The sequence below is a fragment of the Mastigoproctus giganteus genome, chromosome 3 (assembly GCF_048544385.1).
Source record: "Mastigoproctus giganteus isolate SK-2022 chromosome 3, ASM4854438v1, whole genome shotgun sequence".
Classification (NCBI taxonomy): domain Eukaryota; kingdom Metazoa; phylum Arthropoda; class Arachnida; order Uropygi; family Thelyphonidae; genus Mastigoproctus; species Mastigoproctus giganteus.
In genome coordinates, this window is record NC_143577.1 from 2056892 (window position 1) to 2345249 (window position 288358).

Sequence of the window (288358 nt, forward strand, 5' to 3'; positions counted from 1 at the left end):
CTTAGCCATAATTATGAGAGCATCCTTGGACTTAGGGGAGGTTCCCACGGACTAGAGATGTGCAAATGTATCCCCAATTCACAAACGGGGTTCGAAGAGTGACACGAGTAATTACAGACCAGTTAGTTTAACTTCTGTTCCGGGTAAAATAATGGAGTCACTGGTTAAAGATGCATTGCAGGATCATCTAGACAAGACTGCAGCAATAATTCAGACACAGCATGGGTTTGTTAAGGGAGAGTCTTGTCTCACAAATTTGATAGGATATTATGATGTGGTTACAAAGGAACTGGATGCTAAAAATAATTTTGATATCATATATTTGGATTTCAGGAAAGCATTTGACACTGTTGCGCATGAAAGACTATTGTACAAATTGGAGCAGAATGGTATTAAGGGTAGTTGCTACAATGGATAAAAGGGTGGTTAAGTGGGAGAAGACAGAGGGTGGTAATCAATGGGTGCTGCTCTTCGTGGACTAATGTTATTAGTGGAGTCCCACACGGTTCGGTGTTGGGTCCACTGTAGTAGTAGTAGTAGTAGTAGTAGTAGTGGCACGTGATGCAAGAAAGCAAGTGTAGGAGCTTATGCAGCATCAGCCAAAAAAAAAAAAAAAAAAAATCACACCATTCCCTCCAAATGCCTGTCCAGTTCCTCCTTAAATTTATTTAACCTATCAACTTCCACAACGACAGATGGAAGTTTGTTCCAGCAATTAACCACCCGCTGGCTAAAGGCAAATTTCCGCACATCTATTCTACATCTGTCCTTTCTTAATTTGAACTTATGTCCCCGTAGGTTCGTAAACTGAACAAGTGGAAGGATCCCATCAGAATTCAGCGTGCTCAACCCATTCAAGGCCTTATAGACCTCAATCAGATCACCGCACAGGTGCCTAGTCTCCAGCCACTGCAATTTGCAGAACTTAAGCCTCTCTTGGTAAGAGGATCCCTTCATTCCCCTCACCAATCGTGTTGCTCTTCTCTGTACACGCTGAAGCAAATCTACATCCTTCCTAAAATGAGGCCTCCAGACCTGTATGCAGTACTCAAGGCGCGGCCTGACCATTGCCTTATACAGAGGGACAATCACCTCCTTTTCCCTGCTAGCAAAATTCCTATATATCATTGACAAAACCCCATGACCTGCCCTAGCAGCCTGTCTGCATTGCTCAGAAAACTTCATATCTGACTGCACAATTACTCCCAGGTCTTTTTCATTTTCTACCGCCTTAAGTGTAGTACCACACAGTTGGTACGTTTCTCTGGGGTTACTTCTACCCATATGCAGTACATTGCATTTGTCAAGGTTAAACTTCAGTTGCCACTTCTTAGCCCATCTGCCCAATTTATCTAGATCCTGTTGCAGTAGCACACTGCCATGACTGTCATTAACAACCCTGCCAACCTTTGTGTCATCTGCAAACTTCGACATTAAGCCTGATATACCTTCATCAATATCATTGATAAATACACAAAACAACAGTGGACCCAACACCGAACCCTGTGGGACTCCACTAATAACATTAGTCCACGAAGAGCAGCACCCATTGATTACCACCCTCTGTCTTCTCCCACTTAACCATCCTTTTATCCATTGTAGCAACTTACCCTTAATACCATTCTGCTCCAATTTGTACAGTAGTCTTCCATGCGCAACAGTGTCAAAAGCTTTCCTGAAATCCAAGTATATGATATCAAAATTATTTTTTGCATCCAGTTCCTTTGTGACCACATCATAATAACCAATCAAATTTGTCAGACAAGACTTTCCCTTAACAAACCCATGCTGTTGTTTTGTATATTTCTCAATGATATTGATGAAGGTATATCAGGCTTAATGTCGAAGTTTGCAGATGGTACAAAGGTTGGCAGGGTTGTTAATGGCAGTGTGTTACTGCAACAGGATCTAGATAATTTGGGCAGATGGGCTAAGAAGTGGCAACTGAAGTTTAACCTTGACAAATGCAAAGTATTGCATATGGGTAGAAGTAACCCCAGAGAAACGTAACAACTGTGTGGTACTACACTTAAGGTGGCAGAAAATGAAAAAGACCTGGGAGTAATTGTGCAGGCAAATTGAAGTTCTCTGAACAATGCAGACAGGCTGCCAGGGCAGGTCATGCTGATTTGTCAATGATATATAGGAATTTTGCTAGCAGGGAAAAGGAGGTGATTGTCCCTCTGTATAAGGCAATGGTCACGTCACGCCTTGAGTACTGTGTACAGGTCTGGAGGCCTCATTTTAGGAAAGATGTAGATTTACTTGAGGGTGTACAGGAAAGGGCAACAAGATTGGTGAGGGGAATGAAGGGATCCTCTTACCAAGAGAGGCTTAAGTTCTGAAAATTGCAGTGGCTGGAGACTAGGCACCTGCGCGGTGATCTGATTGAGGTGTATAAGGCATTGAATGGGTTGAGCATGGTGAATTCTGATGGGATCCTTCCACTTGTTCAGATTAGGAACCTAAGGGGGCACAAATTCAAATTAAGAAAGGACAGATGTAGAATAGATGTGCGGAAATTTGCCTTTAGCCAGCGTGTGGTTAATTGCTGGAACAAACTTCCATCTGTCGTTGTGGAAGTTGATAGGTTGAATAAATTTAAGGAGGAACTGGACAGGCATTTGGAGGGAATGATGTGATTTTTTTTTTTTTTTTTTTTGGCTGATGCTGCATAAGCTCATACACTTGCTTTCTTGCATCACATGCCACTACTACTACTACTACTACTATTACTACATAAAATCTAAGGAAGTGCATCCATTTGATGTTGGTGGACAATTCAGTATTGAGTCTGTTTGGTGAGGAATAAGCACTGGGAAAGGAAAAATGAGAGTAGGTGTGTGTGTGTGTCTTATAGGCCTAATGAATCTGATGAGTACAATGAGCAATTGTGCAGAGAAATAAAGTGTGCCAGTAAATCAGAGTGTCTTATAATGGGGGATTTTAATTTCCCAGAGATTGACTGGAATTTGTGGGTTGGTCACTCACACACTAGCAAGGCTTTTGTGGATTTCTTCGATGATTGTTTTCTACATCAGCATGTTCGGGAGGCAACTAGAGGGAGTAATACTCTTGATCTGATTATCAGTAGTGATTCTTAATACTTTAAGAATATGCAGCACCTCCGTAGCCAGGTGGGAAGGAGCAGCAGTGCGTAACACACGCTTCTTGATTAGACCGTGGTTCGAGCCTGTCACCACCAAATACGGAGAATGCGGAAAGGTCAAGGAATGACCACCGCATATTCCCGGAAAAATATGGCCTTAGTTGCTAATGCTCCTAAAAATCAAATAACAACAACAACAACATAAGAATATGCAGATAAAGGAACCACTAGGTGTCAGTGATCACAATGTGCTGAAGTAGGATTTACTCAAACAGGTAACTACCATCAGGGATAAAGGGAAAAGTTTTTGCTTTCGTAAAGGTGAATACGGTGGTCTGATATAGTATTTAAATTCTATACAGTGGGACCAACTGATCATGTTAACAAAAGCAAATTCAAAATGGAAAGTATACAAATAAATAATCTTGGAGGCTACTAGGGTTTTCATACCAACTAAGAAATGTTGTTCAAGATTTAGGCCTAAATGGATGTCAGACAACTAATTAGATATGCGGCAGAGAAGAAAAATGCATGGCATACATATAAATGATTGGGTAACATGGAAGCCTATGATAAATATAAGTTGGTCTGTAACCAAATCCCAACAGAGGTTAGGCAGGCAAAGACAACCCCAGGGGCTCACATCTGGTGAGTATGGGCTTGGCGCACCCAGGGTCCTGAGCTGGATATCATCATTCTTCTCTTTCTTGGTGATTCCCTTCTACATCTCTCTCTCTCTTTGTCACTGTAACTTGGGATTTTTTTTTTTTTTTTTTTTTTTTTTTGGCTGGTGCAGCATAAGCCTCGGGCTTCCTTGCACCATACAGCTAATAATAATAATAATAATAATAATAATAATAATAATAATAATAATAATAATAATAATAAGGCAGATTATGAGAAATATTTGGCAAAGGATGCAAAGAAAAACAGCAAAGAGTTCTTTCCTTATGTAAACTCTAGAAGGAAGGGGATGAATCAGATTGGTCCACTGGATATTGCTGGTTCAACTGTTGATGATCCTGCTCAGGCAGCTAACAAACTAAATGAATATTTTGCATCTACATTCACACATGAGGAGTTATTCAGGGAGGGGAAAGCCAGAGGTATATTAAACTCTGGCAGCCAGCTATATAATCTTGTAAATAACAGAGAGTAAAGCGGAGGAGAAATTGTTGATGGGAAAAATAAGAAAGGCACCTGTAGTGGATGGGGGTCTATCGTTATATTAAAGAAGGCAGCAAAGGAAGTAAGCAAACCATTAGCCATAAGTATGAGAGCTTGCTTGGACACAGGGAAGTGCTCATGGACTGGAAATGTGCAAATGTGACCTCAATCCACAAAGGAGGATCAAAGGGAGTCACTGGTAATTACAGACCTGTTAGTTTAACTTCTGTTCCAGGTAAATTAATGGAGGCACTGGTTAAAGAAGAATTGCAGGATGATCTAGACAAGAATTCAGTTATAGCTCGGTTCATGTCTTGTCTTCGACTTCAGTTCATGTCTTGTCTGGCCAATTTAATCGAATACTATGATGTAGTCACAATGGAACTGATGCAAAGAATAATTTTGATATCATATATTTGGATCTTAGAAAGGCTTTTGATACTGTTGCACATGGAGGACTGCTGCACAAATTGGAGCAGTGTGGCATTGGAGGCAAATTGCTGCTATGGATAAAGGGGTGGTTGAGGGGGAGAAGACAGAGAGTGGTAATCAATGGACACTGCTCTTCGTGGACTAATGTTATTAGTGGAGTCGACCAGGGTTCAGTGTTCGGTCCATTGTTGTTTTCTGTATTCATTAATTATATTGATGATGATATATCAGGCTTAATGTCCAAGGTTTCAGACGATACGAAGGTGGGCAGGGTTGCTAATGACACTAATGACATTATGCTGCTGCAACCGGATCTAGAAAAGTTGAGTAGATTGGCTGAGAGGTGGCAACTGTAGTATAACATTGACAAATGTAAAGTACTGCATGTGGGAAGCAGTAATCCCAGAGTAATGCATCAACTGTGTAGTACTACACTGACAGACGTATAGAGCGAAAAGGACCTGGGAATAATTGAGCAGGCAGATATGCAATTTTCCGAGCAGTGCAGACGGTCTGCAAGAGTAGTTTATGGTGTCTTGTCAATGATATACAGGAATGTTTCTAGCAGGGATAAGGAGGTGATTATCCCTTTGTATAAGGGAATGGTCAGGCCACACCTTGAGTACTGTATACAGGTCTTCAGGACTCATTTTAAGAAGGATGTGGAGCTGTTGGAACAAGTACAGTGAAGAGAAACAAGATTAGTGAATGGATCAAAGGGTGGCTCTTAAGAAGAAAGGCTTAAGTTTGCAAATTACAGTGTCTGAAGACTAGGCGCCTGCGAGGTGATCTGATTGAGGTGTATAAATCCTTAAATGGTTTGAGCAGATTCAATGCTGATTGGATACTTCAGTTTGCTCAGATTAAGAACCTGAGGGGGTATAGATTCAAATTGAGGAAAAACAGTTGTAGGATAGATGTGCGGTAGTTTGCCTTTAGCCAGCGGCCGGTTGATTGCTGGAACAAACTTCCATCTGTTATTGTAGAAGTGGATAGCTTAAAAAGATTCAAGGCAGAACTAGAGAAACATTTGGACCAGGTGGATGAGTGAAATGAGATGGGGTTGTGTGCTTTTTATTTTTGGGAGAAAGCTTGTTTTCTTCCACCATGTGCCCTTGTTAATACTAACGGTAATGCTACTACTATTAACGAAGCTCAGCATCAGGTGTTTTTTATTGCGGGTCGGGACACGGTATAAAAAAAAACCTGATACTGAGCTCCGTTAATCAGTAATACTCTTGTTCTTCAGATCGGAAGGGCATCGAGTTTCACAAAGGCCAAAATGCAATGGCCAAACGACTGGGTCCGAGTTTTTTAAAAAAACCAAACTATTATATTTAGGCCACCTGAATAATTAAATTCATCTGCCGTGCTGTCTTATGTTTATTGGGTGTGTTCTAAGGTCGATTTGTCTGTTTTGCAGGACGAATAACCACAGTTTCTAGGTCAGCCACTGAGTGAAAAAAAGCCCATTAAATTTCCTTGCATCATCGAACGGATTCCAACCCGGGCCTTTTCCACACAGTGTGGGGAGGTCGGTGACGATACCTCTGTGCTACACATGCATTTTTTTTTTCCATTTATTTGCACACACAATTCTTTACATTTTATATACAAGAACTTACAGAGAAGATATATATACAATTTTATATACATTAGCATTATCATTCTCATTATACCTATATATATACTATATTATATATGAGCACGTGTGTGTGTGTGTGTGTTTTACCTGTATCAAGGGTGGCTCCTAGGTCTTAGCCCATCTCCACCTTGCACGTCTGTGGTGGTGCAGAAACTCAGCAAGCTTTTTATCGCTTATGTATGTCCACCTTGCCACCAGGGAGCAGCCAACACCCAGGCAGCCGCTGCCTGCCCCCAGGCACAAGCAGCCAAGCCTGGGTCTACTATTACCTTTAGTGCCATGGGCACAAATCCCACACCCACCGGAGATAGTGCAATACCGGTGGGTGCCAGCAAACCCGTCCCCAGGTTGCCCAAACCAGGAAACCAGCAAAAAAAAAAAAAAAAAAAAAAAAAAAGTAAATATTTACATATGTACAAAAGATAATAGAATTTTGACTCTAAATCCTAGTAATACAATTCAATTTACATATCTGACAAGTCATCCTATTTATATTTAATGGGATACCAACATTTATATTAACTGCTCAGCTGTCAGATTTATACTCGATTTTGGATTTGAGTTCTTAGTTGAAGTCTTTTCTTAAAGACCGATTCTGCAAAGGTCTGGAAAGTCTCAAAGTTTGTTTTGTTCTCAACTAGTATTTTCACGTTGTCCTCAGCTAGACCTGGAACCTGATTAAGTAGCAATACTCGATGGTCTGTATATTGCGAACAAAACAGTAAAACATGGATCCAGTCCTCCATTTGACCACAGGTGCAAAAAGGATCCGGCTCCAAACCTCTGTCGAAAAGTTTGGCCCTCAGAGATCCATGGCCTGTTAATAAATACGTCGTAAACATGCTTGGTTCAAACCACGAAACAGAAGGTTGAGAAGCAAACTCAACATTTTCAATATACTTCTTTGTGACTTCGCCGTGCACAGACTCATTCCATCTACTTTGCCAAATACTAATCATTTCACTCCATAATCTTTTCCGTTCTGTCTTTAAGTTACTAACTGGGTCGGTTGTAATTCCCATAATAGATACCTGCAGTCCTTTCTTATGTTTATAAATCATGCCACGGTATAAGATAAATAAATCTAAAGGCAGTTCTCCTCCAAGAATTTGGAGGGCATTGTTTGATACTGTACGAGGGGCATTGTTTAGTGCCAGAAGCATTGTCCTTTGAATTGACATGCATTTTTTCCATTTTTCCATTTATTTGTACACACAATTCTTTACATTTTATATACAAGAACTTAGAGAGAAGATATATATACAATTTTATATACATTAGCATTATCATTCTCATTATACCTATATATATACTATATTATATATGAACACGTGTGTGTGTGTGTGTGTGTGTGTGTGTGTGTGTGTGTGTGTGTGTGTGTGTGTTTTACCTGTATCAAGGGTGGCTCCTAGGCCTTAGCCCATCTCCACCTTGCACGTCTGTGGTGGTGCAGAAACTCAGCAAGCTTTTTATCGCTTGTGTATGTCCACCTTGCCACCAGGGAGCAGCCAACACCCAGGCAGCCGCTGCCTGCCCCGACAGAGCATGGCTGCTGGGAGGCTCACGGTCAGACGTAGTTAGTACCTACCGAAAGTGATCCGAGGAGGGGAAACTCACGACCCGCCGGCCAGGTGTTGGACGACCACGGCTCGTCGATGCTTGAGGTGAATGAAGGCTCTCCCGGATGGTACGTGGTAACAGAAAGGCAACTGTGGCGCAACCAGTCGGTAATTAGAATGCTGGTGAAGGAAGTAATGTGTCTCAACACAGAGTACATCGAATCCTGCTGAAAATGGGGGCAGACTGCCCGGAGTGCTCATGCTAATTACTGTTCAATGGAAAAAGCGCCTACATTGGGCACGTGAACCGAGAAATCGACCATAGAACACACTCAATTAACAAACATAAGGCACAGAGCATGGCAGATGAATTTAATTATTCGGTTGGCCCAAAAATAATACTTTTGTCGTTGCCGGCCGGGTAGGTGTGCATCGTTTACCTCAGGAAGTAACGGCACTAGGATGCACCGTTGGAAGTAAACAAGCCGGTGGCAGCAGTGTCATGCTTTGGACGATGTTCTGATGAGAAACCCTGGGTCCAGTCATCAATTTGCCGACCACTCTGACGTCTACCACCTACCTAAACATCATTGCTGACCAGGTACACCCTTTCACGACAACTGTCTTCCCCTCCGGTGGTGCCGTCTTTCAGCAGGATAATGCGCCATGCCACACCGCCCGGATTGTTCGAGACTGGTTCACGGAACATGACGAACACTTCCAGGTAATACACTGGCCTCCAAATTCCCCAGACACCAATCCCATCGAGCATCTGTGGTTTGTGTTGGAACAGTAAGTCCGATCTGTAGCGACCAAACCACAGACCTTACAGGAGTTAAAGGATCATCTGGTTAGGTGTTGGTACCAGATACCGCAAGACACATATAGAAATCTTGTGCCGTTCATACCCCGCCGGGTATGAGCTGTTTTGGCTGCACATGGAAGACCAACATCATATTATGTAGGTGGTCATAATGTTTTGGCACATCGGTGTAAGCTAGTCTGTAACCAAGTTACAAAGAAGGTTCCGCAAGCGAAGGCTGATTACGAGAAATGTTTGGCAAAGGATGCAAAGAAAAACAACAAAGACTTCTTTACTTATGTAAACTCTAGAAGGAAGGGGATGAATCAGATTGGTCTACTTGATGTTGATGGTTCGACTGTTGATGATTCTGCTCAGATAGCTGACAAACTGAATTAGTATTTTGCCTCTACATTCACACATGAGGAATTCTGTAAGGAAGAGGAAAACAGAAATTTGCTAAATACTAACCGGGAGCTAAATGATTTTGTAATAATGCAGAGAAAAGTGGAAAAGAAATTGTTGAAGTTAAATATAAAAAAGGCACCTGGGGTGGATGGGACCTATTCAGTTATATTGAACGAGGCAGCAAGGGAAGTAAGCAAAACCTTAGCCATAATTATGGGAGCATCCTTAGATTCAAGGGAGGTCCCTATGGACTGCAGATGTGGAACTGCAGTCCATAGGGGGTTCAAAGGTGACACAAATAATTATAGACCTGTTAGTTTAACTTCTGTTCCGGGGAAAATAATGCAGTCACTTGTTAAAGAAGTGATGCAGGATCATCTAGGCAAGACTGCAGTAATAGTTCAGACACAGAATGGGTTTGTTAACGGGAAGTCTTGTCTGACCAGGTTGATTGGATACTACGATGTGGTCACAAAAGAACTGGATGCCAAAAATAATTTTGATATCATATAATTGGATTTCAGGAAAACGTTTGATACTCTTGCGCATGGAAAACTGCTTTACAAATTGTAGCAGTATGGCATATGGGCACGTTGCTGCAATGGAAAAAGGGATGGTTGAATGGGAGATGGCAGAGAGTTGTAATAAATGTACTTCTCTGCGTGGACTACTGTTATTAATGGAATCCCCCACGGTTCGGTGCTGGGTCCCAGGGCCGCCGTGTGGGTAGGCGAGGTAAGTGTCACTTACTTGCGGCAGTTCAAGAGGGCGCCGAAATTTTTTTCGATATTGTTTTCTGATTGGTTAACCCTTATCAGTATTCAACGTTTAGGGCGGAAAATTTTATTTTGCTTACTGGCGACACATAGGAACGCAGCGCTATTGCTGGGCTGCGTTCTTATGTGTCGAGATGGACACATAAGAACGCAGAAGTGGCAATTAAAGAAGAAGTGGCAATTAAAGTTTAACATTAACAAATCCAAAGTACTGCATATGGGTAGCAGCAACTCAAGAGAAACGTACCAACTGTGTGGGAATACACTCAGGGAGGTGGAGAATGAAAAAGACCTTGGGTTAATTGTGCAGTCAGATGTGAAATTCTCTGAGCAGTGCAGACGGGCGCCAGGCAGAGCAGGTCATGGAGTTTTGTCAATAATATATAGGAATTTTGCTACAGGGACAAAGAGATGATTATCCCTTTGTATAAGGCAATGGTGAGGGGTCTGGAGGCCTGATTTTAAGAAGGATGTAGAGTTGCTAGAATCAGTACAGAGAATGGCAACAAGATTAGTAAGAGGGAAAAAGGGTGCTCTTACCAAGAGAGGCTTAAATTCTGCAAGTTACAGATCTGGATACAAGGCACCTGCGAGGTGATCTGATTGAGGTGTATAAGGGCTTCAATGGATTGAGCAGGCTCAATGCTGACGGGATACTTCTGCCTGCTCAGACTAAGAAACTCAGAGGGCATAGATTCAAATTGAGGAAAAACAGTTGTAGAATAGATGTGCGGAAGTTTGCATTTAGCCAAAGGGTAGTTGGTTAGTTGGTTACTGGAACGGACGTCCATCTCTTGTTGTGGAAGTTGACAGCTTAAATAAATTTTAGGCTGAACTAGACAAAGTTTTGGAGTGACCGATAGGTGCATTGGCAAAGGTTTTTGTTTGGCTTCTGCTATAGAAACTTGTTTTCTTGCATCATATGCCTCATCTAATGCTAATGCTAACAATCATCCTGTCTTTTTATGCCACATTCCTAACATCTCCTTTCGTGATGGAACAGCTGCGTCAAGCAGGGGCCGTTTCCCAAACGGTGACTGATGGCTGCGAGAATTCAAATCAGAAAGCTAATGAAATTTTCAGAAGTTTGAAAAATTTTCCCCTAGTATAAAGCTTAATGGAGCTTCGTGCAAAATTTCATTAAATTTGATCCAGCAGAAGATAAATTAAACTTGAATATTAATTATTCCAGTCGTATAATTAAGTAATTATACGACTTAATCTAGTAAAAAGTGATTTATTTTCTTAATCAGGACAAAATAATTCCTTCTTAAATAAGTTCTTACATTTCAAATAGGTCAACACTTTCTTGGTCTTTATTTACCCGCCAAATGTATAAATATTCAAGTTGATCGAGATCTCAGTGTACTTCAACTCAGTACGATATTTCTAACTTCCAAATCTATGTATATAGCAAAAAATAATTTTGCTATCATATACTTGGATTTCAGCAAAGCTATTGATACTGTTCCACATGGAGGACTGTTGCACAAATTGGAACAAAATGGTATTATTATTATTATTAGGTGCTACATGGTTCAAAGAAGCCTAAGGCTTATGCTGCACCAGCCAAAAAAAAAAAAATAAATAAAAAATTCCCGAGTTACCCTGAGAGAGAGAGAGAGAGAGAGAGAGAGAGAGAGAGAGAGAGAGAGAGAGAGTATGGCTTATGCTGCACCAGACAAAAAAAAAAAAAAAAAAAGAAAAGAAAAAAACCCGAATAAAACAAAAGTAATAAATAATAATTAATACAAGAAAAGCAAATTAAACCTATTATCCTATGCGCTTCACTCACTCGAAGGTATTATCCAGATGACCTTTGAATTTCCCCAAACTGTCAGCCTCTACCACCCATGTAGGCAACTTCTTCCAGTAATTTATAACTCGCTGGCTAAAATAAAACTTCCTGCAGTCCAATCTAAACATTTCTCCCCGTAACTTGAATTTATGTCCCCTAGTTCTAGCATCATTTATAATCTTGAAAATTTTGTCCTCATTCATTTTACTGATGCCTCTCAGAGCCTTAAACACCTCAATCAAACATCCTCTAAGGTGTCTAGTTTCCAAACTCTTCAACTCACATATTTGAAGTCTTTCGTCATAAGGACGCCCTTTTGCCGATCTCACCAGGCGAGTTATCCGTCTTTGCACCCTTTCAAGAAGCTCGATGTCTTTCTTTAGGTGCGGTCTCCACACTTGAACACAGTATTCCAAGTGTGGTTTAACAAAAGCCTTATATAATGGGATTATCACGTCTCTATCTCTATTTGCAAAAGTTCGATAGATCATCGATAGGACACCATGGGCCTTCCTTGCAACCTGTTTACAATGCTCAGAGAATTTCATGTCTGACCGTATCGTAACACTCGTCCTTTCCTCCAGTACTGGGTTTAGTTGACCTCCACCAAGTGAATAAGTTTTTTTGGGATTACTGTTTCCCAGGTGTAACACCTAACACTTTGTTGGATTAAAGCATAGCTGCCATTTTTCTGACCATTCCTGAAGTCTAACTAGGTCTTTCTGAAGAAGCTCAGCTTGACAGTGATCATTAACTACTCTATCAATTTTAACATCATCTGCAAATTTAGACATCACGCCCTCTATACCTTCATCGATGTCGTTTATCAAAATTAAAAACAACAGTGGTCCTAATACTGACCCTTGGGGAACCCCACTTCTTACATCAACCCAATCTGAGGAATAGCCATTTATCACAACCCTCTGCCTCCTGCCCTGAAGCCATCCTGCTGTCCATCTAAGGATTTTCCCAGTGATTCCAACCTGTTCCAGCTTATGAAGCAACCGCTCATGTGGGACTGAGTCAAAAGCTTTGCTGAAATCTAAATAAACAATGTCGAAATTATTCCCTAAATCTAGCTCGTGAGTGACCCTTTCGAAATAGCGAACCAGATTTGTTAAACATGATTTTCCCTTTACAAAACCATGATGAGTATCCTTGAGAATTTCTATTCGATCGAAATGATCCTGTATTCCACCCTTGATCATTGCCTCCATGATTTTCCCTACTACTGAAGTCAGACTGACAGGTCGATAATTTCCAACTTCACTTTTAGAGCCACCCTTATGTATGGGAGATACATTTGCACTTTTCCAATCCAAGGGAATCTCCCCAGAGTCTAGTGATGCTCGCATAATTAGCCTCAATGGTTCAATGCACTCGCTTGCCGCCTCTCTTAAGATTATAGGGTATATTCCATCAACTCCAGGAGCCTTACTGGTCTGTAGGCTCGAAAGTTTTTTCATTAAATAATCTTGCGAAATTTCAATATCATTAATTACATATTTTTTAACTTCGCTCCCACAATTTCCCATTGCCACAAAAGGCTTTTCATTTGTAAATATCGATGCAAAATAACTGTTGAGTTCATCTGCAACGGCAGCTGGTGTATTTAATACTATCCCCTCTCCCTTACGTAAAGGTCCGATCTGGTTTGTCCTGCTGGTCTTGGCATTTATGTATATGAAGAATTCCTTTTCCCCCCTCTTTGTTCTGTTTGCTAGTGATTTCTCATAAACTGCCTTTGTCTGTCGAACCTTTTCTGTGGCTCTATTACACATCACCTTGTAGCTGTTATAGGCTTCAGTACTTTTTCTTGCTCTGTAACCTTTCCATGCCACTTTTTTCTGCTCAAGTAATGTGGCATACCACACTTCAATTCTTTCATTCTGTGTGCGATATCTACCCAGTTACGTATAATAGAGACCATGTAGAACCTTAAGCCATCGTAATTTCCTTTTCTGAAATTAAACCCCATTCCTTTGCCTTTTACTTCTGCTACCTCTCTCGTCATCATCCACCATAAAACTCCGTGATCACTTCCAGCTACTGGTTCCTCTACTGTCAGCCCTGTTATGTCATCTGATTCATGTGTGATGATGAGGTTTAGGATATTCTTTTCTCTTGTACTTTCCCTGACATGTTGATACAAATAACAGTCATCTAGTTGATTTAAAAATTTTGTTCCCCATGTCGAGTTTCCTTCCCATTTACTCCAATCAATTAGAGGCAAATTGAAATCACCCATAATAAGGCATTGACGCTTACTTGCCCATTTCATTTGCATGTAGAGACTTTCGTCATAATCTTCACAATCAACTGGTCTGTAGATTACTCCTACTCGCATTATATCTCTGTTTGCAACTATGTCACACCATACAGATTCTATACTAGCATGTGAAATGTCTGAATCCGGGAAAGCTATCGTCGTACTCAGGCTGCTTCTGATAAGAAGCATTACCCCATCACCCCCTTCTATCTACCCTATCCTTCCTAATTACATTATACAAGCCATACTGAAACTCATCATCCCCAATTTCCGGGTGGCACTACGTCTCTGTAAGCCCTATTATGTCCGCGTTACTTGTTTTAACCAGCAGTTCGAATTCGCTCATTTTATTGACGACACTTCTAACATTACTATATAAGCAATTAGGACTTACTGTTCTTGTATATTTAACAACCCTAACACAACCCTTGAAGTTTTTTAGAGAGAGAGAGAGAGAGAGAGAGAGAAGAATGATGATATCCAGCTCAGGACCCTGGGGTGTGCCAAGCTCATACTCACCAGACGTGAGCCCTTGGGGTAAATATTAAGTGTAAGTTGCTACAATGGATGGTTGAGTGGTACAAAACAGAGTGGTAATCAATGGACATTGCTCTTCGTGGACTAATGTTATTAGTGGAGTTCCCCAGGGATCGGTTCGGGCCCATTATTGTTTTGTATATTTATCAATGATATTGATGAAGGTATACCAGGCATAATGTCCAAGTTTGCACTTGATAGAAAGGTCGGCAGGGTTGTTGATGACAGAAATCACAGTATGCTTCTGCAACAGGGTCTTGATAAGTTGGGCAGTTGGGCTGAGAAGTAGTAACTGAAGTTTAACATTGAACATTGAAGTTTCACACTATGTCAATGATGTACAAGAATTTTGCTAGTAGGAGGTGATTATTCCTTTGTTCAAGGCAATGATCGAGCCAAACCTTGAGTACTGCGTAAAAGTCTGGAGGCCTCATTTTAGGAAGGATCTGGAATTGCTGAACAGTACGGAGAAGGGCAACACGATTGGTGAGGGGAATGAAGGGGTGCTGTTGCCAAGGAAGGCTTAAATTCTGCAAATTGGAGCATCTGGAGACTAGACACCTGGGAGGTGATCTGATTGAGATGTATAAGGCCTTGAACGGGTTAAGCAGCATCAATGCTGATGGGATTCTTCCTCTTGCTCAGATTACAAACCTGAGGGGGCATAAATTCAAATTGAGGAAGGACAGTTGTAGAATAGATTTTCAGAAATTTGCCTTTTGCTAGCGGGTAGTTTATTGCTGGAACAAACTTTCATCTGTCGTTGGGCAAAGTTGATAGCTTAAATATATTTAAGGAAGAACTGCATAAACTTTTAGAGTGAATGGTTGCGTGAAATGGGATTTTTTTTTTTTTTTTTTGGCTGATGCTGCATTAGCTTTTTTCTTGTATCATGTGCCTCTACTAATTGTAAATCTCCCCAAAACCATTCTCTGCTGATTTAGAAGAAATATTTTGCAAAGTAAATTCGAATAATAAAGAACTCAAGATAAATGGAAATTACCTGAATCTCTTACGATTTTCAGGTGATATCATTCTCTTTGATATAGAAGAATTAGCAAAGTAATTCTTCTGCATAGCTGGAGAACTACAGCGTAAAAGCAAAAAAGTTATGTTTGAAAATGAATATCAAGAATATTCAAGTTACATTCAGCAAAGTTACCAAATCAAAAAAATCATGGCCGATGGAAAAGTTAGAAGTGGAAAGGTATATGTTCTTTGGGCAAGAAATTTCAACAGATGGAAACGTCATGATATAAGTTAAATGGTGCATAAAATTTCGATGGCAAACTTTTGGAAAGATTATGTAGTCTTCAAGACAGACTTGCCAATCTCTTTCAAAAGAAAAATTTTTAATAAATGTTTTTCCCTGTCCTAAGATATGGTTGTGAAACATGCACGTTGAATTTCAAAGCTTTACAAATACTGAAAGTCACACAGTGAAGTATGGAGAGTAGAATTTTGAACATAATCAAAACAGACCGAAAAACAATTACATGGATTTAGCATTAGTTGAGGCACATGATGCAAGAAAGCAAACTTATACAGCATCAGCCAAAAAAAAAAAAAAAAAAAACCTTCCCATTTCACCCATTAGGTCACTCCAGATGGACATGTGTTTTTGTAAAGGGCGGCACCTAGAACATCTGTTCAACTCCAGCTCGTATCTCTGTGAAGAACAGTATCACTACAAATGGGCCAGATATGTGTGTGTGACGTAGGTCTGTGTGTATTATGTGTGTTCTGTTGTGTCTGGCCGCTTGGCTACCCAGAAGCATCAATCACCTGGAGAGATGATTCTGGGTACTCGTCCACACCTCAGGAAGGTGAGCAAGTCCCATTAATGCACGCACTGTCCCAAAAGAGACTCTGACCCACATGTCAGCAGGTAGATCAGGATCCTCTGGGGGCCCATTCCAGAGGGGCAGACAAAAAAAAAACAAAAAAAACCACCCGTGGTGTAGGAGGTTATAGGGAAAAAAAAATTATAAAAAAAATAATAAATAAATAAATAAAAAAATAAAAATAAAAATAAAAATAAATAAAAAAAATAAATAAATAAAAAACCAACCATGGTGCAGGTTATGGAAAAAAAATAAAATAAAATAATAATAAGAGAATAAATAAATTAAAAAATAATAAAAAATATATAATAAATAAATAAAAAAATTAAAATTAAAGAAAATAAAATAAATTTTGAGAAAAAAAATCAAAATAATTAAAAAAAAAATCCATTGTCTAATCCACTTCAGGCCCAATGCCAGGGGTGTTTACCACTTTATATGATCTCCTTCGAGCAAAGACTTCCATAGCAAAGTTGTGAAGAGCAAATAAACGTTCAGGGGTTTGGAGTAACTGGTCTAATTGGTTTTCTGATATTGGGATGGTGTTCACTAAACCTTGTCTCAAGTCTTCATACAGAATACTATCAAAAAGGTGCCTCCAGTTTTCCTTGGTTCCACAGTAGCATAGGTCAGTCGTGCAGAGGCCTAGTTGGTACAGGTTTTCATTAAGAGAGCCATGTCCAGTAACTAGGAAGGAAGTCTCCATGCTGTGGGAAAGCCAGGATTGGACCGAATTAGAGGATGTAAAGGTGACAACAGGAAGGAATCTTCTAGCAACCACTCCAACCTGGGATGTATCCCAGCAGTTAGGGAACATCTGCCAGACGTTTACTAACTCGTTGTAGCATCTGGCTTTCTGAGCTTTTAGGTCGGTGTCAAGATCAACCTCGAGGTCAAGGAACTTAGTGGGGATGTTGTTTTTAATTCTAAATACTAGTCCTCTGTAAGCGGCATACAAATCCAGAGGAAGAGTTCCAGCTAAGACCTGGATGGCTGCTGTAGAAACTGCTCTGCAAAATCTAAGGGTAGCCAGTAGCATTGTACGTTGGATGGAACTCAATCTGTCTCTCATCTTGACCAAGCCAACTTGGTGAAACCAGGCACTGGCTGCATATGTGACGATTGGCAGAAGACTGCTTAATAGTAGAGATGAAGTGTCCTCTTGGAAAGGCCCCAGTTGTTCCTGGAGATACGAATAATGGAGCCAGAGAGCTTCTTGACTTTTGATCTGAGATGGCTGAGGTGTGGCAGGAAGCTCAGTTTGTGGTCAATTACCACTCCAAGAATGGTAGCTTCAGTAACTATGGGTAGCCGGATTCCAGAGACTTTAACCTGTGGTGGACGCCTCAGGTCTAGCTTGTGCTTAAAGAGCATCATTTTGGTTTTACTTGGGTTAATGCGGAGTTTGTTCAATGCTGCCAAGGAGGAGAGATCAGACAGGACCAGATTGGCATTATGTTCAATGGTACTCCTAGATTTTCCAGACAATGGTAAGGTCATCGGCAAAGGCTACAATTTTGGTGGTCTCAAAGGAACGAGCGAGCCAATTCTGTAGAACCATATTTCACACCACAGGCCCCAAAACCGACCACTGGGGACATCCCAGAGAGACAGGCCTGAGGACATGTTGATACTTGGATTTTAGGATAACAGTTCTTTCAGAGAAGTAGCTAAGGAAATGTTTATATAATTGATGGGAACAGGAAGCAGACCGGAGGTGTTCCAAAGCACTGTTCCACCAGACAGTGTCCAATGCTCCCTTAAAATCGACAAAGATTGCTAATTCAAACTTGGCCTCGGAGTTTTCTATATGTAACACCAGGTCAAAAAGGGTCTCTTTAGAGGAGCGTCCTGGTGTGAAGCCATATTGATGTGGAGAGATTAGATTTTTCGCCTGGAAAAATGCCAAGACTCTTAGGACCATAAGACGCTCGTGAATTTTCTCGAGATTTGCCAAGAGTGCAATGGGACGGAAGGAGCGAGGGTCTGAGGGTGGTTTATGCGGTTTCTTTATCAGGCGCAGAAGAGCAGTTTTCCAGACCCTGGGAAAGAAACCTTCCTGGAGGCATTTATTGTACAACAGGAGGACGTATAGCGGCCTTAGTTTAAACAGACAAAAGATGAAGGTATACTCCATCCGGTCTAGGCCAGGGCATTTGTGGGGTATATTTTCTGCAATACTGCAGTCAGCTCTTCCAGGGTGAAAGGATCCATTGTGCGTTCTGTGGCATAGTTTCGATTTGCACTTATTATTATTATTATTATTATTATTATTATTAGCCATACTTCTGATTGCTATGCTCTGGGAGATCCTCAGAAATATCGTCTGGAGGAAACAACCTCTCAAGGATTAGGTTGGCTGAACATACCAGTTGGAAGTTTCCTGGGAGGTAGCCTGTACAGTGTTGAAAATTTCAGGGGTGAAGGTTTTATCTCTTGTGATTTTATATACTATACCCCAGGGGTTGGAATTCCCAGTTTCCTTAACAAAGCTCACCCAGGTTGCTTTCTTCCTGGCTGCTATGGCTTTAGTATAGTCGTTTTACTTTTGCATGTAGTCAATGTAGAGCCGTTCGACTTCTGGAGGCAGTCAGTCCTGGTGCCACCGGTAATGTTGTGCCCGCAGTGCCAGTCTCCGAAGTCTAGTGAGATCATTGGTCCACCAAGTGGAGACAACAGGTCGGAATATTTTCTTTTTGGCGGATTTATAGGATTCTTTGAGGATTGCTTGCTGGAGAGCAGTTACCAGTTCATTGGCTTGTGTGGATTCATATAGATTTGGCTCACTTTCAGGGAAGTCTCCTTTAATAGAACATTCAAAGGATTGCCAGTCGACATTTCTGGTGGAGAACCTCACAAGTTCAGGCAGTCTTATCTGGTTGTCTTTTTTAGTGGGGTTAAGTTTATGAGGAAAACTATGACTCTATGGTCGCTGAGGGTACAGTCTGGGATAACCTTCCAGCCAGAAACCAGGGGGTCAAGGTCTCTGGCTGGAAGCCAGAGACCTTGAGACTCTATCACCTGTAGAGTTGCTGTACGTTGATTGTGTATTGTTAGGTTTCTATTCAGGACAAGGTCCTCCAGAAGTGATCCACGGGCATCAGCAGTAGGGCAAAACCAGAACACAGACTTGGCATTAACGTCAAAGGCAACTAGGAGAGATTTTGAGCTGGGGAAGCCAAGGGCATATTCCAGGAAGTTAAGTGAGTTGTTAAAATCAGCAGAAGGGGGACAATACAGGGACAGCAGGTAGAATGACCATGTGGCATATGTGATCAGCACACAAGTGGCAAGCTGATTGCAGAGGTCATGTATTATGAGGACATCCAAATCCTTGTTTAGAACGATGATGCATGTCTTTGGGTCCTCCAAGATAGGCTGGATGACTCGAGTGTGCATTGAGAAGCTGGTGATTTTGAATATGTCGGCGCTTGCGCGAGTTGATGTATGTCGTGTTCGGTTATGCTCTTCATAGATAGCAAGATTTAGTTACTTATCCTTGACCGTACAGCATGATTCAAATACCAATAGATTCCTCTTCTTCCGCCCAACACGGATGAGCCATCATCTCCATCATCAAACAAACAGGTACTTCATGTTTTATAGTTTTTTTCTTATGCTATTGCTTCCATTATATTAGCTCTAACCCGTATACAGCCAGCAATCACTAGTGCCCTAAAGGCATATGACGACATCGTGGTCAACCTTGAGAAGTGAGAAGTCACAAAGCCCTGCGCTGCTGAACCCCCAGGGTACGTTAAACTCTCCTATTCTTTCAGCTTTAAAACCTCCCCTCTCAGCAGAAATACAGTTGTTGTATCAATACTAATCCTCAGAAGTGAATATAAAGGCACTGTACAACCCGTCTTATTCCGACCCCCACAGGCAAACCATCGTCAAGAGAACGCCTAAAATACAAGCGGTTTTAATTCTTCACAGAAAAGTAATTAGTCGGACAACCTAAAGGCTATGGCAGAATCAGAAATTTTGACAAGCAACCCCACGTGCTTCCGTTGTAAAGTAGATCATCAGGAAGCAGTAATCCAATGTACGTCATGTCGGCAATTTTACTGCGCGGCCTGCACCAAATGCGATATAAAGCGGTTCAACAAGCAGCGACGTCAAAAGTACATCTGCCCATTCTGCAAAGAAAGTAAAGAACAAATGACAAATGCAACGGAATATGTGGATATCCAGAATGACACGGAGGTCGAAAATAACCAAACAAAGGTCCAAACATCAAACTTTAGTCAGACTCACGCTGCAAGTCAAACTGACTCAGTAGCGGTTAACCCGCAGTGTGAAATGGACTCAGAGGTCTGTAGTCAACAACCAATCATCGCGACACATGAAAATCCTGTGGAATGCAGGAAAGAAAGCCAAGGGGAAAGTAACCTCCTTAATGATGAGCAAAACAGGTTCCTGAAATACATTGATGGCATCTATTCAGAACACATGAAATTGTTCCACATGCAAACTGCAGAATTTCTGGAAAACATAATGTGGAAACTCACATCAATCTCTGACAGTCTGCAGAATTTATCTGAAGAGAACCGGCAGCTTCGTGTACAGAACAATGACATGAAACAAGAAATAGGTCTCCTAACCAATGAAGTGCGTCAACTAGCAACCTTATCTTTGCCCAATGAAAATAGTATATCCAACAACGTAGCTCAGGGAACCTTGGAAAAGAAGCCACAAGAAGTAGAATTGATACATGATTCCAACGCTAAAAGGAATTATAATCCCCAATTTTTGTATAATGCAATGCCTCATATGCCTGTCACCCTTAGCCCAATGGCAGCCGTAACACAAGGAGATAACAGTCAGCTTAATAGCAGAGATGCAGGGCTGAATGACTGTAGCTCACCCAAACCTGCATCTAACAACACTGGGGGTAGCCACTCAAAGACCTCTCAGGTGGCCCTCTCCACAATACCGACTCAAAATACTACTAAACCTAAAAGGTTAAAGGGGATCCATACTGGAAAGGGTGCATCAAGACCCACATTTGCAGAAGTAGTCACCGGCAAAAAAGATGCTGAGAATAACCAAAATATCCCACCAGCAGGACTTATGGGCAACCTCTACTCCTTGCATCTCTCACCGATCAACAGGTTCACTCAAAAGAAACCAGGATGACATATTCAACATATCAGAAAATGGAACATGGAAGACAACAGGGCAATAGAGATGCCACAGAACTTTCCTCGAAGGGAACTCGTTCTAATTCGTACAACATCACAGCAGTTCAGACTCGTGGTCGAATCTTTATATCTCGACTGGAACTGACTACTAAACCGGACAGCATTAAGGCCATGTTTACAGAAGTACATGGGATGAATATTGATGTGAGACAGAGAAGAACCAGGTATCCAACCTATGCCTCTTTCATCCTTACCTGCCACCCAGAGAAGATGAGCTTCGTACTGGATCCAAGGCTGTGGCCCCCTGGAACCCTCATCAAACCCTTCCTAGATCAGCAGCCAAGAACTGCAATAAACCACCGACATCAAATGCAATAGCAATTAAAGCTACCAAGCTCCCAAGCCAACAAAACGCATGAGAAATCAAATAACTTCACTGAGAACAAACTTACCATAGGAAACAAACTGTCCACATATCGTTCAATCCAACTCTCAGCAGATTATAATGATAATCCCCAGAGCTTCAGACCGGTAAAGAATATCCCTGTACACATCGCAATGCACAGTAGACCAGTGCGAACCTTAAAAAGAGACCTGCCACCTGTACGAACTCCAGTTATTATGGCTACCACGATTCGAATTGTCTATCAAAATGCAAGGAGTATTTGCAACAAGCTAGACACTGTCGAACAGCTTCTCCTCTCTAAAACCTTTGATATTCTCTGCATTGCCGAAACGTGGCTTGGAAACGGGCGGGACTCCGTTGCCTGTGCTCCTCAGGCTGGGTACCAGATGCTCAGTTCCCCCAGAGAGGATCGTAGAGGCGGGGGAGTTGCAATATTCTATAATACCACTATCTTCTCATTGGCACATTCTGTAGTAACCCAATCCCTTGCATTTGAAGCTGCTATGGTATCCCTCAAGCTCAATGCAAACCTGATAGACATAGCAACAGTATACATTCCACCAGGCCCAAACAGTGACATCATTGAAGATGTGATCCACTGGCTGGTAAATCACCTCCATGCCTCTGCTAAGCACATTGTTTGTGGAGATTTCAATCTTCCACCTACTCTCACACATCTTAGTAGGAAACTCATTAGCAGTATGGATTCATTGGGTATCAGCCTACTTAATTGCCACCCCACGAGAGGATCTAATCTCTTGGATCTGATGTTCTCTTCAGCACCATGCGACCTCGAAGACAGTCCTCAAAACTTATTTCAATCCGATCACGAACCCATTGCCATACTCCTGCACTTAGCCGCACCTAACTTTGATATCCAAGGCCCAAAAAAGAAAAAAGACATCACAGCACCCAAATTCATTGATCCATCACGATGTCTCGAAGCTGCATCCTCGATACCTTGGGAGGCTCTCAATAATTGTGATCTCGAGCTAGCTGTGGACCTCATGACCAGATGGATTCGAACCATTGCAAGTTATGGTGCTACAAAAACTGTCTGCATCACTCCCCGTTCGAGAGCTTGGTGGACACCAGCACTGAACAACAGCTTTCAACAAAAACAAAATCTGCATAAGAGATGGAAAGATTCAGGCGCTATACAAGATCGTATTGCCTTCTCCAGAGCCCGGACAGTTTTCAACCGTCAGAAAATATTTGCAATTAAAAAGCATTTAAATTCAACCCTACGAAAATTCAAATCGTTTTATGACTCTCAGCACACAGGATTACCTAAAGCACTGGACCTTGAACTGTGGACTGTGGCCCCGATGCACCTAGGCCCCGATGCACCTAGGCAACTTACCCATCAACAACGTCCCTACTGATATGCTCGCCACCGTTCGCATCACCAGGAAGCAGCTTATAACTGCTATAAATGGATTGCCACCCACTGCAACTGCAGGCCCCGATCTTGTGCCACAATTCATGATTAAATGTCTTAGCTCGTTTATAATCGGTCCTCTACTATCAATTTTTAACAGTGTCTTAACGCAGCAATACTTTCCCCCTCTTTGGAACAGATATACTGTGAGGCCACACCCTAAATGTGTCTGCAATTCTGCCCAGACACGATAGGAGGGAGTATATGTTAAGAGCCTTGTGGATTAACTCAAGACTTGAAGGAATCTGCAAGGCTTTAGGGGGTAAATTTCTATCAGCATGGCCCACACTTGTAGGTAGAAGGAATTTGTTTTGTAGAGACGGGATACACTTAAACAAAGGTGGTGCAAAAGTTTTTGCCAGTATTATTGAGGATACCTTAAAGGCTCAGGGAAACTGCTAGTTAGGGGGGATGTGGGTAATACTGACACGCGTTTATCTGATAATATTGGTCAATGTAACTCTTGCACATACCTTAAGAGTTCTTATCTGTTACCCCAACTCGACGTATTATCTAGATGTTCTGGGGGCAAAGACGTTTCACGTGAGCGGGTAGCTAATATCAGGGAAGAGAGCCTAAAAAACTTCAAGGGTTGTGTTAGGGTTGTTAAATATACAAGAACAGTAAATCTTAATTGTTTATACAGTAACGTTAGAAGTGTCGTCAATAAAATGAGCGAATTCGAACTGCTGGTTAAAACAAGTAACGCGGACATAATAGGGCTTACAGAGACGTGGTGCCACCCGGAAATTGGGGATGATGAGTTTCAGTACGGCTTGTATAATGTATTTAGGAAGGATAGAGTGGATAGAAGGGGTGGTGGGGTAATGCTTCTTATCAGAAGCAGCCTGAGTGCGACGATAGCTTTCCCGGATTCAGACATTTCACATGCTAGTATAGAGTCTGTATGGTGTGAGATAGTTGGAAACAAAGGTACAATGCGAGTAGGAGTAATCTATAGACCAGGTGATTGTGAAGAATATGACAAAAGCCTCTACATGCAAATGGAATGGGCAAGTAAGCGTCAATGTCTTATTATGGGTGATTTCAATTTGCCTCTAATTGATTGGAGTAAATGGGAAGGAAACTCGACATGGGGAACAAAATTTTTAAATCAACTAGATGACTGTTATTTGTATCAACATGTCAGGGAAAGTACTAGAGAAAAGAATATCCTAGACCTCATCATCACACATGAATCAGATGACATAACAGGGTTGACAGTAGAGGAACCAGTAGCAGGAAGTGATCATGGAGTTCTACGGTGGATGATGACGAGAGAGGTAGCAGAAGTAAAAGGCAAAGCAATGGGTTTTAATTTCAGAAAAGGAAATTATGATGCCTTAAGGTACTATATGGCCTCTATTAACTGGGTAGATATCGCGCAGAGAATGAATACAATTGAACTGTGGTACGCTTTTAAAACATTAATCACAGATGCCTTGAATGCGTATATACCATTAAAAAAATACTCCACGAGAAGGGTTCCAAGTTGGATGAATAGAGAAGTTGCCACATTACTTGAGCAGAAAAAGGTGGCATGGAAAAGTTACAGAGCAATAAAAAGTACTGAAGCCTATAACAGCTACAAGGTGATGTGTAATAGAGCCACAGAAAAGGTTCGACAGGCAAAGGCAGTTTATGAGAAATCACTAGCAAACAGAGCAAAGAGGGGGGATAAAGAATTCTTCACATATATAAATGCCAAGAAGAGCAGGACAAACCAGATCGGACCTTTACGTAAGGGAAAGGGGATAGTAATAAATACAACAGCTGCCGTTGCAGATGAACTCAACAGTTATTTTGCATCGATATTTACAAATGAAAAGCCTTTTGTGGCAATGGGAAATTGTGGGAGCGAACTTAAAAAATATGTAATTAATGATATTGAAATTTCGCAAGATTATTTAATGAAAAAACTTTCAAGCCTACAGACCAGTAAGGCTCCTGGAGTTGATGGAATATACCCTATAATCTTGAGAGAGGCGGCAAGCGAGTGCATTGAACCACTGAGGCTGGTTATGCGAGCATCACTAGACTCTGGGGAGATTCCCTTGGATTGGAAAAGTGCAAATGTATCTCCCATACATAAGGGTGGCTCTAAAAGTGAAGTTGGAAATTATCGACCTGTCAGTCTGACTTCAGTAGTAGGGAAAATCATGGAGGCAATGATCAAGGGTGGAATTCAGGATCATTTGGATCGAATTGAAATTCTCAAGGATACTCAGCATGGTTTTGTAAAGGGAAAATCATGTTTAACAAATCTGGTTCACTATTTCGAAAGGGTCACTCACGAGCTGGATTTAGGGAATAATTTCGACATTGTTTATTTAGATTTCAGCAAAGCTTTTGACTCAGTCCCACATGAGCGGTTGCTTTATAAGCTAGAACAGGTTGGAATCACTGGGAAAATCCTTAGATGGATAGAAGGATGGCTTCAGGGCAGGAGGCAGAGGGTTGTGATAAATGGCTATTCCTCAGATTGGGTTGATGTAAGAAGTGGGGTTCCCCAAGGATCAGTATTAGGACCACTATTGTTTTTAATTTTCATAAACGACATTGATGAAGGGATAGAGGGCGTGATGTCTAAATTTGCAGATGATGTTAAAATTGGTAGAGTAGTTAATGATCACTGTCAAGCTGAGCTTCTTCAGAGAGACCTAGATAGACTTCAGGAATGGTCAGAAAAATGGCAGCTGTGCTTTAATCCAACAAAGTGTAAGGTATTACACCTGGAAAACAGTAATCCCAAAATAACTTATTCACTTGGTGGAGTTCAACTAAACCCAGTACTGGAGGAAAGGGACTTGGGTGTTACGATACGGTCAGACATGAAATTCTCTGAGCATTGTAAACAGGTTGCAAGGAAGGCCCATGGTGTCCTATCGATGATCTATCGAACTTTTGCAAGTAGAGATAGGGACGTGATAATCCCATTATATAAGGCTTATGTTAGACCACACTTGGAATACTGTGTTCAAGTATGGAGACCGCACCTGAAGAAAGACATCGAGCTTCTTGAAAGGGTGCAAAGAAGGGTAACTCGCCTGGTGAGATCGGCAAAAGGGCGTCCTTATGAAGAAAGACTTCGAATATGTGGGTTGCAGAGTTTGGACACCTTAGAGGAGATTTGAATGAGGTGTTTAAGGCTCTGAGAGGCATCAGTAAAATGAATGAGGACAAAATTTTCAAGATTATAAATGATGCTAGAACTAGGGGACATAAATTCAAGTTACGGGGGGAAATGTTTAGATTGGACTGCAGGAAGTTTTATTTTAGCCAGCGAGTTATAAATTATTGGAATAAGTTGCCTTCATGGGTGGTAGAGGCCGACAGTTTGGGGAAATTCAAAGGTCATCTGGATAGTACTTTCGGGTAAGGGAAGCGCATAGGATGATAGGATTAATTTCCTTTTTATTTATTTTTTATTTCATTTTATTATTTTTATTTATTTATTAATTATTATTATTTATTTATTTATTTAATTTTTGTTTATATCATTGTTTTGTTCGGATTTTTTTTTTTTTTTTTTTTTTTTTTTTTTTTGGCTGGTGCAGCATAAGCCATAGGCTTTCTTGCACCATACGGCCGTTACTAATACTAATACTAATACTAATACTAAATGCCAATCTGCAACCCTAATTAAACAGTTCAGACCAATCTCTCATTCTTCCAGCCTCCTGAAGCTCATGGAGAAGACATTACTTTTTGACCATCATCAATCAAATCATGCCTCAGAAACCCCCACAGATTCACTATGGCATTCCAGGTAGATCCACAGTCACCAATTTAACATCGATAACCAACACCATTCTCAGTGCACTAGAAGCTAAAGCAGAGCTTTCTGTCACCTACATCGACCTGAAAGCTGCTTTCGACTCCATCAGTATCCCCTCACTTGTTCACCTCCTAGAAAACTACTTCTACATAAAAGGTGACATGTTGTTGTTTATCACAGCCCTGCTCTCTGACAGAACCATTCTTCTGAAAGCGGATCAACACACAATCTGGAGAAAGATCACTGCGGGAGTTCCCCAAGGCGGAGTTCTCTCCGGAGCATTATTCACCGCTGTTATTATTCCGTTTGTGCAACAGAGAGAAGACATACTCTGCTATGCCGATGATATTAAAATATATACTCAGATTAACCCTGGCGAACATCTCTCAAACATCAATAAAAAGATCTGTGAAAAGTTACACGACTTAGGATCCTATCTCCATCAATTTGGCCTCCTCATTAACCCTGCCAAATCAGCCCACTTCACTTTGCCCGGCTTCCAGATCTTGTATTTGAAAAACGCCTTGTTCTCACTGTCAAGATGACAACCGGAATGGTCTCGGAGCCAAGCATCTGGGAACTGTGTGGCTGGAGGATCCCTCTACCCGGACTGAGGTCAGCTCCCACGCTCACAGCTCACTACAACAGACTATCGCTCAGTGACCGCTTTCTCCCCAGGGAGATGCTCCCCACAATCCTTTCAATTGACGGCGACCTCTGTAGGTTTGTGAAGGATCGGAGGTACCGAAGAGAGATCCTTAAGAGCCTGACCTTGGCCAGGCAAAGTGCACATTGATAAGGGCAGCATAATAATGCCCAATATATTGTAAATAATGTGCAAAGCACGATGTCTTTATGAATATGTTGTAAATAAAGTCAATAATATCTTTATGAATATAAATATTAATATAAATGTAAATCTGAATATCTTTATTATTTCAGTGTAAATACTGTGAAAAGCATAATATCCTGTAAATAATCTGACACTGATTCTATTTTATTGTTGGCTCTGGGGGATGAGCCCGAACTTCGATGTGGGTCCCGTCTCCCCAAGGCTATTATTGTCCACCATCCAATGTAAAACCCCTGGCATTTCTGCTGTGAAGGGTCTATTGTATATACCACGTTTGTATACAATAAAGATTATATATATATGTGGTTGGAATGGTTTTTAGTAGCATAAGGCTCCTGGATTGCAATCACATCCACTGCATACAACTCAGCGGCCAGACTAATCTCATCGGCAACGGCGCGAGACCTGTGCCCATTGATTTACATGACTTTGAGGCATTGGTGGCTGGTGTGTGTCCATGGCAATTGTATCCATTGGAGGGAAGAGAGTATTCCTGGGAGACCATCCTCTATTTCTGGTAGGAATGGAATTGGGGCTATTCATCAGCGGTCCTTAGCCATATGAGTTCTAGAGCATTCTGATATTCTGGGCATGCTGTATCCCAGACTGAGTGGTTATGGGGGCGACGGCGCCTCTTGCAATTGACACAGCTGGGCTCTTCCTCACGATGCGGACACTCCACATGCACATGACCACTTCGGGCACAGTGACCACACAAGATTTCCCCAGCAATCTTCGGTCTCCCTCCCCTCTCTACCTTCATCATAGCGAAAGCCCCACACGTCAAAACCTTAACATGATAAAATTACCTTACGCCCAAAACTCGGCCTAGCAAACCAAAGCGATATTACCCTACGATAGCGAAGATTTTTCACTTATTCATATTTTTTCTTTATTTATTTATTTTTTTATTTTTATTATTATTATTATTATTATTATTTTTATATATATATATATATATATTTTTTTTTTATTTATTTATTTATTTTTTTAATTTTATTTATTTGTTTTTATTATTATTATTTTATTTATTTTTATTTATTTTATTTTATTTTATTATTATTTTTTAATTTATTTTTTATTTATTTATTTATTATTTTTTTTTTTATTTATTTATTTTATTTATTTTATTTATTTATTTTTTTAAGGTCCTAGCCGCCGAAATCCCAGGAAATTAAGCGGCAGGACCTGCCAGAGTGAATCTACAGCTACTGGGTTCCTGGTCTGCCTCCACGGGGCGTAAGTGGGACAACGTTGGGCCTCAATAGGGGTCCAACGGCTAAATGACCAGATGAACAACGGTACAGAACACAACACATGAACAATTCCCACACACTTTTAAATCTCTGGCATTTCCCAGTGAACTGGTTCACCACAATGAAAGCAACGCGATGGGGGAAACCCCTGGTGCCGTAAGACAACAGCACACACTTACACTTACACTTACAAGATGGGGACAAGATCTAGCGATCAACCCACGCAAACTTTTTTTTTTTTTTTTAGGTCCTAGCCACTGAAATCTCAGGAAACTACAACTACTGGGTACCTCGTCTCTGCCTCCACGGGGCGAACTGTGGGTAACGTTGGGCCTCAGCAGGGGTCTGGCGGCTAAATGGCCAGAAGAACAACGATACACAACATCACACACCTCAAGATCCATATACTTTTAAATCTCTGGCCTTTACAGTGAACTGTATCACACCACAATGTAAACTACGCGGAGATGGGGGAAACCCCTGGTGCCGTTTGACCCTAAACACACTTTACACTTTACACTTTACAAGATGGGGACCACGATAGATGTATCACTCGCAACTGCGAACGTCGCCCGATACATTAAACACTGGACGGTCCAAGACTCCTGGACCACTTCCGACCACAGAGTGATTACATACCAGATATAGAACCAACTCAGTAGAACCATGATGACAAAAACATCACTAAACCGCTTTGCAGTTAATAAGGCAAATTGGGAAACTTTCAAGGAAAAACTCACCGCTGAGGTTGGGGAGCACTACCAGACTGCAAGCCGACCCAGGGAGGCAAATGACCTGCAAAGAAAAGTAACTGAAATCATCATAAAAGCTAGCGAACAGGCAATGAAAAGGAAAATCCCAAAACCAGGCGCCATGCCCTGGTGGACCCCCGACATTGAAAACCTGAGAAATTGAGTAATGAGACAACGAAAGGACTTCCAACGGGCCCAGTGATCTTGGCCGGTCACTGAGGTCGCGGCCATGAGGGATAGGTATAAAGACGCAAGGAATCGATACACAAAATTAATAAAGGGCACCAAGCGCAAAACTTGGGAAAATCTTGTTTCCACAGCAGGGAACGCTAACCCCTGGGTAGTGGTTTATAAAGTAGCCACTAACAGACACCCCAGAGGAGAAGTTGCAGAAGCAATAATGATCCCACTGGGTACTCTGACCACTATGTGGGATGACTCGGTGACCAATATCCTAAACACCATCTTCCTGGAACAGGTAACTCCTACCCTCCCGGGACAACTGCGATTCTGTCAAGAAAATGACTCATACTTCACTGACCAATAAGAAACACCCTTCACTGTGGATGAACTGCATGCGGCCGCCATGCAAATCAGAAGCAAAAAATGCCCTGGCCCAGACCTAATTGAACCGGAAATTGTGAAGAAAATGGTGGAATACACTCCGGATCTGGTATTCACACTATATAACACCTGCCTCCAAGAAGGAACCTTTCCTAATGACTGGAAAATTGCCAACATCAAACTTAAATTGAAAAATCCATCAAAGCAGCCAGAAAAACCAGAGTCTTACCGCCCGATCGCCTTACTCCCAGTTGCTAGATTTTCCCCACTATTACGAAGGGGAAAATCGAACAAACACAATGCAATTTGGATTCAAACCTGGCCTATTCATGATCGAAGCTCTTAAGACGCTGCTGGATAAAGTAGAAGCCTGTACTACCAAATATTTTCTTGTTATCAGTTTTGACTTCGCAGGGGCGTTTGACGCCATCTGGTGGCCGAGCGTCCTCGCAAGACTTAGGCAGGCTGGAGTGTCTCTAAGCCTGTATAACACAATCAGGAGTTACCTAACACAGAGAACGATTGAAGTACATGCACCGTATAGGAAGCTAACCAGACAAATCAACAGGGGGTGTCCTAGGACCCCTGTTGTGGAATATGATTTTAGATGGATTCCTGGCCCTTGATATTGGCGAAGTCGGCGCCCAGGCCTTTGCCGATGATTTGATAATAACTGTTGCTGCTGACTCAAGAGCGCAAATCGAAGAAAAAGCCAACCACGCGATAGGTATGTTGCAAAACTGGGCTACAATCCATTGCCTGCGGATTTCTCCAAGTAAGACCTGCTCGGTACTCCTGAAGGGCAGACTCGACCTTGCCAGACCACCGCAAGTGAAAATCCAAGGCACCACAATAAAACTTGCTACAGAAATTAAATATCTCAGAATCATCATTGACAAAAATCTGTCTTTTCAGCCCCATCTAATGTACATTAAACAAAAGATACGGAAATATTCTGCACTGGTCGCAAGAGTGACCAGGAGGGACTGGGGACTAAACAAGCAGACTCTGTCCCTCTACTACAAATCTACTTTCATCCCAGTCATCACATATGCTTCACCAGTTTGGTACAAAAAGGTAACCACAGTGGTAAATAGAAGAACCTTGGACAACATCCAGCAGTCAATAATCCTGATAATCACACGAGCTGTCTCCACAGTCAGCACGCACGCATTCACTCCAGGTTCTGGCTGGAGTCCTCCCGCTGGACTTGGAAATCGTCAGATGCGCCCTAACATATAATATGGCAAAAGAAATACCGTTTACTATCCTGAACTTCACGTTGGTTCTCGCCAACAACAGGAAGCCTGAAAAAGCCAGACTGTTCGACCACCTCCGACAGGAATGGTAGGATCGGTGGACAGAATCCACTAAAGGGGAAATCACCAAGACGTTCCTCCCTAGCTAAACAGAGTCTTTCCAAAACCCCCGAGTTGGTTCCAACCGGGGGCTCCACGTCACCTTTCTGCTCACAGGGCACGGGCCATTTAATGTAAAACTATCTAGCTTCTGAATCACTGAGGATCCCCGTTGCCTCTGTGGTCGCGAGGAGACATGGCAACATCTCATGTATGACTGCGACCAGTATGAGGACCTGCGATGCATGCTCACCACTGCTATCACCTACTTCCCGCAGAATATGGAACAGCATCTTCTCGACTCGGAACAAGAATACAAAGCCCTTACCATTTTTGCACGTCTGCGTGGGTAGCACAGTGGTATCGTCACCGTCCTCCCCGCACCGGGTGGAAAAGGCCCGGGTTCGAATCCCGTCGATGACGCGAGGAACTTTAGTGGGCTTTTTTCACTCCGTGGCTGAGTTAGTTGGCCTCAGGCGTAGATAGCAAGGTTTTTTCCCTCAGAAACTGAGGTTTTTTCGTCCAGCAAAACAGGCAAACTGATCAGAAAACACACGCAATTTACAGACACGAATATGGGTTAATGTAATAATTTACGGGTAACCCTAATATAGTAATTTGATATTTTTTTTTTTTACCATTTTTGCACAAACTGTTTGCTAGAAGGTGAGCACTTATAGCAAACCACCATGCACAGCACCCGGAAGCTGATGATGAAAACGAAAACTAGGACTAAAAAAAACCGGAATACACAAGAAAACTGTACCAAATAACCCACAACCACAAACATGACCATCATTTAGCCTTGTTCGTGAGGGAACTGACAACCAGGAAGACCTACGTCTGAACCAGAGAGAAACTGACACAGGACTTGACATGAACTGGATACAAATTATTCGCACTGGACCACTAAATGGATGATTAAACCAAATGTCCAACGCACGAACTAAGAAAATGATATCACCAGGACCCAAGGCTGCGTCCTCATAACATGCACAATAGGCGACCTGAACAGGTTACATGACCAACCATAGGACGAGACTGCTCATATATGACCTTGTGACTGGGATTTGACTCGTACATTGAAAAAGATCACCAAAGAAGATCCGGTTCAGATCACTTGGACCCCCACGTGCTCACAACTGTAAATGCCTGATGGCGACCTGATCGAGAGGAGACAGTCTTGTCTTCTATCCACCCCTGCCAACCCTTATTCTTCTCCTGGTGGGGCTTGGACCTGCCTCACTGAAAATCCTGGGGTTGCCTTCTCTATCGTCCCCATACTTGTCTTTTCCTCCCAGCCTTCAGTCTCCCTCCCTACTCTGCCTAATATGCCAGTGTATAACCCCACACAAACTGCAAAACTTAACTTCGTCCAAATTAACCCGCATAAACCTCAATTGGCTTTTCTAATTCCAGCGCTCACCCGCTCACCCCTACCGAGTTTTTTTTTTATAGGCAGGCCCTGCCACCTAGACCTAGAAACTAGGTGGCAGGGCCTGCCAGAGTAAAATTTCATTCTGTGTACCTGGTCTGCCTCCACGAGGCCAAGTGTGGGCAACGTTGGGCCTCAGTAGGGTGCAGCGGCTAAACGGCCAGATGAACGATACATAACACTACACATCTACAAAATCCACACACTTTTAAATCTCTGGCCTTCCCAGTGAACTGGTACACCTACAATGAAAGCAACGCGGAGATGGGGGAAACCCCTGGTGCCGTTAGACATCAATACACTTTACACAAGATGGAGAATTATGGGTACAGCTCTGGGAGGTGTGCCCATATCCAAGGCAGAGGAAGCATTTTGTAACTATTGTGAACTGGCAGAATTTGTGAGTTTAGTAGCCTAATTCGATCTGAAGAGAGAATGTGCTTAAAGATTTGTGGACTGAAGCTGATTACTCTATGTTCAGTAGCAGTAGACTTAGATTTGGTATTGAATCTAAAGGTGGTCTCTGTCTTCACTTCATTCAATGTAAACCCATAGTCTACTAGGTTCTTATGGAACAGATCTTCTAGAACCTCTTCGTTTGTCAGTTTCTTAGGTATGTCATACACTATGATGGATGGATTGGATTGCTTTGGCGGGGCTATAGCGACTCCAGCTGTGGACAGAGAGCAACTGGCTGAAATGGACCTCAGGTCCTATTGAGTAGCTGTCTCCAGCAGCACTCCTTTATTTCTGATTGGTCGTAGGGACTTTATCTTTAGGTTCTTATATTCCGTTCCGATGGTGTTCTGTATCAACTCTTTCACCACGTTGCTTGTTTTTAATTCCGAGTTTTCGCTCGCTCGTAGAAGGAGGAGATGCTGTTCTCTTCTCTGAAAGGTGGGGCTGTAGGGTCCTCACTTTGACATGGGTGGAAGAACTAGGTATGCCAGATTTGACAGCTCCAGCATAGGATGTGGTTCCAATGGGAAGTCTCCAGAGGTGGTGGGATCCTTGGCAGTTACACATTCATGGTCGATAGAGGCTGGAAGTTTAGTAAATGTGTTGATCACGTTCTATAGCACTGAGGTTTTTGTTCTGAGCTCATCATTTATTACTTTTAACCTCTCATTGTCTATTAGCAGCTCAGTTGTTATAGGCTGCAGGCTGGACCAAAGTTCCTGGATGTGGTTCCCAGCTGCTTTCGTAAATCTATTTGAGTCGTTGTTTAGGAATGCAATTAGGTGTCCGTGGAGCAGTGAGATTGTTTGGTGTAGGGACACTGGCCCACTCATGGGTCCCTGTCAATTTCAGTGCTGGGTCAGGATCAGGAATTCCTAATCTCATAGAGGGTTTTAGACCAGGTGCAATGGCATTTGCAAGGACTGTTGGAGTTTGAACTTGGGTGATGCTTTTGGCTTCCAATTGAGGAGCAGGAGCTATGAGAAGAGCAGGGGCTGCAAATGCAGCAGCTGTGGCAGATGGAGAAACAGCAGCAGGAACAGTGGCAATGGGTGATGCTGAGGCCATGGCCTCTTTGGATATCGAATCACGAGGTGTATCAACTGGACCTTGATCAATCACCAAGGGTTTGGCAGGCCCCTCATCCTGTACTGGTTGTTCTGCACAAAGTGTGGCCCAGACCACCTTCCTTGCACTTCTTACCTTTCTTTTTCTTTTTTTTAAGTGACAGATAGCCACTCTTAAGTGGGGTCTTAAGAGCAGTGGTCTGTGGAAGGGGCGCATCTTGGATCAGGTTCCTCCTCACTTGGGGAACTGGAGCTTTCTCATGAACTCATTTAAAACAGTTGTCACGTCTCAGTTTGAAAATAAGGAGTATATAGCCAAAAGATTAGCAATCAATGGGTTGATATACTTTAGTTCTACCAAAATCTACAAATTTTTCCAATAGGTCCTACTGAAGCCGCCAGGGGCGTAGCGAATTTGCATATTCAAATTAACGTTCAGGGCTAACTAATCTAAATTAGTATAATTTAACACACAGCACAGTTAGTTTACTATCTAAAATAGTTCAGCAAGCAATCAAATTAATAAATGTTAATCACTGCTAGAGTATAGGAAATTGTTCCCGAAAAATGCATGGGAAACAAGGCCGCTGCGATTGACAGAATAAACTGTCCTGTTCCGTTAATTAATTGCCTTCAGATCGGAAGATCACCACAAACCACAAGTAAGGCTATTAGCAGGGAGGTAGGTAGGTTGACACTCTTAACACCTGCAAAAATAGGAATGTCTGACCTTGTGTTTCCCCGCCATTGACTATAAAGCCTTTGTAGCTAGGAACTCTGACCTTGTGTCACACTGCAGCGGACAGAGTATCTTAACACATACAGGGTGATTCACTACCAGTGCGACAAACTTGCAGGCGGTGTAGGGGGCACAAAGACGAATCGGTATCACATAGCATTGCAGGGTCCGAAATGCCTTCGTCATGCGGCAGAGGATGTTGAACGGGAGGTTGCGTGAACAGCGATCCCGCTGGAAGTCAGCATTTGTGAACCGTTTCTGTTGAAGAAACCAAGTAGCAAGTCCTCCGGAGTGGATAATCCGAAGGCTCCAATGATTGGATGCGTTGCAGATGGTATGAACTAATTTGGTTTGTTGACAGCATCCTCCATACAGTGGATTGGGAAATACCAATTGTTCGCCTATCCCTCGAGTACTTGTACTCGGATTGCCTTCTGCAAGACGGACATTCTCCTCATTGTCTGGCGTCCTCGTCGTTCGCTCTCGATTCATGGTACCTCTCGTGAAACAACCAGTCTCACGTAACCTGTGCACACGTGCGAAAATCGTATGTTGAGGAGCACGCCTGTGCGGGAAATGTTCCTGGTACAAGCGCAGAGCGGTGCACCCGTTACAGTCCGCAGCTCCATACGCGAGGTGCATGTCGGCCAGTTCAACGTTTGAATACTCGTCCATCCTACTGCCTCGGGAACCGATTCGCAAATGCTGACTTCCAGCGAGATCGCTGTTCACGCGACCTCCCGTTCAACGTCTACCATATGACGAAGGCATTTCGGACCCTGCAATGCTATGTGATTCCGATTCGTCTTTGTGCCCCCTACACCTCCTGCAAGTTTGTCGCACTGGTAGTGAATCACCCTGTATACATATCATATAGGAAAATTTTAAAATAAAAGGTTACCTGATGACAACCTGCATAATATAAGTTGAAGGACGAGAAGAACATCCAATAAGGCATAGTTTAGATTTGATAAACGGGAAGAAACTATTTAAATTTTTAAAAAGTTGAAGAGCATACAAATCACTTGTCTACACACTGAGGTTTTTGTTCTGAACTTATCATTTATTGCTTTTAGCCTCTCATTGTCTATTAGTAGCTCAGTTGTTATAGGCTGCAAGCTGGACCAAAGTTCCTGGATGTGGTTCCCAGCTACTTTCGTAAATCTATTTGAGTCATTGTTTAGGAATGCAATTAGATGCGCAGCCCTTAGGTCACTCCCGATGTTTTAGTCCAGCCTTAAATTTATTTAAGCTATCAACTTCCACAACAACAGATGGAAGTCTGTTCCAACAATCAATTACCTGCCAGCTAAAGGCAAATTTCCACACATCTATTCTACCACTGTCTTTCCTGAATTTCAATCTATGCCCCCTCAGGTTCTTAATCTGAGCAAGCAGAAGTATCCCATCAGCTCAAACCATTCAAGGCCTTATACACCTCGATCAGATCACCTCGCAGGTGCCAAGTCTCTAGATGCTGCAACTTGCAGGACGTAAGCCTTTCTTTGTAAGCGCACCCCTTTGTTCCTCTCATCAATCTTGTTGCCCTTCTCTGTACATGCTCAAGCAATTCTACATCCTTCCTAAAATGAGCCCTCCAGACCTGTACGCAGTACCAAGGGGTGGCCTGACCATTGTCTTATACAAAGGGATAATCACCTTTTCCCTACTAGCAAAATTCCTGTATATTTTTGACAAATCTCCATCACCTGTTCTGCCTGGCCGCCCGTCTGCACTGCTCAGAGAACTTCATATCTGACTGCACAATTACCCCAAGTCTTTTTCATTCTCCACCTCCCTGTGTAGTCCCACACAGTTGGTACATTTCTTGGGTTACTGCTACCCATATGGAGTACTTTGCATTTGTCAATGTTAAACTTCAGTTGTCACTTTTCAGCCCATCTCCCTAACTTTTCTATATCCTGTTGCAGTAGCATACTGTCTTTATTGTCATTAACAACCTTGCCAACCTTTGTATCATCTGTAAACTTGGACATTAAGCCTGCTATACCTTCATCGATATATACACAAAACAACAATGGGCCCAGCACCAAACCCTTGAGGACTCCGCTAATAACATTAGTCCAACAGTATCAAAATCTTTCCTGAAATCCAAGTATGTGATAACAAAATTACTTTTTTCGTCCAGTTCTTTTGTGACCGCATCGTACTAGCCAACCAAATTGGTCTGACAAGGCTTCCCCTTTACAAATCCATGCTGTGTCTTGAACTATTACTGCAGTCTTGTCAAGGTGATCTTGCATCACTTCTTTAACCAGTGACCCCATTATTTTCCCCAGATCAGAAGTTAAACAGGTCTATAAGTATTTGCACCCCCTTTGTGCATTGGGGATACATTTGCAATCTCCAGGACATGGGGTCCTCCACTGACTCTAAGGATGTTCTCATAATCATGGTTATGGGTTTACTTACTTCCCTTGCTGCCTCCTCCATTATAACTGGATAGATTCCATCTGCCCCAGGTGCCTTTTTTATGTTTAACTTCAACAATTTCTCCTCCACTTTGCTCTCAGTTATTACAAAATCAATTAGCTCCCTGTTAGTTTGATAAACTTATGGCACACCCCTCATTGAATAACTCCTCGTGTGAATGTAGATGCAAAATAATCATTCAGTTTATCAGCTTGAGCATGATCATTAATAGTCAACCATCTATGCTAAGTGGTCCAATCTGATTCATCCCCTTCCTTCTAGAATTTACATAAATAAAGAACTCTTTGCATCCTTTTTCCAAAGATTTCTTGCAAACTGCCTTTGCTTGCCTAACCTCATTTGTGACTTGATTACAAACTATCTTATATCTGCCGTAGGCTTCTGTGTTGCCTGATAATTTATATGCATCCCATGCATTTTTCTTTTCTGCCACGAGCCTCATTAATTTTGAGCCTCATTGTACTTCCCAAATTTCTAAAATTACAAAAAAAGAGAGGAAACAGGCATAACGTTAGTAAATTTTACCTCTCTAGCATCGTTGCCAGAATCGATGTCTTTAGCTGATAAGTACACCGCTGCGGAGGTTGAGGGCTGTGGAGATTTAGAAGGGGTTGGCCGCTCAACCTGCCAAAAGAACATATTAATGGATGACTGGATGGTCGCTTTTTTCTTTTCATCGTAGATTTATTTGTAGCAAGGAAGCATATCATTCATTCCCATTAGCTTTTAAGAATCGTTCGCTGCCAGGATTTATTAGCATTAGCATTAGCATTAGTAGAGGCATTTGATGCAAGAAAGCAAGCTTATCCAGCATCAGCCAAAAAAAAAAAAAAAAAAAAAACACCCACTTCCACTTCACCCCTCTGTTCGTTCAAAATACCTGTCCAGCTGAGCCTTAAACTTATTTAGGCTATCAACCTCCACCACAAGGGATGGCAGTCTGTTCAACCAACCAACCACCCGCTGGCTAAAGGCAAATTTCCGCACGTCTATCCTACATCTGTCTTTCCTCAATTTGAATTTATGCCCTCTCAGGTGATTTTTCTGAGCAAGAGGAAGAATCCCATCAGCATTGAGCATGCTTAAACCATTCAAGACTTTATACACCTCTATCAGATCACCTCGCTGGTGCCTAGTCTCCAGACACTGTAATTTGCAAAACTTAAGCCTTTCTTCGTAAGAGCACCCCTTTGTTCCATTCACTAATCTTGTTGCCCTTCTCTGTACTCGTTCCAGCAGCTCTACGTCCTTCTTGAAATGAGGCCTCCAGACCTGTATACAGTACTCTAGGTGTGGCCTGACCATTGCCTTATACAAGGGAATAATCACCTCCTTATCCCTGCTGGAAAAATTCCTGTATATCATTGACAATACTCCATGAGCTACTCTTGCCGCCCGTCTGCACTGCTCAGAGAACTTCATATCTGCCTGCACAATCACCCCCAAGTCCCTTTCATTCTCTACCACTGTCAGTGTAGTACCACAGAGTTGATACGTTGCTCTGGGGTTGCTGTTTCCCATGTGTAGTACTTTACATTTGTCAATGTTAAACTTCATTTGCCACCTCTCAGCCCATCTGCTCAACCTTACCAGATCCTATTGCAGCAGCATAGTGTCAGTAGTGTCCTTGACAACCCTGCCAACCTTTGTATCATCTGCAAACTTGGACATTAAGCTTGATATACCAACATCAATATCATTTATAAATACAGAAAACAATAATGGACCCAACACTGAGCCCTGAGGGACTCCACTAATAACATTAGTCCACGATGAGCAGTGTTCATTGATTACCACTCTCTGTCTTCTCCCCCTCAACCACCCCTTTATCCATAGCAGCAATTTGCCTCCAATGTCACACTGCTCCAATTTGTGTAGCAGTCTTCCATGTGCAACAGTATCAAAAGCCTTTCTAAGATCCAAGTATATAATATCAAAGTTATTCCCTGCATCCAGTTCTTTTGTGACTGCATCATAGTATCCAATCAAGTTGGTCAGGCAAGACTTCCCCTTAACAAAACCATGCTGTGTCTGAGCTATAACTGAAGTCTTGTCTAAATGATCCTGCAGTGCTTCTTTAACCAGTGCCTCCATTAATTTTCCTGGAACAGAAGTTAAGCTCACAGGTCTATAATTACTTGTGTCAGCCTTTGATCCTCCTTTGTGAATTGGGGTCACATTTGCACATTTCCAGTCTATGGGTACCTCCCCTGAGTCCAAGGAAGCTCTCATAATTATGGCTAAGGGTTTGCTTACTTCCTTTGCTGCCTCCTTTAATATAACTGGATAGATCCCATCCACCCCGGGTGCCTTTCTTGTGTTTATCTTCAACAGTTTCTCCTCCACTTTACTCCCAGTTATTTCAAGATTCTGTAGCTTACTGCTAGAGTTGAATACACCTCTGGCATTCCCCTTGCTGAATAACTCCTCATGTGTGAATGTCGATGCAAAATATTCATTTAGTTTGTTAGCTACCTGAGCAGGATCATCAACAGTTGACCCATCAATATCAAGTGGACCAATCTCATTCATCCCCTTCCTTCTAGAGTTTACATAAGTAAAGAACTCTTTGCTGTTTTTCTTTGCATCCCTTGCCAAGGATTTCTCGTAATCTGCCTTCGCCTGCCTAACCTCCTTTGTAACTTGGTTGCATATCAACTTGTATCTATCATAGGCTTCTGTGTCATGTGTTAATTTGTAAGTATCCCATGCATTTTTCTTCTCTGCCATATGCCTCATTAGTTCATCTGACATCCATTTTGGCCTAAACCTTGAACAATATTTCTTAGTTGGTATGTAAAGCCTAGTAGCTTCCAAGATAAGTTCTTTGAATGCTTCCCATTTTGAATTTGCTGTTGGTAACATCATCAGTTGGTCCCACTGTATAGAATTTAAATACTGTCTCAGTCCATCGTAGTCGCCTTTACGGAAGCAATAACCCTTCCCTTTACCCCTAATGGTAGTTACCTCTTTCAGTAAATCCCACTTCAGCACACTGTGATCACTGCCACCTAGTGGTTCATTTATCTGCAGATTCTTAATGCATGAAGAATCACTGCTGATAATCAAATCAAGAGTATTACTCCCTCTAGTTGCCTCCCGAACATGCTGATGTAGAAAACAATCATCCAATAAATCCACAAAAGCCCTGCTAGTGTGTGAGTAACCAGCCCCCAAATTCCAGTCAATATCTGGGAAATTAAAATCTCCAATTATAAGACTCTCTGATTTACTGGCCCACTCTATTTCCCTGTACAGTTCCTTATTATACTCATCAGAGTCATTAGGCCTATAGCACACTCCTACTCTCAATTTTGATCTCCCAATGCTTATGTCACACCAAACTGACTCAACACTGCACTGTCCAGCGATGTCGACTGGCTTCACTTCCTTGGTTTTTGTGTTTCTTAACTAATAGCATAACCCCTCCCCCCTTCCTATCCTGTCTATCCTTTCTGTAGACGTTGTACTCCCCAAATTGCAGTTCTGCATCCCTTATATCTGTGTGACACCACGTCTCTGATATCCCAACAATATCTGCCTTTGATGTTTTGAGCAATACCTCAAATTCATCAAATTTATTTACTAAACTCCTAGCATTGGTGTACACGCAAGTATACCTGCACCTGTTTCTATTCTTAGCTACCCTAACACAACCCATGTGTTTACTTGTACCGGAATGGCTCCCAGCAGTCTCTGAAATACCATGCATCTTGTTTTTCAGGCTTCTGCTCATTCTAATAGAAGCAGTGCAAGAATCTCTTTCACCTCTGCCAGTGGCTACTGTCAATCTATTGGTCTTTGTCTCCCCCCAAGCTAGCAGTTTTCCGACCCACCTAACACTGCCTCGATAGCATCAGCAAATATTCTTGCACCCTTTCTATTTAAGTGTATCCCATCCCTGTAGAAGCAATCTCTCCTGTTAACAAGTACAGTCCAGGCTGAAAAAAATTCTACCCCTTGAGCCTTGCACAATCTTTCCAGGGCCGAATTGATCGACAAGGCTCTCATCATATACTCCCTCCTATCGTGTCTGGGCAGAATTGCAGACACTTTCAAATTCAACCCTAATTCTCGGCTTTTGTTCAACAGTGACCTGTACTTGTTAAGTAATTCTGCCGGTCTCCTACTCTTAATATTATTAGTGCCAACGTGTACAACTATATCACCTTTTGTGCCCTTAAAAGATGATATTCGCTCTACAACGTCATCAACCTTTGCCCCTGGCAGACATACCCTGGTCCTGTTCCACCTATCTTTTTTACAAAGCATGTTCCCCGTTTCCCTGACAATAGAGTCACCAACAACTACTAGTTCCTTCGGGACCAGCGCATTCTGCCTTGGGGGTTGCCTCTGTGTCACGCGATGCCCAAGTGCAAGCTCTGGCGTTGATGTGGGCAGCTGAGAGCTTGATGGGCCCCTCAATTTAGTTTCTTCGAGGGCATCCACCCTGTCCTTCAAGCTCTCATATAGGCCCACAAGAATGCCGAGTTGTTGCCTGATATCGATACACTCCTTGCATCGCGCACACACAAAGACATCCCCCTTGGCAGTATCATGTCCCGTACCCGATTGCTCTGCAAACATCAAGCAAACAGTGCATTTTATAAGGCTGTGAGTCAGAGGACAACTGCCCCCCTCAGTTCTGCTCTGAGCCACAGCGCTTCCATTAGCTTGAGCCTTTTGCTTTGCTGCTCTGGTCTGAGTCATGATTCTATTAATTTATTAATTAATTATAATTAATTATGTTATGTTATTAATTATGTTAAATATAATTAATTATATTACGTTTGTAATCTAAGTCGTTATATGTATTTATTTAAACGTACAATTTAACTGCTAACGAAGTTCAACTAACGCTATCTAGCATACGACTATCGTATCACAATGGCGGGAAAATTACGAACGTAGCGGAGTTGAAACACGTGGAAACCTTTACCGATACTTTTATGCAATTACAAGGCCGAGTAAAGAATAAATACACCAAGTTAATCAGAAAATCACAAAATAATGTTATACTACTAAATTTAAATCAAAAGTTTTAGAAAAACAATAATTTCAAATCAATAAATAAGAAAAATCCACTTAGCGGCTTGGAACACGACCGTCTCTAGTAGCCTCGTCAGAATAAAGCGACCATTACCTCTCTAGCATCGTTGCCAGAATCGATGTCTTTAGCTGATAAGTACACCGCTGCGGAGGTTGAGGGCTGTGGAGATTTAGAAGGGGTTGGCCGCTCAACCTGCCAAAAGAACATATTAATGGATGACTGGATGGTCGCTTTTTTCTTTTCATCGTAGATTTATTTGTAGCAAGGAAGCATATCATTCATTCCCATTAGCTTTTAAGAATCGTTCGCTGACAGGATTTATCTTCTCAAACCTCACCATTGCCGATGCAATTTCATGAAATACCATTGCCATCTCTTTGGTGATGAAGCATCTTGGCTCCTCATTTAGTTCATCTTGAGCTTCTTCAGCATTTTCTTCTTTCACTATTGCTGCCTGCAAATCAATAAGTTCTTTGTTAGATAATTCTTTCTCTTCTTCCTCTATTTACTCCTTGTCTTTGGGATCAACCTCCAACTGAAGTAGTTCTGCAACCTTTACAATCTTATCTGTAACCTCTTCATATGATTCGTCTTTTTCAAATCCTTCGAAGCTTTTACATGACGTGGGCATATTATTTTCCATGCTCCATTTAATCAACTTTTAGTAATTTCGGCCCAGGCCTTATTAATGTTTAAGATGGCATGGCAAATATTGTAAGATTTCCAGAAGTCTCAACGTAAAATTTTTCTCGGCGTGTACTACAGACAATGACTGAACAAATGTTGTGGGTAAATAGTATGCTTTTAAATTCGAAATAACACCCTGATCCATAAGTTGGATAAGTGAAGTCGTGTTTGGCAGTAGAAATATGACTCCCAAGTTCAAATTGAAATCATCTAAATGCATAGGATATCCAGAAGAATTATCTAATAAAAGCAAAATCTTGAAAGAAACGTCATCTTTACAATATTTTTCAACCTTGGGAATGAAGCAGCATTAAAACCAATCCTCAGAGAGAGATAGTTATCCACGCTCTCTGGTTTGATCAGAAATGCATGGGTAGGGTGGCTTTATTGATTCCTTTAAATGCACGATTTCCAGAATGGTACACAAGCTGTGGTATTAATTTGCAATCTCCTGCTGCATTAGCCCAAGCAAGAGCATAGCCCTATTTGAAGCCTGGCATTGTCTTTTTCTCTTTGGCAATGTATGTTTGATCTGGAGTTTTTTTTCCCAATACAGAGCAGTCTTGTCGACGTTAAAAATTTGCTGTGTTGAATAGCTGCCTTCATCAATAATTTTTTCCAACACATCACAAAATTTCTCTGCAGCTGCAGAATTGGCACTGGCGATTTCACCACATACTTTGTTTCGGAAACCAGCACAATGCTTGAATCTATTTAACCACCCATTGGTTGCCACGGACTTGGGTTGGGGTTTGCCGTACTTACCCTTAATATTTTCATACTTCTTGCTTTTACTTGAATGGCCATTGGACTCAGGGACACTTTCTTCCCGTGCAACAGATGACAAACTTTGTCCTGTTTTTTAATAATTTTCATCTTCATTTCTAAATCAATTTTGTTTCGTTTCCTAACACTGCCACCACTTGCACTTTCTGTTGGTTGCTTTCCCTTCATCATTGTAATAAGTAAATAGGAATGAAGAGAAGATTCTGAAAATTTATGTTTTTTATGATTGAAGATTTCAGTGAAGGGGAACTCATTTCACCACAATTCGGCAAAAACCCACAGAATTCCAGTTATCGGTATTATCACAAATGCAATAAAATCAAGTTTTCTTCCCACTTATAATTAGATGCACTAACAGAAAAGCCCAATAAACCGGAAAGTGCAAACTGTTTTTATTGTTTTTTAGTCGTGACCTACAGAAATGTGTTTTAGAAAAAATATCACAAAGGTGTTCAAATTTGATTCTTATAACAGGAACATATGATAACGATGAAAGGGTAGTGCAATTTCCATTATAAAAATTCGCTATATTTCTTACTATTCTATTTCTCTCTCTTTTAGAGAGATAAATAGAATAGTAAGTAATATAGCGAAATTTTCAACTTCCAAGGACTTCAAGCAAATTACAAAAAAAACAAAAAAAAACAATGTATTATTGGGTTCACATTACGATATTTTCACAATAGATCCATTTATCCCTACAGATGCAAAATGCATTTCCATATTTTTTTCAGTTTGCACAGGCCGGCAAAAACTTCCGTAAAGTCGAGTATTACGTAAGTTGGGGAGTTCCAGTAAGTTCTATTGTTAGTGCTTATTCATTGAAATATGCTTATTCAAACTGCTCACCTATTAGGTAGGCGATCAGTCTGGAGAAGCATATTTTGTAAAATTGGGTAGGTATATACCTGTCTAAAATACAGCACCTCAATTCTTGAGGGTGCTAGACTTTCAAAGAGTTTACCGTATATGTATTTATATATATATATATTTTTTGTTTTGTTTTGTTTTTAACTTTATGCTTTAGACATCATAAATATATGATGATCAGTTTTGATGAGAGAAAGGGTAAGAGCCTCTGAAAAATTGCTGAATGTGACCTTCCACTGGTTTTGATTTTAACTGTATACAGCAACATTTGTCATCAGCAAAATCTACAAACATCATTTCTTGTCAATAGAAATAGATCATTAATATACAACAGGAAAAAAATTGGGTGAAAGTCCTCAGTAATTTTCAAACAGAGAAAATAAATTTTGGAATATAGTGAGTAGATGATCTAAATCTAGATTTACATTAACCATTAGATTAACCATTATTAGATTTACAGCACATACAAAGCAAATTAGCTGATTTAATTTAACTTTTATAAAAATAAAAGTGAGATATTTAATTGAAAGAAACTTCAATTTTATTACTGTCCTATTTAATTGAGAATGTGCATTTCCACTGGTAACAAAGATAATGGATTTAACTTCAATCATTCATTATTGAGGAATGCAGACATATTACTAATTCTATACACAATTCTTATAAAAATTATTTTTCTTTTCCGTATAAAATTGGGTAAGTTTGGGACAGGTACTCGCAAAGAAGTGTAAAATAAGGAGAGTTGTGATTTTTCTGAGTGGGTGGTGGGACTGCACACTACCATTCTCTTTCTTCCTATTTTCTGATTGTGGACACCAACTACATGAATTTTTGCCTAGAAATCTCAATTCAGGTACAAATATACACAGAGAAGCAGCCAAAAACATTTATTTTATGAAAACCCCAAAGATGAAAGGTGCTAAAACCTACAGTACCAGGTACCGTGCATGGGTTCAAGGTTAAGAGGAAAGAAGATACTTATTGACATTAGACTTGAATTTCTGTTGATTGTAATTTTCAGAAAATGTGTGTGAAAGGAGGTTGTTCCAGAAAATGGAAGTTGAAGGAATAAATGAAGAAAAGTTGGTTCTTTGAGTTTGAAGTTGAACAGTAAAAGGATGCTGACAGGTTGCAGTAAGTGTTTGGACTGATTTGGAGAGAATTATAGAAGCCAATTCAGAAGAACAGTGCCCATGGAAGTATCTATACAAAAGGCATGTAGCAAAACCAGAAGGTCTAAGAGACAGGTTGCAGAGACTTAGTAAGAGATGGGTGGTCATTAATTAACCTCTCTCTCTCTCTTTTGAATGGAGTCTGGAAGACCGAGCAGTTATGGGGCACCACCATAACCGCTCGGGCACAATATTTCATGGTGGGGGTGGATTTGGGATTTGTACAGAGTGAATGGCTGTTTAGAAGAAAAGTAACACAGAGAGAAAGAGAATACCAGATGCAGAGTAGGCAATATTTGTGGTATGCTTGTGCCAAGGAAGATTAGAAGTAAAGGTAATCCCTAATAGAATGTGATCTTTCTAGAATTCTGAGCATCATCAAGGATAAGCATAGGAGCAAAAGAATTCTTTTTGAGAGGTAAGACAGAAGACTGAGTTTTAGAGAACTGAAATTAACTAAGCTATCTTTTCCCCACAGGAGAATTACTTCAAGATTAGCATTTAATGAATTTCTAGTGCACATTTGAGAAGTTGAAGTTGTTTGTATGGAGCAAGACTTCAATAAATGGAATCTGGAATACAATATGCTATCATCAGCTTTTGCTGATGATAGCATATTGTATTTAATAATAGTTCATAATAGTTTTCTATTATAGATAGGATTTCCAGTCAATGGAAGGTCATTAATATGCAAGAGGGAAAGTGAGAGAAAGAAATGAAACTTGGGGAACACCAGCATTACAGAAAACAGTCGGAAATCCACAAGATGGAAGCTTCTGTAGAACTTAATGCCAAACACAATCAAAATATCTGAATGTCTGATAGCCTCAAGGATCACAACATGGTCGTTGATTGTCACACGTTCTTTAAGGAACATGTGACCATGAACCATCACCTATTTATAGCTAAAACTTACTAAACTAAAAAAAATTTTTTTTCATTCTCTCCCTTTCTCTCTATTGTGAGGAACAATCTTTATATGTATAATAATCTTCCTAAGATGAAAGACATTTTTGGCACTTTGCATATGGATTATGAATCTTCCATTGAAGACTGCACCAGGAAAAAAGACAAATAAAAGCACATACTACCTAAAATTAAAGATCCTTTATTTAGTTTCAGCAATATCCCGATTTTTCTCATTTTGATGAGTCAAAGTTTTTTCTTTAACATTCAAGACATCAAGATGATACAGCACTTTTTCATGGTTACTAATGGATGATGGTGATTCAGACATAAAATCTTTCCCTTCAGAAGATTTTGGAAATGCAATTACCTCTCGAATATTTGGCGTGTTACAAATAATACTCATTAAACGGTCCAGTCCTAAAACAAAATAGAGGAGAAAAAATTAGTATTGAATTTCTATGCAAATACAAGTACAGGTAGTTCTTGACTTTACAAGTTAATTCGTTGCTAGTACGCGCTCATAAAGCGGAAATTTATTTTCCGTAGACAAGATTAAAATAGGGGTTACGTTTTCAACAATGAAATTAGTTAGCTAATTAGTTTATGTTTAAACAATGATTGATTTATTGAAAAAATTAAAACGTAGCATGTAAAAACAAGCAAATTATAATAATAGAGAAATTATTTACGACTTACAAATGTTAAAGAATATTTATTCTTCATCATCATTATCACCTAAATGCACACTTGTTGATCACTCATTATTGGCTCGGCACTTGTTGGTTTGTTGTACAAGGAGTTGACTTCTTCAGAAATGCTTCAAGAGGCATTTGTTTCCAAGATAATTTTCTCTTTTAATTATAAATTTCACGATTGCATGCATAAGCATTTTTTAATAGTGCACACAAATTGCAACTAATATGATTTGCATGGAGTGACAAGTTTACAAAGCTTAAAATAAAAGGAATGAAGAGAAGATTCTGAAAATTTATTTGTTTTTTATACAATTGAAGATTTCAGTAAAGGGCAAACACATTTCACCATAATAATGTAAAAAACCACACACTTCAGCTATTGTTATTTTCGCAAATGCAAGAAGACCGAGTTTACTACCCATTTATAATTGCTTGCAGTAACAGAAAAGCCCAATAAACCGGAAAGTGCAAATTGTTTTTATTGTTTTACGGTCATGACCTCCAGAAATGTGCTTTAGAAAAATATCACAAAGGCGTTTAAAATTGATTCTTATAACTGAACATATGATAATGATTAACGATGAAAGTGTAGTGCATTTTTAATGATTTGAAATGGTAACTAATACAATTTACAAACAACGCTCATGACCTTTTATATGGCCTTAAGGTCACGCTCGTGACCTTAAAAATTACATTTTAGAGGGATAAATAGCTTAGTTATACATTGAAAATTTCAACTTCCGAGATCTTGAAATGAATTACCAAAAAACAATGTGTTATTGAGTTCATATTACGATATTTTAATGATAAAATAGTGTCTCTGGTAAACTGATTATCATAAAGGGGAGTACATATGATTGTATAGCTACACACGTTTGGAATGCGGTATTTATGAGTGTTTAACATTCATTTTTTGTAATTAATGTTCATATTTTCGATTTTGTTGATACTTGGGAAAAAAAACTCGTAAACCTGGGAACTCGTAAAGCGAGAACTGCCTGTATTGAATTTCTATGCAAATTTTTATCAAGTTGAATCACTTATTACCTTTACTGAAGTATGTGGAGGTACATGACGATATTTATTAAAAAAAAAAAAAAAAATTCAGTAAGATGGAAGATGTGTTCCTGAACTAATTTCTATATTATTAATGTGCTGACATGATGCTACTAATTATTCTAAACACAGCATTTCAAAATAATTAATTTTAAGAAAAATGAACTTTTTGTTAAATTTTTAGAGTTTTTTATTTTAAAAATGAAGTTACTATCACCTTGAAAATCCTCATGAAATTGGAAATCAATATTATTTTTTGAAATCTCTAATTTTAGAAAATAATTGTTACCTACCAATCAGTTATCCCTAAGCAGTAATTTATCTTTAATTCTATAATGCTCCAGTTTATATAATAATTATTCATATGGGACTGTACAAAAGCTTTATTGACAAGGGGCACTACATGTCTGATTTATTTTAAATTTTATTTTGGATAAAGTATTCTTTAAACAAAGCAAAATGACCAAGCAGTATGAAAACGGTTATAGCAAAGCCCATATTCCAAGACACCCTACTCCACAAGAAAACCAAGGAGGAAAGATTTCTTTGCTCCTTATCACTGCTTGAAGTTATGAAAGAATGTTACAACATGGTATTAGCATTAGCATTAGTAGAGGAACACGATGCAAAAAAGCAAGCTTATGCAGCATCAGCCAAAAAAAAAAAAGCTCAGATTTCATCCCTCATTCATTCCAAATACCTGTCTAGCTCAGCCTTAAATTTATTTAGGCTATCAACTTCCACAACAAAAGATGGAAGTCTGTTCCACCAATCAACTATCCGCTGGCCAAAGGAAAACTTCCGCACATCTATCCTACAACTATCTTTCCTCAATTTGAATTTATGCCCTCTCAGGTGATTATTCTGAAGAAGAATCCCATCAGCATTGAGCATGCTCAAACTATTCAAGGCTTTATACACCTCAATCAGATCACCTCACAGGTGGCTAGTCTCCAAACACTGTAATCTGCAAAACTTAAGCCTTTCTTCGTAAGAGCAACCCTTTTCCATTCACTAATCTAGTTGCCCTCCTCTATACTCATTCCAGCAGCTCTCATCCTTCTTGAAATGAGGCCTCCAGACCTGTATACAGTACTCAACTATCTGAACATTGGTTGCAGATCAACTATACCTGTAAACAATCCTGTTTTGTTTTTCTCAATGGTAGTGGCTTCTTTCAGCAGGAAAGATGCCATTACCATTGAAGAACTTCTGGAACTTTATCCTCCTTCTTGGGGGGGGGGACTTCGCAGATCTTAGCTTCATTAAGCATCTTTGGGATGAGGTCAAACAGCCATATGATGTGTTGATCCACACATCATATGGCTGTTTGATTGGTTTTGGTATATTAAAGTTGTTATCCATGCCCAGGAAAGTTCAACATGTTATCATGCCAGTGATCACATTTCAATGACCACTAAATGTATATAGATGGTAATATAAATGTACACTTACCTAGGGCAATTCCACCATGTGGAGGGCAGCCACTTCCTAATGCTTCTATCAGATGCTTGAGACTAGTGGTATCTTCCTAGAGTATGAGAAAGTCATTATCAATCACTTCTGTATTTTTAAGCAAGAAACATTCATTAGAAAGAAATCAATATCTTTGAATAGGAAAACAGAAATTACTTAATTAGCATCAATAGAGGCATATGATGCAAGAAAGCAAACTTATATAGATCAGCCAAAAAAAAAAAAAAAACCCTTCCCATTTCACCCATCCATGCACTCCAAATGTTTGTCTAGTTCTGCCTTGAACTTATTTAATCTGATGATCTCCACCAAAATAGATGGAAGTTTGTTCCAACTATCAACCACCCACTGGTTAAAGGCAAATTTCCGCACTACAGTTGTCGTTCCCCAATTTGAATTTATGTCCCTTCAGGTGAGTAATCTGAGCAAGAGGAAGAATCCCATTAGCACTGAGCTTGCTCAATCCATTCAAGGCCTTATACACCTCAATTAGATCACCTTGCAAGTGTCTAGTGTCTCCAGAAGCTCCAATTTGCAAAACTTAAGCCTTTCTTGGTAACACCAACCCTTTCTTCCACTCACGAATCTCGATGCCCTTCTCTGTACTCGTTCCAGCAGCTCTACATCTTTCCTAAAATGAGGCCTCCAGATCTGGAAGTCTCATACCTCAAAACTTGAGGCCTGACCATACAGGTCAGGCCTCAAGCATTCATAATTATGGCTAAGGGTTTGCTTACTTCCTTTAATATAACTGGATAGATCTCATTCATCCCAGGTGCCTTTCTTATATTAAATTTCAACAATTTCTCTTCCACTTTGCTCTCAGTTATTACAAAATAATTTAGCTTCCTGCCAGAGTTTGATAAGCTTGTGGCCTCCACTTCCCTACAGACCTCCTCATGTGTGAATGTAGATGCAAAATACTCATTCAGTTTGTCAGCTACCTAGAGTTTATATAAGTAAAGAACTTTTTGTTGTTTTTATTTGCATCGTTTGTGAAAGATTTCTTGTAATCTGCCTTTGCTTGCCTAATGTTCTTTGTGACTTGATTACATACTACTATCTTATATCTAACTATAGGCATCAGTGTTTCCTGTTAATTTATACGCATCCCAATTAATGGTTACTCGTCACATTGGGCTAGTGTTAGAAGTGGTGTCTCTTAAGGATCAGTGCTGATACTGCTGTTGTTTCTTATTTTCTTAAATTACATATCGAAAGGGATAGAGGTGTGTGTGTGGGGGGGTCAAAATTTGTATATGGGAGAAAGATTGGAAGAATGGTTAATAACTAGTACCAAGCAATGCTCCTTCAGGATAGGCCTGATTTCACTTGGATAAGGGCTTCAGGGATAGTCAGAAAAGTGTCAGATAAGGTCAGAAAATAACTACCCCATAATAACTTATGCACTAGAAGGAGGTGAATAAAATACAATGGGGGGGGGGGGAGAATGAGAAAGAGAGATGTGAGTTATGATCTATGAAGTGTAAAATGAAATATGGGGCTAGAAGGAAACTAATAGGAAACAACCCATTGTTTCCTATTAATAATTTATTCAACATTAGGGAAGTCATAACCCCACTGCATAAGGCAATGGTAAGACTACTACATTTGAGATATGCTCACGGTAATTCTGATTATTTACTGGTTGTATCAGTCCAATTATGGAAACCACACTTAAAAAAAGAACAAAGTTCTTTTTAAAAAAAAGGTTCTAAGAATATACACAGCCAGCCAGACAGAATGCCAGGTGAGATTAGCAAAAGGGTGCTAACACAAGGAAGGAGATATTTTGAACATGTAGGCTATAGAGCTTGACAACTAAAAATAATAGTAGCAATTTAAACTCATCACAGAATAATTCCTTTAGTAGTATTAATAATATTAAAAATATTAACAAAATTTTCTTTTTAGATTTAAGCCGTACTACTGGCTTGAGCCTTGAAAGCCATCTGGCAAAAGACCATGAAATGTTAAAAGTTACTAAGACACAAATTTTATAAGGGAAAACAAAAAGAGGATCACCAATGGAAAGAACATCATAGAACATGAAAAGTGCATACTTCAATACACCCATTAAGGAAAAAAAATCTTGTTCAGAAAACATCCAGCTATAAGACTGGAAAGAAAATTATAGATTACAACAGCAGATAAAATTCAGCATTTACAGAGCCAGTTAAGTTGGTTAGACTCCAGATCTGAGGCTTGTGTACCAATGATGCATTATCCTAATTTACACTCAGGTTTTTTCACCGAACAATCAAATAAGGAAGATTCCTCTTCTAAAATCTCCTTAGCTTCATATGGTTCTGAACTTTGTTCTCAAAAATTCAAGTGGTTTTATTTCAGAACACTTACTTGTTTATTCGACATATGCCTTATAAAAGTTTTTTTTTTTTTTCACCCCTCCAAATATTATACAGGATTTCCTATACTGAAAACAAAAAATCCAAAACTTTGCCAAAGACTGGAGGCATATTCTGTTCTTAGCATTATTGAAACATCTGCAAAAATCAATTCTTTCAACTTTTAACAGTTCAAATTTTATTCCTATTTTTCCTACATGTTGGCTATGAGAGGAAAGTATGAGACCGTGCCATATTCTTTTCTTAAATAATGATAATAAAAAAAAAAGATTAATTAGAACTGATATACTTAGATTGGCATCTACTTTTTACACTGTTCGACCTTTAGTGTTTATAGATCTTCATTCATTTTACTTAATTAGTGATGGTTTCTTTGTCTTATTAAAGCAATACTTCTAAATAGGTCTAATTTTTTACTCATTAACTGTATTCTATTACTTTCTTATGCACTGATTTAAAAACTAAGGGCTACTTTCATCACCTAATCTGATGCTATCAATTACAATATTCATTTTAATAGAGTTTTCTCTCTCTCTCTCTCTCTCTCTCTGTTTTTGTTTAGGCCTTTTTTTCATTTGGTTTAAAAATTAACTCAGCTAAATTATCACAAAAAAAAAAAAATCTGTAGCTTTTCATTTACTCATTCTTTTGTTAAATCTAATTAAGTATAAAAGCCTTGGAGTGTGGTTTGATAAACAAATTTTTTTAATTTCTTTTTTGAATTTTAAAAAAATTAAAACTATTTTAATTAAAACTATTAAAATCATTTTTGCACAGCCAGCTTCCCCAATTTGATAAAGTAATATAAATATTTTCTAATGCTATTTAACAGCAATGCTTCTTATTGTTTACTTCTTTTTTTTGACTTTCTTACTTATGAACTCCTTCCCCTCCTATATATACTAAACACACACACACACACACACAGTGAATTACGATTACCTACCTACCACTGTTGGGCCACCATTCACACAGATAACAGCTGCTATTTGCCTAGGCAGTGACTTCACTAGATGTCTGTAGGGATCTGCAGCCATGCTGCCTGTAAGGCTGTCCATGGTGCCAGAATAGATGTTTGCATGTCCATATGCCTCACTTATTGTTACAAAACATCTGACAGGTATTCAATTGGATTGAGGCCAGGTGAATTTGGAGGCCAATCAAGATGAGTGAGATTTTCACTGTTCCTCAAACCACTTGTGCACAGTGCAGGACCGATGATGACACTGGTGCGTTATCATCTTAGAAGATCCTGTTTCTGTCTGGGAAAATATATGGCATGGCAGTGTACACATGGTCTCCTAAGAGCAGCTGATAGACCTCACCAGTGAAACATTGGTCCATATGCATCACGGGTCCTCCTCCTCAGCAAAACATGCCTCATATTAAGTAACCACCGCTACCTGCCTGCCTGGGTAGCGGACAACAGCTTGATTGATCCATGGATTCGTGTTGCTTGTGTCCACACACAAAATCTGTCGGCATGTTGCACCAGGTTTTTGGACTCATCTGGTCAGTATGCTAGTTTTCAGTCCTCCAGTGTACGAGTGTTTTTTTGTTGACACCACAGCATTCGCCATCAACGATGATCAGCAGTGAGGAGAGCGTGTCTCTTGGTCGAACCCCATATGTCTGTGTGCAGTGCATTGTCATTTGGGATACAGTTCTTGTATTTCCCATATTTTATTGTGATGTTAGCTGTCGCAGAGTAACCTGCCTCTGAGCCTGTACTACGTGCTGCACCCTTCACTCACCATGAACATCCATTTTGTGTAATCCTTTACAGTTCTCTCGATGGGAGATAGTCTGACCTGTTTGACACCAACTAGACGTGTCATTTCTGATGTGGAAGCATCTGATGCACAAGCTCCAACAATCATGCCCTTTTGAAACTCCACGATATCTTTACTATGTCCCATAACTGCTACTTTATCACTGACTTTCAGATGAAAATTTCCACTGCTTTAGCATAAGTGATTGGCTTTTTATTCTGTGAGCTATGCAGTACAATCCACCCCAGAAGGGGTAGTTATAATTCAATGATTGCTGAGTTATATTTTTTTGTCAAGATAATGAACTGCATATTACCTAATTTTTTTTATCAAAAATTATATATTCTTTGCATGAAGAGTTCTTTGAATTATTTTTCTTATCTCTTCTTATGTGTCTATTTCAAGAAGCTCATCTAAACATTATTGAAACACAATTTTAGTATACCAAATTCATTTTTCTAAATTACCTGACAAACTCCTTAACAAAACGAATATTCCCAGGCAAAGTGTAAAAGTGTCAAGTTGACTTCAAGACCACTTTATCAGATGCCGATTTTATTAATTTGTCTTACATAAGAAAATTTTCATGTATCTATATGATCAAGTCACTGGACTCTCAAGATGTGATCTTGTATATTCTGCATCACAGAATAAAAGTTTAATCTTCATATCATAGTATAGTGCTTTATCAACAGAAATTGCATGAATGATCTGTCCCAAAGAATAAATTGTTATCTAAAGACATTATCAAGAACCTTAATGTATTATCCATGTCATTCAAAACTGTTATGATATCCACTTCACTTGATAATTATGAAGACTTTATTTTCAAGAAGGTAGGTTCCAAACATCGCCCAAATATTCAAACAAAATTAACCGCAATTATCATATTTAGGAAATTTATTAGGTCATTAATAAGCAAAATTGGCTCAATCAATGTACTATTTCTATATGACACATGCTTCCACAGATATAAAAAAAAAAAAAAAAAAAAACCCTTTTCTCTTTCATTTAAGAATTATTTATGTTAACTAATTTTAACGAAAGGATCTGCAATCTGACCTTTAATATGTCCTCAAGTACATACTGCTGAAGCTTAACATCATTAATTCTTATAGATCCACCACCAATCTCTTGACCATTTAGAACAAGATCATAATGCTGACCTCTTGCCTGTATTAAAAAAAATAATAATAAATAAGAAACAACTGAATGCAAAAAAACACAGTAAAATCAACAATTGAAGCACCTTACCTGCAAAATATTTGATTAATTCCGTGAACAAAATTCCTGATTATAGTAATTTAGTGTTTCAGATCAAATCACAAATTCAGTCCTATGTTGGAATGTTTTCCCCCAAAAGTTCTCTTAAACTCCTAGAAACTATTCAAAAGAGGGCAGTCAGGACCTCTTTTCAAAAGTGATTCCTCACTTACAAACTTACTCTATTCTCTGTCACACAAACACATTCAGTTTCTTCTGCATCTTTTCTATAATTCCTTGTTACTTCTATAGTTACTGTTCTGAATTTGGAAGTATGAGCTGTAATTTCATCTCATTCTTCCACATCAGACTAAATATATGCCACAACTAGACTATGTTGTCAGGGTGGCTGAGTGGTCTAAGGCATCAGACTCAAGGGTTGTTCTTTCCACCAAATGTGGCTGTGATTTCTGGTCCAAGGATGGGTGTGGGTTCAAATCCTAATCCTGACAAAACGATAGGTGGAATAGGAACAGGGTCTGCCAGGGGCAAAACTTGATAATGTTGTAGAGCAGATATCATCTTTTAAGGGCACAAAAGATGATATCATTGTACACGTTGGCACTAATGACATTAAGTGTAGGAGATCTGTGGATTTACTAAGCAAGTACAGGTCAATGCTGAAAAAATGTTGCAAATTAGGGCTAAATTTGAAAGTGTCTGCAATCCTGCCCAGACACAATAGGAGGGAGTATATGATGAGAGCCTTGTCAATCAATTTGGCCCTGGAAAGATTATGCAGGACTCATGGGGTAGAATTTTTCTCAGCGTGGTTGGTGCTTGTTAACAGGAGAGATTGCTTCTACAGGGATGGGATACACTTAAATAGAAGGGATTCAAGAATACTGGCTGATGTTATTGAGGAATATTAGGTGGGTTGGAAAACTGCTAGCTTGGGGGGGGGGGATTTGCAGACTAATAGATTAACAGTAGCTGCAGGCAGAGGTGGAAATGATTTTAGCACTTCTTCTATTGGAATGAGCAGCGGCATGGAAAGCCAGTTACTGGGGATTACAGGAACTGCTGGGGGTCATGAAAAAGTAAATACACGGGTATTAGAGTAACTAAGAGTAAGAATAGGTGCATGTATACTAGCATGTACACCAATGCTAGGAGTATAGTAAATAAATTTGATGAATTTGAAGTGCTGGTTAAGTCCAAGGCAGATATTTGTTGGGATATCAGAGAAGTGGTGCCACTCAGATATAAGGGATGCAGAATTGTAATTTGGGGAGTACAATGTGCATAGAAAGGATAGACAGGATAGGAAGGGAGGAGAAGTTATGCTGTTAGTTAAGAAACACAAAATCTAAGGAAGTGCATCCAGCTGACATAGATGGACAGTGCAATGTTGAGTCAGTTTGGTGTGACATAAACACTGGGAAAGGAAAAATGAGAGGAGGATTTTGTTATAGGCCTAATGACTCTGATAAGTACAATGAACAATTATAGAGAAATAGAGTGGGCCATAACTTGTGGGTTGGTCACTTGCACACTAGCAAGGCTTTTGTGGATTTATTGGATGATTGTTTTCTACAGCAGCAAGTTAGAGAGGCAACAAGAGGTAACACTCTTGATCTGATTATCAGCATTGATTATTCATGCATCAGGAATTTACAGATAAAGGAACCACTAGGTGGCAGTGGTCACAGTGTACTATGTAGGATTTAAGGAAGGGGATGAATCAGATTGGTCCATTTGATATCAATGGTTTGACTATAGATGATCGTTCTCAGATAGCTGCCAAACTAAATGAGTATTTTGCATCTACATTCACACATGTGTAGTTATTCAAGGAGGAGAGATTTTGTAATTACCGAGAGCAAAGTGGAGGAGAAATTGTTGAAGTTCAACATAAGAAAACACCTGGGGTGGAAGGGATATATACAGTTATAATACAGGAGGAAGCAAAGGAAGTAAGCAAACCCTTAGCCATGAGAGCATCCTTGGACTCGGGGAAAGATTCCACGGACTGGAGATAAAGAACTAGTCTTTATCCAAGGATAAAGAACTGGTCATAATGTTTTAAATAGTTGAAAACAGAATATTTAGTATTAAATAAAAAACAAAATAAAAAAGGTAAAGCAAACATCAGAGGCAGCAAAAAGCATATTCCTTTACATGATGCTTGACTACCCTAATGTTTTGCAGCATGGCAAAACAGTAGGGTGAAAAAAGTCAAAATTAAATGTAATAATCAAACCAACAGGGAGGAAAAGGGTAACAAGACTAAAAATATTGTAGCAGAAATTCTCCGAGATAATTAAGAAAATAAATGCAAAATAATAAGTAAATAAAAAAAAAATAAAAAAATTGTTTTGCCATGCTACTGGCATGAGTTTTGTTTTAATTTTATTTTTCAGTCTAATTTCTTTATATATATATATATATATATATATATATATATATATAAAGTGCGACAAACTTGCAGGTGTAGGGGGCACAAAGACAATCAGAATCACATAGCATTGCAGGGTACGAAATGCCTTCGTCATGTGGTAGAGGACGTTGAACGGGAGGTCACGTGAACAGCGATCCCGCTGAAAGTGAGCATTTGCGAACCAGTTCCCGAGGCAGTAGGATGGATGAGTATTCAAACGTTGAACTGGCCGACATGCACCTCGCGTATGGAGCTGCGGACTGTAATGGGCGCGCTGCTCTGCGCTTGTACCAGGAACCTTTCCCGCACAGGCATGCTCCTCATCATACAATTTTCGCACGTGTGCACAGAAAGTTACGTGAGACTGGTTGTTTTACAAGAGGTACCATGAATCGAGAGCGAATGACAAGGACGCCAGACAATGAGGAGAATGTCCTATGTCTTGCAGAAGGCAATCTGAGTATGAGTACTCGAGCGATACACCAACGATTGGGTATTTCCCAATCCACTGTATGGAGGATACTGTCAACAAACCAAATGAGTTCATACCATCTGCAACGCGTCCAATCATTGGAGCCTGCGGATTATCTATTCCGGAGGACTTTTGCTACTTGGTTTCTTCAACAGAAACGGTTCGCAAATGCTGACTTCCAGCGGGATCGCTGTTCACGCGACCTCCCGTTCAACGTCCTCTACCGCTTGATGAAGGCACTTTGGACCCTGCAATGCTATGTGATTCCGATTCGTCTTTGTGCCCCCTACACCTCCTGCAAGTTTGTCGCACTGGTAGTGAATCACCCTGTATACACAAAAGTGTAAAGTGTATTTAGTGTCTAATGGCACCAGGGGTTTCCCCCATCTCCGCGTTGCTTTCATTGTGGGTGTACCAGTTCGCTGGGAAGGCCAAAGATTTAAAAGGGGTATTGTACATGTGTAGTGTTGTGTTCTGTTGTTCATCTGGCCGATTAGCCGCTGGACCCCTACTGAGGCCCAACGTTGCCCACACTTGGCCCCGTGGAGGCAGCCCAGGTACACCAGTATTTTTAGATAAGTACTCTGGCAGGCCCTGCCACCTAATTTCCTGAGATTTCAGTGGCTAGGACCTATAAAAAAAGGGGGGGGGGAGGGCGGGATAAACGCTTGAATCTAGTTAGGCCGAAAGTGGTTGCAAGTGTGTCGAGTTTGGCATTTAAAATTTTTCGTTGTGTGGGGCATTCGCTTTTCGCTGGCGATATAGGTAGAGTAGGGGGGGAGAGACGGAAGGCTGGGATGAAAAGACAGAAATATGGGGTCAATAGGGAAGGCGACCCCAGGTATATCAGTGGGGCATGCCCTTGCCCCACCAGAGGGAAAAGAGGGGGTGGTGGGGTGGGGAGGGGGCAGAAAGACCTTCCCCTCACCCCACCAGGGATGGGGAGAGAAAGTGGGCTGGGCAAGGGAGACCCATCCAGTTCGCCCTAGCGGCAATTTGCAGTGCCCTCCAGCAAGTGCAGTCTGATGATGACTCGTTGGTGGGGCCTAGTCCTTTTCTAGGTGTGTGGTTCATCCTGGGGGTGACAACATCCTGGTTGGAGCCACTCACATTGGTTCCTAGGTCCATGCTGTTTCATTTATTCTGCTGCATATTATGCCGTTTATCCTTAGTATTTTGCAATCCTTTCCTCTGTGTTGATGTTTTATCTGTTTGCCTTTATTTATTATTTGTGGTCATCTATTCGTTGTGGATGGCTATTTCTGTTCGTCGTCTATTGAAGACGTCAAGTGCAAATCGGCTGAAGGCTTTGTATTCATCTTCTGAATCCAATAGATGGTACTCTTGATTTTTCGGCAAGTATTGAATCTCAGTTATAAGTCTACTTCTGTGTTCTTCGTAGCATTCACAGCTGTGCATAATAATATGCTGCCAGGTTTCAGGTTCTCCACAGGTGCATGTGGACTCTATTATTCTGAGTGCATTCAGTTTTGCTTTAAATGGGCCGTGGCCTGTCAGGAGGAAGGTTGTATTTAGCCCAGGATAGAACCACGAGGGGGCTTTCGGGTACATTTTTGCGACTATCAGTATGAAGCTTCTTGTAACTTGACCCTTTGGCGACATCTCCCATCTGTGCTGCCAAATCTTCAACATGTGAGCCACTATTCGTTGTTTCTCTGTCGTCCGGCTGTTGGTTGGGTCCAAAGTAAAGTCATAGATGGAGGCAGGCATATTTTATATATATACACAGTAAACCCCCGCTATTTGCGGTCACTGATTTAATATAAAATGAAACCTAAAAAAATGTGAATTTTAAAGCGCCATGAACATTTTCCGCCATAAAAAAACATGGGCGTGGCTAAAATCATCTTTCCCGGTCAAAACAGCGCTCAGTGGGTGGGTGGGGGGGGAGAGGGGTGACAAAATCGCGAGCGTGGATGTTTCTCACTAATCCTTGTTCAGTATGTGTTATGCGCTTGTCATGGAAGGTTTCATCATTTTATTTTAATTTATATGCTTATAAATTGAATAAATTTATAAATTGATATGCTTACAAAAGTGAAAAATCTACCGGTTTGCAGTGTGTTAGTGTAAACAGACTTTTTCGAGTGTGTTAACGAAGAAAGTGACTTTATTGTGGACAAGTTCTTTTCTAACCCCTACAAAAATATGGGTACGAATAACAAGGGAACTGTGAAAAGATCGCAGAAGGTGACGACATTAGCGAGTAAAATTGAGTTATTAGACAAAATTTCTAATGGTGAAAGTGTCTCGTCAGTGGCAAAACATTATAAAATCAATAAGTCAATGGTATGATCAATGAAGAAATCGTAAGAAAAAATCCGCCGTAGTGTCCGTGAAAACGTGCTAATTGCTTCAAAAATTTGCTCTGTAACTCGTGATGTTAAATTAGAGAAAATGGAAAAAGCTTTAAATCTGTGGATAGAAGACCGAACTCACAATAAAATTCTGTTAAGTTCACTCATCATTCGTGAAAAGGCAAAACACTTTTATCAACACTTTAGTGAAACTGGTGATAGCACTGGCGGGATACGTTTTTTAGCTAGCAAAGGTGCTGGTTTGAAATTTCTAATAAATATTACATTTAATATTAAATTATTTCTTATTTTCATTTTGATGCCTTATGCTTGCATTTCACTATGTAATGTCTATGTACATAGTCATATTATGAAGGTACATATAATACATACACAGACAAAATTTTAGATTAGTTTTTCTTATATATTTCATACTTTGGAATGGAACCCCTTTATTACTATGGGAGCCATAACTCAGTATTCGCGTTTTCGGTATTCACGGCATTTCTCAGGAACGTAACCCCCCACGAATATCGGGGGTTTACTGTGTGTGTGTGTGTGTGTGTGTGTGTATATAAAAAGTGTTAACATTGACAAAAGCAAAGTACTGCACACAGATGTAGCAGTAATCCTAAATTAATGTACCAACTGTGTGGTATTATAGTTAGGGTAGTGGAAAATGAAAAAAGAACTGAGGATAATTGTGCAGTCAGATATGAAGTTCTCTGAGCAGTGCAGAGAGGCTGCCAGGACAGTACATGGGGTTTTGTCAAGTGATTATTCCATTGTATAAGGCAATGATCAGGCCACATTTTGAGTACTGTATACAACTCAGGAGATCTCATTTTAGGAAGGATGTAGAACTGTTGGAGTGGGTACAGAGAAGAGCACTGAGGTGTTCTTACCAAGAAAGGCTTCAGTTCTGCAAATTTCAGTGTCTGGAGATTAAGCACCTGTGAGGCAATCTGATCGAGATGCTTACGGCTTTGAATGGTTGAGCAAGCTCAATGCTGACTAGATTCTTCTTCTTGCTCAGACTACGCATTAGGGTGGGCATAAATTCAAATTGAGGAAGGATGGTTGCAGAATAGACATGCAGAAGTTTGCCATTACCCAAAGGGTGGTTGATTGCTAGAACAAACTTCTGTCTGATGTTGGTAGCCTGAATAAATTCAAGGAAGACATAGAGAACTGTTGGACGGGATGGATAGGTGAAATAGGAAGGTTTTTTTTTTTTTTTTTTTGGCTGATGCTGCATAAGCTTGCTTTCTTGCATCATATGCCTCTACTAATGCTAATGCTAATAACGGATATCATAAAATTCAAAGAACTAAATGAAAAAATAAAATTATGGTAAACTCAAACTGCAATTGAAAATGCAATCATTTTAGAAAACATTGCACAGAAACTTTAGGTTTAAACATAATGAATATATGTGCTAGAATTATAATTGATGCAGGAAGAGTTTTTAATGAAATTTGAGCCTATTTTATCAATACTTCACCATAACAACTTTAAATCTTAAAAAAAAAAAAAAAATCAATGTACCTTTGCCGGATTACTGTACACTAGTTCAGTATCTTCCAAACATGGGGCTGTAAAGGGATGATGCGCACTCTCTAAGCCACCTATTTTCAAAAAAAAATTAGAAATACTCAAGTTAATGTGAGAACCTTTGATCATATTAAAATGGATGATTCTTTTTTTTTTTTTTTTTTTTTTGGGAGCTGCACAAAATCTATTTAGCTATAAATAGCTAAAAAAAAAAAATTAGAAAAGCTATCTTAGCTTATTATACCTAAAAAAAATTTTAGCTACTAATATTAATGAACATCCTCTATTAACTGAGATATTCTTAAGCCAAAACATAAATGTCATTGAGGCAGTACTAAAAAAATTGTTAGTGTGTGGAAAGTTTCTTGGAGCAAGCACTTTTTTTTTTTTCTCATTTGTTGCATCCAATGAAAATTACAAAATTCAAACAATATAGCTGATAATTTTTTATTGACAAAAACATTCTCACTAAATTGCACCCACCTTAATGTTGCCTGATATTGCTGTGTGACTTTTGACTATTCTTAACATTAAAACAGGACATGAAAGGAAAATGAACTGGAGTTGATTCAAGAGATCCAATCAAACACAACAGACTGCCTAAAAGATTCACAAAAGAAGACTTCCAAAAAATGTTTTATTCAGTGGCAGGCACAGTGGAATGAGAGTGTGGTTGCAGAAGATTATATTGAATTATATTAACAATTAAAAAATTTATTAATTATTCATTTAATTATTATTTATCATAGAATAAAATTAATTTTTTGCAACATTCATTGAATTTTTGAACAAACCTTATATCTGTATTGTACTGCATACAAATAGTGAATTTCCTGTGAATAAATTATATTTTTTGATTAAATGTTTTTTTTTTTTTTTTTGATTGACCAGCATCTTTCTCCCTGTTTTGTATAAGCCAACTGATGGTCTGAATGATGCACACATTTAAGTAAAAATAACCCCTTTACACATTAGACATTAAAAAAAAATAATAAAATAAATAAATAAAAAAACCAAGTGGGAATGAGATTAGCAACAGCTGCAGGTAGAAGCAATACCCTGATGATTTCTAGTTTTTAAGTTATTTATGCACTTAAAGAGGTCAAGCTCACATTCTAAAACACTGCAGCATATTAACTGAAAAGTAATAAAACTATACTTATATCACAACATCAGTTGATAAATAAAACATTGTGGATCATGTTAGTTAGTAATGGCAATTTACTTTAAAAAATAAATTGCGATTACTTAGCAATTTATTTATTGCTAAGAAACTTAGCAATTTCTAGGTGGTAGATGACTCTCATCAACCGGTGCAATACCACCACTTTGCTTATTGGAGGCTTGAAGTGGTGGAACCCATGTTTAGTCTCCAGAGCTAAGTTCTGGTCAAACCTTCCCCATCTCTTCCATCATGATTGATGACTTTTGAGGTTATGATGAACATCGTAGCGAGATCCAATATTCCTTACATTTCGAGGGTACAGCTCTAAAACGGTGTTCAGAGGCCGGCCGCTAGTTAGTAGACTGGACCGAACCTACTGGTAACTCTCTAGGAAGCTTCCAGATCAGCTCGTGTATAATCTTGCTACCTATACTCTGCCAGATAGTGACTGGAGGGAGTCCGAGTAGTGTGTATGCAGGGGTCATTGTCGAGGCCACGTTACGTCAAGGATCTGGGTATATTATATCTTGCCATGTGTACGCCATATCCAAAAATTTCATTACTTCATACAGCATGTCCCACCCACTTTTTCTTATTATTGAATGCACCATGAATTGTCAAACTAATAGAGCAGGGGTGGCCAACGAGTTGATCACGGATTTAATTTCGGTCGATCACGCCGAATTTGAAATACACAGTCATCCCTCGATTTGTGCACCTCGTGCAATGAAATTTTTGAGATGGTAGATCGCAGCACATTTTGAAGGAAAAAAAGTAGATTGCAATCACAAATTAAGTTGGACACTCCTGTAACAGAGCAAGCTTATCTGCAAAAGATCTAAACCTCCCAAACACTTCCTAATTCATTTCACAAATATACGTGGTCTCAATTCTAATCTCAACGATGTCCATTTCCACTTGCAGTCTGCCAAACCCCATGTACTTTTTCTGACAGAATCTCAGTTATCGGTTGATTCAACTACTGCTCATCTCAGTTGCCCAAATTATTCGCTGTATGATTCCTTTTTCCTCAAAGGTGGTACTTGTGCATATGTCTGTTCTGATATTCCCTGTCAAAGACTTGGTAATTTGGAATCTCTCTTTTCGATCTTCTCTGCTTAAAATCTGTCTACCTCATTGTGTCAAGTTCATCTGTTGTCCCTACCATTCTCCCAACTTCACTAATCACTTGGAGCTCTTTGACTTCCTCTCTTTGCAACTTGACTTTCTCCAGTCCAACTTTCCTAACAGTGAGGTAATTTTCCTTGGTGATTTTAATATTCACAACTCCAGCTGGATTCCGTTTTCTAGTCACACCGACCCAGCTGGTCGAGATGCCGAGGCTTTTGCAATTACTAATGACCTTGCACAGATTGTTCATTTACCTAAAAGAATACCGGACATTCCTAACCATACAGTCAACATGCTTGATCTTTTTCTAAGTACACGGTCAAAGTGAGAGGTCCTTTAGGCACCTCAGATCACAACTTGGTGATTGTCTCCTCTCCAATGGAGCCTTTATCTCATGGCTATTCACAGCCTCGCATTGTTTGGCATTACAAGAATGCAAAATGGGATGACCTGCGAGATTTATTTTCTTCTTTTCCTTGGTCAGATTACTATTTCAAAACTTCTGATGTCAATGTTTGCTCAGATCGTGTCAGCGAAATTATTCTTGCAGGAATGGAATCCTTTATTCCACACTCCACTTTAAAATCTCGCCTTTTATCTAAACCTTGGTTTTCCAATAAATGTGCTAAGGCTGTTCAAGAGAAAAACGCTGCATATTGTAATTGGCTAGTTTCTAATTCTCCAGTTTCGTTTTCTGCCTACACCAAAGCTTGCAACAATTGTAAAGCAGTTATTAACCATTCCAAACTAGAGTTTCAACAGGCTAAGAGCAGAAAATTTGCTTCTTGCCCTAATGGTAGCCGAGCATTCTGGTCTCTTGCCAAAGCTATTGGCAGAAACTTTTGCCCATCTCTGCTCCCACCTAAGTCAAAACCAGATGGTTCTGTTGTCACTTCGACAAAGGATAAAGCTGGTACCTGTTAGCATCGTATTTTTCTTCAAACTCATATATTAATGATCTTGGTAAAAAACCTCCCACCATTCCCTACATGCTCCATTCAATGCCTCCTGTGGACTTCCGTCAAAAGGATGTCAGAAGGATTTTGATGAATCTTGATGCTAACAAAGCTCCAGGTCCCGTTGGTATTTCTCCACTTGTTCTCAAAACCTGTGCTACTGAACTTATGCCTGTTCTTTGCCGCCTTTTTTCACTTTCTTATTCCAAAGGTGTTTTTCCTTCTGCTTGGAAATTTGCTCATATCGGACAAATCAAATCCCTTCCATCCAATTATTGTCCCATTGCAATTACTTCTACTCTTTCTAAAGTAATGGAGAAATCAATTAACCGCCAACTCTTAAACTACCTAGAAACCTTCCGTCTGATCAACGATCAGCAGTATAGATTCCGACAGTGTCGATCCACTGGTGATATTCTGGCTTATGTTACCCATTCATGGACTAATTCAATGGTAAAGTTTGGTGAAACGCAAGTAGTTGCTCTAGACATTTCAAAGCCTTTCAATCATGTTTGGCATAAAGGTCTTCTAAACAAGCTTCCATCTTATAGTTTGCCAACTGTTTTTTGTAACTGGTTATCCAGTTTTCTCTGATTGCTCACTGAGAGTGATGGTAGATGGCTCTATCTTCTAGCTTCTCCACTAATGCCAGTGTCCCCCAAGGTTCAGTTCTTTCCTACACTCTTTTCCTTTTGTATATTAATGACCTTCTTCCATTGACTGGAAATCCTATTCATAGTTTTGCTGATGATAGCACATTGCATTCCACTTTCCATTTTGAGAAACCTTACCCTGCTCAATCAGCTTCAACTTCTTAAAACTCTATTACGAATTCGTTAAATGCCGATCTTCAGGTAATTCTCCTGTGGGGCAAAGACAACTTAGTTGATTTCAATCCTTCTAAAAGTCAGCCTTGTCTTATATCTCGCAAAAAGGATTCTTTTGCTCCTATGCTTATCTTTGGTGACACTCCGATTTCTTGGTATGATGATATATCTCTTTTGGGGATTATCCTCACTTCTAATCTCTCTTGGCACAAGCACATTACAAATATTGCTTCCTCTGCATCTAAAAAACTTGGTTTTCTCTTTCGCTCTCAGCGCTACTTTTCTTCCAAACAGCTGCTCACTCTGTACAAATCGCAAATCCGCCCTACCATGGAATATTGTTCCCACATCTGGGGTGGTGTCCCCAAAACCTCTCTCAGGCTTCTTGATTCCATTCAGAAGAGGGCAGTTAGGTTAAGTAATGATTCATCACTAACAGAGTCTCTCCACTCGCTGTCTCATAGATGTAGTGTTTCTGCTGCATGCCTTTTCTACAGATACTTCCATGGGCACTGTTCTTCTGAAATGTCTTCTATAATTCCCGCTCGCTCTCTCTCTCTCTTTCAAAACAGTCTGAACATGTGCCACCACCAGCCAACATCCATTTACTGTCCAACTTCAAACTCACAGAACCATAGGTATTTCCTGAAAATTACAGTCTACAGAAGTTCAAGTCCAATGTCAACAAATATCTTCTTTCGTCTTCTCAACCTCCAACCCAAGCATGGTACTAAGTACTATAAGTTCTAATACCTCTCGTGTTTGGGGGTCTACATAAAAAAAAAAAAAAAAAAATGCTTTTTAGTTTCTTCTAGTGTTAATTTTTTGGTGTTTTAAGTACAGTAGGTAAGGTATTCTAAATTCATAGTGACAAAAGATGAAAGCGAAAAGAATAATTATACAAACATCAACCTACATTATGTAAAAGATTACCCTCCAAAAAAAAAAAAAAAAAAAGTAGCTTGGCCCATGTTCAAAGAGGGACCAGCACACTATTAAAGTGTGACACATTTGCTTTACTCCAAAAATGATAGACCACAGGAAAGAGAGATGGGGGATAGCTGAAGAGGTCAAACCGAAGTCAGATGTGTTTGTATGACCCTCACTCGATGTTCCAGCTCATCCCACATGTGTTGCATAGGGTTCAAATTGGGCCTCTGTACTGGTCATTCAGCCTTTTGTACTAGAGGTGATCATTAAATTCACGGGCTGGTGTAAGACCTTATCTTAATTGTCATCATCTGAATCTGAATCTGATGTGGATTTCTCCTTCTCGAAATACTCTCCCTAGAACTTTACACACTTTCACCACTGTCGTACCCACGCATTAAATGCGTGGGTACGACAGTGCAAGCCATTTTCTGAAAGACTGCGAAGTGCTTTCATTGTGGCTCTGCGAGCATTATTATATTGGAAGCAAATGCTTGCCTTTAAGAGCTTTTTCCAGACATGAAAACATGAAGAGTTCACACAGGGCTGTCTTGTGAATTAGCATTAGCAGAGGTATACGATGCAAGAAAGCAAGCTTATGCAACATAAGTCAAAAAAAAAAAAAAAGTTCCGATTTCACCTGTCCGTTCATTCCAAAATACCTGTCCAGCTCAGCCTTAAATTTATTTAGGCTATCAACTTCCACAACAAAAGATGGAAGTCTGTTTCACCAATCAATTAACTGCTGGCTAAAGGGAAATTTCCGCACATCTATCCTGCATCTTCAAGAGGCATTTGTTTCCAAGATGATCTTTTTTAATTATAAATTTCACGATTGCATGCGTAAGCATTTTTTAACGGCACACACAAATTGAAACTAACATGATTCGCATAGAGTGACAAGTTTATGAAGCTTAAAATAAAAGGAATGAAGAGAAGATTCTGAAAATTTATTTGTTTTTTATACAACTGAAGATTTCAGTAAAGGGCAAACGCATTTCACCATAATAACGTAAAAAACCACATAATTCCAGCTATCAGAATTTTCGCAAATGGCAGAAATCAAGTTTACTACCCATTTATAATTGCTTGCAGTAACAGAAAAGCCCAATAAACCAGAAAGTGAAAATTGTTTTATGGTAGTGACCTCGAGAAATGTGCTTTAGAAAAATATCACAAATGCATTTCAAACTGATTCTTATAAAGGAACAAATGATAACGATGAAAGTGTAGTGCATTTTTAATGATTTGAATTTGTAAATAATACAATTTACAAACCACGCTCACAACCTTTTATATGGCCTTAAGGTCAAGCTCATGACCTTAAAAATTACATTTTGGAGAGATAAATAGCTTAGTTATACAGTGAAAATTTCAAATTCCGAGATTTTGAAATGAATTACCAAAAAACAATGTGTTATTAGGTTCACATTACGATATTTTAACGATACGATAGTAGTAGTAGTAGTGGCATGTGATGCAAGAAAGCAAATGTATGGGCTTATGCAGCATCAGCCAAAAAAAAAAAAAAAAAAAAATCACACCATTCCCTCCAAATGCCTGTCCAGTTCCTCCTTAAATTTATTCAACCTATCAACTTCCACAATGACAGATGGAAGTTTGTTCCAGCAATTAACCACCCGCTGGCTAAAGGCAAATTTCCGCACATCTATTCTACATCTGTCCTTTCTTAATTTGAATTTATGCCCCCTTAGGTTCGTAATCTGAACAAGTGGAAGGATCCCATCAGAATTCAGTGTGTTGAACCCATTCAAGGCCTTATACACCTCAATCAGATCACCGTGCAGGTGCCTAGTCTCCAGCCACTGCAATTTGGAGAACTTAAGCCTCTCTTGATAAGAGGATCCCTTCATTCCCCTCACCAATCTTGTTGCCCTTCTCTGTACACGCTCAAGTAAATCTACATCCTTCCTAAAATGAGGCCTCCAGACCTGTACACAGTACTCAAGGCGTGGCCTGACCATTGCCTTATACAGAGGGATAATCACCTCCTTTTCCCTGCTAGCAAAATTCCTATATATCATTGACAAAACCCCATGACCTGCCCTGGCAGCCTGTCTGCATTGCTCAGAAAACTTCATATCTGACTGCCCAATTACTCCCAGGTCTTTTTCATTTTCTACCACCTTAAGTGTAGTACCACACAGTTGGTACGTTTCTCTGGGGTTACTTCTACCCATATGCAGTACTTTGCATTTGTCAAGGTTAAACTTCAGTTGCCACTTCTTAGCCCATCTGCCCAAATTATCTAGATCCTGTTGCAGTAGCACACTGCCATTACTGTCATTAACAACCCTGCCAACCTTTGTATCATCTGCAAACTTCGACACTAAGCCTGATATACCTTCATCAATATCATTGATAAATATACAAAACAACAGTGGACCCAACACCAAATCCTGTGGGACTCCACTAATAACATTAGTCCAAGAAGAGCAGCACCCATTGATTACCACCCTCTGTCTTCTCGCACTTAAGCATCCTTTTATCCATTGTAGCAACTTACCCTTAATACCATTCTTCTCCAATATGTACAATAGTCTTCCATGCGCAACAGTGTCAAAAGCTTTTCTGAAATCCAAATATATGATATCAAAATTATTTTTTGCATCCAGTTCCTTTGTAACCACATCATAATATCCTATCAAATTTGTCAGACAAGACTTTCCCTTAACAAACCCATGCTGTGTCTGAATTATTGCTGCAGTCTTGTCTAGATGATCCTGCAATGCATCTTTAACCAGCGACTCCATTATTTTACCCGGAACAGAAGTTAAACTAACTGGTCTGTAATTACTCGTGTCACCCTTCGAACCCCCTTTGTGAATTGGGGATACATTTGCACATCTCCAGTCCGTGGGAACCTCCCCTGAGTCCAAGGATGCTCTCATAATTATGGCTAAGGGTTTGCTTAGTTGCTTTGCCGCCTCCTTTAATATAACTGGATAGATCCCATCCACCCCAGGTGCTTTTCTTACGTTTAACTTCAACAGTTTCTCTTCCACTCATTCATTAAAAATCATTAAGTATCCTGCTACAATTTGATAACCTTCTGCCATATTCAAACCTTAATAATTCCTCATGTGTGAATGTAGATGCAAAATACTCATTCAGTTTGTTTGCTATCTGAGCAGGATCATCAACAGTCGAGCCATCGATGTCAAGTTGGCCAATCAGATTCATCCCCTTCCTTTTAGAGTTTATATAAGTAAAGAAATCCTTGCTGTTTTTCTTAGCATCTTTTGCCAAGGATTTCTCGTAATCTGCCTTCGCCTGCCAAACCTCATTTGTGATCTGATTACAGATTAACTTATATCTGCCATAGGCTTCTGAGTCGCTTGATAATTTATATGCATCCCATGCATTTTTCTTCTCTGTTAAGAGTCTCATTAGTTCATTTGACAACCATTTAGGCCTAAACCTTGACCAATATTTCTTAATAGGTATGAAACTTTTAGTAGCATCCACAATTAATTCCTTGAATGCTTCCCACTTAGAATTTACTGTTGGTAACATCGTCAGTTGATCCCACTGTACAGAATTTAAAAACTGTCGGAGACCACTGTACTCGCCTTTACGGAAGCAAAAACCCTTTTCTTTACCCCTTATGGTAATTAAATCTTTAAGTAAATCCCACATCAGTACACTGTGATCATTGCCACCTAGTGGTTCTTTTATCTGCAAATTCCTAATACATGAATGATCACTGCTGATAACCAGATCAAGAGTATTACTTTCTCTGGTTGCCTCTCGAACATGCTGCTGCAGAAAACAATCATCCAATAAATCCACAAAAGTCTGACTAGTGTATGAGTGACCAACCCACAAGTTCCAGTCAATATCTGGGAAGTTAAAATCCCCCATTATAAGACATTCCGATTTACTAGCCCACTCTATTTCTCTGTACAATTGTTCATTGTACTCATTCGAGTCATTAGGCCTATAACACACTCCTACTCTTATTTTTGCTTTCGCAGTGCTTATGTCACACCAAACTGACTCAACAGTGCACTGTTCATCTATATCAACTGGTGTCTTTGTAACTGATTAATATTGTAAAGCGGAGTACACTCTATTGTATAGCTATGCATGTGGTTTGGAATGCGGTATTTATGAATGTTTAACATTCATTTTTTTGCAATTAATGTTCATATTTTCGATTTTGTTGATACTTCATACTTAGAGAAAAAAACTCGTAAACCCAGGAACTCGTTAAGCGAGAACTGCCTGTATTTGGATCTAAGAAAGGCTTTTGATATTGTTGCATGGAAGACTGCTACATAAATTGGAGCAGTGTTGCACTGGAGTCAAATTGCTGCACAAATTGGAGCAGTGTTGCACTGGAGTCAAATTGCTGCTATGGATAAAGGGATGGTTGAGTGGGAGAAGACAGAGAGAGTGGTAATCAATGTACACTGCTCTTCGTGGACTAATGTTATTAGTGGAGTTCCCCAGGTTTCAGTGTTGGGTCCATTGTTGTTTTCTGTATTCATTAATGATATTGATGATGGTATATGAGGCTTAATGTCCAAGTTTGCAGATGATACTAAGGAAGGCAAGGTTGTTAATGACACTAATGACAATATGCTGCTGCAACAGGATCTAGAAAAGTTGAGCAGATGGGCTGAGAGGTGGCAAATATAGTTTAACATTGACAAATGTAAAGTACTACATATGGGAAGCAGTAACCCCAGAGTAACATATCAACTGTGCGGTACTACACTGACAAGGTATGTTTGTGTCAGACGGCACCTGGAATTTCTCCCATCTCTGCTACACTGACAGTGGTTTATTTTGGTTTTTGGTTTTTAGGAGCATCGAAAGTTGTTGATGGAGTTACAACGGTTTCCCTTTGGAACAGGAATGATTATTGTTTTTTTTGAATTGAGAAGGGAATTTACCAGATTGAAAGGAAAGATTGAATATATACTTTAGTGCCATAAGAATTGAGCTTCTAAAATCTCTTGATTGGAGAGGGGAATGAGAAAAAAAAGAGTTTCTGACTGAGTACTTGGCAGATTCTCTCATTTCATTGTCTCTGAAGTCAGGTTTGTCTTGAAAGAGGTTATTCACACTTGAATTAAAGTGGTTACAGAAGGCAGTAGCTTTTAGCTCGTCATCTGAAATGAGTACCTCGTTTTCAACTACATCTCCAACATAGCTTCGTGATTTCAGTTTCCTTCCCGGTAATAGTTTGTTCAAAACTGTCCATTTTTTCTTGCTTGTTATGATACATGTAAGTTGAGAACTATAGTATTTTCTTTTCTCTGACCAAATGCAGTCAGTGACTTTGTTTCTGTATGTTGTGTATTTAATTTTATCTGCCTCGATTCCTGTTGCTCTAGCAATTCTTGCAAAGTTGTCTCTTTTCTTTAACATATTACAAATCTTGTTTGAGATGAACGGGCATATTTTCCCTCTTGGCCTGGTGGCCTTTTTATTCCCTGGGCTCCTGATATATGACACGTATTATTCATAGCTATTTAGGATAAAAAAGCAGTTCGTTGCAATTTCAGGATCACTTGTAGCAAGCACTCCATCCCACGTTGACTGCTACAGGTCGTGACAAAGCTGATTGAGAGAGGCTGGAGTGACAGATTTGAAAGTATGCATGATCTCTGCTTCATTTATTTCATTTTCGATTACCATTAAGATGGGACGATGATCCGAAATAGTTGTATCAAGTATTGCATACGTGAGAGAGCATTCCCCAATTGCGAAGTCAAGAAGGGAATTGTGGGACTCTCCCATTCTAGTCGGGATATCTCCATCAGTAAGAACAGAGAAACCATTTGAAGTAATGACATCTAGGAGGTCTTGCACCTGAGAGGATGAGCTTTGAAGAATGTTAATATTAAAGTCATCAATCAGTAGAAGGCTTAGGGATTTGCTTCTGAAATGAGATAGTGTTGTCAAGAGTTACAAGGAAGCTGTTAACTGAAGCTGAGGGAGGTTGGTATAGACACCCGATCACCAAAGAGGCAATGCGGATAAAAGTGAGTTCACAAGCTTGAACAGGCAGATTTGAGATAGGAAAGGCAGAGCATCGCAGATGACTATGAACATAAATAGCAACTCCACCACCTTTTGAATCACCTCTGCAACTTTTAAAAAGAAAGTAGTCTGGAATTTGGATTGAAACCTCAGGGGTGAACCAGGTTTCAGTAAAAACCATCAGGTCTGGATGCAGATTCCATGATGTCAGTTGAGTGAGGATTTCATCATTATGTTTTACAAGACTGCGTGCATTCGTATAGAATACAGTAATTGCATCTTTTGATGCTCCAGTAAGGCATAAGTTGTTTGACTTAATTGTTGGCAAGTGACAGGGTAGAAAGATGTTTTCACAAGAGTTAGTGTCATTGAAATTCTGGTAGGCATTATACCAGTCATACAGATAAGTGTATTTAATTAGTTTGACTGCTCGTGTTGCATTCAGTAGAAAAAGTAAAAGTATGGGAACACATATGAATTAAGGAAATTCTTGGATATGGCATATGCAACAAAAATATGCCAACTCCCTAATGTAATATGGGCTTCACAGTGTCTCTCACATACAAAACTACGCAGACTCCCTCCATTCTCAAGCTGCCAAAGGCAGTGAGATTATACATTAGCAGATCTAGATGCCTCTTTGAGAGTTATCAATAGGTTCGATCTAATGGACTATCTAGGAACAAGCTTGAAAAATCATTTTAGAACTGTACCATTGAAATGTAAGGCTTATTGGAGAGAATCAATACTCTTTACATCTCAATGTCCATCATTATGAAAAGATACCATACTGCATGATGGAAGAGATGGCAGACGTTGCAGTTTTTCACTTGAGACTAAACTTGTACATTTTGACATAGTGACCTAACTAATTAGGTCACTGAATGTTTAAATTTTTTTATATAAGACCTGGTCTTGGCGCATTATAGCCTTAGAAGCTAATGCGCCAATAAAATTCAATCAACCAACCAACCAACCAACTTGAGACTAAATTTGGGGTTAACCACTTCAGTCCTCCAATAAGAAAAATGGTAGTATCACACCAGATAATGATAGTTATCTATAACCTAGTATTGTATGGTGAAAGAGAAGGGAAGCATTCATCTGTGTGGTGTGGAATGCACAATTCTTGGTCTGTTCATATCTGGGTGGCCACTTCTGGTATAGGTGAAGAGTTTCAGGTCTAGTACAAAATGGATATAAAAAAGGTTAACAGTCTCACCATCATGAAGGTACAAACAGAGGATTTAGTTGTTGCAGAATGTGTGCAATTCTGCAACAACTAAATTGATATTCAGGTCTCACCAGTGGGACCTGAATATCAATTACATCCATCAGCTTTTTAGACTCTCAGGTAAAGTCCTTTTGGTTCGTTTTGTTAACTTGCCATAGCATTTAGCATCATCATCACATACAGTACTGTATTCGGGTTTGACCAAAAATATGTGGCAGAGATATTTGAGATTTTGTTCTTTAGTGAGTAAAAGGAAGTGTCTCTATTTGCAAAAAAGTTGAAATGATTTGAGAGTTAGAAACAGTAAAAAAAAAAATGTTCTAATTGTGCAAAAAAATTCATGATTTATCATCGTCAGATTCAACTTTATGAAAAACAAAGAAGAGATTTCATCTGCTGAAATGTTACTAGGACTATATTCATAAAGAACTGCTGTAATGGTTTAAAGTATAGAGGAATGCTGGTTTCCCAATAAATGACCCTATTTTAAAGGGAAAAAATTTCCTTTAAAAAAAAATTTTTCCAGAAAAATAAAATAGTTAAGGCACAAGAATTACACATGTAATAATGGGTGGCTTGATTATTTTAAAAATCAGCATGACATGTTTATGCAACGTTCAGTGGAGCAAATTGTCAGCAAATTATAAAAAAACATGTAAATGGGTGAAAAATGTTTGTATAAGATGTAAGAAAGGTTGGTTGGTTGGTTATTTGGTTTTTAGGAGCATTAGCAACTAAGGCCATATTGCTCCGGGAATATGCGGTGGTCATTTCCTGACCTTTCCGCATCCTCCGTATTTGGTGGTGACGGGCTTGAACCCCGGTCTAATCAAGAAGCGTGTGCTACGCACTGTTGCTCCTTCCCACCTGGCTACGGAGGCCCCATATATATAGCGTTATAACTGTGTTGGGATACAAGTTTAGGGTTATAATTTTGTACTGAAATTGAAATTTTATTGAAATTAAATCGAAATCATGACTCAGACCAGAGCAGCAAAGCAAAAGGCTCAAGCTAATGGGAGTGCTGTGGCTCAGGGGAGAACTGAGGGGGGGCAGTTCCCCTCTGAATCACAGCCTTCTAAAATGCACTGTTTGCATGATGTTTGTGGAGCAATCGGGTATGGGACATGATTTTGCCATGGGGGATGTCTTTGTGTGTGTGCGTGATGTAAGGAGTGTAAGGAAATCAAGTGACAACTCAGCACTGTTATGGGCCTATATGAGAGCTTGACAGACAGGGTGGATGCCCTCGAAGGATCTAAATTTAGGGGCCCATCAAGCTCTCAGCTGCCCACATCAATGCCAGAGCTTGCACTTGGTCATCACGCAACACAGCGGCAACCCCCAAGGCAGAATGCGTTGGTCCTACAGGAAAGAGTAGTTATTGGTGACTCTGTTGTCAGGGAAACAGGGAACATGCTTTGTAAAAAGGATAGGTGGAACAGGACCAGGGTATGTCTGCCAGGGGCAAAGGTTGATGACATTGTAGAGCGGATATCATCTTTTAAGGGCACAAAAGGTGATATAGTTGAACACGTTGGCACTAATGATATTAAAAGAGTAGAAGACAGGCAGAATTACTTAACAAGTACAGGTCACTGTTGAAAAAAAGCCGTGAATTAGGGTTGAATTTGAAAGTGTCTACAATTCTACCCAGACATGATAGGAGGGAGTATATGATGACAGCCTTGTCAATCAATTCGGCCCTGGAAAGAATGTGTGCCCAGGCTGAAGGGGTAGAATTTTTTTCAGCCTGGTCTGTACTTGTTAACAGGAGAGACTGCTTCTACAGGGATGGGATACACTTAAATAGAAAGGGTGCAAGAATATTTGCTGATGCTATCGAGGCAGTGTTAGGTGTGTCGGAAAACTGCTGGCTTGGGGGGATACAAGGACTAATAGATTAACAGTAGCCACTGGCAGAGGTGAAAGTGATTCTTGTACTGCTTCTATTGGAATGAGCAGCAGCCTAGAAAACAAGATGCAGGATATTTCAGAGACTGCTGGGAGTCATTGCAGTACAAGTAACACATGGGTTGTGTTAGGGTAGCTAAGAATAGGAACAGGTGCATGTATACTTGTGTGTACACCAATGCTAGGAGTTTGGTAAAAAAATTTGATGAATTTGAGGTATTGCTCAAAACATCAAAGGCAGATATTATTGGGATATCAGAGATGTGGTGTTACACATATAAGGAATGAAGAACTGGAATTTGGGGAGTACAATGTGTAAGGAAGGAGAGACAGGATAGGAAGGGAGGAGGGGTTATGCTATTAGTTAAGGAACACATAAAATCCATGGAAGTGAAGCCAGTCAACATCGCTGGACAGTGCAGTGTCGAGTCAGTTTGGTGTGACATAAGCATTTGGAGATCAAAATTGAGAGTAGGAGTGTGCTATAGGCCTAATGACTCTGATGAGTATAATAAGAAACTGTACAGGGAAATAGAGTGGGCCAGTAAATCAGAGAGTCTTATAATGGGGGATTTTAATTTCCCAGATATTGACTGGAATTTGTGGGTTTGTCACTCACACCCTAGCAAGGCTTTTGTCAATTTATTGGATGATTGTTTTCGACATCAGAATGTTCGGAAGACAAGTAGAGGAAGTAATACTCTTGGTCTGATTATCAGTAGTGATTCTTCATGCATTAAGAATCTGCAGATAAAGGAAACACTAGGTGGCAGTGATCACAGTGTGCTGCAGTGGGATTTACTCAAAGAGGTAACTACCATCAGGGGTAAAGGGAAGGGTTTTTGCTTTCGTAAAGGCAACTATGATGGTCTGAGACAGTATTTAAATTCTATACAGCAGGACTAACTGATGATGTTACCAACAACAAATTCAAAATGGGAAACATTCAAAGAACTTTGAATGTTTGAACATTCAAAGAACTTTGAACTTTGAATGGCAACAAGATTAGTAAATGGAACAAAGGGTTGCTCTTACGAAGAAAGGCTTAAGTTTTGCAAATTACAGAGTTTGGAGACAAGGCACCGGCGAGGTGATCTGATAGAGGTGTATAAGGCTTTGAATGGTTTGAGCATGCTCAATGCCAATGGGATTCTTCATCTTTCTCAGAATAATCACCTCAGAGGGCATAAATTCAAATTGAGGAAGGACGGATGTCGGATAGATGTGCGGAAATTTGCCTTTGGCCAGCGGGTGGTTGGTTGGTGGAACCGACTTCCATCACTTGTTGTTGAAGTTGATAGCCTAAACAAATTTAAAGCTCAACTGGACAGGTATTTCGAACGAACGGAGGGGTGAAATGGGAGTGGTTTTTTTTTTTTTTTTTTTTTGGCTGATGCTGAATAAGCTTGCTTTCTTGCATCATATGCCTCTGCTAATGCTAATGCTAACTTATCTTGGAAGCTACTAGGCTTTACATACCAACTAAGAAATATTGTTCAAGGTTTAGGCCTAAATGGATGTCAGATGAACTAATGAGACATATGGCAGAGAAGAAAAATGCATGGGATACATATAAATTAATGGGTGACATGGAAGCTTATGATAGATATAAGCTGGTCTGTAACCAAGTCACAAAGGAGATTAGGCATGCAAAGGCAGATTATGAGAAATCCTTGGCAAATGATGCAAATAAAAACAGAAAAGAGTTCTTTACCTATGTAAACTCTAGAAGGAAAGGGATGAATCAGATTGGTCCACTTGATACTGATGGTTCAACAGTTGAGGATCCTGCTCAGGTTTTTTTTTTTTTTTGGTAGTTGTTGGCACATAGGCTTCTGTGGCCATAATGCACCTCCCAAGGTTTTTGCAGTACTTTGATCCAAGCCCGAGGCAGGAATCAAACCCGCGACCTTTGGGTTGCCAGGCAGGCACTTTACCCGCCCGGCTAGCCCGGTCAGCTTCCTGCTCAGGTGACTAAAAAACTAAACCAGTATTTTGCATCTAAAAAACTAAACCAGTATTTCAGGAAGGGGAATGCCAGAGGTGAAGTAAACTTTTGCAGTGAGCCAGATGATTTTGTAATAACTGAGAGGAAAGTGGAGGAGAAATTGTTGAGGATAAACATAAAAAAGGCACCTGGGGTGGATGGGATCTATCTAGTTATATTAAAGGAGGCAGCAAAGGAAGTAAGCAAACCTTTCGCCATAATTATGGGTACCTCCCCTGAGTCCAAAGAAGCTCTCATAATTATGGCGAAGGGTTTGCTTTGCTATAATTATGTGTGAATTGGGGTCAAATGTGACCCCAATTCACAAAGGAGGATCAAAGGCTGACACAAGCAATTATAGACCTGTGAGTTTAACTTCTGTTCCATGAAAATTAATGGAGGCACTGGTTAAAGAAGCACTGGAGGATCATCTAGACAAGACTTCAGTTATAGCTCGGACACAGCATGGTTTTGTTATTCTTTTAATAATATTAGCATCAGCAATTAGCATTAGCATATGATGCAAGAAAGCAAGCTTATGCAGCATCAGCCAAAAAAACCGCTCCCATTTCACCCCTCCATTCGTTCCAAATACCTGTCCAGCTCAGCCTTAAATTTATTCAGGCTATCAACTTCCACAACAAAAGATGGAAGTCTGTTCCACAACCAACTACCCGCTGGCTAAAGGCAAACTTCCGTACATCTATCCTACAATTGTCTTTCCTCAATTTGAATTTATGACCTGTCAGGTGATTATTCTGAGCAAGAGGAAGAATCCCATCAGCATTGAGCATGCTCAAACCATTCAAGGCTTTATACACCTCAATCAGATCACCTCGCAGGTGACTAGTCTCCAGACACTGTAATCTGCAAAACTTAAGCCTTTCTTCGTAAGTGCATTCCTTCATTCCATTCACTAATCTTGTTGCCCTTCTCTGTACTCATTCCAACAGCTATACATCCTTCTTAAAATGAGGTCTCCATATCCTTTATTGCTAATTAATAAAATTATAATGCAAATTAGTTTAAAAATTTCAGCTCTACATAGTACTAACATAAACCATTTTGTTCTAGGGGAAAATAATGGAGTTAGCAATCAAAGAAACAATGCAGGGTCATCTTTTTAAAAATCATACTAAATGTCCATAAAATCCAATACTTTAATAATATAGTTTACTTGATTAACTGTCAGAAGGGCTGAGTGGCCAAGTAAGTAAGTACACAAATTCTATCTCCATTATATATGGGCACTCTGAAAAATCCAACACAGACTATTTCCACAACTTCCACACTAAACATCACAAAGAAAAAACTGGTTACACACAGCTCAGTTTTTTCACACACTGGATAGTGATAACACTAAAATTATGATTAAGCTTCCAAATGAATATAAATTACAGGTTATGGAGAAGCTTTAAAAATACAAGTCTGAAAATGTCAACATTCTAAATGCACTTTCCTCTTGACATTTCTGATGTGTAAGATCTAAAAGGCTTACTTTACATTACCCAATCAGAGTTAAGCCTTCCTCACTGCATGTGGATGCTTCCCTGTTTCCTTTTAAATCATTCTTCCACTTATGTATTCTAGCACTGAGTCCAGGGAGATAGTGTGCACTTTTACTGCTGTGTTCCCAATTTTGTTTGCCCCAACAGCCCTTGAGTTATCAACAACTCAGCAAGTGATGCCTTAATGTCATTTTATTTTTAAATTTATTTTATTCCCCTTTTCCTTTAAACTGCTTTCAATTCAGCAGAAGGTATACAGAGATAAGTTACTTAAAAGAAGCTCATTAAACCTTTTAGCATATCTGCAAGACATTTGTAACTAGCTGCTTGGCTATAAGTTTCTTTGTAACCTTTACAAAAATTTCTACATAGAATAAAAGTGTCCTTTTATCTAAATTGTATTATCTACTTATATTACAAACAAAGTAACTTTCCCTTTCCAATGTTACCCATGAGATTTTTAATATTTTAGTTAATTGTTATCCTACAGTAAGCATCAGATTCTAACTATCAGAACAGATCAATTATTAATTATAAATTGGTTATTTTCTTGTATTCTGCTTTAGGATCCTGTCATAGGCCAAAAAAGAAACAAAAAAAAATAAAATAAATAAAATAAATAAGAATCTGCTACAAACCAGCAAATCATAATTGCTATTGAGCAAAAATATTTACATCAAATACAGTAAACCCCCGCTATTCGTGGTCGCTGATTTAAACCTAAAAAAATGTGAATTTTAAAGCGCCGTGAACATTTTCCGCTATAAAAAAACATGGCCGTGGCTAAAATCATCTTGCACCGTCCACAGAGTACTACTCTGTGGACTGTGCACAGAGTACTACCACACCGGTCCACAGAATACTACTCTGTGGACAGGTAGTACTCACCAGTCTACAGAGTAGTACTCTGTGGACCGGTGAAAACAGCAGCCAGTATATGGGGGGAGGGGGTGACAAAATCGAGAGCGCAGATGTTTCCCGCTAATCCTTGTTCAGTATATGTAATGCACTTGTCATGGAAGATTTTGTTGCATGCTTTTAATTGATATGTTTACAAAAGTGAAAAACCTACCGTTTTCCAGTGTGTTGGTGTAAACAGACCTTTTCGAGTGTGTTAACGATTAAAAGAAAGTGACTTTATTGTGGACAAGTTCTTTTATAACCCTATAAAAATATGGATATGAATAATAAGGGAATTGTGAAAAGATCAAAGAAGGTGATGACATTAGTGAGTAAAACTGAGCTATTAGACAAAATTTCTAATGGTGAAAGTGTCTCGTCAGTGGCAAAACATTTATAAAATCAATGAGTCAATGGTACGATCAATCAAGAAATTGGAAGAAAAAATCTGCTGTAGTGTCCATGAAAATGCACTAATTGCTTCAAAAATTTGCTCTCTAACTTGTGATGTTAAATTTAAAAAAAATGGAAAAGATTTTAAATATGCGGATAGAAGACCGAACTCAAAATAAAATTCCATTAAGTTCACTCACATTCGTGAAAAAACAAAACACCTTTATCAACACTTTAGTGAAACTGGTGATAGCACTGGTGGGATAAGTTTTTTAGCTAGCAAAGGCTGGTTTGAAAGATTTAAAAATCGATATGGCCTTCATAACGTGAAACTTGTAGGCGAGTCTGCATCAGCGGATTTTGTGGCTGCAGAAAGTTTCCCGACTTAACTAAAAAAATTAATTACGGACAAAGGATATGTTCCTGAACAGGTGTTCAATGCAGACGAAACTGGGTTGTTTTGGAAGAGAATGCCAGCCAGAACATACTTAACAGAAAATGAAAAATCTGCTCCTGGATTCCAAGCTTCCAAAGATAGGCTTATTTGGCGCCTCCATAGCCAGGTGGGCAGGAGCAGCAGTGCATAGCCCACGCTTCTTGATTAGACTGGGGTTTGAGCCCGTGACCACCAAATATGGAGGATGCGGAAAGGTCAGGGAATGAACACCGCATATCCCCGGAGCAATATGGCCTTAGTTGCTAATGCTCCTAAAAACCGAATAACAACAACAATAGGCTTACTCTTGTTTGTGCAAACGCTAGTCGACACATGATCAAACCGATGCTTGTGTATAAATCGCAGAATTCACGTGCTTTGAAGGAAAAGAATAAAGATCATCTTCCAGTTTATTGGAAATCTAATAAAAAACCTGGGTAATGCTACACTTTTTAGAGAGTGGTTTAATGATAGCTTTGTGCGAGAGGTGGAAAATTAATTAGCTTCAAAATCTTTGCCTTTCAAAATTCTGCTTCTTATTGATAACACGCCAGGCCATCCAAGCAGTCTAGAATTTGACCACCCAAACGCTGAAATTGTGTTTTTGCCACCCAACACCACATCACTTTTACAACCACTAGACCAAGGTGTGTTTTCTGCATTTAAGTCCTACTATGTTATGAGAACTTTTACTGGCTTAATTGAAAAAATGGAAAGGGAGTCAGACTTAACTGTAAGTCAAAGTTGGAAAAATTATAACATTGCAGATTGCATGATCGACATCAAGGCATCAGTTGATGAGATAAGTGCATCTACAATTAACACGTGTTGGCGAAAATTGTGGCCAGAAGTGGTTGTTGCTAAAACAATCCCTAATGTCAATGAACTGGTTGCCGATATTGTAGAAATCGCACAGGGAATAGAAGGCGGGGGCTTTGAAAACATCGATGCAACAGACATTCAGGAACTTATTGAGACTCATGCAGATGAACTTACAATAGAAGAGTTGGATGAATTAGTAACAAGGTCAAATGAAAACCAGAATGATCCTGAGGAGGAAGATCTCGACGTTGTTAGACCAGAATTAAATAGCAAATCATTAAAGGAAATTTTTAGCCTCTCCATACAACTTTCAGAAAAGGTGGTGGAAATGGATCCTAATTTGAAAAGAAGCATCAAGTTTAAACGAGACATAGAACAATTACCCTTGCCTTACGGGGAAATTCAAAAGGAGCTCAACAAAAAAATTAAGAAACAAACTTCGATTACGAGTTATTTTTTGCCCAGCAACCCATGTTCTTGATATGTTTTTGAAAGATTTGTTTAAATTTCTAATAAATATTACATTTAATATTAAACTGTTTCTTATTTTCATTTCGATTCCTTATGCTTGTATTTCACTATGTACTGTCTATATTTGTCTATGTACATAGTCATATTATGTAGGTAAATACATATAATACATACATAGACAAAAGTTTAGACTAGTTTTTGTTATATATTTCATACTTTGGAACAGAACCCATTTATTACTATGGGCGTCATAACTCTGTATTTGCGGAATTTCTCAGGAACATAACCCCCCACAAATAGCGAGAGTTTACTGTATATATATTTTATTAATATTTATATTTTACCTTCTAATTTTGGCAGGAACAGGGGGAAATCAACAACCCATAAAAATTGGAAATCATCTTTATCAAACATCTTTAGCCCAGCTGATTCCAAAAGTGAGGCACACTGAATCCGTAACATTCCAAGAAGATTGCACTAAAAAAACAAAGTACTTCTAATTAGTAAAGGTGCATATTTAATTCTGTGTTAAATGTGGAATTATTTACTACAGTTATTAGGGAAGTAAATTAATTTTTTAATTTTTTCTTTTACATTTTTTTTTATATTACTAACATGAAAATTACTATGCATGTATATATGTGGGGGAGGGTGGGGATCATTCAAACTCCGTTATACGAAGTGCCCCGAGCCAAGTAGTTTTGATTCTTATTGCTGGTATTCATAATATGAGTGAATATAAAAACAAGCATTTATTAAGTATTAATGTAAAAAGTAAAGATGTAGAGTAAACTACAGATAAATAAGTAAATTAATTATTGTTCAAAAATACTGGAAGTCATTGTGTCTTATTAGCTGCATATTCAGTGGAAGCTTCTTTACATTTTTGAAACATTGTTTCTGTGAATTTTCCAATTAGTTTTTTTTTTTGTCAGTTATGATCAGTAATGTTCATATGCATTAAGAACTGTTAAATGGTTCTTAGTAGTAGTAGCAGTAGTTGCATCACACGCCACTACTGCTACTACTACTTTGGCTGATGCTGCATGAGCTTATGCAGCATCAGCCAAAAAAAAAAAAAAAAAAAAAAAATCACACCATTCTCTCCAAATGCCTGTCCAGTTCCTTCTTAAATTTATTCAACCTATCAACTTCCACAACAACAGATGGAAGTTTGTTCCAGCAATTAACCACCCGCTGGCTAAAGGCAAATTTGCGCACATCTATTCTACATCTGTCTTTTCTTAATTTGAATTTATGCCCCCTTAGGTTCGTAATCTGAACAAGTGGAAGGATCTCATCAGAATTCAGTGTGCTCAACCAATTCAAGGCCTTATACACCTCAATCAGATAGCCGCACAGGTGCCTAGTCTCCAGCCACTGCAATTTGCAGAACTTAAGCCTCTCTTGGTAAGAGGATCCCTTCATTCCCCTCACCAATCTTGTTGCCCTTCTCTGTACACGCTCAAGCAAATCGACATCCTTCCTAAAATGAGGCCTCCAGACCTGTACGCAGTAATCAAGGCGTGGCCTGACCATTGCCTTATACAGAGGGACAATCACCTCCTTTTCCCTGGTAGCAAAATTACTATATATATCATTGACAAAACCCCATGACCTGCCCTGGCAGCCTGTCTGCATCGCTCAGAAAACTTCATATCTGACTGCACAATTACTCCCAGGTTTTTTCATTTTCTACAACCTTAAGTGTAGTACCTCACAGTTGGTACTTTTCTCTCGGGTTACTTCTACCCATATGCAGTACTTTGCATTTGTCAAGGTTAAACTTCAGTTGCCACTTCTTAGCCTTCTGCCCAAATTATCTAGATCCTGTTGCAGTAGCACACTGCCATTACTGTCATTAACAACACTGCCAACATTTGTATCATCTGCAAATTTCGACAGTAAGCCTGATATACCTTCATCAATATCATTGATAAATATACAAAACAACAGTGGACCCAACACTGAACCCTGTGGGACTCCACTAATAACATTAGTCCACGAAGAGCAGTACCTATTGATTACCACACTCTGTCTTCTCCCACTTAACCATCCTTTTATCCATTGTAGCAACTTACCCTTAATACCATTCTGCTTCAATCTGTACAAGTCTTCCATGCGCAACAGTGTCAAAAGCTTTCCTAAAATCCAAATATATGATATCAAAATTATTTTTTGCATCCAGTTCCTTTGTAACCACATCATAATAACCAATCAAATTTGTCAGACAAGACTTTCCCTTAACAAACCTATGCTGTGTCTGAATTATTGCTGCAGTCTTGTCTAGATGATCCTGCAATGCATCTTTAAGCAGTGACTCAATTATTTTACCCGGAACAGAAGTTAAACTAACTGGTCTGTATTACTTGTGTCACCCTTCAATCCCTCTTTATGAATTGGGGATACATTTGCACATCTCCAGTCCGTGGGTACCTCCCCTGAGTCCAAGGATGCTCTCACAATTATGGCTAAGGGTTTGCTTAGTTGCTTTGCTGCCTCCTTTAATATAACTGGATAGATCCCATCCACCCCAGGTGCTTTTCTTATGTTTAACTTCAACAATTTCTCCTCCACTTTGCTCGCAGTTATTACAAAATCATTAAGTATCCTGCTACAATTTGATAACCTTCTGCCATTTTCAAACCTTAATAATTCCTCACATGTGAATGTAAATGCAAAATATTCATTCAGTTTGTTTGCTATCTGAGCAGGATCATCAACAGTAGAGCCATCGATGTGAAGTTGGCCAATCAGATTCATCCCCTTCCTTTTAGAGTTTATATAAGTAAAGAAATCCTTGCTGTTTTTCTTAGCATCTTTTGCCAAAGATTTCTCGTAATCTGCCTTCGCCTGCCTAACCTCCTTTGTGACCTGATTACAGACTAGCTTATATCTGCTGTAGGCTTCTGAGTCGCTTGGTAATTTATATGCATCCAATGATATCAATGCATTTTTCTTCTCTGTTATGAGTCTCATTAGGTCATTTGACAACCATTTAGGCCTAAACCTTGAACAATATTTCTTAATAGGTATGAAACTTTTAGTAGCATCCACAATTAATTCCTTGAATGCTTCCCACTTAGAATTTACTGTTGGTAACATCTTCAGTTGATCCCACTGTACAGAATTTAAAAACTGACTGAGACCACTGTACTCCCCTTTACAGAAGCAAAAACCCTTTCCTTTACCCCAGATGGTAATTAAATCTTTAAGTAAATCCCACATCAGTACACTGTGATCAATGCCACCTAGTGGTTCCTTTATCTGCAAATTCTTAATACACAAATGATCACTGCTATTAACCAGATCAAGAGTATTACTCTCTCTGGTTGCCTCTCGAACATGCTGCTGCAGAAAACAATCATCCAATAAATCCACAAAAGTCTGACTAGTGTGTAAGTGACCAACACACAAGTTCCAGTCAATATCTGGGAAGTTAAAATCCCCAATTATAAGACTTTCTGATTTACTAGCCCACTATTTCTCTGTATAATTGTTCATTGTACTCATTCTAGTCATTAGGCACCAGCGAGGTGATCTGATACAGGTGTATAAAGCCTTGAATGGTTTGAGCATGCTCAATGCTGATGGGATTCTTCCTCTAGCTCAGAATAATCACCTGAGAGGGCATAAATTCAAATTGAGGAAAGACAGATGTAGGATAGACGTGCGGAAATTTGCCTTTAGCCAGCGGGTGGTTGGTTGGTGGAACAGACTTCCATCCCTTGTAGTGGAGGTTGATAGCCTAAATAAGTTTAAGGCTCAGCTGGACAGGTATTTTGAACGAACAGAGGGGTGAAGTGGAAGTGGGTTTTTTTTTTTTTTTTTTGGCTGATGCTGCATAAGCTTGCTTTCTTGCATCAAATGCCTCTACTAATGCTAATGCTAATGCTAACACATTCCTATTCTTATTTTTGCTTTCGCAGTGCTTATGTCACACCAAACTGACTCAACAGTGCATTGTTCATCTATATCAACTGGGTGCACTTCTTTTGATTTTATGTTTTTCTTAATTAACAGCATAACACCTCCTCCCTTCCTATCCTGTCTATCCTTTCTGTACACATTGTACTCCCCAAATTCCAGTTCTGCATTCCTTATATCTGGGTGACACCACGTCTCTGCTATCCCAACAATATCCGCCTTTGATGTCTTGACCAACACTTCAAATTGATCAAATTTATTTACTTTACTTCTAGCATTGGTATACATGCACCTATTCCTATTTCTAGTTATCCTAACACATCCCACATACCCACCTATTTCACATGACTGCCATCCGTCCCCGAAAACCCCAACACCCCTTGCTCCAGGTTGCTACTTATTCTAATAGAAGTTTTGCAAGAATCACCTTCAGAGAGGGCGCTGACTCTCTTTAAAAATTACAGCTGGAATTACAGGCTTCAAAAAAGCGATAAGTGTTTGCCATTTTATTTACCTAATTGTTATTTTATATTGCACTTTATACGTAGTCTTATAATTCTAGTTACGCTGGTTATTTTTATTTTTAATTTAGATAAAGAGGATTGAATTTGAAAGTATCTGCAATTCTGCCCAGACACGATAGGAGGGAGTATATGATGAGAGCCCTGTCGATCAATTCGGCCCTGGAAAGATTGTGCAAGGCTGAAGGGTAGAATTTTTTTCAGCCTGGTCTGTACTTGTTAACAGGAGAGACTGCTTCTACAGGGATGGGATACACTTAAAGAGAAAGGGTGCAAGAATGTTTGCTGAATGCTATCGAGGGAGTGTTAGGTGGGTCGGAAAACTGCTAGATTGGGGGGATACAAGGACTAATAGATTAACAGTAGCCACTGGCAGAGTATTACTTAAGTAATACCTCTGCCTATTCTCTTGTATAAGTGATTCTTGTACTGCTTCTATTGGAATGAGCAGCAGCCTGGAAAATAAGATGCAGGATATTTCAGAGACTGCTGGGAGTCATTGGGGTACAAGTAGACACATGGGTTGTGTTAGGGCAGCTAAGAAAAAGAACAGGTGCATATATACTTGCGTGTACACCAATGCTAGGAGTTTGGTAAATAAATTTGATGAATTTGAGGTATTGCTCAAAGCATCAAAGGCAGATATTGTTGGGATATCAGAGACTTGGTGTCACACAGATATAAGTAATGCAGAACTGGAATTTGGGGAGTACAACGTCTACAGAAAGGATAGACAGGATAGGAAGGGAGGAGGGGTTATGCTATTAGTTAAGAAACACATAAAATCCAAGGAAGTGAAGCCAGTCGACATCGCTGGACAGTCCAGTGTCGAATCAGTTTGGTGTGACATAAGCATTGGGAGATCAAAATTGAGAGTAGAAGTGTGCTATAGGCCTAATGACTCTGATGAGTATAATAAGAAACTGTACAGGGAAATAGAGTGGGCCAGTAAATCAGAGAGTCTTATAATGGGGGATTTTAATTTCTCAGATATTGACTGGCATTTGTGGGTTGGTCACTCACACACTAGCAAGGCTTTTGTGGATTTATTGGATGATTGTTTTCTAAATCAGCATGTTCGGGAGGCAACTAGAGGGAGCAATACTCTTGATTTGATTATCAGTAGTGATTCTTCATGCATTAAGAATCTGCAGATACAGGAACCACTAGGTGGCAGTGATCACAGTGTGCTGAAGTGGGATTTACTCAAAGGAGGTAACTACCATCAGGGGTAAAGGGAAGGGTTTTTGCTTTCGTAAAGGTGACTACGATGGTCTGAGACAGTATTTAAATTCTATACAGCAGGACTAACTGATGATGTTATTACCAACAACAAATTCAAAATGGGAAACATTCAAAGAACTTATCTTGGAAGCTACTAGGCTTTACATACCAACTAAGAAATATTGTTCAAGGTTTAGGCATAAATGGATGTCAGATGAACTAATGAGATATATGGCAGAGAAGAAAAATGCATGGGATACATATAAATTAACATGTGACACAGAAGCCTATGATAGATACAAGTTGATCTGTAACCAAGTTACAAAGGAAGTTAGGCAGGCGAAGGCAGATTACGAGATATCTTTGGCAAGGGATGCGAAGAAAAACAACAAGGAATTCTTCACTTATGTAAACTCTAGAAGGAAGGGGATGAATCAGATTGGTCCACTTGATATCGATGGTTCAACTGTTCATGATCCTGCTTAGGTAACTAACAAACTAAATCAATATTTTGCATCTACATTCACAGATGAGGAGTTATTAAGGAAGGGGAATGCCATAGATGAAGTAAACACTGGCAGTGAGCTAGATGATCTTGTATTAATTGAGAGTAAAGTGGAGGAGAAATTGTTGAAGATAAATACAAGAAAGTTACCTGGGGTGGATGGGATCTACCTAGTTATATTAAAGGAGGCAGCAAAGGAAGTAAGCAATCCGTTAGCCATAATTATGAGAACTTGGACTCAGGGGAGGTACCCACAGACTGGAGATGTGCAAATGTAACCCCAATTCACAAAGGAGGATTAAAGGCTGACACAAGTAATTATAGACCTGTGAGTTTAACTTCTGTTCCAGGAAAATTAATGGAAGCACTGGTTAAAGGAGCACTGCAGGATCATCTTGACAAGAATTCAGTTATAGCTCAGACACAGCATAGTTTTGTTAAGGAAAGGTCTTGCCTGACCAATTTGATTGGATACTATGATGCAGTCACAAAAGAACTGGATGCAGGGAATAACTTTGATATTATATACTTGGATCTTAGAAAGGCTTTTGATACTGTTGCACATGGGACTGCTGCACAAATTGGAGTAGTGTGGCATTGGAGGCAAATTGTTGCTATTGATAAAGGGATGGTTGAGTGGCAGAAGACAGAGAGTGGTAATTAATGGACACTGCTCATCATGGACTAATGTTATTAGTGGAGTCCCTCAGGGTTCAGTGTTGGGTCCATTGTTGTTTTCTGCATTTATAAATAATACTGATGATGGTATATCAAGCTTAATGTCCAAGTTTGGAGACGATACAAAGGTTGGCAGGGTTGTTAAGGACGCTACTGACGCTATGCTGCTGCAACAGGATCTGGAAAGGTTGAGCAGATGGGCTGAGAGGTGGCAAATGAAGTTTAACATTGACAAATGTAAAGTACTACATATGGGAAACATCAATCCCAGAGCAACGTATCAACTCTGTGGTACTACACTGACAAGGTATGTTCGTGTCAGACGGCACCTGGGATTTCTCCCATCTCCGCGTGTGTTTCGCTGTATCGAGGACAGTACACTGTCAAGCCAGAGACTTGAAAGTGTGTGGGTCGTGTCTGTGCAGTGTGATATGTTGTGCCCATTGTTTATCCGGCTTATTGGCTGCCAGGCCCCTAGTGGGTCCCGACGTTGCCCATACCCTGCCACGTGGAGGCTAGCCGGGTGTATCCAGTATCACAACAATTTGCTCTGCCAGGTCCTGCCACCTAGTTTCCTGGGATTTCAGTGGCTAGGGCCTATTAAAAAAAAAAAAGAAAAAAGTTTATGCATTTGACATTAATGCTTAATGGGATTGCTGTTAGGAAATCGCTGGTTAGGGTTGAACACTAAAGAGATGTGTTAAAGGCCAAATAGGTCGGGCAAAATTTTGATGTTATTAAATTTAGACATGTAATGCTAGATAAAAGCTGATAGTGTTAGATATCTTAGAGATTTGCACAAAACCGGTAGAATTTAGACGTTGGTTATAATTTGGCGGCAGTGGGGCAGTGGGTACTCGGTCGATTTAGTGAGAGAGAGGGGGGGGAGATTGAAGACTGGGGAGGAAACAGATAGAAGAATAGGGACGGATAGAGTAGGCATCCCCAAAGAGGTACTACACTGACAGTGGTAGAGAATGAAAATGACCTGGGGGTAATTGTGCAGGCAGATATGAAGTTCTCTGAGCAGTGCAGACGGGCTGCAAGAGTAGCTCACGGTGTCTTATCAATGATATACAGGAATTTTTCTAGCAGGGATAGGGAGGTGATTATTCTCTTGTATAAGGCAATGGTCAGGCCGCACCTTGAGTACTGTATACAGGTCTGCAGGCCACATTTCAAGAAGGATGTAGAGCTGTTGCAACGAGCACAGAGAAGGGCAACAAGGTTAGTGAACGGAATGAAGGGTTGCTCTTACGAAGAAAGGCTTAAGTTTAGCAAATTACAGTGTCTGGAGACTAGGCACTGGCGAGGTTATCTAATAGAGGTGTATAAAGCCTTGAATGGTTTGAGTATGCTCAATGCTGATGGGATACTGCCTCTTGCTCAGAATAATCACCTGAGAGGGCATAAATTGAAATTGAGGAAAGACAGATGTAGGATAGATGTGCGGAAATTTGCCTTTAGCCAGCGGGTAGTTGGTTGGTGGAACAGACTTCCATCCCTTGTTGTGGAAGTTGATAGCATAAATAAATTTAAGGCTCGGCTGGACAGGTATTTCGAACGAACGGAGGGGTGAAGTGGAAGGTTTTTTTTTTTTTTTTTTTGGCTTATGATGCACAAGCCTGCTTTCTTGCATTATATGCCTCTACTAATGCTAATGCTAAAAAAAAAAAGAGTTTTTGTAGATTACTACTTAATATATGTAAAACCGTTATTTCATTCGAACCTTGCATTGTGTTAACTAGGTAGCTCTAACTTATAATTATATAGCATAATACGCATCTCTATTAGATAGCATAGCATTGACATTTAATTAATTAAATTTATTGATCTTATTAATTTAAAATATCAGCCCCAGACTAGAGCAGCAAAGCAACGGGATCAAAGTGGTAGGAGTGCTGTGACTCGGGGGAGATTCTCCAATGCATCACAGCCTAAAAAAATGTGCAACTTGTGAAATGTTTGCCGAACTCTCTGGAAAAGAACATGATATTGCCATGGGGGATGTCTTTGTGTGTGTGCGATGTAAGGAGTGTAAGGAAATTAGGCGACAACTCAGCGTTGTTATGGGCCTATATGAGAGCTTGAAGGACAGGGTGGATGCCCTCGAAGGATCTAAATTGAGGGGCCCATCAAGCTCTCAGCTGCCCACATCAACACTAGAGCTTGCACTCGGTCATCGCACGACACAGCGGCAACCTCCAAGGCAGAATGCGCTGGTCCCACAGGAACTAGTAGTTGTTGGTGACTCTATTGTCAGGGAAACGGGGAACATGCTTTGTAAAAAGGATAGGTGGAACAGGACCAGGGTATGTCTGCCAGGGGCAAAGGTTGATGACGTTGTAGAGGGGGATATCATCTTTTAAGGGCACAAAAGGTGATATAGTTGTACATGTTGGTACTAATGATATTAAGGGTAGGAGACCGGCAGAATTACTTAACAAGTACAGGTCACTGTTGAACAAAAGCCATGAATTAGGGTTGAATTTGAAAATGTCTGCAATTCTGCCCAGTTGATAGGAGGGAATATATGATGAGAGCGTTGTCGATCAATTCGGCCCTGGAAAGACTGTGCAAGGCTGAAGGGATAGAATTTTTTTCAGCCTGGTCTGTACTTGTTAACAGGAGAGACTGCTTCTACAGGGATGGGATACACTTAAATAGAAAGGGTGCAAGAATATTTGCTGATGCTATCGAGGCAGTGTTAGGTGGTTTGGAAAACTGCTAGCGGTGGGTTGGAAAACTGCTAGCTTGGGGGGGATACAAGGATTAATAGTTTAACAGTAGCCACTGTTAAACTATTAGGTTTTAGTTCTTTTGCCACCGACACATTTTCACCTTTCAATTTAAAAGTGGTGTCAGGTATCATGTTATAAAACACTTCAGTTTTATCTGCATTATAGACTTCTTCATTGTAACCTTTCTTACAGGCACTTACGTAGCCACGTGGGAAGGAGCAGCAGTGCGTAGCACACGCTTCTTGATTAGACCGGGGTTCGAGCCCGTGCCCACCAAATACGGAGGATGCGGAAAGGTCAGAGAATGACCACCGCATATCCCCGGAGCAATATGGCCTTAGTTGCTAATGCTCCGAAAAACCAAATAACCAACCAACCAACCTTTCTTACATCTTATACAAACATTTTTCACCCATTCACATGTTTTTTTATAATTTGCTGACAATTTGCTCCACTGCACGTTGCATAAACATGTCATGCTGATTTTTAAAATAATCAAGCCACCCATTATTACATGTGTAATGCTTGTGCCTTAACTATTTTATTTTTCTGGAAAATTTTATTTTAAAGGAAATTTTTTCCTTTAAAATAAAATTTTAAAGGAAAATTTAAAAAGAAAATTTAAAGGAAAAGGAACTTTAAAATAGGGTCATTTATTGGGAAACCAGTACAGAGGAATGCTGGTTTCCCATTGATTGGGAAACCAGCATTCCTCTATACTTTAAACCATTACAGCAGTTCTTTATAAATATAGTCCTAGTAACATTTCAGCAGATGAAATCTCTTCTTTGTTTTTCATAAAGTTGAATCTGACGATGATAAATCATGAATTTTTTTGCACAATTAGAACATTTTTTTTTTTTTACTGTTTCTAACTCTCAAATCATTTCAACTTTTTTTGCAAATAGAGACACTTCCTTTTACTCACTAAAGAACAAAATCTCAAATATCTCTGCCACATATTTTTGGTCAAACCCGAATACAGTACTGTATGTGATGATGATGCTAAATGCTATGGCAAGTTAACAAAACGAACCAAAAGGACTTTACCTGAGAGTCTAAAAAGCTGATGGATGTAATTGATATTCAGGTCCCACTGGTGAGACCTGAATATCAATTTAGTTGTTGCAGAATTGCACACATTCTGCAACAACTAAATCCTCTGTTTGTACCTTCATGATGGTGAGACTGTTAACCTTTTTTATATCCATTTTGTACTAGACCTGAAACTCTTCACCTATACCAGAAGTGGCCACCCAGATATGAACAGACCAAGAATTGTGCATTCCACACCACACAGATGAATGCTTCCCTTCTCTTTCACCATGCAATACTAGGTTATAGATAACTATCATTATCTGGTGTGATACTACCATTTTTCTTATTGGAGGACTGAAGTGGTTAACCCCAAATTTAGTCTCAAGTTGGTTGGTTGGTTGATTGAATTTTATTGGCGCATTAGCTTCTAAGGCTATAATGCGCCAAGACCAGGTCTTATATAAAAAAATTTAAACATTCAGTGACCTAATTAGTTAGGTCACTATGTCAAAATGTACAAGTTTAGTCTCAAGTGAAAAACTGCAACGTCTGCCATCTCTTCCATCATGCAGTATGGTATCTTTTCATAATGATGGACATTGAGATGTAAAGAATATTGATTCTCTCCAATAAGCCTTACATTTCAATGGTACAGTTCTAAAATGATTTTTCAAGCTTGTTCCTAGATAGTCCATTAGATCGAACCTATTGATAACTCTCAAAGAGGCATCTAGATCTGCTAATGTATAATCTCACTGCCTTTGGCAGCTTGAGAATGGAGGGAGTCTGCGTAGTTTTGTATGTGAGAGACACTGTGAAGCCCATATTACATTAGGGAGTTGGCATATTTTTGTTGCATATGCCATATCCAAGAATTTCCTTAATTCATATGTGTTCCCATACTTTTACTTTTTCTACTGAATGCAACACGAGCAGTCAAACTAACTAAATACACTTATCTGTATGACTGGTATAATGCCTACCAGAATTTCAATGACACTAACTCTTGTGAAAACATCTTTCTACCCTGTCACTTGCCAACAATTAAGTCAAACAACTTATGCCTTACTGGAGCATCAAAAGATGCAATTACTGTATTCTATACGAATGCACGCAGTCTTGTAAAACATAATGATGAAATCCTCACTCAACTGACATCATGGAATCTGCATCCAGACCTGATGGTTTTTACTGAAACCTGGTTCACTCCTGAGGTTTCAATCCAAATTCCAGACTACTTTCTTTTTCAAAGTTGCAGAGGTGATTCAAAAGGTGGTGGAGTTGCTATTTATGTTCATAGTCATCTGCGATGCTCTGCCTTTCCTATCTCAAATCTGCCTGATCAAGCTTGTGAACTCACTTTTATCCGCATTGCCTCTTTGGTGATCGGGTGTCTATACCAACCTCCCTCAGCTTCAGTTAACAGCTTCCTTGTAACTCTTGACAACACTATCTCATTTCAGAAGCAAATCCCTAAGCCTTCTACTGATTGATGACTTTAATATTAACATTCTTCAAAGCTCATCCTCTCAGGTGCAAGACCTCCTAGATGTCATTACTTCAAATGGTTTCTCTGTTCTTACTGATGGAGATATCCTGACTAGAATGGGAGAGTCCCACAATTCCCTTCTTGACTTCGCAATTGGGGAATGCTCTCTCACGTATGCAATACTTGATACAACTATTTCGGATCATCGTCCCATCTTAATGGTAATCGAAAATGAAATAAATGAAGCAGAGATCATGCATACTTTCAAATCTGTCACTCCAGCCTCTCTCAATCAGCTTTGTCACGACCTGTAGCAGTCAACGTGGGATGGAGTGCTTGCTACAAGTGATCCTGAAATTGCAACGAACTGCTTTTTTATCCTAAATAGCTATGAAAAATACGTGTCATATATCAGGAGCCCAGGGAATAAAAAGGCCACCAGGCCAAGAGGGAAAATATGCCCATTCATCTCAAACAAGATTTGTAATATGTTAAAGAAAAGAGACAACTTTGCAAGAATTGCTAGAGCAACAGGAATCGAGGCAGATAAAATTAAATACACAACATACAGAAACAAAGTCACTGACTGCATTTGGTCAGAGAAAAGAAAATACTATAGTTCTCAACTTACATGTATCATAACAAGCAAGAAAAAATGGACAGTTTTGAACAAACTATTACCGGGAAGGAAACTGAAATCACGAAGCTATGTTGGAGATGTAGTTGAAAACGAGGTACTCATTTCAGATGACGAGCTAAAAGCTACTGCCTTCTGTAACCACTTTAATTCAAGTGTGAATAACCTCTTTCAAGACAAACCTGACTTCAGAGACAATGAAATGAGAGAATCTGCCAAGTACTCAGTCAGAAACTCTTTTTTTCTCGTTCCCCTCTCCAATCAAGAGATTTTAGAAGCAGGGAATCAATTGAAAGAAAAGGGAGCCCCTGGCTTTGATGAAATATCTCCGTCTCTGCTGAAAAAGGTCCTTAGCTCAATTCTTATGGCACTAAAGTATATATTCAATCTTTCCTTTCAATCTGGTAAATTCCCTTCTCAATTCAAAAAAAACAATAATCATTCCTGTTCCAAAGGGAAACCGTTGTAACTCCATCAACAACTTTCGACCAATAGCTCTACCCTCAGTTTTTGCAAAATTACTCGAAAAAATTCTTCATAGCAGACTCGTGGGTTTTCTTGAAGAAAATCAGCTCATCCATCAACAACAGTATGCTTATCGCTCTAAAAGATCTACAGATCTTGCAATTGTTGACTTCTGCTCAAGGATCATTGATAGTCTTGGAAAGGGTCACTATGCTATAGCACTGTTTCTTGACTTATCTAAAGCTTTTAATTGCATAAACCATACTATTCTACTTAACAAACTCAATAACCTTGGCTTGAGAAGGAAAATTAATCTTCTCCTTGAAAACTACCTTACCAATCGGCCGTTTGTCGTAAGAACAAATCAATCATACTCTGACATTGTTATTTCTCCAGGGGAGTACCTCAAGGCTCACTTCTTGGACCTATCCGATTTGTTCTTTACATCAATGAATTTCTCTCTCTTCTTCCATCTTCTCACCTAATAGTATATGCCAATGATATTTCCATCCTAATCACAGATAAAGACCCTATGAGCTCCAACTTAAAATCTCTGCCTTGCTTTCTGTGATGCATAATTGGCTTCAAAAGAATCAGCTTATACTGAATCCAGAAAAATCAAAATATATGGTGTTTAGAACGAAAAACAAACCACTAAATATTGATTTAGACGTAACATACAAAGAAAAACAACTTGAAAGGGTGAATGAAACCAAGTTTTTCGGAATCTGGCTAGATGATAAGCTAAGTTGGGCAAAACAAATGATAACCCTACGAAAGAAAACTTTGTCACTAGTGGGAATACTCGCCAGGGCCTCTGCCTAGGTGTCTCCTTCTCTTCTCAGACAAGTATTCCTTTCTTTAATTCAGCCACACCTCACCTATGGAATCATCTCATGGGGTACTACCAGCAAAACCTCGCAAGAATCAACTCCATTCTCAATCGATGCGTTCGTTCAATTTTGGGCCTTCCTTGGAACGCATCGGTTAGTTCAAGATATAAGGAAGTGAGACTCCTAAGCATCTACCAGCTATTGCAGAAAGCCGAGGCGATCCTTGTTTACAATGCTATGAAGACAGCAGACTTTCCCCCCTCTCTTCAGATCTTTTCTCATAACCACAGATGAAGAAGAAATATCATACAATCTAAGAAATGAAGCCAACCTGAAGATTCCACTTTTCAGAAAAGCCATAGGTCAGAAAAGCATAAAATACAGAGGAAACCTGGAACAAACTTCCTGCAAAAATTAAAAATGTCACTTCACTAAATCAATTCAAGAAACTACTAATTGAACACATCACCAGGGATGTCTGATTCAAATTACCTTCCACTCAACTCCTGGATTTTAAAAACACCAACATGGAAATAATGTACAAATGTTAAAGGAAGCAGTTGGCAAATAGTTTGTAAATTTCTGTGCATGTATCTCATCATTTTTCTTTTCTCTCCCCAATTGTAAAAATGTTCACAGTGATGTTATAAGTAGTGATGCTTTTTGAAGTCTTCTGTAAAGAAATGTACAAAAAAAACTCCAATTTCAGAACTGTACATTTTTCAATTGTATGTTTGTATATTCATAATTTTTTAAGGGAACACCCCCTAAAAAGCCATTGGCTTATGTGTTCTCCCTCCCTTTTTGCTGTTATCTCCCAAAAAAGTGTAACACAAAATAGGGATAAATAAATTATTATTATTATGTATAAAGAACTAAACTTCGCAAAAACTTCCTCATTCATTAATAAATATATGTGGTCTCGGTTTGAATCCAAATGATGTCCATTTCCATCTACAACCTGCCAATCTCCACTTGCTTTTTCTGTCCCAATTGTCAATGGCCTAAATCTAATATGACCCATATTAGATTTGGAACTCTTTGACTTCCCTCTTTGAAGCTTGACTTTCTTCACTAACTTTCCTTGTGATTTTAATGTTCACAACTCTAGCTGGATTTGGTATTCTAGGTATACAGGCACAGTAGGCCAAGATGCTGAGGCTTTTACTATTACTAACGATTTTGGCCATTTACCTACCAAAATACCAGACAATTCCAACACACACACACACACACACACACACACACACACACACACACACACACACACACACTTTTAATACTCCTGATCAATACCGCACTCCATGTAAAATTTATGTGGAGTGCAGTGTTGTTTAATTTCTTATGTGGAAATTAGTTAATTCCCACTTACATTTTTCTCCTAACAAATTATATGTATATATGGCCACAATACAGTCTATCTTTTGAGAAAATCTGAAACTCTTGAAATTAAACACATCACACACAAACTCAGATTAAATTTGCTTTTTAAGAGCTAGGAATGCACACATGTAATACCAAAAGGCCCTCTAATTAAAAACCCTATTCCACATACAAAAAGATAAGCACAAATAATAGCATCAACAGAATATAGCATACTAAACTGTGTAATCAGACACTTAAGGACAATTTTAGCAATGTGGCAAAAGAAATCATGAAACTTGCCATGGACGTTAGCACCATACTCTTTTTGACAATTGTTGTTATTTGGTTTTTAGGAGCATTAGCAACTAAGGCCATATTGCTCCGGGATATGCGGTGGTCATTCCCTGACCTTTCCGCATCCTCCGTATTTGGTGGTGACGGGCTCGAACCCCGGTCTAATCAAGAAGCGTGTACTACGCACTGCTGCTCCTTCCCACCTGGCTACAGAGGCGCCCTTTTTGACAACTTTGAACACTTACTCAGTATCAAAATCAATAATATAAGAGAAAAGAGAACTACTAATAGTAGTAGTAGTAGTAGTGGCATGTGACGCAAGAAAGCAAGTGTATCAGCTTATGCAGCATCAGCCAAAAAAAGGCAAAGGACAAGATTACACTACGAATTTTATTTATTAAAGAGCAGAATAATGCTCCAGAAGCTAACAGTTGAAGTTCACTTTCTGTACATGTGCACTCAGAGGGGTGGCAGTTAACAACCTGTTGCTGTGAGCAACCCCCGGCACCCTTCCTGTGGTGGGTATTATGTACTGAGTTCTGTACTCCTCCTTTAGCGCATAATATATTGTTAACCTACAATTAGGAGTGTGAAAAATTGAAATTCCTCTGTGCACACAAAAATTTTAAAAATCAGCAAAAAAAAATAATTCAAAAACTTAATTTTTTTGGTTGCCACCTTTATTTTCAGTCTTTTCTGAATACAACTGAAAAATCCATGTTCTATATTAACCCTTTTTTAATTAATTTTTGAAACCAAAACTACCTTTAGACCTGTTGGCCAGCAAAATGTAAATTTAAAAACAGCATGCTTCAACAATAGATGGTATGTGTCACGCAATTTGACTTCAGACAGTGCATCAATGTCACAAAGCCAGGAAGCATTACCAATTGGGGGAAAGCACAAAGCATTAAAGCCAGCTTGTTTTCAGTAGTAGTAGTGGCATGTGATGCAAGAAAGCAAGTGTATGAGCTTATGCAGCATCAGCCAAAAAAAAAAAAAAAAAAATCACACCATTCCCTCCAAATGCCTGTCCAGTTCTTCCTTAAATTTATTCAACCTATCAACTTCCACAACGACAGATGGAAGTTTGTTCCAGCAATTAACCACCCGCTGGCTAAAGGCAAATTTCCGCACATCTATTCTACATCTGTCCTTTCTTAATTTGAATTTATGCCCCCTTAGGTTCGTAATCTGAACAAGTGGAAGAATTCAGCATGCTGAACCCATTCAAGGCCTTATACACCTCAATTAGATCACCGCGCAGGTGCCTAGTCTCCAGCCACTGCAATTTGCAGAACTTAAGCCTCTCTTGGTAAGAGGATCCCTTCATTCCCCTCACCAATCTTGTTGCCCTTCTCTGTACACGCTGAAGTAAATCTATATCCTTCCTAAAATGAGGCCTCCAGACCTGTATGCAGTACTCAAGGCGTGGCCTGACCATTGCCTTATACAGAGGGACAATCACCTCCTTCTCCCTGCTAGCAAAATTCCTATATATCATTGACAAAACCCAATGACCTGCCCTGGCAGCCTGTCTGCATTGCTCAGAAAACTTCATATCTGACTGTACAGTTACTCCCAGGTCTTTTTCATTTTCTACCACCTTAAGTGTAGCACCACACAGTTGGTACGTTTCTCCGGGGTTACTTCTACCCATATTGTTTGAAAGGAAGTTCACAATCTTAAACCTCACTGATAATGACAACAATAACCTCAACTGTAATAAGAGAAAAAAAAACAAAAAAAAACTGACACATAAGAATGATGAACACAGTTTACCTCCGGCAGTAATCAATCTTAGTGATAAAAACCTCTCAATTATACAAATGGAAGTTCTAAGCAAAGGCCCTGATTTTAAATAAGCACCAAATTCCAATCCTTGATTTTTTAACCAATTTAGATAACAGTTTCTGAAATATCCAAAACCCACAAATCATACAAGTAGTCAACAACAAAGCCATTAATATATTAAAAAACTCTGACTACAATAAAAACTTTTGACTTTTTCTCACCAGCAACTCTTCAAAGTATGTCAATGTCAGTGATCCATTAGGAACTCAAATCACAAATATTCTAATGGAGCCTCTCTCATGGTAATTCTTAGCATTGTGTTGTTTGGCATTACAGAAATTAAAAATAGAATGAGCTGATCTGTGCGATTTCTATTTTTCTTTTCCCTGGTTGGATTACTCTTTTAAATCTTCTGCATCCCATTCTGATACATGACTCAATTTCTGCAAATTGTAGCATGTGTAAACTAGGCACCAGTGAGGAGACCTAATTGAAGTGTTTATGGATTAAATAAACTAAATGCTGATGTCCTTACTTTCTTGCAGACAAGAAACACACACACACACTCGAGAACATAAACTTTAATTTAAAAGAGATGGCTGTAGGAGAGATGTACGAAAATTTGCTTTCAGACAAAGAGTAACCGTTATTTGGAATAAACTTTCATCTGGTGTTATGGAAGTGGACAGTTTAAATAAATTTAAGGATTAGACAAATTATAAATTTTCCAATCTACAAACTTTTAGATTAGAAAAATTAAAATTTGCCTAATCAGACCAAACTTTGTCCGTTTGGTCCTTCAGTTTTTAAGTTTTGTTGCAAGTGCAGGATTGCAATCACTGGGAATTAACTAATTCAAATAAGAAATGGAGGAGAAAACATCCACAAATGTATGAGTATGATTGTTAGTCTGTATTAGTAATAAATAGATTCTAAACCCTATGGGTGAAGTGTTTTCATTAAAAGTATACGAGTGATTGGGAGGGTTTTTTTTTTTTTTTTTTTGGCAGATGCATCATAAAAATTCTGCTTCCTTAATTAATTGATAGAACTTCTTAATATACCATTATATTCTGCATTAAATTCTGCTTCCTTACATCATTTAGACATTCTAATACTGATATTAGGGGGAAGGTGCTAATCACTATCCAAAATTTATCAGCAACATCCTACACTGCTCAGTCCTGATAACTTGTTAGATTTCATTACCAGGTTTATAAGCTTTTGATACTGTTGCACATGGAAGACTACTACACAAACTGGAGCAGTATGGCATTAAGGGCAAGTTGCAGCTATGGATAAAGGGATGGTTGGGTGGGAGGAGGCAGAGAGTGGTAATCAATGGATGCTGCTTCATGGACTAATGTTATTAGTGGAGTCCCCCAGGGTTCGGTTTGGGCCCATTGCATCCAATTAGCAAACATTATTACTCACTTTTTTTCTGGTAACTGAGAGAACAATGTCACTTATGTGGCAAGGTAAGCATAAGTAATGGTCATGATTTCATAAGGCATCAGTACAGAAAATCATGGAAAAATTGAAAACACCATAGCACATTTAAGTGCTTACCTACAAATGCTAGACTATAGATTAACCCAGGAAAAATCAGCCAACATGGTTTATTTCCTCAAACAATCAGTGATTGTTATAATGTCTGTAAATGACAGTATCCAAATCCTCAGTATAGGAAGTATACAACCAAATTTTGTTTTACCTACCACATTGACCCAACCACTTAAAAGTGTAGAAGGATGAGAAATTGACATCTAGCTAAACAATATTCTTCCTTCATGAAAGATTATGCTTTAATCTAAAATGTGATTCCAACATGTTCCAGCTGGGAAATGTGATTTAAACTAAGATTTAACATAATTTCTGAAATCTGAACCTTAAATCTGAATTCTGAGCCTTATCTTTAATTTCCATATGAAAAACACTGTTGATTGTTGAGTTTTGGTCATTATTCTGGAAGGATCTCCTCCTCCCAAATGTAACAGGCATGGTCTATGATCTCAGTTTGGTAAGGGGTCCTAGATATGGACATGGAGAAGAGGCTCACTTGCACAGTGACATTATTTGTAGGCAAATTTTCTACTGCCAGATATATGGGAAATAGTTGACTGGGGAATCTTTCAAGTCCAGACTTAGAACCAAACCCACAAACATTTAGTAAGTAGGAACTGCTCAGATAAATGCATCCTGAAACAAAGGCTGTATTTAAATCTCCTTGTTAAATGCTTCTCCTGGTGTAAGCATTGGGTCTTGTATTTGTTGCAAACTGCAAACAGGTCCCACTGCTCAGAAATGAAACAGGAACTGAAACAATATCCCCCCCGCAACAGTGAGACAGCTTGATGCCTTGCAGCCGTAATTCAATTTGTGCCCATTCAGAGTTTACTATATGTATTTAATATTGTATGTACATTACCTAGGTTATTTGTTTTATATTCATTTTACCCTTTGTTTATTTTGTAAGTATTTGTGAATTTACTGACCATTGTTTGCTATGAAGGGAATATTGCATTTGTAATAAAGATATCTGAAACTTACCACAAACTCTGTATGTCCTGCACTTAATAACATCAAATCACTGTCTTTAGCAAGCAGTTCATGGCTGACCATCTTTTGTATATCAAGTGGCACATGTTTGGTTAAGATGGACTTCCAAGTAAAGTCAGGCATGATGTGGATCTCTAAAAAGTCCTAATGAAATCAAGTGAAAGCATTATTAAAAAACAAAGAAAGCTTACTAAATCGAATAAGTGAACTTCAATAGTAAACTGCTTTACATAGTATTTATTGTTAGATTTTATTATAAAAAAAAAAACCTCAGTACAGATGTTTCAATAATGCTAATGGTCAAAAATATCATACCATATAGAGAAATTAATTTGGAAGTACAAAAATTCTTTGGCTCAATCCTGTATACAATGTTTTTTTGAAAGATAGTACATCTAGTGGTTGTTTTGTTGGAGCATTAGCAACTAAGGCCATATTGCTCCAGGGATATGCGGTGGTCATTCCCTGACTTTTCCGCATCCTCCGTATTTGGTGGTCACGGGCTGGAACCCCAGTCTAATCAAGTGCGGCCAAACGAGGAAGATGAAAAGTTGGTTCTGAGTTTGAAGTTGGACAGTAAATTGATGTTCGCTGGTGGTGGCATGTGTTCGAACTGTTTTGAAAGAGAAAGCGGGAATTAAAGATGCCAATTCAGAAGAACAGTGCCCATGGAAGTATCTGTAGAAAAGGCATGCAGCAGAAACAGTACGTCTATGAGACAGCAAGTGGAGAGACTCTGTTAAAGATGAGTCGTTAATTAACTTAACTGCCCTCTTCTGAATGGAATCTATGGCCAAGCCCTAGATGTGGTAAGGCATAGGGCAGACTATGAGTAGATGTACTTGTTATGTGCTCTGGGGATGAAGTGATCCAACCGGGAGCGACTCCCAGTTGATTTAGTCGGGAGTCACTCCCAGTTGATGTTTGGCATTATTTTAATGCCTTAGCAGTGTTTTAGAGGGTGTTACTCTTGTAAAAGATCATAATGGGTGGGTGATGTTTCCATTGTGTTGGCTGTAATGATGAGTATTGTTGATTCACAGGACCTTAGTGGAAACAGATATGGTATTGTTACGCTAAATTGATGAATTACCTGCTATACTTCCCTTTCATTATGTTTTTCTCATTATATTTTAATTTACTCTATCATTTGATTTGCAGTAATTAATCATTTAACTTTAATTTAGTTATGTTATATCCTTATTATGATTTAATTAAATGGTAATTTTTTGAGTTCTGTTTGCTATTTTCTATCTGATGTCGGGGGTCATATAGGGACATCCATTGATATTTTACTGGACAGTAACTAATAGCTGAAATACGAAACAAACATCAGCACTTTTTGAAGTTCATGAGTGCTGATGTACCTTTGAAGAGGTACTGCATGTGAGTTCCTGATTTCTATTAATCTATTCATTATAAAAGTGGCACTCATTCTTTGGTGAGTGTCGGCATATGTCTCCTTTGTCTTTTCTTATTTTATTTTATTTTATTTTGAATATTAGGCAGCTTGGTAAAAAGGAACAGAATCACACCTAACAAATTTCTCTTAACTACATCAGGAATTTGCTGCCATTTATGTGGTTTAGTGTTTTCTTTGCTCATAAGGCTTAGTAATTTACCACATGGTCCTACAGTAAGGTCGCACCTTTTCTGTTTTTGGTGTGCAAATTGTATAAAGTATGCCTGCTACACAGTTAAAAAATCTGACATGATGGTTTGGCAACTATTTTATATTCCAGCTTGAGATGCTAAATTTCAAATCCTCAAATAATGCTTCAAACATAGGAGACAAATTCATCATTTATTGACATGAAAGATCTCCCACCCTCTATATCATTCTCAATGATGTTAGAGGCATCTTTGAGACACTTGTACCATTCAAATATACTACCTGTAGGTAAGGTTTTTGTAGCATAAGATTTAACAATCATATTTACAATCACTAAAAGGAAAATTTTATAGATTTTTTTTCAAAAAGTGACATTTTAAAAAAAATACAATACAAAATTAATTACAATCAACAACATGTACCTCTGCATATGTGAAATCAAGATGATGACCATCTATGGCAGTGGTCGTCAACCTGGTCCCTACTGCCCACTAGTGGGCGATTCAAGCTTTTATGGTAGGTGGTGGGGGTTTTTGTCTGTTGTTACAAATTTTGTTCTTCCTCCATATATCGAATACATTGCTAACAACTTCGTGAGTTTGACTTTTTAAAATATGCTTTTGCAATTTACTTTTGAATTCCATCTCTAATCTTTGAATATAGATAATAATTCACCGGACACTTCTTGAAATGTACTCGTGGACGAGGGAGCAACGAATGAGCTCCATAGCAAAAGAAACGAGGAGACCTTCATTTGTTCCTTACAAGAATTGAACCAGATATCAAATATTTAGTCTCGCAGCATCAGCCTCAAGGATCTCATTAATCATTAATTAAAGGGTAATTTCAATAAACTTATATCACAAATTTAAACAAGTACACCAACTGTTTAACTATAATAATTTAATACTGAAAATTATAAAATGTACCAGACGATGCAGTACTGTAAAATAATATTTACAAAAACTGACTTACAAAATAAAATATAGAATGAAATTTTAAAATGCAATAAAATATAATAAAGGTTAAAAGCGATAAAACAATGATTGTAGCTTTCGGGGGTCATCCGCCTCCTTTCTCAACAACAATGATGTTTAGGCAACACATCCTTAAATATCAGGTTCACAGCACACGTGGCTGATCTGGTGCATGCTCAGTATTTCTTCCATGTGAACCAGAACCGGAACTGGCTTGGGAGCGTGAAAAAGGCAAAGTGCTCGTCTTTTGCAAGGACCACAGCCTCCAGAAGGGGGTGGAGCCGAACACCCCTGTCGCTATTCATACTATTGTTTTCGGACGAGCCAATCCACAAACTCTCCAGCCACTTACGGTCCCAGCACCTATGCACCCGGTCAAGGATGACAGCATTCACTGGGGAGACCTGGTTTTGTTTTTCCCAATAATGCTCTCAGCAATGGCGGACTTATTAAACTCTGCGGTCTGTATGGCTCGCATGTGCTCCCCCAGACGGTATCTTAGTCGCCGTGCTGTCTCCCCCACATAACATTCCCCACAATCCGGGCATTTGATCTCATATACGACCCCACTACTGGAATTCCCAGTAATGGGGTCTTTGACCTGTGACACCACTGCGTGCAACCTCCGGCCTGGAAGCTGCACACAGTGTGCCTGAAAGTCACGAGCATCCTTGCAATATGATCTGACAAGCCCGGATAGCAGAGAATATAAACTGTGGTAACTGGAACGGATGGTGTTCCATGATTAGGCTCCACATCTCTATTATATTTATCAATGACCCTCTGGGGGTAACCGCATTTTATAAGGTCTGCCCTAACTTGCCCAATTTCTCTCTCTCTGTCTCCTCAGAGGTACTACAATGTGTCCTAACCCTACCCAAAAGTGCCCTGGCAACACTATTTTTATGCTGCGCAGTCTGTGCTGACCTATAATGGGTGTACTGGCTCCTACATATTGGTTTCCTAAAAATACTCCTAAGCCTGGAGCCTTCTCTGTACACCATTATATCCAGGAATGGGAGGGAACCATTCACTTCTACCTCTGAGGTAAACTGTATAAAAGGAGAGAAACCATTGAGAAAACTAACTACATCCTCTTCTCTCCCCTTTTGTACCAAAGTGAATGTGTCACTTTGGTACGAAAACCCTATTCTCTAACTCTTCCATTGCTAGGTTTGCGACAATAGCGCTGATAGGAGAACCCATAGCTGTGCCGTGAACCTGCTTGTACATCACTCCTTTATATACCAAAGTGGTACTCGAAAGACATAATTCTACGCCACAGCATATATCCTCCACACTTAGGTGCGATCTAGTACTTAGGGTATCATCTTTTTGTAGTGCCACCTTTACACATTCCACCCCATGGGCTATGGGAATACAAGTAAATAATGACACAACATCTAACAACATCATTATCTCATTCTCCCCTACATTTTGGTTTGCACATTTATTTGATTGGTAGGATTGCACATTTATATAAGCTGAGGCACATTAGCAAATTCAATACATTATTAGAAGAACAGGCAAATATGTATAGGGTTAATAATTCTAATTTCATTCCGAATCTACAAGTAGTAGTAGTGGCATGTGATGCAAGAAAGCAAGTGTATGAGCTTATGCAGCATCAGCCAAAAAAAAAAAAAAAAAACACCATTTTTGTAGTGCCACCTTTACACATTCCACCACATGGGCTATGGGAATACAAGTAAATAATGACACCACATCTAACAACATGGTTATCTAATGAACTAATGACACTCTTAACAGGGAAGAAAAATGCATGGGATGCATATAAATTATCAAGCAACTCAGAAGCATATTGCATATATAAACTAGTCTATAATCAGGTCACAAAGGAGGTTAGGCAGGCGAAGGCAGATTACGAGAAATCCTTGGCAAAAGATGCTAAGAAAAACAGCAAGGATTTTTTACTTATATAAACTCTTAGTAAAATAATAAGAGGAGTTTACCTCAATATAGTACGTAGAACACTTCTGTATGATACCCTCCAGAAATTAAAACGGAAAAAACGAAAAAAATCGACAACTTACCGGTACATTAGAGTAAAATTTAGACTAAGGCGCATTTAGGGCTAGAGCCTCAAGCTGCGAACAAATTTAGACTATGTATATAAAGTGCTTAGCATCATAATACACAGAAATTTCTGAATAAACAGAAAATTTTTAAGGTGGCATCGTTTTAGGTTATATCTCATATTGTGAATACCTTCACAACGAGTTGCCATGATATTGCACTACTTCGAATAAGTAACGCTTCACCTAAGGAGAAGACTAATGTTACTTATTCTCAGATAGGTACCACCACCCAGACAGCACTGTTTCAGGGCTATTTGGCCCTTCTTCAGTGAGTGGGTAGGTACCCAAGTGATGCAATGATGGCAAAAACAGTTATGAAGTATAACTCCACAATATGAGAGATGCCTGATGGTGTATGATGTATTTAGACTAAGGCGCATTTAGGGCTAGAGCCTCAAGCTGCGAACAAATTTAGACTATGTATATAATAAAGTGCTTAGCATCATAATACACAGCCATTTCTGAATAAACAGAAAATTTTTAAGGTGGCATCGTTTTAGGTTATATCTCATATTGTGAATACCTTCACAACGAGTTGCCATGATATTGCACTACTTCGAATAAGTAACGCTTCACCTAAGGAGAAGACTAATGTTACTTATTCTCAGATAGGTACCACCACCCAGACAGCACTGTTTCAGGGCTATTTGGCCCTTCTTCAGTGAGTGGGTAGGTACCCAAGTGATGCAATGATGGCAAAAACAGTTATGAAGTATAACTCCACAATATGAGAGATGCCTGATGGTGTATGATGTATTTAGACTAAGGCGCATTTAGGGCTAGAGCCTCAAGCTGCGAACAAATTTAGACTATGTATATAAAGTGCTTAGCATCATAATACACAGCCATTTCTGAATAAACAGAAAATTTTTAAGGTGGCATCGTTTTAGGTTATATCTCATATTGTGAATACCCTCACAACGAGTTGCCATGATATGGCACTACTTCGAATAAGTAACGCTTCACCTAAGGAGAAGACTAATGTTACTTATTCTCAGATAGGTACCACCACCCAGACAGCACTGTTTCAGGGCTATTTGGCCCTTCTTCAGTGAGTGGGTAGGTACCCAAGTGATGCAATGATGGCAAAAACAGTTATGAAGTATAACTCCACAATATGAGAGATGCCTGATGGTGTATGATGTATTTAGACTAAGGCGCATTTAGGGCTAGAGCCTCAAGCTGCGAACAAATTTAGACTATGTATATAATAAAGTGCTTAGCATCATAATACACAGCCATTTCTGAATAAACAGAAAATTTTTAAGGTGGCATCGTTTTAGGTTATATCTCATATTGTGAATACCTTCACAACGAGTTGCCATGATATTGCACTACTTCGAATAAGTAACGCTTCACCTAAGGAGAAAGACTAATGTTACTTATTCTCAGATAGGTACCACCACCCAGACAGCACTGTTTCAGGGCTATTTGGCCCTTCTTCAGTGAGTGGGTAGGTACCCAAGTGATGCAATGATGGCAAAAACAGTTATGAAGTATAACTCCACAATATGAGAGATGCCTGATGGTGTATGATGTATTTAGACTAAGGCGCATTTAGGGCTAGAGCCTCAAGCTGCGAACAAATTTAGACTATGTATATAATAAAGTGCTTAGCATCATAATACACAGCCATTTCTGAATAAACAGAAAATTTTTAAGGTGGCATCGTTTTAGGTTATATCTCATATTGTGAATACCTTCACAACGAGTTGCCATGATATTGCACTACTTCGAATAAGTAACGCTTCACCTAAGGAGAAGACTAATGTTACTTATTCTCAGATAGGTACCACCACCCAGACAGCACTGTTTCAGGGCTATTTGGCCCTTCTTCAGTGAGTGGGTAGGTACCCAAGTGATGCAATGATGGCAAAAACAGTTATGAAGTATAACTCCACAATATGAGAGATGCCTGATGGTGTATGATGTATTTAGACTAAGGCGCATTTAGGGCTAGAGCCTCAAGCTGCGAACAAATTTAGACTATGTATATAAAGTGCTTAGCATCATAATACACAGCCATTTCTGAATAAACAGAAAATTTTTAAGGTGGCATCGTTTTAGGTTATATCTCATATTGTGAATACCTTCACAACGAGTTGCCATGATATTGCACTACTTCGAATAAGTAACGCTTCACCTAAGGAGAAGACTAATGTTACTTATTCTCAGATAGGTACCACCACCCAGACAGCACTGTTTCAGGGCTATTTGGCCCTTCTTCAGTGAGTGGGTAGGTACCCAAGTGATGCACCTTAAAAAGGTGCATCACCTTAAGTAACATTAGTCTTCTCCTCTAACAGGGAGCTAAGTGATTTTGTAATAACCGAGAGCAAAGTGGAGGAGAAATTGTTGAAGTTAAACATAAGAAAAGCACCTGGGGTGGATGGGATCTATCCAGTTATATTAAAGGAGGCGGCAAAGCAACTAAGCAAACCCTTAGCCATAATTATGAGAGCATCCTTGGACTCAGGGGAGTTTCCCACAGACTGGAGATGTGCAAATGTATCCCCAATTCACAAAGGTGGATCGAAGGGTGACACGAGTAATTACAGACCAGTTAGTTTAACTTCTGTTCCGGGCAAAATAATGGAGTCAGTGGTTAAAGATGCATTACAGGATCATCTAGACAAGGCTGCAGCAATAATTCAGACACAGCATGGGTTTGTTAAGGGAAAGTCTTGTCTGACAATGATAGGATATTATGATGTGGTTACAAAGGAACTGGATGCAAAAAATAATTTTGATATCATATATTTGGATATCAGGAAAGCTTTTGACACTGTTGCGCATGAAAGACTATTGTACAATTAGAGCAGAATGGTATTAAGGGTAAGTTGCTACAATGGATAAAAGTATGGTTAAGTGGGAGAAGACAGAGGGTGGTAATCAATGGAAGCTACTCTTCGTGGACTAATGTTATTAGTGGAGTCCCACAGGGTTCGGTGTTGGGTCCACTGTTGTTTTGTATATTTATCAATGATATTGATGAAGGTATATCAGGCTTAATGTCGAAGTTTGCAGATGATACAAAGGTTGGCAGGGTTGTTAATGACAGTAATGGCAGTGTGCTACTGCAACAGGATCTAGATAATTTGGGCTGATGGGTTAAGAAGTGGCAACTGAAGTTTAACCTTGACAAATGCAAAGTACTGCATATGGGTAGAAGTAACCCCAGAGAAACGTACCAACTATGTGGTACTACACTTAAGGTGGTAGAAAATGAAAAAGACCTAGGAGTAATTGTGCAGGCAGATATGAAGTTTTCTGAGCAATGCAGACAGGCTGCCAGGGCAGGTCATGGGGTTTTGTCAATGATATATAGGAATTTTGCTAGCAGGGAAAAGGAGGTGATTATCCCTCTGTATAAGGCAATGGTCAGGCCACACCTTGAGTACTGCGTACAGGTCTGGAGGCCTCATTTTAGGAAGAATGTAGATTTACTTGAGTGTGTACAGAGAAGGGCAACAAGATTGGTGAGGGGAATGAAGGGATCCTCTTATCAAGAAAGGCTTAAGTTCTGCAAATTGCAGTGGCTGGAGACTAGGCACCTGCGCGGTGATCTGTTTGAGGTGTATAAGGCCTTGAATGGGTTGAGCATGCTGAATTCTGATGGGATCCTTCCACTTGTTCAGATTATGAACCTAAGGGGGCATAAATTCAAATTAAGAAAAGACAGATGTAGAATAGATGTGCGCAAATTTGCCTTTAGCCAGCGGGTGGTAAATTGCTGGAACAAACTTCCATCTGTCGTTGTGGAAGTTGATAGGTTGAATAAATTTAAGGAGGAACTGGACAGGCATTTGGAGGGAATGGTGTGATTTTTTTTTTTGGCTGATGCTGCATAAGCTCATACACTTGCTTTCTTGTATCACATGCCACTACTACTACTTGTAGATTCTGAATGAAATTAGAATTATTAACCCTATACATATTAGCCTGTCCTTCTAATAATGTATTGAATTTGGTAATGTGCCTCAGCTTATATAAATGTGCAATCCTACCATTCAAATAAATGTGCAAACCAAAATGTAGGGGAGAATGAGATAATGATGTTGTGAGATGTAGTGTCATTATTTACTTGTATTCCCATAGCCCATGGGGTGGAATGTGTAAAGGTGGCACTACAAAAAGATGATACCCTTAGTACTAGATCGCACCAAAGTGTGGAGGATATATGCTGTGGCGTAGAATTATGTCTTTCGAGTACCACTTTGGTATATAAAGGAGTGATGTACAAGCAGGTTCACGGCACAGCTATGGGTTCTTCTATCAGCGCTATTGTCGCAAACCTAGCAATGGAAGAGTTAGAGAATAGGGTTTTTACAAGTTTGGAGTTCCCTAAGTGCAAATTGAAGAGATACGTGGATCACACGTTCACTTTGGTACAAAAGGGAAGAAAAGAGGATGTAGTTAGTTTACTCAATGGTTTCTCTCCTTTTATACAGTTTACCTCAGAGGTAGAAGTGAATGGTTCCTCCCATTCCCGGATATAATGGTGTACAGAGAAGGCTACAGGCTTAGGAGTACAGTTTTTAGGAAACCAATGTGTACAGGTCAGCACAGACTGTGCAGCATAAAAATAGTGTTGCCAGGGCACTTTTGGGCACTTATGTGTATAGGTCAGCACAGACTGCGCAGCATAAAAATAGTGTTGCCAGGGCACTTTTGGATAGGGTTAAGACAAATTGTAGTACCTCTGAGGAGACAGAGAGAGAGAGAAATTGGGCAAGTTAGGGCAGATCTTATAAAATACGGTTATCCCCAGAGGGTCATTGATAAATATAATAGAGATGTGGAGCCTAATCATGGAACACCGTCCGTTCCAGTTACCACAGTTTATATTCCCTACTATCCGGGCTTGTCAGATCGTATTGCAAGGATGCTTCGTGACTTTCAGGCACGCTGTGTGCATCTTCTGGGCCGGAGGTTGCTCACAGTGGTGTCACAGGTCAAAGACCCCATTACTGGGGATTCCAGTAGTGGGGTCGTATATGAGATCAAATGCCCGGATTGTGGGGAATGTTATGTGGGGGAGATAGGATGGCGACTAAAAGACCATCTGGGGGAGCACATGCGAGCCATACATACCGCAGAGTTTAATAAATCCGCCATTGCTGAGCATTATTGGGAAAAACAACACCAGATCTCCCCACTGAATGCTGTCATCCTTGACCGGGTGCATAGGTTCTGGGACTGTAAGTGGCTGGAGAGTTTTTGGATTGGCTCGTCCGAAAACAATGGTATGAATAGGGACAGGGGTGTTCGGCTCCACCCCTTTCTGGAGGCTGTGGTCCTTGCAAAAGAGAAGTGCTTTGCGTTTCCATGCTCCAGAGCCACTTCCAGTTCTGGTTCACATGGAAGAAATACTGAGCATGCGCCTGGTCAGCCAAGTGTGCCGTGAACCTGATATTTAAGGATGTGTTGCCTAAACATCATTGTTGTTGAGAAAGGAGGCGGATGCCCCCGAAAGCTACAATCATTGTTTTATCGCTTTTAACATTTATTATATTTTATTGCATTTTAAAATTTCATATTACATTTCATTTTGTAAGTCAGTTTTTGTAAATATTATTTTACAGTACTGTATTGTCTGGTACATTTTATAATTTTCAGTATTAAATTATTATAGTTAAACGGTTGGTGTACTTGTTTAAATTTGTGATATGAATCATTCTCCCAACCTTAGAGGCCTTTTTGAAGATATTCAAACTTTATTGTTTTCTCAATTAACTTTCCTTTTCTTCAATTTAATCAGCTCCCGCACTAGTAGGCACTGTATTGATGGAGATGCAGAAATTCATTAAATTTAAACATACATAAATAAAAAGATAAATTCATGTACATATTTTTAACAAACTCTCCCCTCTAAAAATTACTTCGCACTTGCGCTAAATTGAGTTACTGTGGCACCAGTGGGCGGTAAGGAAATTTTACCATCAACAAAGATACAAAAATGGGCAGTAGGTATTAAAAGGTTGACAACCCCTGATCTATGGAAAAAGAGGAGATATATATTAAAATGAAAACCTATTCTTATCCAACATTGAGATATTTTTAACAAATTAGCATGAATGTACTTATATGTAACCCATTTTTATATATTGCTAAGTGATATATTTCTATATTTTGATATATTTCTATCATACTCAACTCAGGTATGATAGAAAGTGCACCTATATTAGAAAATCCAAATTTTGATAGTGCCCTATCAAAATTTCTACTATTTTGATAGGGCACTTATATATGTAATAATACTAATGATGGAGTCCATTTTGCCACTGCAAGAATTTCCTGGGTTTCGGCAAAAACAAGAGAGATCTTGAAAGAAAAATATAGATACAGACTTTTTTATTTTTTTTATGAAACCTCCAAGCACAGGAGGTATTAGAATCTATAGTACTTAGTACAGTGCATGGCTTGAAGGTTGAGAAGATGAAAGAAAATACTTGTTGATATTACACTTGAATTTCTGTAGATTGTAATTTTCAGGAAATACATATGAAGAGAGGAAAAAATAAGAGAAGTTGGTTCTGTGTTTGAAGCTGGACAATAAAATGATGTTGATTGGTTGCGGTATCAGTGTTTGGACTGGTTTGGTTGAGAAAAGGAATATAGAAGTCAATTCAGAAGAACAGTGCCCTTGGAAGTGTCTATAGAAAAGGCATGCAGCAGAAACAGAACATCTATGAGGCAGAGGGTAGAGACACTTTGTTAGAGATGGATCATTGATAAACCTAACTGCCTTTTTTTGAAATGGAATCTAGAAGGCTGAGAGAGGTTTTTGGGAATAATATTCCATGGTAGGATGGATTTGTGATTTGTACAGATAGAACAGCTGTTTGGAAGAAAAATAATGCCAAGAGCGAAAGAGAAAACCCAGGTTTTTTAGATGCAGAGAAGGCAATATTTGGGATGTGCTTATGCCAAGAGAGATTACAAATGAAGGTAATCACTAATAGAGATATCTGATCTTATCCAGAAATTTGAGTGTCATCGAAGATAAGCATAGGAGCAGAAGAATCCATTTTGTGAAATATAAGATGGAATTTTAGAAGGATTGAAATCAACTAAGTTGCCCCACTAGAGAATTACCTCGAGATCAGCATTTAGAGAATTGATAGTGCATATTTGAGAAGTTGAAGCTATTTGTGCAGGGCAAGGTTTCTCAAACCGAAAGGTGGAATGCAATGTGCAATCAGTAAAACTATGGATAGGATTTCCAGTCAATGGAAGAAGGCCATTAATATACAAGAGGAAAAGAAAGGGAGAAAGAACTGAAACTTGGAGAACACCTACATTTGTGAAGTTAGAAGACAGAGAGCCAGCTACCATCACGCACAGTAAGCGGTGCTAGAGAAAACCAGATACCCAATTACAAAAAACAGTTGGCAAACCATAAGATGGAAACTTATTCAGATCTTTATACCAAACACGATCAAAAGCCTTTGAAATGTCAAGAGCAACTGCTTGAGTTTCATGAAACTTTTCCAACAAATTTGTTCATAGGCGGGTAACATAAGCCAGAATATCACCAGTGAACCGACACTGATGGAATCCCTACTGGCGATCATTGATCAGATGGAAGGCTTCTAGATAGTTTAGGATTTGGCAGTTAATAGATTTCTTCATTAATTTAGGAGTAGAAGTGCAATAAGACAATAATTGGATGAGAAGGACTTGTCACCCTCTTTAGGAACTGGCTAGATATGAGAAAATTTCCAAGCAGAAGGGCAGAAGGGGAAAACACCGATGGATCAAAATAAAAATGTAAAAATACGACACAGAACAGGAGTAAGCTCTGGAGCACAGGTTTTGAGAACAAGTGGAAAAAATACCACCAGGACCTGGGGCTTTCTTGGCAAAATTCTCTGTTCAAAACTCTCCTAACATCCTTTTGGGTGAAGCCCACTGGAAGCAGTAAATGGGAGGTACTGGGACATACCTGTAAAATAATTATAACATTTTTATAATGAAAATGAGTGTGTCTAATAATTAATACAGGCAGTTCTCGCTTTACGAGTTCCCAGGTTTATGAGTTTTTTCACCACAAGTATCAACAAAATCGAAATATGAACATTAATTGCAAAAAATGAATGTTAAACATTCATAAATACCCCATTCCAAACCAGGTGCGTAGCTATACAGTACAGTGTACCCCGCTTTACGATTTAATCCATCCATCCCAGAAACACCATTGTATCATTAAAATATTGTAATGTGAACACAATAACGTGCTTTTTGGTAATTCTTTTCAAGATCTCGGAAGTTGAAATTTTCACTGTATAAGCTATTTATCTCTCTAAAATGTCAATTTTAAGGTCACGAGCATGACCTTAAGGCCATATAAAAGGTCGTGAGCATGGTTTGTAAATTGTATTATATTCAAATCGTTAAAATGCACTACACTTTCATCATTATCATATGTTCTGTTATAAGAATCAATTTTGAACGGCTTTGTGATATTTTTAAAAAACACATTTCTGGAGGTCACGACCATAAAACAATAAAAACAATTTGCACTTTCCTGTTACTGCAAGCAATTATAAATGGGCAGTAAACTCAATGTTATTGCATTTGTGAAAATACCGATAGCTGGAATTGTGTGGTTTTTTACATTATTATGGTGAAATGTGTTTCCCCATTACTAAAATCTTCAATCATATAAAAAACATAAATAAATTTTCAGAATCTTCTCTTCATTCCTTTTTTTTATTCTTCCTAAACTTGTCACTCCATGCGAATCGTGTTAGTTGCAATTTGTGTGTGCTGTTAAAAAATGCTTATGCATGCAATCGTAAAATTTATAATTAAAAGAGAAGATTATCTTGGAAACAAGCGCCTCTTGAAGCATTTCTGAAGATGACTCCTTGTGCAACAAACCAACGAGTGCCGAGCTAATAATGAGTGATCAACGAGTGTGCATTTAGTCGATGATGATGTGAAGAATAAACATTCTTTAACATTTGTAAGTCATAAATAATTTCTCTGTTATTATAATTTGCTTGATTTTACAGGCCACGATTTCATTTCTTTGGATAAATCAATCATTGTTTAAACAAACTAATTAGCTAACTAATTTCATTGTTGAGAACGTAACCCCTATTTTTAACCTTATGTCTTTGGGAAATAAATTCCCGCTTTACAAGTTTTCGCTTTACGAGCGCGTGCTAGGAACAAATTAACTCATAAAGTCGAGAACTACCTGTACTATGGAAAGATAAATTTTGTAGTTTCAGAATAACACAGAAAATGTGCTGATTTTAAATATACCTTCAGTCCCAAGTGGCTTACTGTTGGAACAAACTCCCATCTGGTGTTATAGAGGCAGGTGTTTTGAATAAATTCAAGGAACTGGACAAAAACTGTTAGAAGCATGGACAGGTGATATGGGAAGTGCTGGCTCTTTTCTTTTTTTTTTTTTTTTTTTTTTTTTTTGCTGATTCTGTATAAGCTTGCTTTTTTGCATCATTTGCCATTACTAATACTAAATATAGTAAACCCCCCCGAATAGCGGGGGTTACGTTCCTGAGAAATGTCGCGAATACAGAAAACACGAATACTGAGTTATGGCTCCCATAGTAATAAACGGGTTCTGTTCCAAAGTATGAAATATATAAGAAAAACTAGTCTAAAATTTTGTCTATGTATGTATTATATGTATCTTCATAATATGACTATGTACATAGACAGTACATAGTTAAATGCAAGCATATGGCATTGAAATGAAAACAAGAAACAATTTAATATTAAATGTAATATTTATTAGAAATTTCAAACAAATCTTTCAAACCAGCGCCTTTGATAGCAAAAAAACTTATTCCGCCAATGCTATCACCATTTCGCTAAAGTGTTGATAAAGGAGTTTTGCCTTTTCACGAATGATGAGTGCACTTAACGGAATTTTATTTTGAGTTCGGTCTTCTATCCACAGATTTAAAGCTTTTTCCATTTTTTCTAATTTAACATCACGAGTTACAGAGCAAATTTTTGAAGCAATCAGCGCGTTTTCACGGATACTACGGCGGATTTCTTCCTCCGAATTTTTGATTGATCGTACCGTTGACTCATTGATTTTATAATGTTTTGCCACTGAGGAGACACTTTCACCATTAAAAATTTTGTCTAATAACTCAATTTTATTCGCTAATGTCATCACCTTCTTTGATATTTTCACATTTCTCTTGTTATTCGTAGCCATATTTTTGTACGGGTTAGAAAGAACTTGTCCACAATAAAGTCACTTTCTTCCGTTAACACACTCGAAAAAGTCTGTTTTACACTGCAAAACGGTAGATTTATCACTTTTGTAAGCATATCAATTTACAAATCGATAAATTTATTCAATTTATAAGCATATAAATTAAAAGCAAACGACGAAACCTTCCATGACAAGCGCATAACACATACTGAACAAGGATTAGCGAGAAATATCCACGCTCGCGATTTTGTCACCCCTCTCCCCCACCCACTGAGCACTGTTTTGACCGGGAAAGATAATTTTAGCCACGCTCATGTTTTTTTATGGCGAAAAATATTCACGGCGCTTTAAAATTCACATTTTTTTAGGTTTCATTTTATATTAAATCAGCGATCGCGAATAAGCAAAACTGCGAATACAGATACCGCGAATAGCGGGGGTTTACTGTACTGACAAAAATAAATTAAGTATTGTAAGGATAACTTATAAGTAAGTATAACATACCACATTTGGAGAATACTGCTTAGATAACAGCTTCAATTTCTGTATAGCATTCTTTGAGATATATTTCTGCAATGATATTGATACACATTACATATATACACATGCACATACACACATATTTAACACTGCCTTGATTATATATCAATTCATCTAAATTATTAGATTTGTGTATTCTATACATTCAGTATACGTTTTTTTTCATATGTTACAAAAAAATTTTAAAAAATTCATTTTTTTGTAACATATACGTTACAAAAAAAATTCTAGATAAGCAATTTTTTTGACAAATTTATGTTAAAATTTTTTGGTCATGGGATCACAGTGTAATGTCTAGTATTTTCTGTACATTTGTCCATATAAATAGACCATCAAAGCACTAGAAATTGTATAAAATTTTAAGGTCGACTTAGACACAGAGTACAAAATTCTAAGCTAGAATTTTCACCTTAAACAGGTATTTTTAAGACATGGATTAACAATATATTTAAAATTACATTTATTTTTAAACAAAGACATTGTTTCTCCCCTTATTGTTGTTTGTTGTTTGTTATTTGGTTTTTAGGAGCATTAGCAACTAAGGCCATATTGCTCCGGGATATGCGGTGATCATTCCCTGACCTTTCCACATTCTCCGTATTTGGTGGTGACGGGCTCGAACCCCGGTCTAATCAAGAAGCGCGTGCTACGCACTGCTGCTCCTTCCCACCTGGCTACGGAGGCGCCCTCCCCTTATTAAAGCACAAGAATCTGTTCATCCTCATCAGTCAAAAATAGTTCATAGAATTCATCGGGAGTTACATTTTCGGGTTTAGTTTTTGTGTTCTCGAAAAGTAAACTTTCAAGATTGTCAATTTCTTATAGCAAACAAGTTTACACATTTAGGCACTGTTTATAGAGAAACAAATTTGTAGTACAGTGCTAAACACGGAACAAGGATGGCTTGGTTGCATAATCAAAGCCTCTGACATACAAATACAGCATCAATAGAGGTGACATCACATCATCATCATCATATATGTCTGTGGATTTGTTTCCTGATTTTCTATGTAAGAGAGTGCTATGCTTACTAGTTTCTTTACAGTTTACTATACACTTTAATTAAAAGTTGACATTATGATATTCAAAAGAGAGCAGAAAGAACTGAATTAAAAGAGTACAGTAATACAGGTTTTGCCATAATTGTACCAGTAAACAAAATACAAAAGATGCCTAAAGAAAAGAAGGTCCACTTACATGCCAAATGTATGATTAAGTATGAATTTTCAAGATGAAAAAAAAATCAACTTATAAACTGGAATATATAGTATGTTGAAAGTAGGTGAAATTAGGGAAGATTTAGAATAGATATAGACAGCTCCTAATCTCAGGTAACATAAATAGCCCAGAATGGTGAAATAAATAGTCAACAAAATTTAAAAGTATATGAATGAACACTATAAAGATAGTATTTTGGTATTCTGGGAGTGTAACATCCTGCCCATGTTTGCAACTGCCCTGGAAATCATGGTTAAGTTGTTAAGTGGTAGCATATTTTTTAATAATTTAATAATTAATATACTTTCAAACACCTTATATCTTCAACATTGAAGATATAAGGTGGTATATATAAAATCATTAAAAGCAAGTTTACAGTATTATACTTTTGTGTGGCTTTCTACATATTACGCCATCAAGTTCGGAAAATGTTTCAGAAACTGTCAAGAAAATGGGTGGGGGGGATTTCTGGTTTATATTTCTTTATATTATTACTAATTATTGGAGATAATGGGTTATATAGAACCCATTATATAGAAATCCTATGGAACATCAACATTAATGAAACATTTACAGGATACCACAGCATTTCAGTATTTTATCCAGATAATCCACATATATACAACCTGTAATGTTTCATTAGTTACCTACCCAATTATTTGCATTACTAAATTAAAAACATAAATTTATTGGAATTAGCATAAGTAACTGTGACATCTATTATGTTACCTAGATAAAATTTTTAGAGATGCACCGGTTCCTTAAAAATGCAAGGTGCTGGCTGGGTAATTACTGGGTAGTAAGAACCCTACATTTTTAAGGACCCAATGCAACTACCAGAGTGAACTGGTAGTTGCACTGCGCATCTTTACTCCAGTGTCTTTATTTCAGTTTGCGATACTTGAACAATAAGGACATAAGTGGAACATTGGAGAGAAACAGAGGTAGAAAGAGAACATATACGTTACAAAGAGCAAGCAAAAGTGGTGAATTAGAGAAACAGTCAACAAGAAAGCGACACAGTAAAGATGAGTGCTTTGTTTTTCTTGGACTCAGCCAATTTATCGGTTATAGCGTACAGGACATGTCCCCAACTGTGTGCATAAAGACTGATATGTTACTGATAATGTGCAGATTCTCTGCATAGCATAGCTAGTGTTGACTGTTTTTCAATGCATAACCAGGGAACTCCTGGCTATAATACCAAAGTGCCCACTCTTTTATAAGGTTTGCCAGTTTGCACGTAACCTAAGTCAAGTAAAGTTGGTTATTGTTTATTTATATTGAGTTGTATAAGGCTTTGAATGGTTTGAGCAGGCTCAATGCTGATGGGGTACTTCCACTTGCTCAGATTAAGAACCTGAGAGGGCATAGATTCAAATTGAGGAAAGACAGTTGTAGAATAGATGTGCAGAAGTTTGCCTTTAGCCAGCAGGTGGTTGATTTGCTGGAACAGACTTCCATCTGTTGTTGTGGAAGTTGATAGCTTAAATAAATTTAATTCTGAACTGGACAAACATTTGGAGTGACCAGATGGGTGAAATGGGAAAGTTTTTTTTTGGCTGATGCTGTATAAGCTTGCTTTCTTGCATCATATGCCTCAAATAATGCTAATGCTAATATTTATTTTTTTTACCCTTACAATGAGTTCAGTTTAGAGATTTTTTTGAAATATCAACTGACAATGAGATGAAAGGAGTGTGCACATTATGTGGTTCACTTTTATCACAAGGCAGAAAAAATCCAAAATCCTATGGAACATCAACATTAATGAAACATTTACATTTCAAGCATCCAGGTGAGTGGAACCAAGTATATTGGCAATATGAAGACTAAGGTTAAGACACAATTAGATGACCCAAGTGTGGGACCTTCATGTTTAATTAAACAGCATTGGTGCAGCATATAAGTAAAGTTTAGTTATGGAACACTGATAATCCTAAGGCAAGTAATATTCACTACAAAATTGGCAAAATGATGCTCAGGACAACCAGCCTTTTAGTACAGTTAAGAATGATGGCTTTACCACCAATTTTAAACACACACACCAACCGTTTATGACTGATTGAATAATGAAATAAAATAAAATAAAATGATAGAAAAGACTGTAAAATAATATTTACAAAAAACTTTTAATTATTTACAAAAAACTAAACTATAACAAAAATAAAATAAGTAAATATGTTAAAATGCATTAAAATATAAATATAAAAGCGATAAAAAGACGATAAAAAACACTATTAGAGCTTTCGGAGGTGTCTGCCTCCTTCCTCAGTAATAGTGAGATTTAAGCGACACATCCTTAAATACCAGGTTCACGGCACACGCGGATGACCAGGCGCATACTCAGCATTCCTTTCACTTGTACCAGAACCGGAAGTGGTCTGGAGACGTGGAAAATTAAAACGTTTATCTCTGGCCAAAACCACCGCCTCAAAAAGGGGGTGAAGCCTAACGCCCCTGTCTCTGTTCATACTATTGTTACCAGAGGATCCAATCCACAGACTTTCCAGCCACTTGCGGTCACAGAATCTATGCGCCCGGTCAAGGATGACAGCGTTGTCGGGGGAGATCTGGTGTTGTTTTTCCCAATAGTGCTCGGCAATGGCAGATTTATTGAGCTCTGCGGTCCATATCGCTCGTGAATGTTCCCCCAGATGGTCCTTGAGACGCCGTCCTGTCTCCCCCACGTAACATTCCCCACAATCCGGGCATGTGATCTCATATACGACCCCACTACTAGAATCTCTAGTAATGGGGTCTTTGACCTGTGACACTACTGTGTGCAACTTCCGGCCCGGAAGCTGCACACAGCGTGTCTGAAAGTCGCGAAGCATCCTCGCAATGCGATCTGACAGGCCCGGATAGTAGGGAACATACACTGTAGTAAGCGGTACAGGCGGAACTACCCGATTGGGCTCTTCCTCTCTGTTGTATTCATCAATGACCCTCTGGGGGTAACCGCACCTCATAAGATCCGTCGTGATTTGCCTAATTTCCTTCTCCCCCTCCTCAGGGGTACTGCAATGTGTTCTCACCCTACCCAAAAGTGCTCTGGCCACACTATTTTTATGTTGGACAGTCTTGTGCCGTCCTATGTGTGTACTGGCCCCTACACATTGGTTTCCTATAAACCTTAGTTCTAAGTCTGGGGCCTTCCCTATATACCATTATGTCCAGAAATGGGAGGGTACCATCTATTTCTACCTCCGAGGTGAATTTTATAAAGGGGGAGAAACCATTGAGAAACAAGACCACATCTTCCTCTCTCCCCTTCTTTACAATAGTAAACGTGTCATCAACATATCGTTTCCACTTACGCATAGGGAACTCCAATCTCGCGAAAACCCTATTCTCAAATTCCTCCATAGCCAGATTTGCAACAATGGCGCCGATTGGAGAACCCATGGCTGCGCCGTGAACCTGTTTATACATCACTCCTTGGAAAACCAAGGTTGTACTAGAAAGACATAATTCAACAGCACCACATATATCTTCTATGTTTAGGTGGGATCTAGCACTTAAGGTATTATCCTTTTGTAAAGCCAACCTCACACATTCTACCCCATGTGCTATGGGGATACACGTAAATAATGATATAACATCTAATGACATCATCATCTCGTCCTCCCCTATTTCTTGACTCCTTACAAATTTCACAAATTCCGCACTGTCTCCAATGACCAATGCGGACCGCCCCACAACCGGGGAAATCAGCTGCGCCAGATATTTTGATAAAGCATACGTAGGGCTACCAATGAAGGAAACTATGGGCCGTAATGGAACATTCTCCTTGTGTGTCTTAGGTAACCCATAAAATCTGGGCAGTCGACACCCTGTTGCATGCATGGACCAATATTTGTCCTTTGGAATCTTTTCCATTCTTAGCCAGGAAAGTAGCATCTTATTAATTAATAAGATGCTACTTTCCTGGCTAAGAATGGATTAATTAATAATTAATTAATAATAACTATTAATTAATAATTAAATGTTTAAATAATCACTGTTGATAATCAGATCAAGGGTATTATTCCCTCTGTTTCCCCTCGAACATGTTGCTGTGGTTTGTTTGTTTGTTTATTTGGTTTTTAGGAGCATTAGCAACTAAGGCCATATTGCTCCGGGATATGCGGTGGTCATTCCCTGACCTTTCCACATCCTCCGTATTTGGTGGTGACGGGCTCGAACCCCAGTCTAATCAAGAAGCGTGTGCTACGCACTGCTGCTCCTTCCCACCTGGCTACAGAGGCGCCGTGTTGCTGTGGAAAACAATCCTCCAGTAAATCCACAAAAGTCTTGCTAGAGTGCAAGTGACCAACCCACAAGTTTCAGTCAATATCTGGAAAGTTAAAATATCCCATTACAAGACTTCCTAATTTACTGGCCCATTCTATTTCTCTGCACAACTGTTCATTATACTCATCAGAGTCATTAGTCCTATAACATATTCCTACTCTCATTTTCCCCTTCCAAGTGTTTATGTCACACCAAACAGAATCAACATTGCACTGTCCACCTGTGTCAACTGAATGCACTTCCTTAGATTTTATGTGTTTCTTAACTAACAGCATAACCCCTCCTCCCTTCCTCCCCTGTCTGTCCTTTCTGTACACATTGTACTCCCCAAATTCCAATTCTGTATTGCTTATATCTATGTGACACCATGTCTCTGATATACTAACAATATCTGCCTTTGATGTCTACCCTTACCCCATTAAAGATGTTAAAACTCAAAATAGCATTATATTTGAAAGTGTCTGCAATTCTGCCCAGCCATGACAGGAAGGAGTATATGATGAGAACCTTCTCAATCAATCTGACCCTGGAGAAACTAAGCAAGGGTCGTGGGAGTAGAATTTTTCTTAGTGTGGTAAAAAGACTGTTTTCATAGTGGCAGGATACACTTAAATAGAAGGGGTGGGGTGCAAGAAATTTACTGATGTTATTGAGGCACTGTTAGGTTAGTTGGAAAACTGCTAGCTTTTGGAGAAAATACAGACTAATAGATTAATATCAGATGAAGGCAGAGATGTAAGTGATTCTTGTTTTGCTTCTATTGGAATGAGCAGTAGCCTTGAAAGCAAAATGTCAGGATTATAAGGACTGCCAGGGGTGTCCTCGTGGAAGAAGCAAATACTTGGACTGTGTCAAGTTACTAATAGTAAAAAACAGTGCATGTATACTTGTGTGTACACATTAATGCCAAGAATTTAGTTTAAAAAAAAAATTGATGAATTTGAAGTACCGGTTAAATCATCAAATGTTGACATTAAAGAGGTATTGGAATCATAGTGCCACTCAGATATAAGGGGTGCAGAATTTGAATGTGGGGATGCAGATTTTAACTCCTTAAGCTCATTAGGCTTACACAAACTCATACTCTCAAAAGTGAGAGTAGGGTTTTGTTATGGGCCTAAATGAGTGTCTGTGAAAAGTATAATGAACAACTGAACAGACAAATAGAGTTATGCCAGTAAGGCAAGTAACTGCTTAGGTATGGTTGAAAGGGAGAGGCAAAGGGTGGTTATCAACAGACATTGCTCTTTGTGAAATTCCGAAGGATTCATTGCTAGGTCCATTGTTGTTTGACATTGGGCTTTCTGGTCTAAGATTTAGGATATTTTATAATGATATTTGATCTTATTATTCAAGCTTAATTTCTAATTTTGCAGATGGTACAAAGATTTACATTATGGTTAATTACAGTAATCAAGTTACTTGCTGCAAAAAGATCTAGAAATACTAGGCAGATGGGCCAAGAAATGGAAATTGAGGTTTAACATTGACAAATCCAAAGGTACTGCACATGGCAATAGTCATTCCAGATTAATGTACCAACTATGTGGTGCTACACTCAAGGTAGTGGAAATGAAAAAGAACTGAGGGTAATTTTGCAGTCAAATATGAAGTTCTCTGAGCAGTGTAGACAAGTTGCCAGGACAGCCTATAGGGTTTGTCAATGACATACAAGAATTTTGCCAACGGGGATAAGTAGGTGATTATTCCATTGTATAAGGCAATGGTTAGGCCACATCTCAAATATTGCAGGTCTGGAAGCCTCATTTTAAAGTGGATGTGGATCTGTTGGAATAGATACATAGAAGAGCAATGAGTTTAGTGAAAACGAATTTTCCAAGAAAGGCAAAAATAGTAGCAAGAACTTTGCTGCCTAGCACATTTTACTATCCATTAAATAATGGATTTCATCACATTTCAAAATTTCGTGTTTTCTTTTTTCTTACCAGTTTTAACCCATTAAATACACAAAAAACAGTAAAACTTATAAATTAAGTAACTATTAGAATTGCATCAGTGTGAATTTTAGTAATTATTTAGTATGATATTCATTTTTGATCTCCATCATTAATTATTTTTCCACACTTTCAGTATCGAATTTTCCAATGACCTTTTTGATCCAGGGTTAAAAACCAAGGAATTGAATCAACCTGGATTGAGAAGAGGCAGAGAATTTTTGGGCTTTCTTGTTACTATGACCAAATTAATCATTTCCTGGTGAAGGTTGCTTGACAAAAATATTGGGTTTCCCCCCCTCCAAGTGGATTAAAATTTCGAAGCTGCATATTTGGTGAGGAAGCTGCGAACATCTTAATTGAAAAATTTAGCCATAAAAAATTCTTTATTGCACCATGCAAGAAACATCCCTATTTTACTTTACATAAAGTTTGTTTCCCTATTTTTTCACATTCTTTCTGGTCTAAGATTTAGGATATTTTATAATGATAATTGATCTTATTATATGACATGTCAGAATTAAGAATAAAATTTTAAAGTTTTCCATTTTAAACTGTTTATTTCCTTTTTTTTACCCAAGGAAAACTGATTGGTAAAATAAAGGTGTACATGCTTGCTGTTGTTAAGGGCTTTTTCATGCCTGCAAGATGATTAATATTATTTTGTCAATTTACACTAGTGATTACTTGGCAGCTTTTACAATATAAAATTTGAGGTAGAATTATTATATACTTTAGTGTCACTAGAGTCATTGTTTGTGGGTACTTATCCAGGGTTAGCATTAGCAAGGCACATGATGCAAGAAGGCAAGCTTACATAGCATCACCAAAAAAAAACAAAAAAAAACACGCACCCTTCTTATTTCACCCATCCACTCGGTCCAAATGTTTGTCTAGCTCTGCCTTGAATCTATTTAAGCTATCAACTTCTACAATGACAGATGGAAGTTTGTTCCAGTAATCAACCACCTGCTGGCTAAAGGCAAACTTCGGCACATCTATCCTACAACTGTCTTTCCTCAATTTAAATTTATGCCCTCTCAGGCAATTATTCTGAGCAAGAGGAAGAATCCCAACAGCACTGAGCATGCTCAAACCATTCAAGGCTTTATACACCTCAATCAGATCACCTTGCAGGTGACTAGTCTCCAGACACTGTAATTTGCAAAACTTAAGCCTTTCTTCGTAAGAGCAACCCTTATATTTGTGTCTGCACGTTTTCACAGCTAGGGGTGCTTTGAATGCCAGATATGTTTGCTTCCTGGCTATCATAGTGCAGGAGCTACGTAAATTCAACTCAAATACCTTGCTGAGTTCAGGAGTTAATTGAAATATTACATTCTTTCTTCACCTGCTGTTGTGCCTTGTACCTTCCCTGAAGAGGTACAGAAGTCAAATTTCCCATTTAATTTCGACCCACGTATTTTTGTTTTCTTTCATACATATGGTGCATAACTTTCACCAGCATTTTATTAGGTGGATTGTATTTTATTCTGTCTCTATTATAGTCCGTGATGATAAACTTTATGCTGGTTAAAGTCACACACAGGGTATCAACAGGCACTTTTGGAGTTTTTCATTTCAGAAATATCTTCTAGTCATTCTTCTGTACTTGTTTGACACATTGGTGCACTTTTTATTTCAATTTTTCTATCCTAAAATTTAGCACTGCTCTTATTAAATTCTGAGTTTGTTAATACTGACATTCAGTCTTGGCTGTGGCTGCAAGAATTTCTCCAGTTACGGGAATAAATTGCCTCCAAGGACAGTTGAAATCAATAGCCTAGAGAAATTCAAAGGCTTGCAGGAGAGGTACATATGGAAAACTGGAAACATTTATTTATTTACTATTATATTTTTAATGGTGAAGCAAAAGCTTCTGGCTTTCATGCACTGTATGGCCAATACTAATACTAAATATTTACTAAATACTTTTAATTTTTTTCTGGCACAGCCAGTTCACAAAGGTGCCACGTACAGGATTAAAATAAGCAATAAATAAAATAACACTAATTCACATTTCAACATTACAGTTGCAAATATTCAGCAGTTCAGATTTATATAACAAACTTAAATATCCAAGATACTTACTGACCCCTTGGGTACTACAATAGCGTAGATGCTAGTGCCCGGATCAGCTAGAATTCTGTTGAACATGTCAGCACCACTGTTGTGTAATAAATTGGTAACACAGTTCAGCTATAAATATAAAATGAAGAATAGTTACAATAGGATTAAATAATATCAATAAAATGCACTCACATGGAAAGAATATTTTCTGATATGCCATGAAGAAAACTTTCTTAAAGATGATCATAGAATCTTTTCAATAAGTTATTTGTCAAATAGATTTAAAAATCTAGAAAATCCTTAAAACAAAGAAAAGAGCAAAAAAGATTTTATAAGGTGGAATTTACAATCAATATTGGGGTTTACATAAAGTTGATTGTCACTAAATGTTTGTGGTATATGCATGCTATTCTAAAATATGTCTAATGCAGTTTTTATTCTTTAAACCTTATCCTAAGGATATGAATTAATGATGTTTATTTTTGCTTATAAAATAAATATGTAATATTAGAGGTACTATATCATACCTATTTTATATTTTAAAGCTTACTAGGGCCATTTTTAGCCATGTTAAACAATAAGAAAAAAATGGAGATAAAAAAAAAAACTGACTGGCACTTTTAAGTTCTTTGTACTGTGTTCACCTACAATTTATAAATTACTTTAATGCTTAATAGGAGATTCATATCAGTCACACTGCTATAGTGTATTTCAAAAATTTCTTATATAAGATCTCCAATTAACTTGTGAGACCTAAATTCCCTTTAGGTACACTTTGCCATGTATATATGCAACTACCCTGTTTATCATGTTATACACCACTAGCAAAAAGTGGTGTTTAACACGATAAACAGGTAGCAGAGAGTCTGCACAGAGAGAAGGTATATTCTTGAATAAAGCCCTCAATGTTCTGTTTAAATTTTCTCCAATGATTTGTGGATTATTGCTAAAAGCTTTCTCTTTTAAATACCCTATAAAAATTAATCCAGAAGTGAAAAGTTGTGGGGGTGAATGCGGTGGTCATATTCCATTCAAATAATTCTGACTAAAGAATTATTTCAACAAATTCATAGTCAAACTGGCGGAAAAGATGGAACCATTTTTCATGGAACCACCAATATCTTTCATCGAAGCAACAAATTTTATGATACTCTCTTGGTAATCAGCGGAAAAAATTGGCCCAACAACGTGATTTTGTGACATAGGGCACCACACTCCATACTGATTTTGTTATGTAGTAGTAGTGGCAAATGATGCAAGAAAGCATCAGCAAAAAAAAAAAACCTACACACTTCAACCATCCGCACCCTCCAAGCATTTGTCTAGTTCTTCCTTGAATTTATTCGAACAATCCAATTCTACAACAACACGTGGAAATCTGTTTCAACAACTGACTACCTGCTGGCTGAAGACAAACTTTAACACATTTATCCTGCAACCATCATTCTTCAACTTCAATTTATGCACCCTCGTGTGTAATCTCAACAAGAGGAAGAATGCCATTAACATTCAGCTTACTCAATCCATTCACGGCTTTAAACACCTCAATCAGATCTCCCTGCAGGTGCCTAATCTCCAGTTGCTGCAATTTGCAGAACTGAAGACTTTCTAAGTAAGAGCACCCTTTTGTTCCCTTCACCAATCTGGCAGCCCTTCTCTGCACCTGTTCCAGAAGGTCTACATCCTTCCTAAAGCGAGGCCTCCAGACCTGTATACAATACTCAAGATGTGGCCTAACTATGGCCTTGTACAATGGGATAATCATCTCCTTATCCCTGCTAGCAAAGTTTCTGTATATCACTGACAAAACCCCATGAGCTGTCCTAGCAACATGTCTGTACTGCTCAGAGAATTTCATATCTGACTACAATTACCTCCAGATCATTTTCATTTTCCACTAACCTGAGTGTAGTAACACACAGTCGATAAGCTACTCTGGGATTATTGCTATCCATATGCAGTACCTTCCATTTGTCAACGTTGAATTTCAACTGCCATTTCTCACTCTGATTACTGTTGTTAACAGCAGTACCAACCTTTGTATCATCCGCAAACACAGACATGCAAACTTACAAACTTATGCAGCCAGTTGTTGAAGTATACCATCCTTGCAGCTTCATCAGGTTTTTTTCGGTTAATGGACTATCTGAATGCAATATATATGCAAGCCTAATTTTTTATTATCCTATAAGTTCTCCAACATGAACTTCAGTTAATTTTTTCCCCTGTTAACATCAATTTGCAGCAGCTATGTTTTTTTGTTATGAACACTACCAGTCTCTCAAATAAAACTTGGCAAATACTGAATGATATATTTTCTAGGACTTTCCTCTTTGGAAGGGTTTATTGAAATGTACTATGGCACCTCAGTGAAAAAATGCTCAACAACAAGCATGTGTTCTTCTTGGGTAAAATGCATGATTCTCTGTCTGAAATAAAAACAGTAATTGAATCAATAAATGAATGCAGGATCAGTTTTCAGAGCCCTATCCCACTAAAAAAAATGATGCATTCATACATATATACTTGTATATACACCGATGTGCCAAAACATTATGACCACCTACCTAATATGATGTTGGTCCTCCATGTGCACCCAAAACAGCTCGTACCCGGCAAGGCATGGACGCTACAAGATTTCAAAATGTGTCGTGCTGGTACCAACACGTAACCAGCAGATCCTTTAACTCCGGTAAGGTTGAGATGCCGCAGATCCCGTGGTTGAGATGCCACAGTTCGGAGCTGCTATTCCAACACAAACCAAAGATGCTCGATGGGAATTATTGTCTGGTTAATTTGGAGACCAGGGCAATACCTTGAAGTCTTCCTCATGTTCTGCGAATCAGTCTTGAACAATCTGGGCGGTGTGGCATGGTGCATTATCCTGCTGAAAGATGGCACTGCCAGAGGGGAAGACCGTTGCCACAAAAGGGTGTACCTGGTCAGCAACGATGTTATGTTTAGGTAGGTGGTAGATGTCAGAGTGCCCGACATATGGATGACTGGACCCAGGGTATCCCAGCAGAGCATCACTCAAAGCATGACGCTGCCGCAGCCACCGGCTTATTTTTGTCCCACAGTGCATCCAGGAGGCATCACTTCCCCAGGTAAATGATGACATGTACCCGGCCATCCACATGGTGCAACAGGAAACATGATTCATCGGACCAGATGACCTTCTAATGACTCAAGGTCCAGTTTCGATGCTCGTGTGCCCATTGCAGGCACTGTCGTCGGTGAACCGTTGTTAGCATGGACACTCGGAGCAGTCTGTGGCTACGCAGCCCCATTTTCAGCAAGGTTCAATGTACTGTGTGTTGTGACACATTACTCCTGTCACCAGCATTCCAATTACCGGCGAGTTGCGCCACAGTTGCCCTTCTGTTGCCACGTACCATCCGGGAGAGCCTTTACTCACCTCGAGCATCAATGAGCCGTGGTCATCCAACACCTCCTCGCCGACGGTTCGTGGGTTTTTCCCTCCTCGGACCACTTTCGGTAAGTACTAACCTCGGCTGACCATTACAATTTGGCCTTTGTAAAACTCGCTTAAGTCCGCTACCATTCCCATCTGAAGAACAAGTGTAAAAATGATTAACGGAGTTCAGTATCAGGTATTTTTTATACTGTGTCCCGACCCACTCTGTAGTTCACCTGCAGTTGCTTCGATTTGCATAACGACTCGCTGGTCATAATGTTTTGGCTCATCGGTGTATGCATGAATGCATAATATTTAATTTGGCGATTTTATAGAATCACAAAATTAAAATATGCATTGTTTTAGCTCCTAAACATGGGGTTTCATTTTATGTAGGCAACCCTGTACATTGAAATATAACTAAAATTAAAAACACTGTTACTCCTTAATATTTACCTGTATGAAGATCCTCACATTCCAAGACTTAATCCTTGGAATGTGAGGATTCCACAAATTCCTTACATATACCCCTCAATGGTCAGGATATCCCACACAAGTAAGAAAAAACTTGTACATCAATTTTATCATTTCCAACATGAAGCCTTTTAGTTATAAATTTATATGCCTTTGGGATGGAAATTAATCAAGCTCTATACACCACTAAAGAACAGTCTGCAGAACAGTACTTAAGTAATCAGTGGTGGATATTTGCTTGTGCAGAGCAAACAAATTGAACTAAAAAGGACATACTGAAGAAATACTAGATAGGATTTAAGTCTAAGTAAAAGTATTTATATACAAGTATTTATAAAGGAAATGAGGAACAGCAAGGTGATAAACGGAGAAAGTGTGTCTAAACAACATAGATTGCTTGTGGCCAATTGGGAGGTTGCAGTGGATAAAAGTAGGAAATATTCAGGACAGAGGGAGAAAAGGATAAAGTGGTGGAGATTGAAAGAGGAGGGTTTGAGGAAGGAGTTCAGGGAAAAGGTGCTAAAAAAAAATAAAGTTACCAGAAGACATGCAAGAGTGGTGGAAAACAAATAGTTGTTTCTTAAGGAAAGTTGGTGAAGAGTAGTTGGGAAAAACATCAGGAAAGGGGATGCCGGGGGGAAGGAGGATTGGTGGTGGAATGAGGAAGTGCAATCAGTGATAAAACAAAAGAAGGAGATGAAGAAAAGATGGGATGTAACAGGTAGCCAGGAAGATAAAGAAGAATATACAATAGCAAATAAGGAGGCAAAAAGGGCTGTGGCAATAGCAAAGGTGAGGGCAGTGGACGAGGCCTATGGGGAACTGGAAAGGAAAGAGGGAGATAGGGAACTGATGAGAATAGCCAAAGCGAGAGATAAGGCATCAAAGGACTTCTCATCAATAAAACAGATAAAAGATGAGAGGGGAGTGGTTACACAGGACCCGGAGAAGGTTAAGGAAAGGTGGAACGACTATTCTAAGAAGCTATTAAATGAGGAAAACCCAAGAGCACTATGCGAGGATGGAGAGATAAATGTGAGAGTAGTGGAAGGCATAAGCAGAAAAGAAGTGGAAAGCGCACTCAGAAAAATGAAGAGAGGGAAAGCAGTAGGTGCTGATCAGATACCAGTAGAGGTATGGAATAGTCTGGAAGAAGAAGGGATCGATATCCTATGGGATTTGATGGAAAAACTGTGGCAGCAGGAGAGCATACCCGATGAGTGGAGGGAAAGTATACTTGTGCCAATCTTTAAAGGAAAGGGTGATGTGCAGGAATGTGGGAACTACAGGGGAATAAAGTTAATGCCTCATTCGATGAAGATCTGGGAAAGAATTGTGGAAGGAAGGTTAAGGCAGGAGACGGAAATAGGAGAGGAACAGTTTGGTTTCATGCCAGGAAGAGGAGCAACAGATGCGGTTTTTGCTTTAAGACAGGTGATGGAAAGATACAGGGAGATGCAAGTAGAGTTGCACATGGTGTTTATAGACCTGGAAAAAGCATATGATAGAGTGCCCAGACAAGAGGTATGGAGATGTATGAGGGAGAAGGGTACATCGGAAAAGTACGTAAGGCTTGTGAAGGATATGTACGAGGGAGCGGTGACTCAGGTCAAGAGCAGTGTAGGTATGACTGAGGGGTTCTCTGTAGAAGTTGGACTGCACCAGGGATCAGCTCTCAGCCCATATCGGTTTGATCAGGTAATGGATGTGTTGGTGAGAGAAGTGAAGAGTAGAGCACCATGGAGTATGCTGTTCACAGATGATATTGTACTGTGTGAATCATCTCAAGGAAAGGCAGAGAAGAAATTGGAGGAATGGAGGAAAGCGATGGAAGATAGAGGCATGAGGATAAGTAGAACAAAGACAGAATATATGGTATTGAATGGAGAAGTTGAGAGTTCTATAAAACTGCAGAAGGAAAAGCTACCATCTGTTTCAAAATTTAAGTATCTGGGATCGTACGTTGAGATTGTTTGTTTGTTTGTTATCTGGTTTTTAGGAGCATTAGAAACTAATATTGCTCCGGGGATATGCGGTGGTCATTCTCTGACCTTTCCGCATCCTCCGTATTTGGTGGGCACGGGCTCGAACCCTGGTCTAATCAAGAAGTGTGTGCTACGCACTGCTGCTCCTGGCCACCTGGCTACAGAGGCGCCATCATACGTTGAGAGGGATGGAGGATTGAGTGCAGAAATACAGCACAGAGTGCAATGTGGATGGCTGAACTGGAGAAAGATGAGTGGGATGCTGTATGATAAGAAAGTTAATTGTAGAATGAAGGGAAGAGTGTATAAAACTGTGGTTAGACCCACATTGATGTACGGTGCTGAGACATGGGCAATTACAAGGGCCCAGGAGAAGAACATGGAAGTGGCGGAGATGAGGATTTTAAGATGGATGTGTGGTGTGACGAGGAAGGACAGGTTAAGAAATGACTACATTAGAGGTACGGTTAAGGTGGGGCCTCTGAGTAAAAAAAATACAGGAATCTAGGTTGAGGTGGCTTGGTAATGTGGAACGAAGAAGTGAGGAGTATGTAGGGAAGAGGTGTGAAAAGCTGGAGGTGATAGGGAAGAGGAATAGACCTAAACTGAGATGGAAAGACAAGGTGGCAGAGGATTTGAAAGAGAGAGGAAGCCCTGGTTAGAAAGGAATGGAGGTAGAGAATTAAGGAAGGGAATGCCGACCCCATATGAACGTGGGAAGAAGGCGAGGACAAAGAAGAAGAAAAGCATTTATAAGTGAAAATGACTTAGTTAAAGAACAGAACCTTGTACATCAGCATGAGGTGAGTAGTGGAGGAGAGAGACCCTTTAACACCACACAGTGAATGACCTCAGAGGAAACTGACCGTTCAATTTCAAAAAAAAAATAAATAAATAAAAAAAAGAAATAAAAGACAGCTTATAATGTATAAAATATAATATCATATCACTTAAACGATGTTAAAAAAATGGTGTACATTTGTATAAATATCACCAGCTCGTAGATTCACCATTGACTCAGAGGTTCCTAAACCTTTATGCCTTGCCCCGCCCACCACTTCACACATCCCATCTTCCAGAACAAGTGCAAATAAATAGATTTGACAACCATGTGTACACCCACCCCACACTTTGGGAAGCCCTGACATATATAAAAATATAGATTTTACAAGTTTTGCAACCCACTACTAGAAAAGAATAATTCAGAAAACAGAAGAGGGTGTTAATGTTTAGGTAATTTTCTAATTCATTAAATGAAATGAAGCTGATAAAACACCCTCAAGGAATACGAAAGAAATGTCATGATCTAGAATTAATGATGAAACACACAAAAATTTACATATAAAGCAAGATTTTCAGCACTACATTTTTCTTTCACATATTACTGGAGGCAATACTTCAACATCTTATTAAGATATAAGACTGCAATTAGTAAAACATACATGTAAACTATCCTATTTTGAAATATTAAAAAAAGCAGTAATACTTTTAGGCATACTCGCATTTCAAACCTTGTATCTGGTTTATCACTTCCATAAATGTGGAGGGCATCATGATAAGTAATGGAAGGAAATGGAATACTAAGAGGTTTAAGATGTGCAGGCCAGCTGTAATGCAGTAATCCCTCAACTAATGCCCTTACATCTTCTGCTGTGGTGAAAGAAAGTTCCAGGTCAACCTGTAATAAAAAAAGAAAATCTTACTGAGGTCTAATTTGTTATTAAACTACAATTCTAACTTATTTATTTACTTACTAATTAACTTACTGTTCAACTTAATGCAGCTAAATAAAAATTAATTTGGAATAAAATACAAATTTGTTTCATTTACAGTTACACTGACCTGTTGCCCACCCAAACTAAAGTTGGGTAAGCAACAGGTCAATGATATTATCAAGGGATGGGGAAAAATAAAGAACCAAAGAATTTATTATATTAATATGTTTATATTGGAGCAACCAGTGGGTCACTCCACCTAAGAATAGTCTTACGAGAGGTGAGGGTTGGTGAGAAGGTGAGTGTACAGTTTTGTGGGTGGGGTAACCCATTACAGAGTTGTAAGATGCTATGATATATTCTTTTGCTTGCTTTACTGATGAAAAGATTTTTTCATCACTTTTCATCTTACAGAAAAGGTATAGTTTAAGTAAAAAGAACAGGAGGAAGATATTTTAATTTTTTTAAAAAAACTTGCTTGTTTTCCTTAGTAATCCTATTAGCCAAAGCAATCAATTGGTGGGTTGCAAATTGTAGTACTCAAGGTGCAGTTGGGCTGCATATCGAGTGCTGCATAAGGATATGGATCTCTTGGAATGGGTGTAGAGAAAAGCAACAAGATTATTCAAGAACACAGAGGGGCACTCTTACCATGAAAGACTGGTTCTGAAAACTGGAGGTTTTTTTTTTTAACGAATTTGTAAAAAATTCATAAAAAAGCAAAAGAAAAAAAAAAAAAAAAAAAAAAGGATTTGCAGCCCAGTATGAATGAATTAGAATGGGGCTTAGAGGGGAACAGGCATTCTGTGTGTTATCAAACACTCAATCTAAAACACTGATGGACCCAATATCTTTCTATTTCAGAAGATTTGGGAGAAGTCCGGTTGGCCTGCCTCCCTAAAATCCGTTCACGCACACCTTCTCGATGGTAAACCCTGTTACGTCACTTAGGTGGCAATGAATGTATAGAGTGGTTCTCTTCAAGACACCTGGTCAGCGTGAAGAGGAAAAGACCAAACCCTCCAGCACATGACAGCACAACGAAACAAATGGCCCTCAGTCCCCAGCAGCTTTCACTCCCCCTCTTACGGCAGCAGGAGGATCAGAGTGGAAGCAGAGGGTGCTAAGAATCTCTGGGTACGATCAGGCTGCCATGCACGGAAACTGAACTTGGCCTGTTATCATTATCATTTGGAGATACATTAGCACTTTTCCAATCCAACAGAATCACTCCATAGTCCAGTGATGCTCTCATAATTAGCCTCAATGGTTCAATGCACTCACTTGCTGCCTCCCTTAAGATTATAGGGTAAATGCTACAATTCAGAAGCCTTACTGGCCTATAGGCTCAAAAGGTTTTTTCATTAGCATTAGCATTAGCATTAGCATTAGTAGAGGCATATGATGCAAGAAAGCAAGCTTATGCAGCATCAGCCAAAAAAAAAAAAAAAAACACCTTCCACTTCACCCCTCCGTTCGTTCGAAATACCTGTCCAGCTGAGCCTTAAATTTATTTAGGTTATCAACTTCCACAACAAGGGATGGAAGTCTGTTCCAACAACCAACTACCCGCTGGCTAAAGGCAAATTAATGCATGAAGAATCACTACTGATAATCAGATCAAAAGTATTACTCCCTCTAGTTGCCTCTCGAACATGCTGATGTAGAAAACAATCATCCAATAAATCCACAAAAGCCTTGCTAGTGTGTGAGTGACCAACCCACAAGTTCCAGTTTAAATTTTCTCTTGCATAACTATTGGCAAGTATGGAAATGCAGTCCTTTGATGCATGGTTAGGGGTAGTCCCCCGATGAAATTCCTAATCATGTATCAATATTCATTTTGCCGTCATCAGATTTTATTTTAATTTTATTAATTCCATATTTGCTTTTCTTCCCCGTTTTGAAGTATTTTTGCAAAAAAAATTTTCCCACCTTTATCTGATGTAGGCTGCAGTTACTTTATTATTTATTATTTTTTATTTTAAAGGTTACTACATTATTTTATTTTATAGGTTACTTTTTTTTGGCTATTTCCTTTTTTTGGCCTGTGGCTGCCCGGACATTTCGTACTACCATCATCTTTATTTTTATTTGTCATATTTTTTATAATATGCTTATTCTTACATTCACATCCATTGCTGCTGCTTTGCACGCTTCGGTGCATTTGCCATGTCATATCCTGTTTATTGTACCTTCAAATTTCTTAACTGTTTTTACTCTTTAATACTATCACTTAAATTAATTGAGCAAAACAGAACAGAGAAGAGAGAGGTGAGAGAAAAGTACAGGAGTAACAAAAGGAGGTGGGCAAAAAAGGAGAATGCTCATCTATCATTTGAAGCGAAGTAAAGTGGAGAAGCAAGGTGGGTATGTGCTCACAGGTGAAAAGAAAAGTGGAAAGGCAAGAGAATTCTGTCAGTCAGCAAGGCGATCGCATACTTAAAAAGTTCCAGTATTCCCCACTAACCCAGTGAGGAATCTGTGTCTCTTCACTCTTCTGCTTGTCTAGAAGTGAGCAGAAAAATGAAGGGAGCATAGGTTCCATGAATTCTTCAAGGAAAGGACTCAGGTGAAGCCAAAGGATGTGGTATCGGGACAGAAAGACGATACTGCCTAACACAGCATGAAGGTCCCACACTACGTTAGTAAGTCCAATTTAGGAAATCCAGTCCAGTAAGAGCAATCAAAGCAATCATAGGTGGTGGAATTTCTGGAGTGAAGGTCCTGTCTATCCCAGTAAAAAGATCCCATGCCAAACAGAACATTGGCATCAGCAGTTTCAGCTGTGCTACTAGGTTTGTGGAAAATTACGGCATTTGGCCTATCTCTGAGTTATTTCTTAGGGTGGCACTTTGGCAAAGGAAGAGTGCCTCAGTGAAGTTAGAAAAATGATGGTAATAATCTATGTCAGTGATGAATAGGTGTTCTATGTTCCTTGGCGGGTGTTCTCTGTTCGATTACTCACCAAAATGCAAGTGAACATGCATTTTGGTGAGTAATTTATTTCTGAGGTCATCATAGTTGGACAATAGTAGAGGTGTTCCCAGTCTTCTGGGACACTACTGCACACAAAACTAAGTACGTAGCACATTTGAATACACATTGCGATATCCAATGATATGTAAGCAAATGCGAGTGCTAACTGTCAGTCAGTCTTACGAATAGAATAAGAATATTTAAATGAATTTGACTATTGGCAAGATTTAAAATCGCATACTTGATATATTACTTTATTATTACCAAATATCACCATTTTCATTACCAGAATACCAAATAATTTATCTTCATTACCAACAACTTTTTAATTACCAAATTCCTGCCAATTTGGTAATGAAAAATGCTAGTTGGCAACTCTGGCTGACACAGTGCTGTGTCTGCTGCTATGCTTAGTTACTGTTCGTGGCCTGTGCTTCAAGCAACTCACTGAATTTGAATCATGTGACATGTCTAAACCTAGCAGCTACTAGTTAGCTAGAAGTTAATATCGATTGTGTGCAGTGTACATTCTTTTTCCCTTCAATGCAATTTTTTTCTATCATTCATATAATTAGATTTCAAATTCAAACCCACATGTCTAATTCAAAATCTTTTGTCTGGAAATATTTCATAAAGAACTCTAAAGAAGAAAGTGCAAAATGCATAAAATGTCATTCCACTTTATTGTGCCATGGCTGGTCAACTAGTGGCTTTATTCGACACTTAAAATTGAGGCACTCTACACATAACATCACTGAGTCTGCACCTGCAAGCATTAAAGATGAAGATGTCAGCTCAGGTAAGTGCAAAATAGCTGAGGACAATGAAGCATGCTCTTCTGCAGGTAAATGAAAGGGAACATTACTAATGCATTTTGCCAAGAAGGAGAAACAAACTAGAAGAAATTATAAGCAAACTTGTTGCTGTAGATGGATTCACCATGAATGCAATTACAAAGAGTAACTTCATAAGACAGGCAATATTCTCTTCCTCTAAATCTTACTGCTGTAATGAGTATAACATATAAACAATATGATATAATCAAGGCCCAAGTTAAAAATGAAATTTCGGCAAAATTAAATAAAGGTTTGGTTTAACATATCTCTTCAAGTACTCTTCACTGAAAAATAGACTATACCTAAATATGAACATTCATACTGATGAAGGTAAATTTTGGAATTTAGGAATGGTAGGATTTCTTAGCTCTTTTTCTGCAGAAGACATTGTTAAAGCAGTAGAAGTAGAAGCTAGAATAATTCGGGCTGAGTACTATTCAGAAGCACATTGTTGCATGCATCACAGATGATGCGAGTGTGATGATTAAATTTGGAAAATTAATGAGCTGCCAACATCACTTATGAGGGGTATCAAAAGGTTTGTACCCTTACCTAGAAATAATAGCCCTAGAAAGGTGAAACAGGAACTTTAATCCTTTTCTACAGTTATAGACAAAAAAAACTGCATCACTTGTGAATTTTGCTAATAATGTTTTTTGCGCTGCATTGTCAGTTGCAGAAATGTTCGAAATGCATTTGTTAGATGGGATATATATCTCTCTGAATGAAATCCAATAAAAAGACTCCACCTGATATACCTAATTGCCATAAATATCTTCCCAAAGGGTAAAATACGTAATTAATGGAAATATGAGAAATAATGCAAATGGCAATCATGACAACCAAACATACATTTCATTGAAATTATATGTACAAACTGAAATGACAAGTTAACGTAATAGTATTATGTACTGTAAATCAGCAAAATAAGTTCTCAATATTTCTTGTTCCACCTCGAGCTGCAATTACAGCCTTCCAACAATCTGGCAGTAATACGGCTGCCCGATTTTGTGGTACCACACCCTTACAACGCTCTCCTGCAGCTGAATCTTACTTATTTGCTTCTTCTGGGCAATTTTAGATGACATTATGTAGCAGCAATTTTCAATAGGGTTCAAATCTGACTGTTGCCGCACCAGTCCAACACTGTAATGCCAGCATTTCTGAGGTATGACTGCACCTTAAGGGAAAAATATGAGGGAAAACATTGATGTAAGTATGTTTTAAGCCTTGTGAGACAAGAAGACAAACTCATCATTAAATCTAAATACCATAAAACTTACCAATTTTTCTGTGTGGCAAGGTATTGAGTCCTGTTGAAAAATGCAGTTTTGGACGTCTGTGTGGTGATCCTAATAACAGGTTTCAGGCATTCCTCCAAGATAGCAGTATAGGTTTCTGCATTCACCGTTCCATAAATAAACTTAATTTGCCCCACCCCTTTGCTTATTATGCATCCCCAGACTATCTGACTGGCGGGGAACTTTACAGTCAGTGTTACGCAGTCAGGATGGTATGCCTCCGATTTTCATCTTCTGACATATTGCTTCCCATCCGAGCCATGCAGGTTGAATTTCGATTCGTCAGAAAAGATGACGGTGTCCCATTGCTCTTTTGTCCATGAAACATACATTTTAGCCCAAGCAAGTCTCTTCTTCCTCATTTGTTAGGTTAACAAAGGCTTCTTCTTCTGGCGACTCCGTAGCTAGGTGGGAAGGAGCAGCAGTGCATAACACACGCTTCTTGATTAGACCGGGGTTCAAGCCCATCACCACCAAATATGGAGGATGCGGAAAGGTCAGGGAATGACCACCGCATATCCCCAGGAGCAATATGGCCTTAGTTGCTAATGCTCCTAAAAACCAAAACAACACAACACAACACAGCTTCTTCTTCTTGGGCCATTAGGCATGCTGACCACATTCCAAAAGCCATCTTTGGATAGTTCGTGCACTTGTTTCAACACCAGAGGCCATCTCAAAGTCTAGTTTAGATCAGGAGCACTAGCATGGTGATTAGGAAGGCATAACCTTTTCAAATATCGATCTTAGGAAGGTGTAGTCACTCTCTCACGGCCTGATCCAGGTCTTCTCTTCACATCACTGGTTTCATGCTTTAATTTCAGCACCCGGGATACTGTCGACTGGTGGCAGCCTATTTTATCAGTGATAGCAGGCGTAGAAAGTTCTTCCTGGGACAGAGCAACAGCTACACTTTTTTCTTAGTGTCAACTGAACATAGGCAAAACAGGATACTAATGAGTGTGTATACCCTTCCAATGCCATATTTAGAGAAACGGCTGATGAAATACCTTGCAATTACTGTCTGATGCAATACCTTTGTTTTGCAACAAACAAAATGACTGTAATCAAACAATATCTTATAGGTTTTACTACAATGTTACTTTTTTAAGGTGAACGTTTTACTACAATGTTACTTTTTTAAGGTGATGCAGTTTTTTTGTCCGCCACTGTATATACTCTCCATGTATAGTAACACATTTCTCCCATCGATGGATAAATGCCTTGATCATAGAAGTCCATACTTTTTGCCTAAAACCATGCTTTCACTTCATTTATGACTTCCTGAGACAAATCAAAGCCACTGCTCTGACATGTCTGTAGTCTCCGGATCATGCTGGTACAACCAGCATTTGTCATTTATCACCAACCGATCAAAAAAGTTCTCAACATCCACATTACACAAATCCAACAGTTGGTGAGAACATTGCATTCAACATTGCTTCTGCAAAGGCGTCAGCAACCTTGGAACCCATCATGCGAAGACCTTAGACATGTGCAGATGGCCTTGTAAAATGCTGGGGGAAGATCCATAACTAATTCCCATTGCATTTGCGATGAAATGAATTGTCATACATCTGTCATTCAGCACCAGTTGCTCAACCTTTGCAACCATCTCACTGTCTGTGAATGTTGATAGCCTTCCTTTCTTCTCTTGGCTTGTCAAAGACACTTGTTAGACAGCATTGAAACTCCTGTTTCCACTTTTTTACAGTGTCATAGGATGGACAATTCTGCCCATACACAGCTTTCATTTCTTTGTCAATTTCCTGAGCTTTCTTGCCCTGCAAATGCAGGAACTTGATCACTGCTCGATACTCCACTTTGTCAACCATAACGTCCTTCCTCAGATTCTGGGCTCCACCTCTGATGTACGATCATCTAAGGGAATGAAATTTTAAATGTTAGTTATTGAATATGTAGACAACTTACATTAAAAACGGCATCTTTCTACTGATGTTTTATCTAGGTCTGGCACAAACTTTTTAATACCCCCCCCCTCGTATGTTATGCACATGGCATACACCTGGCTGTATGTGATATATTTTATAAGAAAATAATCGATTCAGGTAGAAATCAAGCAGAAATGAGTCAGATGACTATCATGAAAATGAGTTAGATGATTTGAATACAGCAATTGATAACAAAAAATTTACAGACATTAATGAAACTATAAAAAAAAACAGTGTGTGTACCCTGTACGCATGAAAGACATTTTATTTTACAGGAAAACATAAATGTGTGAAATAAATGTGTAAATAAATGTGTGAAATTTCAACATCATTAATTACATTTTTTTTTCAACTTCGCTCAGAATTTTTCATTGATGTGAAGGGTTTTTTTTCTGTAAATACCAATGCAAAGTAACTGTTGAGTTCATCTGCAACTTCAGCTGGGGTATGTAATACTATCCCACGTCCATTATATAAGGGTACGAACTAGTTCCGTATCCCCCCCCCCTCTTTGCTTTCTTTGCCAGCGATTTCTCATAATCTGCCTTTGCCAGCCTAATCTTTTCAGTGGCATTATTACAGATCAATTTGTAGCTGTATAGGCTTCAGTACTTTTTATTGCTCTGTAACTTTTCCATGCCGTCTTTTTCTGCTCAAGTAATTTGGCAACTTCATTATTCATCCAACTTGGAATCCTCCTCGTGGAGTATTTTTTTAATGGTATATAAGCATTCAAGGCTTCTGTGATTAATGTTTTAAAGGTATACCATAATTCAATTGTATTCACTCTCTGTGAAATATCTACCCAGTTAATAGAGGCCATGTAGCACCTTAAGGCGATGTAATTTCCTTTCCTGAAATTATAATCCATTCTTTTGCCTTTTACTCCAACTACTTCTCTCTTCATCGTCTACCATAGAACTCCATGATCACTTCCTGCTACTGGTTCCTGTACAGTCAGCCATATTATGTCATCTGCTTCATGAGTGATGATGAGGTTTAGAGTATTCTTTTCCCTAGTACTTTTCCTGACATGTTGATACAAATAACAATCATCTAGTTGATTTAAAAATTTGTCCCCCATGTGGAGTTTCCATTTGCTCCAATCAATTAGAGGCAAAATGAAATCACCCATAATAAGACATTCATGCTTACTTGCCCATTCCATTTGCATGTAGAGGATCTCATAATCTTCACAGTCACCCAGCCTGTAGATTACTCCCACTCTCATTATACCTTGGCTTCCAACTATTTCACAGATTCTATACTAACATGCGAAACGTCTGAATCCGGGAAAGTTTTCATCATGCTCATGCTACTACTTTTGATAAGAAGTATGACCTCACCATCCCTTCTATCTTCCCTGTCCTTCCTAAATACATTATACATACCATACTGAAACTCATCATTCCTTATCTCCAGGCTGTTCGAATTCACTCATTTTATTGACGACACTTCTGATATTACGGTATAAACAATTAAGACAGTGTTCTTGTATAGTTAAGTACCCTGACACACCCCTTAAAGTTATTTAAGCTCACTTCCCTGGTATTTGTTACCCACTCATTTGAAACGCTTTTGCCCTCAGAACATCTTGCTACTATGTTCTGTTGCGGTAACAAACAAATACTCTTGAGGTACGTGCAAGAGTTAATTTGACCAATACTATCAGATAAAAGTGTATCTATATAACCCTTGTTCCCCCGAAACTTTAAGGTATCCTCAATAATACTGGCAAAAATGTTTGCACCTCCTTTGTTTAAATGTATCCCGTCAACAAAACAGATTCCTTCTATCTACTAGTGCAGGACAAGCTGACAGAAATTTCTCCCCAAAAGCCTTGCAGAGTCTTTCAAGTCTCGAGTTAATCCACAAGGCTTTCAGCATATAATCTCTCCTATCATGTCTGGGCAGAATTGCAGACACACAGACATTGTGACCTAACTTGCGAAATTTCGCAATTCAAAATTCCTCAGGGTTCAGTGTTGGGTCCATTGTTGTTTTCTGTATTTATAAATGATATAGATGATGGTATATCAAGCTTAATGTCCAAGTTTGCAGACGATACAAAGGTTGGCAGGGTTGTTAAGGACACTACTGATGCTATGCTGCTGCAACAGGATCTGGAAAGGTTGAGCAGATGGGCTGAGAGGTGGCAAATGAAGTTTAACATTGACAAATGTAAAGTACTACATATGGGAAACAGTAACCCCAGATCAACGTATCAACTCTGTGGTACTACGCTGACAGTGGTAGAGAATGAAAAGGACCTGGGGGTAATTGTGCAGGCAGATATGAAGTTCTCTGAGCAGTGCAGACGAGCTGCAAGAGTAGCTCATGGTGTCTTGTCAATGATATACAGGAATTTTTCTAGCAGGGATAGGGATGTGATTATTCCCTTGTATAAGGCATTGGTCAGGCCACACCTTGAGTACTGTATACAGGTCTGGAGACCTCATTTCAAGAAGGATGTAGAGCTGCTGGAACGAGTACAAAGAAGGGCAACAAGATTAGTGAATGGAACAAAGGGTTGCTCTTACGAAGAAAGGTTTAAGTTTTGCAAATTACAGAGTCTGGAGACTAGGCATCGGCGAGGTGATCTGATAGAGGTGTATAAGGCTTTGAATGGCTTGAGCATGCTCAATGCCGATGGGATTCTTCCTCTTGCTCAGAATAATCACCTGAGAGGGCATAAATTCAAATTGAGGAAGGACGGATGTCGGATAGATGTGTGGAAATTTGCCTTTAGCCAGCGGGCAGTTGGTTTGTGGAATAGACTTCCATCACTTGTTATTGAAGTTGATAGCCTAAACAAATTTAAGGCTCAGCTGGACAGGTACTTTGAACGAACGGAGGGGTGAAATGGGAGTAGTGGTTGTGCTTTTTTTTTTTTTTTTTTTTTGGCTGATGCTGAATAAGCTTGCTTTCTTGCATCATATGCCTCTACTAATGCTAATGATAATTTCTTCAGCATGGTCCTATATTTGTCTAACAAATTGTCAGATCGTGTATGCTTAATGTCACTAGTCCCCACATGAATAATAATATTCTCTTTTCCCCCTTAAAATCAGACAATCTGTTGGTGACATCATTAATAGTTGCTCCCGGCAGACATACCATGGTTCTAGTCCACCTATCTTTATTACAAAAAATATTTCCCGTTTCCCTGACAATGGAGTCTCCTAATAGAACTAAGTCTTTTTGAACCAGAGTGGTTTACACTTAGTTATTTTGTTCTGGGGCCCGAATCGGCAGTGCATCACTTGGTAGGTTGCTACCAAGTAGCAACTTGAGTCCCTGACGAGTTTTCAGTTTCATTATTCTCGAGGGCAAGCACCCATTTTTTTAGTGACTCAAATTGTTCTAGCAATGCACCAAATTGTAACTTAAGATCGGTTCACTCCTTACAACGGTGACAAAGAAAAGAATGTCCAAGTGAGCTAGGATTATCCACTAAGTCGACCTTGGAATACATGCCACAGGTTCTGCAAAGGATAAAATCATGACTCACCACGAAATCGCCATCGGCTATTTCTGTATGAGTCATGGTACCCTCTGACAAAGTTTTCAAGGTGGATCTGGTAATAACCATTATGAAATTTACTAATTATTAATAAAACAAACTTTCAAAAAATTATATTTATAATATAAAAAAATAAATCAAACTATTATGGGAAAAAAATTTATTAAAATAAACTTTACAATATACTAAAAAACCTTTGAAATCCCGCTCTACTTCACTAATCCTGCTCTAATCCCCTCTTATCTATGCTTCTTTAATGCCGCTAATAAGCACGTCTGCCCACCACGAATTCCAACAGTATATAATGGGATTATGACGTCCTTATCTCTACTAGCAAATGTTTGATAAATCATTGATAGGACACCATGGGCCTTCCTTGCAACCTATCTACAATGCTCAGAGAACTTCATGTCTGACCGTATTATAACTTCCAAGTCCCTTTCTTGCACTACTAACTTAAGTTCAACTTCACCAAGTGTATAATAAAATAGGCCTACGTGCTCTGGATTCATAATGCAAAAATTTATTTTTATTTCGTTACACAGAGCAATAATAAACTACAATAAATAAATTAGCTTTCGGCTGGGTGGCAGCCTTCATCGGATTAAAATACTTGAATGGCAGTTGGAATAGAGATGCACTGCCAGGATGGTGCGTGAGGCACGTGGTTAATTGTCTGTTGATGTTTGTGGCTGTGACGTATGGTGGTGACGTGGCCAGCGTTTGTCTATGGATAGAATTACTGACTCTGTGATGGGGTTGACCTGACAACCGCTGTTCCTGTTCAAAGCGGTGTCCGAGCATTTTATATTTAGCGATTCCAACCAGGTACGCCTCAGGTAATGGTGGGACCTGTCCACAACCACGACATCGCGGTGTGGGTCGATGTCGTGGTGGGTTGTCCAGACATGCTCGGCGATAGCTGAGTGTTCTACGTCTGCTAAACGGATCGCCCTTTTATGTTCTGAGAGACGTTTCTCGAGTCGACGTCCAGTCTCTCCAAAGTAGCAGCTCGTGCAGTCACGGCAAGAGATGCGATAGACCAAACCACTCTGTAGAAGGGTGGGGACAGGTGTTTTTATGTTGGAAAGGAGAGAACGCAGTTTCTTGCCTGGGAGTTGGATGCACTTTATCCCATGCGATCTTAGGATTCTACCGATCTGCTGTGACAGGTTGGGGTAGTATGGGATGAATGCCCTCGTGGATGACTCGTCACTGTTGGCGTTGCTGTTGGTCGTCACGTTGTCGCGTGTTTGTAGATCACACCTGTCAAGGACGTCGACGGGGTAGCCACACCTCGTAAGGTCTACTTTGACTCTGGTGATCTCTTTGCGTCTTTCATCTGCGGAGCTGGAGTGTGTCCAGGCACGAGTTAGCAAGGTTCGGGCAGTTGAGAGGAGGTGGCCCCGTGCGTGTGCTGACTGGAAGTTGGTAAATTGGCCAGCACACATAGGCTTACGATAAACTGCCGTCTTCAAGCATGTGTCTTCGCGCCGGACAAGTGTATCTAGGTATGGTATAGAGTTGTTCGACTCCAGCTCAATCGTGAATTTTATGAAGGGCGATAGTGAGTTGAGGTGGGTTAGGAGTCGCTGACCTGAGTCTCTAGGGATGACTACGAACACATCGTCTACATAGCGACACCAAAAGGCGATGTGATCTGGTGCGTGTGTAAACGCACGTCCCTCTAACTCCTCCATCACGATGTTTGCTGTGACCGAGCTGACAGGGGAACCCATGGCTGTGCCATGTATCTGCTGGTAGATCGAGTCATTAAACATGATTGCACCCCCTGTTAAGCATAGTCTGAGGGCGGCGGAAATGTCATCAGGCGTCAGTCTAGTTCTGCCGCTAAGGGTTCCATCATTATCCAAGAGTTGTTTTGCACAAGAGATGGCAAGTTCCACTGGGATGGAGGTAAAGAGTGATACGACATCGAACGATGCCATGATTTGATCTTGCGAGATGGATATAGTGCGGATCCTTTCTATGAACTCAACACTGTTGGAGACGGTGTAGGTGGTCTTGCCAACTAGAGGAGAAAGAAGTCTCGAGACAAACTTGGACAGCTCGTAAGTCGGCGATCCACAGCAGGATACAATAGGTCTTAGTGGTGTGCCTTCTTTGTGCACCTTCGGTAGGCCGTAAAACCGTGGGATCTGACACCCGGAGGCACGGAGGTGATTACGGGTTGACTGTGTGATTTTCTCTTGCTTCAGCCAAGTGTTGATGAGGATATTCGCGATATCGCGCCTCCCAGAAGATGTAGCCAATGCAATCCGCTTAAAGACTGCGGCAGTTCTACACCGTGCCCGTCCCGTCTCTTCAAACCTCAGCCGTATACAGATTTCTACCCTCAAGGCACTGAAACGGGATTCATCCATCGTCATTCTGCCGGCGGACAAAGGCCGTCGTACGGTTGTAATGAACCACTCTGATTACATGGCGAAAGCCTTACTGCTCTTACGAGACACTACCGTCTACAAACCCTTAACCATCAACCCCAACAGGGCTTTGGAACGATGGGAGTCAGAGGTGAATATCATCATCAACACTTGGCTGAAGCAAGAGAAAATCACACAGTCAACCCGTAATCACCTCCGTGCCTCCGGGTGTCAGATCCCACGGTTTTACGGCCTACCGAAGGTGCACAAAGAAGGCACACCACTAAGACCTATTGTATCCTGCTGTGGATCGCCGACTTACGAGCTGTCCAAGTTTGTCTCGAGACTTCTTTCTCCTCTAGTTGGCAAGACCACCTACACCGTCTCCAACAGTGTTGAGTTCATAGAAAGGATCCGCACTATATCCATCTCGCAAGATCAAATCATGGCATCGTTCGATGTCGTATCACTCTTTACCTCCATCCCAGTGGAACTTGCCATCTCTTGTGTAAAACAACTCTTGGATAATGATGGAACCCTTAGCGGCAGAACTAGACTGACGCCTGATGACATTTCCGCCGCCCTCAGACTATGCTTAACAGGGGGTGCAATCATGTTTAATGACTCGATCTACCAGCAGATACATGGCACAGCCATGGGTTCCCCTGTCAGCTCGGTCACAGCAAACATCGTGATGGAGGAGTTAGAGGGACGTGCGTTTACACACGCACCAGATCACATCGCCTTTTGGTGTCGCTATGTAGACGATGTGTTCGTAGTCATCCCTAGAGACTCAGGTCAGCGACTCCTAACCCACCTCAACTCACTATCGCCCTTCATAAAATTCACGATTGAGCTGGAGTCGAACAACTCTATACCATACCTAGATACACTTGTCCGGCGCGAAGACACATGCTTGAAGACGGCAGTTTATCGCAAGCCTATGTGTGCTGGCCAATTTACCAACTTCCAGTCAGCACACGCACGGGGCCACCTCCTCTCAACTGCCCGAACCTTGCTAACTCGCGCCTGGACACACTCCAGCTCCGCAGATGAAAGACGCAAAGAGATCACCAGAGTCAAAGTAGACCTTACGAGGTGTGGCTACCCCGTCGACGTCCTTGACAGGTGTGATCTACAAACACGCGACAACGTGACGACCAACAGCAACGCCAACAGTGACGAGTCATCCACGAGGGCATTCATCCCATACTACCCCAACCTGTCACAGCAGATCGGTAGAATCCTAAGATCGCATGGGATAAAGTGCATCCAACTCCCAGGCAAGAAACTGCGTTCTCTCCTTTCCAACATAAAAACACCTGTCCCCACCCTTCTACAGAGTGGTTTGGTCTATCGCATCTCTTGCCGTGACTGCACGAGCTGCTACTTTGGAGAGACTGGACGTCGACTCGAGAAACGTCTCTCAGAACATAAAAGGGCGATCCGTTTAGCAGACGTAGAACACTCAGCTATCGCCGAGCATGTCTGGACAACCCACCACAACATCGACCCACACCGCGATGTCGTGGTTGTGGACAGGTCCCACCATTACCTGAGGCGTACCTGGTTGGAATCGCTAAATATAAAATGCTCGGACACCGCTTTGAACAGGAACAGCGGTTGTCAGGTCAACCCCATCACAGAGTCAGTAATTCTATCCATAGACAAACGCTGGCCACGTCACCACCATACGTCACAGCCACAAACATCAACAGACAATTAACCACGTGCCTCACGCACCATCCTGGCAGTGCATCTCTATTCCAACTGCCATTCAAGTATTTTAATCCGATGAAGGCTGCCACCCAGCCGAAAGCTAATTTATTTATTGTAGTTTATTATTGCTCTGTGTAACGAAATAAAAATAAATTTTTGCATTCACCAAGTGTATAAATTACTTTGGGGTTGCTGTTCCCCAAGTGAAGAACCCAATCTATTTGAAGAATTACCTTGCATTTTGCTGAATTAAAGCACAGTGGTCACTTTTCTGACCATCCCTGAAGTCTATCTAGCTAATGATCACTGCTAAGCAGAGCTTAGCAGTGATCATTAGCTACTCTACCGATCTTTACATTATCTGCAAATTTAGACATCACACCCTCTATCCCTTCATCAATGTCATTTAAGAAAATCAAAAACAACAGTGGTCCTAATACTGATCCTTTGGGGACCCCCACTTCTTACATTAACCCAATATGAAGAATAACTTTCACAACCCTCTACTTTCTGTCCTGAAGTCATCCAGCTATCTATCTAATGATTTTTCTTGTGATTCCAACCTGTTCCAGCTTATAAAGTAACAGCTCATGTGGGACTGAGTCAAATGCATTGCTGAAATCTAAATAAACAATGTTGAAATTATTTCCTAAATTAAGCTCACAAATGACCCTGTCAAAATAGCTAACCAGATTTGTTAAACATGATTTTCCCTTAACAAAACTATGTTGTATCCATCAGAATTCCATTTCTATCTAAATGATCCTGAATTCCAATCTTGATCATTGCCTTCATAATTTTCGTTACTGCTGAAGCTAGACTGACTGGTCAGTAATTTCCTACAAGACTCTTAGAATTACCTTTATGTATTGGTGTTACATTGGCACTTTTCCAATCTAATGGAATTTCTCCTGAATCCAGTGATGCTCTCATAATTAGCCTTAATGGTTCAAGGCACACATTTGCTGCCTCTCTGAAAATTGTAGGGTATATGCCATCAACACCAGGAGCCTAACTCGTCTGTAGGCTCAAAATTTTTTTCAATAAATAATCATTTGAAATTTCAATATCATTAATTACATATTTTTCAATTTCACTCCCATAGTTTATCATTGCTATAAAGGGTTTTTATTCTGTAAATATCAATGCAGAGTAACTTGAGTTCATCTGCAACATCAGCTGGGATATCTAATACTATCCCATGTACATTACATAAGGGTCCAATCTGATTTGTCCTCTTCTTTGCATTTATATATGTGAAGAATTCCTTATCCCCACTCTTTGCCATTGATTTCTCATAATCTTCCTTTGCCAGCCTAACCTATTCTGTGGCACTATTACAGATCAACTTGTAGTTGCTATAGGCTTCAGTACTTTTCATTGCTCTGTAACTTTCCATGCGGTCTTTTCTCTGCTCAAGTAATCTGGAAATTTCATTATTCATTCAACTTGGAATCCTTCTCGTGGAGCATTTTATTAATGGCTTTGTGGCTTTTTTCAAGGTTTCTGTGAGTAATGTTTTAAATGTATACCATAATTCAATTGTATTCGCTCTCTCTGAAATATCTACCTAGTTAATAGAGGCCATCATAATTTCCTTTCCTGAAATTATAACCCATTCCTTCGCCTTAAACACCGTAGAACTCCATGATCACTTCCTGCTATGGTTCCTACTGTCATCTTGTGCCATCTGGTTCGTGGGCGATGCTCAGGTTTAGAATTTGCTTTTCTGTAATACTTTCTGTGACATGTTGATACAAATAATAATCATCTAGTTGATTTAAAAATTTTGTCTCCAATGTAGTTTTCTTCCACTGCTCCAATCAATTAGAGGCAAATTAAAATCACCCTTAATAAGGCATTCACACTTACTTGCCCATTCCATTTGCATGTAGAGGCTCTCATCATAATCTTCACAATCACTTGGCTTGTAGATTACTCCCACTCTCATTATACCATTGCTTCCAACTATCTCACACCACACAGATTCTACACTAGCATGCAAAACGTCAGAATCAAGGAAAGCTTTCATCGTGCTTGGGCTGCTTTTGATAAGAAACATGACTCCATTACACCTTCTATCTACCCTATCCTTCCTAAATAAATTGCACATACCATACTAAAACTCATCATCCCCTATTTTCTGGTGGCACCATGTTTCCATAAGCCTTATTATAACAGCATTACTTGTCCTAACCAGAAGTCACTCATTTTATTGATGACATTACTGTATAAACAATTTCACCTTTATGATCTGTTGACCATATGATCACTAATATGATCTGTTGCCATAATAAACAAGAACTCTTGAGGTAAATGCAAGCATTACATTCACCAATATGATTGGATAAACTTATTCCACAATTTTTGGATGATATTGGTCATTATGTTGACCAATATCATTGGAAAATTGCGGAACAAGTAAAGACATGGGCTGTGTTAGGGTAGCTAAGAATAGGAACAGGTGCATGTATACTTGCGTGCACACCAATGTTAGGAGTTTGGTAAATAAATTTTATGAATTTGAGGTGTAGGTCAAAACTTCAAAGGCAGATACTATTGGGATAACAGAGACGTGGTGTTCCACGTATATAAAGAATGCAGAACTGGAATTTAGGGAGTACAACGTGTACAGGAAGAATAGACAGGATAGAAAGGGAGGAGGAGGATTTAAGCTATTGGTTAAGAAACACACCAAATCCAAGGAAGTACAGCTAGTCGACATGACGGGACAGTGCAGTGTCGAGTCAGTTTGGTGTGACATAAGCACTGGGAAAGCAAAAAGTTGAGAGTAGGAGTGTGTTATAGGCCTAATGACTCTAATGAGTATAATAAACAACTGTACAGAGAAATAGAGTGGGCCAGTAAATCAGTGTGTTGTAATGGAGGATTTTAATATCCCAGATACTGACTGGAATTTGTGGGTTGGTGACTCACGCACTAGCAAGGCTTTTGTGGATTTACTGAATGATCGTTTTGTACAGCACCATGTTCGGAAGGGAACTAGAGCGAGTAATACTCTTGATCTGATTATCAGTAGTGATACTTCATTGATTAAGAATCTGCAGAGAAAGGAACCACTAGGTGACAATGATCAGAGTGTGCTGAAGTGGGATTTACTCAACGAGGTAACTACCATCAGGGGTAAAGGGAAGGGTTTTTGCTTTCATAAAGGTAACTATGGTGTTTAAATTTTGTACGGTGGGACCAACTGATGATGATGTTACCAACAGAAAATTCAAAATGGGAAGCATTCAAAGAATTAATCTTGAAAGCTACTAGGCTTTTCATACCAATTAGGAAATATTGTTCAAGATTTAGGCCTACATGGATGTCAGATGAACTAATTAGATATGTGACAAAAAGAAAAATGCATGGGATACATATAAATTAACAAGTGACACGGAAGCCTATGATAGATATAAGCTGGTCTGTAACCAAGTCACAAAGGAGGTTAAGCAGGAAAAGGCAGATTATGAGAAATCTTTGGCAAAGGATGCAAAGAAAAACAGAAGAGAGTTCTTTACTTATGTAAAGTCTAGAAGGAAGGGGATGAATCAGATTGGTCCACTTGATATCGATGGTTCAACTGTTGATGAACCTGCTCAGGTAGCTAACAAACTAAATAAATATTTTGCATCTACATTCACACATGAGGAATTATTCAGGGAGGGGAATGCCAGAGGTGTATTAAACTCTGGCAGTAAGCTAGATAATCTTGTAATAACTGAGAGTAAAGTGGAGGAGAAATTGTTGAAGATAAATGTAAGAAAGGCACCTGGGGTGGATGGAATCTATCCAATTATATTAAAGGAGGCAGCAAAGGAAGTAAGCAAACCTTTAGCCATAATTATGAGAGCTTCCTTGGACTCAGGGGAGGTACCCATGGACTGGAGATGTGTAAATGTAACCCCAATCCACAAAAGAGAATCAAAGGGAGACACAGGTAATTACAGACCTGATAGTTTAACTTCTGTTTCAGGGAAATTAATGGAGGCACTGGTTAAAGAAGCACTGCAGGATCTTCTACACAAGACTTCAGTTATAGCTCAGACACAGCATGGGTTTGTTAAGGGTAAGTCTTCTCTGACCAATTTGATTGGATACTATGATGTGGTCACAAAGGAACTGGATGCAAAGAATAATTTTGATATCATATATTTGGATCTTAGAAAGGTTTTTGATACTGTTGCACATGGAAGACTGCTGCACAAATTGGAGCAGTGTGGCATTGGAGGCAAATTGCTGCTATGGATAAAGGGATGGTTGAGTGGGAGAAGAGAGAGTGTGATAACCAATGGACATTGCTCTTAGTGGAGTCCCCCAGGGTTCAGTGTTGGGTCCATTGTTGTTTTCTGTATTTATTAATGACACTGATGATGGTATATCAGGCTTAACATCCAAGTTTGCAGATGATAAGAAGGTTGGCAGGGTTGTTAATGACATTAATGACAATACGCTGCTGTAATAGGATCTAGAAAAGTTGAGCAGATGGGCTGAGAGGTGGCGACTAAAGTTTAACATTGACAAATGTAAAGTACTGCATATGGGAAGCAGTAACCCCAGAGTAACGTATCAACTGTGTGGTACTACACTGACAGTGGTAGAGAGTGAAAAGGACCTGGGCTAGTTGTGCAGGCAGATATAAAGTTTTCTGAGCAGTGCAGGTCTACAAGAGTAGCTCATGGTGTCTTGTCAATGATATACAGGAATTTTTCTAGCAGGGATAAGGAGGTGATTATCCCCTTGTATAAGGCAATGGTCAGGGCATACCTTGAGTAATGTCTACAGGTCTGGAGGCCTCATTTTCAGAAGGATGTAGAGCTGTTGAAACGAGTACAGAGAAGGGCAAAAAGATTAGTGAATGGAACAAAGGATTGTTCTTACGAAGAAAGGCTTAAGATTTGCAAGTTGCAGTGTTCCGATATTAGGCACCTGTGAGGTGATCTGATTGAGGTGTATAAAATGTTGAATGGTTTGAGCATGCTCAATGATGATGGGATTCTTCCTCTTGCTCAGAATAATCGCCTGAGGGAGCATAAATTCAAATTGAGGAAAGACAATTGTAGGATAGATGTGCGGAAGTTTGCCTTTAGCCAGCGGGTGGTTGATTGCTGGAACAAACTTCCATCTCTCATTGTAGAAGTTGATAGCTTAAATCGATTCAAGGCAGAATTGGACAAACATTTGGAGCGAGTGGATGGGTGAAATAAGTGTTTTTTTTTTTTTTTGTTTTTGTTTTTGGCTGATGCTACATAAGCTCGCTTTCTTGCATCATGTGCCTTGCTAATGCTAATAAACACATATGTATATTACCCTGATCCTCACAAACTAGCAGTTTCCTTGAACCTTTAAGGTATCTTTAATGATACTGGCAAAAACCCTTGCACCACCTTTGTTTAAATGTATCCAATCTCTACAAACAGATTCCTTCTACCTACAAGTGTGGACCAAGCTGTTAAAAATTTCCCCCCAAAAGTGGGAACATTTTAAATAAGGAGTGGAATACAGTCGGTCCTCGTATAACACGTGTTTGCATTACACGAATTCGATCATACACGATTTATAAATAGGGGAACGTTATCTTATATAACACGAACCGAATTCGCTTATACACGATGCGCCTTTGTGTTTACAAGAAATGGCAGTCGAACGCGGAATCACCCCAACTGAACGCAACACGATAGGAATGAAGAAGATTCTGAAAATGTATTTATGTGTTTTATATCAGTGAAGGGGAAACACATTTCACCATAATAACGTAAAAACCAACACAATTCCAGCTATCGATATAATCGCAAATGCAATTAGATGGAGTTTACTACCAGTTTATAACAGATTCCACTAGCAGAAACGCAACTGGAAATTGTTTTTATTGTTTTATGGTAGTAACCCCCAGAAATGTGCTTTAATAAAATGTGAGGTGTTAATAGTGTATCTCGGCCTTTACGGTGTTGTTTATTCAGTTGCTACACGCGCGCAGCTTTGTTTATGTGTATCAAACGTGCCACCTCGTTTTGTAATTGTGCTTTATTCCCTAAAAATTAGTAAAATTTAAAAGTAAAATTTTAAAATTTTTTAAAATGTAAAATTTTTCACACTTAAAAGGTGTGAAAAGGAAGCGTCCTGGCTAAGACACTGCAGATTCAGAGAGAAAAAAAATAAGCAATACCGATAAACAGAGGCGGACTGGGTCAAAAATTCTTACCCGGGAAAATTTATAGTGGCCTCGTACTACGGTTTATGGCCAAAATCACACCGGCCTCCGGCCCACCGTGGTTTCCCCCGTAAGGCTTATGGCCAGTCCGCTTCTGTCGATAGAGAAAAAATATGAAATTGTGAAACGCTATGAGCGAAATGAAAGACCATGTGATATTGCACGTGCTACAGACCTAAATGAGGCAACGCCGAGAATTACAAAGAATGCAGAGAAAATAAAAACAACTTTCATAGCGGGTACAACTCAAAGTGTAATTAAAATCCATTAGATTAAGACACAAAGAATTGGAAGAGATGGAACGGCTGTCATCTCTTTGGATAGAAAATCAAACAAAAAGCAAGTTTGCTTACGATAGAAGCAAAAGCATTAGCAATATTTTATTACGACTTACGTATTATAATTTATACTTACGTATTATAAAATACGTAAGTATTTTATTACGACTATTTTATTTAATATAATAAATTTTTTACGAATAAAATACGTATTTTATTCGTAAAAAATACTTTTTTAGTATTAAAAAATACTTTATTATAATATAATATTATTTTTATTACGTATTTTATAAAATACGTAAGTATTTTATAACGATTAAAATTACTCGATTATTTATTGTGTTTGGTAATCTTTTGGTTCCAAATGTGTGTTCAATCTTGGGTGGTCGACACCTAACCCTACTTTTCCCATAGGGCCTGTTGTTTATATTGCACGATTTTGCATTGCACGAGGGTTTCTAGGAACGCAACTATCGTGCTATACGAGGACAGACTGTATTAAGCAGTCACCTTCTAACAATATGAACTTCTTAGGGAGGATAATATTTTACACACAATCCTCTGAAAGAAATTATATTAAAACCTGCTCTAACAATAAGGAGAAATACAAGAAGTTACTTATATTTGAATAAGTATGGTAATTATTAATTCTAATTGGTACAATTTAGGTATTAATTGCTAAATAAATAAAACTTGATTTTTTATTTATTTATTTATTTTACCTGAGTAAATTCTGGCTGTTTCCTCGAATCAAGTCCTTCATCTCTATAGCACTTTGCTATTTGAAAGTAACGATCTATTGCTCCCACCATTAGCAACTGTTTGAACTAAAAAAAAAAAAAAAAAGTGGCAATTAAAAATATGAACAAAAATAAGAAAGAAATCCAAATAATAACTTGTTAACCTCCCACTTTCATATATTAAATTATGTGAAAATTGTTTATCCCGTCCATGTTTATTTGATCACTGATATTTAGAATTGTATTGTCTAAAGATATCTAAAATATCTATGCTAGAAAAAATAAAAGGACTACAGTGTTTGTCATTCCAGCACTAAATCCTGCAAAAACAAAACTCAGCAATTTCTGTTCTTACATATGACAAATTGCAAAAAGGTTTCACATACTTTGTTATGAATTCTTTAAGAATAGTTAATTTCTTTAAATGCTTCGATGCATTTTCTCTAAAGCACATTCATCTTCATTCATTCATTCATTCTCTCTCTCTCTCTCTCTCTCTCTCTCTCTCTCAAACTGAATGCATATATATGTAGGGACTTGATGATGCACAGCATCTACATTGGAAAATCACCCATTTTTGTATCATTAACAATGAGTGTTTTTTTAGCAGTATAAACAAAATGGATTACATGTGTATTCAAAATGTGCCACAGTTATATGACTTATCTGTGATTCTGTGTACAATTCTTGAATAAGTGAACAGAGATGCAAAATGGAAAGCAATATGCAGTATTGTTATACTGTATAATGATACTATATGCAGAACATTAACAAATTTTGTTATAGCTTCATTAAATTTTATTAGAACTAAATATTTGTCTGTAGTTTGTTTAGGCAGCATTTTTGAATTAGATAAGCTATTCATAAGTTGAGGGTCCCAATTCAGAGTTTGAATTTCATTGTAAACATATTTCAAATAGCCTAAAATGGTATAGGGAAACAGTAGTGATTTCAAAATATATATTATTTCAAATAATTCAAACACAGAATTAACAACAATACACTGTGTAAGATAACTAAGAGTAAGAACGTGTGCATTTACACTTGTATGTACACTAATCCTAGGAGCATTGTAAATAAATTTGATGTATTTGAAATACTGATTAAGTCATCAAATGGAAGGATAGAGGGGGACATCATTAGAGGGATAGAGGAGACATGGTGTAACTCAAACATAAGTGATGCCTGAATTTGAATATGGGAAGTACGATGTATACAGGAAGGACAGCCAGGAAAGGAGAGGTGGAGGGGTTATGCTCTTAGTCAAGAAGCATATTAAATCTAAGTCAGTGCATCCAGTCAGCATTGGTGACCAGTGCAATGCTGAGTCAGTCTAGTGTGATATAAGCACTGGGAAAACAAAATTGAGAGTAGTAGGGGTGCATTATAGGCTTAATAATTCTGATGAGTAAACCAAACATACAGAGAAACACGGTGAGTTAGTAAATCAGAATGTCTTAAAATGGGGGATTTTAACTTTCCAGATGTTCACTGGAATTTGTAGGTTGGTCACACACACACTAGCAAGTTTTTTGTAGATTTTTTGGATGATTGTTTTCTACAGCAGCATGTTGGAGAGGCAATAAGAGGAAGCAATACTCATGATTTGGTTATCAGCAGTTATTCTACATGCATTAAGAATTTGCAGGTAAAAGACCCACTGGGTGGCAGCAATCACAGTGTACTAATGTGGAATTTAATTAAAGACATAACTACCAAGGGTAAAGGTGCTTGCTTTTGTGAGGGTGACTACAGTGGTCTCAGACATTTTTAAATTCTACACATTGGGACCAAATGATGATATTATCAACAGTAAATTATAAATGGGAAGCATTCAGTGAAGTAATCAAAGAAGCTACTAGGCTTTTCATGCCAACTAAAAAATACTGTTCAAGGCTTAGAACTAAATGGATATTAGATGAACTAATGAGACACATGGCACAGAAGAAAAGTGCATGGGATGCATAAATTATCAGATGATACAGATGCCTAGATATAAATTAGTGTATAATCAAGTCACAAAGCAGGTTAGGCAAGATAAGGAAGATTATGAGATGTCTCTGGTGAAGAATGCCAAGAAAAGCAGAAAAGACTTCTATGCTTATATCAACAGTAGAAGGAATTGGTTGAATCACATTGGGCCACTTGATGTCAATGGGTTAACTGTTGATGACAAATAGAATAGATATTTTGTATCTACATGAGGAATTCTTTATGGGATGGAATGTCAGAAGTTTATCAAACTCCAACAAACTAAATGATTGTGATAACCGAAAGGAAAGTGGAAGAGAAATTGTTGAAGCTGATTCATAAAAAGGAACCTGGGTTGGATGGGATCTATCCAATCATATTAAGGGAGCAACAAAGGAGGTGAACACACCCTTAGCCATAATTATGACAGATCCTTGGATTTATGTGGAGGTCCTATGGCCTGGAGATGTGTCCAAATTTATCCCCAATTCATAAAGGGAAATAAAAAGATGACATGAGTAATTACAGACCTGTCAACTCAACAGTAATTACAGACAAGTCAACTTAACAGTAATTACAGACCTGTTAGCTTAACAGTAATTACAGACCTGTCAGTTCCAGGAAAAATAATGGAATCACTGGTTAAAGAAGTAATGCAGGACCATCTGAACAAGAATGCAATTATACTGCAGTCACAGTATGGATTTGTTAAGGGGAAGTCTTGTCTAATCAATCTGATAGGTTACTATGATGCAGTGACCAAGGAACTGGATGCAAAAAATAATTTTGATATCATATACTTGGATTTCAGGAAGGCTTTCGATACTTTTGCAAATAACAGACTGCTGTACAAACTGGAGCAATGTGGCATTAAGGGCAAGTTACTGCTATGGATAAATGGATGGTTAAGTGGAAGAAGACAGAGTGGTTATCAATGGGCACTGCTCTTTTTGGACTAATGTTATTAGTGGAGTTCACTAGGGTTCAGTGCTGGGCCCATTGTTGTTTTCAATATTTATTAATGATACTGATGAAGGTATATCAGGCTTAATATCAAAGTTTGGCAGGGTGGTTAATGACAGTGTGCTACTGCAACAGGATCTAGAAAAGTTAAGCAGATGGACTGAGAAATGAGAATTGAAGTTTAACATTGATAAATGCAAAGTACTACATATGGGTAGCATCTGTACCCAGAGTACATACCACCTGCGTGGTATGTTCTGAGTGTAGTACCTGTGTGGTACTACACTCAGTTTAGTGGAAAATGAAAAAGACTTGGCATAATTGTGCAGTCAGATATGAAGTTTTCAGAGCAATGCAGACAGGCTGCCAGGGCAGCTCATGGAGGTTTTGTCAGTGATATACAAAAACTTTTCTAGCAGAGATAAGTAGTGATTATTCCATTGTATAAGGCAATGGTCAGGCCACATCTTGAGTACTGCATATGGGTCTGGAGGCCTCATTTTAGGAAGGAAGTGGGAATGAGTACAGAAAGGGCGAGATTGGCGAGCAGAATAACGGGGTGCTCTTACCAAGAAAGGTTTCAGTTCTGCAAACTGCATCACCTGGAGAACAGGTGCCTGTGAAATGATTGAGGTGTTTATGACTTTGAATGGATTGAGCAAGCTCAATGCTGATGGGATTCTTCCTCTTGCTCAGCACAAATTCAAACTGAAGAAAGATGGTTGTAGAACAAATTTGTGGAAGTTTGCCTTCAACTAGCGAGTGGTTGATTGTTGGAATAGGCTTGCATCTGTTGTGGAAGTGGATGGTTTGAATAAATTCAAGGAAGAACTAGACAAATTCTTGGAGAGTAAGGATGGGTGAAGTGTGTGGTTTTTTTTTTTTTTTGGTTTTTTTTTTGGCTGATGTTTGGCTATATAAGCTTGCTTTCTTGCATCATTTGCCACTACTACTACTGGAATAGTAGTGGCTAATGGCTTTGGCAAATATTTGGAATAAAATAATAATAATAATATTACCTGCTGGGGGCTTTGTGTGAGAGAATAGAATTGTCCTGGTATTCTGGTAGGAACAATGAATTCCTGGGCACCCTGAAATTAAGTGTAGTTGAAATAATACAGTTATAAATACAGCTAATATGCAGAAGTATCTACAAAATGCAATAGAAAACATAAACACACACATACAAAGAGCAATAGTTATATATTAAAATCATTAATAATATAATTGAAATTAAATATACTGAAATTCTTATATAATTTCAACTCATAACAAGAACAACATTTAATCAGCTGTAATATTCATTCAATTCATTCCCTCAATCCATTCAAGGCCTTATACACCTCAATTAGATCACCTCACAGGTGCATAGTCTCCTCTGGAGACTAGGCCTGCGAGGTGATCTAAATGAGGTGTATAAGGTCTTGAATGGATTGAGCAAGCTCAATGTTATAGGGATTCTTCCACTTGCTCAGATTACTCACCTGAGTGGGCATAAATTCAAATTGAGGAAAGACAATTGTAGAATAGATGTGTGGAAATTCTCCTTTAGCCAGTGGGTCATTGATAGTTGGAACAAATTTCCATCTGTCGTAGTGGAGGTCAGCAACTTAAATAAGTTCAAGGCAGACCTAGACAAACACTCAGAGTGAGTGGATGGGTGAAATGAGAAGGTTTTTTTTTTTTTTTTTTTTTTGGCTGATGCTATATAAGCTTACTTTCTTGCATCATATGCCCTATTAAACTGTAAATGATCAACAAAAATAAAATCCTATATTTTGGAAAAGGGATAAACAGGTAGAAAGGGACTATTTTTTTTTTCTTCTCTCTTTTGGTCATATAGCCCTCAATTTTCATCAGCTATTTAGAGCTGTTTTAGCTCCCTACAAAGGGATGGTTGTTATAGAGTTTTTTTAAGTGCACCAGCAACTTAGGCCATACTGCACAATATATAATGTCTGTAAAATTGCATATGTTTTGTGGTTAATTTGCCGTTTGCTGACGAAAAACCAGAGTTTCTTCCAGGAAGGGAGAAAACTATGCTAGCCTCTCCTGAGACCAACTAACTGAGCCACATTGTGAAAAAGATCCATAAAAATTCCTTGCATAATTGACAGGATTTGAACTCCAGTCTTTTCCACCTGGTGTAGGGAAGACAGTAATTATACCAACTGTACTATTCACAAGGACAACCAACAAATATGGAATGCCTTGAGAGTAAAGAGTCTTATATAGTAGCAAAATATGACATGGAAAAGCTAAGGAATGATAAGTATTAGATAATATAGCTAATGCTAAGGATAAACTGAACAAGGATTTAGCATTGCAAAGTTGCTGTTCAAAAATATTTACTTCATAGTGAGAAGAAACTGTGAGTAAAGCTGGAAAGCATGAAATTAGTGATACAGAAATTGCAAAAGATTATTTATTAGAAAAACTTTAGAGTTTAAATGTGAGTAAGGCTCCCTGGAGGTGATGGCATATACACCAAGTAATTTTGAGGAGGGCAGCAGGAGAGTGCATTAAACCATTAAATCTTAATGGTTTCTCATTAAGCTCATAACCATTAAGGTTATGAGCACATCACTGGATTCAGGAGAAATTCTCTTGGATGGAGATATGCCAATATACCGGCATAACATAAAAGCAGCTCTAAAATGGAAGTCATTAACAACATTGGACAGACTGATTTCAGTGGTAGGGGGAACCATGGATGCAAATGATCAAGAGTGCAATATATGATCATTTAGATAAAAATGAAATTCTGAAGGAAAAGTGACAGCATAGTTTTGTAATGGGAAAAGTTTAACCAACCCAGTTAGCTATTTTGAGTCACTCATGAGGTGGAGTAGGAAATTATTTTAATATTGTTTACTTGGATTTCAGCAAAGTAAGTTGATTCAATTAAGGCATAAGCTGGAACATGTTGGAATCAGAGGGAAAAATTCTTAGATGGATGCGGCTGCAGGGTTGTGATTAATGGTTACTCCATTAATCACAAACCTGGCCTAATATAAGTGGGATCCCTAAGGATCAATTTTTTAAGTTTTCTTAAATGACATCAATGAAAGGACAGAGGGCATGATATTAAGATCAATAGAGAAGTTAATGATTAGCATCGAGAAAAACCTTCTTCAGGACTTCAGGAATGGTCAAAAGGTAACGGCTATCTTTTAATGAAGTAAAATACAAAGCCTTACACTTTGGGAACAGCAACCCTAAAATAACTATAACCCTAATATAGGGTTGACCTGGTGGGACTGAATTAAAAACAGCAGAGGAGAAAGAGATTTGGGAGTTATGATACGGTTGGACACTAAGTTCTCCAAGTGGTGTAGATAGGTGGCAAAGAAGACAAGGTGTCCTAATGACAATTTATTGAAAATTTGCTTGTACAGATAGGGAGGTCATAGTCCTACTGTATACGGAAAATTTTAAGACCATATAATTCAATATTCTACATGCATAGAAACATTTTAGGAATACTGTGATAAAGTATAGAAACTGCACCTAAGAAAAGAGAGAGCTTCTTAAAAGGGTCCAAAGATGGACAATGTGCCTGGTAAGATCAGCAAAAGGGTATCTAAATGAGGAAATATTTCAATATGTAGGCTATAGATGGTAACTAGGCACCTTAGAGATCCAGATGAGGTGTATAAGGCTCAGAGAGAAAAAGGTAAAATAATTGAGGGTGAAATTTTCACTGTTATAAATGATTCCAGAACTAAGGGATATAAACTCATATTAAGGGAGAAGAAGGGAAGACTGGGTGCAAGAAGTTTTTCTTACAGCCAACAAGTTGTTAATTACTGAAATAAGTGAGGCTGACTGCTTAGGGAAATTTAAAGGTCAGCTGATTGATAACTATGTGAGAAAGGAGTCAAATAGTTTTTTTTAAATTATTTATTATTATTATTATTTTTTTTTTAATTAATCAAATTTTTTAGATGGTGCAGCAAAAGCCTCAGGCTTTCTTGCACCACACGGATAATACTAATGCTTGCTTTGATAAAGTGAAATGTTCTCTTTCTCTAATTTAGAAATGTATCAAATGTGATATAGTATACTTTTGTGCATTTGATTTTTAAATTTCTGTAAAAATCAAGAATGTATTGAAAAAAACTGATGACATTCATAATTAGTATTTACGAAATCATACACATCAAGGAATGAAGATTAATGAATATTTTAAAAAATTTGTTGCACTGTGTTATAAAATTAAAGCTGGTGTCATTAGTAAGTAACATACCCCAGGTGTCCTTCTAAACAGAGTTGGAGTTTCCACATCTACAAAACCTTAAAAAGAGATTCAGAAATAAGTATTTAATAAAACTACTTTACAGTATAGTCAAATTTATATTTAACCCAATGAAAAATAATAAAACCTTAATCTAATAAACTGCATGAAGTTCACTGTTATTTACTTTAAAATTGAGTGAAAACACTGATTCACTTAACATATGCATAAAAATCCTAGAATTTTTACTTTTAACTTGCCTGACATTTGCACCAGATTGAGATAGTTGTTCAGATGTGTTAAAAGAGTTAAATGAAATTTCCATGACGTGTAGCTTTTATAAATCCGTGATATGAATTATCACATTTACAAGAATTTCTAATTTTATGTTTTAGAAATGAAAAAAATTATTAATAAAAAAAAAAAAAAAAAGATACAGCTTACACAGTGATCCAGATGAATTTCAAAGCACAGATTCAAATTGAGGGAAATGGATTGCTGATCTTCCTACTGTATTCACTTCAGGAGTTAGGGAGGAATGTTCTGAAAGGGCCAGTCTCTACATTCATGATGTTTTTTGCTGCATTAACGTTCATGGCATCTAATTCTGCAGCCCAGATTAAATGACATCCTTAGAATTTTTTTTTTTTTTTTTTTTGTGAAAGCAGGATACTGTTTTCAAAATAGTTTTTGAGAATTTTAACTAAATTAACACTGAAATATTTCAATATGTATACTGAAACCTTTTTAAACTTTTAAGAAAGGGGCATATAATTTAGAAATAATAAAAAAAAAGTATCTCAATTGAAAAAATATTGTGAGAAAGCAAGTATTACTTTTATAAAATATAGGCAACCCCCGTATAACACGGTACTTCTACAACTCAGTTTCACTCTATCATGATTGATAAATTGTGCCAATCCTCGCACAACATGGTACTTATATAGCACGGTTTCTCTAACACAGAGAATTTTCGACAAATCGCAAGACACGGTATTTTTGAGCTTTTGTGTGGGAAAAACTCTGCTATTATGTTGGATGTAATTTTTCTACATATCCATTCTTTTTTGTGAAACCCCGTTTTTGGTTCACTAATCATTATAAAAAAAATAAAAAATATTGGGAAATCCCCTCGTTAGGTTCTAGATTTCAAAGTTTTATTACTACTGGATAACTTTCCAGGCCATCCAGATTTAAGTCATCCAAACGCTGAAGTAATGTTCGCAGGGCCGGCCTAAGGCACAAGAAGTTCCTTTGAACAGGGTGCCAAATTTTAGGGGGCAAAAATTTCCCGAAACTTCACTGATTTGCTGTAAATTTCAAGTCAGAGATGGCGCACTAAAATAACTCGCACAGGGCACTGATAGACATGTGGCCGCTTCTGAATGTTCCTACCACCTAGTACAACTTCTTTAATTAGATCAAGGCATTATATCTACCTTTGAAACTCATTACATCAGAAAATCGTTACAATGGATTTTGGAAAAAAATTGAGAATCATAGCTTTATTGCTCAAAGAAGTAAAACCATCAACATTAAATGTGTAGAGGAAAAATGTATGGTGAGAGTCAGTTCAGTTAGGAGATAAGGTCGAACTGGCAGGAAATGGAATCGGTGCAATAGTAGAACTTGCTAAGTCGGTAGGAGGGGAAGGCTTTGATGATATGATTACTGAAGCCTTTGTGGATAGCACACTTGGTAGAATCCCCGTCATCCCCATACTGTGTGGAAAAAAACTAAGTTCGAATCCCGTCAATGATGGGAGGAATTTTTATGGGTCTTTTTCACAACGGGTTTTTTCCTCCTGGAAACTTGGGTTTTTCATCCAGAAAAATAAAAAATTGACCTCAGAACATGCAATTTAAACACACAGAGCAACATAGCCTTAGTCACTGATGCTCCTAAAAGAAACAAACAAACAAAAAAAAAAAAAAAGAAGATTATTAAAGGCGCTCAAGAATTATTGGTAGAAAAAAAGAGGCTGGTGAAGCGGATTTGGTGGAAATGGCATATTACAAGATTGGTGAGGGGAATGAAGGGATCCTCTTACCAAGAGAGGCTTAAGTTCTGCAAATTGCAGTGGCTGGAGACTAGGCACTTGTGCGGTGATCTGACTGAGGTGTATAAGGCCTTGAATGGGTTGAGCACACTGAATTCTGATGGGAGCCTTCCACTTGTTCAGATTACGAACCTAAGGGGACATAAATTCAAATTAAGAAAGGACAGATGTAGAATAGATGTGCGGAAATTTGCCTTTAGGCAGCGGGTGGTTAATTGCTGGAACAAACTTCCATCTGTCGTTGTGGAAGTTGATAGGTTGAATAAATTTAAGGAGGAACTGGACAGGCATTTGGAGGGAATGGTGTGATTTTTTTTTTTTTTTTTTTTGGCTGATGCTGCATAAGCTCATACACTTGCTTTCTTGCATCACATGCCACTACTACTACTACAATCTTATTTTGTGAATTCAGATTTTTCGACTGAAACGATCCCAAAGTTCAAAAGGGAGTTTCCAAAATGCTTGGTTCCATAAAATGAAATTTACAAAAATGTATCAAGCAAAAGCAAACAAACCCAGATTAATGATTTTTTAAAGACAGCAGAAGATACACGAAATTTAGAATGCTGTATTTTTGTTAGCTATTGGAATGTGACCCCCCCCACCTTTTTGTACTGATTCTTAGTCCCATATAACACAGTTTCGCACCACAAGATTTTATAGGAACCTAACTACCGTGTTATATGAGGGGTACCTGTATATCATTTCAAGAACAGTACCCCAGGTAATCATGGACCAGCCCTGACAGTGCCCACTTGTAGACATCTTTTGTCGGCTTCAAATGATTGTTTATTATACTGTGTGTATGTGTTGCCATAAAAATGATAAATTCAAAAATTAATCTGACAGGTCAATCAGCAATGTTTCATGATAACATCACAAACACTTCATGGGGAAAAACAATGACCAGGCATGGTCAGCATTTTCACACAAAGCTCTGCCAAATTAAGATCAACATGCCACCTAACAACATTTGAATAGACTAAAACCCTTTCAAGTACATTCTAGAGATCTTTATTGACTTTGAGGGCACTTCTGATACTTATGGTGGGAGAGCACCCTTAGTAGACTCCATTCCACTCATTGCTCTTTATAAACTTCTTAGAAATTACTTTGCTGATCACACTGTTAAAATTAATCATTAAAAGCAAGATTTACAGAACAGTCTCCAAATGGTTTCCCGCAAGGATCCATTTTGTGTCCCTCGGTTTGGAACCTCGTTCTTGATGACTGACTGCTTAGGAAAACCAATCTTTTAACATGCGCAACAAATTGCATATGCTGATGACCCTTTCATTTTGGTTAATGGAAACTCAAGATCTGATGCCAATAAAGTACTACTTGATCTATCATCTTGGTCCTCAAGAATAAACTGAAATTATCACCAACCAAATCCAAGTTTATGGCTTTTACATACAAATTAGACTGGGGTAGACCACCAGAAGTAAAAACTGACAACAAATCACTTCCACTTGTTAGGAGCATCAAATTTTTAGGGGTCATCATTTAAAACCACTTTTCCTTTATTGCTCGCCTTTATTGTGTCGGAAAACTGCTAGCTTGGCGGGGTCCACAAACTAAAAGGTTAAAAGTAGCCACAGGCAGAGGTGAAGGTCATTCTTGCACAACTTCTATTAGAATAAGTAGCGACCTGGAGTGAGGGGTGCTGGGGGTTTCAGGGACTAATGGCAGTCATCGTGAAACAGGTGGGTATATGGGATGTGTCAGGGTAACTTAGAAATAGGAATAGGTGCATGTATACCAATGCTAGAAATATAGTAAATAAATTTGATGAATTTCAAGTGTTGGTCAAGACATCAAAGGCGGATATTGTTGGAATATCAGAGACATGGTTTCACACTGATATTAGGAATGCAGAATTGGAATTTGGGGAGTACAATATTTACCGAAAGGAGAGACAGGATAGGAAGGGAGGAGGTGTTGTGCTGCTAATTGACAAAAACATAAAATCAAAAGAAGTGCATCCAGTTGATAGAGATGAACAGTTGAGTCAGTTTGGTGTGACATAAACATTGCGAAAGCAAAAATAAGAATAGGACTGTGTTATAGGCCTAATTACTCGAATGAGTACAATGAACAATTGTACAGAGAAATAGAGTGGGCTAGTATATCAGAATGTCTTATAATGGGGGATTTTAACTTCCCAGATATTGACTGGAACTTGTGGGTTGGTCACTCACACATTAGTAAGACTTTTGTGGATTTATTGGATGATTGTTTTCTGCAGCAGCATGTTCGAGAGGCAACCAGAGAGGGTAATACTCTTGATCTGGTTATCAGCAGTGATCATTCGAGTATTAAGAATTTGCAGATAAAGGAACCACTAGGTGGCAGTGACCACAGTGTACTGATGTGGGATTTACTTAAAGATATAATAACATCAGGGGTAAAGAAAAGGGTTTTTGCTTCCGTAAAGGTGAGTACAGTGGTCTCAGACAGTTTTTAAATTCTGTATAGTGTGATCAACTGACGATGTTACCAACAATAAATTCTAAGTGGGAAGCATTCAGGGAATTAATCGTGGAAGCTACTAGGCTTTTCATACCAACTAAGAAATACTGCTCAAGATTTAGACCTAAATGGATGTCAGTTGTTGTTATTTGGTTTTTAGGAGCATTAGCAACTAAGGCCATATTGCTCCGGGGATATGCGGTGGTCATTCCCTGACCTTTCCACATTTGGTGGTCACAGGCTCGAACCCCGGTCTGATCAAGAAGCGTGTGCTATGACTGCTGCTCCTGCCCACCTGGCTACGGAGGTGCCAATGGATGTCAGATGAACTAATGAGGCTCGTGGCAGAGAAGAAAAATGCATGGGATGCATATAAATTATCAAGCGACTCAGAAGCCTATGGCAGATATAAGCTAGTCTATAATCATGTCACAAAGGAGGTTAGGCAGGCGAAGGCAGATTACGAAAAATCTTTGGCAAAGGATGCTAAGAAAAACAGCAAGGATTTCTTTACTTATATAAACTCTAAAAGGAAGGGGATGAATCTGATTGGCCAACTTGACACCTAGAGTACTGTATACAGGTCTGGAGGCCTCATTTCAAGAAGGACGTAGAGCTGCTGGAACGAGTACAGAGAAGGGCAACGAGATTAGTGAATGGAACAAAGGGGTGCTCTTACGAAGAAAGGCTTAAGTTTTGCAAATTACAGTGTCTGGAGACTAGGCACCAGCGAGGTGATCTGATAGAGGTGTATAAAGCCTTGAATGGTTTAAGCATGCTTAATGCTGATGTGATTCTTCCTCTAGCTCAGAAAAATCACCTGAGAGGGCATAAATTCAAATTGAGGAAAGACAGATGTAGGATAGACGTGGGGAAATTTGCCTTTAGCCAGCGGGTGGTTGGTTGGTGGAACAGACTGCCATCCCTTGTGGTGGAGGTTGATAGCCTAAATAAGTTTAAGGCTCAGCTGGACAGGTATTTTGAACGAACAGAGGGGTGAAGTGGGTTTTTTTTTTTTTTTTTTTTTTTTTTGGCTGATGCTGCATAAGCTTGCTTTCTTGCATCAAATGCCTCTACTAATGCTAATGCTAATGCTAACTCTAAAAGGAAGGGGATGAATCTGATTGGTCCACTTGATATCGATTGTTCAACTGTTGATGATCCTGCTCAGAGAGCAAACAAACTGAATGAGCATTTTGCATCTACATTCACACATGAGGAGTTATTAAGGTTTGAAAATGGCAGAAGGTTATCAAATTGTAGCAGGGTGCTTAATGATTTTGTAATAACTGAGAGCAAAGTGGAGGAGAAATTGTTGAAGTTAAACATAAGAAAGGCACATGGGGTGGATGGGATCTATCCAGTTATATTAAAGGAGGCGGCAAAGCAACTAAGCAAACCAATAGCCATAATTATGAGAGCATCCTTGGACTCAGGGGGGGGGTCCGCACGGACTGGAGATGTGCAAATGTATCCCCAATTCACAAAGGGAGATCGAAGGGTGACACGAGTAATTACAGACCAGTTAGTTTAGTTCCAGGTAAAATAATGGAGTCATTGGATAAAGATGCATTGCAGGATCATCTAGACAAGACTGCAGCAATAATTCAGACACAGCATGGGTTTGTTAAGGGAAAGTCTTGTCTGACAAATTTGATAGGATATTATGATGTGGTTACAAAGGAACTGGATCCAAAAAATAATTTTGATATCATATATTTGGATTTCAGGAAAGCTTTTGACACTGTTGCGCATGGAAGACTATTGTACAAATTGGAGCAGAATGGTATTAAGGGTAAGTTGGTACAATGGATAAAAGGATGGTTAAGTGGGAGAAGACAGAGGGTGGTAATCAATGGGTGCTGCTCTTCTTGGACTAATGTTATTAGTGGAGTCCCACAGGGTTCGGTGTTAGGTCCACTGTTGTTTTGTATATTTATCAATGATATTGATGAAGGTATATCAGGCTTAATGTCGAAGTTTGCAGATGATACAAAGGTTGGCAGGGTTGTTAATGACAGTAATGGCAGTGTGCTACTGCAACAGGATCTAGACAATTTGGGCAGATGGGCTAAGAAGTGGCAACTGAAGTTTAACCTTGACAAATGCAAAGTACTGCATATGGGTAGAAGTAACCCCAGGGAAAAGTACCAACTGTGTGGTACTACACTTAAGGTGGTAGAAAATGAAAAAGACCTGGGAGTAATTGTGCAGTCGGATATGAAGTTTTCTAAGCAATGCAGACAGGCTGCCAGGGCAGGTCATGGGGTTTTGTCAATGATATATAGGAATTTTGCTAGCAGGGAAAAGGAGGTGATTATCCCTCTGAATATAAGGCAATGGTCAGGCCACGCCTTGAGTATTGCGTACAGGTCTGGAGGCCTCATTTTAGGAAGGATGTAGATTTACTTGAGCGTGTACAGAGAAGGGCAACAAGATTGGTGAGGGGAATGAAGGGATCCTCTTACCAAGAGAGGCTTAAGTTCTGCAAATTGCAGTGGCTGGAGACTAGGCACCTGCGCGGTGATCTGATTGAAGTGTATAAGGCCTTGAATGGGTTGAGCACGCTGAATTCTAATGGGATCCTTCCACTTGTTCAGATTACGAACCTAAGGGGGCATAAATTCAAATTAAGAAAAGAGAGATGTAGAATAGATGTACGGAAATTTGCCTTTAGCCAGTGGGTGGTTAATTGCTGGAACAAACTTCCATCTGTCGTGGAAGTTGATAGGTTGAATAAATTTAAGGAGGAACTGGACAGGCAATTTGGAGGGAATGGTGTGATTTTTTTTTTTTTTTGGCTGATGCTGCATAAGCTCATACACTTGCTTTCTTGCATCACATGCCACTACTACTACTACTGCTAATCTATTAGTCCTTGTATCCCTCCAAGCTAGCAGTTTTCTGACCCACCTAACACCGCCTCCATAGCATCAGCAAATATTCTTGCACCCTTTCTATTTAAGTGTATCCCATCCCTGTAGAAGCAGTCTCTCCTGTTAACAAGTACAGACCAGGCTGAAAAAAATTCTACCCCTTGAGCCCTACTCAATCTTTTCAAGGCCGAATTGATCGACAAGGCTCTCATCATATATACCCTCTTATCGTGTCTGGGCAGAATTGCAGACACTTTTAAATTCAACCCTAATTCAAGGCTTTTGTTCAACAGTGACCTGTACTTGTTAAGTAATTCCACTAGTCTCCTACTCTTACTATCATTAGTGCCAACATGTACAACAATATCACCTTTTGTGACCTTAAAAGATGATATCCACTCTACAACATCATCAACCTTTGCCCCTGGCAGACATACCCTGGTCCTGTTCCACCTATCCTTTTTACATACCATGTTCCCCGTTTCCCTGACAATAGAGTTACCAACAACTACAAGTTCCTGTGGGACCAGTGCATTCTGCCTTGGGGGTTTTGCGTGATGATCAAGTGCAAGCTCTGGCGTTGTTGTGGGCAGTTGAGAGCTTGATGGGCCTCTCAATTTAGATCCTTTGAGGGCATCCACCCTGTCCTTCAAGCTCTCATATAGGCCCATAACAACGCTGAGTTGTCGCCTGATTTTCTCACTTGGTCTATTAGCTTGCTTTCTTGCATCATATGCCTCAACTAATGCTAAAAGATCCTCTGTAGATTGATAAGTTTTAAGATAATGTAAAAGCTACTGGATTTCTCTTCTTCCTCAAGGTATCAGCCTTTTGACTGGTATGCCCCTTTGATGAGCTGTCTTCATTTCTTACAGTCTTGTGCTAGGTGTTTCACTTTTGCATAACTCCAAAGCCCAGTTTCCTTCAGAATTGTATTTATAATGGTGTTTCTTCGTCTTCCTTGTTTTCTTTTTCCTAGTATTTTAGCTTCCAACACATCCAGTAACATCCCTCATGATGTTCAGTCCATTGTAGCCATTGTCTTCTGATTCTTCTCCTACACGTTGTACAACCATGTTATTACTCAGTCATTCTTTCTGTCCAGCTGATCTTTTCCATTCTCTGACACCACATTTCAAATGCTTTTGGTTTTTTCAAAAGGTTTCTTTTTTAATGCCATGTATATGCTGAATACAATGCAATTGATCAAATGTATGTTTTCAAAATTCTCTTTCTTAGGTCTAGTGACATATTTCTTTGGCTTAGTAAAGAGGGTTTACCTCTAAATGCTTGTTTAGTCATTGCAATTCTTGAATTGATTTCACTGTGGCAAGATGCATCTTGTGTTATAATCTGTCCTAGATATTTGAATTTTGTAATCTGTTCTATTTTTTCACCATCAATTTCATTGTGAAATTGTTTTGGCTTTTTACTTATCATAGTAATCTTTGTTTTATTAGTATTAATATTCATTCCATATTTCTTCACTTTCTTGGTTAACTGTTTCTCTAGTAATTTAAAAAGCAATAAGAAAATAACTGGGCAGAAAAAAAGTAAAATATATGTAACTTATGAACAGCATTTGGGGGGAAAATTATTATGATGCAATTACTTAAAGTAATAACATGGTATTTAACTTTATTAATTATGTTCATTATTATTACTTTTATAAAAAAAGTTAAAAGATTTTTACCATTCCTAAGGCACAAAAATTCTCTCATTTTCATTACAATGTCAGATCTCAGCCTCAAGATTTTTTGTAATTCTGGTCTACGAAGATCAAGATAACGATGTTGTAACCTTAAATGTTCATTCACCTACACACAAAAAATAACATTCTTAAACACAGGAATAAGAGAATTTATTACTGAAATTATATTTTAATAAAAGATTTTAAAAATAAATAACCCATATATGTTTTACTATTATTTTTATTATTTGTTTTACTGTTATGTTTTATTATTATTTTATTATTACTTGTTGAGCAAAAAGTTCAACAGCTTGAACTTGTTGCTCCTTTAACAAAAGATCATTCAGGATTGAATGATCTTTTGCACTGCTGTAATAAATTGTATCAACAGAAGAAAAAGAATAAGCAATTATTTTTACTATTTTAATATTAACAAGAGAGTTAAGAGAAAATAAGCAAACCACTTCTACAAAAGGATGTGAATCTGGAAGAGAAATCAGAGGGATAAATGGAGATATTGATGTAATACATTTTTGAAAGTTAATCATTACTCATCCTTAACAACTTAAAACAGAAGGAACTGTAACATATTTATGCAAATTCAAGTGTAAATTGATATTTCAAACATCACTTTTAAAGTTATTCTGGATGATGCAGTGGAGGGGAAAAAAAAAGAGAGCCAAAAACAGATCCTTATTTCTTTCACAAAGACGACAGAAATAATGATCATATAAAAAACAAAATGGTTTATTTCTTTATTATTTTATTTCTGATAGGAAATGTTATATCTAGACATTCTCACTTACTAACAGATAAAACAATATGATAGCAGTGAGAGAATCAACATGATGCCATCACAGAATAGGAAACTTTGCTGCTCAGATTTCTCTTTCTATTCAGGGTCAGTGTCAGAAGCAACAATGAAAACTTGAATAGCACCCCAGCAAGAAACAAATTGGCATCATGGCCAAGAGGTGTCCTTAACAAACAAATAATAAAGGGAAGATGAAAAATAACAAAGGGAAAGTGAAAAAAATAATGACTGCAAAAATTACAAGCATAAAAGAGGGAGCAGAAAGGAAGAAGGAAAAAAGGTAAGTTAGTGAGATAAAACAGCCTCTTTATGTAAAGCATATGCAACCATCCAGCATAACTTCTGCTTATTATCAACAGTCCTGCAGCAAATGAACACAAGCTGTCTCCATGTCTTTATGTAATTTTGACATACTGTCATTTATAACTTTAAAATTTTAAATTAAAACATTAGCATGGCCTTGCTTTTTTTGTCAATATGTCTGACCATCATAGTAATACTGAAGACCTGGGCAACAATATACATATGTTTTCATTATTTTTATGTCAACGAATATGATCTCTTTATTGCAACCAATAGGTGACTACAATATTCTATTATTTTTGGAAGACCACCATGTCTGGCTGATCATTGAGACAGATAGCAAGGCAAGAACTAGCAAGAAGGACAGAGATAACATTGAAGTACCATGGGAAGAAGTCACTTGGCTATAATGGTGAAATACATGACTGAAGGGTGCCTCCGTAGCCAGGTGGGAAGGAGCAGCAGTGCGTAGCACACACTTCTTGATTAGACCGGGGTTCGAGCCCGTGACCACCAAATACGGAGGATGCGGAAAGGTCAGGGAATGACCACTGCATATCTCAGAGCAATATGGCCTTAGTTGCTAATGCTCCTAAAAACCAAAATAACAATAACATGACTGAAGTACATTCATGGTATTCAGGAACTTGCCAGTATCTAAAAACTTCAGTTAGAGATTACTGGCATTGCCAAATAATGGCTTCAAAGAAGAGGATGTAAGTAATTTTACATTGGTGGCGCCGGACCGTACGGTCACGTATGTGTGTTGCTCTCAGTAATCACTAAAATTAATGAAGTTATGCCTAAGTTTATAAGGTGATTTTAGTATCGCTATACTCCTTAAGTGACTCTGAAGAAGAAGACACCAACTTCAAGGCGACCAAGGCACCCAGGTATTTATTATTTGCAGTTCCTTTTCATATTACAGAATCCCATAATCGGACATGATCAAGCTGTATTAACGCTCGGAAAATTGACCAGCACCACTTACCGCTGCCGGCTACAGATCAAGGTCAGATTCCACTGCTGTAGGTTAGTACAGTACTTGCGATCAGTTGCCCTGGCAATACGCGTCAATTACTAATTCCTGGAAATTCACCCCCTCCCGCGGAAACAGATTAACTGCATTCCTAAAGTCGGTGACTAGCTTTCTGAACTAAATACTGTACCACTAATTCAGCCGGCTAAACCTTCAAACACGAGCATTTCCCATCAGACATCCAAATATGACCGACTTAAATGAAGTCTTCACCACAGCTGAATGTAAATTATGCAAATTAGACACTGACCTATGCATTATTTGTGTTACGTGCTACGCTACGTTTTGTGGATCATGCCTAAAAATTGATTTAAAAAAGATGAACAAGCAACGGAGACGCAATTTTTCATGTCTTTCTTGCAAGGAAATACCTGACAGTGACTCCCTCAACGGTGCATCAAGGGCACCTCCCCAACGTACTGAGATACCCTGCACATCAACCGAAACTACATCATCCGCACAGAAAAATAAAGCCATCCTACCACACCCCAGCATAAGCACCACACCGGAAACTACCGATCAGCAGATACAAATCGCCGATGGCAACAATCATTCCCCCACAGATGACCGCGCTACTTCCACGTCTCTGTTGCAACACACAGCCGTTCCACGACGCCCTGGAGGAGTCATATGTGATGGAGCTACCTCGCCACAAAGTGCTGCCAAACGGTAACAACTTTGATGCACAGGGAAAACTGCCTGCAGATAAATGATGATTATGTAATGCTCATAAACACGCAGCTGAATATGCTTATTAATGAGATTAAGCAAATCAAAGCCCAAAACTCAAGCCTACTTGAAGAAATACAACAACTCAAGGCACAAGTAGTTGCAAATAAATTCACTGTAGTGAACCAGCCTTCTACCACAGAACCCAACCTTCAAAATAGCAAAAGAGTACAATCCACTAATCAGCTCAACAGGAAAGATGCAGATTTCAGTGAAGATAACTCTACCAAACCTGCATCTAACATCACCGGAAATAGCCACTCAAAGTCCTCTCAGGTGGCTCCCTATACAGTATCGACCCTAAATAATACCAAACCTAAAATGTTAGAGCAGACAATTCAAACTGGAAAGAGTCCATTAATACCCACATTTGCAGAAGTAGTCACCAGCCAAAAAGACGATCATAAAATCCAAAAGATCCCACCAGCAAGGCTTACAAACTGCATGCACTCACTGCCCAAGTCTCTTTTCTCCGATCAACAGGTTCACTCAAAAGAAACTGGGATCATATATTCAACCCATCAGAATATGGAACGTGGAAGACAAACGGGAAAAACAGGTGGCACACAACACTCCATTAAGGGGAATCACGCATATTCGTACAATATCACAGCGGTCCAGACTCGTGGGCAAATCTTTGTTTCTCGACTGGAACCAACTACTAAACCAAGCAGCATTAAGGCCATGTTTGCAGAACGTCACAGTATAAATATTGAAGTGAGACAGAGAAGAACTAGGTACCCAACTTACGCATCTTTCATCCGTACCTGCCACCCAGAGATGATGAGCTTCGTGTTGGATCCAAGGCTATGGCCCCCTGGAACTCTCGTCAAACCCTTCCTAGACCAGACGCCAAGAACCGCGATAAACCACCAAAATCATCAACAAATACAATAGCAATTAAAACTACCAAGCTGCCAAGCCATAGAAACGCAGAAGAATTCAAATGAATCTACTGACAACAAAGCTACTCTAGGAAACAATATGTCCACATATCAATCAATCCAACTACCAGCCGTTTATGATGTCAATTCCCAAGGCTGCAAACCTGTCTCTAATATCCCTGTACATATCACAACGCACAATAGACCAATGCGGCCCCAAAAAAGAAACCTGCCACCTGTTCGAACTCCGATTGCTAAGGCTACCACCATTCGAATTGTCTTTCAAAATGCAAGAAGCATCTGTAACAAGCTAGACACTGTCGAACAGCTTCTACTCCCGAAAACCCTGGATGTCCTCTGTATCGCTGAAACGTGGCTTGGGAATGGCCAGGACTCCATTGCCTGTGCACCTCAGGCTGGTTACCAGATGCTTTGCTCCTCTAGAGTGGATCGTAGAGGAGGGGGAGTCGCAATACTCTACAATACCACCCTCTTTTCATTGGTACATTCTGTGGTAAGCCAATCCCTTGCATTTGAAGCTGCCATGGTGTCCCTCAAGCTTAACACCTACTTGATAGACATAGCAACAGTATATATTCCACCAGGTCCAAACAGTGATATCATTGAAGATGTAATCCATTGGCTAGTGAATCACCTCCACGCCTCTGCTAAGCACATTATTTGTGGAGATTTCAATCTTCCACCTACTCTCGCACATCTTAGTAGGACACTCATTAGCAGTATGGATTCACTAGGTATCAGCCTTCTCAACTGCCACCCCACGAGAGGACCCAATCTCTTAGATTTGGTATTCTCCTCAGCACCATGCGACCTCTTAGACAACCCTCACGATCTCTTTCAATCCGATCACGAACCCATTGCCATACTCCTGCACTTAGCCACACCTAACTTCAATATTCAGGGCCCAAAAAAGAAAAAAGAAATAACATCCCCCAAATTCATTGATCCACCACAATGTCTCGAAGCCGCATCCTCCATCCCTTGGGAAGCTCTCAACAAATGCGATCTCCAGTTGGCTGTAGACCTCATGACCAGGTGGATCCGGACCATTGTAAACTACGGAGCGACAAGGACTGTCTGCATCACTCCCCATTCAAGAGCTTGGTGGACACCTCCACTGAACAAAACCTTCCAAGAAAAACAAAATCTGCATAAGAGATGGAAGGAGTCAGGCGCTGTACAAGATCGGATTGTCTTCTCCAGAGAAAGGGCAGTGTTCAACCGCCAGAAATCATCTGCAATCAAAAAACATCTAAAAGCAACCCTACAAAAAGGCAAACCATTTTATGACTCTCGGCATACAGGAATCCCTAAAACACTGGATCTTGAACTGTGGATGGACCACATTGCACGGTTCTCGAACAATGTGGCCCCGACATATCCGAGCAACTTACCTGTCAACAACATCCCAACGGATATGCTCGCCACCGTTAGCATCACCAGGAAGCAGCTTATAACTGCTATGAATGGATTGCCACCCACCGCAACCGCAGGCCCTGACCTTGTGCCACAATTCATGATCAAGTGTCTCAGCACGTTTATCATCGATCCACTACTCTCAATTTTTAACCGTATCTTAACGCAGCACTACTTTCCCCCTCTCTGGAACAGATATGCTGTGAGGCCACATCCTAAATGCCAATCTGCATCCCTCATTCAACAGTTCAGGCCAATCTCTCGCTCTTCCAGCCTCTTGAAACTTATGGAGAAGGCATTACTTTCAACCATCACCAATCAAATCATGCCTCACAAACCCCCACAAATTCACTATGCCATTCCCGGAAGATCCACAGTCACCAATCTAACTTCCATAACCAGCACCATTCTCAGTGCACTAGAAGTTAAAGCAGAACTTGCCGTTACATATGTCGACCTGGAAGCTGCCTTCGACTCAATCAGCATTCCCTCACTCGTTCACCTCCTAGAAAATTACTTCCATATAAAAGGTGACTTGTTGTGGTTTATCACAACCCTGCTATCAGACAGAATCATTGTTCTTACAGCGGATCAAGACATAATATCAAGAAAAATCACTGCAGGAGTTCCCCAAGGCGGAGTCCTCTCAGGAGCATTATTCACTGCAGTCATTATTCCGTTTGTTCAAGAGAGAGAAGACATAATCTGCTATGCTGACGATATTAAGTTACACACCCAGATTAACCCGGGGGAACATATCTCAAAAATTAATGAAAAGATCAATGGAAAGCTACAGGACTTAGAATCTTATCTCCATCAATTTGGACTACTTATTAATCCTGCAAAATCAGCCCAAATTGTCTTTTCGTTGAAGCACCAACCCACTGAAGTCCAAGTTTCTCTAAATGGCATTCTCCTTCCAGTGGTAAATACACATACAGACTTGGGAGTAGTTTTCGATTGTAAACTGACCTTCAAGCCCCACATTGACAAGCTCATAACAAAATTCTGCAAAATGCAGTGGATTACCAAACAACAACTACTTCACATTAAGGATCTGGATGTGACTCGGCGGTACGTATACACATCTGTATACTCTGTCGTGTTATACGCCTCAGAAATATGGGCATCTGCAGCCCCCACGAATATCAAGCGTGTGTACTCCTCCGAATACTGGCTCCTTCGTTGGGTCACACATAAACATCATCGTCCACCCCAGCAAAGAACAACTGCGATGGCAACCGCACTGAACTTTGCCCGACTGCCAAATCTTATAATGGAAAGACGCCTCACCCTAACTGTCAAAATGACCACTGGAATAATCTCGGAGCCAAACATATGGGAACTGTGCAGCTGGAGGATCCCTCAACCCGGACTGAGATCAGCTCCAACCCTTATAGCCAACCATAACAGACTAGCCCTTAGCGACCGCTTTCTCCCCAAGCAGATGCTTATCATAGTCCAAGCAATCCAAGGCGACCTCTACAAATTCGTCAAGAATCGCAAATACCGGAGGGAGATCCTTGATGACCTAATCTCAACCAGGCAAACTGCACAGTAATGTGGCAGGATAATAAATTTAAAAAGGATTTCTGTATAATATTGTATATAATGTCAAAAATACTGTATAACATTTTTATGAATATTGTGAATAATTTAACTGAAACGTATTATATTGTTGGCCCTGGGGGAATGAACCCGAACTTCGATGTGGGCCCCATCCTCAAGGCCTTTGTACACCAGCCAATGTGAAGCCCCTGGCATTCCTGCCGTGAAGAGTAAATTGTATACATCCTTTGTACACAATAAAGATTATATTTATTTATAATGTGGTGGTTATAATTGGAAGTGCACAATGCTAAGATGCCCTAAAGAGGACCAGGTTCAGTTGGAGCAACAGCAGATAAAATTTCAGGAGGAAGAGGAAATACAGCGAGCACTGCAAGTGAAACAGCTCATGGCAAAAACAATGAATAAGCTTTCAGTGCATTACAGAAAGGGTGGTCAACTCAATGAAGATGACTCAAACATGAACTGGAGCAAGTTTCAGTTCAGCTTGAACTTGTTGCTCCTTCAACAAAAGGTCATTCAGGATTAAATGATCTTTTGCACTGCTGTAATAAATTGTATCAACAGAAGAAAAAACAGAAGCAAAATTCTCTTCAGACCTCTATCCTTGGTTTCTTAAAACATGACAAATCTGTCATGTTTTAAGAAACCAAATACGATGACAGTATGAAAGTAATAAATGTTTATGAATATGGTATAATACATAAGTGTGCATTTTTATTGCTTTCCTAACAAGTATTTACATGAAGTTTAAATTAAGCTAACTAGTCCAAAAATTGATGAAAAAAATGCAGCAGCCCTTAATAACATATAAATGTACATATATAATAAACATGTTGATTTTATATTGTATCAATATATATCACCATTCACAGGAGCACATCAGACATATAGATTGCCTCTTTATAAATATTATTACACAAAATATATAAAAAAACTCAATCATAATAAGAATATGATTCCACTGTATTCAAAAGTGAACCACTATTTTTTTTTTTTCATAACACAGTATTTAGGTAACATAGAAGCGATTACTGATGTCTTCACTATTGATAATCATTACATTATGTAGCAAAATATTTTTTATGTTTATGTAACTATTCCTTATATATACATACAGTCAGACCTCTCTTTAACAAACTCGCATATAGCAAAATTTTCTATGTAGCAAAAGTTTTGGTTTCCCCTTGGTCATTATATTGAAAATAGTTTCCCTATAACGAAGAAAATTTCCATATAATGAACTGATTTCGAGAGACCTGGGTATGTATTGTTCCCACCTCTGGCCTTTATACAATAAAGCTGATGATGTAGAAAGCACAAATTAAGAGCTAAAAGGATTAAGCATTAATCCCTTTAGCTTTTAATAGCTAAAGGCTTTAATTCCACGAATTAAGAGCTAAAACATTTTACAATTTATTGGTGCCTGTAAAACCCTGCAAGTGGAAACTGGCCAACAACCACGGCACGGGATAGAAAAATATGGAAGTTTGGGAGAGGCCTTTGCCCAGCAGTGGGTCAGCAATGGCTAAAAAGAAGTAAAACCTATACAACTTATACACTACTATGCCAAGAAGTCCCGCTGATCAGCTGTCCACAGCCATTGGCAAACATTAAGACATATTCCCGACGCAGGCATTGGCTCTGGTTAACCTATTTTCTACTGTAAGCATCCTATTAGTTTTAACTTTGTTTCAACTTCTAACGTGCTGTACAAGTAACCTTACAGTGTCTAAGAGGAAATCCTTGAGTGTAGTGTGAAAAAGTGGAAGTGTTTAATAGTGTAGATTGCGGCGTTAAAAAAAGAAGAAATCGCTTTAAAATTTGATGACCCTGCCAGTAGTTTGTCAACCATTCTGAAAAAGACCTGTTTCGATTCCAAACAGTTTGAGGAAACGGGACCCAGTCAGAAGTGTGCGAAATGAATGACAAGTGAAATTCTGGGAAGATGTAGATGAAGCAATTTTTAAGTGGATGAAGTTGGTTCGAGAGCAAAACATGCAAGGGTTATTAATAAAAGAAAAGGTTATGGAGTATGCATTTTTTCTGGGGCACAAAACATTCCAAGCCAGTTCTGGTTGGCTGGATAAATTTAAAGAGCATCATGGCTTACTTGAAAAAGTTATTTCTGATAAAAGTGGAGTTGCAATCAAAGAAGACTATACCCATTGGAAAGAAACAGTTTTGAAAAAAAATTATGGAGAACTAAAAGTCCAAAGACATATTCAATGTTGATGAAATATGTCTATTTTTTAAATGTTTACCAAACAAGACTTTAAAGGTGATAAATGTTTAGGTGGTAAAAATAGTAAAGAGAGAATTACACTCTGGTTGCAAATATGGCTGGTAATGAAAAACTGAAGCTTGTGGTAATAGGTAAAAGTAAATAACCCTGATGTTTCAAAGGAATAAAGTCGCTAGAGTTCGACTACAACTACAACAAAAAACCTTGAATGACAAGTGAAATTTTTGAGCAGTGCATTTAAAATTTCGATAGAAAGATGATGGAAGAAAACAGAAAAATCGTGTTGATTGTTGACAACTGCCCTACCCAACTTCACTTGGTAATTTCGAAACTTACAAGTGTGAAGCTCGTTTTCTTCCTTCTGAATAATTCATCTTAACTGCAGCCAATGGACCAAGGCATTATCAAGAATTTGAAAATGCATTACCGAAGGCACATACTAAAAAAAAATTATGCTGAGAATAGAAACCAACCAACCCATAGATTCTGTTATAGATTTGCGGATGTGCATATCAGAGTTGGTGAAAGTGTGGCATCAAGATATGACAGAAACAACAATTAGGACTGTTTCTCAAAAGCAGGTTTTGCTAAAATGCTAATTAAAAGAAATGAGAGGGATGAACTACTGGAAGACATTGAGCAATCTTGGGAAGAGTTCCAAGTGAGGTTTGATCAGTGGAGAAATTGTGCTTGACAAATTTTTAGGAATTGATAATGATGTAGTATAATGAGTGATAATGAGTAGCTAAATATCCGAGTGACTCCAACATATCGGAGCATATTTAAAGAACTAGTGACAATATCGACGATGAGTTGAATGAAAATGAGAGCAATATTAAACCTTCCAAACAAATGTTGGTAGCATTTGAACTTTGCATCGACACCATCAGTGGAAAGAAAATGTAACAAAATATATCTGCATGTTTAAAGTTTAAACAAATGTGAACATTTTTATGAATGGTTTACAGTAGAATCCAGTGTACAACAAAAAATAACAAAATATTTAATCTAAATATATTTATTGACTAAATGTCAAAGAGCATGAAAAAGGCTATTTAAGCATGGGTAATACTTCTCCATCATTTCTACTCCCCAGGTAGTATGCATGCATGCATCGTTTTATTATATCTCATATTGTGAATACCTTCACAATGAGTTGCCTAGGTATTGCACTACTTTGAATAAATAACACTTCTCTGGTAGGATAACACTTCTCTGTTACTTATTCTCAGATGGGCACCACCACCACCACCCAGGCGGCACTGTTTCGAAGCTGGCTGGCTTCATCATTGGTGGGTGGGCATGTACCTTGATAATGCAAACATGCCATCACAGTTGCAAAGTTGTTCCACAATATGAGATGCCAAATGGTGTACAGAATGATACAGTAATTGAAGTTTAAATGAACGAAGCATAATATAATATGGGTTTACATTAACTATAGAATATAGTTATATACTGTGTAGTTTAATTATATTTAATTTAAACCCATATCATATTATGCATTTAATCATCAAATACTCATGCCTTGTGCATTTAATCTTCAAATACTGTATCATTCTGTATGTCATTTGGCATCTCTCATATTGTGGAACAACTTTGCAACTGTGATGGCATGTTTGCATTATCAGGGTACCTGCCCGCCAACCGATGATGAAGCCAGCTAGCTTCAAAATGGTGCCATCTGGGTTGTGGTGGTGCCCATCTGAGAATAAGTAACAATAGTCTTCTCTACCAGAGGAGTGTTATTTATTCGAAGTAGTGCAATACTGGTATATCGTGTAATTTATCTCATATTGTGAAGACAGCCACAATATGAGATTATGAGATAAAATTAAATGATGCCTTTACACTACATATGTAGTTAAATTTATGGGTAAACTATAGTGTATCTACACCGATATTATATAGTTAATTTAAACCCATATCATATTATGCCTTATGCATTTAATCTTTACTATATTTCTGAATTTACAGTATTTTTCATTGTTGAAAATGTTATATTTCTTTATAACGAAATTTCTGTATAATGAATTTTTTCAAGGGAATGATTGATTTCATTATATAGAGGTCCAACTTTATATATATATATATATATATATATATACACTGTGCTGCCACTTTATTAGGTACACCCCTGCTGTACACACAAATGGTTTGTCCCACAACGTTGCAAGTCACATGACCACAGTTGTGGATATAAATGCAGAAGAACAACCTTTCTAGTATCAGTAAAGCGTACAAACCGTAGCAAGAATGGGGAAAAAGAGTGATCTAACGGAGTTCAAATGTGGCATGGTAGTAGGTGCAAGACGTTCTGGACAAAGCATCTCTGAAACGGCAGTTCTCCTGAACTTTTCATGCACCACAGTTTCAAGGGTGTATCAAGAATGGTGCAACGAACAGAAAACTTCCTCTCAACAGCACTCCTGTGGAAGAAAATCACTTGTTGATGAGAGAAGTCAGAGGAGGATGGCTAGAATTGTGCAAGCAAACAGACAGGCCACAATGTCGCACATCACATCAGAATACAATCTTGGTGTGGAGAACAAAATATCACAATGGACCACTAGTCGCACTTTGTCGCGAATGGGCTAGAACAGCCGATGGCCACATCGCGTACGTTTGTTATCAATGAAGAACAAGAGAGCATGCCTCCTGTGGGTACAGCAACACCGGCACTGGACTATCGAGGATTGGAAAACAGTTGCTTGGTCTGACGAGTCGAAGTTCCTAGCGCATCACGTTGATGGAAGGCTCAGAATTTGGCGAAAACAACATGAATCCATGAACCCGTCATGTATGACGACTACTGCGTAAGGTGGTGGGAGCAGTGTTATCGTGTGGGGAATGTTTTCTTGGCACAAGTGGGTCCATTGATACCCATAGATTCACGTCTGAATGCCACATCGTACCTAAACATCGTTGCTGACCAGGTGCATCCGTTCATGTTGACAGTTTACCCTCAGTCAGATGGTTACTTCCAGCAGGATAATGCTCCGGTGCACAAAGCCCGAATCACTGTGGAATGGTTCCAGGAACATGACAATGACTTTTCTTTGCTGCAGTGGCCTGCTCAGTCCACGGATCTCAATCCGATTGAACATCTTTGGGATGAGCTAGAAAGGACTGTTCGCTGCAGGCCTACACCTCCGTCAAATCTCATGGAACTGCGTGACACACTCATGTCTACATAGTACTCCATTCCTGCACAATGTTTTCAGTATCTTGTTCAATCCATGCATAGACAAATTCAGGCTGAAGGCTAGGTAGGTGTACCTAATAAAGTACACACATATATATATATATTGGGTGATTAGTTCAATTAAGTAGTATTTTTATACATGCATAATTTAGACTTTATAGGTATTAGTATGTATACGGATCAGGTAATCAAGCTAGCAAATATAGGCTATCTTAATTCTGGTTGGCCAATAAACATTATGTTAATGTAAACGTATTAATAACTATGAAGCAAAATATGAAAATATCAATACTAATTGATAATGAAAATATCATAACTAAATGACAAGGAAAATGAAAAATATATCAATACTAAATGATAAAGGGGGATGCAATTTTTTGAAAATCACTCCCTCGCATGGCCATCTATCCACTACTTCATCGGGGGCTTTGAGCAGATCGATAGCCAGTCTAAAGGAATGTCTCATACCTATCTGTTTCTGTTGTCTCCATACCAGTTTTGCCATTTATTACTTCGCTGATATATATAAGCGATATTTTTGGTTTTAGTAGGATTGGATTAATTATTTACTTAATTTTTAATTTTAATTTTCTTTACATTCAGTATTTTTAATTTTTAGGTTTGAATTTAAATTTTGTAAGCATCCGATGCAGCAAACTGACATTCCTTTAGACTGGCTATCGATCTGCTGAAAGCCCCCAATGAAGTAGTGGATAGATGGCCATGTGAGGGAATGATTTTCAAAAAATTGCATCACCCTTTATCATTTAGTATTGATATATTTTTCGTTTTCATTGTCATTTAGTTAGGTTATTTTCATATTTTGCTTCACAGTTATTAATACGTTTATATTAATTGGCCTATAAACATAATGTTTATAGGCCAATCAGAATTAAGATAGCCTATATTTGCTAGCTTGATTACCTGATCCGTATACACACTAATACCTAAAAAGTCTAAATTATGCACGTATAAAAATAACACTTAATTGAACTAATCACCCAATATTAAATCATGCACGTATAATGTCTAATTGCCATATGTGCAACAGCACTAACGTTGCACGAATAACAAAAACCATACCATACAAATCTATCATTATAAACTTTAAATATTAAATAAACACTATATATATATATTATGTGCTGAATCCTCTTCTAGTACAACAGATCAGAATTCAAACATCATTAACTCTTCTGGTTCTGATGCAGACACAAACAAAGCGGCAGCAAATATGCTAGCAACACACTACTCCAACATCAGTAAATTATCCTTCAATAGGGAAGACAAGAAATTGAATAGAAGAGTTAGAAGACTTCTGACAGAGGCAAGAGGATACAAAAATGATGATATCTTTACTCAGGCTATAACTTGCCAAGAGCTTAAGACAGCGATCAGGAACATTGATGCAAGAAAATCTCCAGGCAGTGATCTAATTTTTGGGGAGATGGTCAAGCGCTTTGGAGAAACCGCTACAAAATGCTTACTGGAAATAATAAACATAACTTGGCAAAAGGGAAAACTCCCCAAGGCATGGAAAACCTCAATCATTGTCCCCTTACTTAAGCCGGGGAAATCGCCCACCGAGTGTAAACATTACAGACCCATTGCACTCACTAGTATTCTCTGCAAAATCACGGAACGTATAATACATTCTAGAATTATGAATGAACTCACAAAAACGAAAATATTAAATTTCTACCAAACAGCTTACAAGAAACAACATGCCACAGAAGATCAACTCTTTTATCTATGTCAGTCAATCATAGACGGCTTGCAAGAAAACCCTTCAAAAAAGACTATTGCTGTCTTCCTCGACATGACATCGGCCTTTGACACAGTCTGGAGAAAGAAATTAATTGAAATAGCATACAAACATGGTATAAAGGGTAACGCCCTAATATGGATTGCAGACTTTCTAAGAGACAGAAAGATCAGAGTAAGATATAATGGGGCCTACTCCAGGGACAGAAGAACATGGCAGGGAGTCCCGCAAGGCTCTGTTCTCAGTCCCCTGCTCTTCCTGCTATACACTAATAACGTCCATCAACATATAGACGAAGACACCAAGATTGCATGCTATGCAGATGACATAGCAATATGGCATACCAGCAGAGACATGGCAAAATCAGAAATATCCATAAACAGATCACTAAAAGGAATTGTGGACTGGGCAAGAGAACTGAAATTACAGATAAATCCCCATAAAACTAACCACACAGTTTTTACCACAGACAGAAGCCGCAGAAAGAACTTTAACCCAGCTATCGCTATAGACGGCGTGCCCACTTCAAAAATGGATAACCCAAAATATCTGGGTATAACCCTCGACACAGAACTACGTTTCACCAAACACATTGAAAACAGCTCCAACAGAGCACTGAAGAAGTTAAACATCCTAAAAAGCTTATGTGGTACGAACTGGGGAGCAAATCCGAAAACACTTAAAACAACTTATACCTCACTTATCAGGGCTAATTTGGAATATGCAGCACCAATATGGGCACATGCTTCTGAGTCTGCACTTGGAAAACTGGACAGGATCCAAGCAAGAGCAGCCAAAATAATCATCGGGGCTGTTTCGTCTACAAACAACACCAAAGCAGAGCGGGAATGCGGCCTTCAGACACTCAATCAAAGAAGAAGATATCACACAATTAAATTCACTAATAAGGCTAACAGCAGAGACATTGATCATATCTCCCGTAGGACCTTTATAAATTGGAACTGCAGGTCAAGACTCAAAAGGTCATCTACCATGAAATACGATAAGGAAATCAGAGAAAGTCTTGATCTTGAACTCACAAAATATGACATACTTCAAGAGCCTACCTTACCATCTTGCATCCCCCAAAATACCACAATAAATTTGGATCTCGTGGAACACTGTACAAAAAAAGAAATCGAGACCATTGTCAAAGCTATAGGAATCAAAACAATTGAGACTTATTCGAGGCGTGACTTAGTACAGATGTATACCGATGGATCCTCTGACGAGACTATCCTCAAGGGCGGAGCAGGCATACACACCACCCTGACAAATACTACAAAAATGCAACATAGGTGCAGGCAGCATCGCCTCTAACTTTACATGTGAGCTAAGGGCAATCCTTGAGGCCCTAAATAGTTATATTTCACTAAGAGACATAGACAGAGCCAGAGGGCTTGTAATCTTCTGCGACTCAAGAGCGGCCCTGCTGGCAATAAAACATGGACGCACAGGACTCACACAGGACATTCACCGACACCTGGAGACAGTTCATCAATTGGGAAAGAGCTGCACACTACAGTGGATGCCTGCGCATGTGGGTATAGAAGGAAATGAGGCGGCCGATAAACTGGCAAAAGAGGCAAGAAACTTAAATCACAACACCTCAAAAACCATAACTCTAGATGATGCTAATGCCATCGCCAGACACAGACTCAGACAGAAACATATAGAAACTGATCACCAAATCTGCGAGATTAATGCAAATAGGAACATCACTAAGACCATTGCCAGACTGAGAACTCGACACATGGCAGGTATGAAAATTAGTGCGGATGGTACCAGAACTTATAAACTTTGCAGAAACTGTCCGAAAGAACAGCTTACTCCGGAACACATCTTCAGCTGTCCTGCAATTCAGGCGACTTTGCAAAGCATGGACGAATCCCCTTTTCAGGGAGAACTTTATAACGAAAAGATCGTGGACTTAGCTAAAGCAGTGATATCAGCGCATGGTTCAATTTGACTTCAAATGGACACGACACCAACCAACCATGTGCTGAATCCAATAGTATAATTGGTTTTTCTCTAGTGTCAATATTTTAGTAGCAATTGAAAGTTTTATGTTTTTGCAATGTTTAGATATACTACATAAGTGCACATAAATATTGTTATACATAAGAGACTGTAGTATTTGTATAATAAGTTTTTTTTCTCTTCCCCAGGTTGATGTGGCTACCAAATGAAGATGTGATTGCCAGACTTGTTCTGCTTGTTTGTAGATGTTATATACACCTAAAGCAGGTGAAGCATTACATCGTCATTGCTGACACCAACTTTTCAGTGCATGTGAAGTGTACTTTGGAATGTCTATGGGTGATCAAGACAAGTTGCAGACATCTCATTTCTTCTGTGGTAATTTCAGGCAAACATTAGAGCAGTGGCTTCACGATAGTTTTAAATGTATACAGTTTGTTATACTCGACTCGAAATATGGAGAGAGAGTATACAAACCATCATAATGACGCATGTATGGTGGATATGTCAAAATTTAAAAAAAGTCTGCAGCCTGAAAAGCTGTACTGTATTCAAACATAACCATCCTCTATTGCTCCAGTGCCACACAATGAAGACCTGCAAATTTCCAATCCTATTCCAGAGAAGTCTTCAGAATTGTATGAGAAATCTGATGAACCGATAACTGGAATTGCACCTCAAAAGTATATTCAAGTACAATGCCACATTTCCCTAATAAGCAAAGGGTGGATGACTTAGTGAGGGTCTAACTTGGGTCTAACCAAATTCAATGCACAGTTCATGATATCTCATTTAAAAGGGTGGAATCTACTGGAATACAAACACAAGACTCACATATGCACGTTTTTACACTTTTGCAGAATCTACATGCTATCGTTTTGATTTAATTGGTGTTGCCCACAATCCATAAAAGTGGTTTTATTTTTTATTTTTTTTCCCCCACACAGATAGTTCAATTAAAAATCTGAAAGCTGTCTTGTTTCACAATGGGAATATATATATATATATTTTTTTTTTTATGAGAACCCCAAACATGAAAGGTATCAAAACCTATGGTACTTAGTACCGTGCATGGGTTGAAAAAGAAGTATGGGGAGAGGGGGATGCCGGAAACTTTGCTCTAGAGACTAAACATGGGTTTCACCACTTCAAGCCTCCAATAAGCAAAGTGGTGGTATTTCACTGGTTGATACACTGGTGTTCAAAGAAAGTGCATCACCCCTTAAAATTATAATTGTCGTCCGAATGACGTAAGTATATGGCAATGTTTCTTACAGATTGCATCAGATAAGATTGACATGCGTATGTGATGACATGATATTTCATCAGCTGTTACTTTCAGCTATATAAGCAAGCTCTGTAAGAGTTGCAGTCATTCCTTGCTTGTCAGAATGGCGAGTTTAGTGCAGTTGATGCTACGAAGAAAGAGTACTATTGTTGCTTTACATGAGGAAGGATGTTCTTCCCATCATATTGCTTATAGAGTGTCTTGTAATCAGTCAACAGTGAGTAGATTTCTTTCCATACTCAAGAATACTGGTTCTGCTCATAGAAAAAAAGGAACTGGATGGAAACGAGGACCGCACTATGCCAAAACAGGACCATGTTTCGAAGTGCTTATGCCTTAAAAACCATAAAGCTTCTTCGTCTGAGCTGCTTATGCCTTAAAAAGCGTAACGTTTCTTCGTCTGAGCTTCAGCTCAGACGAAGAAGCTTTACGGTTTTTAAGGCATAAGAAGAGAATGGGAAGAACATACAGGAGTGGTAGCAAGTGTAACAACAATCAGAAGACGCCTCTTCAAAAATTTACTTGTAGCCCATCATCCTAAGAAGAAGCCCCTCCTCACACAAAAAATGAAAAAGGCCCAATTAATTTGGTGTAAGGAATGCAAACACAAGACTCACATATGTAAGGAGAATGTCAAATGGACCCCCGAGCAGTGGGTCAGTTATTTTCTCGGATAAGAAGAAATTCAACCTGATGGGAGACAATTCGTTTGTCTCCCATCAGAATTTCTTCTGATGGGAGACAAACGAGACAAGGTGAAGAATACCATCCAGACTGTATGGTGTCTACAGTGAAATTCCCTACCAGCCAAATGATATGGGGTACATTTCGTATCGCGGAGTAGGTCACCTGCAGTTTATAAAAGGTTCCGTAAATGTCAATGGATACCTGGCTATATTGGAGGCAAATTGCTGCCAACCACTAGAGACCATTTCAACCTGCCAAGTAACTGCATCTTTCAGGATGACTCTGCTCCTTGTCATAGGGCAAAAAGTGTAAGTAGGCACATCTGTAGTTACTTTAGCTTCATTTCTGCATTAGAGGTTTGACAGTAATGTGTTTACATTTGTTACAGGTGAAAAAATGGTTGGAAGAACAGTCCATTACAACTCATAGCTGGCCAGGAACAGCTCGGACCTGAATCTGTTGGAATCGTGTGGAATCTGCAGTTGCCAGAAAGAAACCAAAGACCCTTCGTGAACTTCAGGAAGCCATAACTGGTGTTTGGAACCATGAACTATCAGTTGATTATCTTCAGAAATTGATCTTGTCAATGCCTTGATGGTGTGCTGTTGTCAATCAGGACCAGACGGTTCAACTTAATATTAATTTGCACCTAGTGAACTTTTCATTTTGTTTTCCATTTAAAATGATAAACTGAAGCAAATGCTGATAACATTTCAGCCATAATTGTCGTATTTACTAAAACTGTTGTAAAAAGGTTGTAAATGCTCATTTTGGAATATTTTGAGAGCATCTGTCAAATATTACTGAGCTTTGCCTTAACTATTAATAAATATCTTTTGTTTATATTTCTATTTGTGATGCAGGTCATTAATGTAACATACCATCGTGAAAAATGGTTAGAAATGTGAAATTCCTAGGCAATGCACTTTCTTTGAACACCAGTGTATACTCATTGATTCCTATTGTGCACACTGTTCATAATAAAGAAGACTATAGAAATGTGATCTATATATTAGAGATGATTAAGTATGATCAGTATAAATGGGACTCCAAAAGGTTTGGGTTCTTTTGGGGATTTGTTAAGTTGGTTTAACTAAGTTCCTTTGCTCTCGCTCTCATGGAGAACAGCAGTAGATTTTCATTAGAACAGTCTAGCAGAATTGAGTTGTAGCCTGATGTAAAAAAAAGGAAGAAAACAATCCTTGGTGCTTCCATCAGTCCACTGAAAGCTTACACTGGTGAAAAATTTATTAAAGAACTGGATCCTCAAAGTGACACCATCAAGCCTATAACAATCTATATTTACAAAAATGTCTGATACAAAAGTAAAGGTGGCATATTTACCTGGTTCATAAGTGAAGGAGATATTAGCTTCACAAAAACTGGAAGACAAAATGACTCATGCCAAGTGAAGTGCCTGGCAGTCATTTTTCCTTGAAGTGAATGATTTTCTTGTAAATTGAGAGTAAAAATGATGAAGAATTTGATTGAGAATTTGTTATAAGCTCTATCATGTGCACTCTCAACTGGATTTCTTCAGATCAAATTTGGGAAATGTCAGTGAAGGGCATAGGAAGGTATTCTATCAGAATATACAAATACAGCTATGATGGGCAACTATATCTAGTTCTTGGTTCAGAATTATCACACACTACACAAATGACAAAAATCTCCAAACATATTTTCTTTTCATTAACATGACAGCCCTCGGTGGCAGCCTAGCTGACACTATTGGCATCAGCCACTTTTTCAGAGAGGTTGAGTTTCAATTCCATCTATGACTGGAATTTCAAAGTCCTTTACATTTGAGGAATGGTTTTCCTGTGAGTTATTTCAGGCTGGCAGCACAACATGCAAATTGGCCTGTGAACATATGTCTCACACACATATGGTTATGATCATATGGTCACGCACATATGGTTATGATCATGCTTGGGGGCAATTAATACCAATAATATTATATATTTTTTTATTAACCTGTTTTTAATTCTTTTTTCAGCTTGTTTACCTGAAAAGAAGAAGAAGACAAATACTGCAATTTGTACAGAAGTTAAACAATGACAATAAATCTGATACAGTATTATTGCATATTTACTTATCTTTCATTTCTGGGAGCGGGACCACTGACTCATATTCAGAATATGCATACTGAAATTTTTTAAAAGAAACACACGAAATGCAGGCAGAAAAACAGAATTTTTTTGTAAATTTGTTATGTGGTGTTACTGTTATGCCACTTGGGATATTAAATTATTTGCATATAGTGAAAAAATATTGGTGTTAGACAAATGACAAGGAGAAAGTGAAAAAAAATACTGTTAAATTTTCACACACATGAAACTGAACATGAAAAAAAAGGGGAAAGAAAAAGAAAAGAAAAAAAAAAGGAATGTAGGAAAGGAAAAGAAGAACGGGAAAAGGTGGATAAACAAAGTTATTAGATTAAGCATTGAGATAAAACAACTGTTAAGTCAGGGTTCAAGAGCATTTTGGAGTTCTCTATCCACACATACACCCTCAAACCTTTTCACTTGGATGAGTTCAAAACAAAGAGAAAGATCGCTAAATTAAGAGCTATAAATTGCTAAACATAAATTTTAATTTTAAAATATTAAAAGAAATGCAAAGCATACATAAACACCTGATTTAAGGGTTCTATTAAAATGATACAGTGATATGGTAAGAATTAAAAATTCCAACAAAAGTAAGAAATCAGTGAATACATCAACAAATTGATCTTACTTTTTGAAAATCTCTAAGTTGAAATGGTAACTCTCTACATTTATTTAACAGTTTCATGTGTTCCACTTGAACTTCAATTTCACCTGTAACCATTTTCTGAAAAACAAAAATAAAATATCTTAAATTATATCATATACAACAGACTGACTGATTTGGCAGGAGGAATGGAGCAACTCATTTTGAGAATAATGTAATGCAACGATAAATATTTCATTGTAAGTGTCCAAATCACATACAAATAGAAGAAATGTGTTATCAGTTTTGTTTATCAATGTTTGTATATAAAATGAAATACACAAGCAAACAATCTAAAAATATGCAAGTTTTGGCCTTTGTTTAAATGTAAATGAATATAAGACAGCCAAACCTTTAGATATGCAATTTATTCAGGCTGCAACAAGACTGCATATTTCATCTATTATTACAGGAAACAAAATAACTTCACAAACAATAACAAAGTTGCCAATTTTTGACTTTCAAAAAGTTGGAAATTAGGCAATTGTAAGTAGAAGGAAATGTGTTTTGGCCCAATTTTTTGGCCAAAACAGGCCCCCCCCCCTCAAAAAAAGCAGGAAAACAGGAGATTTTTCAGAAAAAGTGGGAGGTTTTGTAAAAGCTACATTATACTAGAAATAGAGTTTCACTGACAAAATACACATTTTATATTAAAATACAGCTATAGGCCTGTTTTGTAACACAGTATGCTTTCAAATATTAACTTACCTGGGATTTTTCTGTCTGTGGATTTCTGTTTGGATTGTTTTTTAGACATCAACTGATTATGATTGCTTCATGAAAGATACTATTGCAACCTCTGCACCTATTTTAGCATTAGCATTAGCAGAGGCATATGATGCAAGAAAGCAAGCTTATACAGCAAACTTTAGAAATGTTTATAATGGAACTGCTATGCAGAATTAGCTGTGAAGAGCATTTCCAAAACTTCACAAAGCTTTAGCAAAAATATGTGAATTTTTTTTTTTACCTGGTTAAATATTTTCTGGCACTCAGCACTGATGTGAAGAATTATTAAAATGCCAAGTATGACTTGGAATAAGTTGTTATATTTCATGCTTCCTTGTGCACTTTTCATTTCCCCAACCAAGCACCACTGTATATCAATTATTTTTTTCTATGGTAATAGCATCTGGTAGATTCCCACACTGAAACTGATCCTACAAAACCTTTCATCTATTTCTTTATCTTTAATGATGACAAGAAGTCCTTGAAACCAGTCCACAAAAAAAAAAAAAAAAAAAAAATTTTCAAAATTGAAAATGCACTTTTTTGAAAATTATCACCAGTTGATGAAATTTTCACTACCTCAGCATATATAAGAGCATCCCTTTTCAGTGTGAATTTGCATCATGTAGTCACAAGCAGCAATAATGTACTTCAGTGAATAAAAGGACGTAATCTTCTTCTCTTGTTTTAGATTCTCCACAATACTAGCAGTAGAAATGCTCATGATTAAGTCAGAATCGTCTTCTGGTTTAGTCTACTATGGTAATCAACTTCCAAAATGAAACTGGAAGATTTAAAAATTGTTGGTATAATAAATTTTCTTGTAACATTCTTCAACATATCTAGGAGCAATGATCTCAATACATGGATGCAAGGTAAGCTGGTCTAAAGGACTATGTTTAGACTTTAAAACTTTTTTCCAGTTTCCTTAAAGTCTAAACTATGTTTAGACTTTTTTAAGGAAACAAGCAAAATGCTTTAATCACTAGAGGAGAGAAACATGAAGAGATTTTTTGCAAGAGTGAGGATAACATTTCTAGAATTATCAGCTTGCTTGGCCATTAAGGATTGCTTTCACCATAAGTTTGTGATTCAGAAGTTCTTTTTCTTGAGTTCATAAATTTTCCTTTTTTTCAAAACTTTTGAATCAGACTTGGCAAGTCAATCCTGATTTCCTCGACTGTACTGTCACTGGAGATAAGTGTTGGGTGTTTCAGAACAACCCAGAGATGAAGTGTCGGAGCATTCAGTGGACTTCAAAATCATCACCAAGACCCAAAAAGTTTCACTTACTGATGTCTAGAGCTTCAAAGACTATTGAAGTGCATTTTCCAGGGTGAAGCTGCAATTCTGGGCACCTGGTTCTTGCTGCATAATTTGTATTTTCTTATCTACTTTTTTTTGGCCAGTGCAGCAAAAGTCTGTGACTTCCTTGAACGATATGGCTGTACTAATACTAACAATGCCACACCTATTCTGCACTTATTGTGAAGATGAAACATGGCACTGTACAGCTCAACCATCCACCCCAATCTCCTATTCTAGTGCCAGCAGACTTCTTCCTTTTTCCCAGGATGAGAACTGCCCGCAAAGGAAAGAGATTTCAGGATGTTGAGGACATAAATAAAAATGTAACCATTGAACTAAACATCATCTCTTTGGATGCCTTCACTGCTTTTTTCAGAATGGTGTAATAAGTGCATTCAAACAGGTGGTGATTACTTTGAATAAAAATAAAACTGTTTTGAGCTCTTCACTTTTTCTTTTTATTACAACAGATCAGAAACTTTATTGCCACACCTTGTATATTTCCTGTTTCTCTGATAATGGTGTCATCAACTATAACTACTATGCAACCAAGCCATACCTGCTGAACTACATCTTTTATCAGTTACAAATTCTTCCCTTACAGATGTTTTGTGGTAGCAGTTTGAAGTTTGAAGTACAACATGCATGAGCCAAAGCCTCTTGCTTATATCATCACCTATATTTTTGTTTGCAGAGTGGAATTATAATGGAGAAAGATAACACACTTTCGCAGCAATCTTCATTTCTTTTGATGAACAGCATTCCTCAATTTAGAATGAAGCAGTTAACATGTAACACTGTCTTTCCTTTCAATGTTTGTCCATAATTCTTTGTTGTCAGACATGTACTGATATCACATTTCACATGAACATATATGCAGCTTTCTCGAACTGCTGCTGCACTTACTGTTACTCCTTTCAATGAAATGACACTTTCTATCGTGAACATCTCTTTCTTGCTGTGCCCATTTCTACCTGTTTCTGGATCATCCCTCATATTTCTCAACAGGGAAATAACTGTTTGTTTGTAGAAATGCAATGCTAACACAACTTGTTGCAACTGTCAAGCTACTGCATATGAGAGATCAATACCATTATGTATAAATGTTTCTACATTCTATTATATAGAAAATGTCTAATGTTGGTGTATAAGCTAGAACAGCAACAGCTATTGCTAAGCATAAAACTTCTAAGCTCTTTATATTAAGATTTAAAGTTTATTGTGAAGAAAGCAAGAAATACTTTTTTCTTTAATTAATTTGATAGGTTTGTGTTGTTTAGGGGTTTTATGGTGCATCAGCATCTAAGGCTATCTCTTATAGTTAAATGAATGGCAAAATCTGATAGGAGAATGAATGGTTGACTTAAATGCACATACAAGTGAGGACTGAAATATAGCCAGTCATGCAGTTCTTTCTCCATATTAGGCAACCTTTAATGTCTTAAAATACATTCAAAGGAATGGCTTACTTTATCATTTATAAACTAATAACAGTTATCGGTTATCACATATAATATATATTTTAGAAAAATCAAGCTGCTGTTTTCTAATAAGTTGAAAACATTTGTTTATTATTCAAGAGGTTGTCTAAAACAGTCAAGACTTTATATCAAGTTACATTATTAAAAAAAACAACTATTTAGCTTAATATTTCAGAAGCTGACAGAGTTTTAACACTGAAAGGTAATTTTAGTTCAGCTTAAATAAGAATTTATATTAAATCTATACTGTGTTTTAGTGCTTACATTAATGATACAGCTGAAAAGTAAAAACATCGACTAGAGTAACACCAAAAAAAAATTAAGCTGGAGAAAAATAAGTACAGCAGTTGCCACATGTTACACCTCTCTCTCTCTCTCTCTCTCTCTCTCTCTCTCTCTCTTTTTCTCTCTCTCTCTCTCTCTCTCTCTCTCTCTCTCAATAACAATTTCTCAATGTATTCACAAAGGGCTAACCTTATTTTCCTGTCCTGGTGGCCTTTGTACAACAGTACCATTTACTTGAATCACAGACTCTAGAGATATTGATTCTAAAATGCTGTCATAGGCGGTGCCCTGAAAAAGGATATATATATATATATATATAGCAAAGAAGAAGTTTGATATTATTATATATTAGCAGTTTTAATATAGCATATTATACATTATCTGGTCACTTTATTAGGACCATGAGCTAATAGCATTAGACCTGCTGTTCCAAAATCACTGCTCCAACACAATATAGCATGGTAGAGAGTTGACAATGATGTTATTTTACCATAAATGTAACAAAACTGCCTTCAATTTATGGACTGACACAAACAGATGATTATGCTAAAGAAAATCTTTCAAGTTCATCCCTCAGATTCTCAGTGGGATTGAAATCCAGAGATTGGAAAGATGCTTGAAGTTTTCCTCATGTTCCTCAAACCACTCTTTCACACATTTGTCATAATGAATGGTTGCACTGTCACCTTGAAAGTACTCTTATCCATAGGGTATGCTTGGTAACTGACCCACAACAATATTCCGATATGCTCTGGCATTCACACAGTGTCCGCCAGTGTGATAACGAAACAGAGGGTATGTCAACAAAATATGCTCCAAAACATTACATATAGATGGTTGTATATTATGCTGTTCTGTTCTTTGGTTTTTAGGAGCATTAGCAACTAAGGCCATATTGCTCCGGGAATATGCGGTGGTCATTCCCTGACCTTTCCGCATCCTCTGTATTTGGTGGTGACAGGTTCGAACCCTGGTCTAATCAAGAAGCGATATATTATGCCCCAAACCATTACAACAGATGCCTCATGTAGTTTCCTCCATATATGCACCCACTGGTGTTGAAAAGCATCAACAGGGACTCATCAGACCACATGACTTGCCTCAAGTCCCCATCATATCCATTATTTGTGAGCATCAATTCTGCCATATTTTCCAGATGGTGTCCAAGGCTTCCATGAATTGTCTCCTACTGAAAGGGACATTGTGGATTTCTTTGCATGATCCAGGTATTGATGCCGTGTGATGGAATAGGCAACTTTTGCATTATATGCAGAAGTTACCTATTCCATCATTTAGCGAAAATTGCACTTAATCTCCTCCAGACATCCAGCAAATCATACATTTCGTTGTTTATGCAAGTCATCACTATCTGTTATAAAACACTGCATGCCCTAAGAAATGAGAATGTTCCATATGTTGAATGTAAAAAGAAGCTTGCCAATAAAGCTGAATTAACATGAAAGTAGTTTCCAACACTGGCTTTTTTGTAAAGTGATTTTGTTGTTTAAAGTTAAAATACAGTATTTTTTTCTTAAGGCAATTAATAATTCTAATAGAGGCAATTTTGCAAAGTAAATGAACAATTCTCAAAAAGTTTTCAAGGTAGCAATTTAGATCAGTTAGAATAAAATAGTAATAATGACATTTAAAGGCATTCTATAGACTTTTATTACTGTTTATATTCATATAGAAAGTATCCAATTCTTCTTGAATGAGGAAATTATGCTTAAGGACCTTGGCAGTCTGAAGATAAGAAGAGATAAGAAACAGAGGTAAGAAGTTTTTTTGCTTATTTGTCTCGAGTGATAATCACAGATTGATAATAAAGGCAGGATAGAGGACTAACTGCATGTACTTTAAGAAAAAATCATTGTGCACTTAACCAGACATGTTTTAAATGAAGAAAATTTATTAAGGTTGAAAATGGAGTGTGCTTTACTACACTATTAACATGTTTGCTGCCATTTATATTTGCAAGGGTCCTTTATTTGTAACTTGGGATGCTTCTGTGGGGCATCCCAAGGCAATGGATTTCATCTGAGAAGAATCATCACTCCAAGTAATGACACCATCTGTTGTTGTTTGTTTGTTTGTTTGTTATTTGGTTTTTAGGAGCATTAGCAACTAAAGCCATATTGCTCCGGGATATGCGGTGGTCATTCTCTGACCTTTCCGCATCCTCCGTATTTGGTGGTGACGGGCTCGAACCCCGGTCTAATCAAGAAGCATGTGCTACGCACTGCTGCTCCTTTCCACCTGGCTACGGAGGCGCCACACCATCTGTTGTTTGTAGGGTTTTAACATCAATAGATGCATGTGAACAATATTCAGAATCCGCATCACTTGAACAGAATTCTATTTCAGTATCAGATGACATACTGAGTCATCGCTACTACCAGATACGGATATAGTTGCTCTCTCTAAAGACAGCGCCTATAGTGGCATGCTAAAATCTATGAAACGGAACTCTGACATTGCAGACACGAATGGAGCACAGCAAGACCAGATGCCCAGACCTCAACCAACGCAAGCATCCCCACACCAATGGCATTCCAGAAACAGCAAGACCACCTTGATTGGCACGGGAGTAGTTAATACTAGCTTCAGAATACAAGATCGCCAAGCGACCAGCAATACTCACACAAATATCTTCATTAGCAAGCTGGATCCGTTGACAACAGTTGAAGAAACTGAGGCACTATTGAAGGAACTAGGCATATCCGGTCCTTGAGGTTGTCACAGACATTCTCTCAGATATGCCAGACAAGCTGTACTTGCTACCTGGGAGTCTAAAACGCTGATGGAACTGATATTCGGGTGACACTCAAGTCAAGTGGACCCAATTTCGGCGAAGTCCGGACGGTCTGTGACAGCCAAATCCTCTGCTTGCACCTTCACGATGGTGGGACTGTTAGTAATCCTGGGTATAACCTCCATGCACAAGTACATGGTGGGTGACCACCCAGGTGTGAACCAACGTAAGCAGGGGTCGAGGTGTGGCGCCCACACCACATGGAGGAACGCTGCCCCTCTATGTTACCAGGCAGTACTAGGTGGAAGATGACTCTCATCAACCGGTGAAATACCACCACTTTGCTTATTGGAGGCTTGAAGTGGTGGAACCCATGTTTAGTCTCTAGAGCTAAGTTCCGGTCAACCCTTCCCTATCTCTTCCATCATGCAGTATGATTGATGACTTTTGAGGTTATGATGAACGTCGTGGCGAGATCCAATATTCCTTACATTTCGAGGGTACAGCTCTAAAACGGTTTTCGCAGGCCGGCCGCTAGTTAGTACACCGGACCGGACCTATTGGTAACTCTCTAGGAGGCTTCCGGATCAGCTAGTGTATAATCTTGCTACCTCTACTCTGCCAGATAGTGACTGGAGGGAGTCCGAGTAGTGTGTATGCGGGGAGCATTGTCGAGGCCACGTTATGTCAAGGATCTGGGTATATTCTTACCACATGTACGCCATATCCAAAAATTTCATTACTTCATACAGCATGTCCCACCCACTTTTTCTTACTATTGAATACACCATGAATTGTCAAACTAATAGAGCAAGCTTATCTGCGAAAAGATCTAAACCTCCCAAGGACTTCCTAATTCATTTCACAAATATACGTGGTCTCAATTCTAATCTCAACGATGTCCATTTCCACTTGCAGTCTGCCAAACCTCATGTACTTTTTCTGACAGAATCTCAGTTATCGGTTGATTCAACTACTGCTCATCTCAGGTGCCCAAATTATTCGCTGTATGATTCCTTTCGCCTCAAAGGTGGTACTTGTGCATATGTCCGTTCTGATATTCCCTGTCAGAGACTTGGCAATTTGGAATCTCCTCTCTTTGATCTTCTCTGGCTTAAAATCTCTCTACCTCATTGTGTCAAATTCATCTGTTGTCTCTACCGTTCTCCCAACTCGACTAATCACTTGGAGCTCTTTGACTTCCTCTCGTTGCAACTTGACTTTCTCCAGTCCAACTCTCCTAACAGTGAGGTAATTTTCCTTGGTGATTTTAATGTTCACAACCCCAGCTGGCTTCCGTTTTCTAGTCACACCGACCCAGCAGGTCGAGATGCTGAGGCTTTTGCAATTACTAATGACCTAGCACAGATTGTTCATTTACCTACAAGAATACCGGACAATCCTAATCATACAGCCAATACGCTTGATCTTTTTCTCACAAACAACCCTTCTAAGTACACGGTCGAAGTGAGAGCTCCTTTAGGCACTTCAGATCACAACTTGGTGATTGTCTCTTCTCCAATGGAACCTTTATCTCATGGCTATTCCAAACCTCGTGTTGTTTGGCATTACAAGAATGCAAAATGGGATGACCTGCGAGACTTCTTTTCCTTGGTCGGATTACTGTTTCAAAAGTTCTGATGTCAACGTTTGCTCAGATCGTGTCAGTGAAATTATTCTTGCAGGAATGGAATCCTTTATCCCACACTCCACTTTAAAATCTCGTCCTTTATCTAAACCTTGGTTTTCCAATAAATGTGCTAAGGCTGTCCAAGAGAAGAATGTTGCATATCGTAATTGGCTTGTTTCTAATTCTTCAGTTTCATTTTCTGCCTACACCAAAGCACGCAACAATTGTAAAGCAGTTATTAATCAATCCAAACTAGAGTTTGAACAGGCTAAGAGTAGAAAACTTGCTTCTTGCCCTAATGGTAGCCGAGCATTCTGGTCTCTTGCCAAAGCTATTGGCCGCAACTTTTGCCCATCTCTGCTCCCACCTCTGTCCAAACCAGATGGTTCTGTTGTCACTTCAGCCAAGGATAAAGCTGACCTGCTAGCATCCCATTTTTCTTCCAGCTCATGTATTAATGATCTTGGTAAAACACCTCCCACCATTCCCAACACACTCCATTCAATGCCTCCTGTGGTCTTCCGTCAAAAGGATATCAGAAGGATTTTGATGAATCTCTATGCTAAGAAAGCTCCAGGTCCTGAGGGTATTTCTCCACTTGTTCTCAAAACCTGTGCTCCCGAACTTACTCCTATTCTTTGCCGCCTTTTTTCACTTTCTTATTCTAAAGGTGTTTTTCCTTCTGCCTGGAAATTTGCTCATATCCAGCCAGTTCCTAAAAAGGGTGACAAATCCCTCCCATCCAATTATCGTCCCATTGCAATTACTTCTACTCTTTCTAAAGTAATGGAGAAATCAATTAACCGCCAACTCTTAAACTACCTTGAAACCTTCCGTCTGATCAACGATCACCAGTATGGATTCCGTCAGTGTCGATCCACTGGTGATATTCTGGCTTATGTTACCCATTTATGGACTAATTCAATGGAAAGGTTCGGTGAAACACAAGTAGTTGCTCTTGACATCTCAAAGGCTTTTGATCGTGTTTGGCATAAAGGTCTTCTAAACAAGCTTCCATCTTATGGTTTGCCAACTGTTTTTAGTAATTGGTTATCCAGTTTTCTCTCTGATCGCTCACTGAGGGTGATGGTTGATGGCTCTCGGTCTTCTAACTTCTCCACTAATGCCGGTGTCCCCCAAGGTTCAGTTCTTTCCCCCACTCTTTTCCTCTTGTATATCAATGACCTTCTTCCATTGACTGGAAATCCTATCCATAGTTTTGCCGATGATAGCACACTGCATTCAACTTTCCATTTTGAGAAACCTTGTCCTGCTCAATCAGCTTCAACTTCTCGAAAATCTGCTACCAATTCCTTAAATGCCGATCTTCAGGTATTTCTCCAGTGGGGCAAAGTCAACTTAGTTGATTTCAACCCTTCTAAAACTCAGTCTTGTCTTATATCTCGCAAAAAGGATTCTTCTGCTCCTATGCTTATCTTTAGTGACAGTCCAATTTCTAGGCAAAAGGATATATCTCTTTTGGGGATTACCCTGACTTCTAATCTCTCTTGGCACAAGCACATTACAAATATTGCTTCCTCTGCCTCTAAAAAACTTGGTTTTCTCTTTCGCTCTCGGCGTTACTTTTCTTCCAAACAGCTGCTCACTCTGTATAAATCGCAAATCCGCCCTGCCATGGAATATTGTTCCCACATCTGGGGTGGTGCCCCCAAAACCTCTCTCAGGCTTCTTGATTCCATTCAGAAGAGGGCAGTTAGGTTAATTAATGATTCATCTCTAACAGAGTCTCTCCACTCGCTGTCTCATAGACGCACTGTTTCTGCTGCATGCCTCTTCTACAGATACTTCCATGGGAACTGTTCTTCTGAATTAGCTTCTATAATTCCCGCTCTCTCTTTCAAAACAGTCCGAACACGTGCCGCCACCAGCCAACATCCATTTACTGTCCAACTTCAAACCCACAGAACCAACTTTTCATCTTCCTCATTTATTCATTCAACTGCCGTTTTCTGGAACAACCTTCCTTCATACGTATTTCCTGAAAATTACAATCTACAGAAGTTCAAGTCCAATGTCAGCAAATATCTTCTTTCATCTTCTCAACCTCCAACCCAAGCACGGTACTAAGTACTATAGGTTCTAATACCTCTTGTGTTTGGGGTTCACATAAAAAAAAAAAAAAAAAAAGACTTTCAAAATCAATACCAAGCATCAGTCTTATGCTTCCTTCAGGAATCAGAATGATGGGCCCAATTACCGAATACTGGCCCAGAGGTCTGTTGGTAATGCCATACTATAGGAGACTAAAGGCCAAGAACTTATCAAGCCCGAACCCCATTCCACAACGATGCATAACTACGCCAGCATAGCTACCTGTCCTCTCTAGTGGAGTCTCCCAAATTATATCCAAGAGTGGGTGCAATTTGTGGATGTCTAGCGTGGAGATGACGAGCGAACATCAGACCAGTCACATTCCAGTTAGAATATCCAGCAACAGGACATATCGAACGCGACATCGATCCCAAGACGAGATTTCAGATCATTATATGAAAAACAAATACTGTTCCGAGAGTAATCTCATCATAGTACAACCTTCTGTCGAAATAAATATTCGATGTTTCCTACAAAACATCAGGCGTGTCAAAAACAAACTAGATGGCCTACTTGATTTGCTTTCCTGCAAATCAAGTAGGCCTGCGCAGAGTACGACTTCGTCATTCTGATTGAAACCTGGCTCAGAGATGAAATGGAAATTGCTACCTTCACCTCAAATCTTGGCTATCACATGCTGGCTGCTAATAGAATTGGGAGACGAGGTGGCAGCGTAACAATTTGTCAAAGGAGTTCACTCCCCCGATTAAGACATCCACTTATCCAGAATGCCTCGAGAAGTGCATCTATAATGATGTAGCACTCACAATCTTTGCACATAGGCCCGAACATACCCATTATGCCATGCCTAATAGATCTACTGTAACCGGCCTACAGTCCTTATCACAAAAAATACTTCACGCCTGGAATGACAAAGAAGATCTTCACACCATTTTTGTGGACATGAAATCTGCTTTTGACTCAGTACAAATAATGCCCCTTCTTGCCTTACTTGAAAGATTCTATGGGATATCCAGAAATATGCTCAAGATTCTCAATAATCTGATATCTAGGAGAATGCTTCACTTCACAGGCAATGGCATTACAGTCTCTTAAAGCATCAAAGTAGGGATTCCACAATGTTGTTAGCCGACCGGGCTAGCCAGGTGGGTAAAGTGCCTGCCTGGCAACCCAAAGGTCGCGGGTTCGATTCCCGCCTCGGGCTTGGATCAAAGTACTGCAAAAACCTTGGGAGGTGCACTATGGCCACAGAAGCCGATGCGCCAACAACTACCAAACAAAAAAAAAAAAAAAAAAACAATGTTGTTCTCTCTCAATTGCTATTTGCAGAAATATTCGTTCCACTAATGGATCAAATTCTAGCTTTCCTATCGTATGCTGATGATATTGAATGCCACTTGCCATGTAAATGCCATGTTGGTGACTCACAAGAAAGACAAACCTCCTCTGAAGCTGTAAACAGCTACCTAAATACTTTCTGTAAGTATGCCAAATTTTTTGGCCTGTCAGTCCATACAGAGAAGTCAAATTATATCATCTTTACGTCAAGTCGGATGACTTCTGCTGATGCTGCATCTTCTTTACGTCTGGAATTGGCAGGAAATGTTCTGACTCCCACAGACAGTGTCAAATTCCTAGGAGTAATCCTTGATGCAAACCTCACCTACAAAAAACAAATCCAAGCTCAGTATTCCAAAGCCCTGAGAGTGTTCTGGGGAATGAAAATTGATCTGTGCAAAACGCAGAATAAGCAAATAATTAAGAAATACCTTGCAACTTACTTCCGTAGTGTGCTCTCCTATGCCGCGGAAGTTTGGTCGGCGGCACCACCCACCAGCCTCAGGAAACTGTGGGTCCTCGAATTCTGGGTGCTGAAGTGGGCCAACTTGTGATCACACCAGATCTACACGACATCTAAATCTGCACTCTGCTCCAACCTACAATACACGCCCACAGTCCCCACGTGCTAAAAATAAAGTCATTCCTTCATCTGTGCTCAGCTAAGCAGGATCACATCAACATCTGGAACACGGTTGGTTGGCGTTTGTCAGGCAGACATCTCCGTAGTACCTCCTCCTTGTGCTCAAGGCTCCAGCGGTTACAGAATTTCAAGAGAAACTTCCCAAATGTGACTCTGGACACTCTCAACTCGCTCAACGTCGACATCAACCTGTGGACTATAAATAAGGCATATCGTGATGGCATCTTGTCCTACCTTGCTGTTTGTAAAGGACATTTATGTAAGTGCCGATCTTAGATAGCCAATGTCATTTCATGTTCTGCTCAACTTGTAGTCTTTTTTGTTGTAATTACTACTTCATTTTTACATTTTGATTATTATCTTTGTTTTTATCTAATTATTATTTAGTTATTTATTATTATTTTATTTCTTTTTTTTTTTCTCTATTATAAAACAAAATCACTTGAATAAACAACGAATTGTAAGATTCCTCTTGCTTTCTGTGTAAGGAATCACTATTGTATAAAATTTATGTTAATAAAGAATCTTATTGTTGTTGTTATTTGGTTTTTAGGAGCATTAGCAACTAAGGCCATATTGCTCCGGGATATGCGGTGGTCACTCCCTGACCTTTCCGCATCCTCCGTATTTGGTGGTGACGGGCTCGAACCCCGGTCTAATCAAGAAGCGTGTGCTACGCACTGCTGCTCCTTCCCACCTGGCTACGGAGGCGCCAAAGAATCTTATTATTATTATTATTATAAACAGTTGATTCAATGTCATCAGCTTCAACATTCCTGTACCTTTTCAGTTCTGATGTCTCAGATTGTGGATCCACCATAACTCTTTAAGGTAAAATTTTATAGGAAAACACTTTTTAAACAAAATTTCATCAGTAAGCACATACACACTAAAGATGACGTTTCGCTTTTCACAAACGAAAGAATTAAAATTCAGCAAGCATAATCTTCAGAAAATTTTACCCTTTCTTCTTGTGGAAAACACTAAACTAGATAAAATAATTTAAACACAAGCAAAGAAATAATACTAAACTAGACAAAAGAACTTCAACATAAGCAAAGAACACACGAAATTGTGAACAAGCTTTTATAGCACTCTTTAGACAGTAAGATTAGTGCTAAGCAAAATCCCAGCTGCAATGCCCATGGTTTAATCGGTGTGCCAATGTCACTCAGTTGTTCGTTTCGTGTGCTTTTCCTTTTGCAGCACTCATTTACTGACTGCAATTCAATGGACAAATATGTTCATTGAGGCACAAAACTGCAGTTTGTTTAGATGCAAATTTGCATTCAGACAGCGAATGTGTTAATGAATTTCATAAAGTAAGCTTTGATACAAAAACAAAATTTGGAGAAGTTGCATATGCTGGCTAATAAAATAAAAAATAAAATATTTATAGCGCAGAAAAAAAGAAAAGAAAAGTTATTTCATTCTAACTAATATGTAAAATCAAGCTTCTTGAAAGTTTCCAAAGACTGACAACCCACTTGATGACATCTGCAAAGGGGTGCCCATATGAAGAAAGACCATATATACTATGGAGCTTTGATAATTAGGCAACCTTTAGAAGGGACTTAAATGAGGTCTGTAAATTAATGAAATGAATGAAAGAAAAAATTTTCACTGTTATAAATGATTTCAGAACCACACTTATAAACTTGGTTGCAAGAAGTTTTCTTTTAGCCAACAAGATATAAATTACTGAAATAAGTTACCTCCTTGGGTAATTAAAACTCATAGCCTGGGGATGTTGTTGTTATTTGGTTTTTAGGAGCATTAGCAACTAAGGCCATATTGCTCCGGGGATATTTAGTGGTCATTCCCTGACCTTTCCGCATCCTCCGTATTTGGTGGCTCTCGGGCTCGAACCCCGGTCTAATCAAGAAGCATGTGCTATGCACTGCTGCTCCTGCCCACCTGGCTACGGAGGCGCCCATAGTCTGGGGAAATTTGAAGGTCAGCTACACAGTTATTTATGTGAGGAAGGAAATGCAAGTAGTTTTTTTTATTTATTCATTTTATTTGTTTTTTACTTTTTGGCTGGTGCAGTAAAAGACTGGAGCTTCCTTGCACCATCCAGCTAATACTAATATTAATTACATAAAACAACCTTCAATTAATATTGTACATTATGTTATTACTTGTATAAATAAATGGTCTTATTACAGTAACAAAACATTTCAAAACAACTGATTTTTTGATATTCTATCATACAGGTTTGCAACTGTATCACTACAACCTATTAATAGGTTATGCAGTGGTACAGTTCCTACAACTTATAACAACTTGTCTGTAAATAGTTTTAAAAACTTATCGGAAATATCAATACCAGTGCAATAATAAAATATTACTTGAAATATGCATGTATTGATTAATCAAATAATGCAATATGAATAACTTATCAGGGAGGGGACTCATTTATCTACTTTTTCAGGAATCAGAAATTGTGTAATGCCATAGCCATCCCTCAAAGTGAAAAATTTTTTCATCCGATGGAATTGCAACCAGCCACACATTGTCACCTGCTGACCAACATGTTCTTTTCGTAGTTCTCCACATGTGTGAGTTCTCCAAGTGAAGCTATTTATATCTGGAAAATTTAAAATATACAAATTTATACTGATATACATATTCATAACTGATCAGTTAAAACAAAAAACATCATCAAAATTTTATTCAATCTTCATAATATATGAAGTAAAACAAACAGCATAATAGTTATATAGAGTGGTAAGCAAAGTCCTTAGCCAGATTAACCTGTAATGCTTGGAGCAGGAGTATAAGACAGATAAGTATGATAAAGGGCCTGTGAGCCATCCAATAAGGTAGACTATAACAACTATTTCGACTATATCTAGGAAGTTAGCAGTCTTTTCTGTTATTCTGACAAGACAATGCAAAAATGAAAACAACAAAGTTTGAGAGGATCGCCAGTTTAAAAGAAATTTAAAATCACTGCCCCAACAGGATCATTTACAGCATGAAGAAATTTTTGAATGCAATAGATTAGACATACTGGCACCTTGCTATGGCCACAAGATCATTGGACTTGAAACCACTGGTCTTTTTCCTTCATGGGTTATGTGAAATCTGGGATATATATTACACCCATGCTGTGTATGCAAGACCACTAACATCATAAGACTGTACACTATGGCAGATAGCAACGATTTTGCATTTTAGCAGCCTTTCAGTTATTTGGCTATTTGTAAACAGTTGCTGTACAGCTTTTCTCATTTCTGCAATAAATGCTTTTTCTACACTTAGGAACAGAAATACAGTGTATATATTGTTCTGCTACCATAAACCCCATCAACAGCAATAGCATTTAGGCATACAAGGGAAAATGCCCTTCACATTTGCCAGGTATTTGGATGAGGTGTGACCTGGTTTTTGCTTTGTTTGTGTGTGTGTGTGTGTGTACAAGCACACTTTTGTAACCAATCCTATTAGAAGTAATGATTTCAGTTTTCTACTACATTATGGATGCTCTTCAGCTTTGTAATTGACTTTTTTGTAGGCATTTAGGCACTGACTGAATTGTTAAAGTTTATTTACTGGTTAAAGACGCATTTCAGGATCATCTAGACAAGATGCAGCAATAATTCAGACACAGCATGGGTTTGTTAAGGGAACGTCTTGTCTGACAATGATAGGATATTATGATGTGGTTACAAAGGAACTGGATGCAAAAAATAATTTTGATATCATATATTTGGATATCAGGAAAGCTTTTGACACTGTTGCGCATGAAAGACTATTGTACAATTAGAGCAGAATGGTATTAAGGGTAAGTTGCTACAATGGATAAAAGTATGGTTAAGTGAGAGAAGACAGAGGGTGGTAATCAATGGAAGCTACTCTTCGTGGACTAATGTTATTAGTGGAGTCCCACAGGGTTCGGTGTTGGGTCCACTGTTGTTTTGTATATTTATCAATGATATTGATGAAGGTATATCAGGCTTAATGTCGAAGTTTGCAGATGATACAAAGGTTGGCAGGGTTGTTAATGACAGTAATGGCAGTGTGCTACTGCAACAGGATCTAGATAATTTGGGCTGATGGGTTAAGAAGTGGCAACTGAAGTTTAACCTTGACAAATGCAAAGTACTGCATATGGGTAGAAGTAACCCCAGAGAAACGTACCAACTGTGTGGTACTACACTTAATGTGGTAGAAAATGAAAAAGACCTGGGAGTAATTGTGCAGTCAGATATGAAGTCTTCTGAGCAATGCTGACAGGCTGCCAGGGCAGGTCATGGGGTTTTGTCAATGATATATAGGAATTTTGCTAGCAGGGAAAAGGAGGTGATTATCCCTCTGTATAAGGCAATGGTCAGGCCACACCTTGAGTACTGCGTACAGGTCTGGAGGCCTCATTTTAGGAAGAATGTAGATTTACTTGAGTGTGTACAGAGAAGGGCAACAAGATTGGTGAGGGGAATGAAGGGATCCTCTTATCAAGAAAGGCTTAAGTTCTGCAAATTGCAGTGGCTGGAGACTAGGCACCTGCGCGGTGATCTGATTGAGGTGTATAAGGCCTTGAATGGGTTGAGCACGCTGAATTCTGATGGGATCCTTCCACTTGTTCAGATTATGAACCTAAGGGGGCATAAATTCAAATTAAGAAAAGACAGATGTAGAATAGATGTGCGCAAATTTGCCTTTAGCCAGCGGGTGGTAAATTGCTGGAACAAACTTCCATCTGTCGTTGTGGAAGTTGATAGGTTGAATAAATTTAAGGAGGAACTGGACAGGCATTTGGAGGGAATGGTGTGATTTTTTTTTTTTTTTTTTTTGGCTGATGCTGCATAAGCTGATACACTTGCTTTCTTGCATCACATGCCACTACTACTACTACATGCATCATAAGCAAAGGTTAAAATGCATTATACTTTATTTACATAATTTATGAATCATGCAATTTATTTTTTTGGTTGGCCACTCGCACACTAGCAAGACTTTTGTGGATTCATTGAATGATTGTTTTCATTTTTTTCTACAGCAGCATGTTTGGGACACAACCAGAAGAAGTATCAGCAGTCATTATTCATTCATTAAGAATCTGCAGATAAATGAATTACTAGGTGGCAGTGATCACAGTGTACCCATGTGGAATTTACTTAAAGATGTAACTACCATCAGAGGTAAACGGAAGGGTTTTTGCTTTCACAAAGGTGACTACAGTGGTCTCAGACAGTTTTTAGATGGAAAGCATTCAAGGATTTAATCTTGGAAACTGCCATTCATTAATTAATTCTATTCCCATGGATTAGAGATGTGCAAATGTATTCCCAATAACCAATTAATTCATACCAATTACCATTGAAGATTTATGCCTAAATGGATGTTAGATGAACTAATGAGGCTCGTGGCAGGGACAAAAAATGTGTGGGATGCATATAAATTTATGGTGGATATAAACTAGACTATAATCATGTGACAAAGAAAGTTAGGCAGGCAAAGGCAGATTACAAGAAATCTTTGGCAAAGGATGAAAAGAAAAACAGCAAAGACTTCTTTACTTATGTAAACTGTAGGAGGGGATGAATCAGATTAGTCCACTTGATATTGATGGCCCTGATCTGGTAGCTGACAAACTGAATGAGTATAGTGCATCTACATTCACACGAGGAATTCTGTAGGGAAGTGGAGGCTAGAAGCTTATCAAACTCTAATATAGAACTAAATGATTCTATAATAACTAAGAGCAAGTGGAGGAGAAATTGTTGAAGTTAAACATAAGAAAGGCAACAGGGGTTAATGGGATCTATCCAGTTCTATTAAAGGAGACAGCAAAGGAAGTAAGCAAACCCTTAGCCATGATTATGAAAGCATTCATGGATTCAGAGGAAGTCCCCATGGATTAGAGATGTGCAAATGTATTCCCAATTCACAACGGGGGAGAGGGGGGTTAAGGGTGACATGATTAATTACACACCAATTAGCTTAACTTCTGTTCCAGGAAAAATAATGAAGCTACTGATTAAAGAAGCATTACAAGATTACCTATACGAAACTGCAGCTATAATTCAGACACAGCATGGGCTTATTAAAGGGAAGTCCTGTCTGACCAATTTGATTGGATACTATGATGTGGTTACAAAGGAACTGGATGCAAAAAATAATTTTGATATCATATACTTGGATTTCTGGAAAGCTTTTGATACTGTTCCAGATGGAAGAGTACTGTACAAATTGGAGTAGCGTGGCATTAAGGGCTAGTTGCTGCTATGGAAAAAGGTATGGTTTAGTGAGATTTGGTTTATTTTTCAATGGCGCATTGGCAATTTAGTGAGAGAAAACAAAATGATAATCAATGGATACTGCTCTTCATGGATTAATATTATTATTATGGTCCCTCAGGGTTCGGTGTTGGGTCCATTGTTGTTTTCTTTATTTATCAATGATAATGATGAAGGTATATCGGGCTGATGTCCAAGTTTGCAGATGATACGAAGGTTGGCAGGGTTGTTACTGACAGTAATAGCAGTATGCTATTGCAACAGGATCTAGCAAAGTTGGGCAGATGGGCAACCAAAGGTCAACATTGACAAATGCAAAGTACTGCATATGGGTAGCAGCAACACCTGAGTGATGCACCAGTTGTGCAGTACTACACTCAGGATAGTGGAGATCAGCGGTTTGAGAAAGCTCAATGCTGATGGGATTCTTCCTCTTGCTCAGATTACACACCTGATGGGGTGGGAATAAATTCAAATTGAGGAAAGACAGCTGTAGAATGGATGTGCGGATATTTGCCTTTAACCAGTGGTTGTTGATTGATGGAAAAAACTTCCATCTGTTGTTGCCAAAGTGGATAGCTTAAATAAATTCACGGAAGTGGTCAGGTTTTAGAATGAATGGATGGGTGAAATAGAAATTTGGGGGTGGGATGCTTTTTTGTATCATATGCCTCTACTAATGCTAATGATAACTTGCTTATATAAAAATGTTTGCTTTACAGTTTCGTATAATACAAAAGTCTACGACGCTTACTTTGACATACACGTCTAGAAAGAACCATCAACACACTACTAAACGTTTCACATTTCACAAACATTAAACACTTATGACACAGAAGCGCTGCCATTGCAACAATGCGCCCTCTGGTGTTCAGAACAGAACGGTGGTGTAGAAAAAAAATTACATATTGGCAAAATTTAATTTGCAGTTCTATATATATATTTTTTTTTTATTAATCACAAAAAACAGCAAAAAGCCTTACATTTGTGAAAGACAGTTTGAAATATAATAATAACATATAAATATAAAAGTAATAAAAATGAACTTCAGTAAAGTTAAAATACAGAGAATTAATACAAAACATTAATGGATGGGCTAAAACAACAGTTTGTGATATTCATTTTTAACACTAGTTTTATTAATAAAAATATCAACAGATACATATGACAAACGCGTTTAATAACAAAGACTATCTACAAACACTTGTCTTTGAAAATAGGCAGGGGCGGGGCAAGTGGGGAGGCGAGGTATGCAACGGTTATGAGCAGCATTTCAAGAGGGCGCCGAAATTTTTTAAGTATTGTTTTCTGATTGGGCAACGCTTATCAGTATTCAACATTTGTCTGCGTGGTAGCACAGTGGTATCGTCACCGTCCTCACCACATCGGATGGAAAAGGCCAGGGTTCGAATTCCATCGATGACGCGAGGAACTTTAATGTGCTTTTTTCACTCCGTGGCTGAGTTAGTCGGTCTCAGGCGTAGATAGCAAGGTTCCCCCCCCCCAGAAACTGGGGTTTTTCGTCCAGCAAAACAGACAAATCGACTATAGAACACACGCAATTCACAGACATAAGACACAGCACGGCAGATGAATTTAATTATTCGGGTGGCCTAAATGTAATAGTTTGGTTTTTTTTTTTTTAGTATTCAACATTTAGGGCAGCAAATTTTTATTTAGCTTATTATGGTTATGAGTATGGTTTGCTGCGTAGTCTCCAATTTTTTTCCGGTTCACTTCAGTGGTAGCCTTGCGATACCATATTCCAGCAGCATATGTAATCGCTGACAGGAAAATAGCTTTATAATAGAGGCTGAGAGTTTTTCTCCTCAAACCCTTACGTGTGATTCGCGCAAAAAAAGCGCGGAATACCCTCTAATTTTCTTCCGTAAGTGCACTATATGTGGTGTAAAGCTCAGGTTCTTGTCTAGTACGACTCCATGGTGCTTTAATTCGGTTGTAAGCTTAATTGTGCTACCTTATATCTTGATTTGAGGGGGTCGTCTGGTATCTAGGGCTCCTTTTAATAATATAGATCTTGTCTTCGAGGATGAGATCTTCAAGTTATTGCTCTCAGCCCAGTCCTCTAGAGTTTCTATTGCTCTAAAAAACTAAAACTATTATTATTATTTTTAGGCCACCCGAATAAATAATTAAATTCATCTGCCGTACCGTATTATATTTTTTAATTGCGTGTGTTCTCTGGTCGATTTGTCTGTTTTGCTGGACGAAAAACCCCAGTTTCTGGGGAGAAAAACCTTGCTATCTACGCCTGAGACCGACTAATTGTTCTGTTGGCGGTGTTCTCTAGTTGCGCCCTAGAACCCCAGGCAGAATCAGAACCACATCATCCGCATATGGCTGGGAGGGGGCAAACCGCGGCGTTCCAGGTTCAGAGGATGCCCACAGGACCCAGGATTGAACCCTGTGGGCATCCTCTGAATACTTCTCTTGTTACTAAAGAACATGGTGTTCTGACTGTCACGAACCTATTCGACAAGTAGGATTTGATGACGGTAGGTTGGCCTTCCGGAGTCGGGCCAGGACACTTGGCCACCATAGAGTATCAAACGACCCAGCAAAGTCTATTGTTATGACCAGAAACTTTCTGATTTGAGGTAGTTGCAGCATCAGTAATATTTTCCAGGACATCCAGGATTGAGCATCCCTTTCTAAATCCATATTGTTGGGGTGACTGCAGGCCGGCTGCAGTGTAGTGGATTCCTATTTTGTTTCTTAATAGCTGACCAAAGAGCTTGCTCAGGACTGATAAGAGTGCTATGAGTCTGTATGACCCTGGAAGGTCCAGTTGTTTGTTGAGACTTTTGGGGTTGAGGCACAAGTTTGCAGTTTTCAAGGCCTGGGGGAACAGGCCTTCTTTGAAGCAGTGGTTGTATAGGTTAAGGAGCATCTATGGGATGGTTTCGACGGTTTTCTTGACAATCTCTGGCTCCAAAAGATCGGATCCAGGAGATTTCTTGTTTCTAATCGTCATGGCAGCTGTTTCTAGTTCAAGTTTGGTGAAAGGTTGCAGTCGTGCAGTAGGTTTCATTGTCCGCACAAGGGTTATCTGCTCTGGGGTAATGGGGGGCAAGATGGTCTTGAAACATGGTATCCATGATGTTAGTAATTGTTTCCTGCCAGGTCCAGGTGTAAGTACCCTGCTGTGTCCTCGTCGCTGATATGGCCTCACCCTTGGGGAGATTGTTTGTGGTTACTCTGTATACCACACCCCAGGGGTTATCATTCCCAGTGGTAGAAAGAAGGTGTTCCCAACTGCGCACCTTACGCTGGCGTACGGTTGCAGTGTATAGGTTCCTTGCGTCCCGGAAGTTCTGTCTTAATGCTCCACTTCCGCTGCCGTCTGGGAGCGCCTTCCCCACTGGAAATTTTCCTTCTCCTGTGCACCTCCTGCCTAAGTCTCTAGCTCTGGAGACCACCAGGGTACACCCCCTGGGATTGGGTTTTCCTTTTTAATAGAGGTGTTGGCATCTTCAGTGATGAGATCCGCGACCGTCATCTGGTGCTGATCCGAGCTGAGTCCAATGATGTTCAGCGATTGGGCTGCTGTGGTCAGTGTGGCTTAGAAGAGTGGCCAATCCGCCTTCTCTATGGCATATCTTGGCTGTACCTACCGCACTGCTTGGTGTCGACTAAGGGAACGTTGGAGCTCAAACGTAATGGCCCTGTGGTCCGACGTGGGCCAGCTTTCTTGAACGGCCCACGATGTTAGGTGGCCAGCGAGAGATCTGGTAGCCAGAGACATCGTTTGTGGTCTCCCCCATCGAACTAGAGAATGTTGCCAGGTTGTTTGGTTGGTTGAGGACTGTGTATTAAGTAATCTTCAAGTCATTGCTAGTTATGTACTCCACGTCTATCCGGGGTCTCGCTGAATCACGCCGAGGACCTGCAATTCACATCCGTTCCCACGACAATCTTACTGCTTGGGAAGTCTGTCTGGAGGCTCCTCAGATATCTGGTTGCTGGTAGTATATCTTCGCCTGGGTGAGAGTATAACGATACCGCATAAAATTCACCCAGGGGCGTGATAATATGGGCACATGCAGCCCAAGATGTGTAGTAGTTGGTTAGTTTTGTTGCTGTTATATTTGGATTCCGAATCAATATGCAGGTCCACGGTGTTTCTCTGGTATCCTGCACTATCTTATAGTCCAGGGAGTAACCCCTGACCTCCTTGCGATATGCATTAAGCTCCTCGATGAGGAATATATCGAGATTTGCCTCGTTCACCTTCTTTGTGAGCTGCGCCGCTACTATTTTGGACCGTTGTACGTTCAGTTGTATGAATTTTACCCTGTTGATGTTATAGGATTTAGAGCATGTGACCATAATCTAGTCTCATTTGGAAAGTGCTTTGCTTTACAGTACGCTAGGCATTCGCTGTCCCTATTGAGTGCTCTGCTGGTAGCAGGTCACTCAATTAGCACTCTGGAATTTGCAATTTACACAGGTCGGCGGCTTTTCTTTATTCGGACACGTGTTGAAGTCGTGGCCACGTTCTGCACAGTGGCCACGGTTGAGTTTGGGCACAGGTTAGAGTAGTATGCCCAAACTGGCAACATCGGAAAGACTTAGGCAGCTACGTGCTCCCTAAAGCGGTGAGTGCCCAAGTTTATAAACACTGTCGGTCTGGCTAAGCGTGCCCCAGGCCCCCAGTGACAACTCCACGTTCCAGTGGTAAGTATTCCCTGTTCTGGCTTTCGTCTTGAACTTTGTAATGATCAAGTTGGCGGGTTCTATTCTTCTGGATGTGCCTGCTGGAGGTTTCTGCAATATAGTTCATCCTGGAGAGCAGTTGGTGTCAGATCACCTGGAGACTTCTCATTACCACAAGAAACGTACTCATGATAGCTCAGCTTATCACAGGCTGAATAGATGCTCCATCTGTATCCCCGTTAATCTCTGGCACAAAGAAGACAAGAGGTGAACGCCGCAACTCCTGCTACTCTCTCCGGTTTACACTTACAAACATTGATTCCCTTAGGGGAATATTTCCGGTCAACTGCCTCCAAATCTATAATAAACTAGGCATCAACCCTGATAAGTTCTGTGAGGACAAGATCTACAGAAAGGAATGCCTCAAGAACTGTTACCAAATATTGAACCTGTGACGACCGCCTACACCTGGACTCTTTGCCTGCTGCATTTTTATTTTTATTTTTTTCTATTTATTTGTTTATTTTTTATATTTTTTTAAATTCAGATGTCTATTGCTATAAACTTTGTTTTATTTGAAGCGTATATAAGTTCGATTATGTAAATATCTTGGGTCGAGCATGCATGTACTCTTGTACGCTGTACATGTGGTTCCTCGCACCTCAGTATGTAAATCTCTCACCCTCCTGGCACACTGCCGTCCTGGGGTTACCCATAGTTTTTCGTGTGGTTAATAAACGGATAATAATAATAATAATCATTGTCGAGGTTATATATCCTTATGCTAGGTCCTTTGCGGCTAGGGGGCAGGGTTTCAATTCTATGTATTTGAATTTTCTCATTAGATGTTTAGGTAAATGGTAGATTTCAGAGTGCCCAGCATGGGGATGACTGGACCCAGGGTATCCCAGCAGAGCATCGCCCAAAGAATGACACCGCCGCCACTGGATTGTTTTTGTGGCACAGTGCATCTAGTCGCCATCACTTCCCCAGGTAAACGAGGCACACGTACCCGGCCGTGCACATCGTGCAACAGGAAGTCTGATTCATCAGACCAGACGACCTTCTTCCTATCACTCAAGGTCCAGTTTCGATGCCCATTGTAGGCGCTGTCCACAGGGAACCGTGGTTAGCATGGGCACTCGGAGCGGCCTGTGGCTATGTAGTCCCATTTTCAGCAGAGTTCGATGTTGTGACACATTATTCCCATTATCAATTACCGGCGAGTTGCACCACAGTGGCCCTTCTCTTGCCACGTACCATCCGGGAGAGCCTTTGCTCACCTCGATGAGCGGTGGTCGTCCAACACCTCACCGCCGGTTCGTGAGCTTTCCCCCCTCGGACCCTTTTGGTAGGTACTAATCACAGCTGACCGTGAGCATCCCACCAGCCGTGCCCTTCCGGATAGGATCTGACTTTAGTCGGTCTCAGGCGTAGATAGCAAGGTTTCCCCCCAGAAACGGGTTTTTCGTCCAGCAAAACAGACAAAGCCAACATAGAAAATTAACAGACAATAAACACACTGCACGGCAGATGAATTTAATTATTCGGGTGGACTAAAAATAATAGTTTGGTCTAGATATGCTCTGACGCAGTGGTCTGGCCATTGCAATTTGGCCTTTGTCAAACTCGCTTAAGTCCGCTACCTTTCGTATTTGAAAACAAGAGTAACACTGATTAACGGAACTGAGTATCAGGTGTTTTTATACTGCGTCCAGACCAGCGCACGCGCCGTAGTTCACCTGCAGTTGCTTCGATTTGAATAACGATTCGCTGGTCATAATATTTTGGCTCATAGGTGTTGCTTGAAAAAGGGTAAATCCAGTATTGAATAGGTGACCATAGAACGGGAACTCATCGAGAAATGACTTGGAGAAGTGGGCTGAAACGTTATCGGTGACTCTGGGCTGGTTTGGGATGGACTGTAGAACAGGTGATGCCAGTATATGGCGTCTTCGCTTAAATAGAGAAGTAGCAAATGTGGAAAAAGCTTTTAAAGCATATTTGGAACTGATTAGTGCAGTAACAGGTTGCATAGCACTCATGTTCACTGCGCGGGTAGCACAGTAGTATCGTAACCTTCCTATTACATCCTTCCCGTGAGGTAAAAAGGACGGCGTTCGAAACCTAGTATTTACCAGGTTTCGAACCACCAGGACCACCTATCCTGCCAGGGGCAAAGGTTGATGACGTTGTACACCAGATATCATCTTTTAAGGTCACAAAATGTGATATTATTGTTGGCACTAATGATTTTAAGAGTAAGAAACCAGCGGGATTACTTAACAAGTACAGGTCACTGTTGAAAAAAAGCCGTGAATTAGGGTTGAATTTGAAAAGTAAAGAAAAGTGCAGCCATTATCAACCCACTGCAGGATGAAAGCCTCCTCAACAATTCATGTTGAGGGAAATGGACCATAATCTGCCACGCTGGTCCAGTGCGGGTTGGCAGATCGACCGTATTCAGCAGTCAGGGGCTTGAATCCCGGTCTACTCAAAGAGCGTGTGCTACTGAACTCCCGCTCCTGCCCACTCGGCTACGGAGGCCTTAAAAGTGTCAGCAATTCTGCCCAGACAAGATAGAAGGGAGTATATGATAAAGCCATGTCGATCAATTCGCCGTGCAGAGATTGTGCAAGACTCAAGGGGTAGAATTGTTCTCAGCCTGGTCTGTGCTTGTTAACAGGAGAGACTGCTTCTACAGGGATGGGATACACTTAAATAGAAAGGGTGCAAGAAAATTTGCTGATGTTATCGAGGCAGTGTTAGATGGGTCGGAAAACTGCTAACTTGGAGGGATACACGGACTAATAGATTAAGAATAGCCGCTGGAGGTGAAAGTGATTCTTGCACTGCTTCTATTGGAATGAGCAGCAGCCTGGAAAACAAGGTGCAGGAGATTTCAGAACTGCTGGAAGTTGTTGCAGAACAAGTAAATGGTCTGCACGGTAGCACAGTGGTATCGTCACCGTCTTCCCCACACCGGGACGAAAAGGCCAGGGTTCGAATTCCGTCGATGACGCGAGAATTTTAATGGGCTTTATTCACTCCGTGGCTGAGTTACGTGTAAATAGAAAGTTTTTTTCCCCAGGAACTGTGGTTTTCCGTCCATCAAACAGACAAATCAGCCACAGAACACACGCAATTAACAGACATAAGATACATAGCACGGCAGATGAATTTAATAATTCGGGTAGCTTAAATATAATAGTTTGGAACAAGTAAATTAAATTAAAATTAAATTTTCTGTTTATACTGTGGGACGACCAAACGGTCAGGGGAGTTCACAAGATGACAGAATACAAGAAAAAGCACTGTATTCACTAGTCACGGACTGTGTTAGGATAGCTAAGAATAGGAACAGATGCATGTATACTTGTGTGTACACCGATGGTAGGAGTTTCGTAAATAAATTTGACGAATTTCAGGTGTTGGTCTAAACATCAAAGGCAGATATTGTGGGGATTTCAGAGACGGGGTGTCATAGAGATATATGGAATGCAGAAATGGAATTTGGGGAGTACAATTGTACAGGAAGCGAGGAGGAGTTATGCTATTAGTTAAGAAACACATAAAATCCAAGTAAGTCCAGCCAGTCGACATGGCTGGACAGTGCAGTGTTGAGTCATTTTGGTGTGACATAAGCACTGGGAAAGCAGAAATTTGAGAATAGGAATGTGTTATAGGCCTAATGACTCTGATGAGTATAATAAGGAACTGTACAGGGAAATAGAGTGAGCCAGTAAATCAGAGAGTCTTATAATGGGGGATTTTAATTTCCAGATATTGACTGGAATTTGTGGGTTGGTCACTCACACACTAGCAAGGCTTTTGTGGATTTATTGGATGATTGTTTTCTACACCAGCATGTTCGGGAGGCAACTAGAGGAAGTAATACTCTCGATCTGATTATCAGTTGTGATTCTTCATGCACTAAGAATCTGCAGATAAAGGAACTACTAGTTGGCAGTGATCACAGTGTGCTGAAGTGGGATTTACTCAAAGAGGTAACTACCATCAGGGGTAAAGGGAAGGGTTTTTTCTTTCATAAAGGTAACTACGGTGGTCTAAGACTGTATTTAAATTCTGTACAGTGGGACCAACTGATGATGTTACCAACAGCAAATTGAAAATGGGAAGCATTCAAAGAATGCTTCCCATTTTCAATTTGCTGTTGGTAGCTACTAGGCTTTACATACCAACTAAGAAATATTGTTCAAGGTTTAGGCCTAAATGAATGTCAGATGAACTAATGAGGCATATGGCAGAGAAGAAAAATGCATGGGATACATACAAATTAACACGTGACACAGAAGCCTATGATAGATATAAGCTGGTCTGTAACCAAGTAACAAAGGAGGTTAGGCAGGCAAAGGCAGATTATGAGAAATTTTTGGCAAAGGATGCAAAGAAAAACAGGAAAGAGTTCTTTACCTATGTAAAATCTAGAAGGAAGGCGATGAATCATATTGGTCTACTTGATACCAATGGTTCAACTGTTGATTAACCTGCTCAGGTAGCTAGCAAACTAAATAAATATTTTGCATCTACATTCACACATGAGGAGTTATTCAGGGAGGGGAATGCCATGGGATTAAACCCGCAGTGAGCTACATGATTTTGTAATAACTGAGAGCGAATTGGAGAAGAAATTGTTGAAGATAAACACAACAAAGGCACCTGGAACGGATGGGATCTATCCAGTTATATTAAAGGAAGCAGCAAAGGAAGTAAGCAAACCCTTAACCATAATTATGAGAGCTTCCTTGGACTCAGGAGAGTAACCCAAGGACTGGAGATGTGCAAATGCGATCCCATTTCAAAAACTAGGATCAAAGGGTGACACAAGTAATGTTCCTGAGAAATTAATGGAGGCACTGGTTAAAGAAGCACTGCAGGATCATCTAGACAAGACTTCAGTTATAGCTCGGACAGAGCATGGGTTTGTTAAGGGGAAATCTTGTCTGACTAATTTGATTGGATACTATGATGTGGTCACAAAAGAACTGAATGCAAAGAATAATTTTGATATTTCTATATTTGGATCTTAGAAAGGCTTTTGATACTGTTGCACATGGAAGACTGCAGCACAAATTGGAGCAATGTGGCATTGGAGGCAAATTGTTGCTAATAAAGGGATAGTTGAGTGGGAGAATACAGACAGTGGTAACCAATGGACAGTGCTCTCGCGGACTAATGTTATTAGTGGAGTCCCCCAGGGTTCAATATTGGGTCCATTGTTGTTTTCTGTATTTATTAATGATATTGATGATGCTATATCATGCTTAATATCGAAGTTTGCAGACGATACGAATGTCGGCAGGGTGACAGTAATGACAATACGCTACAGCAACAGGATCTAGAAAAGTTGAGCTGATGGGATGAGAGGTGGAAATTGAAGTTTAACATTGACAAATGTAAAGTACTGTATATGGGAAGCAGTAACCCCAGGGTAACCTATCAACTGTGTAGTACTACACTGACGGTGGTAGAGAGTGAAAAGGTCCCGGGGGTAATTGTGCATGCAGTTAAGAAATTTTCTGACAGTGCAGACGGTCCGCAAGAGTTGATCATGGTGTATTGTCAATGATGTACAGGAATTTTTCTAGCAAGGATAAGGAGGTGCTTATACCCTTGTATAAGGCAATGGTCAGGCCACACCTTGAGTACTGTATACAGGTCTGGAGGCCTCATTTTAAGAAGGATGTAGAGCTGTTGAAACGAGTAGAGAGAGAGCAATAAGATGAGTGAATGGAACAAAGGGTTGCTCTTACGAAGAAAGGCTTACGTTTTGCAAATTACAGTGTCTTGAGACTAGACATCTGTGAGGTGATCTGATAGAGGTGTATAAAGCCTTGAATGGTTTGAGCATGCTCAATGTTGATGGGATTCTTCGTCTTGTTCAGAATAATCGCCTGAGAGGGCATAAATTCAAATTGAGGAAAGATAGTTGTAGAACAGTTGTGCGGAAGTTTGCCTTTAGCTAGCGGATGGTTGGTTGGTGGAACAAACTTCCATCTGTCGTTGTAGAAGTTGATGGCTTAAATAAATTCAAGGCAAAACTAGACAATCATTTGGAGTGAGTGGATGAGTGAAATGAGAAGAGTGCGTGTTTTTTTTTTTTTTTTTTTTGGCTGATGCTATGTAAGCTTGCTTTCTTTTATCATGTGCCTTTACTAATGCTAATGCTAAAACCGGGATGTTTTTTCTAGCAAAATAAGGAAATCGACAAGAGAGCACAAGCAATTTGCAGACACAATACACGTGGCTATTTAAAATTAAATTTCCAGGTGACCCTTATAAAATAGTTTCGTTTTCTTTAGTTTTAGCACTCAGGTTAAGATCTGTGCGTAGTCATATCCGAAGAACATGATAGAAGGTTCAAGAAGAGATTAAGTCTTCGGTTTCTCCACAGAAGTATAGATTATTTTCAGAAAATCCCAGCTTATGCAGCTTTTTTTCTTGATGGAGCCACGTCCAGTTAGGAGATATGAGGTCTCTAGATTAGGTGTAAACCATTTTAGGCACTTCTTTTCGATGGAAGAGACCAAATGAACAAACTTCCTGGTAACAAGACCCTTGTCTTCAGTTGACCAATGAGTCTGCCAGATTGAGACGAGTTTTACCTAAATGCATTGTCCCTATGTTTTTCTCGCTGTCGACCTGTGTTTGAATACCAAATATGGGAGCAAGTTGGTTACTGCGAACACAGTAAATTAAACGGTAAATATCGTATGAAGATCCATGGAAGTTTCCCAGTGAGTACATATACAGCTGCTGTAGTGGTTATTATGCAAGCGTGAGTCATATGGAAAAGGATGTTTCTCTGTGTCTGTTCGAAATGGGCCTTGATGAATCGCTTTTTGGTCCGGTGGTAGCATACTTCTACACCTTAGCGAACAACCCCTGTCTCTTCTCATGACATGTGAGAGCATGGCAATAAACTGCCTTGTCTTGTCTATGATTGCCTTCAGGTGAGGGATAAAGGACCAGCAGTGATCTTGAGTGATACCAAGAAATTTCACAAAACGGCGCTTGGTGAGTGACTGCTGGTTGATCCTTAGAGTTGGAGGACGACGGACGTCAAGATTCCTTCAGCATGACGGTATTGCGGTTTTTGATGGAGATGGTAAGCTTGTGAGCTGCTTTCCAGGTAGCCAGATCAAACAAAACAATGTTGGGCAAGATTTCACGTGCCGAGCGTGTCGTACCCCTCAATAAGGAGAACGAGATCATCTGCGTGGGAAAGGGTAGTAGTTTGTTGGAACTGGTTCATTAACAGTTCATCATGTACCATATTCTAGGCAGCAGGTCCCAGGATGGATCCTTGGAATCACTCCAGCATAACTTCCTTGGTAATACAATGGTATTTTGTTTTTATATGGATCTTCCCGTGCTCAAAGTAGTTGGTGAGAAATCGGTTGAAGCCAAGTGAGCACTCTGATTCCCTAACATACTTGAGGACACTAGGCCACCACACGCTATAAAAACCCCTTATGGGAATCGACAAATATAGCTACCACATAAGTAGATTGTGATGACCTAATAGTGTGTGAAAAGTTTGAAAGGACATCCACAGTAGAGCAACCTGGCTTGAACCCATATTGATTTTGGCATTCATCCGATTTCTGTCCTAAAAGAGTCATAGCCTGGTAAGCAGAAGCTTCTCAAAAATTTTGCCCAAGATGAGGAGCAGGGCAATTGAACCATAGGATTTTTACTGTTCTTTGGGATCAGGCAAATGTGGAATGTTTCCATCTGTTTCCAACTGCGGTGAAAGTAACATGTTACCTGACTTCTCAAATAAACTCTTCATACTCAGGCGACGAATTTTTCAAACGTCTGTCGTAATTGCGGATACTAGAAGACAGGAATCATATGGGAGCCCGACGATTGCATTGTCATGGCCGTTAAAGATACCGAATGGCATTCGGTAATCTGACGGATAGAGGGACAGAATTTATAGTTTCGCCACTGTTGTCATGGTATTTTTTTATCAAAATAACGTGTGAATTATGTATGTATAATGTACTAACGAGTTTATATTTCACTTGTTTCTGTGAATATTCACAACAATCACGATAATGTGAGGGGGGGGCAGGTTTGAAAATTTTATAATTATAATTATATAATTTTAAATATTACTTTCCATACTCAGGAGACCTGAGTATGAAAGGCAATGGTAGAATATTAAAAATGTTCTGTACTTAATGTATAACACTTCAAATAATAACCCACCAAGTTTCATGCGGTTTCAATAACGTCTCATTTTTTAATCACACCTCCTGAAATGAACAAAAGTTGTGTGAATGAGGAAAGATGGATCATCTGCAACATCCAACATTATGGAAGTTGTTGATAGTGTGCGTGGTCTAATGATGAGTGACAGGAGTGAGAGGCAGATTCATTGCCAGTGCATTGGGCATCTCATTTGAATGTGTTTACTCCATAATAACAACTATTCTCACTAGGAAAAATGTGTCAGCACGATGTGTCTGACAGTTGTTGACAGCGGTTCAAAATCGCAGAACTGTCTAGTCAAGCGAACATTTGCATCGTTTTCAAGCAGATCTAACAAATTTTCTCGCAAAGTTGTTACTATGGATGATAGTGGAGGATCCGCGTTGTACTTGCGGGGAACAAGAAAGCTGGGTGCACATTATGTTTGAGTGTGTCCAATACGAAGACCTTAGATGCAGACTAATAACTAGAGTTCACTATCTACCGAGGGATCTCGAGTCACATCTACTAGATACACAAGAAGAATATTTAGCTTTAACTGATTTTGCCCAGGGATTATTTATCAGGCGCCAAACACTAGCCGCCCTATACAGAAGACCTTAACGGAATGAGACAAAACAAAACTGCAAATAGCAGCGAGACGATATAGAGGAGCCGACTATACAGACCTTGGACTGACTACAAAATGCACTGGGAAAAGACACGTGACAATATATTGTATAACCACAAGAGGCATGATTACCGCCAATGGGAGCGAAAAATACCTTTAAATAGTCGTGACATCAAAACAAAGGGACACTGCCCCAAGACCTTGCAGCATAGACCCACTACATAATGACAAAAGGTAGTGCGAGGACTAGCAAACATCACGGAAGGGATAAAACCCCATAATGACAGCCAGTAGACTTGATTATGACCCCAAGATAATGACCAGTAAATAGGCCCCAAACCACATGCAGTCTGGAAGGATGACATCCCAGATTTAACTCCCTATTAGTGTCCCACCTAGATAAGACTCAATGGCCAGTTTTTTAGGGCCTGCAAACTGATGGAGACGACATACGGTGGCACTCTCCCGCCGGAACAGCCTATTGGCGACCCAAATCCGCACTCTCTTGAGCGGATCTTTCTTTCCAAACTCCTGGGGAGGAGAGGCTTGCCTCTCCTTGCCTCCCCAATTTTTTCACTCTGGTGGGGCACGGGCATGCCTCACTACCTGCAGGGGCCATCTACTCTGTCGGCCCCTTATTTCCAATTTCTTCCCCCCAGTCTTCATCCTCCCCCCAAACTTTTGTCTTGCACAGCGTTTAGCCCTACATGTCAAAATCAAAAGAGAACATCAAAATTCTTGCCCGAACCTATTTGGTTTTTAAAACTCACTTTCACCGCACAGCCCCACGTCGCGCACTATTAATACTAACTTGTAAAGTATCACTAATATCAACCTCGATTTTTTTTTTTTTTTTTTTTTTCTTGGTCCTAGCCACTGAAATCCCAGGAAAGTAAGTGGCAAGACCAGCCAGAGTACAAATATTGGTAACACCCGGCCGGCCTCCCTGTGGCAGGTATTGGTAACGTTGGGTCTCACTAGGGGCCCGGCGGCTAACAGGCCGGACGAACAATGGGCACAACAAACTACACAGTACAACATATCCCACACACTTTTAAATCTCTGGCTTGTCCGATACAGAGAACATACGCGGAGATGGGAGAAATCCCAGGTGCCGTCAGACCCCGAACATACCTAATACTGTACCTAATACCTAATAATACTATGGATGCCCACACACTTTTGTTGTTGTTTTTGTTATTTGGTTTTTAGGAGCATTAGCAACTAAGGCCATATTGCTCCGGGGATATGCGGTGGTCATTCCCTGACCTTTCCGCATCCTCCGTATTTGCACCCAATTTTAAATCTTTGGCATTCCCAGCGAATAGGTACACCCGCAATGAAAGCAACGCGGAGAAGGGGAAACTCCTGGTGCCGTTAGACATCAATACTCTTTCACTATGGTTGAGACGTGGGTCCATCACTTTAATCTCGAGTAAAGGTGCAGTCCAAGATTATCCAGTCAAGACTGCAAAAACATCGCGAGCAAACCAGTCGAGAAGAACAGGCAGGATTTAGACCCGGGCGAGGATGCTGTGATCAAATCTTTGCCATTCGTCAGCTGATGGAGGAGGGATCCGGTGTGGACAGCGAACCGTCATTGTTTTCATTGACTTTAAGTCTGCTTTCGACTGTGTCCACCGGCCTGCCTTATGGAAACTACTAGAGGTTGAACATGTACCTCGAAAAGTCATCACACTCCTCCAAACTGCATACAACGGTTTAACCAGCCAGGTGCGCATCCAGAACGATTTATCTGAGGAATTTACCATCCAAACTGGAGTCCGCCAAGGGGATGTAGCCTCCCCGTTGCTTTTCAACATCGTGGTCGACGCCATTATGAGGCAAGCATTCAGAAACAGACAGGGCATACAATATGACAAGGATCACTATGTGACTGACCTGATGTTTGCTGATGATAGTGCTATCCTTGCCGGTAACGACGCTGAAGCCACGGAAATCCTCTACGACATTGCCCGCATTGCCCGGCCATATGGTTTGAAGATCAATGCTGGTAAGACAAAGGCCCTGACAACAGATGGGTCGCAAGCCACCATCTATCTCGAAGGCGTCCAGATCGAGCAAGTGCAGGACTTTAAATACCTTGGGTCGCTGGTCCAGGAGAAGAAAGTTGCATCCACCATGGAAATTCACAGCAGAATTGGACAGGCGGCCACTGCGTTCGCCTCGCTCAAATGGTGTCTGTGGAAGAGGACCAACATTTCCACAAAGACTAAAATCCGACTCTTCGGGACTTTGATCCTGCCCATTCTTCTTTACGGATCGGAAACATGGATTTGTCTCAAGTTAGATTTGAACAAACTTGAGGTATTCCAAATGCGATGCCTGCGGCAGATCTTGGGCATCTCTCTTCGCGACCGCATCACTAATGATACCATCCGCGCCAGATGCCAACAGCAACCAACCATTGCCGACCAAATCCAGAAGCGAAGGCTCAGATGGTTTGGCCACGTGTGTAGAATGGGCACGAACAGAATACCATCCACACTCCTTTGGAGACAACGACCCACCCAATGGAGCATCCAACGGACCGCGCCTAGGAAAACGTGGGCCAAGCAAGTGGAGGATGACTTGAAGAGCCGACGTCTCGACCTTAACCAGGCCAGGACTGAAGCCATGGATCGTAAGGTATGGAAGAACATCACAGAGCAAGTCCGAAACACTGCGGCACCTACAGCAGCATACTGGTTGCGTGGCCAACCGCCTCCCCCAGCTGCCAGCTAAGGACCAAAGAAGAAGAAAGAAGAAGAAAGGTGCAGTCCAAACAGTGGAAATGAAGTTCTCCTCCCCTCCAAAGAAAGCCGTCAATCCTTTTCGCTGGCACGGTGATAGCATCGGTTTTTTGTGATGCTGATGGTGTGTTGCTACTAGATTACCCTCATAAAGGCTAGACACTCACAGGAGCATATTACGTAGACCTTGAGACGTTTGGTTGAAAATAGGAATGAGAAACTCCAAGAAAACTCAGAAAAGAATCTTGTTCCATCAGGACAACGTGCCTACTCACCAGTATGTCACTGCCGTGGCTGCATTGCATGGGTGCGGTTTTGAAATCTTGAACCGTCCCCCATATTCGTCAGATCCAGCACCATCGGACTACTTTCACCTATTTCCTAATTTGAAAAAAAAAAAAAGAAACCTGGTTGGCATCCATTTTCCCATCGATATTGACGTCATTGCGGTAGTGGATGCATTCCTGGAGGCCCAAAATAAAAATTTCTTCGCAGCTGAAATCAAGGCATTGCAGCATCGGTAACAGAAGTGTATTGGCTCCAGAACGAACTGTGTTGAAAAGAAACGTGTCACCTGATTCCTCACATAAACGGTTTATTTGAAGTGTCAAGTAGCACGTGACTCTCGTAGGTGCTACGAATGTTTCGTGTCCGTTATGTGCTTGAGTAGTAATAATACTACTGCGCAGTAAATATACGTGTTTTCATTTCGATGTAGCCACGAGTATCGAGAGTGCAAAGGGTACGGCAGCCTACTTCCCTCTCCTCGTATGTCCGCACGAAGACTGAAGATTAAAAACAGCCTGACATAAAATAAATACATTTTTATTGTTTTAAGGTTATAGACTTTTTTGTGGAGTATTAAATATGAATTTAATTAAAAAAATGTAATATTAATATCTTGGTCGAGCCCCCTCAAAGAATTGCCAGGCAGAGTATTGTACACCTCATAACCCCTCCTTCCCTCCTTCCCTTCGGTCTTGACTGCTGCACTCACTTCATCAGCTGTAGAATACTAAATTATTAGCAGAAATACCAATGCACATGTGGTACACAAATTTACTGTTATTAGTGGAATCATCGAGCGTGGAATCCCCTGGGCCCTCTACCGTTTTCAATATTTATTAAAAATATTGGTATAAAAATATTTGATAATAAGCATATCGAGCTTATTAATTTAGCAGGTGATAAAAGGTTGGCAGGACGGTTACTGCAACAATGTACAATAAGAATCTGCAAATTCTAACGTATACTTTACTAAAAAAAAATAGGCCTCGAGTTTCCTGGGGAAAAAAACCATGCTACCCTCGCCTGAGACCGACTACTCAACCACGTTGCGAAAAAGGCCCATAAAAATTCCTTCCTTCACGGGCTGAGAAACGACAATTGATGTTTAACATTCATAATAAGAAAGACCTGGGAGTAATTGGGCAGTCAGATATGAAGTTCTGTGAACTGTGCAGATGGGCTGCCAGAACCGTTCGTGGGGTTTTGTCAATGACGTGCAGGAATTTTGTTGGGATAAGGAAGTGATTATCCCTTTGTACAAAGCAATGGTCAGGTTGCACATTCAGTACGGTTTGGAGACCTCATATTAGGAAGAAACAAGACGGTGCTGTTACGAAGAAAGGCTTCTCTTCTGGAAACTGCAGCGTCTGAAGGCTGCGAGGTGACGCTGATGGCAATCAGTTAGTCGGCCTCGGGCCTAGATAGCAGGGTTCCCCCCACCACCCAGAAACTGCGGTTTTTCGTCCAGCAAAACAGATAAATCGACCATAGAACACACGCAATTAACAAACATAAGACACACAGCACAGCAGATGAATTTAATTATTCGGGTGGCCTAAATATAATTGTTGTTTTTTTTTTTCTTATGGCAATCTTCCTCTTGCTCAGACTATATACATGAGGGGGGGGGGGGTCTAGATTCAAATTTAAGAAGAATGGTTGCAGGATAGATGTGTAAAGGGTTGCTATCAGCCAGCGAGTGTTGATTGTTGGAGAAAAGTTCCATCTGGTATTGTGGAAGCAAGTTGGTAGTCTGAAGAAATTTAATAAAAATATTACACAAATTAGTAAAGGGGCAGATAGGTTATTTTTTATTACTCGTACTGATACCAATACTGTTGCCTCTAACTTTCAATGTACGCGTGTGAGTCAAGAAACAGAAAGGAACTGACTGTTATTTATTAAAAACTGGGAAGGCTAATGAATTTTCTCAATAGGATATCGCAACCTTGCAATCCTGCAATGGATCTCAAAGTAATATTTTGGGAAAAGCGGAAGAGGGACTGCTTGAACGTAAGAAATTAAAAACACAAAACGACAGTCTGAAATAAAGAAAAGAACGAAGTCTGATTTGACCAGGACTGAGAAGGAACAGTTTGCAGGACGGGTGTTCATTTTATTATTCTCAGAAAGGAGCCACCAAGCAGGAGGATGAAAAAGGCTGCGCAGCAACGGTAAGATGAGAAAATTGAGTCGCGCATGAAATGACGTCTTTAATATATTTCTTGGGCAGACGATAAAAGCAGAGAACCCGGTTTGACGGCAAAGTCTAATTCTCATAAAACTTGCCGAATTTACAGTGCAATGGCGGAGTTGCTGGAGATCTTTCGCGTTAAACTCTACGAGCCTATGCATTTATCACACAATAGAAAAGGGACTCAAAATATGTGCGATTGAGCCTAGAACTATTTTATTTTTTTATTTTTTTTTTTATTTTATTAACAACAAGATACACAACAGGTAACCATGAAGAGTGTATTTGAGAGCAGAACAATGAACACAATTGATAACAAAAATATGAAATCCACGAGGAAGATTGATATAGATTCAAACATTAAAATCATATGTACAAAAGAGGATTGCATTAAGTTAAGTTACCGCTAAAATAAATAATAAATTAATTAGTTAGAGAATAGAAAAATAATATAGCAAATAATAATAAACTAGAATAAGTAGATGAGAGCTAGTCACTTTGCAGTTTAAGAGAAGAGGCAAACTTGTGGATGGAGTTCATCAGTGATTGGGAGTTGTCAAAGAAGTCAATGCGAGAGTCATTTGCTGATTCTGTTCAGTGGACTGAACTTCATTAAGTCCGTGTTGGCAGAGTCAAGCCGAAACGGTGTAAGGTTCCTGATTTGTCTACAGGGAGCATTGAAGTTTATTTTACTCAGGATATCAGATGCTTCATAAGTTCCAGTGATTACTTTGGCTAGAAGGGTGGTGCACAGAGGCCTCAGATGAAAGTAATCACACAGCGATTCATAATACACTTGAGTGATAGAATAGAGGATTGCGGTACGTAAGGTAACGGACAAAATTTTTTTGGACTGCTTCAATTTTGTTAGTTAAAGTCTTTGTGTGAGGATTCCAGATGGGTGAACTGAATTCAAGGATTGGCAGAACAATAGTTTTATAAAGGATGATAGCATGAAAGAATTCACGCTATCATCCTTTATAAAACTGATGAAAGAATTTAAATCTGGCTGAAGTGGAATTTTTTTTTTTTTTTTTCGGCAGAATTGAGATTAAACTTGTAACAAGTCAGAAGCTGCGTAGAAAGAAGTCGATTCAGTCAGAGTTACTAATGAATGAGTTGTGTCTTTTCGAATAGATCTCATTCTGAACTTAAACGAAGCTGTGAAATGCGAGAGACACGTAGTTTAATAAATCTGAGCAACTTTATATGTCGCTGGTTTTAATAAGAACGTTCGTTCTGCAATTTTCAAATTTTAATTAAGCGTCAAATAAAGGGAACACTATCCATCACTGATCGACACCGGAGGGTTCATTCCAGCTTGTATTTGGAGCGCCGGTCAGGTTCGTTATCCCCTGCCTCCACCAAGCTGCTTGGGCCATTGCCGTTTTCTTCTTTTCCACTTATTTTTGATTTGCCTTCAAGAGCAGTTTCCGTTGTATTTCCACGTGCGATTTCTTTGCCGTTGCGGTGACTTCTGCTGTTTCGCATGGCACCGTGATGGCCCCTGTCACGCACGCTCATTATTTCCCCACTCGGAATTGCACTTCCTCATTCGCCTGACCGAAGGTCTGCCCTTTTATCTTTAAGCTGTTGCAGTTTCCATCCCGCGTAATCAGCTCGCTTATCTTCGCAACTTCCTGCGACAAGTTCGAGTTGAACTGCTTACCCACATCTTTCACTTCCTCGTCCACTCCATTTCGACCGACTGCCAGTTCGAACACGTGTGATGGCGTTTCAGGAAGGGCAGATTTCAACCGTTTCAAACAATATTCAGTACGCAGATCGAATATTATCGTAACGACAACCATTTCATAACGAGACAGAGCGAGTGAGTTAAGTGAGAGTATGGTGGTGTTTGCTTCGCGCTACATCAACACCGTCATATTGGCACTTAAAACATACTGCAGCATTTCAATAATCTAATGAGCCTTACCCCAACTGAATTTTAAACTTCTAGAACGGGTCGCAAAGGGGCGGACAAGCTTTCTTTAACTACGGTCCCGATAAAAATTTTTGAAATTTGCACTGGTGGCTATTATGTTGGTACTTGAAATTTATCGACCCTCAAATACCCACTTTCTGAATCTGCCAGTATCAATCGAAATTACGCTGTGATATTATAGAACAGTTGAAAAAAACAAACCAAGTCAGTGTTCTGTGGTCGATTTTCTCTTTGCTGGACGAAAAACCGGAGTTTCTGGAAGAGAAAACCACGATATCCTCGCCTGAGACAGACTAACTCAGCCACGTTGTCAAAAAGGTCCATAAATATTCCTGGCGTCATTGATGGGATTCGAACTCAGGTCTTTTTCACCTAGTGGGTGGGTGGGGGGACGGTGATTATACCAACCGTTTTCCCCACCAGGGGTGTTCACCCAAAGACAACCACCTAGATATTCTTACCAGCCGATGAGGTATTTTTCTCTTGAGAACTTCAAAGGCAGCAGGAGGAAGAGGAGTCACCTTTATCTTCAAAGGAGACTATCAAACTATTGAAATAAAAGCAGCCAACAACTATGAAACCCTACCCAACAGTTCGAATAAATTCACCCAGATACAAGTTTATATAATATATCTGTCCTCCAATGGTCACAATGAGGAATCAACAATTTCAATTTCGGTCTCCCAGCGTAATAGAGCCGCGTTCGTGTCCATCAATGCGGGATTCGAGCCCAGGTCCATCAGGCTGGTAGTCCAGTGTCTTAACCACTGAGCGATGGCCCAGTGGTTAAGACACTGGACTACCAGCCTGATGGAGCCGGAACTGTATGGTGACATATCACCATACAGTTGTTTATACTGCACAACTGTATGGTGATATATCAGCAACAAAAAAAAAAAAAAAAGAATCCAACAGTTTTTGGCTAAGAAACAAAACAGCGGCTTGCAGGCCGAAAGAACAGTGTTTGTTAGTAATTACGCAGTTTATTTAATATAATTTAATTTTAGTTTATATCCATTTATGATCAACTAAAGACACCCGTTTGAGCTGACTGTAGTTTTAGTTCACGCGACTCCAAATGTATCGTCATTAAAATTACTACTCGCAACCTCCTCCCTACTATCTACAAGGTTATACCAGTGTACGGACAGAACATCTCGGCCGTCCTTCAGTCGATCTCATCAGATGTGTGTCATCCGTCTTTGAATATCTTCGAGATAGACGCATTTATTTTAGCAACGGTGGCCTCCGTGCCTGCACACCGCTTTCCGAGTGTGGTTTTGCGACTATCTTACGCGGTTCAATTACAACTTCCCCTTCCCTGCCAGTTGCTCCCAAGATTGTCGATAAATCGTCGAGTTACAAATTAGCGAGAAAATAAAAATAAAAAGAAATCATCGCGGGGAGGATACGCAGCGAGTAAATTCTAAAATAAAACATTCGTTCCTAGAAGGAGCAACGCGACAGAAGCGGTTTACTAATCTGCGTGCGGAAACAAATGACGTTGTCACGAGATAGTTATATAATACGCAAACGCTCGCTTTAATTTGGGAGATCCCAATCACTAACCCTTACCCTCCCCCAATCTCTTTGCTCCTAGTCCAGCCTCGCGTGCTTCTTGACAAACTAGAAAAGCCACACTCCGTCCACACCCAGAAATCGATGCAGATTTCAGAAGGCAGACATAGATTTGTTTCCTTCCATTGAAAAAAAGAAAGAAAGAAAAAGCTTCCTCCACGCACGGCGTGCAAGAAATCCGATAATCGGGTTGGTTGTGCGGAACTCTGAAAAACAAGTCGCAGCCCATCACACGTGTTGAGTGCAAACCATCGAATGTAACAGAGCACGTTCTGCCCTCTTTGTGCAGTTCTGCAGGCCTTGACACTGACCAGCCAAATACAAACAACTACAGCTCGAATAACCATCGCAGCCACCAACTCCTCCCCTGTCTTGTTATCAAACACGAACCTTACTAGAAAACACAACGAAAGCGGCCCTACAGAGCAGTCAAAGTACAAGCGTAGAATTATACCAGTTGCGTGTTTGAGTCCGCGTGATTGGTGACATTCTCGCAATCTCTGTTTTGCAAACTGCTCTAATTCTCACGCGACAGTTATAAACGCTAAATAAGATCGATTTATTCGTTCTGTACATGGAATGTTTCAAAGGATGGCATATTTCTTAGTTTCCGTCAGTTACGGATGATTAAATGCAAGAACGCGTTCGAGCTGCACATTTTCTCGTACTTTAAAGGAATATCCATTCTGCTGCCACATCACAATTCACCGCCCAAAAAAAAAAAAAAAAAAAAAAAAAATGCAACAAATACACTCCTCCGAACCGGCCCACCATCAAAGCTGCCTGTCTTTAATTAAGAAAGTTTTGATCAAAGATTTTTAAGAGAAATCCAAGAAATTTTTGTCATACGACCCGGCTATTATCTTCCCTCTACTGCGCATGATCTTGCACCACACAGCGTCCGCCAGAACTTTATCTGCTTCTAATCCTCCTAATCTCTCCCGAACCGGCTAAAATAATTATAGTGTGTTCGGGAGAGACTCCCTATGATTAAATTCTTTGTCCCCTATGACCGGATAGCACCGTGTCTCTGTTAGTCCTATTTATATCAGCATTGGTTCATCTAATCAAAAGCTGAAATTAGCTTAATTTATTTACAATACGCCTAGCATTACAACTACACAAATTACACGCTGCATCTTTTCCCTTTTTACAACTATGCAGGTCCCTTATAAAACTTAAACACGATTTTCTCTGTGGTATATGGTGATAGTTTTTGCACCTATTTATATATATATAAAGATATTAGAACCTATACGAGAGATATTCGAACCTATAATACTTATTACCATGCTTGGGTTGCAGGTTGAGAAGACAAAAGAAGATATTTGTTGACATTGGACTTGAACTTCTGTAGATTGTAATTTTCAGGAAATACGTATGAAGGAAGGTTGTTCCAGAAAACGGCAGTTCAATGAATAAACGAGGAAGATGAAAAGTTAGTTCTGTGAGTTTGAGTTGGACAGTAAATGGATGTTGGCTGGTGGCGGCACGTGTTCGGATTGTTTTGAAAAATAGAGCAGGAATTATAGAAGACAATTCAGACGAACAGTACCCATGGAAGTATCTGTAGAAGAGGCATGCAGCAGAAACCGTACGTGGGGAGAAACTTTGTTAGAGAAGAATCATTAATTAACCTAACTGCCCTCTTCTGAATGGAATCAAGAAGCCTGAGAGAGGTTTTCGGGGCACCGCCCCAGTGTGGGAACAATATTCCATGGCATGGCGGATTTGCGATTTATACAGAGTGAGCAGCTGTTTGGAAGAAAAGTAACGCCGAGAGCGATAGAGAAAACCAAGTTTTTTAGATGCAGAGGAAGCAATATTTGTAATGTGCTTGTGCCAAGAGAGATTAGAAGTCAGGGTAATCCCCAAAAGAGATATATCATTTTGCCTAGAAATCGGAGTGTCACTAAAGATAAGCATAGGAGCAGAAGAATCCTTTTTTGCGAGATATAAGACAAGACTGAGTTTTAGAAGGATTGAAATCAACGAAGTTGTTTTTGCCCCACTGGAGAATTACCTGAAGATCGGCATTTAAGGAATTGGCAGCAGATTTTCGACAAGTTGAAGCTGATTGAGCAGGACAAGGTGTCTCAAACTGGAAAGTGGAAGCAATGTGCTATCATCGGCATAACTCTGGATAAGATTTCCAGTAAATGGAAGAAGGTCATTAATATACAAGAGGAAAACGGCGAGGGAAAGAACTGAACCTTGGGAGGGGGCACCAGCATTAGTGGAGAAGTTACAGGGCAGAGAGCCATCTACCATTACCCTCAGTGAGCGATCACAGAGAAAAGTGAATAACCATTGTCTTCAAATGCAAAATGACTAGCTCTCATATAATTATTGTAGTTTATTATTATTTTTTAAAAAATAATTTTTCCATTCTCTAATTACTTTATTTATTATTTATTTCATCGGTAACTTAATGCAATCCTCTTTTGTACATATGATTTTAATTTTTAATTCTATATCAATGTTTATCTTCCTGTTGGATTTCATATTATTGTTATCAATTGCTTCATTGTTCTGCTTTCAGATACAATGTTAACAGTTACCTGTTGTGTATCTTTTTGTTAATAAAATAATATAAAATAAAAAGAAAAAACAGTTGGCAAACCATAAGATGGAAGCTTGTTTAGAAGACCTTTATGCCAAACACGATCAAAAGCCTTTGAGATGTCAAGAGCAACTACTTGTGTTTCACCGAACCTTTCCATTGAATTAGTCCATAAATGGGTAACATAAGCCAGAATATCACCAGTGGATCGACACTGACGGAATCCATACTGGGGAACGTTGATCAGACGGAAAGTTTCTAGGTAGTTTTAAGAGTTGGCGGTTAATTGATTTCTCCATTACTTTATTTTTTTATTTTATTTTATTTTTTATTTTATTAATAACAAGATAGACAACAGGTAACCATTAACAGTGTATCTGAGATCAGATCAATAAACATAATAACAATAATATGAAATCCAACAGGACGATAAACATTGATATAGATTCAAACAATAAAAGCATATGTACAAAAGAGGATTGTATTAAGTTAAGTTACCGGTAAAACAAGTAATAATTAATCAGTTATAGAATAGAAAAATAATATAACAAATAATAATTAGATGTGAGCTAGTCACTTTGTAGTTTAAGAGAAGAGGCAAACTTGTGGATGGAGTTCATCAGTGATTGGGAGTTGTCAAAGAAGTCAATGAGAGAGTCATTTGCTGATTTGCTGATTCTGTTCAGTGGACTGAACTTCATTAAGTCCGTGTTGGCAGAGTCAAGGCGAAACGGTGTAAGGTTCCTGACTTGTCTACAGGGAGCATTGAAGTTTATTTTACTCAGGATATCAGATGCTTCATAAGTTCCAGTGATTACTTTAGCTAGAAGGGCGATGTCAGCAGTAACTCTTCTAGTGCACAGAGGCCTCAGATGAAAGTAATCACAGAGCGATTCATAATACACTGAGTGATAGAATAGAGGATTGCGGTACGTAAGGTAACGGACAAAGTTTTTTGGACTGCTTCAATTTTGTTAGTTAAAGTCTTTGTGTGAGGATTCCAGATGGGTGAACTGAATTCAAGGATTGGCAGTACAATAGTTTTATAAAGGATAACCGCATATCTGTAGTTTTTGAACTTGTATGTGTTCCGTTTGATGAATCCCAGTGTTTTGAATGCTTTGCTGGTGATTTTAAGGACATGGGCATCGAATTTAGCACTGCTGGAAAAGAGAATCCCTAAGTCGTTAACTTGGTCACACCTTTCGATGATCACAGAGTTAATACTATACTCCGTATTCATTAGTTGTGGAGATCTGCAAGATGAGAAAGAGATTACTTTGCACTTCGAGGGGTTAGCAGACAAGCCATTCAGAGATAGCCACAGAGAGAATTTATTGAGAGCACATTGAAGCTGTTGAGAATCGGTAGTCTCCTTCACTGCTGAGTAGATCTTAAGATCATCTGCATAGAGAGCAACTTGAACATTGGAGGTGTAGATGAAAGAAGGAAGATCATTTACGAAAACAATGAAGAGAAGAGGACCTAAGGGAGAGCTTTGTGGTACTCCGCTTAGTGGTATAAAACAGTCTGAGTTCACTTGATCTATGATAACGCTCAAGGAACGATGCGTAATATAGCTGCGTAGCCATGAGAGCAAAGGATCACGGATACCATATAGCTTAAGTTTTTCCAGAAGTTGTTCGTGCGGGACTTTATCAAATGCCTTGGATATGTCTGTGTAGACTGCATCAACTTGTAGGTGGTTATCAAGAGCTTCCGAGGTGTATTGCCAGAAAGGAAGTAAATTTGTGACTACTGACTTGCCACTGCAGAAACCATGTTGATTCTGATCGATAAAAGGCTTGAAGAATTCGAAGAGATGTTTGTGCACTGCTGTGTCGAAGAGTTTAGCCAGGCTGTTTTGCAAGGTTATGGGTCTGTAATCAGATACGTCATTTTTATCACCTTTTTTGAAAATAGGAACAATATTGACCTGCTTAAAGTGCTTAGGATACTTCCCCAGCCTGAGAGACAGGTTGAAGATCCGCAGTATGAGGGGTTTCAATGTAGTGACAGTCCTTTTCCAAAATAAGCCTGGAATGTCATCTGGGCCTCTAGTATAGTCATTTCTAATGCTTTTTAATGCCGAATTTAAATCTTCATCAGTGATAAAAAGATTAATGAGGATATCATCTTTACCAGGTGTGAAGTCAGGAAATGAGGCAGGTCTCAATGTATCATTTGTTTGAATTCTAGAAAAGTGTTTGGCAAACTCTTGAGCAATACTGAATTCGTCAGATAAGAGAATTCCATCTGCGTTACGGAGTTGTAACTTTCTACTGGTTATGTTCTTATGCTTCATGAAATTCCAGAATGGTTTGATATCTCTGTGAGTAAGCAGACTATCCTGAACTGACTCTGTATACATGTTGTAGGAGTTTAATATGAGAGTTTTCACTTCTTTGCGGAGTTGGCTGAATATTTCATAGTATTGACTGTCACCTGTTTGCTTATACTTGTTTCTGTAGAATTCTTTGGATTTAATTTTACGTATTAGTTCACTGTTATACCAGTGCGGGTAGGTAGAGCGTGCGGTAAGATGGGATTGAGGAACAATGTCAGATATAACTGAATGGACACAGTTAATCAGGTTATTGGTGAGCACATCGATGTCATCCATAGCGTCGGCGAGCTGCTTGTCTACGTTTCTTAGAGCTAGGTTGAGCAGAGGCCAGTCAGCCTTTCTGAAATTGAATCGAGGAGTACGGGAGCTGCATTTGAAGTTATGAGAAGTCACTGTGATGTCAAAAGTAATTGGTGAATGATCCGAGTGAAATATGGGGTTGTCGGTGTGAACATCTATATGAGTAGAGGAAAATATTAGGTCGAGGTAGGCATTTTCTCTGGTTGGAAAGTTGCAAATTTGTTCCAGACCATAGCTGTGAAGCATATTAAAGAGAGCCCTAGTCTGCAGTGATGGAGAAGAAGATCCTAAATTAGCCATTTGACAGTTAAAGTCACCCAAAACCATTGCTATGTCGGCAGATTGAATTAGTGGGAAGATTGATTCCAGCGAGCTTTCTAAGTACTGGAGGTCGATATTAGTTAAGGGAGGTGGAAAATAAAGCAATACTATTAAAACTTTTAACTTGCCAAGATGAAGAAGGCAGTATACTGATTCAATATTTGTGAAATTTGATGCAGTTTCACAGAGTATATGGTTAGAGTGTATAATAGCTTTAGAAGGGGTAGAAGTAATTACGATGGGACGATAATTGGATGGGAGGGATTTGTCACCCTTTTTAGGAACTGGCTGGATATGAGCAAATTTCCAAGCAGAAGGAAAAACACCTTTGGAATAAGAAAGTGAAAAAAGGCGGAAAAGAACAGGAGTCAGTTCAAGAGCACAGGTTTTGAGAACAAGTGGAGAAATACCATCGGGACCTGGAGCTTTCTTAGCATCAAGATTCGTCAAAATCCTTCTGACATCCTTTTGACGGAAGACCACTGGAGGCATTGAATGGAGCGTGTTGGGAATAGTGGGAGGTGTTTTACCAAGATCATTAATAAATGAGCTGGAAGAAAAATGGGATGCTAGCAGGTCAGCTTTATCCTTGGCTGAAGTGACACCAGAACCATTTGGTTTGGACAGAGGTGGGAGCAGAGATGGGCAAAAGTTGCGGCCAATAGCTTTGACAAGAGACCAGAATTCTCGGCTACCATTAGGGCAAGAAGCAAGTTTTCTACTCTTGGACTGTTCAAAGTCTAGTTTGGACTGATTAATAACTGCTTTACAATTGTTGAGAACTTTGGTGTAGACAGAAAATGAAACTGAAGAATTGTAAACAAGCCAATTACAATATGCAACATTCTTCTCTTGAACAGCCTTTGAACATCTATTGGAAAACCAAGGTTTACATAATGGATGAGATTTTAATGTGGAATGTGGAATAAAGGATTCTATTCCTACCAGAATAATATGTTTCTTGTTATATGTTTATTTCTGTGCATAAGACAATTACAGAAAGCACAGAAGTGCTAACAACGGAGAGTGAGTGTGGCTTTGGTCCATGTCACTGATCTCTCTCATTCCAATAGTTTCCGTAACCCTTCTCTCAAAGCAGCAGCTTTTCTGAAACTCTTATGGCTTCCTCAATGACAGAAACAAAAACTCTTGCACCTCCTCTGTTCAAATGAATTTTATGTTTACAAAGCAAATTTCTTCTATTAACTTCGATAAACCACTTGAGAAAATTTTCGACATATGCCTGGCATTCCATAATGTCATCAAAGATTTCATCGTATATATTCCTTCCTATCATCACCCTCATGGGTACCACAGTTGATACTGAAAATTTTGAAAAACAAATTTAATTGAAAAGTTTGATTAACAAGTTTTGATACTGAGTTTGAATCCCGTCGATGAGGCGATGAATTTTTATGGGCGATTTATACAACTTGGCTGATTAGTTGGTCTCAAGCGAGTGAAAATAATATTTTCTTCTCGAAAACTCAGGTTTTTCGTCCAGTAAACAGAAAATAGACCTCAGAACACACATCACAATTTTCAGACAATATACGAAGGGCATTCAAAAAATAAGTTATACCTGCCGCCATCTCTTGGTATAATTGCGCAACAAATGTGGCGCCTGCGCGGAATAGAGTTCATAGCGTGCGTCCCCTGGTAGGTGAGTTTCGTTAACGTAGCGGTAACAGTTGTGTAGGAGCAACCGTTCGTAATGGCATGTCAGCTAGAATGGTACTCCAATTTCGAGGTGCGATTTTTATGGCCAAACGTCTGAATTGTTCCGAGAATTGCTAAGATTCATCGTGAAATAACGGCGGTGGATGGGGAAAATGCAATGTCGCGTCCAGCCATAGTGAAATGGTGCCAGCAGTTTGAAAGTGGTCGCACAGAATAGACGGATGCTGATCGAAAAGGAAGGCCATCAACGTCGACCACTGGAGACAACATGATGCAGGTAGATGAAATGATTCGCAATAATCGAAGACTGACAGTCGCAGAAATGGCAAAGGAGTTGAATATTTCGATAGACAATGGAATGAACACTGTTCATTCCATAGTTTGTGAACATATTGTGTGCAAATTGTGTGCATGATAGGTTCCTCGTTCACTGACAGACGAACACAAAGGTCAATGTGTTTTGTCTTCTCTAGCCTTCCTTCAATGCTATTCTGTGGAAGGCCATGACTTCTTATGCTGCATCATCACTGGCGATGAAACATGGGTACACCATCACCATTTCACCCTAGAACCGAACAAAAAAACCAAACTACTGTATATTAGGCCAACCGAATATTTAAATTCATCTGCCGTGCATTCTGTATATTATGTCTGTAAATTGCGTGTGTTCTTTGGTCGATTTGCCTGTTTTGCTGGACGAAAAACCCCCAGTTTCTGGGGCGGGGAGGGGGGGGGTCCTAGCTATCTACACCTGAGACCGACCCCAGAAACGAACAGAGCGTCTATGGAATGGAGACACACAACATCCTCTGTTCGGAAGAAATTCAAAGTTTCACCATTAGCAGGAAAGGTCATGGCCGCTATGTTTTTCGACTGTGAAGGAGTTGTTTACACGAAATTTATGGCAAAAGGCATAACAATTAATGCTGTCTCATACTGCCAAACATTACGGTCTTTGCGACCAGCCATGAAAAACAAGAGGCCTGGAAAGTTAAGCAAAGGTGTTGTTCTCATTCAGGACAAAGCCACGCCACACAATGCACGCACAACACATAATCAGCGCAAAAGTTTTGGATGGGAGGTATGGCAACATTCGCGGTACAGTCCCAATATTTCGCCTTGTGACTATCACATCTTTGGTAAGTTGAAGGAGCATCTAGGGGAAAACGATTTGCAAACGATTAGCAGGTGCAAACAGCAGTTCGACGGTGGCTGAATGACCAAGGAGTGGATTTCTATCATCAGGGAATTGAACGTTTAGTCACACGTTCCGAGAAGTGTTTACACCAACTCGGTGACTATGGGGAAAAGTAGTGCAAGGCATGTGCTTTCTATTGCATAAAGTTACGTAACTCAATAAATGTCTCTTGGGTTACAATGGTCAAGTGTAACTTATTTTTTTTGAAATACCATCGCACACAGACAGATTACGAAAAATCTTTGACAAAGGATGCTAAGAAAAACAGCAAGGATTTCTTTACTTATATAAACTCTAAAAGGAAGGGGATGAATCAAATTGGTCCACTTGATATTGATGGTTCGACTGTTGATGATCCAGTTCAGATAGCTGATAATCTGAATGAGTATTTTGCATCTGCATTCACACATGAGGAGTTATTAAGGGAGGAAAATGCCAGAAGTTTATCAAACTTAACAGGGTACTTAATGATTTTTATAATTACTGAGAGCAAAATGGAGGAAAAATTGTTGAGGTTCAAATTAAGAAAGGCATCTAAAGTGAATAGGATCTATCCAGTTATATTAAAGCAGGCGGCAATGGAAGTATGCAAACCCTTAGCCATAATTATGAGAGCATCCTTGGATTCAGGGGAGATCCCGACGGACTTCAGATGTGCAAATGTATCCCCAATTCACAGAGGAGGGGATCAAAGGGTGGCACGAGTGATTACAGACCTGTTAGCTTAAATTCTGTTCAAGGGAAAATAATGGAGTCACTGGGGCATCATATAGACTGCAGTTACCGTTCAGACACAGCATGGGTTTATTAAGGGGAAGCAATGGGTTTGTTAAAAAGTCTTGTCTGACAAAATTTGGATACTATGATATGGTCACAGAGGAACTCAATGCAAAAAATAATTTTGATATTATATACTTGAATTTTAGTAAAGGTTTTGGTACTGTTGCACATGAAAGACTATTGTACAAATTGGAGCAGTATGGCACTAAGGAAAGTTGCTACAATGGATTAAAGGATGGCTGAGTTCAAAAAGACAGAGAGGGATAATCAACAGAGGCTGCTCTTCGTGGGCTAATGTTATTAGTCGATTCCCAAGGGTTTGGTGTTGGGCCCGCTGTTTTGTATATTTATCAATGATATTGATAAAGGTGTATCAGGCTTAATGTCGAAGTTTGCAGATTATACAGTGGTTGGCAGGGTTGTTAATGACAGTAATGGCAGTGTGCTACTGCAACAGGATTTAGAAAATTTAGGCAGATGGGCTGAGAAGTGGCAACTGAAGTTTAACATTGACAAATGCAATACTGCATATGGGTAGAAGTAACCCAGAGGAACGTACCAACTGTGTGGTACTACATTTAGGGTGGTAGAAAATGAAAAAGACCTGGGAGTAATTGTGCAGTCACATATGAAATTTTCTGAGCAGTGCAGCAAGGTGCCAGAGTAGGTCATGGGGTATTATCAATGATATATAAGAATATTACTAGTAAGGAAAAGGAGATGAATATCCCTTTGTATAAGGAAATAGTCAGGCTGCGCCTTGAGTACTGCGTACAGGTCTGGAGGCCTCATTTTAGGAAGGATGTAGAGTTGCTTGGCCGAGTACAGAGAAAGGCAAAAAAGATTGGTGAGGGGAAGGGTGGTCTTACCAAGAAAGATTCAAGTTCTGGATACTAGGCACCTGCGAAGTGACTGATTGAGGTGTATAAGGCCTTGAATGGGTTGAGCAGGCTCAATTCTTATGGGATTCTTCCTCTTGCTGAGATTACGAACCTAAGGGGGCATAAATTCAAATTGAATAAAGACTGTTTTAGAATATATATGCGGAAATTTGCCTTTAGCCGGCGGGTAGTTGATTGCTGGAACAAACTTCCATCCGTCGTTGTGGAAGTTGATAGCTTAAATAAATTCAAGGAGGAACTGGAGAAACATTTAGAGAAAATGGATGTGTGAAATGGTGTTTTTTTTTTTTTTTTTTTGGCTGATGCTATATAAGCTTGCCTTGTTGCATCACATGCCTCGATTACTACTACTATACCTAACAATATGGCTTAGTCGCTGGGCTCTTAAATCTTACTATATATACACTGACTTATTTAATCTTGTAGCTGGATATCCAGAAGGGCATTGCTCAGTATAAAATCGGAGACGTGTCGTTATGGAGCACCCGTTTTGTTTTTCTGTAGGGCAGTGGTTACGGACCCTTTCAAAAATCAAAAAGAATTTACACACTCCTAAAAAAATCAAAACGTTTGCGGACCGCTATGTATATACAGGGTGTCCATGGAAAAAGGTGTCCATGATTTCCCTTTTAATTACCTTCTGAAACATTTGATCGAATGCTGTGATCGTAGCACCTGTCTGCGCAGGTAGCACAGTGGTATCGTCACCGTCCTCCTCTTACCAGGTGGAAAAGGCCCGGGTCGAATCCCGTCGATGACGCGAGGAACTTTAGTGGGCTTTTTTCACTCCGTGACTGAGTTAGTCGGTCTCAGGCGTAGACAGTAAGGTTGTTTTCCCTAGAAACTGGGGTTTTTTCGTCCAGCAAACAGGCAAATCGATCAGAGAACACACAATTTGCAGACTATATAAATTATAAATATATGGGTAAATGTAATCATTTACAGGTGACCCTGATAAAAAAATAAATAAAAAAAAGTAAAAAATGTATGATCGTAACACTCACAATCTGTCCTTTATCAGAGTTCGATAAATCCTTCCTTTTACTCATCACTCTCGGAATTTTACTACCTACTGAACCACTGACACCTCATCTATGCTACATAGGTCGACTAACTCCGCAGTCTCGTACCTCCCTCTGGGAGGTCCGGCTTCAAGACTAAATATGTCAATGAAAACTGGAAAACAAGGAAAAATATATCAATGAAAACTGGAAAACAAGGAAAAATATATCAATGAAAACCCTATGAAAACTGAATGCGACCCGTTGACCACGAGAGGGACGAGAGTGCGCAGTTAGTCGACCTACGTAGCATAGATAAGCTGTTAGTGGTTCAGTAGGTAGTAAAATTCCGAGCGTGATGGGTAAAAGGAAGGATTTAACGGACTCTGATAAAGGACAGATTGAGGGTGCTCGACGAGCTGGTGCCTCGATTTCCCAAACGGCTGAATTGGTGAGGTGTTCGAGAACCGCCGTAGTTAAAGTGTACCAGGACCAGGGTCAAAATGGTCAAACAACGACCCGACGGCAAAACTGCAAAGGTCAGTGAAGAGTTGATGTTAGAGGTGAGCGCCAGGACCGACGACTCATACAGGCGAACAGGCGCATCACTGCTGAAGAGTTGACTACCCAATACAACATGGGCGAACCCGGAACAATATCTGGCATGACCATGAGTCGAACGCTCGCACGTATGGACTATACCAGCAGACGACTCCTACGGCATCCCCTCCTAACCAAGGTTCACCGGTTTACTTGAGCGTGTACAGAGAAGGGCAACAAGATTGGTGAGGGGAATGAAGGGATCCTTACCAAGAGAGGCTAAAGTTCTGCAAATTGCAGTGGCTGGAGACTAGGCACCTGCGCGGTGATCTGATTGAGGTGTATAAGGCCTTGAATGGGTTGAGCATGTTGAATTCTGATGGGATCCTTCCACTTGTTCAGATTACGAACCTAAGGGGGCATAAGTTCAAATTAAGAAAGGACAGATGTAGAATAGATGTGCGGAAATTTGCCTTTAGCCAGCGGGTGGTTAATTGCTGGAACAAACTTCCATCTGTCGTTGTGGAAGTTGATAGGTTGAATAAATTTAAGGAGGAACTGGACAGGCATTTGGAGGGTATTTTGGTGTGATTTTTTTTTTTTTTTTTTTTTTGGCTGATGCTGCATAAGCTCATACACTTGCTTTCTTGCATCACATGCCATTACTACTACTACTACTTTTATTTTTCTCACTCGTTTTATTTTCACCATAAAAAAAGCCGCTAGGCGGCTTTTTTCTGGTGCCATTATTATGACGGTATTTTGCACGAAGCACTTTTCAAATATTGTTTTTATGAATTTATTATTAGTATTGCGTTTAATTTATTATAATTTTTAAATAAATTTTAAAATATTTAATACATTTAAGTACTTAATTATATTAAGAAGATACAATAACGTAAATTTCATAATTAACTATATTTCTAATTTTAACGGTAACATTATTTATACTGACCTGACTTCGCGATCATGGGTTTCTTTCCCCTTATTGAGAACTTTTCTTAAATTACTGGATAATTAATCATAAAATATATTAATTATAAAATTTGCGAAAAGGGAAGACATTATTGAATATCGTTACTAAATTTATATTAAATTAATTTAAGCGAGAGATATTAACGACGAAAAGTAAATCTTATTTACTGCGCCCTGCCTGAAATACAGTACATCGAGTCGCTAAACATTCATGCTTAATTTATGATGTTTCCAAGTTCACTGTGGAATCCTGTTCGTGCCATTTTACGTAACCATAGTAACAGCGGATTTTCATTATGCGAGATTATAACCGAACAGTTTCAAAGTTTCCACCAGGTGTCACTTGTGGATGGATTGGCGTTTAAACTGGTGTTGTATTAGAGCGCCATTGGTGATCTATTTATTTATATTTGCAGGAGATTAGGAGACCGTGTGTAATTATTGAGCAGGTTCCTTCCGGTGAAGAAACGAAGATTGTGTGACTAAAACTAAGGACAATTATATATCTCAGGTTATTTTAATTCATTTAGGAAGCTTTTAGACACACACCCACACACACACACACACACAACCCTGCGCTAAATAATGTCAGTGGGAGATGGAAATGCATGCACTTTGGTGTTTGCTTGTTCGCGTGACCCGCTGCTGGCATGGCATTAAACATTCATCCGCTGCCGTCGAGATAAACTGCCCATCAAAACAATGTCCGCAGATGGCAGGTCGCGTTGCTTCTTCTCGTGGTGGCCTCGAAGATGCCAGCGAGGGAAGAAACGGCCGGTGAAACTCGCCCGCGTACCCGAGGGTTCATTACCGATTGTTCGTTGTAAAACTAAAAACTAAAATAGTTTCGGAATGTTAACTTCACACTTGTTCCAGTTTGGGACTGACTGTTTATTTGTAATGCACCTCGAGACACTTCGTAGCGATAGTCTCAGGTTATCAATACTGCGATAAAAAAAGTAAAATAAATAAAATAGAACGCCTGTGTTTTCTTGGATGCCTTCCTGGCTTAAAGAAAAGTAAGTACTGTGATTTTTCACTTTGCGATATTTCAGCTTATTAGTGTTAAATTATTATTATTATCATTATTAAAAAAAACTGCGTATTTACAGTTGGAGTTTTTTAATACGAGTAATTATAATAATAATTTAACAATAAGTTTTTTTGTTTTTTTTTTTTTAATTTTTACTCACCGCCTCCTAAATGTTTGCCGAGTGAATTCCTTCTCTTTGCGATTCCTTTTAATACAACTTCAACTCCTTTTAATACAACGACCGCCCCTTTCGGTCGTTTGTCTTAGGAATAAGCGAACATTCAGTTCCTACTCGTGGTAGATCATTACAGGCTTCGATTCTGGCACCAGTGTCGAAACTATACGACTAGCGCTTCCTCGTCATAATCCCGATTGACTCCCTCGTAATATGAAACAACCATATCTTACCTACTGTCGCGGACCTCCCGCGATGAAGGACTTGGTGGTATGGTACTTTCGCCACTTTAATTTATTTATATTTGACGCAACTTTCTCATTTTTCTCTTTCCCTTTTACCTACCTTCCTCCTCCACCCGAGCAACTTTTCAGAAATTACCAGAATTTGCTACGGAAGTGTTTAAAAGAAGGAGACAGATGGTTGCCTGAGATTCTGAGAGTAACCAATTTGAGAATACTGAAGAATGGTTAAAAACCATTCTTCAAATTTCAGAATGGTTAAAACTGTCGCCAAAACGTTTTTTTTTTTTTTTTTTTTTTCTATGTATATGTTTTTTTTTTTTATTAACACCACGGGAACTTTTATTCTTTCTTCCTTTCCTTCCTTCTTTTTTTTTTTTCCCCTGGAGTGGGCTCCCAGAGGCAGGGGCTGGATTTAAATTTCTTGTGGCCCTAAGCTATAACACACTGAGTGATCACTGAATTATGACCACCTACCTAATACTTCGTAGGTCCTCTTTTTGTCCTCAGTACAGCAGCTATCTGACGTGTCATTGATTCAACAAGATGTCAGAAGCGTTCGGGAGGTATGGCCAACCAAGCTGAGTGTAATGTGGCTAGCAATGCAGGTATGGAGGTGATTGGTGTATGCAGGTTCCTGATATGCCTTTCCAGTGTGTCCCACAAGTGCTCTATGGGATTGATATCGGGGGAAGTTCGGAGGCCAATCGATATGCTGGAAGTCAGAAGTGGGTTCCTCAAACCATTCCTGCACAACAAGTGCCCGATGGCTCGGCGCATTGTCTTCTTGGAAGACACCATCGCCATTCGGGGAAAAAGTGTAACATAGCGGGGTGTACACAGTCAGCAAGCAGTTGAAGATAGCGGAGACCACTGATACGTTGATCCACATGCACCAGGGGTCCAAGTTCCTCACAGTGAAACATGCCCCACACCATACAACCGCCTCCACCGGCCTGCACTTTTCATACCATGCATGATGGATAAAGAGCCTCATGTTGCTGACGCCAAATCCGTACACGACTATCCACGGTGTGGAGTAAATAACGTGACTCATCCGACCAGCACACCATCTTCCATTCTTCTAACGTCCAACTTGCATATATTCAGAACTTTCTATCTAACAGATCCTTCCAGTCCGCTTCCACTCGTCACTTTCTGAAACATGCGTACAAGAAGAGAGAGTTCCCCAGGGATCAGTGTTGAGCGCAACGCTTTTTGCCATCAGGATCGAATTTATAACCAAGCGTATACCTAACACAGTTGATGCATACCTGTATGCTGATGACCTTGCCATCTCATGTCATTCTCAAACTATGCGACTTATCGAGAGACAACTACAAGGCTCCATTAGTAAAATAGTCTCTTGGGCCAAAAACAATGGTTAAAGAATTTCTAAATCCAAAACAACTGCAGTACACTTCTGTCGTAAGCGTATTGCATCCTGATCCAGACCTTCAGTTAGACTCTGTATCACATTTCAGCCAAGTACTCGCTTTTTTGGTATAATACTCGAGAAAAAACTAAACTTCCTTGTTAGTTATTTGGTTTTTAGGAGCATTAGTAACTAAGGCCATATTGCTCCGTGATATGCGGTGGTCATTCCCTGACCTTTCCGCATCGTCCGTATTTGGTGGTGACGGGCTCGAACCCCGGTCTAAATCAAGAAGCGTGTGCTACGCACTGCTGCTCCTTCCCACCTGGCTACGGAGGCGCCTATAAACTTCCTTGAACAAACAAAATATATTCGTATCAACTGTCTTAAGAAACTAAATATTCTCAGAGTAATTTCCTCTATGTCATGGGGTGCAGATGGTTACATGTTGCTACATTTATATCGCTCATGAATTAGATCCTGCTTAGACTATGCGTCTCCTGCATACGCCTCAGCCAGGCCAAATGTACTGAAATGGCTTGATCCCATTCATCACAGTGCACTTCGAGTTTCACTGGGGGGCCTTTCATACATGTCCAATTGTAAGTCTATATATGGAATAGCCCATGAATCGCCGCTAGACCTTCGACGACAAATTCTTCTCCTAAATTATGCCGCTAAAATCAGCAGCCTTCCACATCACCCGATATGGCAATATCTCTTCAGACCAAAATGGGAAACCTCTATCAAACTAAATCACGTCTCAACAAATTAAATCACGTCTCAACAAAACATGGCATTAGGCATCAAGCTCTAAACACTAGCTGGGGACTCAACATGAATAACATATTGCAGGACACTAGCATGGAAATCCAGCTATGGCAAATGCCCACAATACACGTTGACAGATATTTTCAGAAATGGGGGAAGAATAATCTTCCAGATACTGACATTAGACAATTACATCTGGCCCACACCAATCAGTTTAGAAGTTACGTACAGCTATATACAGATGGATCCAAGATTGCCAATAAAGTTGGTACAGCCGTAGTCTTGCCGGATGCTATCATCGCCAATCAGCTCCCCTCAGAATGTAGTGCTCATACCGCAGAGTTATATGGTATCCTATTAGCCCTCGAGAACATAAAAGAAGTCTCATATACTCAATCCATCATATATACCAATTCGTTAAGTGCCGTGAACTGTATACAATGTAAACGCTCCAGCAATCATCCTCCGATACAGAAAATCTGGTCTCAGTTAATGGAAATTCATACACGTGGCCACCGCACAATTTTTTGTTGGATTCCTGGACACTCTGGAATCCCAGGAAATGAACAGGCAGATTTAGCTGCTAAAAATGCTCCAAATCCGATCTCCCCCAATTTCAGGACACCACGTGTTGACTATAAATCCATTATACAACAGACCTCTAAAGAACAGTGGAAACGTATATGGGAAAAAGAAACAAATAATAAACTTTTTGAAATAAAGAGAGAACCCAAACAGTGACAGTCCAGTCTAAGAGGAAATAGAAAAGAAGAAACTGTACTAGCACGACTGCGCATTGGTCACACATACCTCACTCACAGTTATTAAGAAAGGAAGATGCCCCACAATGCAGTAGCTGTTCATGCCTACTTACTGTAAAGCATATCGTCATAGAATGTCCACTATATCTAAGAGAACGAAAACTGGTTTCTCTTCACATTTAAAAAGTCGCAATCAATTAACGCTACAAAGTGTTCTAGGAGATCGTGAGGATATGGATGACGTTTTTGTTTTTCTAAAATCGATTGATAAATATCACCTTTTCTGAATGTTTTGACTCTGATATAAAAAAAAAAAAAAACAAGAAAAATATACTAGCCAGAAATATGCGCATTATGGCCATTGTTGCTGATGCACCAACAAACCCAACAACCAACTTGCATGCTCTTTGCACCAGACGAGTCTTTTACGCCGAACCTTGGTTAGGAGAGGATGCTGTAGGGGTTGTCTGCTGGTATAGCCCATACGTGCGAGCGTGCGACACATGGTCGTGTCAGATATTGTTCCGGGTTGGCCCATGTTGTATTGGGTAGTCAACACTTCAATAGTGCTGCGCCTGTCCGGCTGTACGAGTCGTCGGGCCCGGCGCCCACCTCTAACAGCAACCTTTCGCTGACCTTTGCAGTTTTGCCGTCGGTGCGTTGTTTGGCCATTTTGACGCCATTCCTGGTACACTTTAATTAAGGCGGCTCTCGAACATCCCACCAGTTCAGTCGTTTGGGAAATCGAGGCACCAGCTCGTCGAGCACCCACAATCTGTCCTTTATCAAAGTCCGATAAATCTTTCCTTTTACCCATCACGCTCGGAATTTTACTTTTTTACTGAACCACTGACACCGTAAATATGGTACGTAGGTCGACTAACTGCGCACTCTCGTAGCTCACGTGGTCAACGGGTCGCATTCAGTTTTCATAGGGTGTTCATAATTCAGTGGTCACTCAGTGTATATTATGCCCTTCTCTTTTACAGTTCACGAGTTAAAATATTAAAAAAAGAATTTTTTCAGATTGAGCGAGGCCCCTTGTAATGTGAAGCCCTAAGCTGTAGCTTGTTTACCTTATATGTAAATCTGGCTCACCTTTTGGCTCTTAATTAATCCGGGGGGGGGGGGGTAGAGTCTCGAATTGAGACAGTACGAGTTCGATTGGGACTGGCCCACCTACCCGTGGTGTGAATGACTACCCAGAATCATCTTTCCAGAAGATTGATGCTTCTGGGTAGCCAAGTGACTAGACCACACACATATTACACACAAACCTACATTGCCCACATATCTAGCCCTTCTGCAGTGCTGTTGTACTTCGCAGAGATATGAAGCGGAATTGAACTGAACTTCTAGGAGCCGTCCTTTACAAAAACATGTGTCCGTTTCCCCGCCCCCGCAAACCCAGGGCAACGGTGCAACTATAGGAAACGCACTACTGCCACTGGTCACCAATCGCTGTTCTTCCACAAAATAACCTGGGGTGGAATCCTATCGCAACGAAATCAAATTTAACAGATAACGAACAACAAATCCTTGTCCAGCCGTGGAAGGATAGAATTTTCACCATTTATTTCCCAAGGAACTCGTGTTTTTCATCCTATAAAACAGGCGAAACGTAATATAGAGCAATTTATTGACACGGCCTTGTACTGACGACACCTCGTGGACTTGGCTATTTGCGCTTATTCCGAATACCCCAACACAGCTTTTAAATTTTTCCCTCGGGCCTTCTTCCCTCTGTTAACTCTTAGTTTTTATTCTAATTCGTACTTCTTTCTAGTCTTTCTTAAGTCAATACCCGAGAGTGTTCATCCTCTCGTCGATTATAAATCGTAATCTTTATTTATGAATCTTCCTGATTTTTTGACTGCCCTTCTGCCGATGCCGCCTGTAAAATGCAATTTTCGAAATCTTAACGCTAAAATTCGAGCCAACAAATTTAAATTCCTCAAACTCGTTCCGTCCCGTGCGATTTTCTCGAAATTTTAAAGAAATTTCATTCGTTCGAAGCGCAAACGAATACCAAAAATTGCAACCATTTGTGAATTGTGATCCGGCTGTGCGCGTGGTATCGATAAAGGGCACTGCCGTGAAATGGTCGTGTGTGCGTGTGCGTGTGTGTGTGTCCCCACATATCAGAAACGTGTGTTTGCTCGGAGTTTTGTGTAGTGGGAAGACGGCATGCCGTAACTACTAAGAAAGCGTATTGATTGGCGGTGAGCGACATTACGACGCATTAGGTAAGGTCCGTCCTCTGTTTAGAAAATTCCGTGTTCGAGAACTCTGAGACTGCTGCCATGGCAACAGAAGGGTTGTTTTGTAGGTGAACGACGAAGGAAACTCGCCGTTTGAACTTCTCGCGCTACTGAATTATGCGCCGTGAACTGGATGACAACGAATAAAGGGATATATTTTTATCTCTCCTCCCTTCCCTAGAGAGGATTTGTTGAATTCCAACTTGCACACGAAAGCCAACTCTCGAAGAATTTCCCAAACACAACACGGGGAATTTCAGAATTTCACATAAAACATGGCACTGCTCTGCTGCACTCACTTCTGGCCATTTTATGGAGATCTTTGTTCAACACAGCGGAGCTAACTACAAAAGGAGCGGCCCTGCACATGACACAGCGCAAGTCCATGTCCCAAAAGATTTGGCCACGGGGATCAAATCACATCGTCCCGCATCTTGCTTTAGGAACTGGCTGGAACGCTGGCTAGGTTTGACGACAGAAGTACAGGACCCAAAGTCGACCGAACCCGGCATAATCATTTCGACGATGAATTCAATCGCTAACTTTAACGTAGCAGTCACACGGAAGTGATCCACTCGCTCCACTGAAACGTATGCGCTGTGCAAACACTCTTGCTCTTGAAGGAGCTTTTCACAAGAATACTGTTATTTGTTATTTGGAATTTTTTTAGGAGCATTAGCATTCCCTGACCTTTCCGCATCCTCTGTATTTGGTGGTCTAATCTTAGGCGACTCCGTAACCTTGTGAGGCTACGGAGTCGCCTCACAACAATACGAATCTCTCTCTCTCTCTCTCTCTCTCTCTCTCTCTCTCTCTCTAACACAACGAGCACAGTTGCTGGACAGAAACCAGATGGTTGGTTTGTGTAACCATTTGGGCTAAGAGGCAACTTGCTCGACACAACCCAATACCATATTACAGTCCGTGCACACCACTACGCTGATTGGTCTCTGTCGGTACGACATGTACCAATCAGCGTAGGATATAAAAAAAAATGCAAACGCCTGGATTGATCAGGTATACTCGAAAGAATAAAGACATACAACTATTGGTTCATTACACTAGAGGTTCCAGTGATATTTGTGCTCATAATATCCTAAATTACATTGTCATGAACTCGATTCCTGGTTGAGCCTTTTTGAATGATACTACATGACCTATCTTTAAAAAGCAAAACTCGAAGCCAATATTGTGAATAAACATCTACTTAAGGACGGTTTGTATAAGGTACAACATATCGCATCAAATTTTAAGATCAAAGATCGTTCCGCATCGCCCCTTAAGGGGACCTTCAGGATTGTTTCATTGAGGTTTGCGGAATGAAAATTTAGGAAAAATAACATCTCCTAAATGCACATCCTTTTTCCCAATAACCGCCTTTAAATAATGCGGAGAACTCCGCGCGATTTTTTTTACTTTTTCTCCTTGCCTTCTTGTAATTATTATCTCTCTATACATTAAAAAAGTTTTCCTCCTAGTGATATTTATTCGAGCCAATCGGAAAGAGGGCGAGGCAACTACGTCACTACAATGCAATTAATTATTGACAACTGCCTCCATAACGTTCACCAACCTCATGCACATGCTTCCCTGTCTAATATTTGATGTTCTATTGTAACGTTTTTTTTTTGTATATTAATGAATATTGTATGTTACTAAATACAGTAGTTTAGTATTTTAAAAATATTTTATACATTTGTATAGTTTTTAAATAATATAGGAAGTCCCCGACTTACGTAATACTCGACTTACTTAAATTCAACTTTACGTAAAAAAAATCTAAACTATTACAATAAGATAACCCGGAAATTTATTTCATATACCCGTGTGTATATGAAATAGATTATAAATTGCGTGTTGTCCGGTCGATTTGCCTGTTTTGCTGGACGAAAAACCCCAGTTTCTGAGGAAAAAACTTTCTATCTACGCCTGAGATAGACTAACTCAGCCACGAAGTGAAAAAAGCCCATAAAAGTTCCTCGCGTGTCATCGACGGGATTCGAACCCGGGCCTTTTCCACACTGTGTGAAAAAAGACGGTGACGATACCACCGTGCTGCCGCCCAGACGGTGCCTTATTTTCTGGGTGAGCTACGCTGCTATGCGCCTGTGTTGTGCAGCTTAACTTCTTGTAGCAGTAGTTGTGGATGTTATCTATTCCAAGGTTTGCCACTTTGGGGACTTTCTGATTAACTGTTGTGCTTCTTCCTCCCGAATATCTCATTCTGTCATATCTTGTATGTCCTTGGTTTTCTTCTGTTCTAGATCAATCCAGGGGGCATGGCTATTATGGCTAACGTTCTGCTCCATAAGTTATTTGCAGAAGTTACCAGTGCCTTCTGGTCAGGAGGTCCGTTGCCCTCCATCTCCTGTTCTCCTACATGCCTACAGAAGGCGCTCTAATTTTCATCAAATATCCGTTTGTCTGTTTTCCTCTAGGCACTCTCCCGGGTATTCTTCGATCCTTTGATTATGGGTCTTGTCGTTGCTGTGGATGTTTTCTTTCTTGATAAAGGTCTTCACTTTTCTGATCTGCTTCTTGCTTCTGTTACTAAATTGGTACTGAGTCAGTTGGCCTATCTTCTGTTGTAGCCTTCTTTCCCAGGCTGGTGGTTTTCTTGTCTTTGCGTTTGTATTCTGTTGGTATCTGGTTTCTCATCCTGGTTGCTGCCACAGTGGCACATTTAATTGCTTTGAGGATGGCATGTAGTGTTATTTGGTTGTTGTCGAAGTTACCCGGTATTATTCGCCAATTGAGGTGGTCTGTGACTTGCCCCAGGATTCTCTTCGGTGTCTGCTTTGTATGGTGTGGATCTTTGTGGGATCCATTATCTTGAATTCTGCTACGGACTTCTTCTTCCATTCAGAATATAGAAACCTGTTTTCAGCTGCTCCGGGTTGTATTTCTTGTAGTTTGTGTTCCTCCAGTTCCGAATCGGTTGTGCTCGTATTCTTTGTTTTTTTTTACTGTTGGTCTCTCACACCCTGCTTGATTTTTTTTCCCAAGATTGTAGGAGCTATCAGGTTCTTCGTGAAGATGGTCTCGCTAGTCTATTGACCGTTTGGTCGTCCCGGAGTATAAACAGAAAATTTATTTTATTTATTATTCACTGTTTGGTGATATAAACCGTTCCACTCATAATATGTTTGCATGACGGAAGTATTCACTTCGATGCACGACTACTTGAGTTGGCTTTTCTTTCTTCCTGTGTAGTCACTAACGCATTTGCGCAGGGTGCACTTCCTGTTGGTTCGACTGACTGGATGGTCTTGCCCTTCCCTTGTGGTAGCCATACAGCACCATTTGATCCACTATCGTCCTCGCCAGACTGTCTCAGACTTTTCGAACCGACCCCTCTGCCCAAGGCTTGAACGCGAGTGACTTTATCCTGAGCTACTTCGACGCAGTATATTCAATATTTCTTCTTCTCATCTTTCGTTCCTCAATGGAGGTGGACATGTTTAGCTTTGGCTTTTGCATCCAGTTGGGGGTGGTAGCTATTGGCAGAGGTAGCTGATGGTGCCACCCTTTTCTTCAGCCACCACTTCGATCTTGAAGAAGTAGGATCTATGAAGCGACTTTCGCTATATTTTCGCGTCGGGATTCGAACTCGGGTACATGTTATTGCTGGCCTAATATTGTAACCAGTGGACTGATCGCTCCCTTATTCTTATTAACACACATTACTGGAATGGTTCCAGTAACATTATGAGGGACACATTACAATAAAATTCATATTTATTTATAAACACCAGAATAATGTGGTGTTTATAAATGATGTGGTCACAAAGGAACTGAATGTCATAATTATTTTGATATCATATACTTGGATTTCAGGAAAGCTTTTGATACTGTTGCAAATGGAAGGCTGCTGTACAAATTGGAGCGGTATGGCATTAAGGGCAAGTTGCTGAAATGGATAAAGGGATGATTGAGTGGGAGACAGCAGAGAGTGGTAATAAATAGACACTGCTCTTCATGGACAAATGTTATTAGTGGAATTACCCAGGGTTCGGTGTTGTGCCCATTGTTGTTTTGTGTATTCATCAATGATATTGTTGAAGGTATATCAGGATTAATGTCCAAGCTGGCAGATGATACAAAGGTTGGCAGGGTTGTTAATGAGAATAAAGACAGTATGCTACTCCAACTGGATCTAGACAAGTTGGGAAATGGGCTAAGTGGCAACTGAAGTTTAACATTGACAAATGCAAAGTACTGCATATGGGTAGCAATAACCCAAGAGAAACTGTGTGGTACTACACTCAGGGAAGTGGAAAGTGAAAAAGACCTGGGAGTAATTGTGCAGTCGGATATGCAGTTTTCTGAGCAGTACAGACAAGTTGCCAGAGCAGATCATAGAGTCTTGTCAATGATATACAGGAATTTTGCTAGCAGAGAAAAGGAGGTGATTATCCCCTTGTATATGGCAGTGGTCAGGCCATGCCTTGAGTACTGCGTACAGGTCTGGTGGCCTCATATTAGGAAGGATGTAGAGTTGCTGGAACGAGTACAAAGAAGGGCAACAAGATTGGAGAGGGGAACAAAGGGGTGCTCTTACCAAGAAAGGCTTAAGTTCTGCAAATTGCAGCGCCTGGAGAGTAGGCACCTGTGAGGTGATCTGATTGAGGTGTATAAGGCCTGGAATGGTTTGAGAAAGCTGAATGCTGATGGGATTCTTCCTCTTGCTCAGATTACAAGCCTGAAGGGGCATAGTTTCAAACTGAGGAAAGACAGTTGTAGAATAGATGTGCTTCATCTATTCTACAATCAACCACCCTTTAGCCAGCGGGTGGTTGATTGGTGGAACAGACTTCCATCTGTCGTTGTGGAAGTTGATAGCCTAAAAAAATTTAAGGTCGAGCTGGACAGGCATTTGGAACTAATGGAGGGGTAAAATGGGAGATTTTTTTTTTTTTTTTGGCTGATGTTCATACGCTTGCTTTCTTGCATCGTATGCCTCTACTATTGCTAATAAATATTAAGTTACAAATTATAGAATAGCTATTAAATAATAAAAACTGTCAGTCAAGTGGTATATCTAAGATGCGATATAAGAAAAGCTTCATTGGTCAAAATAGCTTGATTTGTTTGTTATCCAAATATTGGTCTGATTTTTCTGTAATCTGTTCTACATTTGATCGAAAATGCAAGATTGTGCCTTCATTAAGAAATGTTCCAAAATTTTTTGTTTTACGTTTAGAATTTGCAACAATGCTCAGTGCTGACAGGATTCTTCCTCTTTCTCAGCCTACTCACATGAGGAGCATAAATTCAAATTGAGGAAGGAGGTTGCAAGGTAGATGTGAAGAAGTTTGCCTTCAGCAAGCGGGTGGTTGGAACAAACTTGCATCGTGTTGTGGAAATGGGTACTCTAAATAAATTAAAGGAAGAATTAGACAAATTAGGTACAATTCTTGTTAGAATGGATGAAAAGACGAAGATTTCTTTCTTTTGTGGTTGTTTCTGTATAAGCTTGCTTCTTTGCACCATTTTCCCACTATTAATACTAATAATAATGCTGCTAAATCTCTTCTTTGACGGCATACAAAGAAGAGATTTAATACCGCTCACCACTTTTCCAGTTTTGAAGGGGCTGTCTCCGATACTTCCTGGTACAGGAAGGTGGTCCAGTAACCAACATGTCACGAAACGTGACACCAACACACACGCACATTCACGACAGGTTGAAAATTTTGAGCAGTATCACGGAAGAGGGAAATCTCTCGGGTCACATCAGCATGACACACATGCATATCCGTGTTGATGCATTCATTATATTGGGGGAGGGAGGTACAAATACTGTAGATAGAGATAAATTTGTTCTTCAAACTTTTACGCACATCCCTCTAAAGATATCATTTTAAAATTATGGCTTGATCGGATCAGCCATTTCTCCGGCATGTCACTGCAAGGAGAGGGTTGCCCCTGTTTCTCACTGCATGACCTGCGTACGTCACAGCGGTCTTCTGCACATCTCTGTCGCATTTTTTCGACCTCGGTACTGGGTGTGGTCTTTCGAAGGTTGTGTAGGTGGTCTGTTCCGTTACTGAGAGCTGTCCGTGGGGAAAATAACAGGTTTTCTTCCTCCCCCTTTCTCCCTGTTATTTCGTCCGCTACATTTTGTTTCCTGATATCGATCCAGTAACTGCAAAAGCACACCGTTGTCTTCGTTTTCCAAGTTCCTCGAAAGCCTGCGCCGAAACTGAACAAAAAGGTCGCGCACGTGCCGTGATTGAGTTTTATTTTTCTCGTTCGGATGTCCTCGCGTTTTGCCTTGAAATGGGAAAGATAAGGAACGCCTACGCCTTCCCCTTGTAAGAAAGTAGCCCACTTGAAGATTCGCCAGCCACATGGACGATGATCAGTTCGCCCATCCGAAGTGGGGGAGTTTGGTGTACTTTACGATATTAAATGCAAACATATGCTGGGTTTCCGTGCATCGTTTTCTATTAGCGTCGCGTTTTACTCGTAGCGCCCCCCTCACACGCCATCCTGGATGCAAGCTCGCCTCGCGATAAACGGGAGCAATAAATTACGCCGCCCTTGGAAAATACCCTTCGCGCTCGAAGCGACCCTACTCTTCGAGAGATAAACTCTTCGAGAGAAAGATAAATGTTGAGCACATCACCACCAAATTCCCCCTGGCAGTAAACTGCGCCGACCACGGTCAATGCGGATTTTATTTTTAGGACGCCTATAATTCGGAGTCAGGACACGCGAAACGTGTTTACATCGTGGGAAACATACTTCGCATATTTCGTAGTTGGAAAGAGTAGAATCTGGCCACTTAAGGTTAACGTTACGAAAACGGGTCTTCTCTAAAAAATAAAATAAAATAAATAATAATCGAACGCTGTTTTGGAAATATGCACGAGGAGATGATACACTCGCGCAGCGCCAGCCTAATGCGCGGTTGAGTAACCGTGGAAAATATTATCATTGCAAATATTACACGGGAGACTATAAGGTGTCATTTAACACATTTTACAGCGACTTAGACAATATACATAATAAATATGTCTGTAAAACTGGGTGTATTCTGTGGTTTCTTTGCTGTTTTCCGCACATCACCGAAACGATTAGCATTAGCATTAGCATTAGCAGAGGCATTTGATGCAAGAAAGCAAGCTTATGCAGCATCAGCCAAAAAAAAAAAAAAACCACTTCCACTTCACCCCTCTGTTCGTTCAAAATACCTGTCCAGCTGAGCCTTAACTTATTTAGGCTATCAACCTCCACCACAAGGGATGGAAGTCTGTTCCACCAACCAACCAACTACCCGCTGGCTAAAGGCAAATTTCCGCACATCTGTCTTTCCTCAATTTGAATTTATGCCCTCTCAGGTGATTTTTCTGAGCTACAGGAAGAATCCCATCAGCATTGAGCATGCTCAAACCATTCAAGGCTTTATACACCTCTATCAGATCACCTCGCTGGTGCCTAGTCTCCAGACACTGTAATTTACAAAACGATATCAACCTGGACGGAAAACCAGAGTTGCCGAGAGATGTTTCCTCGCCTGACATCAACTAATTGAGCCACGTTGTGCCAAATACCCATAAAAATTCCTCGCGTCAACCCCCCTGGAAGAAAGTTTCCCCTTTTAAGAATAGCCAGCCACGTGGGCAATGATTCGCTCGCCCATGCGAATGGGGAGAATATGATTTTATCCACTGCGCTACCTGCGAGGGTGCTCAATGTAAGGATATAATTTTTTCATGAAAAGTCGATTTGTTCCAGAGTTTAACGTCGGGGTTAGCGAATTAAATGAAACGTCAATACGGTAATGTACACAAGTTGGTTACAGCCAACCCATGTAGGCGCACCGAAAGCCAGATAGGTTTGCTAAAAATCTTCAATCCAATATTGCGAAGCAAGTAAAGCGAGTTTGATTGACATTCAGATTTTCCATCACTGAGCGGGAATGAGATGTGCCTGGTCCCAGACTAATGGTGCTCGGCCACCCAGCGAGGAAGGTCGTGGGTGGCCCAGCACTATCATGTTTGGGACCATCAAATTGTGTTGGTAATTAAAATTACCCTGACTGTAGACAATCTGGTTAAGCGCTTTTATTAGACTATTATGCTTGTCTAAGTACATACTCAAGCAAGGTGAAACCCCAAATGGCTCATGAAATCTGTTTTGATTAATTAGATCGATACATTGAGTGGTCACAGTCTTAGACACATTTAGTGGGTACTAATAACAGCCTACATTCGTCATGTAGTACTAATAACAGCCTACATTCGTCATGGAATGGACTCGACACCTCGATACTGATCGATACCGGCTGAAATGCGTACATAGTTGATGCACATTGGGTGGTTCTACATCTGTACTCAGAAGACGTCGTTCCTTGTCATCCCCAAGATACTCAGACTGGAGATCCGGATTACAGAGGCGACCACTGTAGGTCCTATACAATTCTGGCATTTTGATATGGCGCTTTATCTTGTCGGAAGAACCCCTTCGCAGTGGGATACACTACAGCGACAAAGGGATGTGCCTGGTAACAATTTCCAGGTCCCACGTGGCATCCAAATATTGCTCCATTACTATCAAGGACACAATATCACCAAAAAAACATTCTTTATACCATTATAGACCTTTCCAGTTTGTATTATTCACGTCTGGAATGACTAATCCATGGATTTCTGCCCTTTTTTCAGCATGTCCGTCCTACCATCAGCGTGAGACAGCATCGACCGCGATTCGCCAGACCAAAGTTTTACTAATCCTTCACTATCCAGCGTTGGTATTTCTGAGCCCGCTGTAACTGTACCTTCTTGTTTCTTGATGACCCTGCTAAGAGCCAGATACCGGCCGACAACAGAATACATCATAACATTTACACACCCAACACACTACATACAAATGGCTGGTTTTGGTGTAAGCTTTAACACAAGAAGTACAATAGCGGCAAATGGGAAAACTTTGGGGTCCGCCACAACAACACATCAATATCCCCTGTTAACCTGAGTGAATATCCCTTGATGAGGAGCCTGGTTCGAACATTGGCAGCAGTACCTCATCCATGACTACGTAAAACTAAAGTTGCGCTTCCCGAAATGTTTCTTTGTTTACAGCTGTTATAGCTTTTCTTTTATTCAACACAAGTCTGGATGGCTAAGGATGGAAATCACCTTCCAATGATCGCTCGCTCCCTGGTTGCTAAGTGGCCAGTCATGCAACGCAAAAAAACACAGCACGCGAGAGAGAGAGAGAGAGAGAGAGAGAGAGAGAGAGAGAGAGAGAGAGAGAGAGAGAGAGAGAGAGATGTATTTATGTCCGTAGACTGCACCTAAAAGTGACATTGAACTTCTGGTGAGTGTTCGGGGAAGGACTACCAGAGTGGTGACGAGTGCAAGGCGATGCACATGTGAAAAATGCTTTAGACAATTGTACTAGTGCCATGTAGACTATACACAGATACTTTTGTTAAAACAGAACTGCAACTCTTTACTGTAAATTTGTAAGAAGTTCCTTTACAATTGAACTTGCTACAGTTTGATTGTAACTGAGTCACAAAAGTATTTTCCTTCCAACTTCATGATACTAAACAGAAGAAAATAAAGTTCAGTCGGAGCTACAGAAACTGTTCGGCGATTTAACATCTCGAGGGACCGCTTCCCACCACTGAAGTCAGTGAGAACTGGAAAGATTTCCAGAGAGACCCCGCTTCTGTAGTGGAGGTCTTGGATAAAAGATTTTAAACCCATATTCGAGGAACCGGATTATCGGGCGCACCAGTTAATGCAAAAATTTACTTGGGAGAGCAAACTTATTAAGACTTTGACATTCCAGTTGGATTCTAATGAAAGAAGCTTTGGTGTGTTCTCCACAAGCATTTGAATTCTCATGAAGGAAGCTTTGGTGTGTTCTCCACAAGCACACATCTGAAAAACCAGTTTTGGTGATCGTTCCAGTAACCGCACAAACGTTCCATCCACAAAATAACTACATGCGTTATTTCGGAGGATGGAAAGATACCCGTCGTTACGCATTTCCTGACGGTCTCCCAGAAACTGAGGTAGCGTAGTTGAGTTTTTGAGTTGTAAAAGCGATGTGGAAAAGAGAAATGCAAGTCACAAAATCCGCCAGATTTTGGTTAATATGGATTTGAATTTGAAAAGCTGTGGTTGGACGGGATGATCCATTTCAGCACACGGGTGTCCATACAGTCATGTTCCTATTTTAAATTTTAATGATGTCACAACCAAAAGACATAGAGCAATGTTTGGTCCTTGAGGTCACAGACATTCTCTTAGATATGCCAGACAAGCTGTATTTGCTACCTGGGAGTCAAAAACGCTGATGGAACTGATATTCGGGTGATACTCAAGTCAGGTGGATCCAATTTCGCCGAAGTCCGGATGATCTGTGACAGCCAAATCCTCTGCTTGTACATTCACGATGATGGGACTGTTAGTAATCCTGGGTATAGCCTCAATGCACAAGCATACTGTGGATGACCACCCAGGTGTAAACCAACGTAAGCAGGGGTCGAGGTGTGGCGCCCACACGACATGGAAGAATTCCGCCCCTATATGTTACCAGGCAATACTAGGTGGTAGATGATTCTCATCAACAGGTGCAATACCACCTTATTGCACCGGTTGATGAGAATGCTTATTGGAGGTTGAAGTGGTGGAACCGATGTTTAGTCTCCAGAGCTAAGTTCCTGTCAACCCTTCCCAATCTCTTCCATCATGCAGTATGACATGACTTTTGAGGTTATGATGAACATCATGGCGAGATCCAATCTTCCTTACATTTCGAGGATACAGCTCTAAAACGGTGTTCGCAGGCCGGCCGCTAGTTAGTACACCGCACCGAACTTATTGGTAACTCTGGCGGTGGCGCTACTGTTCATTCCCTGTGTTGCAACGATGTTTAGAGTGTTCCCATAAAATACGGATTCTACTTTGGATTATCAATTCCCTGGACTGTGACGACCATTTCAGTGGATGCAGCATCGCTTTCTCTACCTGCAGGTAAAATTTTATCTTTTATTTGATGTGGGAAGGCCATTTTACAAGCAAGTGAAATATATCGTCGTATCTTCCCTATGGAAACCCACGTGGTCGCCGTAGCGATAGTGTCACTGAGGCAGTGAAACCTGTAAACTGTGAAACTAACTGGGAACGGAGTTCTCCCAGGAAACTTTTAAACTGGTCACCTCACATACAACGTCTTTATTTTAGATCCTAGCAGTTTATTTTACCTTTTACCATGTTTATCGCCAGTCTCCTTTGTTCGCCACCATATTGTTTCACTTAGCGAACCTACGGTTTTCGAGTTGGCATTAAGAAGCTTCCTGCTAATTGGCTATAAATTCTAGCTGTTTTGAACAACTTCAAAAAAAAAAAATAAATAATAATAATAATAAATAAATTAGTAATAATTATAATACACGGATAAATAATAATAGGTGAATAATAATAAATAATTGATAATAAATAAAATAGTAATAATAAACAAAAATAAAATTAAAGAAAATATGTCAAAAATCGAATCTCAAACGGGAAACAGTACTCCCGTAGTTGTGCTATTGCGCCCTTCATGCAGAGCACGGCACACCTCAAGCAACCAGGAACTACTTGAAAACACCTTCCCAAACTCAGCTCTGATTAAACAGCTCAACAAACAACCAGCTAAGTTAGGCACTGATGTTTCCTCGCAACGGGATCCAAATAATAGCAATATTATTATTGATGAGGAGGTCGCGGGTGTGGACACCAATATGAATAACCCCACCCCTCCAGCTGAGCGAAAACGGCTAAAACCCAAAAAAAAGGTCAAGAAATCCACTAAAACCTGTTCTCCTTCAGCTACTCTCTGGAAGAACCTAGAAGAAGAACTGAACTGCATGCAGTCCTCACTAGATAAGGATTGCTCTCACTTGGAGAAAATTATGATCCTCAGGTCCATGATGGAATGCTGCCTTCGCTTTGAAGGAAGTAGAGTAACCAAGCCAGCTGCCCAAAAAGTTACAGGCTGCTGGGGTACCCTCGAGAAAATGTTACATGACCTAATACTACAGAATGAACAACTAATTGCAATCAATGAACAACTGAGGGAAACAAATTATACTTTGACAAAGGCCCTCAGCAGTCCAGCTTGGACCAGCCATAGCACTCAGAACTCTTTCCTCCCAGATCTGACAGCACAATCAAACCGCCAGACACGACCAGCACTTCTCCCTACACCTATCCCAGAATCAACCTATGCTGCTATGGTACAGCGGCCAAAAATTAATGCCCATCCTCCCAATCACACTGACTGCCACCTTATGGACAGTGAACCGAATATCACAGTTAATGATTATCACCAGACCAAGAACCGGGAACCAAGTGAAATGCCACAGCGCCCCCGGTCCTATTCAGATGCGCAAAGGATCCAACCAATGGCAGATAAGCTATTTGCCCCTCCCAACACCAGACAGAATAGAGAACAAAACCTAGTCATCCTTCGTGCGACCCAAGAGGGTTGCTTTACTTCAAGCGAGGCTGTCAAGGAGGTTGTTACTACCAACTTGAAACCTCAAATGAAAACCATAAAAATTAAAAGCCTCAGAAAAATCCGTAATTCTGGAATCATCATTGAGACAGCTTCCAAAAAAGATGCAGAAAACATTATTCAAATCCCACAGATAAATGAACTGGGTCTTAGCGCTGAGATACCCAAACCAAAAGGCCCATCAATTGTAATCTTCGATGTCGAAAAAGGAATTTCCAAAGATGACCTCCTTGAGGAAATATATGACAGGAACCTTGCTGATCATATCACTAGACATGAAATTCAAAGTGAACTTAAAGTCAAGTACTCCACCAAATCCAGATCGGGTACTTGTTGCAACTGGGTAGTCGAACTCTCCCCGAAGATATGGCAAATATTATTCCAACAACAACGAATATTTATTGGCTGGAGCTCTTGCCGGTTCAAGGAGCACATACCTACCATCAAGTGCTTTAAATGTCTCCGATTTGGACACACATCCCATGTCTGTGCCCGACAAGACTTCACCTGTGGCCACTGTGCTGAACGCGGACACACCTACAACAATTGTCCAAACAAACATCAAGCCCCTAACTGCGCCAACTGCAAAGCAGCAAAAATGGATCCCAATCACTCCGTCCGGGATGTCAAATGTCCAATCTATTTAAGGGTATTGAGAATCCATAACAAAACCGACTATGGCTGTACACCATAATCGCCATTCCACCAACGTCCTCAAAATTCTCCAACTGAATGCCCAAAGAGCTAGAAATGTGGTCGAACAAATTAGAATGAAAATGGATGAAGAAGAAATTGATATCCTTTGCGTTCAAGAGCCCTACACCCACAAGGGACGGGTACAGGGCTACCCTCGCGCTTATAGGATCATTGAGACAACCACAGATACTCCATGGGCAGCCATCATTATTAGGAATACAACAATTACAGTCACAAAGATCGACTCCTTATGCACCCCCTTTGGTGTTTGTGCACACATTATCTGCCAACAAGGCTCTCTGCACGTAGTCTCGTTGTACTGCCGACGACGAACTGATATCGCAACATATATTGAATATCTCCAGTCAGTCATAACTCTCTTACCTTCCAGCAAAATCCTAGTAACGATGGATGCCAATTGTAGATCTCGCTTGTGGCATAGCCGTGTGGATGGCCACATAGTTTCCCAGAATGGACATCAATTAGAAGATTTCCTTTCATCTTCCCCATTTGAAGTCCTTAACAAACCATATCACCTTTCTACCTTCAGCAATACCCTGTGGGAAAGCAACATTGACGTTACGCTCGCCACACGGTCCATAGCACAAAAGTTCTCATCATGGATGGTTCATGAGGCCTGGACCACCTCAGACCACAGGGCCATCTCCTTCCATCTATCTAGACAACTTGATAGTACTCCTCCCACCTACCACGATATCATCAGATACTCCACCAAAACAGCTGACTGGAATGCCTTCAAGGACAATATAAAATCAAAGCTACAAATGGATACATCCCAACTAAACCATCTTGATCCACAGGAGCACCTCTCTCTCCTAACAAGCACACTCCAACAAGCATGTGAGAGAACTATGAAAAAACGTCAGAAGCACCTAAAGGCTGTCCCTTGGTGGTGCAGGGAACTAGAAAACCTAAGGCGGCAAGTCCACACTGCCCGAAAAGCCTTCCAGAGAGCGAGGCACTCCTGGCCTCCTGCTGAGGTCCAGGCTCTACGGGAAGCATATAGAAGATATCGTAACGACTACACAAGCCTCATTCGGCAGAAAAAGAAAGTGTCTTGGCAGAACCTTGTGACAACCACTGGTAACGCAGATCCTTGGGGGGTCGTTTATCGCATTGTTATGAACAAGCTGCCCAGGGGAGAGATGTTAAATGCAACCCTGACTCCTGATGGCAATCCAACACACACATGGGCTGAATCCATGAATAATATTCTGAATGCCCTACTTCAGACAGATGAGAGTCCCCTCAATGATGAACAAAAGCAAATTAAACAAGACAACCAGGCCTTCTCCAACAATAAAATAGAACCTCCTTTCACCTCTGAGGAAATGAACAAAGCACTTGACAGAACAAAAATGAATAAATGCCCTGGTCATGATAATATTGAGGTTGAGGTCATCAAGAAAGCAGCAACACATCTCCCAAACCACCTATTAGCACTATTCAACAAATGCCTTGCGAAAGGAATTTTCCCTGATTCTTGGAAACAGGCAGTGCTTCGACTCATCCTAAAAGGTCCAGATAAAGATCCTACTCTACCCAAATCTTACCGCCCCATTGCTCTTCTCCCGGTCTTGGGAAAGGTAATGGAGCGGCTGCTTCAATCCAGATTATCCACCTACTACCAGACAGCCAACTTAGACTCTCCAAAGCAGTATGGCTTTAAGCCAGGATGCTCCACTGAAGATGCTATGAACAATCTGCTCAACACAGCAAACTCAACCACAGAAAAATATCTACTGGCTATTTCCATTGACTTTGCTGGTGCCTTCGATTCCATCTGGTGGCCCAGCATTGTCAGGAGATTACGTCAAATCAATATTCCACTCAACCTCTACCGCTGTCTCCAGAACTACCTCTTCAACCGCTCAGTCACTGTTCAAACAAATTTTCAGAAAACCTCCCGACCAGTTGTTAGAGGGTGTCCACAGGGCTCGGTTCTTGGGCCCTACTTCTGGAACTTGATACTAGATGAATTTCTTCTTATGGATTTGGGTCCTGTGGACTGCATGGCCTATGCAGATGACCTCATCCTCCTTATCAAAGCTGATTCTAGAACTCAGCTTGAGCAAATTGCCTCCCCTGCCTTAACGATCCTCCAAAATTGGGCAAACAACCACAAGTTAGTCATCTCTGGGGAAAAAACGAAGACAATCCTCCTCAAAGGATCCTTGGACATAAGAAGACCACCCCAAATTAAAATCTCTGGGCAGACATTGCAACTCAAAACAGAACTAAAATATCTAGGAGTAACCTTTGACTCCCGATTAACATTCTTACCTCATCTTAATTACCTCTCCAATAAAATACGTCGTTATACTGCCATGATCGTAAGAATTAGCAGAGCAGACTGGGGTTTGAAGAGGAGGACTCTCATGCTACTTTATAAAACCATATTCTTACCAGCTGTGTGCTATGGTGCAGCCATATGGTTCCCTCGTGCCATCATTGCACGTAATAAAGCAAAGCTACATATAATTCAACGCAATATCCTACTCACTGTGACTAGAGCATGCCGCACGGTCAGTAATCCTGCCCTGCAGGTCTTAGCAGGCACTCTTCCTCTGGACCTGGAGGTTATTCGTCGCGGCCTTGCATACCGCATAAAGAGAGGAATTGCCACCACCATTCTGGATATAACACTTGATCTAGCTAATGATCCAAAAAACGAAATGAAACAGATTTACTCTAAGCTCTTCCAGCATTGGCAAAGATCTTGGGAGCAAACAACCAAAGGTGAAACAACTAAAAGATTTCTTCCACAAGTTATGATAACTGCACCAAAACCTCCTCCGTGGTACTCACCAGGCCTTCACGTCTCGTTCTTCCTCACTGGTCATGGATCGTTTCGGGCCAAGCTGCATGCCCTGGGTCTCACCGATTCTCCTCTCTGCACATGCGGTGACAATGAAGACTGGATTCACCTCATGTATAATTGCCCTCTTTATGATTTACCCAGAAGTCTCCTAATTACCAAAACTGGAAATATACCCAGTGGGCAGGAACACCTCTACATAATTGACGAAACCAACTACAAAGCCTTCACTACTTTTGCCCAGACTGTATTTGAAATGCGTCAAATTCACCTACAGCAAACTGTTCAACGCACCCCCATCTTATAATGAACCCAAAACTCAATTCACAGAACATATCCTGAATGGAATCAAAGAAAACACAAACAGAATATTGATCTTTGTCATGACCTAACAGGAATCTCTCGACGTTCACAAAGGAAGCTATCTGACAAACCCACGAACCCAAAAAGGACTTTTCTACAATAGCCACAAGAACTCCAAGCAATCCTTGAGTTTCATGAATCCATGTGCCTCCTCTCATCCCCTAAGAGAAGATTATCCAAGTCCCAGTGTGGGACACTGCTCATTGCCTACAAGTCACCCTTGGATGAAGAAGATTAAATTGTTGACTCTGGGCCCCTTGCCCATTGTGGGACCCACTCACTTCCTGGCACCTCTTCTCTTCAAGGTGTATGACAATATCTGATTTTCCTACTTGTGCAGGAACTCATATAAATACTCCTCTGGGAGTGGGGCTGGCATTTGACTTTCAAATGCAGGATCATGCTATTAGGCAATCTGACTTTGTGGGTCACTTGACCTCACAACCTTTTCTCTTCTTCCTGAGGTAGGGTGGGCTCCCCCAGGGGGGAGCCCACCCTACCTCACCCTCTCTCTTCTGCTTACCTTCTTTCTTCTCCTCAATCTCTCACCCCTTCTCCTATTTCAAAAAAAAAAAAAAAAAAAAAATTTTTTTTTTTATTATTTATTTTTTTATTTTTATTTATTTTATTTATTTATTTTTTTATTTATTTTTTATTATTATTATTTTTTTTTATTAATTTTTTTTTATTATTATTTTTTTATTTATTTATTTATTTATTTATTATTTTTTTTTTATATTATTTATTATTTTTATTTTTATTTTATTTTATTATTATTCTTTTTTATTTTATTTTATTATTATTATTTTTTTTTTTTCTCGGCCCTCCCTGGGAAGCTCAGGCTAACCCCAGGGTCGGCCAGCCAGAGTTCTCTTTCCACATACCTGGTCCGGCTCCCAGTGCCAGTGACGGTAACTAGCAGTCTGTGGTGTTCCACAGACCCTAGGCTAAGCGGCCAGATGAACAACATAACCCGCACTAAGCAAACATGAACATACACTAACATATGATATCTGGCCTTGACAGTACTGTACTGTCTTACTTCACAAGAGATTCAAATGCGGAGTTGTGCGAAAGCACCGGTGCCGCTTGTCAAAAAACACTATGTCACTATGTCACTATGTCACTTATTGGTAACTCTTTAGGAGGCTTCCACATCAGCTAGTCTATAATCTTGATACCTCTACTCTGCCAGATAGTGACTGGAGGGAGTCCGAGTAGCGTATTATGCGGGGGGCATTGTCGCGGCCACGTTATGTCAAGGATCTAGGTATATACTTACCATCTGTGCGCTATATCCAAAAATTTCATTACTTCATACAGCATGTCTACCCCATCTTTTCTTCCTACTGAATACAACATGAATTATAAAACTAATAGAGCAAGCTTATCTGCGAAAAGATCTAAACCTCCCAAGCACTTCCTAATTCATTTCACAAATATACGTGGTCTCAATTCTAATCTCAACGATGTCCATTTCCACTTAGAGTCTCCCAAAGCACACGTACTTTTTCTGAAGGAATCTCAGTAATCTCAGATGACCTGCGAGATTTCTTTTCTTCTTTTCCTTGGTCGGATTACTGTTTCAAAACTTCTGATGTCAACGTTTGCTCAGATCGTGTCAGTGAAATTATCCTTGCATGAATGGAATCCTTTATCCCACACTCCACTTTAAAATCTCGTCCTTTTTCTAAACTTTGGTTTTCCAATAAATGTGCTAAGGCTGTCCAAGAGAAGAATGTTGCATATCGTAATTGGCTTGTTTCTAATTCTTCAGTTTCATCTTCTGCCTACACCAAAGCTCGCAACAATTGTAAAGCAGTTATTAATCAGTCCAAACTAGAGTTTCAACAGGCTAAGAGTAGAAAACTTGTTACTTGTCCTAATGGTAGCCGAGCATTCTGGTTTCTTGCCAACGCTATTGGCCGCAACTTTTTCCCATCTCTGCTCCCACCTCTGTCCAAACCACATGCCACATAGTTCTGTTGTCACTTCAGCCAAGGATAAAGCTGACCTGCTAGCATCCCATTTTTGAATCCAACTGGTGTATTAATGATCTTGGTAAAACACCTCCAAACATTCCCAACACGCTGCATTCAATGCCTCCTGTGGTCTTCCGTCAAAAGGATGTCAGAAGGATTTTGACGAATCTCGATGCTAAGAAAGCTCCAGGTCTTGATGGTATTTCTCCCTTCATTCTCAAAACCTGTGTTCCTGAACTTACTTCTGTTCTTTGCCGCCTTTTTTACACTTTCTTATACCAAAGGGAGATATGCAATTGGAGGATCCCCCCAAAACCCTTAAAAGCCCTCTCCTCTCTGCAGTGTGTGGCGTGGAGGCTCAGAATAGGGGATAGATTCCTGCCCATGGAGATGCTCCACAATGTCCAGGAGATGGATGTGGACTACAAAAAGTTCATAGAGGACAAATCGTACAGAACGCGCATCATCAGGGACCAGCTTTCGCCTTAAACCGAGTGACTGTCATCGTCCTTTCATGTGTCTTCATTTCACATGTTAATATTAATTTTATATGTAAAATATGTAATTATACGTTTTATGTCCTAATATATGTTTTAAGTAATTTTTCCTGTATAAGTTATTTAATGTTAAACCCCTAGCATTGTCTCTGTTGTGGGTATTGTTGCATCAGGCAATCATGTAACCAATCACTGCCTGCAATAAAGATATTTAATTTAATTAAAAGGTGTTTTTCCTTCTGCTTGGAAATTTGCTCATATCCAGCCAGTTCCTAAAAAGGGTGACAAATCCCTCCCATCCAATTATCGTCCCATTGCAATCACTTCTACTCTTTCTAAAGTAATGGAGAAACCAATTAACCGCCAACTCTTAAACTACCTAGAAACCTTCCGTCTGATCAACGATCGCCAGTATGGATTCTGTCAGTGTCGATCCACTGGTGATATTCTGGCTTATGTTACCCATTTATGGAATAATTCAATGGAAAGGTTCGGTGAAACACAAGTAGTTGCTCTTGACATCTCAAAGGATTTTGATCGTGTTTGGCATAAAGGTCTTCTAAACAAGCTTCCATCATATGGTTTGCCAATTGTTTCTAGTAACCGGTTATCCAATTTTCTCCCTGATCACTCACTGAAGGTAATGGTAGATGGTTCATTGTCTTCTAATTTCTACACTAATGCTGGTGTCCCCCTCAAGGTTAAGTTCTTTCCCCCACTCTTTTCCTCTTGTATATTAATGACCTTCTTCAATTGACTGGAAATCCTATCTTATCCATAGTTTTGCCGATGATAGCACATTCCACTTTCCATTTTGAGAAACCTTGCTCTGCTCAATCAGCTTCAACCACCACTTTGCTTATTGGAGGCTTGAAGTGGTGAAACCCATGTTTAGTCTCTAGAGCAAAGTTTTCGCCATCCCCCTCCCCCCATACTTCTCCCTCTACCCATGCACGGTACTAAGTACTATAGGTTTCGATACCTTTCGTGTTTGGGGTTTTCATAAAAAAAAAAAAAAACCTCTCGAAAATCTGCTACCAATTCCTTAAATGCCGATCTTCAGGTAATTCTCCAGTGGGGCAAAGACAACTTAGTTGATTTCAACCCTTCTAAAACTCAGTCTTGTCTTATTTGTCGCTAAAAGGATTCTTCTGCTCCTATGCTTATCTTTGGTGACACTCCGATTTCTAGGCAAAATGATATATCTCTTTTGGGGATTACCCTGACTTCTAATCTCTCTTGCCACAAGCATATTTCAAATATTGCTTCCTCTCCATCTAGAAAACTTGGTTTTCTCTTTCGCTCTCTACCTTGAGAATGCCGCCACTACTGCACGTGTAAATAATTACACAAGTCATTTACCTATTAGATATCGACCAGTGCGTTTTGACAGGTGTGCTTTTTATGTAGAAGAGATTTGACTTACTCCGTGTGCCCCTACATTTTATGTAGAAAAGAGTGCGTGGGGATGGGCGAGCTAATGACTTTGCACAGATTGTTTATTTTTCCATACCAGAGAAGTCTAACCACACAGCCAACACTTGATGTTTTTCTGACAAACAGCTCTTCGAGCACACAGAAGAGGTGAGTGGTCCTCCAGATACCTCAGATCACAACTTGGTAATGGTCTCTTCTCCAATAGATCCTATCTCAACCTTGTGTTGTTTGGCATTGCAAGAATGCTAAATGGGATGATCTTCGCGATTTCTTTTCTTCTTCCTTGGTCGGAGTACTATTTCAAATCTTTTGATGTCGATTGGTTGGTTGATGTTGAGTTTTATGAGCATAGGCAACTAAGGCCATGTTACTCCGTGTATATTGTCTGTGAATTGCGTGTGTTGTGAGATCGATTTGCTGTTTGCTGGACGAAAAACCCGAGTGTCCGGGAGAAAAAACAAACCGTACTAATGACCTTACTGCTAATTTACTAATGACCTTGCCTTCCCTCCACTACCCTACTCTTGACTACCCTCGCCTGAGACCGACTAACTCAGCCACGTTGTGACACGGGCTCATAAAAATTCCTCCGTCATCGACGGGATTCGAACCCAGGGCTTTTCCATCTGGCTTGGGGAGGACGGCGATTATATCAACTGTGCTACCTACGACGGCTCTTCTGCTGTCAACGTTTGCTTAAATCGTGTGAGTGAGATTATTCTTCTAGGGACTGCGCGTGTAGCACAGTGGTATCGTCACCGTCCTCGCCACACCGGGTGGAAAGGCCCGAGTTCGAATTCTATCGATGACACGAGGAACTTTAATGGGCTTTTTTTTCACTCCGTGGCCGAGTTAGTCGGTCTCAGGCGTAGATAGCAAGATTTTTCACCCAAGAAACTGGGGTTTTTCGTCCAGCAAAACAGACAAATCGATCATAGACCACACGCAATTAACAGGCATAAGACACACAGCACAGAAGATGAATTTAATTATTCGGGTGGTTTTAAAAGTAATAGTTTTTTTTTTTTTTTTTATTATTGTTGTAGGGATGGAATCCTTTATTCTACACTCCACCTTAAAATCTCGTCCTTTCTAAATTCTGGTCTGATAAGAATAGCGTATCTCAATTGGCTTGAATATAAATTTCTAGCATCATTTTCTGTCTACACGAATGCTAGCAACTGTTATAAAATGGTGATTTAATAAATCCAATGAAGAGAGTAAGAATGGGAAACTTCCCTGTTGTCCAGTGGCGATTTCCAAATCTTTTTTAAAGTGTCAACAAAAGTTTCTTCTGGTGTTACAATTTTCGTTTGGTCTTCTTTCTTCAGTAGTAGAGTTGCAGTTGGTGCTTCCAAACACCTTTTGGGTTCGTGAGATCGTTCTCTCAATAGTCATTTTGTATGCAATAAAGATTTCTTCTTCTTCTTCTTCTTCTTCTTCTTCTTCTTCATTCGGGGTTCTGTTTCTGTTTCCAGCGGGAGAGGGCTATGTGAATGCGCCTGTCGGACCAGAGACAGAACGAGGCAATCCAACGCCTGGGGCAAAAGTAATACGAGTAGGCCCCATTATACGTATGTAGTCAACATTTATGAATTTATAAAAATTACTATTGCAACGATATATGATTTGCATATATTTATTAATACAATGAATATAACAAAACAAAAATATCAAAGAAAAAGAAAGTTACAAATATTCGTTTATACATTCTACAGTATAAAACTACAAAGAAATAAAAATGACAGATAGTTTATATCTAGAATAAAATCATAGAAACAACATATTGTGAAATGTAATATAGAATACTTTTAACATTATAAGCTAAACTAAAATTATGTAATGAAGGTCGTCTCTTTCGCCATTTCGTCAAAAATGCGATTAAACGCATTGCTCTTATTTTTTACTAGCAATATTAGTTGTTAGTAAAAATTATAGCACGTAGCGTGAATAATAGAGCCGGCCTTTAGGCAATTAGAAAGCACGAATTAAAGGTTAAAGGGATTACTGTTCCGCTAGTGGTGCCTGTAAAACCTATGCAACAACCTATCCGGCATACCCGAGAAGTCGGCTAGTCAATGCTTTCCATAGCCAGTCAGAAGATTAAAGCGTATCCCTGACACGGATGATAGCTTCTGGGCAATCATCCGTGTTGTGGTTTCCCTTTACTTCGGAAAGCAGTCATCTGTTGTTTGCAGAGGTGAGTGGTTCCCGCCTTTTGGTAAATTTCTGTGTTTACATGCCACGATAGCTGTTTTGTTTGTTTGTCATTTGTTTTTTAGGAGCATTAGCAACTAAGGCCATATTGCTCCGAGTATATGCGGTGGTCATTCCCTGACCTTTCCGCATCCTCCGTATTTGGTGGTGACGGACCCGAACCCAGGTCTAATCAAGAAGCGCACTGCTGCTCCTTCCCACCTGCCTACGGAGGCGCCGCCACAGTAGCTGAACATCCGAGTGATTCCGACATTTTGGAAATAGTGACAGTAGCGACGTCGAACGGATGTGGGGTGAAACCGAGATACTTTCCGAAGATGAATGGCACTTGGCAGATTTTGAAACTGTGTTGAGGCTTTCACTGCGAAGAAAATGTCTTGAAAATGCAGTATATTTGCGTGTTAAAACAAATGCTAAATCTTTTTAAAGACTGATGTACACTAACCGGAGTGCCGATGTACACTAAACGTGGTCAAGTGTACTAATATCGTGCGCATCTTGTACATACGAAAAAAATTGTTTCTTAATATGATTCCATTAATAAATTGTTTTACAATGTTAAAAAATTCATTTATTCTCACTTATTTCCGATTAATTTCTCATCTTTCATCCCATCTCTCAACACTCAGAACACATTGGTGAATGCTGAATTATTTTTCGTTCTTCAAAAGGTCATATTTCTTTATAACGAAATTTCTGTTTAATGAATTTTACATACAGGTCCGACTGTATGTACTAGTAGCCAAATAAAAATAAAAATAGAAAAACAGATGACTGCTTGCCGGAGTAAAAGGAAACCACAACACAGGTTGACCAGAGGCTGTTATCCCTGTCGGGAATACGCTTTAATCTTCTGTCTGACTGGCTACGGAAAGCATTGACTAGCCCGACTTCTCGGTATGTGGGACAGGTGGCTGCGTAGGTTTTACAGGCACCACTTACACTGCGGAGCGGTAATCCCTTTAATCTTTAATTCGTGCTTTCTAATTGCGTAAACTACCTAAGAACAGAGGCGGGAACAGTATGTACCAAATTTAAGGCAGTCGAACAATGCGTACAAAGTGAAGTCTCTCGTAATCCGTTCGTTATATGGAAATTTTCTTCGTTCTAAGGAAACTATTTGAACACGTAATTTACCGGGAGGAATTTAAAAAAATTCGCTATAAAGAAGGTCGTTACACAAAGGTAGGTCCCGCTGCACTTAAATCAAAATGAAGCATTTTAAAATACATAACTGGTCGAATGCGCCCTTAAAATGCTGAGCCTGGGGCTGAGGCCCCGCTAACCCCACCGTAGTTCCGGCTCTGTCTCGAACCCCTCTTCTTGCATGGCCGCTTCCTTTGTGGTTAAGTCGAAAGTCCAACTTCATTCCCGTCGCAGATCAGCGCCCAGTAATCATCTGTGGTGCGTTCTTTGAAGAGTTCCGTCGACGATTTTTGCGCCACCACTGGGCGGTTTTGTATGTCGGCAGTCGATATTTCTTCCGTCTGCCGCTGCTGCTTAGCTGACAGTCGGTATCGGAAATTCCGTGCACGCGGAACACTGTTCTCCTGTCAAGAACGAGGAAATCGTCGAAAGGGGTCACGAAGGTAAGTTCCCTTCCGATCCTGGCTCGTTCACTCTTTCTTCACTCTCCGGTTGTTTATTTTCCGAAACAGAAAACATACCGTCGCATCGTGTCACGACTTTTTGGCCTTGCCCTCCGACCCTTGGTGAGGATGCCCCGAGTTTACGGGAGGGAGGCACTGGCCGTTGCCACGGAGCAAATCACGTGAGTTTAATTAGGCAGTTTGTTGTCTGAGGTGAGGGGGGGGGGGGCAGAGCCGCGAATTTCCCGCATTTCTGTAACACGAGATTCGTTCCCTGAAGGTAATGACAGCCCTCTAATGGAGGGCAGCACGCGAAAAGGACATCAACAACAACCACGAGTCGCCTACGATTGTGCAAATGGGCGGGTTTACGAATGTCGTTAATGGGGTCAGCGGAGGATTCCTCACGAGAGCAGCCGACCCAAAACTTTAATGAAGAGAACCCCTGTGCAGGGGATACGCTGAAGGGGGGGGTTCACTCGAGCCCCATGTTTTCTGTTTTTGATAAATTTTACAGTTTGATTCAATCCAGTTCGATTCATATTTAAAAAATAAATTTTGATGCGTTTATCAGTTATACTCTGACAAGTCGGTCCATCTTTTCAAATTCTTTTTATATTTTAACGAAGCAAACGTTAAACGATTCATAATTTATTGATGTTTCTAAGCCGCGTTTTAAAATTGCACACGTGCCCACCTTTTCGACACATTTCCTTAAGAGAAGGGCGCGTTCGCTACTGCCGATTGCAATAAGTTAATCGGAGTGTGTGTGAGCACTTTGCTGATTTCTGCCTCAATTTCGTCCTAGTTGGGTGGTTCTTTTAGGTGAGCTCTTCCTTAGCCCACCCCTTGCATAAAATTACAAGGAGTCAGATCCGGGCAGGGAACAGGTAATTTCTGTAGACGGGTCTGCCAATGCATTGTCCCGAAAAATGATTATACAGCCATGCATGGACATCATTTGTGAAGTGGGGGCTTTATCCTGCGTAAAATTAAGGGTTACAGTGTTGTCCCACTCTGAAATAAGCGGCCACACACGATGTCGACATTTCCCGGCGTCTTGTGGCATTCATCGAATCTACAGACGTGGGACCTTTCATTCTACGAGACAAAATGAAACATTTTGGACAGTTCTGACTGCTCTTCGTTCTACCACAACAGAACTTGTGGAAGTTCCACTTCTCCATCCATCAGTCACGAGAAAAGAATGGCGTGACGCAAAGTGGGGTCAGCGGAGGATTTGAAAGACAGTTCTTCTTTAAGGATGGTCGCAACTGCATAACGGGGGATCCACTTTCCCGAGTTTCCTCACGCGCTGATATCTGTGGGTTCCTCGAGAACGTCTCAGTCACTGTCCCATTGTTGTGTGGAATAGGCGAGGGTGGAGGTTTCTCCGTTCTCTTCCTCTCGTTGAGAGACCTCACTATTAATTCCCGATGGCAATTTTTTGTTATTCGAAATTTTAAAATAGCGCGTGATGTTTAACAACATCAGTAACCCTCTACGGCGGGAACTGGTACTTCTCGTTCGAGCAAGTGTTACGTTAAAAAATATACTACACCCTCAAAAGTATTCGTACGCCGATACCAATAAAACCGGGAAAGGAAATGGATACTTCGAGAGTGCAATGTACTGAAGCTTACGCTTAAGTAAGCTTAAATACTGGCTCCTGAAGTGGGCGACCCATCTCCCACCACAGCAACGCAACACCAAACTGAATTGAACTAGCTTTCCAGCTTTACTCATCTTCACCATAAAAATGATCGCTGAGACTGTCTCAGCGCCCAACATTTGGGACACCGTGTGCTGACGAATCCCCCAACCAGCTCTCCACTCCACTCCCAAGCTTCTTGCTCTTCCTTAGAGGCTACAGTTTAAAGATCGTTCCTCCCTTATCAAAAGCTCCATCTAGTTCAATCCCTGGATGCTGACTTGTGTAAAATCGCAGACGACAAAAAGTATAGACGACTCATCCTAGATCTGCACGTGTTCGCCACTGCTAACTGATTTCATATCGTATCAGCTGGGAAAGAATCTCACAGAAAATCCAACTCAAGGAAACACTTGGGTTATCTTAATTTGTATTATCATTTAATTTTTTTTCCACATTACTTTTTGTATTCGTTTTCTTTCCAAGTTAATATTATCTACTACGTTTGTTTTTATTTTTGTTTATACGTAATTTGCCTATAATCTAATCTTGATATTGCACTTACCCTCAATTACATTTCCGGCGAGGTAGTATCTCTGCCGCTTGTTGATCCCTGGCATGGTGCCCTGAAGGGTTCAGTACCTTACAATAAAGATCATATTTATTAGTATTTTCGGTAAGTTTGTTTGTAAAATGTTGCAGGAAAGTTTGCCCCATCTGTACGTCGCAGCGATGGAAGACGAGGCCTTCCCCAAAGTTAAGAAGTACGTGGACCTGATGCAGAAAGGTCCGAATCCTCGCCCGAAACCGACGGTGGAGAAAGACGGGATCGTCGCCAACTTGCTACGGCAGAACTTATTCAAGCAGAACGAGAAAGACGCGAAGGGTGCCTTGCCCACCATCGACGACCCGGAGGACCTGTTGAACGAGAAGGGGCTTCGCAAGAAGGGGGAGAAAGGCAAAAGGAAGCGCAAGAAAAAGAAGTCGAGCGGATCGACGGAAAGGGGCCACACCAGGGACTCCGCGGGCAGCCACAAGAAAAGATCGAGAAAGGGGAAGCACATCAGCGCCTCTGGCGGAAAATCCAAGAAAGAATCGAAAGGAAAGGCGGATAAAAACTACTCGAACCTCGCCGACCCCAGGGAAGGAAGCGGATCGAATTCCGGACACAAAAAGAAGTCGAGGTAAGTTTGCCCGCGTCATTTATTTATATTTTAGTAAATTGAGTGTTGGCTCGCAATTCACCACACACGCAGCACTCGCCTTCGTGAGTAACACAGTTGGGGGAATCGCCATTTCCCCACAACGTGTGCAAAAGGCTCGGGTTCTGATCACGCGAATGACGCCCGAATTTTTATGGGTAGTGTTGAAAACGTTACGCCCTCGTGGGCAGCGCAGCGAGTAGTATCGCCGTTCTCCCCAAACTGGGTGGGAGAGACCCGAGTCTGAGTTCCGTCAGTGACTGAGGAATTTTTATGGGCCCTTTTCACAACGTAGCTGAGTTAGTCAGTCTCAGGCGAGGGTAGCCTGATTTTTTCTCCCCGAAACTCGCGTTTTTCGCAAATAGCAAATCGACCGCAGAACGCACGGAATTTACAGACACGTTATAGACGGCGCAATGAGTTCTAAAAGTGGATGATCAAGAAAAATCCGTGCTGTAATAGCACCCACTCGAAATGTGTGTTTATGACAAACGATTCAATTCACATTCGAAGAATCTGTGCAACACAGACGGAACGTTCCGCGATTGTTTTATGGGAGTGGATGACAGAACTTAATACCAGTTTCTCTCCCCCACCCATATTAGTGGAAAATCTTGGAAAAACATCTTCTCCCTAAACTCAAATGCTATTAGTATTCTAATAGGTAAACGATGCAATAAAGCGAGATTTATCTGCATTCGCCAAAAAGAAACAAAAAATCAATCCCTCATCCCCCCCCGGTGGGGAAAAGTGCCTGTCAATTACACTTTGAACTGTACCAAATTATCCGCCTCTCTTGTTGCAGGTAATTCATTCCAACTCTCTACATCACGCTGCCCTATCTTTCGAACAATAGACTGAATATGCAAAAACAACACGAGAACCAGCTTTTTGTTATTCCAAAAAGTTCAGATTGCTCCAGCGAAAATATACCTCCTTCGTTCGTTTCACCGATTCCCTTCTACACTTTTTTTCAGCCCTTGAGATGTCGCCGTTTTTAGTGTGGACATTGATAAATACCCCTCCCCAATCTGCGTGCCCTTCTCTGAACCTCTTCTGCCTTTCTTCGAGTGTGATTCCACACCTGACCACACTGTTCTAAACGCGGTCTCACCGTCGTCATAATCAAGGCGGTGATGACACGAATAAATAAATTTCATCTTTCTTTTCCCTATTTGCAAATGTCTTCTATATCATAGGCATGTGCATACCATAGACGCTTGTGTTAACCCCAAAATTTCATGTCTCGTTGAATTGTAACCCCTCGGTCCTTTTCGTCATAGGCAACTTTTAACTCCAACCCTCCCCACAGAAGCTTGTAAATAACTCTCGGATGATGCCTGTTTCCATAGGTGCAAAACATTTAAATGCGTTAATCTTCAGTTACCATTTTTCGATCCAACTTTGTCGCAAAACTGAACTTGGATGCACCGATCAGAGCATCATCCACTTCTGAATCGTTGCATAAAATATGCAACGATAATTTATGGGTACTGCAACTACTATAACGGGGCGGCAAGATTAATCAACAAAGCAAATCTGGAGATATTTGATGCTCTTGGACCCTTCAAGAAACATCCATAAATAAATACACCGCTCGACAAAATGAACACAACACGCAGACAATTTGTGGTAACTCGTGCAGCTTGCAATGAAGCTGAACAAAGTTTGGTACGGTGGTGTACCATAGAACAACGATGAGATGACAGCGGGAAACTTCGGACAGGTATAAGGGCCATTTACAGAGGTTGTATAAGAATTACCGAAAAACTCCCCATTACAGAAGCCGATACAAGATTCTTGAAAAGATGTTCACATCACATCAGGACGACGTACGATTCCCTCCAATGGCTAAACAGGCTTGAAAGCGGTGAACCATGCTCGATAGAAAGGTGTCTGTAAGATTCTGTGGTAAAAAATCCCATTCTTCCACCACCTTAGCTCACCAAGTGACCGAGGAGTTGGCTGTCAGCATGCAACGTTAAGAGTATTAATATTAATACTCTTAATATTAAGAGTAGGAGACCAGCAGAATTACTTAACAAGTACAGGTCACTGTTGAACAAAAGCCGAGAATTAGGGTTGAATTTGAAAGTGTCTGCAATTCTGCCCAGACACGATAGGAGGGAGTATATGATGAGAGCCTTGTCGATCAAATCGGCCCTGGAAAGATTGTGCAAGGCTCAAGGGGTAGAATTTTTTTCAGCCTGGACTGTACTTGTTAACAGGAGAGATTGCTTCTACAGGGATGGGATACACTTAAATAGAAAGGGTGCAAGAATATTTGCTAATGCTATCGAGGCAGTGTTAGGTGGGTCGGAAAACTGCTAGCTTGGGGGGAGACAAAGACCAATAGATTGACAGTAGCCACTGGCAGAGGTGAAAGCGATTCTTGCACTGCTTCTATTAGAATGAGCAGAAGCCTGAAAAACAAGATGCATGGTATTTCACAGACTGCTGGGAGCCATTGCGGTACAAGTAAACACATGGGTTGTGTTAGGGTAGCTAAGAATAGAAACAGGTGCAGGTATACTTGCGTGTACACCAATGCTAGGAGTTTAGTAAATAAATTTGATGAATTTGAGGTATTGCTCAAAACATCAAAGGCAGATATTGTTGGGATATCAGAGACGTGGTGTCACACAGATATAAGGAATGCAGAACTGGAATTTGGGGAGTACAACGTCTACAGAAAGGATAGACAGGATAGGAAGGGGGGAGGGGTTATGCTATTAGTTAAGAAACACATAAAATCCAAGGAAGTGAAGCCAGTCGACATTGATGGACAGCACAGCGTCGAGTCAGTTTGGTGTGACATAAGCATTGGGAGATCAAAATTGAGAGTAGGAGTGTGCTATAGGCCTAATGACTCTGATGAGTATAATAAGGAACTGTACAGGGAAATAGAGTGGGCCAGTAAATCAGAGAGTCTTATAATGGGAGATTTTAATTTCCCAGATATTGACTGGAATTTGGGGGCTGGTTACTTACACACTAGCAGGGCTTTTGTGGATTTATTGGATGATTGTTTTCTACATCAGCATGTTCGGGAGGCAACTAGAGGGAGTAATACTCTTGATTTGATTATCAGCAGTGATTCTTCATGCATTAAGAATCTGCAGATAAATGAACCACTAGGTGGCAGTGATCACAGTGTGCTGAAGTGGGATTTAGTCAAAAGAGGTAACTACCATCAGGGGTAAAGGGAAGGGTTATTGCTTCCGTAAAGGCGACTACGATGGACTGAGACAGTATTTAAATTCTATACAGTGGGACCAACTGATGATGTTACCAACAGCAAATTCAAAATGGGAAGCATTCAAAGAACTTATCTTGGAAGCTACTAGGCTTTACATACCAACTAAGAAATATTGTTCAAGGTTTAGGCCAAAATGGATGTCAGATGAACTAATGAGGCATATGGCAGAGAAGAAAAATGCATGGGATACATACAAATTAACACGTGACACAGAAGCCTATGATAGATACAACTTGATCTGTAACCAAGTTACAAAGGAGGTTAGGCAGGCGAAGGCAGATTACGAGAAATCCTTGGCAAGGGATGCAAAGAAAAACAGCAAAGAGTTCTTTACTTATGTAAACTCTAGAAGGAAGGGGATGAATCAGATTGGTCCACTTGATATTGATGGGTCAACTGTTGATGATCCTGCTCAGGTAGCTAACAAACTAAATGAATATTTTGCATCGACATTCACACATGAGGAGTTATTTAGCGAGGGGAAAGCCAGAGGTGTATTCAACTCTAGCAGTAAGCTACAGAATCTTGAAATAACTGGGAGTAAAGTGGAGGAGAAACTGTTGAAGATAAACATAAGAAAGGCACCCGGGATGGATGGGATCTATCCAGTTATATTAAAGGAGGCAGCAAAGGAAGTAAGCAAACCCTTAGCCATAATTATGAGAGCTTCCTTGGACTCAGGGGAGGTACCCATAGACTGGAAATGTGCAAATGTGACCCCAATTCACAAAGGAGGATCAAAGGCTGACACAAGTAATTATAGACCTGTGAGCTTAACTTCTGTTCCAGGAAAATTAATGGAGGCACTGGTTAAAGAAGCATTGCAGGATCATCTAGACAAGACTTCAGTTATAGCTCAGACACAGCATGGCTTTGTTAAGGGGAAGTCTTGCCTGACCAATTTGATTGGATACTATGATGCAGTCACAAAAGAACTGGATGCAGGGAATAACTTTGATATTATATACTTGAATCTTAGAAAGGCTTTTGATACTGTTGCACATGGAAGACTGCTACACAAATTGGAGCAGTGTGACATTGGAGGCAAATTGCTGCTATGGATAAAGGGGTGGTTGAGGGGGAGAAGACAGAGAGTGGTAATCAATGGACACTGCTCATCGTGGACTGATGTTATTAGTGGAGTCCCTCAGGGCTCAGTGTTGGGTCCATTATTGTTTTCTGTATTTATAAATGATATTGATGATGGTATATCAAGCTTAATGTCCAAGTTTGCAGATGATACAAAGGTTGGCAGGGTTGTCAAGGACACTACTGACACTATGCTGCTGCAACAGGATCTGGAAAGGTTGAGCAGATGGGCTGAGAGGTGGCAAATGAAGTTTAACATTGACAAATGTAAAGTACTACACATGGGAAACAGCAACCCCAGAGCAACGTATCAACTCTGTGGTACTACACTGACAGTGGTAGAGAATGAAAGGGACTTGGGGGTGGTTGTGCAGGCAGATATGAAGTTCTCTGAGCAGTGCAGACGGGCTGCAAGAGTAGCTCATGGAGCATTGTCAATGATATACAGGAATTTTTCCAGCAGGGATAAGGAGGTGATTATTCCATTTATAAGGCAATGGTTAGGCCACACCTAGAGTACTGTATACAGGTCTGGAGGCCTCATTTCAAGAAGGATGTAGAGCTGCTGGAACGAGTACAGAGAAGGGCAACAAGATTAGTGAATGGAACAAAGGGGTGCTCTTACGAAGAAAGGCTTAAGTTTTGCAAATTACAGTGTCTGGAGACTAGGCACCAGCGAGGTGATCTGATAGAGGCGTATAAAGCCTTGAATGGTTTAAGCATGCTCAATGTTGATGGGATTCTTCCTCTAGCTCAGAAAAATCACCTGAGAGGGCATAAATTCAAATTGAGGAAAGACAGATGTAGGATAGACGTGCGGAAATTTGCCTTTAGCCAGCGGGTGGTTGGTTGGTGGAACAGACTTCCATCCCTTGTGGTGGAGGTTGATAGCCTAAATAAGTTTAAGGCTCAGCTGGACAGGTATTTTGAACGAACAGAGGGGTGAAGTGGAAGTGGGTTTTTTTTTTTTTTTTTTTTTTTGGCTGATGCTGCATAAGCTTGCTTTCTTGCATCAAATGCCTCTACTAATGCTAATGCTAATGCTAATGAGGGCGTCCCACACATGTTCGAGAGGATTTAAATCTGGTGATCGTGTTGACGATATCTTCAGTTTCAAGATATTCCTCTACGACTTGAGTTGTATGTGTAGTGGAATTGTCGTGCATGAAAAGAAAATCTGGGTCAACCGCACCCCTAAAAAGTCGCACATAGAGGTCGAGGATCTGTTCTCGGTACCTCCTGAGAACAGATAGCGGTCTGTTCTGGTTGACGTAGCCCTCGGGCGACCTTGGCCAGCTCTTCTTGTATTGGTTCCTGTCTTCTGAAACTGCTTCCACAGCCATCTATGCCCGCTGTCTCAAAGAATTATCTATACGACGATGACTTGCCATTCTGAGTACCAAACATGTGTCTATCCCAGTGAGCGAGCCACAAAGCGAGAATGAAGTGATGTGGTGAAACCCGTGTTTTTATAGTCTTGAATAATTTACATAATGTGCGGCTCTGTAAGGTGGTAGATCCATTTCTATTGGATACTCTGAATTTGCATGCCAGGACGCCCTTACATCAAATATTCGCTTTCGACAACACTGTTCACAGTGAAATATTCATGAAAAACTTTTTTTTCTGTTAATTTTGTCAAACGGTGTACATCTGTCGTGTGAACTTTGAAAATTTATTTATTTCTAATGAAACGGTTTCATTTGAAGAAATTCTGGCGCGAGGGTGTATCGAGATTTGTGAAATAACCAAATAGCATCCAGCCAACGGTGATCCTGTGGTCGCAAAGAGATCGATGGTGGAGACCAAAGGAGGCTGACACGGTTTGTGCGGGTCACAGAAGCTAGAAAAGATAGAGATTCGAATATTTGCTACGTCGGGATGGCATTCACGTGTTTAATACTACTACAGTCGCGTG

General features: G+C 39.7%; 1 protein-coding gene across 1 annotated transcript; it reads right to left on the reverse strand.

The window, feature by feature from the left end:
- Positions 1 to 47728: 47728 nt before the first annotated feature.
- AspRS-m (aspartyl-tRNA synthetase, mitochondrial) lies at positions 47729 to 214434 on the reverse strand. The gene is made up of 17 exons (XM_090369824.1): positions 214341 to 214434; positions 209768 to 209931; positions 199095 to 199193; positions 195088 to 195183; positions 174404 to 174527; positions 165316 to 165362; positions 162086 to 162157; positions 158115 to 158219; positions 135987 to 136166; positions 128633 to 128740; positions 119037 to 119102; positions 103632 to 103784; positions 83915 to 84047; positions 62876 to 62955; positions 55957 to 56067; positions 50736 to 50811; positions 47729 to 47946 (listed from the first exon to the last, which is right to left on the reverse strand). The coding sequence occupies exons 1-17, from the start codon at positions 214432 to 214434 to the stop codon at positions 47729 to 47731; spliced, it is 1926 nt and encodes a 641-aa protein (XP_090225950.1).
- Between the last annotated feature and the right edge of the window lie 73924 nt (positions 214435 to 288358).

Bases quoted from the DNA above. Each gene is read 5' to 3' on its own strand.
- AspRS-m (XM_090369824.1), bottom strand. From the start codon at position 214,434: ATGGCAGCGCTTCTGTGTCATAAGTGTTTAATGTTTGTGAAATGTGAA. The intron at 103,785-119,036 runs GTATGTTATACT...TGATTTCATTAG, and splicing joins AGCAGTATTCTCCAAATGTG to GACTTTTTAGAGATCCACAT. The intron at 62,956-83,914 runs GTAAAATATAAA...TTTTGAAAATAG, and splicing joins GTTCCTGCCAAAATTAGAAG to GTGGCTTAGAGAGTGCGCAT.